Genomic DNA, 288,358 nt, shown 5'->3' with positions numbered 1-288,358 from the left:
TGGTGACCAGGGAGTAGGGGGACTCCAGGGTGTCCTGGGCAGCCACAGAGGGGGAAGAGGCAGTGGTGCGCCACTTGAGCACAATGTTGTGCCATGTGTCGGTGAAGTCATGCCACCACCCCCTGTGGTTCCGGGGGATGCAGCTTCTGCATCTGGCACTGGCGCCCGTATGACCCGGCAGTCCGTTTCATCGACTGCCACGGGCGCAAGGGTAGTGGTAGCTGCAGGTGCAGCTGTGGACACCGCCACCCAGGCTCAGGGTCTGCCAGCGCAGGCTGCTTTGGCACTTGAGGAGCCCTTGGTAGATTTCCAACAGGCCAGGAGGGAAACCATAGGGGCAGGTCGGGCTGCTCAGACCAAGACATGTGTCCCTGGGGCAGTTATGTCATCTGCTGCCCCGAACAGCCGGGTGTTAGCAAGTGCAGGGGCAGATGCACCCAACAACACCCCAGTTGTGAGTCTGCCAACCAGGACCATTGCGGTCAATGACCCTGCCACAGCTGATGTTGCTGTGCCGGGTCCATTAGAGGGCACCCAGATGCCACTGACACAAGTCAGGCCTTTGGTCGTCCCTCCACCTGCCACTCCCTTGGCTCAATCCACCGAACCCACTGGCCATACTGGTCAGGGTGGCATTAGCCAGCCAGGGTCTGCGCCACAGTCCAAGAGGAGGAAGGTTGCACCTGCAGCACAGTCTGGGACCCCACACACAGCCACAACCTCCTGCACGTCGAGGAAGAAGCCTTTCTGCAAGCAGGAACTGGACTTCCTCGTGGGCTACGTGCGGGGCCACAGCCGTGACATGCTAGTGGGTGCCAATAGTCAGACTACGGCTGCCCAACGTGACACCCACTGGAAGCATGTTGCGGAACATGTCAATTCATTCGGCCATGAGGTGCGCACGGCACAAGAGTGCAAAAAGCGTTGGAATGACATCAAACGCAGCACTAAGGCTAAGCGTGCCTCTAATTACAACTTGACTCTGGTGACTGGCGGTGGACCTGCACCAGAGGAGGAAGAGCTCACTCCGCATGAGGCACTCGTTGCGGAGTTCATACCACCTGAATTGGTCAAAGGAGTGGGAGAGATGCTGGACTTTGATGCCCAGTCCAGTGAGTGTTGATGCGTGTTTGTTTCACTTGTGGGATGTGTTGTGCATGATTGCCACTACATGTGACGTGTACATGGTTCTGATGTGTAAGTAATGCAATGCTTCCGTGATGCATGTCTGCTCTGCTGGATGGTGGACATGTGGAGCAGACGGGGACTGTACGCATCACCACTATTGTACCCTACTGACATGCTGGTAACAAGTATGCCCCTCCGGTCCATGTTCCAGCTCACTGACCCTTCTGCATGTGGCGTGGGGTGACCTTCCTCTCAGCCCAGGCACAATGTCATTGCATGACTGACGTGCATGTCTCCTCTGCCTGCATGCGGGGACTCCATGTAGGCATGCTCCCTTGCCCCTCCTCCGCCACTCTGCACCCCAGTTCCACCTTTGCACTGGTCTGCTTCAATCTTGCCAATGTGTACTTTCCTGTTCATGCGTCCTGTGTAGATGCTAACTTCCAGCGTACAATCTGGCAGACATATGCCGTGTGGTACAGCCTTAGTACTTGATGCAGGGTATCTCACTTGTACTGTGCATAGGTCAGATGTCCTGCAGGGACATGAGTGCCCATTCATGCTCCATGTGCATTGCACGCATGCCCCTATGTGTCCTTGACTGGATGATCACTGTAATACAAGTCCTGGGTGACATACATTGCATGCCATCTCTTCAGCCTTCCCATGTCAACTGTGGCTCAGTACTGCGTTGCACACATGTTTAGGGTCTGAAAATCTGTGTGGCTCACAGGCCTCAGCCTGTTCAATGGCCAATGACTCTGTCCAACTGTTGTTGTGTCTTCTTCACACGTGGGCGGCCTCCAGAGTTTTCATCATGTGTCCTGCTTACTGTCCCATCATCATTTGCAGTGTTGTCACTTGAATCACATTAAGCTGTTGATGCCAGTCAACACTGCCTGTCAATACACAGGTGTATGGTCAGCCTTTTGATACCATGCTAGGCATCCCTGCTTTTGTACTGGGGTGGAGGGGTGCTTGGCTTCTAGATATGGTACACATTGAATGCACAATGCACGTGATGCCTGCATTTGACCTTGCACTGTCTTCACATTTCCTGGCACACACCATGGAGTCCTTGTACATGTAGGTAGTGAGTGGCGTACACATTTTCTGCACTGCATAGACCCACTTCCATGGAAACTGACACCTTTCAACAGGTCTGATCACAGAAGCAATTCAAAGTTGACCCAGCATGCATTCCAGGTTATATGTTGTGTGTCACATGTCTGCCTGATGCGTTTGTTGTCGGTGTGTGTGTGTTGTGTGCTTCTGACATGTGTAGTGACCTTTTTTCTCTCTATTTTTCAGGTGATGACGCAATGGAGGCGGAGGATGGTGTTGTCATGCCAGACACAGGGTTGTTACCACTACATCAACCCGGCACAAGTGGGGGTCGTGGGGTGGTAGGCCACGAAAACCCCCAAGTGCTACAGTCCATCCTGTCTCTGGCTGCCTATGAGTCCAGCCTTGATGACGACTCTGACGTCCATGTTGAGTTGGATGAGCATCAAGTCCGTGTCAGGGGTGAGTGATTCTGATGTGGACACTCCTTTGTCTGCGACACCTGCACTGAGGGATCAGACAGTCTTGGTTCCTCCGCCCGTGGTGGATCGGGACGCAGGGTCACCCTCCACACCAGTCACTGATGTGCCTGGGACATCACGTCGACGGGGGCATGTAGTCGTGCAGTCGCGGGCGGTGCCAACACAGCGAGGTCCCGCAGGGGTCAAGCCCGGCAACTCGGTCGCTGCGCGCAACCGCAGTATACTGAGTGGGAACAAGACATGACTGCCAATTCAGAACGGCAGGGGGCAGCAATGGAGAACATCGCTGAGATCATGGAGCGTGTGGCCCGATCTGTGCTCCCCCCTGCTAGGCAGGTGCTTCTCCAGCAGCAGGCGGCACGGTCCACGGCCCGCTCGCTCAGGCTGGGCATGGCGGCCTCAGACAGGGCACGCCAGGCTGAAATGTCGTCTCTGCGTCAAGCAATTGCTGCTCACGCAGAGGCGCACATGGATGCCCTGAGGGAGGAGTATGCTTCCCCCAAATCCACTCTGGGTGTCCTTATGATGTCCCAGAGGCAGTGGGCAGAGGAGAGGTTTGCACAGCTTGAGCGTACCATCTCGGCTGAGCTACAGGCTTGCCGGGAGGTGCAGCGGTTGTCCAGCCAGGCCTTGCTGGAGGAACTCTGTGTTACACGTGCTACCTTGCAAGAGGAAGCACGTGTATCACGTGAGGTTCTGCATGCAGACCTACGTCACATCGCCACACAGAACCAGGCTCACCCGTCCGGCAGACTTGCTGCCGACGAGGGGCAAGCTGCGGCTAGGCGTGGCCAGGCTACTGTGCCACGTCCTCCTTTCCAGGATGAGCCAGACTCGGATGACCATCTATCTCCCACATAGGTCGGACTGTGCAGGCGTTGAGCCCATGGAGGTTTTTTTTTGGCTCAGCATCATCGCATGTGGGTGTTGAGCAGCACCCTGAACCTCCCCCCTCCTGGGTGCCTCCCCTCCCCACCGGATCGTATGTGGCCATATTTGATTTTTCTTTTAGTTTAGTTAGTTAAGTTTCTGTTTGATAGTTAGTTTAATTAGGTAATGTAGGTTTTTCATAGTTAGTGTAATTAGTTAATATAGTTTAAAATTGCTTGTCTATTGTGCTTTCATGTGACGGTGCGGTGCTTTGTGGCTTTTGAAGTCATCCACTGTCAGTTCCAGCTGGGCCCTTCAGGCTTGTCTTGTGTATGTGTTTGCTGCTTGGGGTCCTTGACTCACATATGCCACTCCTGCCTCCCTTATCCATGGGCTCGCAAGGATGGTTCGGTGTGACAACCTATTACACAAGGGCTTTGGACTGTCATATCTGTGGCATGTCTGGTGCTGTGTGACTTCTGTTGACACCCCTAGTGGGGATGATTGCGGTGTTATTGTCCACTGTTCAGCTTTTGCTAGATGGGGTGTTTCATGATTAATGTGTAAATTCATTGCTATGCATTGTGTAGTATGTTTCTTATCTTTACTGTACACGTGCTTGTTGCAATTCATGCCGTAGATAGTGTGTTCCACACTTTGGATGTGAAAGACGGACTGATGGTGTGATTTCTGATGTAAGTCTCTGATATGGTCCAGTAATGAGATGCCTGAAGAGACACACACAGATGACTTTAAAGCATTAATCATGTATTTCATGCCCTTTCTGAAGGGGGATGAGCCTCCAGAGCACCTTTGCCAGCAGACATGGCCCATTGGACGTCTGAATTCTGGACACGTTTGTTGGTGCCCACATGCACATGTGTGCACAAGCAGAGGCACAGGGATTGCAGACCTACATCCTAGAACTGCTGACGTGTTCCAAGGAACTCCAGGCAAGGTGAGCAGCACAGGGGGGCCACAACACAGCAAAGCTTGCACCAGGCGAGTTGCACATGCAGGCTTAGTCACACCACTGAGGGTGAGCTTGGACGAATATTGGTGTTGAAGCACACAATGCAGCTCAGATGTGTTGGTGGACTGATGGCTGTTGATTGTAAGGTTGTCTGGGACACCTGCAGGGGCAGTGGCACATACCCTCCGGTACTGGAAGGTCCATTAAGGCACTCGTATCAACCATGTAGCCTTCTGAGTCATGGAAAGGGGGAGCTCACAGAGACATACAGCAAGGGACATACTCGGGTGCAGTGCATTTCATTTCCATGTACATTTTGATACATGCACTGCCAACTTTGTTTCGGTCATGGTGGAACACGACTTGTTCTGAAGTCATGCCTTGCTATATGGGTCTGTCTGCTTACCCAGGGAACATTGCATGTTGTGCGAATTGTGACACATTGGTGTTCCATTTGCCACGCACCCACCGGCGGCTGACTTACTGCATTGACTGTGTATGACCCATCACAGGGGTAATGTTATATATGGGTACGAAGCATCTACACCAGATTGTCTGTTTGTAGAGTAGTTTGTTGCTATGGGGCATGTTTGGTGGTGTGTTTTTGTGTAATGGGCACGTACAGATTATTAACTGTGGCTCTCTTTGCAGCATTGCAGTGCTCCTGTAACCAGACCTGAAAGTGCGCAGGCAGGAGGCCAGCACTCAAAACCAGAGCTAAGTGTCTTGTTGTTTTTCTTTCAAACTGCTCTGCATAGGCTTGCTGGGGGGTGCACTAGTGCATGGATGAATGTGTAATTCAATTTGGTATGTTTGTTTTCCCCTAATCACCCGGAGTCCTATCCAATTTTAAACCCTGAACCCTCTACCCGGTGTTCCTGCTTCCCGTACCTATCCAAGCAACGTTCCCTAACCCTCTTTCCCCGCTGGGGTTGTGGATGCCTGTGTAAGCCCCAAACTTGCAGGCACCAAAACCCTAGAGGGGGTGGTTGGTTCGTGCCACTCCTAAGCTTGGACTACAGAAGGCCATGACAATGATGTCCAAGTTTGTTCGGATTGTGTATGTGTTCATGCAGGTAGTACATTTTTGTGCATTCCTTACTTTCATGTGTCATTCCTCCTCCCCTCTCCTGCCACTCATTCCAGTTATCCAGTGTGCCAACACATGTCCCGACTGCATATCCCTGACCCTCCTTCCCCACCAGGGTCTCAGAGGCCTGTGTGAGTTTGACCTTGCAGGCACCCGGGACACGGTGGGGGTGGTTGTTTTGTGACACTCCCGCACCTGTACACGGGACCTGTGACAGTACACATCCGTTCATGGTGCATCATTCTATGTTATGTACCACACATGGTTCACATCCTGTTGTGACATTGTTTTACTGTGCTACCTTGGTTGTTACCTCATTGTGGTAGTACTTGGCCTTTGTGAGGTACTGCTACGTCAAGTCATCTTCTGGAGGGTGTTCTGCTTCGTTTTTCTGGCTTGGATTTTGTGATTTTGCAAGTGAGGGTGGACTCTGAGGGTGCAGGCACCTTTTTACACACAAGGTGGGAGATGGTGACGAAGGGGAAGGGTGATCCTGTGGCCAGTTGAAATTGAGGGTTGAAGGCTCCATGACCCAGGTGCAGTTGTTCAGTGGGTCATGGTCATTTGTGTGGGGGGGGGTTTGTTGTTGATAGTTGCCTTGCCCTGCAGTGTGATGGGAACCCTGACATTGTAATGGTGATATCCTATGTACATGTTGTGTTCTGCTGATCAATGCCTGTTCATGTGTTGTGTTTACCTTTCAGGTGTGAGGGGATAGTTGTGGTTTGATATGCTGGGGTGTACACATGGTGAATGTTCACATGTGATGTGTAGAGGACACTGATGGTCACTTGATTGCACATGAATATGTTGAGTGCATGTCCTTACTGACCCACACACTTGCACTTTGATGCACTACATGTACAACCACCCTTGCATATCCACGTGTACACTCTGTTTGCCTTCTGGTGCCCACTGTGTCCCTGCAGCACATGTTCTGTGACCAATTATGGATCCTGTACATGCCTAATTTGCTTTTTGATGTGGTCTGTCGCTTAGATGTGATGCTCAGGGTGTGCATCACACACAATGGCTGTTCACTGTGCTGTGCACTGAGCAGTGTGTTGCAGGAGTTGGACACAGCACACAGAAGCTGCAGTGTTGATTTTGCAATGCACAATGTGCATGTAGACAGGCATTCATTGTTATGTTACGTCTACAGCTCTTGTAATGCATTTGGAAACAACTTATTTTGGGTGGGAGGTTGTTGGTCAGTCATTTCATCTGATTTCATGTCAGGCATCATTGTCTGATGCCACTGTACATTTTTGACATGGCAATGTGTACCTTATTGGTACTCTGTTGGTGTATGGGTATTGCTTGCCATGTCATGTTGTGGTTTGGGAGGGTTTGAGTGACATAACAGTGATGGCCATGGCCTGTTTTGCAGGTGTGTGTGATTCACACCTTGCATGTCAGGGTCATCCGCTTCTCAAAGCAACTAGCTGGGGTAGATCTCTCTCCGCGGCAGGGGCCTCCCTCTGGAACAGCCTTCCTGCCTCACTGGAACTTGAGGAGAACCATCTCCGGTTCCGGAACCACCTCAAGACCTTCCTCTTTGCTTCTGCTTTCTCTCTGCCTCTCCCTTGCAAAATTATTCACTGGAACTGCACTGGATCTGCAACTGGGACACTCTCACCGACTTCGGTCCCTGGCCCAGCCACTCTCCACTTGCACTGCCTCCCTGGCAACCCCTGCACTGCGGGACTGTCTCTCTATCCCTACAGCCCCCCCTTCCCAGCACTTGTCTGCACTTACCTTTGCAGTTGCCACCAGCTGGCCTATTTATTTGTTTTTTAGTCTACTTACCCTGTACTGCACTCCCCCCCTCCCCTTCCCCTTGCACTTTTCCCTTCCCCCTACCCCTGCACTTGCACAATCTAAATGACACCTGGCCTAGTAGTATCGTTGTCTGTCTTCCCTTGTTCCCCCCTCCCTGCCTCATCGCACCTTGAAATACTTGTGTATAGGCACGTTACAAATGCCATATCATGTCATGTCATATGTGTGCCTTTTGGTCACACAGGATAGCTTGTGTTTAAGTAGCTAGGGATGCAGACAATGTGGCACTTCCATGGCAACTCTCTCAGGGTGGTAGGGTTGTGACAGTTGACTGTCTCTTTGTCATCATCGATTGTCACCTGGTATGTGCCAGGCCTGTGTGCACTCCGCAGGGGTGGGAGTTTAGGTGAAAAATGTGGCCACAAGCTGGGTCCGGACTTCCTCGCCACGTGCCCTGTCCCCTCCCATGGGCAGCGCCTGTGCCTGTGGTTGGGGATGTGGGGGCACCACCATGTCCACCGGTACGCCCTGCCGTGTTGCAACATTTTGCAGGACACATGCTGCCACAATGATCCTGCACACTACTGGGGGTGCATAGAGTAGCTGCCCGCCAGAGCGGTCAAGGGAGCGGAAACGTGACTTGAGCACTCCGAATGTGCGCTCCACTATGGCCCCGGTTGCAATATGGGCGGTGTTTTATCTTACCTGGGGTGGTGTGGTGGGGTTCTGGATTGGCATCATCATGTGGTTGCTCAGAGGGTAGGCACTGTCCCCTGGGGAGGTGTAAATGGTTGTGATTATTGGGGTTTGTGTATGTGTGTGTGTGTGTGTGACATGCATGCATGTGCAAGGGCATTTGTACTCACCTAGGCGCCATGTGTCGCCATGCTGCCTAGCTTCCAGGGCCCGGCTCAGGGCGGACATTCTGTATATGAAACTGTCATGGGTGGAGCCAGGGTAGTTTGCATAGACAGAGGTGATGATTCCCTTTGCATCGCATACCACCTGTACATTGATGGAATGCCAGTGCTTGCGGTTTCGGTAGATGTGTTCAGTGGCCCTAGGTGGACGTAGGGCCACATGGGTGCAATCTATGGCACTGAGCACTTTGGGGAAGTGTGCTACCCTGAAAAAATCCAGGACAACGGCCTGCCTTTCTGCGGGTGTTCTGGGCATGTATATGTGCCTGCGGACTGAGGGGCGCGCTGTCATGATTGCCAGTACCTGGTGTAGGCAGCGTGACTGCGTGGCCTGTGAGACCCCCCCCCCACTATGGCAGTTGTCCGCTGAAATGACCCAGTGGCCAAGAAATGCAGGACATTGAGCATCTTCTCCAAGGGGCTCAATGCTTGGGAGCAAAGGGTGGGGGATGTAAGGTCATCTTCCCACTCGCTGACCAGGTCTAGGATGATATGGGGTGGAAACCTATACCTGCCGTAGACCTAGTCGTCAGGCATCCCAAAAAGGCTTGTCTGTGGTGTGAAAATGCGTGCCCTGGCTATTCTCCTCCTCCTGCGGTGTCCCACGATCAGTGCTGCGACAAATGGGGCATTCATCGTAGCTGTATATACGTGTTTGTTGTTTGCGTGCACTTTTATACTGTGTGCGGGGACGCTTCCGCCTGCCTTCGTGTGGCGGACGCGTTGATTCCTGTGTGCGTCTTTTGCCGTGCGCGGGTTTCCCGTATTCAAATCCATGAATACGGGTTGTTCGCGTGCGTGTGGGCATTCCGTGTAGTTCCCTGCAGCACTTCCCCAGTTACGCCTTCTTTTTCACGCGTTATTCCCCATTCCGCGTGTTATGCCCACTGTTCCGCGCACTTTGGTTGTGTGCGCCGTGCTATGTGTGCTTTTGCTGTGCGCGTAGCGCACGCCGTGTGTGCCCGCGTGTGCCATGGCAGGATTTGGCGCACAGACAGCGGGAAACACGCGCAGCATCTTCCTTGAATCGCACGCGTGCGCGTGCGCTGGGTTTCTCACGCTTGCTCCACCTTGCGCCTGCTTGCGCTGGGATTTTCGGCGCACGTTTGCTCCATGAATCAACCTTTTAATAATCACCTATTGATTAGAATGGGCGATGTTGGGATGTATGCATGTGCTGCCAACATATTAAACTGGCAGACACTAAGTGGCACTTAAAAATGTTCTACATATCTATTTTATCTGTGTTTCCTTCATTTTATGAAACAGTGACACAGTGCTGCTTTACATGCATATATGCATTTTTTTTTACTTTCATCACAATTGCATATAGAAACATTTTGAAGAGCAGAGCATTGTAACTGCTTGCTGCTTCATGTGAGCAGGTGATGAATGCTGCAATGAATGTCATTTACTAGAGTGTTTAAAAGAGGATATGCTTATTTAGAAATGTATTAAAGGGTAAGTAGCAGGAACCCTCCATATACATATCTATATATAGTTGAAGATTTTTTTAAAAAATATATAAGCATACCTGTACTATGTTTTGTTAGATGCAGATCTTGTTGAATCTAGAAATGGAAATCTTGGCAGTTGTGCAATAGTTTTTGATGGAGATGCTTTTCATTAACAGAAGATATGTACTCTGAGAGTTTAAGTGTACATCTGTAGTGATGAAGTGAGATGACAGGGCTCGGTGTAGAGGTGTTGGATGTGATTGGTGGATGGATGTGTGACTCTTTGAAAGCAGCCAATGAGGAAGTGTTGACAACATGGAATTGGAAAGGGTAGAAGGCTGCCCCTGTGCTACAATGTCTGCAGACACTGCGGTAGTCTGTGGACGGCGTCTGTCACATCAAGGTCTTTTGTGGATGCCTGACATGTAAAGGGGAATGTGGGGATTAGCCAATCAGGTTTTCTGGGTGTGGTGTACAGGAAGAGAGGGTAGGAGGAGTTTGGTTTGCAGGAGTTGTGAGAGCACTGACAATGGCTATGGCTATGTGTTTGAGAAGGCCGACTGTGTGGATTATGGGGGGCTCTTCAATTCGATGATTGAGGGAGTATGCTGAAAATCATGGCATCCTTGGAACTATTGGAATGGCAGAAGTGGACATTTTGTGGCACACAGATTGTGGCTTATAGTGAGCAAGCTTGTTTTCATTCTGTAAGACTATGGCTTACCTTAAATGTCCAGACATTTTGATTGTAAATTGTGGAGTGGACGTTTGGGGTTTGTGATTCCAGTGTCTTTGTAGGTTGCCCAGAAGGATTAATGCAACTGTTTCCTGCTGCTAAGAATATTTTTTTCTGAAATAAATCAGAGGCAAACATGAAGATGTCCAACAGACCTTTTCACTCGACAAATTGAAGAATCAAGGCATCTTGTCAATAAAGCTGTATCTTCTTTTTTATATACTGCAGAAATACATCTTTTGAGAATGACAATATATGTTCTGATGGTGTCCATTTTTTTGGTCAAGATGGAGCTCACTTCACAGATGTTGGAAATCCAATGTTCCTTTGCAATGTTAGCAATGCATTGAAAAAGGTCCTGTAAGGAAATTGTAAAGGAAGATGTAGAGTGTACAGTACTACTGTACATAAAAAAGGTGTTTGTTAACAAACCCCCAAAAAAGGTTATTTTTGGAGCCACCACTAAATATTAAATAACTTAATTTGTGTTTAATTCTCACCCCCACCACTTTGAGTGGCCACGACGTCTGTGGAGACTGCAGTCGTACCCGAATGGCACATGCCACATTTGGGTCTTTTAAGGTTGCCTGGCATGGAAAGGGGACGGCGGAGTCCGTGCACAGTCGTGGATGTCCACGGACATCGGAGGATGAGCCAATCAGGTTTCCTGGGTGTGGTGTACAGGATAAGAAAGTAGCAGGAGTTTTGTTAGTAGAAATTGTGAGTGGATTGAAAATTGCCATGGCAATGTCTTTCATCAGGCAGAATGTTGGAATTTCTGGGACTTTTGGGTTCATTGGTTGAAGGTCTATGCTGAACATTGCAGAATAGCCACACATCTTGTATTCCCTGAATTGGAAGTGTTCTGGTGTGGAGTGCGAAGCATGAAATGGGTGGATTTGCTCCCATTTTGTGCAAATATGGTTGAATTGAAACATCCAGACATTATTATCGTTAATTGTGCAAGGAACAGTTGGGCAATGTGACTGGAATTGCGTTGCAGTTTGCAATGAAGGAGGCATTGGGAAAGTTGAAGGAAATGTTCCCTAATTAGAAAATCATTTTGTCATGGATTGCACAGAGACAGATGTGGATGCATTCCAGTTTATTTGGTCAGAAAATGAAAAAAGCGAGGCGCAACATCAATAAAGCTGTGTTTGGTTTGTTCAAGATGTTGGCATGACATTGTTTCATAATGAGAATGTTACATTTGATAGGGTCAATGTGTTCCGGTCAGATGAAGTCCATCTAACTGATGTGGATAATCAGATTTTTGTGGAAAAATTCAAAATGCTTTGAAGCAGTTTTTTTGAAAGTGAGAAGAAATAATTAAATTCTGTGATTTTTTTTAGTTCAGTTTGTAAAATCAAACATTTAAAAAAATATAAAATTCAAAAACACAAAAAAGAAAACATTTCTTTTGAGAGCCTCACTTTTTGAACGCACCACAATTAACATGATTTCAACTGTCCCATGGCTTGAGTTTTTTAAATGTCCATGGTTTCACAGGTGGCCTGTGACTATTTTTCTCACTTCTATTTTTTAACTGTGAAAGATGCCTCCTAAAGGAACCTTTTTTTAAAAAAAATGTCAATGTAGTATTTTTTGGTGGATTTTGTTTTCAGGAGAGGCAAGGTGGGGAGGGGAGTGGACACCAACCATAGGAACATAGGGGCAGGAGGAGAGTGGAAGATGTTGGGGGGACCTTAATCAGGTAGGTGGCAGTATTTCTCATGCTCCTTGACCACAGCCTTGAAAGCACTCAGAAACTGTTCCCCAGCACAGATTGGTGCTTCACAGTAAATACATAGAACAGTAGCCCTCAAAATGTAATGGTCAACAGCGTTCTGTATGGCCTGTGAAGCTGCCGCTGTACTCACTGTATTTTTGGTGACAGGAGCAGATGTGGATAATGGGGTGGAGGAAGTCAACCTGTTCTTAACTGAGAACCATATCACCTTTCACAGAGCAGTCATGTGGGTTCATTTGGTGTGGCGCTGCATGGAAGTAGTCCCATAGGAATAAAAGCCCGGTTTCCCACGACTGAGTACAAAATTGCACTCAGTGCATCAAAACTTGCTTGCACAAACCTTTGAGACATTTCCAACGGTTGTGAAAAAAATGCCACACCCAGGACTCACTCGGAGTGCTGGTGAAAAGGACTTCCTACACGTCAGCCTATTCTTCCTCTTGATCTTCCTCTTCTGTATCACTGTGCCTATTCCCCTCTCCGAAACCTCCAAATGAAGATGGTGTTGGAGGTCCTTGGGAGTAGAAGTATAGCAGATGCCATGATGTTGTCCATAAAGAAAGTTTTGCAATGTTCTCCAAAGCAGGTGCTCCAAGATGCTATCCCCTGGATAGCCAGATTGAGAATGAGGAAAAGTAAAGGGTGGGTACGTTTAGAGGAACCGTCCCCAGACAGTCATATTGTCCACGGACTTCCAAATTGAAAATAAGCCTTGAAAAGTTGTAAAAAGTTGCCAGATCAATGTAGAATGGGTCTGGGTGCTCTGCAAAGGTCACATTTCTGCTTGAAACGCCCTAGATTGGCTGGAAAAGCACTTTTAACCTGTCCCTGGCCATGGACATTGTTAAAAGACACTGCCATCACAGGGCCCAGGTGCAGTCACATGATGAAGTGGGCAGCCATGACGGCCATCCGCAGACACCCTTCGGCCGGGAATCGCAACGTGCATGTGTTGGATGTCCATAGAACAGGTGCGGTGTACGCGGACTAATTAAACTTGTGTCACATGAAAACGGATTGTCCGTACATTGGGCCTGTCCGCGGGCACCTCCGTTTTTATTGCAGACACAACAGACAGTCGCAGTGTCCGCAAACTCATCAAGGGAGTTAAAAAAAAAAAAGAAACATTGCACAACAATAAACAACACATTTATAGTACAAACAATATATGTATTCAAGAAAGGGATAGGGTATCGGAATGGGAAACATAAATGTGAGAACCAGGAACGTTTGTACAATTATTAAGAGGGGAGGAAGGGAGTGAGTTTTCATCAAAGCATCTTTCATTAAAATGTTCAGTATTAGCTGGGGATGATTGCTGGGGACAAGGAGGACAGGTGCAAGAAGGACAGTGATGGGAATATTTGTTATCACATGATTTTTCACATACTGTACATGTTCTTTGAAATCATAACTAAGTTCATCTAATTTGCTGGACAAGCTCATGATTTGATTGTTTACAGTTGGGATTAGGGCTTTTGTTTGTGATTCTGGGGGTTGGGTATAATTAAACTGGGACGTGGTTTCTTCATGAAAACTATGTACTGTAAGAAATATTGAAATTATTATTTTAGTAAAATGTGTATAAAATACATTGTTTGTTTACATTAAAATATCTATTGTATACCATTGGAGATGTCATTGTCGCTCATTTCTTCTTTTGGGAAGTTCTCACTCAAGTGTGATTGCCATTTCTGTGAGAAAAAGCAGAGCTTGTGTCTTATAACACATGTTTATATAATGAAAGCTAATAACAGAGAAATAAATACAGTGCACTTACTATTTAGTGAGAATGTGTTGTCCAATAAGCACCCAGTGTTTCTCAATCTGTACGCATAGTTTTAGTGAGGAGATTATATGAAGTGTACAATTATGGTTTGTGATTGGATCATTCCATTGTAATGTGTGCTAATTTAAATGTTTGTACGAAAAGGTATATTTTCATGTTGTAATGCGAGTTATGGTTGCTTAGCTTACCATGAATGGTGAATTTCTAAGTTTTTTTGGTTTTACTTGTAACCATAACGTCCCTTTAATATTGTTTTTTTCAGGGAATTTCATGGGTTTTTGTTAGTGCAACTGAACTATAACGTTTCTTTAATAATGATTTTTCAGTGATTTGCATGGGTTTTTGTTAATGCAACTTAAACATAATGTCCCTTTAACAAAGTTTTTTCAGTGAACAGTGAATATATATATATATATCAGCGAAAAAGTGAAACCAAAAACCCCCAGAAATGCTCCAGTTATGGTAAACTAAGCAACCATAACTCACACCACCACTGTGCACTGCTAAAACTAACACCCAAGACTGGTGCAACAACAATCTGCCACTGCATTACCAGAAGGCCACAGTTTCCCTATTCTTTAAAAACACTGCAACACATTACAAACAAATAACACCTCAAACAAAGCACTTCTTTATTAAAATCAGCAGCACAAAAATACCCTACATATGCACCTTTTTCTCACACCCATTGTTACCCTGTTTCTTCTAATGTGACAAACAGCACTTCATACTTTAATAGTCCTAAGCACATAGTTGACACATGTTAGTACACTACCCACAACACAACTTCATTAACTATATTTCCAAATAATTCCTCCTACCTTCATAAATGACAGCATTGCTTACTAAAAGTGCTTCACCATTACCAGATATACCAACTAACTTTCTTTTACAATTACAGGAAAGAAGAAGGTTGCAGAAGACAGCTGCCAAAAAAAGAACACTCGTCACATCCTACAAAGTAAGAACATTAATATAGCATGTATATATCTCTAATTGTAACAATGTACTTTCACTATATATTAGCCTAGAATATTCTTTTCAAATCAACATGTATTTCACTCATTATATTTCAACATTCAGACTCTTTATATTCCCATCTAAACACCACCATTATAACACCCACTGTTTTCCTCAAAACATCATAATGTCCCTACTTACACCACCGTTCCCTTACTCACTAGCCCAAGCCCATCACACATGTACAGATTCTTACTCTTACAGACTTCCTAGCCACACATATCAACCCACTACACAATCACTCAGCACTCTCTTCATCTCCTCAACCATACCCACACACCAATGCACAATACATACATATAAATTCTACAACTTTCAAACCCAAACTTTTCAAAATATGTATTTAAATGTGTCTACTCTCCAAAGAGATACAGCCACCATGTTAGAGGAGAGTACAGAGGTTCCTCATTTAGAGTATTTTCCAGAATTTTCAAAAATGGTAGAAGGACAAGTTCAGGCTGCAGATGCATGCACAAATGAAGAGGAAAGGAGTGAGTTGAGAAAAATATTTATGGAATTTAAAGAGGTTTTTGCCCAGGACACATATGATTGCGGCCTAACCAATCTGCATGTAGCCACATTGCCAGAGGGACATGGTAGGGAACCGGTATTTGTGTGTCAATATCGGTTTCCACTGGCATGTTTGGAATCATTAGCTGAGATAATTAAAAATGTAGAGTCTAGGGGGATTATTAGGCCCATTCAGAACACATCAAATACTCCCATTTTGGGCATGCTAAAACCTAATGGCCAATGTTTGTGTGCAGATCTACGAGAGCTAAACAAGAGAGTGCCCATTTCCAGGTGGCCACTTCCCTTTATTGATCAAGGCCTCACACAGGTACACGGGTCAAAGGTATTTACCACATTGGCTCTTACAGCTGGATACTGGTGTGTGCCACTGGCTGAAGATATACAAAATTTGTTTGCATTTTCATTTGATAACTCCCAATATGCATGGTCCTGAACACCTTTCGGGTATACGTCAATAGTGGGAATTAATTCAGAATATTTTTGAGGAAGGTGCTCCCAGATGTTTATGTAGATGATGTGCTAATTAAAAAAGAGCATCTGAAAAGTCATTTTAATGAGATTAGATATGTGCTTGGCCGGTTACAGAAGGCGGGAGTCAAAGTATCTTTGGAGAAAGCACAATGGTGCAAAAAGAAAGTGAATTTCTGAGGCCATGAGGTGACAGATAATGGGTTGAATCCACAAAAGAAGAAGGTGGAGACAATACAGATGTTGAAAGATCCTACCAATCTGAAAGGAATAAAGAGTTTATATGGGATGACCGGCTATAACAGAACATGTATTGAGAATTATGCAGAGATGACTCAACCCTGAACCGAATTATTGAAGCAGGATGTATCCTGGATGTGGGAAAAGGAGCAGAGTGAAGGGGCGGGGGGGCAGTTTGAAAGAGTGCCTCCTGGAGGTGCCATGTTTAGCATATCCCATAAATATCCAGGGATTCTTTGTAGAAATAGGATTTACTGATCAGTGCATGTCAGCTGTATTATCTCAGAGGCATGATTCAAATCACAAAACTATTGCTTATGCGAGCAAGGCGTTATCTCAGGTTGAGACTAAGTTCAGTGAATGTGGGAAAGTGCTCCTAACCACTGTTTGGGCAATGCAGCATTTCTGTCCCATCATTCAAAGGGAACAAGTAATTATTGAAACAAATCACCAGCCCCTACAGTTTCTGCAAAGTAAAAGAATTAGGTCAGGTCATTTGGCACAGTTCAGAATTACTTCCTGTATGTTGGCATTACAGGGGTTCCCTGTGGAAGTAAAATATGGACAAAATAAGAGGAGGAAAATTTGCCCAATGGCTATCGTACCTGCATGATTGTGCAGCTGAATGTACAACTGATTAAGCAGAAATAGAGTCCAATTTGAATGACATTGAAAATTATATCCACAATGCATTCAATGAAGATGGATGTAGGGGTTTACCAACAGTGTATGTAAATGGGTGTGCATGTCATGTGGGAAATATTGCAGAAAAGATCTTGTGCCAGGAATAGTAAATATCTGTTTTAAATGTGACAACATTCCCCTACCAAGAGTGAGCATGAGAATTGGATCTACGAGTAGTCAAGTAGAAGAGTTGGCCACCATTTACAAAGCAGTTGCTACCGCAGTTCAACATAAACTCAAAGAGATAGTTTTAGTGACTGACTCTGATTATGTGTGAAATAGTTTTGTGGAATATTTACCTGGCTGGAAGACAAATGGTATGTTCACATATAACAAAAAGCCTCTTAAACATGGGAACATTCTAAGGCCATTTAAAGACACCAGGTGAGGACAAGGAGGGGAATAACAAAGCAGATCAATTAGCCAAAATTGGAGCTGTAATGGGAGAGTTGTTTCCCATTGAGCAACTGCTTGGCAAAATACAGGTAGATGCAATCACACCCTCCAAATCTCCAAAAGAAGTCGAACAGCCTGTAGTGCAATGGAGTTATGATACCCCAGATGAGGACCTGATCAAAGCGCAAAGCACTTGGTAGATGCAGAACAAAATCTTTTGTGTGAAAACGATTGTAAAGGGAAGGAAGAATTGAGAGTACTGCTGAAGAATTAGGTTACAAGATGATTTAATGATTAGAGAATCTGTAACAGGTCAAATACAATGGGTAGTACCTCTGTCATTTCGAGACTGATGTTACATCATGCACATGATGCAATAACTGCAGGACACTGGGGTTCCTAACAAACTTTGGACATTTTAAAAGATTATGCCTATTAGCCACATATGTCCCAAGATGTTGAACTATACACCAGAGGATGTCCAGTATGTGCACAACTTCAGCATTCTTCACCTATGCATAGAGCTCCATTAATGAAAAGAGGTGTGACCCGTCCATGGTCTGATTTGCAAATTGACTATGCCGGGCCTGTAAAAAGATCCGCCTGGGTAAATAAGTATTTATTAACAGTGGTTTGTCTAATGTCCAAGTGGGTGGAATGCATTCCCGCACCCGATTGCAGTGCACAAACAGAAGCCACATTACAGGTAAATCATATCTTTTCAAGAATTGGTTTACCCCAAAGGATATAATCAGATCGGGGAAGTCATTTCACTAGTGCCTTGATGACTAAAGTTTGACAAATATCTTCTTCAGGTGGGGTGGAAAGGAACAATAGGTCTAGTAGACATATTAAAGAAATGTGTAGCTGAGGCAGGTTCTAGTTGGGATCTTCGGTTGCCCTTAGTATTGATGGCCATTAGATCAACCCCCGCCACATCAACAAACTTTAGTCCTCATTAAATACTGTCAGGGAGAAAGATGGTGTTGCCACAACACTTATTGTATAGAACTCACAAGTAAACACTTGTAAATGCCTCCACAATTCACGAATATGTGGAAGAGTTGAGGAAGCACTTACAACATGCATTTGCATTTGTGCAACGGAATCTAGAGAGGGCTGGTGATAGTGCAAAAACATATTATGATCGGAAGACATCTATTAGGGAATACCAAGTGGGAGATCAGGTATATAAGTTCCATTTTGGAAAAATATAAGCATAAAAACTCTAAGTTTCTTGCAGCGTGGCAAGGTCCATTTAGAATCAGAAATTAGTGTACCTAATAGTTAAAAAGGAAGGTGAAGTGACAATAGAAGAGTTTGTCCATGTAACTCAGATCAAGCCTATCCACCCAAAACATGAGGTGAGAAGGCTGGAGCAGATTAAGACTAGTTGAATGAAAATAAGGAGTGCAGAGTAAAAAGAAATTCAGCTAACGGTGGAATCCTTGTAGGGCTGGACCCTTGGAGGATGCCATGGGATCGGAGTGCCCGGGAAAGCCCCAGATCGAGAGAAGGGGGTGAAGATAAGGAGCCAAGATGCCATAAAGATGATGCCTGTGGGGGAGATTCCACAGATTGGAGAAGTTCTGCTGATGACAGCGTTGTGTCTTTGTAGTGCAGAGACTAATGGACAGGTCATTCCGGAGATGTGGTCCTGTATACTCTCAGTACCAGGAACTAAAAATGACATAATCTTCACTTTTATTTTATTTCATTTTCCATTTACTACATATGGTGCATATTGCTGTTCTGTGCTCCACCAAAATGGAGACTGAACTATTGACTTTTCTTTAAAAAAAGAAATACTGAAAAATACATTATATTCATTGGTGTTGAAACATCCTTAATGGATAAATGATTGGAAATGTTGCTTGCTCCATGAAGCCTGTGATTTAATGCATATGGTGTTTATTTTAAATATGGACATTTCATTGCTTTCAAATATGAACACTCAAATTGGGAGTACACATATTTTATTCTATTATTTAAAGGCTGTTTTGTTTCTCCTGCAGTGATATCTCAGGCAATCCCAGCATGAGAAAAAGGAGGGAGATATAGGAAGAGATAATGGAGATGTGTAGAGATATATATATGGAGGCAGTAGGTGTGACATGCCATTATATTAAGAGGAGGCAGTAAACTGAATACAAAATACAGACAGCAAATGGAAATGCACATTAAGCACGTTTTAAAATTATCTTATTTCATGGTGAATAGGCCATCTGTCCAGTTTGCACTTTATGCATATATTAACCCAACTAACACTTTCCCATCAACTAACACTTTCCCATTAATTAATAATGTACTCTTAACAAAGCAGTGCAAAATGCTTCAGATGAAATGGCAAAGTAATGTGCTGTTTTGCAGTAGAATTATAACGTGCACACAGTTTGCTGAATGTGATTCATTGAATAAATTGTGAAGAAATATGTGCTCTGGTGAAAAACCCCATTGTAACAGAGGAAGTGTTTTTTACAAATAATTTCCTAAAGTATGCTTCCAGAGAAACCATTTTGGATGATGTGTATATGTAGAAAAAAAGGCAGGTTTCAGTTAGAGTGACAGGGCTAGCAGCTAAATTCAGGAGTCAGAGAAGAGGTGGGGGAAGATGTGGTTCTGAGGAGAACAGGAGTGCAGCTGACAGAAGGGCAGGCAGAGAGCAGAATTGTGCAATTCAAGATTTTCCATGAAGCTGGGGTCTTGAGCTGTGCTGCATGGGTGGTGGAGCTCTGTGGCATTCGTTTTCAAACAATTGTGCACATAAAAGAAAAGCATTTCAAAACTGAATCAGTTGGTTTGCCTTTTCTGTGTCTAAGTGTACTGAATGGTATAACAGGAGGTAAAGTATTGCAATTTTAGCAAGTAAGCTTATAAGCGTATGATGCATTTGTGATGGTGAATCTTTCATAATGAAAAGTGTCATTTAAACAAATCTGTCCAAGACAGTAGTGCAGTCTTGTAGATAAATGACTGGAAAGGCAGTTAGCACCTTGGGTTCCTGAATGTACAAAGCATGCTATCTTGCGTTTAGAGTACACCCTAAGTAGAATACAGGTATTAGAGAGGGGGGAGGTTGTCACATCATTTAGGGGATCACCACATTTTACCACTATTCTAACACTGTACTAAAATATCACCAAATTATGGAATAGCTCTCTGACAAAATCTCTAACAGATGGCTGCCACCACATCCCACCAACACACAATCTTTATTTTCCTGCATACACCATCCATCTAGTTCAATTCACCAAAGGGCATTAAGGTCTGAGGTTCTAATAATCCCGGGCCCAGTTAATGTTAATGACTTAAAGGCAGATGTGCCTTCTGCAGCTGATCACCTTAAAGGACCTCCTAACTTTCTCTAGTCTATCCAATAGTTCATGTTCTACTGGGATGTGGTAATTGTGCCTTGCAGACACCCTGTTAGACTTGATGCTTCCTTTCACACTCACTCTCTTCTCTCCCTTGTACATTTCTTCCCTTTAAAATTCTTCTCCACTTCTCCCACATTTACTCTCTACTCTAGCCTGCCCATCTGATGTCTTTGACATTTTCTAGGTCTCACCTCCAACCTTGAATTTACTACCCCTTGCTCCTTACTTTCACTGCCTCCTTCAAACTACTCCCCAATAATACCCTTCCCCAACACTACTACTCCCTCCTCTAGTCTACTACTAATACACATTTCTTTTTTCTCAAACACTCTTCTTTCACTCTGTACCATGCCCTTCACATTTACTCCCTACTCTAACTCCTTTGCCTCCACTTCACCTACACACACCCCCCCACTCACAGAGCTAAACCACTTTCGCCCTATAGCCAGTACCTCACCTTTTTCTGAAATCTTCTCCAAAATCCAATGCTCTTTTCTCCTCCTCTGACCTCACCTGAGTAACTTACATGTCCTGCTTCCTGCCTTATTTCCCTCCTTCTACCTTGGTATCGGTTATATTTGTCAGGCCAATTCTGTCCTGTCTTCTCAGGGCATGTTTTTGAAAAAAATGTGTGAAGTCATACATAGTGGTCTAAGCCCTGCCCACCTTTTCCACGTTGGTCCACCGAAGAACAATGCTGGCCCAGGATAGCTATTGTTCATGTTTGTTTTTTTGGGAATCAAATCCAGATGCCCTTGTTGTAAGTACAATGGGGAAGGAATATTGGAGCTCCCCCTTTTGTCCCTTATGTTTATGGAGTTTCCCAGTGGTGGTGTGAGGTTTCCGGTAACTCCCCAGTAGCTCTGAGTGGACTATGGGATGTTTGTCAGTAAACGCAGCTTCTATTTGCAGTTCTCTTTTCCCTTATCAGGCTTTCGAAAGGTTGTTTGGCAGGACCGCCTGGGTGTTGTGGCTTCCCTTCCCCCTGCTGGACTTCTCTCTCTAAACGGCTGATAAGTGCTGATTGATGGTGACTGAGTGTAAGGCTTCTTCACTACTTTGTAGGCCACATGAGCAGGATTTGCATTGCAATGGTTTCTGGTCCCTTGATCTAATGGCCTGTCTATAGAAAGCTAGAGAAACATTGGCAAGGATCATGTAATGGCGCCATGGGTTGAATCAAATGTGGACTGTACAGAAGCATGCAGGCAAAAGTGGGGCAGGCATTGTGGCCCACTCTACTGTCAGGGATCTCTCCATTGTAGGCCTCCCACCTTGGCTAAGAGGGGTTCCTGCCCATTCACGACAAGCCTGTGGTACTTGCCTTATCTCAGTCAAACAAATGAGATCATCCACAAGTGGCTTCCACTTCATGGCTAGTCTGGATTATAAGAGCATCATGACATGGTGAAGTGTGACTTGAAGCACAGGTGATGGGGAAGCATATCATTTCAACAGCTCGAAGGCAGTTCTATCTCTGCTTTATCAGCTTGATCTGGCTTGAATCAGGAAAGGCTGGATTTTGAAACCATGATTACCAAAGGCAGAACCTTGGGGTTAGCAGCGTGCCTGTGCTCCTTTCAACAGACCACATGAAGTAAAATGATGGTCTTGGCCACAGTCCTGGGCACTGCTCCCATACCAGCAATCTTCAGTCTACTTTTCCTTGGAGCAGTGACTTTTCATATCCTCCAGAAATGTTTAGTTAGAGAGCTGGTAACTCTACTGGAAATCTTGTCTTTGCCCTTTGAGAGGCACTTTGAGCACCTGTATCTCCAACAAGAGTTCTGCCTGGATCCTTTATCTCTTTCGATATGATTGTAAAAGATGATTGACCAAATAAACAATGTTTCTCCCCCATGAATAGTAAAATCGTATCAAGGGATTGGTCTGTTTTTAAGACTTCTTGGACCTCTTTACGAGTCAGCCGGTCCGGAAAGAACGGTGTTGGAATCCGCTAGCACCGTTCTTTCCAGACCAGCTGATCTCGAGTTCTGCAGGCGGGAGGTGTCACTCCCGCCAGGTCTGACCTGAAGGGTTTAACACTACCTGCCTGCAGGCGTACATGGAAACACTGTCACCATTACAACATGGTGCCGGTGTTTCCACTTCCCCATTCCCATGGAGTCCTATAGGGAATGGGGACTTACAGAATTCTGCCTCCAGAATTCCCGGGTCACTGGGGTCGTAATGCCCTGGTAATACCAGGAATCATGGAGGCGGAATGGTAATACGAGTCCGGCGGTAACCTGCCGTTTTTTCCGGCTCAGTTACCGCTGGACTTGTAATGAGGCCCCTTGTAAAGGCTAATTTGTGTTGCTGTTACAGAATTTTGCTCCTCTGTAGTGTCATACCTGGAGTCATTGATTTGCAGGAATTCTGAGGGTTTAAAAGGAAAGGGATATACAGTAAGATTCAAAATGGCCAAAGCCTTCCTCCTGTAGCACTCTGGCCTCTTCACTTCTCCAGACCAGCCGACACCCATATTTGACCAGATCAAGGGGTGCTCATGTTAATTATCACATTATCACATTTCACATATTCGCCCTCTACCCTGCAACTTCATTTAAAGTGCCCATCTTAAGCTGTACTCCCTGAAGAAGGCAAATACTTCACCTGGAAGAGGTGACAGAATTCCTATTAAAGTATTTCAGCAGATTTAGTTGTTGCTGTTCAACTTAGTCCCTCATAAACCACTAGATCTATCTTTCAATAAGATGTAGTTGTATCTTTATTCAAGAAATTGAACTCGGTTAAAAGGGACAGTAGCCCTGCCACTATATTCCTGAGGTTACCAGTTGACAATTGAAGACTGTTTACCATCATATGGAATCATGTTTTTTTTCCAAAGAAGGCCAGTGCTCCTTTCAAAATATCATCCTTTGTAGAAAAGCTAGCAATGTATTCTTTGAATGTCACCTTCCTGCTGTGGTCAGGAATGTACCTTCCAGTTGACTTTGAAACTTAACAATCGGCTGTGAAATAAAAAAAATAAAACAACTAATTTAATATCAGGAGACTGTGTGCAACGCCACACTTTATATTCCCCCACACTATGGTACTTAATTAATGGGGTGTACATTGTGAATAGTCATATGTATAATGTGATGGGGTTCCCTTAGGGCCAAATACATTTTTAAAAGGGAACCCACATGAGACACTGTTTCTCAGCTTCTACATGCGCACATTTCCTTGCTGTGCATATTTGTAAGTTAGGCACTATGTGAACTATCAGCTGCTAGCGTGCCAGTTGCATGTGCCCAGCACCAATTATGCATGGCTTGTCTTATATGTATATTTTGGGAACTCCAATTATCCACTCAATTGCCGGCTGGTCGATCTGTATACAAACACACCAACAATCACTTTTAAAACAAAGGATATTGTCTGAAAGTGAGACTGCTTAGATGCTCTCAGTTTCAGGGCAGAATGCATTTAATGACCTCTTTAGATTTCAAACATCATGGATATTCCTCCGAGCAGTTGGAAGTCCATCACATACACATACCAACCCAGTCACTTTCAGGCTATTCAATGTCATTCCCTGTAGATATTAAACAACAGAATGCTACACATCTCGCATTGCCTTACACAGGACAGTGCCGGCCCAAAGCATCCTAGTACAACAGGCAGATATAGCGCCACTCTAGAATGAAATTCTTCTGAACTACTACACAGAACCCCTAGAAAAAGAGCCTTGCATATACCTCAGTGTACTTCCAGTCTGCACAGTATACCACAACATCAAAGCTATTTTAGATTGTACCCTCTATACCCACTAAGTGTAACAGGCCCCTCCTTTGTGGTTGTGGTAGAGTGCCTTAAGGCCATGCAAGCTCCAATAACATAACATAAGGTCTGCATGTACTTGGGACTTTGTTTTGCTCACTGGAGCGCTTTCATATTCTGCCTTATTCAATGTTGGTCACTCGAGACCTGACATATACTTTCCGATTGCATTGTGTTCATCTGAGGCGCAGTATATGTTGTCTGGTTGTGTTCTGATAAACATAGACCCTGAATATACTGTCAGATTACATTTCAGTTGACAGAGGTGTTTCATACACTGCATGCATGTATATTCGCCACTTAAGGACACGTATATATAGCCTGAATACATGTCGGGGTTGCCTCACACACCGCATATAATATCTGATTGCATATTGGTCACATACAACTCTGCTTATGCTGTCCATTTGGATTTTGGTCACCAAGGTTCATGCATATCATGTCTGATCACATTTTGGTTTGCAGAGGACCATGCTAACTGATTGCATGTGTGTTGCAGGACGACATGCAGGCTGTCGGATTGCATTTAATTCAAATGGCATATCGGTTGCCAAATGGGGTTCATGAATTGTTATATCCCATGGTTTCTGCTTCCCCCCTTTATCCAAAAATGTTGACAATCAGGGATTTCCACCTCTGAAACTGCAGTCTTGTTCCTGACATCTAGCCCACTTGACTTACACAGCCCTTGCCCAATCACACTGTCCTTGCTACTCCTCCCCCTCTACCCCACATTGTCTACACCATTCCAAAATACTTCCCTTACTTGCCCTACAGCTGCTAGTGACTCTCCTCTTACACTTCATGTGAATCCTCTCGACATTAACTGTCCATCTGCTCTCTTTCAACCCATTCTTCCGCACTCACTATTGTACATGTGCCTGTCTCACGACCCTAAAAGGGCTGTTGGACATGACACAGTTCGAACCTGACCTTTCCCTCGTGTCTCCTCTTCAGCACGCCATTATGTTCCCTAACTTCTTTTATTACTCTTACATTCGGCTCTGGAATGCAAAAACTTTTTCACACAAAAAAAACGAATTCCTCACCAATCATGTTAACTTGCATACTCTCCCCCCATGTGGCCTTTGGCATAACTGAGACCTCACCCTGTCATGACTCTTCTCCCTGGCTACCTGGCACATTTGTCTCTGCCACACTCGTGTACTCCTCTCTGGTATTCTGAAGAGGCAGTGGTGTTGTGCTAATTATCAATAAATGTATTGTTTTTCATTAATTAGTTAAGTAACGCCAATAAGGCTTTCTATACAGAACACAATCCACATGTCATTAAACCATTTCATCATATGAGACAGTTATTAGTTTCTTAATGTGGCAGTGCATTTCCAAAATAATCATACAAGATAAGGGTAAACAATTGAACTATCTAAGTTCTCTTTGCTGGTAATCCACATTTTTTCCATGTGATACAGCAAAAAAAATATCAGTAGCTCTGAAAAGTATTTCCCATAATCACTCAGGGTTTATATCCCTTATCCCAGCAGAGCTTAATAAACTCCACCTAGTAGTAGCTAGGCTTTCACAATGTAGCATCAGATGTTTGATTGATTCTATTGTACTAACCCCAAATCGCCTGCATAGTCTAGTTTTTTTTTCCAAACCCTTCATGGACCCAGCAACCTCAAGTGTGTTGACCAAGTTGAGCTTGAACCGTGAGTACTTAGTTACAATCTGATTATTGGGTTATTCTAGAACAGTAGGGGTTAGAGAAATGTTGCTCCCCAAAGCAAAAGGGTGCAGAATCTGCACTGGATCCCCCTTCCTCATGTTCCGTGAAATTACCATTTTGGATACATTGCCACCAAAATTTTAACTGGTTTTGTGCGATTTAGCGCAAGCTTGGTGCTTTGTTTCCATGTTAGTTGCATGTAGAGAAAAGAGAAAATTTTAGCAGCTTTTTCCAAACCATGCTAGTTTCAAGCAGTGGCAGGAGAAACTTTGCAAGATTTTTCAATTCATGCAAGATTCACACAGCATCACAAGAAACTTTGTGCAGGTCTTTTTTTGATCCATGATAAGTTTGCAACATGAGAAACTTTGTGCCAGTCCTTTTTTTCGATCCATACTAGTTTTTTACCACTGCACGAAACTAGTAAGGATCGAAAAAAGACCTGTAGGAGAAACCTTGTGCATTACTTTATTAGATCCATATAAGTTTCATGCAGTGGCACGAGAACATTTGTGTAGACCTATTTTAGATCTTTACAAGTTTTGGGTTGCAGCACGAGAAACTACGCATGTTTATTCAAACTCTGCTAGGTTGCTGCAGTGGCACAAGAAACCTTGTGCAGCTTTTTCTTCAATTCATGGTAAGTTTTCACCGTGGCACGAGAAACTTCGCACAGCTTTTTTTCAATTTGTACCCCGTTTGTGCAGTGGCACAAGAAACTACACGACATTCTTTTTGATTCAAGCTGAGCTTGCGGGGCAGGACGAGAAACTGCATGCTGCTTGTTTCGTTCAGCAAGACCGTACGAGAAACTTTGTACCACTCACTTCGATAAGCAGCGGTTGAAGAATGGCCGATTGCGGAGAAACGGATCGAAATCTTGCAGATTTCGCTTCTGCGGTTGGCGGAAAGGAATTTCACGATTTCACCCAGCCCTAGAAATGACATCAAATGTTGTTGGAGGTTTTCGCCACTGTGAAATTTAGTTGCTAACTCAACATTTGTGTGCACTAAGTTAAGAGTATAGCAGGTGCTTCTAAGTTCCTGTCTAACTTGTCACTATGTCGTACATGAGGGATCCATGGGAAGGAGTGTATGCCACTTGCGGCCTTTGTTCATCAGTGATTTGATGCACTCACCACCCAGTCAATTGACAGAGATTTCGTCAGTGAGTCGGATTATATTTAATAGTGAGTTCTCAGAGATGTAACCTTCTCCTCACTCTAAGTACTCCGACAATACTAAGAAGGCCAAATTCAGTTAGATTTTACAGAGCTCGTGTTTGGCTAATGCATTTAACGATAGCTTTGAGGCATGCCCCTTCATTTTTTTGTTTTAGTGTGGCTAGATTTTTTCTACCCCAGAGTTCTTAACCATAAAGTAGCAATCATTGACATTTTGCTTTGTTAACCTGTAAAATGGATTTAATGGACTACCCACGTTGTTCCCTAGTGATCCAGAGAACCACGGCAAGTTGTTGGTAGGTACTTGTCTCAACATTATCGAGCTGAGGTACCCAAGTCAATTTATTTTGTATGCTAACACCAAAGCACTGATAGGTAGCAACCATTTTGAGCTGATTAGTCTCCAGCTCCCACTTTAGGCCCTTATGTTTGCAATGATGTTCACGGTTGAATAGTTAGTATTGACGGTAAACCCATTGTTTTTGGTGCATGTAGCAAGCCTATCTAGTTGGGTTTTTGGACTGTTGACAGTTCAATCAAGCAAAATAAGGTTGTCCACTTAACCGAGCCGATACAGACCGAACATAGGCAAAGACATTCGGTGAAGGTTAAACATAAGGGGTAGAGTGGGGGAAAGGGTGCACATTTGCATTAAGCCTGTACATGTAGGTGTAGTGTCCGTAACCTTTTCAGCTGATGATATTCTGACTTGTACTATGGAGTAGAATGATCATTCCCCAGTAAGCAGTGAGGTCTGCTCAGATTGTAAACTGTAAGCCATCAATTGTCACTATGTACTCTGTCAATTGCAGCACTGAAATAAAAAAAAATACAAATGTACGGTTTGTTTCAAAACCCGGCAAGAATATTCAATGTTGGAATTCGGTGCCAATAAATTGGTAAAGGTATCAGACCTTTGTGAAAGCTGATTTGGTTCATAGGGATAATTTGTATTTTATTTGTATTTTATTTATTTGTATAGCGCACCAGGCTCAAGGGCAACCGTGCGCATTATTTTGTTACAGGCATGATACATAAAGCATTTAGAGTGGATTATATAAATATACAAATTATACAAAGTGAAATACAGGCATTCTACAAATATACAAATTATACAACATGTACAGGCATGTTAAGATAATGCAGTTGAGTGGGATATACATAAAGAGGCCAATTAAGCGAGGAGATATATAATGTGAGAGAGAAGGTGATGGCAGTGAGCCAGTAGCGCGGTTGTGGAGATCCTAGGCGTTATGAGCTAGGAATCATAGCCAGTCCTGGGCAGACAACCAGGCTGAAGCTTTGCGCTTGAAGGTCGGGAACAAAGTTTCTGCTCTTAGTGGGTTAGCTAGCGAGTTCCACAGCTTGGCTGCTAGGACTGGGAAGCTGCGTCCCCCTGATCTTTGTAAATTGAAGCGTGGGACAGAGAGACAGTTAGTTTGGGCACTTCTGAGTGGTCTCGTAGAGGTGTGTAATGCAAATCTGCTGGCTAGGTAGCTAGGGGCTTGGTTGTTGAGGCTTTTGTGTGTAAGAGCGAGTGCTTTGAGGGAGACTCTTTGGGAGACTGAGAGCCTGCGAAGGCTTCGCCTGGAGTCAGAAATGTGAAGGTCCTAGGAATATTGAGCGCTGCTCTGGTGGCGTTATTTTGAATGATTTGAAGTTTATTCACATTGCGTTGGTTGGTCCCTAGCCTAGATATAGAGCATTGCAATACTCGATTTTGGATAGGACCAAGGTCCTGGCTAGTGTGGTACAGTTAGCTGGAGAGAGGAAAGGGCGGCAGGCTGTGATGAGCTTGCAGGTGTATGAAGGTGTATGAGGCCAATGATGATACTGCATTGGTTTGTCTGGAATGGGAAATAGTGGTGTCAATGTAGACACCAAGCGTTTTTGTGTCCTTAGCCACTTTGATGGTGTTACCATCAATGGTGAAGGCTTTAAACAGTGGGTCAAGTTTGTTAATAATAATAATTTAGCATTTATATAGCGCTACGAACCCTCAGGTATCTAGCGCTGCTTATTATTACCCACAGTGTGTGGTTCTCATTTATCGACCTCTGAAGGATGAAAGGCAGAGTTTGGCCCTGCCAGGATTCGAACCTGCGTTAGCAAGCTCTGCACGGATGTCAAAGCGAGCGCTCTACTCGCTGTGCCACTTGACCGGCTATTTTGGCTCTTGACTTAAGTCTTTGGTGGGAGCCAAGGATGATGAGCTCAGTCTTGTCGTCATTTAAGCACAGTTCGTATTGGGGCATCCAGGCCTGGATGACTTGATAAATGGCGTTGATGGCGAGTGAATCGGTTTTGTGGTCACCTGTGATGAGGATAAGTATCTGGGTGTCATCAGCGTAGTTGGTATACGTAACACCCAGATGATCCAAACTGTCAAATAGAGGTTTTCTGAACACATTGTAGAGTGTTGGGGATACACAGGATCCTTGAGGCACTCCACAAGTGACTGGGGAGGGTTCTGCAGTGCCGGTAGGGGAGAAGACTCGTATCGATCTATAATCCAAGAATGAGGTGATCCAGGCTGTCTCTTTGTCTGAGAAGTGGGCGGCAGTTTTTAGGTGACGGCATAGGATTTGGTGATTAACCAAATCTAAGGCCGCGGAGAGGTCAAGGAGGAGTAGGACGGCCAGTTTGCCCTTATATTTGAGGTCTTCGATATGGGTTTTATGGGCCAGTAGAGCTTTTCAGTACCGTATCGTGTCCGGAAACCAGATTGCCTCAGACCCAGCAGATTATTCGTTTCTAAGTAGTCTTGGATCTGCAGGTATGCAGCACAGTCAATAATTTTTAAGAGGAAAGGGACTGTAGTGATCGGTCGATAGTTGGTGGGTATGTTGGCATCCAGGGTGGGTTTTTTCAGGAGAGGGATGACCCAGGCATCCTTGAGGTTGTTGGGGACAATCCCAGTGCTGAAGGAGGAGTTGATAAGTGAGGTGATGAAGGGTGCTAGGTTATGAACGGCTTCCTTGATGATGGTAGCGGGGCAGGGGTCCCCCTGACAGTTGGTAGGTTTAAGGTTATTGATGATGTGTTCTACTTCAATGGTGGAGAGGGGTGTGAAGCTGAAGGGTTTTAAGGATTTGGTGTTCGGGTTGGTGTTAGTCTGGGGTGGTTTTTGTTGCAGGCTGGGCTGTAAACACATTTTTTTATCATTGATTTTGGATTGGAGGGTGACGATTTTTCCAAGGAGGGCTTTTTGGATGTTAGCACACCAGGTGCTGTCTTTAGAGCAGGTGTCGGGGGAGTGGCAGGAGATTCTAGCTCTTTCAGGACTCTAAATAGCTCCTTGGTGTTAGATTGGGCTAGTTCCATGCATTTATTGTACATCTCTTTTTTTGCCGTGAGTATGGCTTCTTTGTAATTAAGAGTAGCTGAGGCGACACTAGCTTTGTTGGCTTCCGTCGGATTGCTTTTCCATCGTGCTTCAAGGGTCCTTTTTTCCTTGCGTTAGGTTCTTAGCTGTGGCGTGAACCGGGAGTTGAGGTGTGCCCGAGGTTTGGGTTTTCTTAGTTTGGAGGGCGCGATAAGATCAAGCGCTTTGAGCATTGTTTGATTGTACAAGTCAACCAAGACAATGAGATATCGTTAAGAGCAGGGAGGATAACTGGGAGTAGTTTAGCACAGGTTATGTTATGCTTATTTCTAGTGGCGATGGCTGACGCTATATTGGACGTGGGAGGGATGATTTTAGCGGGAATGCTGAAGGCGATCAGATGGTGGTCAGTCCATGCGCATGGTTGAATGGATTCGATGTTTGTGCCACAATTAAAGTTAGGTATCCAATCGAGGGTCCTGCCCTTGGAATGGGTAGGCAGAGTGATCTGTTGTATGAAGCCTAGGTTGAGTAGCAGATTGTTAATGTCCTGGACGGGAGTGTCATTACGGTCTAGGTAGCCTAGGTTGAAGTCACCTAATACTATGATTTGAAACTTGGACTTAGTGTTGTCAGTGAGGATGTGGAAGAGGTCCTCAGCAAACAATGATAGTGGGATGGGCGGTCTATATATGATGTGGAGTGTGATGGTCCTGTTGGGGTTAATGGCTAGCTTGGCAGTGAGTAGTTCAGCGGAGGAAATTAGGCCAGGGGTGGTGATGCGGAGATTAATTGAAGTTTTGTGGATGATGGCGATACTGCCTCCTTTGGTTTGGTTCGTGTTGTGGTCACATCTAATGATCGTGTAGCCTTCGGGGATAGCTAATGATAGCAGAGGTCCTGAGGCAGCGTGGAGCTAGGTTTCATAATAATATTATGGTTGCAAGCCCAGTTACTGAGTTTCCGGAGTAGGACTCAAGCAAAGGTTTTGAAAGGAAGATCAAGCATCACCACAATGTGACTGTTTTTTTTTTATTGCTTTGTGTGCCTTTCCTTTGTGCCGGAATAATAATGCTGCTTAGCCAGGTTGCTGTTACTTTACTATTAGGACTTATTGTGAGAAATAGCCTGCCAACCAATGGGGATTTGGTTTGATTAAGGCATTACACAAGCTATCAAGGCCCTGTGCACGCACATTTTCTAGCCACTTGATGATGCCAATTATTGATTCCTCCCGACCAGTATATTTCCCCTCCTATCAGTATTAATGAGTGGGCTGAGCCATATGGGAATAGGCTGCCTAATTTTGCCCCTAATGTGAGACTCTCACCCAGTTTGGAGGCTCCTCCTAATAGGCCTTCTACATCTAGTTTGATGCTCATTAATGTCTAAAACTCTGAGCTATCATGTTGCTCAGTCACTAAGATCAGTGATTTCCATTGATTCCTTACTGTGGTGTATTCTAAGCAATTTGTGATAGTTGTTTTTCGTCTGTCTGATAGCAGTATAGCAATCATGACTACCAGAGATATACTGACAAATCCAGCACAGATCACTCCTAAGTCTGCATTTTGCATCTCATATGTCCCAGTCATATTTGTGCCTGTGTCTATTGTGAGCCTTTAACAGAGTTTGAGAGGCCTTACTGGAAATAATAACTGTTTATTCTCTGTGATACTAGATACAATATTGCCATATTCATTTAAAAATAATTCTAAAGTAGGTTCCAGTCTCCAGATGGAATCCCTGCTGTGTGCAAAGTCGGTCGCTGCTTCAATAGATTCAATAGATGCTTTGTGGATCATGCTAAAAAGAATAGTCAAGTGTCAACTACAATTCTGTCAAATGATTTTGGCCGTGTCCGATGTATTCTGGAGTTACCTCTAATTCTGTGGAATGTTATTATGGTGGTAAAGAGTGGTATTTTATTGTGATATAATATCCCTTGTGTTAATTTGTTGGTATATTCCCTTTTACAGTGGTAAGACTCACCTCAGAATATATCCTAACACTGTTCTTTTTACCAGGGTTACTCATTGCAACATGGTGCTGGACTTGGTACACTCAGTGGGGTGATCAGTACTTCCAACTCACACCATTTTAGGAACAATGCCACACTATGTCTTGATGGCCAAAATGTAACACTTATAGCGTATATCATAAACAAATAATTGTATACACACACACATGCCTGGCACTTCAAAAACTCACTTATTAGAAAACAATCTATTTCAGATTTGACCAAATGTGGCAATATGAATTATCACCTATAGTAAAATAAACCTATCCACTAGTGTACCTCAGTCTATGTGCTATAAAAATTGCAGTCACATAATAAGAACACCACCCAGTTTGTTTTCAAACTTTTTTTTTTTCAAATGTTAAAATTCAAAGCTGTTCAGACAAATTGCATTATGCGATACAAGTTACTTGGACATGAGAAAACAAAATGCCTTTCATTAGAGTGTTTACACACAGTAACAGAACCAGATGTGCACAATTTTACCATCCAATCTTGGACACAAGAAAGTTGGCAGGAAATGCACTTTGAGAGAAAGAAAGGATACAATTGCAATTACTTTCATATATGGCAAACATGCACATGTACCATCAAAATATTACACACGTTGATCTGTTTCCCTATCTAACTGCTTGCCAGGCACACTTCTCACACCTCCATTTTAACTGTATATTCACCTAGATCTGATGGTGATATTTCTGTCCCAATTTGGCAAGGAACCCGGGGTCGCACAGATAAGCCCAGTGAACAGCTCTCAGCTAGGGAGTCTTTTGGCCTGCCAGCTTGCTGCAAATCACCGTCCCTCTGGATAGTGTCCCAGTCTGCCTGCCAGCCCATCTCAACTCATCTTTCGAAGATCCCTGGATGTCTCTCTCAGGATGTATCTGAACGACTGCCTCCCATACACCTACTCAAAGCATTTTTATGACCTCTCACTGCCACTCAAAAGGAAATACTTCCCATTTAGACCCACCCACATCATCTGATGTGTCCGGTGTTTTTCCCAGTTGAAAATAACTGGATCGATGAACAACAAATGTTACATCACTTCCTTTCGCTTCCTTTCGCTTCTTGACTTAACAATGTTTTATTTTTTATCAGAGACACATTCCATATTCACAGCTTGCCACACAAGCTCCAACTTCACATTTAATTTCATTTAAAAAGAGCATTTTCCAAAATAATTTTCAAGTTATTTTCATATAGACCAATTTGCACTATTTGTTATTAATGACATGTTACATGTTACTGGGAAGGGGTTAGTATCTTAATTTATGTTAGTATTTAGGTTTAGGGCAAGCCAGTCAAATTAAATATCATCCTGAAATAATAAACACTTTTAAAGCATGCTCTATATTTCTGGACACTGTGCATTTCCCATCTGGCATGCGCGTCGTTTGCATTGGCAACCGATTACTTGTGCCTATGTTTCTATTTCTGCATTTCTGTATAAAGCCCACACTAAAACTACATGTGTATATTAAGCTAATAAAACCCTTGTAACTTACAGCCCCCCAGCTATTCAGAGCCCACCACCCATTCCTACATTTATTATGTGATATAGATTATTAACACTGGCCAAGTTGTTGGAGTGTGAATTATTTCTGCTCTAGCCACAGTTAAGGCTGACTATGCCCATTGTATCATGGTTCTGAAGAGCCAGTAACATTCCAAGCAAGGTATGTAGCAGAAAGTGGCCACTCTCTTCACAAGGGACAAAACAAAAGTTAGCTTTAGGCTTAAATAATGGTTGGGTCAGGAATATATAGTCTATAGTGTTTCTGTTGTTGGAGAGTCTAGTATAATTTCCAGAATAATCACCCTAACACCGCCCATTCATCATGCAGAGCTCATGGGTACCATGAGTTTTGCCCACTCCAAGTCTCTTTTGTTGCAGGCAACTTGATTAAGAGTAGGAACAGGCAAATCTTCATGGGAGACTAGATCTGCAGTGATCTTTGAGTTGAAATTACCCAAAACAATATACTGTTCCCAGTCTACTGCAACTCCAAGAGTGTATTGACCTGGCTCATAAGAGGATAGTTTGGAATATGACCAACACATTTAATATAGAGTGCAAATGGCCATCAAACGAATGTTATATTGGAATACTAGCCAGTATCTGATCCTTTAGCACAATAATATCATTCAGTAGACATTCTTTACATTGATGAAAAGACTAACATACTGATCAATATTTCTCTTCGTCTTCCCTTGTTGCTCCATTTCTCATCCTACCCCTATTTTTGAATTCACTGTGGCCCAACACTCCCCACCTACCCCATATCTGTCCCCTTTCTACAGGCTCTGGTGAATGAGAAGATGGACTCAATGATTAGGAGTCCTTTTCAAGGAGTTTTATTAAAATAAAAGAACCAACATCCCCTAAACTTGCCCTATTGCTATGAAGGAGATTTCCTGCCTAGTAAAAGAAAGAAAACTAAGGGTGCACTTCAAAGTCCAAAATACATGTTTGTTGGTCCAAATCCCATCCAACTAACTGCCCAACCACTTTAGAAAAACATCTATCTAAAAGGGAAATTGGAGACTTTGTACAATAGCCTCAGCAGGGCACCTGCCTGGCCCAATTTATACTTGGTTTGTTCTTGGGTTTCAAAGTTCCTTTTTCCACAACAGGATAGTATTCCAAGTCTTTCTATCAAGGTATGGGTTTCATTGTTTCCTGTTAATAAAGAAAACATTCTCTTGTTATGAACATTTCCATTCCTCTGGGATTTCTTGTAAACAAACAAAAGAAGTTCTCCTTCGAGGGGTTCGGTTTTCCCCAAATTCCTTTTATCATCATATTGGTTATTTACCTGCACCCAAGTTTATTCACATAGGGTGGTTGTCCCCCTGTCCTATCAGAGTTCTGTACCTTAAATTAAAGTTTTCATATCTCTTCCTCAAATCAACTTTCATAGGATATTTGCACACTGTTTTTTCTCAGGCATCCATAGCTTTCTTAGCGGTTATTCAAAATGCTTGTTTTTGTATCAATTTCCATACTTTAGGGTATTGGCACACTTAGGTATCTCAGGCACTCATAACATTGCTAGCTTTCCCAACTGTTATTCACAATGTTCATATTTTTATCAATCCCCCCATTTCATAGTGTATCTGCACACTTGGGTCTTTCAAGCTCCCGTAACCTTGATAGCGTTCCCAGCTGTTATTCACAATACATGTGGATTTCTCAGGCTCCCGTAACCGTGATAGCTTTTGCAGCCGTTATTCATGATGTTTGTATTTTTATCATTCCCCTTTCATAGGTTATCTGCACACTCAGGTTTCTCATGCTCCCGGACCTTGATAGATTTTGCAGCCGGTATTCAGTGTTCGTACCTTGTAATGATATGCTCTTTGCAGGGTTTTCCAGGCTCCCGTAACCTTGTTGGCGTACACTGAAGCTTCTTGTCTCTGTAGCTACGGTCCAACGTGTGCAGAGCTCAGGGACTTGGGCCGTCTCATACGATCTTTCTTGGCGTCCGTTTCCTGCATACTGGCCCAACACCGCTTGTTTGTGGTAGTGCCATCAGATGAGATGTGGGCATTTTCATCCCTGCTCCTTGTCCAACCTTTGCTCCTAGATCAGGTAGAACTCTATCCCTCAGGCATCATTCATTCATATTGTTTGCCCTCCTCACTGCCACTGGCTCTGTGGCCCAGCATGGCAACTCCCAACCAGGACATCAATGATGCAAAGGCTTGTTTCTGCATAGCAGATCTCTTCCTCATGTAAGAGTTTCCTCTGTTATACACATCACAGGAATAAACAGAACAGTGTCTTTCTTCGATGAACATAGCGTTTCCAGTACCCAAGTAAATTCACATAGGGCGGCCATGCAACCTCTCCTATCAGAGTTCTGTACCTTTGGTTGCATGTAGCAAATACATGTATAGAAATATCTTTGTAGAATATAGTAATTGTAGGAGCTAATAAAGTCTTTTCCACATCCATATATGCAGACAAGCTGATTTGGTCTGGGAGTTCCGCTCTGGAATGGGCGTCCTTGTCCGTAATAGTGGAGTCACTCTCTGTGAGGTCCCACTTGCCCAGACTCCTATGGAGGTTCTTGAGTAGTAGGCTCACTTCCCTAGCCTCAAAGGTGGTGGCTCCTTTCTGAGGAGAATGGATTAATTGTCCAGATTCATCACACACCTGTCACGTTAAATGAGAGGCTCCACCATGATTACAATGTGGGAACCAACTAGAACTGTCCACATGCCATGAACTTCCTTGTTTTGTTGATTTTTACTTTCCCAGGTCCAGACTGATAGTTCCTTTTTGGTTCCCAAGAGGATAGGGCAGAGTATTTGTTCCATCTTTCTATTAGAGGTTGGCGTAAGAGATCTGGGAAGGAGGGCAAGTCGTCAGTCCCTATGATCACTTCCTCTGGAAAACCAGGGACTACTTCAGTCTTTATTTTGGTGGAGCGGCCTCTAACATCTCTACATTTATTTTATTTATTTATTAGGTGTTTATAATGTGCCTATAAAGCAAATGGTGTTTCAAGGTGCCACAAAACAAAAAGGGGGCAGGGGTTGAGATGAAGAATAACAAAAACCGGTCCTACTTGGCCTTGTGTCATTCGGATTGTGCAAGTGCAGTAACAAGGAATGGAGGGGAGTGGGGGGATTACCAGACAAAGTGGAATGCGTTAATGCTAAAATGGGAAGAGAAGAGTGTAGAGCAAGCAGGTGCTGGGGAAAGAGGGGGGGGGGAACAGCCCCTGGACTAGGTGAGTGCTACGGGGAGGCCAGGTGTAAAAGTGCCAGGGGAAAGCAGGGAATGCTGGGAATGAGGATCCACATGCTAAGTTCAAGGACAGGGCTGCATGGGGCTCAGTAGGGGTATAGACCCCGCCAGACTAGGTATGGGGAGGGGCCCCAGTAGGGCAAGTGCAGGTTTGGGGGGGTCAGGGTAAAATGAAGTGCTGGAGTATACTGGGCGAGGAGGGCCTGGTGCCCTGTAAGACTCAGACGGAACCAGGCAGCCAGTCAAAATGTGGCAGAGGGGGACATCAGCAGGGATGGGGAAGAGGGAAGGAATAAGAGAAAAGCAGGGTCTTGAGACCTTGATGCAGGTCAGCCTGAGAGGAGCAGGGAGGCCATTCGATAGGGAGGCGCTGCAGGAGAGTGCGGTCTACCCCCACTCATTGCTTGGAAAAGCATCTGATCTGTAGAAAGTTGGAGCTACAAGGCCGAACAGGCTTTAGCAGGGAGGTATTTAGGCAGACAGAGTTGGAGGCAGCAGGGACTCAGGCCCCAGAAAGACTTGTGGATGATGCAGAGGGTATTGAACTTGATCCTCACAACAACAGGGAGCCAGTAGAGAGATTTTAGGTCTGGAGTGATGCAGTCCCTGGGCTTGAAGCCAAGGATAAGTCTTGCAGTCCTATTCTGGATTAGTTGAAGGGGGCGAAGGGAGGATCTTGGCATGTTGTGGAAGAGGCTGTTGCAGTAGTCCAGCCTAGAAAGGACCACATTTCTGGAGACAATGAGTTTATGGGGGAAGGAAAGGAAAGGGAGAATGCCGCTGGGGAGATGAAGCTGAAAGTGAGCCTTCTTGGCAAGGTCTGTGATGTGAGGACAGAAGGAGAGAGAAGAGTCGAAGATGACACCAAGGTTTTTTACCTCACCTGAGGGTGAGGGGATGGGGCTCATGGACGGAGCCGAGAGAGTAGAGGGAAGGAGGAGCAGGGGTCCCAATGAGAAAGATATCAGTCTTACTCGAATTAAGGCAGAGCAGCACACCATTCCTGATAAGCAGTGGTATAGTCAGGAATCAGAGAGGACGAAGTTGCAGAAGTGGAGCGAAGCTTGAAGGAGAGCTGCATGTTGTCTGCATAACACTGGAAGTGAGGAGAGAAGGTGGAGATCAAATGGGCTTGAGGGGCAAGATAGATGTTGTAAAGCCATGGCGAGAGGATAGAGCCCTCAGGGATGCTGCAGGTGGAGATTGTGATGGCGAGAGAAAAGGGCCCACTTGAACCTGGGAAGGTCGGTCAGAGAAGAAGGAGGCAAACCAGTCCAGTGCCAGGTCTGTGATGCCAAGGGTATCACGCTGCTGATTTATAAGGGTCGCATGAATGATTGTATGAATAGCAGAGGAAAGGTCAAGAAGGATGAGAATGGGAGGAGAATTGGAATCGAGATTTGAGAGCATGTTTTCACGGGTGCTCAGGAGTGCAGTTTCCTTGCCTCTGGCTGCTCTGAAGCCAGACTGGTGGTCGTGGAGACAACCAACAGATTCAGCGTGGTTCAGCTATGAGATGACCAGCTTCTCCAAGAGTTTGCCCAGGAAGGGGGTAATGGAGATAAGGGGGTGGTGAGCCAGGCAGGAGGAGTAGGCAGAAGGCTTCTTGAGGAAAGGGTGCCCAAGGGAGTGCTTGAGGGCTAGCAGGAAAGAGCCAGTGGCAAAGGAGTTATTGCAAAAATCATCCAAGACTGGAGCAAAGGATGAGATGATGTCCTTCATAGTTCTGGAGGACCAGGGGAGCACCTGTTTGGAGGAAACTTTCATAGAGAGGACTTGTCAAGAGATCTCATCCGGTGGTCTGGGCAAGAAAGACAGGATTAGGAGGAGAGTGGAGCCAAGGGAGGCCTGAGAGTGGGTGAGGGAGAAGGGAGGGGTAAAGAGGAAAGTGATGACATGATGTCCTTAGTTTTGGTGATGAAGAGAAAGGCCACTGCAGTCCAGAGAGGCTGGGACGGCAGAGGAGAGGTGGAAACTGCAGATGGATTGGTGAGTTCCTTGCAGATTTTGAACAGTTAAGCTGTGTTGTGAGTGGCCCCAGAGATGCAGGCTTGGATATAGGTTTTCTTGTTTGAGTGGATGGAGAGTCTGTATTTCCTTTAGAGCAGGCGGCAGGCCAGTCTGTCAGAGGATGTGCTAAAGGCCTGGTTGTGCACAGCAACTCTGCACTTGCCTTTCAGAGAGGCTAGATCAGAATCATACCAGGTGGTGCATTTGGAGGTAGGCTTCATGTGGATGCTCATGACAGGGGCAAGGATGTCCATAGTGTTGGAGATGGAGAGGTGAAGGTTAGCAAGTGCTGCGTCAAGGTGAGAGCCAGTGGCCGGAGTGGGAGTGGGAATGAAAGTGGTGGCAAAAGCAGCAACAGACACTCAATGTATTGGTCCAATGATGGAGAAGGAGGCTGGCTGTGTGGGCAGAGGCTTAGCTGGGGGACCCAAGAGATGCAGGTGAGAGGACAGGAGAACATGTTTAGAACAGGAGATGGGTATGGTGAGTGAGTTGGAGATGGGGATGTCTTCTGACATGCTAGCATCCAAGGAGTGTCCGGCTGAATGCGTCGACAGGAGGGAAGAATGGTGATGGGGAGAGAGGCACAGAGGCTGCATCAGGAGACTCAAAGTGTATATTGAAGTCACAGAAGAAGAAAATCTTGGAGGTAGAGGCCAGGAGAGAAGAGGTGAGCTCAGATGACTCTGAAAGGAAGTGGGAGACCGAACCAGGGGTCCTGTAGATGCTGGCAAGAGTCAGCAAGAGGATTTGAGATACACCAAGCCTGAAAATGAGGCATTCAACGGAACAGTAGGCCTGAGTGGGTATGATAGTAGAAGAGACCCATTCGGGGAAGATCAGGGCCACCTCACCCCCAAGCCAGTTAGGCCTGGTCTTAGAGTGGCTCTTAGCCTTCCGGGAGAAGTGTGTCAAAAAAAGTAACAGAGCTGGCAGTGAACCATGTCTAGGTGAGAGCGAGCTGTCAAGGTTAAAGTCTTCAAGAAGGTGTCGGATGTCAGAGGAGTGTTTAACGTTAGAGCGAGAGTTGAGGGTAGCTAAGTGAAGCTGGTTGACACCTTTTAAAGTCTTGCGAGTAAGCGTACAGGAATGTGGCATGCCTATCAGTGGTGGCGAAGGGGCCGGAGGGTTTCGCAGAATGAAGAGTGGCAAGAGAAGGGAGGGGGTGTTTGATGATAGACGGAAGGCACCTGGCCATGACAGTGCAATTCTGGTAGACATTAATGATGCCCCCAGAGGATGGGAATTGTGCCAAGACCACTGCTCCCATTGCGTTCCACCATTATGGGCAAAGAAGAGAAAGGGGGGGTGACTGAGACCATATGGGGAATCCAAAAGGTCTGGAGAGGGAACGACAAAGAGGATGTCAGTGACAGTCTGCCTGGAAGAAGTTGTGATGTAGGTGTCAAAGATGGGCAGGCCTGGATTGTATTCTGGTGATCTTTCTTGAACTGTTTGCTTCCAGACTTCGAAAGGGAGATAGAGTAGATGATAGAGTAGAATTTAGGGCAGATAGGGAATTTGGAGAGCACCATGGAGTGGGAGAGCACAGAAATAGAAAGGGGGATAAAGAGAGGGGCAGGAAAACTGCACAATGAAAAAAAAACTCACCAGGTGTCCTAGCAGCAAGACAGGTGCAGGCGAGTCAGGTGCATGAGAAAAATGTCCTTAGATTAGAAGCTCATAAACTGCGCCTTCCAAACAGCAGCTGGGTTTCTGGCAGTTTCACAGATTTAAATGCAAATGCAGGCTTAGTTGCAGCATTCTCGAGAAAGAAATAAGGCAATAGTGGAACCAGGGGTCCTAAGATTCACTTCAGAGTGTTGGCACCCTAAGACCAAAGTTCAAAACCGCTGGCAACTGGGGGCCTGGTTGACTCCTTCTTGAATATCACGCAGCAGATCACAGTGAAATTACCCACCCAAAATCGGCGTGTGACATTGAGGCAAGCGCTGAGTGTCTCAGGCTCAACAGCCAAGCATATGCTGCATCCCCAAGCCACTCATTCTCATACACAAGGAGCTGTGTGCTGACAACAAAATGTAGCAATAATTCCAGTTTCCCAGGAGGCCTCTGCTGCTCTTCTTTAGCCAACCTACTTTGTCTGCGATAGTCACTTTCTTGCTACTCCCCTTCACACCATCTTTTGTGGTCCTAAGAACCTGTGGACACATGTCATTCTTACTGCTACTCCCCTTTTTAGATCTTCCGGCATATGCGTTCTGAGTGGACAGCAGTCTGCTTGCTCCCAGAATCGATCAGGGCTTGGATGTCATTAACCCTAATACTCACTTTCAAAGGTTTGAGGGATGCAATAACAAAAGTCCACCACTTATGGAGTATTGTCTTGTTCTCTCTTTCCGTCCTGATGCCACTCTTCTACCCCTACCCATCCTATTTCCATAGGTTCCTCTGTCAAATCTTTGGTACGAGGGCAGGAGAAGTTTCCCTTTTACCCACAGGAGAAACAAGTAGGCAGAATTGGTATAAGAGGCTGTGCCCATCCAATTTCCTCTCTTTGGTAGATTGTTATTTTGGGACAGATTGAGATAAGGGTTTTCTTATGGTCTCTTGCTTGAGATAGCATCTACTAAGGAAGGATTTATCTGGGTTTCAATAAGCTTCAATACCAGGGATTTTATCAGGTGGTTTGTAGTCTCTCCTTGGCTCTACCACCCTTCTTGTAGCTCTTAAATATTTACATCCTTCTGAGAGGCCTTGGCAAATTTGAATGGCCAGCTTCAGGGAATGTTGTGGTTGTTGAAGTACTGCTTTCTGGAAATATGTAGGTAAGGCCTGGATAAATTGTTCCAAGGCAATAGTCTCTATAGTTTCAGGCAGATTTTTCCTCCCCAGCCATTGGTTCAACGTGTTGTGAATTCTTCCAGCCAATTTTAGGGGGCTCTCATTTGGGATTCAGCTCGGTATTCCGGAACTTGAGCTGGAAGAAGGCCTCAGTTTGTCCTATCCTTTCCAATAGGGACCTTTTATCTCAGCAAAGGGTGTTGCTCCAATAGGGTTGATAGTTTGGTATTATACAAGTATGTCTTCCCTTAAAAGAGGGGCCAAATGACATACCTGCAGGCCCTCATCCCACTAAAACTGGGCCACTAATCATTAAAAATTGGTAAAGAAAGCACCAAGGTCCTCCCCTTCATGATAAGGTAGTAGAACGGCTATAAGGGAGAACTCAGTGACATTATCCCACCACTAGCCAGTCAAGACTCTCCAGATGGCATTGTTTATCTCGGGTCTGGTTGTTAATTAGCCTTTCTACTAGGGTCTCAAGGGACCCTAGTAGCTCAGGGATTTGGGATTTACAGTGAAAGATCTTTTTCTGAATGAGGGGCCTCAGGCTCTTCCTTCTCGGAATCAATGGGTAGTCGGCTGGAGAGGGAGGTAGGTCTAGATTTCTCCAGTTTTAGAAGTTGAATACTCTATCCTAATGAGAGGTTTATGCCTAGAAGTCCTTTCGGTTGAAGGTCTTCAATTGGACTGGCCATAAGCTAGGGACGAGGCTCTGACTCTGTGTCTGGTCACTGACAGCCAACATCTGACACATTATGTGTTTAAACAGAAGAAGCACTCAGACAATAAGAGGTCATTTTAAAGGACCTTTATTAAAATAAAAGAACCAAAATGCTTAACTAGCCCTATCACTATGAGGGAAGGTCCCTACTTAGTAAAACAATAAAAAGGGTGCACTTTAAAGTCCAAAAGTACATTTCTTTGGTCTGAATCCTATCCAACTAACTAGTCCTACCACTTTAGAAAAAAAAGCATCTAACTGAAAGGGAATGGGGAGGCTTTGAATAATAGTCTCAGCAGGGCATCTGCCTCACCTAATTTATGCTTGGTTTGTTCATGGGTTTCAAAATTCCTTTTTCCACAACAGGATATTCTTCCCATCCTTTGTATCAAAGTATGGGGCACATTATCTCCTGTTAATATAGAGTACTGTCTCTTTTTGTGAACATTTCCATTCCTCCAGGATTTCTTGCAAAAAAACAAAACACAAAAAATGTCCTTCTTCGTGGCATTGGGTTTTCCCTAACGTCCTTTTATCCTCCAGGATTTCTTGTAAAGAAACACGTTCTGCTTCAAGGCTTTTGGTTTTCCCCAAATTCCTTTTATCATCATACCGGTTATTTTCCTGCACCCAAGTTAATTCATATAGGGCCGCTGCCCACCCTGCCTTATCAGAATTCTGTACCTTCAGTTGCTTTCATAGCCTTAATTGTAACAAGTTTACATCTCTTCCTGAATCCCACTTTCCTAGAGTATTTGCACGCTCAGGTTTCTCAGGCTCCCGTAACCTTGATAGCTTTCCCAGCTGTTATTCACAATGTTTCTAATTTTATCAACATCCCCCTTTCATGGGATATCTGTACACTCGGGATTCTCAGGCTCCCGAAACCTCAATAGCTTTCCCAGTTCTTAATCACAATGTTTGTGTTTGTATTATTACCACGTTGACAGGGTATTTGCACATTCAGGGATCTCAGGCTTCCATAACCTTAATAGTTTTTTCAACCCTTATTCACAATGTTCATATTTTTTATCATTCCCCCTCTCATGGCATATTTATAAACTCTGCTTCTCATGCTCCCATAACCTGATAGCTTTTACAGCCATTATTAACAATGTTCATTTCTTGTAACGATATACGGTGCGTCAGGTTTCTCATTCTCCCACACCTCGATGCCTTTCTCCATGGCTATTTGTCTCTGTGGATATGGTCCATTGTGTGCAGAGCTTGGACACTTCGGCAGTCTCATGCAATTTGGTCTCAGTGTCCGTTACCATCCTTCCGGCCCACCAAAGCTCGTTCGGGGTCATGCCACCAGATGAGAAGTTTGCATTCCCATCACTGTTCCCTCTCCGACCTCAGCTCCTTGTTCAGGTACAACGCCAACCCTCAGGTGTTCTGCTCGTGGCTTGTTTGTCCTCCATGTTACCACTGGCTCTGCAGCCCAGCATGGGTCCCACCTCTCCAGGACGACAATGATGCAGAGGCTCACCACTGCATAGCTATACCCTTCCCTCTGTAGGAGTTTCCTCTCTTATATTCGTCACAGGAATAAACAGAACAATGTTCTTCTTCGGTTACCATGGCGTCCAGGCTGTGTTCAGCTTTGCATGTAGCCAATACATATAAATAAGGGTCTTTGTAGACTATATTAATTGCAGGAGATATTAAAGTCTTTTCCACATCTATATATGCAGACAAGGTGGTTTGGCCCGGGAGTACCACTCTGGAATGGGAATCCTTGTCCCCAAGAGGGAAGCCCCTCTGACTAAGTCCCACTTGCTCAGACCCCTAAGGAGGTTCCTGCAGAGCAGTATCATCTCCCTATGCTCAAATGGAGTGACTCCCCTATGGGGAGAAAGGATGAATTGTCCAGATTCCTGACTCGGCACATTGGCTCTCTAAACTCCTCTTTCTCAGATCTGGACTTCCTGCTTACATCTTTTCCTTTTCAAGCAGTATTTCTCAGCCACTCCCAAAGAAACTCTCTTAAACATGACATCATCTATTTGCTCTTTCCCTTAACAAATCTTACAATCAACCCCTCTCTCTGACCACTCTATCCACCACTTTGCTAAAACTGTGTCTTTCTTATCTCTACACTTCTCCTCTTTTGTATTTCTCAAAGAAAATTCAAACCTGTAAATCTGCCCCCTTCCACGCCAAAGTTAGGTCTTCTCTTCTCTCTTGTTTTACTTCCCATATATCATCAAACAAACAGGCACTCCCTGAAGTTAACCTGGCACTTTGCTCACCATTCAAAATGAGTATTCCTCAAATAGATTTGCTCCAGATAAACCTCAGCCCCAGTCCTGGATCATCCTCCAGATACATCTCCACAAGAAGGAAATGCAACACCAGCTTTGCAGATGGTGTAACTACTGTGCACTCCTCTTCTCTTCAAAATACAAGGATACTCTGCTCCCCTTCACTACTACTCTGCCAACCTTTTCTACTTAACTAATGTCAACACTTCTCAGCTTCCACACACTTCATTCACAGGAGCCATCTTCCACTTAAAAGTCATGATAGCTATTGCATCCCTTTATGCTATAATCTCTGCCCTGTCTGCTAAGAACTTTGCATTCTTCTCATCTGAGATCTACAATACTCTCATCTCCAGCCTTTCCTTGTTCTTGCATGCTTCTTTCTCTCCTCATCCCATCCTTAGTAGTTCCCATCTACGTTTGGCCTTCCCAAATTCTCCCACTGAACTGGCAGCCATCCCGAGGTCAGTCACCCACTTCTGAACCACTGACAACCAGTTAAACAGAAGACAGTGAAGGAACTTGCACCTGCTCATATTTCTCTTGCCTCTTCAACCCCCCTATTTCTTCTGAAATGTTTCCTTCCTGCTTCAAGGAGGCTGCTTTGCTACAGATCCTAAAGAATCTGTTGGCTGAGACCAATAACCCTGCTATCAGTCTCAACCTCTTCTTTCTCACTACTCCAAAATTCTTAAACATCTTCTATTTAACAGGACATAAAGCAACCTTGATTCTAACACATTATCTATCCCTCTGCAGTATGGATTTCACAGCAGTCATTCCACAGAAACAGCCGCCACCCTCTAGGTTTCACTACTCTGACCAACATTGCAAACACAGTCGTTTTCTCAACCTGCTTCAATTGTCACCTGCCTTTGGTATGAAGATCATCTTACTCTCTGCCAGACCTTGTACAACATTGGAATCCAAGTGTAGCCCAGGTAGATTTTCTCTGTCCCCTGGCAATCTTGTCACTATAGCAGAGTGGGCAACACTTTGACTATTCAATCCCACCCTCTCCTCAAAACAGTTAAAAAGATGAAATAGGTTGGGCCACCAGTGAAAGAAAATACATGCAGACAACAGCAGTGATCCACATTCCTCATATAGCTAAAATACCCCTAGATGCCCAGCACACCCGAGGCAGGGGTCCCTCTCTAGGTCCTACCTGCAAACCAATGCCCCTCTAAGCCTTGAATTGATTCCATCTCCCAACTTAATGGGCTGCAGAGACTCCATTTTCATTGACAAAAACCCATTTCAAAACAGGTAGGTCAATCTATCAACTGTTTTGTTTAAGACTAGTGAAATAAAAATGAGTTTTGAAGTTTAGAATTTAATTTAATAACACTTATAACTATTAGAGTCTTTGTGACCATCATGTAAAAATAATATTTTGATCTGCCATGCCAGAGGCCCTGTTCTGGCTCACTATACTGGCAGACATTGCATTGACGCATGCCGATGTCCTGGCTATTCTCTCTAGATATATGCTCAATGGCCTGCACTGATCTGTGCCACACACCAAACCTTTACTGGGGACATAGCACATCCACGGTCCCCTAAGAACTGTATATCCAACTTCCACTGCCTTGGCTACTGGAAGGATGCCTCCCATCTTCTAGTAGCCTCCTCTAGCACTAGTTTCCCCCCTAGCCTGCCCCACTCATGCAGCATGTTGGCTCTGTCTTCCCCCGGGCCGTGTCACAATTAGCACAGCTTGTAAAATGTGAAGTTGTCCAACACCCCACTGTGGGGCCAGGGCTTTAGGATGTCTACAGCAAGCCTCACCACAATTGGGGGCATCACAGGCAGAATCTCCCTGAGAGATTCATGCTGCATCAATTTTTTCTCCTTCCAGGCACTCTTTTCAATGGCTTATTTGAAGGTGGCTTCAAACATTTCTTTCCCAGTGTTGTCCTTTGTGTGTGGGTACCATGTGGCTGCCTTTTCTCTTAGGTGAAGAATTGCATCTGAATAAAATGAATGTGCACCTTTATTAAACTGAATTAACAGGTGGTGTGTGAATTTCTTTATGTAGAAACTACCTCTATTGAGCCACGGTTACTTAATGCACTGCTGTCAACTGGATTGCTAGCTACCTTTCTGACCATTCCTTCTTCATCTGCTGGAACGTGCTCTCCTCAACATGCTGTCCCTCGCCATTGTTGCACCTCAATGTCTATGTCGTTTGCCCATTACTCTTCACCCTCTACAACTTTTCCATCGGTCAACTCATCTACTACTTTAGATTGTTTTATGACCTCTTTTCTGTTGACACACACACATTCTTTTGCTTCCCTACTCTGAATCTGGACCAATTAACATGTTTACTACTTGCCTCTCTGTTACCCACAGTGGTTGGCACTTCACTGCTTATTATTAACTCTTCCAAGATCAAAATATTCTACCTCCCTCCTACCAATACATCTCCTTTATTTGCTTGCCCATCCCATTCCTTCCTCAAATTCTCACTTGACAATATTGCAGAAAAACCTCAGGGTCCTTTTTTAAACTTTAGTTTTTGACAATGATTTCAGCTTTCATGACTTCCCTACCACTATCTCTATTGCATTCAGAATTAAACTGTACAGCATCAGAAAGATCTGTCCTCAAGAACCACTCTACCAACTACCATCATACAAACCCTAGTACTGAGCTGTCTTGACTGCTGTGCCTGTCTTCTCTTGAAACTCCCATTTACTCCTTCTCTACATCTGACAAGATACTCATCTTTGTGCCAGCACTCTCAGCAATCTCGCCAACTGTTCTTCCACTTCACATGCAACCTTCATGCTGTCTTGCTCTCTGTGTGAACGCAGATCCTAATTTTAAACGTCTACTCTTCATCTTCAAATCACTGTGTGGGATGGAACCCCCTTGCATGGCTGACACTCATTCCTGCTACTTTCCTCCACAAAATCTCTGCTCCAGTTCCCTTCCAATTATCCCTTTTCCATGACGACCCTGTGCATCATCCTTCCCCGTCCTTGTCCCATACACTGGAGCTCCCAACCTCAATGTAAAATTCCATCTGAATCATCACCTCATGAACTTTGAGGGTGAACCCTTACCTTACTGACATATTTCTGCCCCCTCTGACTACCCAACATTGTGGTCCTCTTTACATAGAATACATAGAAACCTGAACCCATCCAGTCCCCACAGACTACTGTCTGCCAAGTGTCTTGGCTGATCCCTGGTAACTGTACTATTGTGTTATAAACCAGCTGGTTAATTTTTTTTCACCACATTCTCTTCAAAGGTATTGGACCATTTGCATAATTCTGTCAATTATAGTATGTTCTCTCTGTATGTGTTTCTGTTCAAAGGCAATGTTCCTAAATAATATAATTGCAAATATGTTCTTCTCACAAAGCTGAAATTCGGATGCTTATGGAAACTTGATGTACCCCCTATTCTGGGGCTTGCATTGTGCAGGCCATTCTGCTTGTACATATTTCTATGCTGATCTAACAATCCCCAGTTCCTCTTTTCTTGCACAGCTGTGGGCCCATGTGCAAACGAGCCACACAATAACAGTCGTGCTTCATACAACATATTTAATGACATTACATTAAAGTACACAGTGTTCGCTTAATCACTCAGCTTAACTCTTCACTCTGACTAGAACTTCCCTGAATCAATGTGCCAGTGATTAAATTCTGTGATCGGGCCAGCCATAACTTCCCCATGTATGCTCACTTGTAGATAACCTGATTCTGCCTGGATTCTGATAAATAGTTGTAGGTTCTACCCATGATCTTGGCCACATGACTGCCCTAATTTTTTCCACAATCATGTGTTTTCTTTCACTCTCAACTCATAGTGACTTGGAGTGATCGTTGGACTATTCACTTTCCAGTCTCTATACCACTGCTAATGCTCTACCACTGCTCCAGCTAATGATAGGCTGATATAAAGTCTACATTCTGGTGGCAAGTAGTTTCCTCTCTTCTATAATACCTACTTAGATGGCTCAAAATGTATCATCATCATACATTCTCAAGCTGTCTTAAAGGAGCTGCTGATTTCCAGGTCCTGGTTGAAATCGGGTACCTTCCTCAACTAGGCCATGTTCTCGCTGGTTCATGGTGAAACTTAGGTCCCTAAGACTGGAGATAAAACTTCTTGAATACTGTTCCCACTTGCTCTGTCTCTCTGGTTAAACACATATATAGGTGTATCATCCTTGTGAGTTGGAGCATACTTGTGTTCCAGAAAATGGGAATATAACCAGAGAGGTTGCATGGTCAATAAAGAACATATTCTTTATTACCTCAAAAGTCTTTACTACACTGGCAATGTGCTTTCTGACTGCTGGTCCACCGGAAATAACAGCTGAAGCACAAGGGAAGAGCCATCCCAGGAAGGAACAGAGACCACAAAGCCAGCCATCAAAGAGGCACCGCTAGGGGAGAGGTCAAGGCACCCAAAAGTCAGAAAGAGGAGGTGCAAGAGGTAAAGTGTAGCATAGTCTACAATTAGGAAGAGGCTGCAAGTGCTAGTGTAGAGGTTTTGCAATACACACGCAAGCAGCCCTGCCTTCTAGAGGAAAGTTCCTGGCAACGCACTGAAGAGCAGCACCTAGTCAAAGTGTTGCCGAGCAATGCATCAACAAAAGGTGATGCACTGAAGGGTAGAGCAAGATCAAAGCTTGCAGAGCAACATGTCTGCAAAGGACAGGAGATTGTGCTGAATGTGAAAGCTGCATAAGACTGCTTGTAAGACACTGAATAAAGATTAGTGTGGTATTAGAGCAGTATCAATTTTTGACACAGGATTCAGCCTGGCGACTTCTTGATGATTCTTAGGTACTTTAACCTTGTGATTGGATGCATTGGAAAATGTTCACATGAAGCGCTGGTTACAAACTATACACCCTCATTTGTGGAACCAGTGGTGGAATCCACTCGCAGGCATTGAGGCCTCAAGAATTTTCTTTCATGATATTGAAATAATTTAGTTAATGGAAGTGGTTTAGCAAATGACTCATCATATTATTGCACCTCGCTACGCATTACTACAAGCACTAGTTGCTTTTGATCTGGGGCACATCCCTGATACTGATGTACAATTACCAGATATCATCTATTAAGGCATCCTTATACTCACCAACCCGGCCTTGAGGATGACCGATTGGTCGAAACATGTGTCAGCTGTTGCAATATGGGAGTTCACCAATACATCGCACCTTGGGAACAGACAATTGGACTCAACCCTCTAATACTTTGAGCTTTTTTCTGATTGATAAGAGGTCAACTGATTTAGGGTCTAAGCGCAGATGTACAAGTAAATTTGGAAAAAGCTTACAGGAAGTTAATGAGTCAGTCGGCCAGTGCATTACAGCATTATGTGGATTAGCTGCATCATTTAACTTTGGTATAATGTTACATTATGGACAAGTATTTTATGGACAAATTTATGTTACAATGGAGATGGTAAAGTGAGAGAAGCATTATGGGCAAAATGAAATCCATTGATAGAAGAAGTGTTGAGGGTATCCAAGGGAGTAGAGCATGCACACAAATGTGTCAAGGAACAGGAGCGTACATCCATGTTAGATAATAGAAAGTGTGAAGTGCAACCAACATCAGATATTTTATTTACACAAGTTAAAAAAGGTAGCAGGAGGAAAACGTATCCAGGAGAAGGACATTTAGGATGGAAGGAGCAGATAAAGATGAAAGAAGAATATGCATGCTTTCTTTTTGATAATCTGTTCCATATATCAAGCAGTGAAACATGCCCAGTACTAAGAGCAACATTCAGGAAATTTACCAGAAAAGGTAATTTTGCAAAATGCTGCTGAAATGTGTCAGAATTCAGAGATTGCAAACATGAATTGTGCAAACAGTGGGATAGGTTGACATTCAAAATTGAAGATGACATGATAGAAGAAATGGATAAGGAAGGAATACCATCAGAAGAAGCAATACTACATGAAGAAAATGAAGATGCATACACTGAAAGACCGATGGCACAAAAACAAGTAGAAGATAAGATCATAAACATGGTTATAGATTCAAGTGCAACATATGCAGTGTTACCCAAGTTAATTCAATGTTCAGAGGAAATAGTCTTCTAATAGACATTAATCCAGTAGCTTATGGAGGCAAGAGAATTGAATACTGGGATGGGTTTGGGATGTGCTAAAAATCAAAGACTGCACCGTTAACAGCAAAATACATGTACCCCGAAAGAGTGATGCACCTCTTTTAAGTTGGTAGCATAAAAAAAAGATTGAGCATAACATTGGATCCAAATGCGAAGGAATTATTATTTGCACGTGAAGATAAAAAGGGAAAGGAAGGTTTCCAAGGACAGAATACATTGGGAAAGAATGGCACCATGTTCAGAGATGAACTAGGATGCCTAAAATGACTTAAACCTAAGATTGACTAAGGCTGAATCTAAGCCTGTTGTTCATAACTTCCATAACTTCAGGAACATTCCTTTTGCTTCAGATGATGAAGTCAAACAAGAACTATTAAAAATGGAAAAACAAGATGTTATAGAGAGAATAGAATTGGATGCATTTGGTTTGCCTTTAGTTGTAGTGCTCAAATGATATGAGACATCAAGGAAATGCATAGATCTGAGGCCTGAAGAGCAGTGTGTGAGCCCCTCTACTGTGAACGAACATGGGTCAAATACCCTGATGTATGGAATTGCTTCCACTCAGGAGGGTGTACAACCACATTTTAGCACACTGACCCTTCACAGAGGAGAAATATCCATTTGCATATCATTCTGTGTGCCACCCAAAAGGGCAGACCAACACCGAAATGCTAGGCAATTCTCCTCTGAACAAGAGTACCATCAGCAACCCCAGGCACGTGGTTGTTGACCCTTCTGAGTGGAAGAAATTTCATACAACAGGGTATTTGGGTAATCCAGACATGGACCTCTTGCTCACTGTGCATTAGAGAGGCACAGCTTTACCTCACTGAGGAGGCCAAACAAGGCTGAAGCACGTGTCTGGGGTTGCTGATGGTCCTCTTGTTCAGCTGAGAATTGCATAGCATTTCGGTGCTGGACTGCCCCTTTGTAGTTGCTGGTTGTACTAATATAAGCTTATCTCCCAGATTCCAAAATTAAGTCAGGGTGTCACAGGCGGTTTCAGAATGATATGCTGTAATGCAACTTGACATGTTGACCTTTGTTCGTTGTTAGGTACTTACCTTTAGTACTATTGCCTACTGTTTTCTGCGGACAAAGTGTCGAAGCCCCGAAGCATCTAACCTGGGACAGCGGAAGGCCTGAAGTTTGTTGGTCGCCCATAGCAGACCTCTGTAGCCACAGAACAAGAGAACAATATGATGCAGTTAGCAGAGCAGCAAAGAAAGAAAACAGCTCAGGCCACAGGTGCAATGCACTCGCAGATGAGTACACAGCCATGTCCTTTAGCTACTTGCCTTCCCAAACTGGGCCTGCCTTAACAAATGGACCTCTTGTCCCTTCTGTTGTTCTGACAGGAGCCCCTCTTGTCAGTAGCTCTCCCTGCTAAATCCTGACACCTGCATTGAGTGCATTCCACACCATGCACATAGAGTTGGATATGGTCGGTGAGCTGTAAACTGTGATAAGGGTGGAGCTGGTGGCCCATGCTCTTTTGGTACATGGTGCAAGCTTGCCCTGGGAGTGTGTGGCAAGTGACTCATTGGTACAGGAGGATCAGGGAATTTCCACTCTAAGTGTTCCTGGGGGTGTTGTGGCTATCTGAGTGACGGTGACTGTTGGGCTTTGATCCCATTAAGCCATACCTGTTTTTTTTTCTTTTCCTTGCTGCAGAGCCTTCCACTACCCCAGGCCCGCCGTCACCCCCCCCCCCGTTGTTGCTTTCCTTTATGTGCACTGGGCTTTTGTCCACTGAACTATGGAGTGGCACTTTTTTTCATTTGGCATTGGTGGTCACATCCAAATCAGTCGCTACACCAGCCCGACAGACCACCCCTTATGTTGGATCCCAGCGAAGCCAGATATGACTTACGCAGTTTCACAGCTGTGAGGTGGAAGAGGGGGCGTAGTCTGACCTCTTTATCCCGAAAAAAGAGCATTCTCCTGCGTCCAAGAAGAGGGAAAAGAGAACCAATTAAACCACAGCCCGGCACTCCAACATTGTTGGCTTCTTCAATAAAGCACATACACTATTGCCCAACCAGAAACAAGCCTCTGGGTGTCCTACCACCATAGAGACTTAAGTGCAGGAGCCTCTTCATCTACCTACACATGCTCGCAGTTTGGTAAATTCCTTTACCATCGATAATAATAGTCCCTCCTAAATCTCTATGAAAACTTCAGGCAAAAATCGTAGGGACCCGATATCCCAGCAGAGGTGGAGCTGCCAGCGGCCAACCTTTCAGTTTCCCCTGATCTGGCCAAATGTGCTACCACACCGCTTTTTTGGACAACAATGATATTGACTTTGATGGAGTCATGCAGAGCAGCGTAGCAAATAGCTCTGTAAGCTTTGGCAAGGAATTTTACAGTTCATCGCAAGCTATCCAGTATATTGAGGCCATATTGGAAGCCCTACTTATGCTGGTCACAAAAATGGCTGTGAAACAAACTCCCTGTGCCTCGCTCCTAGAGGAGGCCCTAAAGCGACTGGTTCTTGGTGCCCAACTTTCAGAATAAAATAGGCAGTTCTATGACCTTGGGACCCAAAACTCCCAATAGTAAATGGGACATTGCCATTGTTATTCCCCCTATTCCGCGTTCACTGGGGGTAAAGAAACCAACCAAGGAACTAGCCATTGAACAAGGTACTGTCAACATTATTGCCTATTCTGAGGATCATGCATTGTAAACGTTCTGTGCTGAGCTTTCAATGCTAAATAGACCTGTAGCAGTGAGCCCCGACAAGGTGGACGGCAGTCCTCAACCAAGGCATGTATCTAAAACTCGAGGAGAACAATCAGCCAGTCTTGGCTCAACCAAACACAAAGATAATCCTAAGCATGTTCAGGGATATTACACTATTACAAATGAGTTGGTGGTTGGCATGGAAAGGCAGGTCCATTTATGAGGCACCTTAGATGGCTGGGTCACGGCCCCCAGAGTTAAGAGGAGTGTTTGAGGTTGGAGCAAGCCTATAAAGAGCCAAGACAGGGGTCAAAGGTCAATGTCAATCAAAATCTTAGTTCTCAGTCCAGTCCAACATCTCCCTCTCCACCTTTCCATCAAAGTCCACACTGTCTGACAAGGGTTCCAGCAGTAGGGCAATGGAAACAAGATCAGATGAGAGATGGGCATCGGCCAACGAGCAAAATCATTGCTTTGTTGGAAGGTGCTTACATGTGGCAAAGTCTATACAGAGTTCTGACAGGGTTGACTTGACCCATTCTGGGCCGCAATTTGCTAAGCCGAATAATACAAAGGAACACAACTACACAGGCAAAATAAATCATCTGTCATCTTTGCTCAATTTGGTTGAATCGACACAACAACATAGAGAACAGTTTTGGCAAGGGCAGGATAATGGGCCATAGTCCTTGGAAGCTAAATATATTAAAATTGTCGAAAGATGCCCTACCGATTCCAGACCCTTTTTAAACCGAACATGGTTATTCCACATTTTCAGCATAATTCCAGTGCTTAATAATTTGACCAGCACTGACATTTCATCTCTTGAACTGACCAGAGGAGGCAGCCTCACCAATTGGATCTTGGTGACGAGGGCCTCTTTCAAAGCAGCATAGATGATCTGCCAGCATACTAATGATTTCACTGAACTTGGTTTTGAAGTGGCTATTTTCAGACCTTTTAAAGCACTGGATGCTAAATATGATTTGAGACCAAAGGGCCTTCGGAGTGCCTCTGATACTGCCATCTCAAAAAAAGTGACAGATAAGGAATGGTGATCAAGTCGCTGGCACATGGTTAAACATTTCTCCCAACACACATTGATATAAGTCTTCTTCTCCTACAATTATTTCTATTTCCTGTAACTCACAAGGACATTGTTCCTTCTTGTCATACAGCGAGGACCAGGCCCAATCGTTGAATACTAAAAATAAATTCCAACAGGAGACTTGCTTGATGAGCATGTTTGCTCTAGATGGCTTTACATTGATTTTCAGATTGTCTAAGCTCCATCTTGCAGGGCGCCCTAAAGGCAGCCTGTGCATGGGCACCTAGAACGCATATCATTTGAAACCTCACAAGGGTAGGTGGATACACAGTAACCTCCTTTGTGGGGTCATGTCCAACCTCCCTTTCCATGCATGACCCACATTTTTGATGTCTATCTATGACCTCCGGATGGCAGCGGTACCACTTCCCTTGAGGTCAGAGTTAAAAATATCCTACGGAAGTGGCTTGCCATCGACCACAAGGGTCATATAATTAAAATGTGGATTGTGTGGCTGACACAGCTCCGGGACCTGTGAGGGTCTCAAAGGCCCAACGGGTTAAACTGGGAGGGGACAGGTGTGACATCCTTGCAGAATTCGATATGGCTGCTTTGCTCCCCAAGTATGGGGGCTATAGACCTACATGGTCCAATGGACCTTGCAAAAGCAGAATTGAATTTGTTTTCATCAGCAACATCATGAGTAACTGTAACCATGCCCTCAAGGTGTCCCCCATCAAATTCAGTGGTCATGTTATCCTTTCTATGGAGTTATCCTGCTTTGTATGGAGTAATCCTACTTTGTTAAGCCCAAGGCCAAATTAAGGCCAAATTAATTGCTAACCCTGTGGTTAATCTCCAGGGTAATGGTCTTCACTGCATGGCCACCAGGATCAGGAAGTTCAATAGTATGGTGACCAACATTGATAAATATCAAGTGGACAGGGTGGAGACACATGACTGGCAACTAGACCACTTAGTTACACGTTCAGCTGCACCCATGGTAAGGCCTCTTACGGTGAAGACCCGGTCCCACGTCTTGTGTTATCTATGTTGTGGAAATTGCAAAAATGAAGAGGGAGAAAAATAAAGCTGAAATAACAACCTAGAAGCTGATGAGAGAAGGGTTTAGGCATGCATTGTTAGATCCCGCTACAAGCAATGGCTATGAAGCCATCACCGTGGCACCAGCAATATGAAAACTGGTCCTACATTAACAGATTGATCTTTACGAATGATTCTAAGAAATGTTGGTATGTGATCAATTTTATGTTGGCTGATGCCTCGATGAGGGAAATTACAGCTATTCAAAAGGGGGTCTAGGCTTCTCAAAAAAGAATATCTATTATGACCCTTATGAAGTCCTTGATGAAGTCCCAAAAGAAATATGGCTGGATCTCTGGTCTGGCAACAATGCAAATAAACTGACTATATGGGGCTCATTGGTAAAATGAAATCATCTTGTGTGGTAGGTTCTGATGGCTTGAACAACACGGGCATTGAGGCTGACCCTGCTCTTTAGGCCAAACTATTTCACTCCTTTTTTGTTGATGTCTGTGAAACAGGATAATTTCTGAGACTTAGCTTTACTCTTTATTGGTCCTGGTCAACAAAATTGGCCCCCGAGGGATCCTATGAACTACTGTATGCTCACAATGTTGGACTGCTCCTCGAAAATGTTTGCAAGCATATTGTTGGAACCCTTGACTTCCTTGGTCAATGAAAAGGGACTTCTTCATTTTTCTCAAACAGGTTTTAGAAATAAGTATAACATTTCCCATCTGATTTGGGCCATACATAGGCTTATCTCAGACTCCTGGCAATATCCCGACTCCCAACTTTATATATGTTTTGTGGATTACTCTGGAGCTTTTGATAGTGTCATAGGGAGCTGTCTCTGGGAGAAGCTATCCAGTTGGTGTATGGATCTCTCCCTCCTTTATTTCCTCAAACTTTTATATTCTGTTATGAAAATCTAAATTTGTTTATCTCAGGAGGGGGAGTTATCCGAACCTTACCCTACAAACAAAGGGTCGAAACAGGGCTGCATTTTAGCACCCCTGTCATACAATCTGTATGTAGATGATTTTCCAAAATATCTTAAAAGTCTAGGAAATAATCACCCTCACATCCAGAGGTCGAAGTGGGTGGGAGCGGTCGGGAGCGATGCTCCTATACTTTTCATTTTTCAGTTTTACAGTTCCTATACTTTTATTTTAAAAAGAAACCGTTCCGGAACGGTTTAGTTTTAAAATAAAAGTGTAGGAAGAAGTTGAAGTTTGCACTTCAGTGCACTGCACTGAACATTCCCTTACATATAGGGAATGTTCAGTGTCCATGATTATTTATGTCCATGATTATTTCGATTACGAACATTCTGAACCCGAAAATTACATATTCTAAATGTGTGTAATGGCAATAATCACGAACATCACCCCTGCCCACTATCCCCCCTATTGTTTGGGGGTTTGGACTGTGTGTGGGAGGGGGCTTAGCGATGGGGTTTGTGGAGAGTGGGGCAGACTGGCAGGGAACATAGCTCCACTACTTCTTTTTGTACACTTCGACCACTGCTCCCATCTGTCGTAACAAGAGTCTACACTGCCTTAATATGCTGATGACACAGTAATACTGGGCAGAACCAAGATTGGTCTACAAAGATCACTGGATGCTCTTTTTCAGTACACCAAAATAAATGGCCTCGTGATAAACACCCATAAAACTAAGGATGTCCTCTTGGGAAGAAGGTTTCAAAAAATAGAAACTTTACTTGGTGGGTGGGTAACCACCCTATTGAGTGTACCAATGAGTACAAATATTTGGATGTTTACTTACAGAATAATCGCTTCTCCACACACCTGCCAAATAATATTCAGACTAAGACCTAGGTGAAGTGGTTGGTTTTGAGGAGGACTATAAATAAGATTGGGGGAGGTTCCATCATGGCCAAGGTTCAACCTTAGAGGATGTCTATTGTACCCATTATACTCTATGGTCTAGAGATCTATCTGGAACACTCCGTTAAGTGACTGATGACCCTACAGGCAACAATACTAAGTTCCCTCCTGGGCCTTCCTTGTGCCACCCCTGTGAAGTTTATCAAACTTGAGCTGGGTCTCCCATCCCTCCTGGCCCGTTGGAAAATCTCAGTTTGTAGGCTTTGGGCCAATATCACCTATTCCGAGGGGAATAGTAAACCTCTGCTAAGATTAAAAATGGTCCACCAGGTGAGGCGTTCTCGCAGCTGCTGGTTTACTGAGCTGGATTGTATAGACAGAAACCATTGAAATTGGGGTGGATAACCTCTCGGCTACCTTAATTGATTTTCATCTGTCTTGCCATGTGAAAAGGACGATGGAATGGGATAGAATCCAGTCACTTACCTATCTGGCATGTAAAGCCAAGGATGAGAAATACACTCACCAAGGTAATTTCTGCGATGAACCCCGTAGTTCCCTTAATAAGTGCCACTCTCCCACTCTCATACAATTTATCTTATATCTTTGAGGAAAACTGTTGCCAGTCTTTGCCAATACAGGTGCCTGGAATGGTGTGCCTAAGGAAGAACGTTTATGCAGGATATGTAATCGAGATATTGAAACGACCTGACGTGCTTACTAACTGCAGCCTCCTGACTAACTTTTTTTATAAAAGTTATATGAAATTTGGTGTTAACGGATCTGACCAGTTTTGGAGTGCCATATATTGCGCTGAATCCTTGGTTATTAGGGCGGCCATAATCCACATTTGGAATCGTATCAAGGACATGCTTATCTGACCGATGAACCTACTTTAAATAACTCAGTGTTTAGGTCCTGCAATTCTCCCGCTCGATGAACTATATTTATGTATTTGTATTGTTTTTCCATTTCTCTTTTGTATCACAGCTTTTAACCCTATTAGGTGGCTTTATAATATGATGTCCACTTTTACTTATTTGAATGTTATGGATTCATGTGATATTTATGCCTTTATAATGAGCAATGGTATCTTTTCAGCTGAAATGTCAGTGTGTAAAAGATTGTATTATCAATGCACAATAACAACATTTCTTTTAATACAAAAATTTGACATTTGGGGAAAAGTGGCTATGACTTTGAGCAGAGAGAAATGCAAATTACATGAGAAACAAATGAAAGCACTTAGGCCATGACATGTTTAAAGGAGGAATCACACTCAAGCAAGATTTGGTAGGCGCTATTAGGGACACCGTAGTCCAAAGAATAAAGGATAATTATTGACAATTTTAGGGATGGCAGAAGGATGATGTCCATGATTATTTCGATTACGAACATTCTGAACCCGAAAATTACATATTCTAAATGTGTGTAATGGCAATAATCACGAACATCACCCCTGCCCACTATCCCCCCACCCTTTACCTCCCTAACACTAATTCTTATATCTGCAGCACAGATATCCCTGCAAAGTCAATTTGTTTTGTTCATCCAACTTGCTTGGACCCCTTCTTTCCCGATGCCATTATAGCAAACAAGGGTGCAGGGGACTCCCCCGCAACCCCAGCTCCGCTTGTTTGCTATAATGGCACCATATGGTATATTTCTATGTACTTTTCTGCGGTATGTAATTTTCTTACAGCCGAAATTCATACAACTATACTGTATGGTTTTTAATCGGGAGTTTCTACGGATACCATGGCAGAACACTATGCGAAATCAATATCAGATTATGCTTGCATGACAGGTAACATGAGGACATTAGTTAAAAAATGTTTTTTGTTCGAATGGGAGGAAGGGTGTGAAACTGAGTTATATAGAGTCAAGTAAGCATTCAGCAAAGCGTTTTCCCTAATTAACTATAAATCTTCTATGAAGAGCATTGTAAATACACACACAAGTAATGGAGGATTAGGTGCTGTACTGCCATAGAGAGAGGAGGGGAAGGAATATATTGTAACATTTGCCTCCAGAGTATTAAACAAACATAGTAAAAGTACTTCACAATAGAACAAAAAGTTATTAAGGCATAAAGATTGAACTCTGTTCCGACCACAAACCACTTAAAGAGATATTAACCACAATGGGCTTAGATAAAGTGTCATTTTGAATAAGAAAGAAGGTTATTAGTTTGCAAGAATATACTTGGGTTATTGAGTATTTACCAGAAATCAGGACTAGAGCAGCTGATTGCTTATCCAGATTGATGACCAATGATGAAGAGTGGGAAGAAAGTGAAGTTGAGTATTAGGTACTCACTATAGATTAATATATAGTCTCCAAGGAAGAATAGGACAGTGCCACGAACGAGGACAAGTCCTTAATTGGTGTGAAAGTTGGTCTAGAGAACAACACTTTTAGTAAGAGGTTGATTATCTTTGCTTGGCCTCCGTTTGTGGCTGTGACAAAACACAGATTGCTCTCGACAAGCAAACTTTACTTGTCATTGCCAATCACCCCAATCTTGTGGAGTATGCAGCCAATGTCGGGATCGCCGGTACAGTGGTCGACTGCTTCAGTTCCTTGCTCATTGATCTCTTGGCTCTTTCTCTTCTAACGCATGTCCCATACTCTGCTCGTTCCCACTGGACTCTGCAATATCCATATTTCTTTCACAATCTATGGGCCCGATTCATGGAATTATTTGCACATAACATACAGGATTTGTGGGACAAAATGTGTGCAGAATCCTGTTCATCGATTCATGGAATCAACTGTGTTGGGTATTTTGCCAACTTGCGTGGATTAAAAGCATGCTTTGCGCATCGCTACGAGCAACTGAGTGCCTTTTGCGAGAGACCACGCAAGACCTATGGGGAGGGCGGATTTGAAGGCAAACACGGAAAATGGGAAACAACATGCCCAAAAATGGGCGTTTGGAGGGACGACATGCAGGCAGTCCATGGCACACCCATAAATGCTCATGACAAAGCATATTCATGGATGTGACCGCACAACCTCTTGCCTGCAAACTGCCCATCCAAGACCTCAAACTCTATGCCATCTAAAAGCAGGCATATAGACTTGCGCAGAGGTTTTGAAACTTTGGAGGTGTGTTTGCCTGTCCGATTTAGGGGAGTGTGCACGCAGAAGGGGTCCTGATTGTAGTTTGGGGTGCATGTACGCAGCGTAGCGGGGTGCAGGAACGGTTTACAGTGGTTTGCATGCATATTTTCCTGAGTGATAACCTAGTTATGATAAACCTTGCGCATGTTTTTTGGGATGCCAGTGACAGTTGCGAGGGACCCTGTGTAGGGTCCCCGATGATCAGGCCTGCTTGCAGGGGACCCCACGCTCTGTTTACAGGGTGAAATTATACACTTCCAGGGAGCCGCAAATGTAGCTGTTTCTGACTGTTTTGCCTTTGCGTAGGGGCAAGTCGGGGGCTTTACGGCCGTTACTTGCACATACGGTTACTTTGCACAGAAAATTCCATGAATACACAGGACATGTATTTTTTTATTCTGTGCACAGGCATGCGCAGTGTCATTCTCTGCGTGCAGCCTTTACTGGTATAATGTACACTTTTCCATGCCATGAACCGGGACCTATGTCTCTGCCTGCACCCTTGCCAGTCTCATCCATAATCTTTGCTTCTGATTTTACTACTGCATGGATGATGACCTACCTTTCTTTTTCTTGGTCAGGATCGGACATCTGACTCCCATCTCTCATTCAATGGAAGGAGGGAATGCCATTACCTGCTGGATGGCATACCATTGGTTAGAGTGTAATACTGAAATTACAGGGGTGATGATTGTAGGAGGCAGCCCAACGTCATAAGGCCCTCACGTCTGTCCACATGCAATAGCCAGGACCCCATTAATACGTATTATTTTGTAAACTGGGTTCTTATTCTGACAGTGCTGTGTCATTGATTCTCCAGATTAGCAAAGTCACACAAAGTTGTTTATTTTCTTTAAGCTATTCAGAGGGGCTTTACATTTTTCTGACCCATCTCATAGACCTGGTCATCTGTGGGGCTGTCTGCTTGTGCCTAGACTGTGGCAAAATCCCACTTCATTAGTTCCTGCTCTCAAGCCTTCAACTTATTCAAAATGGTTAATCTATTCTGGCCGAAGGTACATCCCAACTTTACAAGATAGCTTCCAAAATTGCCACCCTTCTTTGGCTGCAAATTCACCTGTGAATTCTGTTCACAGTTCACTGACTTGTACATAAAGTTTGCCAGTGTTCTGGACCCCTTTTTCTATATTCATGAAGATCTGATTGCATGTTATCAACTGCACCCTATGATCCTCTTCAAAGTGTTTGCTGTCACTTACCTTCATAAAGGTGGCATAGTCATCTCGATTTTTCTTCTCCCTGTCTGGAAAAAACTTCCACTTTATATTAAGCCTATTAACGACTCCTCTTTATAATAATGTGAGATCTGTCTTCAACAATTACGCCACTTCCCGCCTGCTGATTTGCTCCAGGCAGTTTAAAGATGCATCTGGTGGCAGTACACTTCATAAATGTCTAAACAATAAAATGGAAAAAAAAGGTACTGGAAAACAAAGTAAGTAATTACGTTGAGAATCAGTGCAAAAGGCAATAAAGAGGTGTCTATGTAAAAATATATTTGAAAAAACACAGCGAATCTGAAAATACTGATTTGTTTTCTTTTACCTCACTTTACTGCATGAATATGTGGGGGAGACTCCCGCAGCCTCCTCGTGCCCCCAACTATTTATCAACTTAATGCATCCCCCAACATGTGTGTGTGGTGAAATGGGGCTTTCAAAATTCAACATTTTCGGATTTGCAGTTATATTGTAGTAATACCATTAAAGAGTAAACCTTCCTCACCTATGCACTAAACTAGGGAACAACATTCTGCATAACATGAGATGGCCCCCTCTTCTCCGCAACTCAGAAAAGGATTGAACGTTCATCTCTTCCAAAAGCACCTAACAGAACAATTATCTGTGGACCTCACGGACCCAGACTGCAATCACCCTTTACTCCCTAAATCGTGTGCCCTACCTGTTTACCCTCTCCAATTGTATCCCTCTTATTGTGCAGATAGTATGTTCTCCTTCTAATTGTGTCCATGTTGATGTATTCTATATATATATATATATATATCCACTTGTTGTACAACAAATGTTTGCTTTCCCACTCGGCTGAGCTCTACATAATACAGTACCTACATCCATCCCCAATAACATGTCCCTAACCCATCAACTGGCTACATCCTGTGTTGCTGGTCTTGTCTGAAGCACATCTAGCAGTGCAATAACAACTCCTCCAGGCCATGGACATTTATGAACTGATCTGTCGATTTCCTTTTTGGGCCAATTCCTGGGGAAGCCTCCCACTTGTTATGAAATGCTCTAATTATGCCATGTATGCTATCTCATGTTTGCAACATTATAAAATCTTTGCAACATTATCTGATGTTTGTAACATCATTTTATGTTTGTCCCCCAACTACTGCCTGTGCTGTGATATATACTGGATTCCTTTGCATTTCCTATTAGAGGTCTGCAACCTTTTGCTTGCTGGGTGTTTTGGACTACAACTACCATCAGGCCTAGTCAGCAAGCTCAATAGTGATGGATAATGGGAGTCACAGCCCAAATCACTTGGAGAGCCACAGGTTGGAGGAACCTGATAAATCATCTGATCCTTGACCTTCACACTACAAATTGACCATGAAGCCAAATCCCAACAATGCGTATTCCCACACGTCAGGAATATTTCTCTGGATGTCTGCTGGAATCAAGGAACCAGACCACTGTGGCGTAAGAACTGTGGCACACAAACCACTGCATTTTTATGAACACATAGAAGCTTATTGACAGTTGCCAATGGCTACCCCGATCTCTGCTACATCGTCACTCTAGCAATTCACAAAACTATAGGTTTCTTAACAAAAGAGTCTCACATAGTTCTCAATAGTTTCACTCTTGTCCCTTGTATCTGGACTTTGGCAATACCAAACTGGCTTTCCTCTTGCTCTTCCACCAGCCAGTGCACACCATGCTCTTACTACACCCACAACGCTAGAGTTGATAAATATTACATTTGCCAATGTGAGGAATCTAGGGGTGAAAATATAGCATAGAGCCAAGTTTGGGAATCATAACAAAGAGAGGGGCAAAAAGAGGGCAGGCACCACCAGTCACCCAATTTCCATTCCTCATCATGTTATTAGGGCAAATTAATAATATTGTATGGGTCTTCCAAATACCATAAGAATGGAGACCAAAGCTAAATATCCTCCTCAAACGCAGTCGTCCCTCCCTATGTATGTAGTGTAAAATGCGCACAATATCTGAATCCCCATTGCCCTACATGTGTGGCAGCAGACAAGGATTTGCACTGACGCTAATGAAGTGCATCACAAGTTCTATTGAAAGACCAAAGAAATATCAAGGCTTAGTACCACATATGAAATACGCCAATCACGGGTTGAAAAGATTTTATTACTGTACAGTATCAAAGCAAAACAGATAGCTATCTGGCTCCCAATACCTCACAGTGTGTACCACCAGACACTGTGAGGATCGAGAGTTCTGGACATCTAAACACAGACAAATTTATACTATTTCAGAAACATTGTGCAGCCTCTCTCCAAGCTAATAATTCACATGCTAGAGTTCGTGCCCAGTTCACATGTCAAATATTACAATATTGTACAAGGGATTAAACAAGTTTGCAGTCCATGAAGTTACAATGATGCTTGTTGGTTCTCTGATCCATGGTAAATCTTGTTTCAAGAATCGCTACAATGCAGTTCAGCCATAACACACGATCTGAGTTTGTTTTCCATTGTCTCATTGTTTATATGAAGATGAGGCTTGTGAGCACAGACAACACTTAAATGGCAGTTCATTCGAGTCACAAGGTTTCTTTACATTGGTCAAACAGTCTGCTCTCAGTCAGCCTAAACATTAACAGAACTCAAAGGCCGTTTGGCTTGGCTGCAAGTTGAAAACACAGTCCACCATTTTAGAACACAGAAACAAGAGTTGAAATCAAAATGGCGGACAATTCTAAAAATGCCAGCGATATCGATCGAAAAGCAGATGCGGTTTTCGGTGTAACACGAATGAGCTTAGGCCAATATTCATAACAAGGCGATCATATGTGAATACGGTTTAACAAACCCTCCTTTTGGCCTAAGCCAAGAGCATTACTCAAACATTTGCTTTACTCAAAAACCCCAATGTCCGTACATCCTGAATCACATTCTTCAGAAATATCGATCGCCATGAGTTCCTTGATAGTGATATCTTTCATTACAAAAACGCTAGCAGTTTTCATGGGTGCATGTAGTTTTGGTCCGAGCGTACCTATAGTTTGTGCACAACTTCCTCCTAACATCGAACATATGGCAGGAAGACATTGTATACAACAACAACAGAACAATAGAACACCAAGAACTACCACTAAGACTGAAAAGAGCTTCCAGCACCATGAACATAGAAAGTCCCAAAACCAAGCACTAAGATCCCAGTTTCCCTCGGGAACATGTACTTCCGTACTCAAGTTATGCAGATTTTGTATTGCCTTGAATATAGTAGGGAAGGAGTCAGCTACAAAAACACAGCAAGCAGATCCGACCAATTTACATACCCCACCACGCTCAGCTAGGATGATGTCTAACATCATCCTATTCTGAAGGGCCACCAATCTGACTGCATTTTGTTCCAGCGTCATGTTGTATAGTGTATCAGTGGTTCTGTTGATGTTTTTTTCCAATACTCTTGCTAGTCTCCTAATATCGTCAGAGTTCATTATCTGACCCCAAAATGGCACAAAAGATTTTGCTACATCACCCATAACCTGCGAAGGAGTATCACCATTCTCGTACCGCCTTGGACGAGCTCTAGAGACCTCAGAGGTGTCAGCCACATATACCCCTGGTAACAAGATACCCAAGTAACACGTACCCTGCCAATCTCTAGGTAACCAAGGATAAGCTTCATTGCCACAGACAAAATAAACGGGATCACCTACATACAGTTAGGTTTGTAATATTGGTGCAACCCTCGAATGTACCCATTGGCTGAGAACCATCCCTTTTTATACAGAAGGAAACAGAGTTGGGGCTATGATTGATAGTATAGGAAGGAAGCATGGCGTCCCGGTGCCTACGGGAGCCATCTTGAAAAAAATCAATGATTGGAAAGGTCTGGAAAGTCTATCAGAAGGCCTAATAGAATCAATATTGAGTTTGCTCCTATTTGCAAAGAGGGAACTTCCCAAAGGTGTCAGGACTCATTTCTTGAAGTCATTCAAATTAGTCACATCAAATTTCCCCGAAATACTATAGTTTCAACAACCAAAGAACAGTACCCTTAGTAAAGCATAGCATGCAGTAGTCAAAGGAAGAGGATGGATATACCAGCCCAACCCTTTTTCTCCAGGTTGTGGCAAATGTGAACACACCCAGCAATTTGACTAGTTTAGAATCGCATGAGTCGCCTTCATGATTAATAGGAGAGTGTTATTGTGATAACTCTGTCTATGTTGGGAGTCCCTAGGAGGTAGAGTGTGCAGATACACGAAAGGTGAAGACATAGTAGGAACAATTTCAGTAGGTAACAAAATCTCAAGTGGACACACCCCTTCTAAATACGAAAACCCAAGCGAAAATACAACTGTCAAACCGATTAACACTGTGACAAGAAACCAATGAGTCTTCAAGGACCATGATCTTTGATGATCAGATTCTTTGTCAGCCACAAGACCAATAGCTTGTTCCGTATGAGTAGAGTTAGAAAAGGACATTGTTTCTCAGAGTCCGTTAAGAAGCCTCTCCATCAGGCTCTTTTAGTTCATCCGTCGGTGACCCCTCACCACGTGGCTCATCTTGCTTGAAGGTAGCTTTGCTGGTCCCTGCCTCTTATTTACGTTTCAGTGAGAGAGTGGCAAGGGATTAGCTCAACAGTGGTTTCTTTTGGGCACAGCCGATGCCATGCTGTAAGTCTAGTGCAGCGGACCAGATTGTATCTCAAGACTCCAGGTACGGCATGATCTGCAAACAAAGTTTTGTCGCTTCCTGATGGAAGTGGTGAAACAGAAGCAAGATTGCTCAATGATGCAGAAAGATCCTAAGAAGAATTCAAAGGCAAAGCAGCAGTCTCCCCAGGCCCCACAGTCTCAGGAAGGGTTTCCACGACACCCTTGGTGTCAGTCAGAATGGGCTTGCGATGAGGAACAAAGTGAACAATTTCTTTCTCTTCTCCTTCGTCATGCGGCAGAGGAAAAGGTATCTTCTTGACATGCGTTGCGTGTATCCAATGTTTCTTTCCGTCTACTCCTACAGTGGTCTGTGTGGCCAACAGGACTTGGAACGGTCCTCTCCAACATAGTGCGAGACAGGATGTTCTTTCAAAAAAATTGGTGACCACCCAGTCGCCGGGTCAAAGTTGATGACCTGGCCCCTCGTATTTTACTGGGAGGGTTTCTTACACCTGTTGATAAATCAAATACAAGTTTTGAGTTAACTGGTCACAATATTCGCTTGGGCTTGGGCAAATTCCAAATATTGGCTGGCCTCCCCATCACTATCTTGTAGGGGGAGAGCCAGTTTTTGTTTGTGGGGTTGTACGCATAGACATTAGGGCTATCGGCAAGGCATCTGGCCATTTCAAATTGCTACTGGCACAAATCTTCGCCATCTTATTCTTTAATATACCATTATGGCATTCTACAAGTCCGGCACTCTGAGCGTGTCTGTCTGAATGGAACCGTTTATCGATCTGCCCGTGCACATTTGCAGGATAACAGCAGTGATAAAATATGGACCATTGCCCGACCAAATGACCCACGGTAACCCACACCTAGGAAAATATTCCTTAAGCATGGTTTTCGCCGTCGTTATTGCTGTGGCATCTTTTACAGGGAATGCTTCGGCCCATTTGCTAAAGGCACAAATGACTACCATAACATATTTGAAGTTCTGACAGTGCTCCATTTCATTGAAGCCGAAATGTATTACCTCAAAGGGCACAATGGGGGAACCAAAACTACCCATCTGTGTCGATGTACCCTTTCCCACATTTTGTTGTAAGCATACCATGCAATTTTGGACCAAAACGCTCAGCAGTCTTTGAGATGTTTACATTTACCCAGACAGGTTCTAGCCGTTTACACATTTTTCTAGCACATATATGAGTGGGCCCATGAGCCATCATAACCATAGCAGTGACATAAGCATCGGGTAGCATCCATCTTTTCTTGACATTGTCTATCCAGCAACCTTCATCATCTAAGCTTGCTAAACACTCAGCCCATTGCTTACGCTCTTCTGAAGTGGCATCAGCTTGAATGTTTTTTATAGAATCAATTCCTTCATCTATTACACAACTATTAGTGGCTTCTTTTGTTACATACATTTCAGAATACACATTGGTGGTATTCTATTTGGCTATCCAGTCGGCAAAAGCGTTTCCTCTCCCCACATCATCTGTTACTTTCTGGTGTGCGGCACACTTCATTATTGCTAGTTGGGTAGGAAGCGCAAGCACTGAGAGTAGCCAAACTATCAAAGTGCCATGTTGAATCTTCATTCCGTGTGAAGTCAAGAAACCTCTCTCTGTCCATAATGTACCGAAGTTGTGAACCACCCCAAAGGCATATTGGCTATCTGTAAATATATTTACACAAAGCCCTTCGGCAAGTTCAAAAGCTTGAGGTAATGCGATAATCTCTGTGGCCTGCGCAGAGTTATGCAAAATTCTTTTGGTTTCCACAATAGTGCCTAATGTAGTGATGGCATAAGCAGCAGTGGATGTACCATCCGGAAGTTTGAAGCAGGAGCCATCGCAAAACAGCTCCCATTGTGGATTTTTCAATGGTGTGTCATTTAAATCGATTCTGCCTTTGGTTTCTTGCTCTGTGTTATAGAGGCAGTCATATGACATTTTGTCACTGCAAGCAATGTCTTGCGGAAGAGGCAATAGTTCATCCTCATACGCAACATCTCTTAATTTGGATATGTGGTGCAAATAGAATCAGCTCGTATCTTGTTAATCGTGCTGAGGTGAGATGTTGCATTTGCGTTCTGTTCAATAGAATGTCTACAGAGTGAGGTACCATCACGGTTAAAGAGTGACCTAAAACCATACCCTTTGTTTTACAGATGCAGCGGCAGCAGCAACAGCTCTCAAACATCTCAGCAAATTGCATGCAACAGGGTCAAGCATGGAGGAAAAATAACCACACAGTCTATTCTTCCCTCCATGTTCCTGCATTAACAAAGCCAGAGCACATCCATCACATTCATGCACATATAAAATAAAGTCCTTGTCATCATTTGGTGTGCCCAAAACCGGTGCTGAACACAACGCAGCCTTGAGCAGATCAAAAGCTTTCTGGCAATCCAAGTTCTATGGTAATGGCAAAGAAATATCCTTCTTTGTCAATGCGAACATTGGTTTTATCATTAATGAGAAGTTAGGGATCCACTGTCTACAGTATGAAGCCATGCCTATCAAGGCTCTGACCTCTTTCTGTGTATTTGGGACAGACATGCTATAGATGTTTTTTATCCATTTAGGTGTCAGTCATCTTCCCTCCTTTGACAGGCGATAGCCTAAATAGGTGACCTCCTGTCGACAATATTGAAACTTTTTCAATGAAGCCTTATGTCCATGCTCTGCTAGATGAATAAGCAGCAACACGGTGCCCTCCTTGCAAGCAACTTCTGAGTCTGCAGCTAAAAGAAGATCATCAACATACTGTAACAATCTACAAGTGGGAGGCAACTCAAGTGTATCGAGCTGCTCCTTCAAAGCTCTACTATAAATACTCGGACTCTCGGTTTACCCATGTGGCACACGAGTGAATGTAAACGAGCATCCCACTAGGGTGAACGCGAACAAGTATCTACTGTCAACGTGTACAGGAATGCTAGAGAAAGCATTCTTAAGATCCACAAACTGAAATGAGTAGCAGAATCTGGATTCATTGTTAATATGGTGGTCACATCAGGCACCTTTTCTTATTGATAGCATGTAAATGAATAATGAAACGGAAAGGAATTGGAACATCCCCTTTCATATACACCGCTAAAATCGGGCTATTGCACCATCTTCCTGAAATTTCCTCAATCACTCCTCGATGAACAAAATCAGAAACTATACTTTTTAAAGCTTGCTCACCATCAACTGAAATCTTATATTGTGGAATACGTGGCAACTCAACACCTGGTTTCAAGACAATCTTAACAGGTTCAATTTGCAAAACGCCTTGCTATCGTCAACTGCCCATAAACATGCCAGAACTTTATCCAATTCAGTCTGTGAAGGCCTAGTCAGAAATTGTGAAGCAGAAAATTGCTGAGATGAAATCATCAAATGTATTTCATCCGGAAAACAATGAATTACTGCATTTAATTCTTTCAACAGATTCAACCCGAACAAATTCTCGCCACAATTTGTCATCAAAAGAAATGGACATTGATCCATGAATGGCCCCAGTAAAATCGGTACCGGCTAAGAAACCGGCCTAACCACTGGCCTGCCAGAAAACCCTACAGAAATGTTATTCTGCACTGACAGTGGAATATCTGGAACCCGTAAATGATCTATGGAACACTTCTATGCTCCCGTATCTATCAAAAATAGATGCTTCCTATTCCCGCCCTTCATTTCTACGTAGGGCCCTTTCTGATCGATGGGAATAGGCACCGGTTCCAGACTCTGCTTCGGGCTGTCCTAATGAAACAATATATAATCAAATACGAGATCCTCAGAAAGACATGCAGTCGAAGGATTTTAAAAATATTCCTATTATCAACAGTATGTTGCTGACTATCTTGTGAGAATGACTGTGGATTCTGAGTGAACTGACTTCTACCAGGACCCCCTACCCCAGGGCGGCCTCTGGATCATCTACCCATGGTACCATATGTGTTATTCGATCTCTGATGAAGGATCGGGCATTGTGCTCACGAATTACCTTCTTGTCTACAATAAGCACATTGGTTCATGTGTACAGGACCCATACTCTGTGGAGCAAACTGGCCTCTAAACTGTGTACTCCCACCTCCAGTAGCTCTTACTATCTGCTGCAACAATACTTTGTTTTTCAGGTCTCCCTTCTTCTTTTCTATTCTCTATCTATTCTCTCTTTTTCAGTATTGACTCTATTTTCATAATTCTGAGCCATATGCAATACTTCAGACTCTGATTTAGCTTGCCAGGTGCTTTCGAAAGTCATAATTTGTGATTGGATATCAGGCAACAATCCACACACAAAAGTGTCCACAAACAGCCTTTTTCCTGACTCAGTGCTCAAATCCTGACCGCTAAAATCTGAAAATACTTGTTTGAAATGATTAAAAAATGTGGTAGCACCTTCGGATTTCCCCTAGGTGCAAGCAGTAAGGTTGTCCCAAACTATACAGCTCTCTGGAACTAGAGACTTTCATTTAGTTACTATTCTCTCTGCCAATGTCAGTATCACCTGTGGCAGTCTCTCACCAGCTTTCCTTTCTCCGTCTATCTGTACCAAGTTAACCCATGTGTCACCCAGCCCCCTGATCATCTACAGTTCTAATCTGTTTCCATAAATCAGCAGGTATGATCACAGGGATCAACAAGTCTATATCGCCCAGAGTGAAAACTGACAAATGCAAGACAGATTCTATTTCTTTATAAAATCCTGTTGGATTTTTCCTAATATCTGGGATCGACTGTCTAATAGTATTCACTTCCTGTCTAGAGAATGGGACATGAACAAATTGTGAAACATAATGAGCAATGAGCTTCAATAGTGGTAGCTCGGGTGCTTGCTACGGCATCAGCTAGAATTTCCACTTTACGAACAAATGTCGGAGGAACCTCTCTCATTGGTAATTGAGAAGTAGGCAACTCCGAACGCTTGTTAAGCAATAGAGCTAAATCGAGGGACAAAGTAGTCAAAGCAGTGTCAGTTGAAAATACTCTCTTATAAATAATCATCAAATATGTGGGACAACAAATCTTTTTCTTCATACACTCATCCTGCAGGTACTCTATCATTACCTGTAACACTTTCTTTTGCATTTCTGGAGTATACTGACTAAACGTATCATATACTCCCATGGGAGATATTGAAACATCTGAAATCCATCGAAGCACATCCCTTGTGCAAATTCATGTCTATTCATTCATTGATTTACAAGAAGGAAGAAACCATTTCTGCACATACAGAGCATCCAATCTACCACCATCTGTTTCATCATTCTGTAACTGATCTTACTCCCTTTTAAACTCAAAAAACCCTCTCAACATGCGCATGTACTTTCTCCGCAGTGTCCCTTGAGTTAGCTAAAACATTCAAAACCCTCAACCCTTGTGGCCCATCCATGTCTGTAAAATCATTCCACATTTTGGCTAAGTGCATTCCCATCCCCTCAATCCAAACATTATGTTCAGGAATACTCTCTTGGTCAAAGATTGTAGCTAAGACAGCTGCTTTTTCACTTTCTTCTATATATTTCTTAGCCCAAACATACAATTCCCTCTTTCTAGCTGTAGAAACTGTACTACAAGTCGCTACTTCAATTGCTACAAGTGGAGCAGAACCTCTTGGAAAAGAGAATTCAAACAAATCCTGTACAACAGGTAGTGGAGAAACTACCGCTGGCAGTAAAGACGGAATCACAGGAACAGCAATTTGTCGATAAGAGTGGAGATGCAGAAGAGGGAGCAACAACAGAAAAAGGAGAAACAACTGGAGGTGGAGGAACAACGGGAGGAACAGCAACGGGAGGAAGTTTATCATACAATAATGCTTTCTCTGAGTTAGACATATGACAACGTGCATGTTTCTCTTTACTCTTAAGTTGCTGCATAGCTTCCTTTTTCCAATTCTGAATTACATCAAATGCTGGAGGCCTAGCCTTTTTCTTTAACAATATAGACTCCATGTACTCTATACAAGCAATCTCAAAACTACCATGCACTGGCCACTGAAATTCAGTAGCATGTCTAGTTTGTCTGTGCCAAATATCATTGAATAGTATACTACCAATGCCGTACTTACAGTACATAGTACATGCCGGCGACCCCTCCTGTGCCGGCGGTCGGCCAAATTCCATAGATTGTCTGTCTCTGCGAAATAAACCCCTGAAACAGGCAGACAATTTCCCAGGCATATCAGATCATTGGTGTTAGCTGGCGTCGTTTGAACTTGCAAGTACGAAAATGCAACCAAATATCAGGATACTAGGAATCGGGTCACGACTCACCTATTTACAAAGGACTAAGGAGGTCCGATCGATTACAAATTACCCTCGTGGTTGGCGAATTTGGCAAAACAGCCCACCTCGATATGGGGACCCTCATCAAGATGACCTCTCGAACCGCATGCTCACCGTTCAGGGATCCGAAGGTGCAGTACTCTTAAGGTGTCACATCTCATACAAAGAGACCCCTTTTTCTCACTCTCCGATCCCAGTCCATTAGCTGCATCTTCTCTTCAGCGAAGTGACATCAATCTTGAGGGTCCCTATTCGGGCACCATCTGAAAGACCAAAGAAATATTGAGGCTTAGAAACACATATGGAATACGCCAATCATGGGTTGAAAATATACAAGTATCTTTTATTACTGTACAGTATCAAAGCAAAACAGATAGCTATCTTGCTCCCAACACCTTGCAGTGTGTACCAGGCAGACACAGTGAGGGGTGAGAGTGCTGGACATCTAAACACAGACATATTTATACTATTTTCGAAACATTGTCCAGCCTCTCTCCAAGCTAATAATTCACATGCTATAGTTTGTGCCCAGTTCACTTGTCAAACATTACAATATTGTAAAAGGGATTAAACAAGTTTGCATGTCCATGAAGTTACAATGATGCTTGTTGGTTCTCTGATCCATGGTAACCCTTTCCCAAGAATCGCTACAATGCAGTTCAGCCAGAACACACAATCTGAGTTTGTTTTCCATTGTCTCAGTCTCATTGTTTATATGAGGATGAGGCTTGTGAGCGCAGACGACACTTCGATGGCAGTTAATTCAAGTCACAAGGTTTCTTTACATTGGTCAAACAGTCTGCTCTCAGTCAGCCTAACCGTTAGCAGAAATGAAAGGTTGTTTGGCTCGGCTGCAAGTTGAAAACACAGTCCACTATTTTAGAACACAGAAACAAGAGTTGAAATCAAAATGGCGGACGATGCTTAAAATGGCAGCGACATCGATCAAAAAGCAGAACATTTCAGATGCGGTTTTCCGTGTAACGTGAATGGGTTTAGGCCAGTATTCATAACAAGGTGGTAATATGCGAATACAGTTTAATACTATCTGTGCACGGGCAAAATACATTGTTCCCATCCTAAACATCCCTTTAACAAAGTTTTTTTTTACTGAATTTGATAGGTTTTTAGTAGCGCAACTTAACCATAACGTCCCTTTAACAAAGTTTATTTTACTGAATTTCATAGGTTTTTAGTAAGACAACTTAGCCATAATATCCCTGACTTATATACATGTAACATAGAACATACTGAACCCCCAGCTAGTGATTTTGATGTCCGCGGACTGTGCGCAGGTCCGTGGACGGGTGCGGACAACACCAATACTACCCAAAAACTCAGGGGTATCTTAAATTGTTATATCATGCCATATGAACACTGTACAAGTTCAAAAACCAACACAAGCACATTATATATAGTAATAAATAATAAGTAGAAGTTATATATCTAACACATCAAACATCCATTTAAATACCATATATAGTAAAATGGAATATACCAAAACAAGAAAGGTGTGCTTCTAACATAATTACCTCACAGAAACTGCACAACTAGGAGCAGCAGCAGATCTACATAACAGTGAGAAGACATCTTACTACAATCTAGTAAGTAAACTTTTTTTTTTCTTATACATTTCTAAAATGTCTATATTGTATACAATAAAAGTAATATATTTTTTTTTTCCTCACAGAAATGTCAAATACTTTAGGATGGCTTGAGGAGAATTTCCCACATGGTGAAACTAATGAAACTAATGGTAGACACTTCTCTATATTACCAAATTAATAAGCATTACTTTATGTGCACTTAACATATATATATATTTTTTTTAACAGACCATACAAACAATGAAAACAATACACAACAAGATACTTTAGAACAAACTCTCCAGAGCATGGAAGAAAAAATTAACAAGCTCATGACAAATTTCCACCTTTTGAAAGATTTTTGTGGAGGACCATGTATCCCAGTCAATTATCCCCAAACCCTCACCACATAGAAAAACTTTTTGATGAGATTTCCATCCCTTCATCTCCTCCTATTCATCCTCTTGAAAACCCCAATTCCCCCGTGTTTGTGGCAGTTTCTGCTACCCCTTCTCTATCATAAAATGTACCTATATATAATATAATGGAAAAATAAATGTTATGTGTGTGTTAATTTAGTCCTTTCTGTTTTTTTTTTTTTAAAAGCCAGTTTTGGTGTCGGCGGACAACACGGGTGTCCTGAAATGTTTGTATATAAACAAAATGGGGGTGTCCTGAGGACACTATACCTGTCTTTACTGTTCGTAGGCAGGTTGAAACTGTTCTAAGAACACATCAAGTGTCCTGGGATATTCATAAATATACAAAATGGGTGTGTCCTCAGGATGCTATGCATGTCCGTATTGTTCGCAAGCGAGTTCAAACTGTTCTAAGAACACATGCGGTGTCCTGAAATGTTCGTAAATAAACAAAATGGGGGTGTCCTGAGGACGCTATGCCTGTCCGTATTGTTCGCAGGCAAGTTGAAACTGTTCTAAGAACACATGCGGTGTCCTGAAAAGTTCATAAATAAACGAAATGGGGGTGTCCTGAGGACTCTATACCTGTCCGTACTCTTCGTATGCAGGTTCAAACTGTTCTAAGAACACATCAAGTGTCCCGGGATGTTCATAAATAAACAAAATGGGGGTGTCCTCAGGATGCTATGGCTATCCGTATTGTTTGCACGCCAGTTGAAACTGTTCTAAGAACACATCAAGTGTCCCGGGATGTTTGTAAATAAACAAAATGGGGGTGTCCTCAGGACGCTATGCCTGCCCGTATTGTTCACAGGCGAGTTGAAACTGTTCTAAGAACACACACGGTGTCCTGAAATGTTCGTAAATAAATAAAATGGGGGTGTCCTGAGGACGCTATGCCTGTCCGTATTGTTCGCAGGCAAGTTGAAACTGTTCTAAGAACACAGGCGGTGTCCTGAAATGTTCATAAATAAACAAAATGGGGGTGTCCTGAGGACGCTATACCTGTCCGCACTGTTTGTAGGTGGGTTGAAACTGTTCTGGGAACACATCAAGTGTCCTGGGATGTTCGTAAATAAACAAAATGTGGGTGTCCTGAGGACACTATACCTGTCTGTACTGTTTATAGGCAGGATGAAACTGTTCTAAGAACAAACGCCTGTCTGTAACTGTTCGTTTCACTTGTGTCGCACTTTTAATTAGTTTCAGGACCCGAACACTGTCTGTAGAAAACCAATGCGCATGTGCAAAAAGATTTCAGTGCATTTGGTGTCCTGCGGACACCCGTTACCTTCGCGGACATGTTCGTGATGCCATCATGTGACCGCGCCCACGCTGAGCATGTGTTCTGACTGCGGACACTGTTCGTGTCCGCAAACAATTTAAAACTACTTTTTCAGGCAATCCACAATATTTTATAAAAATAAATCACCATAGCACAAGTCCCAGACAATAATCCTGACTTTCTACATACTTTTTGGGACTTTTTGAGCTTTTTTTTGGTGTTCGATCTGTATGCGGATGGAGCAGGTGTCCGCGGACCGGGCACCAGCACCCCTATATAGGGCCACACCCCAGAACTCATCCTCATTGTATTTCTGGCTACCTTACAGAACACAGTGCCTTTTGCTGCCAACTTTCCAGATTTTCATCTGAAACCTGATGGCATCCATGGATCCTCCACTGCCACTTGGTGCTACATCTGCTTCAGCACCACCCCCACCCCCACCCCCTCCACCACCTCCCCAAGGGCCTGAAGAGAGGAACAGGAGTGAGGATGTAGAGGAGGATGAAGAGGATGAAGAGGATGAGGTAGTGGAAGTTCCTACTACCAGCACTCACTGTGACTCTTGGGTGTGGCGGTTATTTACCATTCATGGTAACGTACCCAAGGCGCTTGCGAACAAAGTCACCTGCAATGAGTGCAAAATGGTGCTCAGTCGCGGGAGACCTGGTTTGTACAGCTTTGGTATGACAACTATGAAGCGACACCTAAAATCGTTCCACGGTGGGGCCATTCGCAAGGTTCTACCTTGCAAGGTACTAGTAGGTTGACTTCCTCTACTACATCCTCTGTCCCCGCTCCTCTCACCACAAGGGACACTCCTGTCGGAGAGTGCATCCCTCCAGCTGCCTCACAGGCCATTCATAATGCTGATGACCCTTACGTTTCGAGGGTCACAGTTTTGTGTATGTACTGCGACGCAGTACTCTGCAGTGCTTTCGAGACTGCGGTCAAGGAGCACGAGAAGACCTGCTACCTACCTAAGTAAGGCCCACCCTACATCTTACTCTCTCCACCTGCCTTTTATTATCCCTGTGGTTGGTGTCCCCCCTTACCCTCCTTTCCCCTCCTCTCCTAGTGTGTCATGTGTAAAAAAAAACAAAAAATAAAACACATTTTATTTTTAAAAAGGCTCTTTTCAGAGCCAGCTTTTACAGTTTAAAAATAGAAGTGGCAAAAAAATGGAGCAAGGCCCTGTGTATTTCTTAGAAGTCTTCGGACAGTTCGCGGACAACTAAAATGTTGGGGTGCTGCCCTATCATAACCATTGCACTTTTCTCTGGGAGGAAGTGGTGGCTCTGAAAAGAGCCTTTTGGTGGTGTTTGTTTGTGTTTGAAAAACTTGAAATGGTCAACACCTACTGCAAAATAGATGGCTGAAATTCCAAAAAAGGTTGCAATACATTTTGTACATTTCTCAGAAAAATCTGATTGCCAACATAAGTAAGATGGACTCCATCTCTGCGAAAAATGTATGTGCTACGAAACATAATATTTTCATTGTGAAAAGAGGACATGCCAACATCTCTTGGAAAGGCACAAACACCCTTAATGACATTGCACCTCGCTTTCTCCATTTGTGGACCAAATGAAGAAGAACGCAGCCACATTTGTCTCTGCGCAATCCGAGAAAAAAATACTTGAGAATTTGGAAACATGTCCATGACCTTCCCAAGTCCTTCTTTCACTGCAAATTCTAAAGAAATTCCAGACACATGTCCTAAACTATTCCCTCCACAATGAATTATCATTATGTCTGGATGATGCTCTGTCTCCAAAGTAGCACAGAGAGGTAGCAAGTCCAGCCACTTCATTCCGCGCACTCCATGCCAGTACACTTCCATATGTGGGAATCCAAGATCTACAGCTACTCCACAGCTTTCTATATGCACCTTCAACCAATGTATCCACGAGTCTCCCAAAATCCAGACAATCTGTTTTCTGAAACACACAGCCATAGCTATCTGTTGTTCTCTCAGGAAAAAGACTATTTGACAAACTCTCTCATGACACAACACACCCACTAAACTTTACTGGCCAATCCCTTGCTCTGCTCATTCTCATTTGGATGCCTCCCCACCCCAAAATCCCTGTATGTAACATGCGATGTCCGCGGACTACCGCCATGTCCGCGGATATATCGTAACATGGACCGCCCTTTTACCATTTCCACTTCACTCTCTGTGCCATTACCTCATTGGATACAGCTAAGCAGTCACACAACCATCCACCAATCACATCGAAGACCTCTACATCTAACTCCATCATCATAGATCAGCACTTCAAATGTACTGTTAATCACTCTGAGTACAAGTGTCATATCATTGGAAAGCACCTACTACAAGAACTACTGTATAAGTCTCCAAGATTTCTACTTGCAGCTGCATGCATATCCATATGCATGAACACAAACTACTGGTATGCATATTTTCTGTATAGTACATGTACAATTCTTTTTTTTTAACGTGTTTATTTTTGTTCGATACACGAGAGAGCATACATCATAACAAACAAAATTATAGCAAATTGTTAAGCCCAATCAGTCCCTTTTCTTTCTGTTCCTCCCACTCCTCCCGCCAACCCTCAGTCTTCACTCAATTCTTGGTCGTCTGCCCGCCGTTCCAGGTCTGTGTCCTCCACCGATAAGGCGTTTGCCACCGCACGTGGCTTGAATGTTAGAGCCGGATAGCTCTCGTCGTAGTCTATTAATTGCGACCAGATGTTTGTAAAGATGTAGACCTCTACTTGCAGCTGTGATTTTCTCCGCTATGAAAATGTCCCATAGTTTTAGCCACCACAGGATCATTAGGGGGCCCTCCGGAGATTTCCATGTTCACGCTACCGTGATCTTCGCTGCTAAGAGTAGCTGGGTTAGGAGGGCTGCTGTTCTGCCAGATCTTGGGTGTATGCCTGGGATCGGGGCTCCTAGTAGGATTGATTCCGGCTCCAGGGGCAACGTGATCTTCGTTATGTCCGCTATCGCCAGCGCGCATTGGGACAGAACTTTGCGACCGCTGGACACGACCACCACATATGTATGAATGATCCTCGGAGGCCACATTGGTGCCAACAGCAGGGATCCAAGGACTGGTTGATGTGGTGTAGTCGGAGTGGAGGATAATACCATCGTAAGAGTAGTTTATGGGCACATTCTCGATTAGTGATGCAATAGGAAGAGGAATGGGCACGAGCCCAAATGTCTATCCACGTCTGGTCCTCTATCGGATGATCCAGGTCTGCTTCCCATTGAGACATGTAGGTCGCTCTGGTGGTGAGAGAGTTTGTCTGCAATAGCTTGTATATCGTCGAGATCCGACTTTGGTATGGGGGGTCTGCTAGAGTCAGCTCTATGGGCTCCAATTCTCGAGTAGCTGCCACGCGAATTGATGGATGGGAGCACCAATGTCGTAGCTCTGCGTAAGAGAATCTGTCTGTTTTCCTTAGGTTGAAGGTGCTCTTACATTGGAGGGGAGGGGAGGGACGGTGGGGATCAGGCATCATCCATGGGCTTAATTTCGTTGTTGCTCTCCAGTGATCGTGTTTTCTGTACCCTCCAACGGGAGGATAAACTTATCTTTTTAGGGGAGGCCGGTGTTTCGTTTCCAGACAGTCCCTCAGCCAACAGGGTTTTCAGTGATCCAATAGCCAACAGGGCTAGGGCCATCAGTCTTAACTGCGTTCGTCTGGCATACACCTTGGAGTGGGGGGTATGGACCGCGAAGGTCCCGCGGCGAACTTATCAGCTTACATATTTCAGCGGGCAGGAGTCTCTGAGCCGAGATTCTCGTAGAATTGTCTTATTTTCGGCATCTCTGCGTTTTTGACCAGGGCTAATGGGCCTGCTTTCGAGGAGGCTGGCCTAGGTCATCGGGAGTCGAGGTTGGACTGCGAGAGGGCGAAGATCTTGGAGAAGCTGAGTGTAGGATCGATTCGGCATCTTCCAGGTGACTTATCCAGTGCTGGGTCCCTTGATAGGTGAATGAGAGGGCTGTTGGGAATAGCCACCGGTATCTGATCTTCTGGCTCTGTAGGAATTGGGTCAGGGGCTTCAGAGCTCTCCTTTTTTGGAGGGTTATCAGAGAGAGGTCTTGGTAGATCTGTAGGTGGGAGCTCATGAAGGATAGTTCATCTTTAGTGCGACTAATCGCTGCAAGAGCTTCTTTAGTAGAGTAGAAATGGACTCGAGTGATCACATCTGGAGGGGGATCTGTGGTCACCCCTCGTCTCGGGTGTAGCCTGTGGGTTCGGTCAAGGATCAGTTGGGTCTGGTCCAAATGTGGGAGAAGGGTTTGAAAGAAGTTTCCAAATGTATTCTGGGAGGTCTTTATCTGGGATGGATGAGGGCACTCTGCAAATGCGCAGATTATTTCTTCGGGCCCTGTTTTCCAGGTCTTCCTTCTTAAATTCCAGGAGCTTGCTTTTATTCTGGAGGGTCCAAATCGATCGTTGCATCTCTATTATAGCTGCATCGTGGCTCTGAGTCAGGTCCTTGACTTCACTCAGTCTCTGTTCAGCTTCTGTAACCCGTTGGTCTGTGCATTCTAGTTTTGTGGTGAATTCGGAGATGCATGATCTAAATTCTTCTTTAATCTCCAGCATAAAGGCCTGGATATCCCCTTTCGTTGCCAACTTTCCCTGCTCTTCTGAGGGCTTTTGTGGGGTGAGTTTCGGAGGGTCTGTTTTCTTGGCTTTATCTGCTGTTAACAACATTGTGGAGATATCCGAGTTTTTGGTTCCCTTTATGGCCTTCGTCATTGTGATGATTTCAACGCTCTATGTTGGGAGTCCAGATAGGATGTTGCAATAGGTTGATCCGTAGGTCCTCTGCTCAGGTGGGGGTCTGAAGCTTTGTATAAGGCGTTAAAGAGCCAGGGCCCCTCTGGGAGAGGTCCTTACTGTTGTTATGTGGGTTTGGCATCAGCAGGGAATTTCAGGGTTGCCAAGGGGGTCCGCCTCCAGGAGCAAGCAGGCCAGTGGTAGGGACGGTCGGCCGGGGCGCCCCAGGAAGAGGTTGGGTCAGAGGGGAAGATTGGGTCCTGTGTGGTGGGCCTGGGCACACCGATGGGGGGGGTTCCTCAGGATCAGCCCTTCGTGGCTGACAGGTGGGGCCTGTCCTCACTTCTCCCCCAGATATCGCATGGGGTCGGGGAGCCGCTACCTCCCGGGGCTTGTATGGTAGGGAAGGCTCTTCCTCGCCGTGTCACTGATCTCGGGTCTCGACTGGGAATGCTCTGCGCCACCTCCAGGGAGAGACAGACAGAGGCCTCCCCCGGATTGATCCTGCTGGTATGCTTTTATTTTGTTCTGGCTGCACAGTACAGCGGGGGCCTTACAGGGGCTTGGGACAAAGCCTGCCGGGATTGCGCCACTCGCAGGTCAGGAGCGGGGGGGCAGCAACAGGTGCAGGCTGTATAACGCCGCAGGGGTGCCTACCTGGATTCCGGAGCTTCCGGTCACTTCCCCACCGCGGCTGTACTGACGCTCGCTTTCAGCCAGGTTCCTCGGGCAGGTGCAGAGGCCGAGCCACCACTCCGTGAAATCCGGTGCTTTCGGGCTCCGGCAGCTCCGCTACTGATGTAGGTCTAGTCCCACCTCGGGGAGGATCGCTGGGCACTCGGAAGGCTCCGGGGCCTTCTGCAGATGGTGCAACGGCCCTGTGTAAGGGGCTGAGCTGAGGCCGATTGCCTGGAATCCGCGGGTCCGCCTTACTCCCACCGCCGGCTCATCAGCAGCGGGAGCTCGTCTTCTTCCGGGATGCCGCAGTTGTATTGACTGTTGCTCGGGGCTGGAGGGGGGAGCCCCGCTCTTCGCCGATCCCTCAACTCCGCTCCGATTTCACCTGGGTCGATTATTCGGCTCTTGCTTTGTTTATGCCTCGATTAGGCAGCCTCACAGTCGCTCCGCCCGACACTCGTTTGCGGCCATCTTGGAGGCAAAATCTAGGGCCCAGGGGGAATCTTTAAAGGAGCTATTCTAGAAGCTCCGTGTCAGCCAGCCATCGCCGAAGATTCCAAGGGGTGCCTCAGTCTCTCATGCTTCCCTGGAATAGCAGTTTATTGTTGGATGCCCGCTGCAAGGGTTGCATTTCGCTGGATGCCGCGGGGCTCAAGCGGAGGCCATTAAAGGAGCGTCCACATCACTGGCGCTCCAGGCCACGCCCCCCCCCATGAACAATTCTTATAAATGCATATAAACAGATTAACTGTCTTTTAACCTGTACAACCTATAAAATGAACTTACTGTCATTTTTCTCATCTGCTATAATCAACTGTCACTTCCAAACCTATCTGCTATTTAATTTCTTTTTACACACACATTTGCAAAGCATGTTGAACTAACATATTTAAAGTAAAATATAAAGACTGCACATAGTCAAATGAAATTGATGCACACACTATGTTCAGATATCACACAACAATACTTGTACAAAAACATAAAAATCAAATTTCAAAATTAACATCAGTGCTATAAACACACAAAATTGTTAATTTCATTCCTTTACAATTGCAGTGAAGACCACTCTCCTGAAAAGCAGCAGCAGAATCTGAAGGACAAACAACAACTCAGAGGAAACCTGCTCATTCCACAAACAAAAGTAAGTTAAATACCACCATAATATTTTTACTATTACTCAAACACACTGTGGGGTTCATTCATAGTATTTCTGTGCCTAGAAACAGAGATTGTGCACCATTCTGTCCACAAATCCCCATTTGTTAAACAGGGATTTGCAGGCATAATGGTGCACAAATCCCCATTTTTCGGTTCACAAATGACATAACTCAGCCCCTAGAATTTTAATATTATAGAAAAAGAACTGTTTTAATTCTATACCATTAGATTTACTATGTGTGCTTCTCCTCACCACTAGCTTACTTTCTACTGTCATCTGAACCCCAGTTAAGTAGCACATAAATTCAAGAATACCCATCCCAACTAGTTGTAGTTGCCAAATGCACAATCATACACCATCACATACATCTTTATCATCATACTCAAACACTCATGCACACAGAACACATACATTGCAGAAAACCCCAACCCATACCTTCTTAATTTTTTTCAACAGACCCTAAAGAATGCCTACCAAAAATCAAGTCCATAGAAAGCAAAGCAGATGTAGAGCAAATGAAAATAGAAGTGTCCAAAATAGGCATCGATCTCTAGCAGAATTTGTACAAGAAGTTCAAACAAAACAGCTAATACAGTCATTTAGCGAAACAAAAAAAGCTTCAAGTACAGAAACTTTGCCTCCTCTATCAAAATGTAAAACGAAACAGAAAACGATTAACAATAATTCAGCTACCACTACTGCTAAAACTGTTCCTATAAACCTTGATATAGTGCCAAGTAAGCATACCAAAAAAAGTATTTTAGCAAAAATGTTCCGCCACAGAGTCCTTCAAAATCTTATAAAAACAGGAGAGAAATCATGCACAACCCTTAAAACCTACCGTAGAAAATGAATCTTAGAAGCTTTGATAGACAGTGAAATCCTTCTCAAAAGAAAGTTATTTATTTTAGTGTTAAAGAAAATGAAACCATTAACAAAACTAATGACTACATTACAAAAAAAGACTTCTCAATAAACAAAATGTCACTAAAAAGAACTTCTTAAATATCTGTGGAGGTGAGTGGAGTCACACCACAAGCACAGAACCATATTTTAATGAAGAAGCATACAAACAAAAGCAAACAAATACAATTGCCATACATAGCAGTGGACGAGGTTATGAAAAAGTTAATAATACCAAAATGGAACAAGAAATACTGCTTACAAAAATATCCCCAGAAAACTTAGAATTACCTCTCATTCAACTGAACCGGAACGTCTAGTATACAAATGGACATGCAAGTCAATGTGTAACATTCCCAAAAAATCTTTCAAGTCTTTACGCCAATTCCTCAATCAGTATGTGAAAGGCAAAGACAAAATCAAAATGAAACTACTGCAAAATATGGATACCTGTCCAGTGAGCAAATACACAGGACTACAAGGACATCCATTAGCCTGCATTTCAGGACCTATTTGCAAAACTACCTTCCATCATATCAAAATGATATCAACACATCATTCAACTATAAGAAAGCTAGTCTATAAACTGTACTATGCTAAAAGTCCTGCTTTAGCACTAGCCAATTTAAATAACATTCTTCTACATAGTACAGCCAAAGACCTACTTGAAGAAATCATCTATATCCAGAAAAGATATTTTGGAAGTGAAAGCCACTTACAAAATGCAATAGCTTTACAACAGACTAGCAACAATTCTACGCATGGCAAACTTCTACTACACACATACAAAAAAGAAATACTGAAATTTAAAAGTACATCTGCTGAAGTACCAAACCATGTGTGTGTATGTTGCCGCAGAACTTTTTATAAAAGTAACACAAAAACTGTAGACCTAACATACAAAATAGAAGACAATGAAGATTCTAAATGGTTTGAATTAGCTTTCTACCTTGTAGCAGAAAACAAATATGAAATAACTGACCCCTTACTACTGTGCAGTTACTGCACTATAAAACTTGACAACAACCAAACTTCTTCACGTGCTATCACAAATAATTTGGAATTATTCCCACTGCCAAAACCCCTACAACAACTCAATTTATATGAGAGCATCATAATTCAAACAGTGCACCCCTTTCAAGCAATAATACGCCTTCAACCAAAAACAGCAAAATTACCTCCCTCTGAATTGGAGAAAGGCATTTGTGGCAAAGTAGCGTATTTACCATTAGATCTAAAACAAAATGTGCACACTCTGGGAGTGCAACGTCCAACGGAGCAATCTTTAATTATTTTAGTAAATGGTGTACCTACAAAAGACAAAAAAATGGCAACAACTGGCAGATTTACATAAAGTTAGACAAGCCTTGCAATATCTAAAAGACAATAATGAATACTACAATGAAATGAATATTGAAGAAAACTTGAAGGAAACCACTGAAATAATTCAAGAGTAACCAGAAACTGGTCAATTTGAGCTTCTAGATCCTGCTACAGTATCCAATACTTTAGACCATTATACAATTCATCCATTGCACTCTAATGCCACCGTAGAAGATGCACTAGAAACGTACCAAATGCGACAAACAAAAGGATCACCAATCAGCGTATGGGAAAAAAGCATAGAAGCATGTGCTTTTCCTCTACTCTTTCCTACTGGCAAAGGAGGAAGGTACGATGATAGACATATTCAAATAACAGCATCAAAATACCGCTCATTACAGATGTATTCTGAAGATCCCAGATTTAGACAAAATGTGGAATACATATTCTACCTACTCTTTGAAAGTGAATTAGCACCTCTATGTTACAGAGTTGCACACACATTAAAATCAGGAACCCACTTTCAAAATATGTCAGCTACACAATTATTCCAAAAAGTGCAAGAAAAAGATGAGGTTTTACAATCAAGTATTACAAATTTATTAGCAAATATGCATGGTACTAAAGAGTACTGCTTCCAATGTCATAAAGATGTACTTTGTATGATAATAAACCTTGGCCCACCCACTTGGTTTGTTACATTAAGTTGTGCAGAATATGCATGGGAAGATTTACATGATTTCCTACGCATATCAAACAAAAACAAAACAAACATAAATATACTAACACCTGGAGAACTTTGTTCTCTAGATCCTGTTAATGTTTCAACATATTTTCATCATTGCTTCATTGCTATGCTACACATTATTGTAATAAAACTGTTCTTCCCCTTGGAAAATAGTGCAACACTTCTTTTGGAGAAAAGAATACCAAGCCGGAGGAGCACCACATATCCACATGGTTTTATGGATTAAAGATGCTCCTAAATTTGGGCAAGACAATGATGCCACTGTGTTACAGTTTATCGAAAAACATGTCACTTGTAAAATTCCATCGGAAGCAACAAATAGTGATCTTAAAGGAACAAATGTTACAATTTCAAAGACACAAACGTGGCAAATATTGTCGTCGCAAATACAAAAACAAAGGGAAATACTACACCAAATGCCGCTTTGGTTTCCCTAGGCCAGTTACAAAAACAAGTCAAGTAAACAACTTCATGTCTTCAGTTAGACATAGTGTTAATGGTAAATCACCTAAAAACACGTATTACATAAAAAGAACAGAAGAAGAAAAATATATCAATGATTACAATGCAATCATTTCCCTGTTATGGAATGCAAACATAGATGTGCAGTACATTGCAGACAATTCCACTGCAGTTGTATAATATGTTACAGCATACTTAACCAAGGCAGAAAAAACAGAGCTTCAAGACCTCTGGAATGACCCATCATCAGACAAAATACTGTCTCAGAAATTGTACAGCTTGGGCATCAAAATGCTCTCCCATAGAGAATGTGGCTTCTATGAAGCAGCAGATCGTTTAACCGCTACTGCTTTGTATGGAAAATCTGAAAATATACAATGGCTAAGTCTTGGTCCTGCTAAATCTAGAAAAAGAGTTCTCAAATCATACGACGACATAGAAACAATAGCCAAAAATGATCCCAACATCCAAGAAATTTTGAAAAACCATTTGCTGGACACATACTACCCAAACAGAAGTACCACTTTGGAAACCATGTGTCTATACCACAAAGCCCAAAACTTCACATACAAAAATAATATAAAACCCGATGGCAAAAAGGTAGATACAGATTGACAAATTGTGAAAGCAGCTTAGTAAAACTCACCAAACCAAGTTTAATTAAATGCATGTCCCAGCTAAAACTCTTTAAACCATGGAGAAAGGAAGAAGAAATACTAGAAATACTAGATAAGTATGACTCCTACGAAGATGCTTTCAAAGCAAATGAAAGCACTATAACTAATGTAAACTTTACACACTACAAAACAATGTTTCGCAATGAACAGCAACATGAAGACGAACTCCAGGCCCAACTAGATAAGGACACTCCTGACAGTAGTCAACCTTCTGTAACAGGAAGCTAAGAACCACTGGGACAGCCACTAATAGAAAATGAGGCAGAATTAGCTATGACAGAAGTAGAAAACACCATGTGTCAGTATGAAGATAAAGAAGACTTAACTATACTACAATCAAAACTAAACAATGAGCAGTATAGCATTTTTCAAGAAGTAACAAATGAAATTGCACATGGTGTACAACATGAAAATAAAGAATGCACCTGCCAATATTACAAACCTATACTACTGTACGTCAGTGGTGAAGCTGGTTCTGGCAAAACATTCTTAATCAAAATTATCAGCAAATTCCTTTAACAATTGACAAACAACAAACTGTCAGCCGTTGTCACTGCCCCCACAGGTTTAGCTGCCTACAACATAGGCGGTGTCACTTTACACTGATTACTACTCCTGCCAGTAGAACACCAAGACAAATTAGAAGCTGCAATGGACTACAGAATATTAAAACAAATGAAAATGCTACTAATAGATGAAGTGAGCATGGTCTCCAGCCTAATGTTGGCTTTGATTCACCTCAGATTACAAGAAGTATTCAAAACAAACTACAAAGAGCTCTTTGGAGGAAAACACATTATTGTTTTCGGAGATCTTCTTCAATTGACACCAGTGAAAGGTGAGCCTATTTTAAAACCTTCGGACACAAACTCTGACGTAAAACTGTTGGCAGCATAGGAAATGTCAACCTTTGGCAACATTTCCAATACAGAGAATTAACAGAAAACATGCGGCAATCTGCAGATCTCACTTATGCCAACATCTTAAAAAGTATAGAGTTGGTATACTATCTCAAGAAGCACAAACAATATTGAAAGCCCGGCACATTCATGCACTTTATTGCGATAATGCATGTGCTACGGATGTTATGGAATAATTAGCACACAAAAATATCAATTGTATGGCCTTAATGCCAACTCTTGCAAGCTTTTCCAAATTCAATGAAACAATGTTGAAAAAAGAAATGCAACCAATAATTGAAATTAGCGCCACAGACAAACTACACGTACATGGTATGACACTACCCATGTGTGAGCAAGCCACAACAAGACTAAATAGTTTAGAAAATTCAATCTCCAACACAGCTGGGTTGGAAAAAAATATTAAAATTATCCTTAAACTGTAGAGTAATGCTTAAACGTAACCTTGCCGTGGATCATGGACTAGTTAATGGAGCACTGGGTACAGTTGTTAGCTTTCAAACATACCCACGTGACAACAACATTCAGTTTGTCAATATTCTCTTTGACAAACTTTCAGAAGTGAAAAGCATAGGACACTCAACAGCTCAATTCCTTCTCTTCAAAGACATGTATGTACGCAGAGAACAATTTTCCCTAACTCTTGCATATGCAGTCACCATTCATAAATCACAAGGTATTACCCTAGACAAAGCATTGATAGATATTGGTAACACAGTCTTTACAGAAGGCATGAGCTACGTAGCACTTTCACGCTTATGTACACTTGACGGTCTATTTGTAATCAATTTTGATGCAAGTAAAGTAAACGCTGATATTCCTTGCATTTTAGAATACGATAGACTTTGTTCACTATACACACTCCATCTAAAAACATATCCTGTTCCACAAAAAGTAAAACATTGTAAAAGAAAACTAGATCAAACAGAAATGCAACATGATGTCACTGCTACTAAACTAATACTTCATCAATTACCACAACCAAAGAAGAACCTATTATTCAAAGTAACTCAAGTACTTATTCAAAGAAACAACACACATTCCGAAAAAATGACTTGGACACAGACTTATCCGGTCCGTCTAAATTCCAAATATAACTGGTGTAAGTTGCTACGAAAATGTAGCAATGAATATTCTATTTCCATTACCACCAATTGTTGACAACATTTACTTACACAGTACAGATCAATTGTGTTTGCAAATGTTAGTACTTCATAGAAACGCAACAAACAATCCTGACAACACGTATAGTGTTCATGGAATAAGACAACAATTGGACTACTGTGCTGGAATGGTGAAATTCACTATAAATTCACAGGAAGATCCACAAGAATTTCAAATGTACCTACTACAAGTACTGGAAAACAAAAACATACCTATAAATGAAATCTTCCAGATTTCATACATGTGGAAACATACATGCACTATCTGCAACAATGTGACACAGGAACAAATCCCCAATTAGCGCTTTGTGTATGTATCCATACCCAATTGTGAATCTGTTCCATTTCAGCAACTTGTACAAAATGCAAACCATGGTAGATTATGTACTACCTGCAATTCTGATAATCGCTCCACCTTACTAATACAAACACATAGGGCCTCATTACGACTCAGGCGGTAAGGGGTTTACGGCGGCGTAAACAGCGCCGACCCTTACCGCCTGATTCCGAGGTCCCTTAGCGCCATGGAGGTTTTAACACCTGCGTTTAGCAGGTGTTAAAATCCATGGCGCTAAGGGACCTTGATGTTAATTACGCCATCGTAATTTACGGTGGCGTAATTAACGCCTTCCCCACTCTCATTATGCCCTATGGGGCAAAAATGGGAATGGGGAAGGGTAATGGGGATTGGGGACTTACCGCCCCGCCAACCTCGGAATGGGGCGGTAAGTCCGCCAACCACCATGGCCAAACGTAGTTTACGCCATGGTGGTAAAGGTACGACCCAGGCGGTAACTTACCGCCTGGGTCGTAATGAGGCCCATAGTAAATACGTAATACTAATGCTTCTACGCTACAATGCAGATGGTACCAAAAACAACTGCAAGCTGACTGGATTCACACATGGTCAAGTATCACTTGGTAAGAAAACCTTCACAACAATAGGTATAATCTACCACACAGGAGCCACAACCAATGCAGGTCACTATACTGCATATATAAAAAAAAAAATGTGGATGGTTTGAATGTAATGATAGTACCATTACTCTAAAGCAGAGATTACCAGCAAATCTTACAAACGCTTATTTAATCTTCTTAAAACCTAAATTTATTAACTAATCTGTACTTAAACATTAACAAAACTTCAATTAAAAAACTATAAACTGTTAGAATATGCCAAAAAGTACCTAACTGCCCCAAGATTCTACAACAACTAAACAGATAAATAAATACCAATAAATTATGTAAAAAAAATAAACAGTTAGAATACGTCAACTGGTATCTAACTGCCCCAAGATTTTGCAATAACCAAACAGATAAATCAATACCACTACATTATAACAAAAAATACACAGTTAGAATACACCAACTGGTATCTAACTGCCCCAAGATTTTACAATATCCAAACAGATAAATCAATACCACTTAATTATAACAAAAAATACACAGTTAGAATATGCCAACAGGTATCTAACTGCTCCAAAAATCTGCAACAAGCCAACATATAGAACATTAGCCAGAAACAACAAGTGAACACTGAAAACATACAAACAAATAGGCTATAGCATAACAAAAAAAGGTTTTTTTTAATCCAACATGGATTTCTTTTTTTCCACAGACCAAATGATTTTAGCAACAAACAGAAACTGAGCAAATTGCACAGTACACTGGTTTGTAATCTACTAAATATGAGGGTCAAAAAATAAAAAAAATAATGTTGATTATTCAATGTTATAAGTCGTTACAAACTACAAATACTAACATGATCTTTTCTTTTATCACAGAAATTAACAAGGAATATATTTACTCCAGTTACTAAACCAAACAGTAAGTATATTACAATACATACAACCATCGCAGCAAATCACACCCATAGTGGCTTATAACTTCGGTGCTTATAAATTTGATCTTGGCCATACCCCAAGACTCTAGGCCCTGGCCACAACCACTGCAGCAAATCACACCCATAGTGGCTTATAACTTTGGCGCTTAGAAATTTGGTCTTGGCCACGCACCCAAGACTCTAGGCCCTGGCCACAACCACCGCAGCATATCACACCCATAGTAGCTTATAACTTCAGTGCTTATAAATTTGGTCTTGTCCATGCACCTAAGACTCTAGGCCCTGGCCACAACTACTACAGCATATCACTCCCATAGTGGCTTATAACTTCAGTGCTTATAAATTTAGTCTTGGCTGCATGGCCTTCGGCCTTCGGCCATGCACCCAAGACTATAGGCCCTGCCCACAACCACCACAGCATATCACACCCATACTAGCTTATAACTTCATTGCTTATGAATTTGTTCTTGGGTGCCAAAGTTATAAGCCACTATGGGTGTGATATGCTGCGGTGGTTGAGGCCAGGGCCTAGAGTCTTGGGTGCATGGCCATACGGCCATGCACCCAAGACTCTAGGCCCTGGCCACAACCACCGCAGCATATCACACCCATAGACCACACCCATAGAATGAAACATTTTAACTATGCCATATGGGCTTTTTTAATGACCGCGAACAATATGAGTGTTCTTAGAACAATTTCAACTTGCCCACGAACAATACGGATAGAGTGCTCAGGACACTCCCATTTCGTTTATTTACTAACATTTCAGGACACCGCTTGTGTTCTTACAACAGTTTCAACTTGCCTATGAACAGTACGGGCAGGTATAGTATCCTCAGGACACCGCCATTTTGTTTATTTACGAACATCCCAGGACACTTAATAATTTGGCATTTATATAATAATAATTTGGCATTTATATAGCGCTACGAACCCTCAGGTATCTGAGCGCTGCTTATTATTACCCACGGTGTGTGGTGCTCATTTATCGACCTCGGAAGGATGAAAGGCTGAGTTTGGCCCCACCGGGATTCGAACCTGCGTTAGCAGGCTCTGCACGGATGTCAAAGCGAGTGCTCTGCTCGCTGTGCCACTTGACCGGCTTAAAGAGTTGAAGAGTTCTTAGAACAATTTCAACTTGCCCGTGAACAATACGGACAACGTCCTCAGGACACCCCATTTAGTTTATTTATGAACATTTCAGGACACTGCCTGTGTTCTTAGAACTGTTTCAACTTGCCTGCAAACAATACGGACAGGCATAGCGTCCTCAGGACACACCCATTACGTTTATTTATGAACATTTCAAGACACCGCGTGTGTTCTTAGGACAGTTTCAACTTGCTTGCGAACAATACGGACAGGCATATCGTCCGCAGAACACCCCCATTTCGTTTATTTACAAACATCCCAGGACACTTGATGTGTTCTTAGAACAATTTCAACTTGCCTACGGACAATACGGACAGGCATAGCGTCCTCAGGACACCCCCATTTTGTTTATTGACGAACATCCCAGGACACTTGATGTGTTCTTAGAACAGTTTCAACTTGTCTATGAACCATATGGACTGGCGTAGTGTCCTCAGGACACCCCCATTTCATTTATTTACGAACATATCCGGACACCCGTCTTGTCCGCTGTCAGAATGAACACAACAAGGGTGCCTGCCACCTGAATAAATACAACATTTAACCCATCTCTTAATCCCCCAGCCTCCCCAAACAGTCTTACATGCCAACACACTTCACTAAATAGTATTTTTCCACCAAGTTTCACCGCGCTGTCCGCGGATGTCCAAGAATACAAGATGGCGGACATGCCCAGAAAATCTGACGCACCACACGCTCTCAACCACCCAATCAGCGAGCAAGTCCAATGTCTGCGGACATGACGCACATCGCCTAGCCAATCAGGACTTTGTCAGTGGAGCGAACAGGAAGTGTGTCCGCGGACCGAACATAGATATCACTCATTTTTTGTGACCTACTTTTTGGTCATTTTTTAAAAAACTACTGGACGGATTTTCACCAAATTTGCAAAAGCACACTTTCGGGACCAAGCTGCTGCTCCTGGTCCAAATTTGGTGAAAATCCGTCAAGCGGTTTGGGCTTTAGACGTGAGCAAAGTTTTTCCCCCATTCAGTCTATGGGAAAAAAATAAGTTTGGACCCCCCCCTTTAACTTTGCCCCCCCAGACCAAACCTCAACAAACTTTGCAAAAAAATTTAGAGTGACCCATATACTGTTTTGTGAGGATTCGTCCAGGGAGAGCAAAGTTATAATCCACCCACAAAGTGTTCTTCCTATGGAAACAGCAACTTAACCATAACTACACAGCCACTACTGTGGCTGTGTAATGTATATGATCTTTTGCTTTTTTAGTGTGCTGGTTCAATTGCTTGCATGATGAATGCAATGCAAATTGATTTCAACTAGAAAACTGTATCATTTTAATGTGAAATTAATCTTGCTTTCTGATGATACGTAGGCTAAAACTAAACTGGCTTAAATTAAAACCTCATAGCATTTCTGTGCTGAGCGCACATTGGGCCTCATTCCGAGATTGGAGGTAGCCATGGCGCTATTTGCGCCATGGCTGCCTCCAATACCGGGTCCGGCACCGGCCTGGTTCAATGGGGACTTACCGGTGCATTCCGACCCTGGGAAGACCGGTAAATCCCCATTGAACCAACCATTCCCCATTCCAATTTGAGCCCGCAGAGGGCTCAATGGGAATGGGGAAGGTCTAATTACGGGCTTGCTAATAGCAGGCCCGTTATTAGCGCCCTGGTCCCCTAACGGGACCCGTAAAGGATGTGTGGTCCGACCACACGTCCCTTGCGGTTATCGCTAAGGGACCTCAGAATTGGGCGGTATGGGATCACTGGAACCGGTCTCCTTACTGATCCTCCGTATCCCTTACCGCCCAACTTGTAATGACCCCCATTGTCTTTTAGCCATAGCCAAACAAAGTCAACCCTGTCTTCGCGCCAGGATGAGATGCACATTACAAAACTGAAATCAGTGTCAATGTTCAAGTTATTTCTCTTTGTGAGTATGGTTTCTGATAGACATTTGATTTTCTTCAATCTTATATATAATCCTGTGTGTTAGTCAAAACATCATGGTCACTTTTACCAGAATATGGTCAGAACAACACACCAGGTTCTTTTAGTTTTCGTCATGTGTATCAGACCTGGGTGCATCCGTATTTTATAAGCTATGTACAGGTAGCACAGCATCTTGTATTGAATTGTTTATTGCACAACAATGTGTCAGTCCACAATTGATAGCCTGCGCATAATTTGTACGTAGTACGGCAATACGACCTGTACTCAAATGAAGTCAAGCCCCATTCCAGTGCCTCACATTCATTTTAGGATCTTACATTCTGTGTCTATTCAATTTGCTCTGACAAGACCATCATTGCCTCCTAGTGCAGAAAAGTACAGGGCATATTATTAAAACAAAACGATAGCACTCTCTGAAATGGGATTTGTACTTTCAAAATTACTTTATAACCGCCTTCAAATAACCATGATGTGCCCTATTTATGGAACTTTTAGCGTGGCGCAAAGTCATTGCAAAAGTACTCTTTGCGCCATTATTTAGGCCCGTTTAGCATGATGCACAGCAGTGCAAATTAACCTTTCACTTTCAAAATACACTTTGCACCGCTCTGTTAATCAGGGTGTTTGTTGGCAGTGCAAAGTCACTTTGTAACACTGTGCTAAAAGCTCCATGAAGCAGGCCCTACATGTTTCGAATACGTTTTTCTGGATTTTCAATTGCCATTTGATGTTGGTGAGACCATGCACTGTATCTGCATTGATGTCATGTTTTTCTTTAGTCATCGTTCTGGAAACTAAATTTGAATTTAAGTTGCTGCAAAATACTTTATTGTGGTTATTAATTCTTTCCTGCAAATCAACAAAGTGTGAAGGAAGTACAATAATGACTGCCTACTGTGTTGAAAATACCTTCATTATTAACCTTTCTTTAGTCATCTCTATGGAAATCTTGTTAAAAATAACTACATTCGTCACCTTTCTTTAGTCATCTCTCTGGAAACCACATATAATATTGAATTGATAAGAACAAAAGTTCACTTTGGACATTTTTAAACATATTACATTAGAAAGAAAATAAATAGAGTAATTTCAAAATTCAATATTAAGGAAAGCATGCATTCTTGTAATTTCTAATAAATATACAGATATACATTAAAGGGCCGATTCATGGAAAAGTGAGCATTTATCCGACAAAGGACACTCGCAGAGAACGACACTGCGTGCTTCTGCGTGCTCTGCGTGTTCATGGATCCAATCACACAGTACACACCAATCCACAAATCAAAACGAGCAGCGCGAGGAACACCCTGAATACGCCCCCAAGCAAACCAAAAAACAAGCAATATCTCAACCTAAGCCCAACCCTCTGGGTCCACCCCTGACCAACCATGCAGCACCCGAGTAAAAACGCGGGAGCTCTCTCATAACTTGAGGCTGTGCCCCTACAAAAAAGCGGGCACACCCTCGTAAGTCAAGGCAGCACCCTGGTGAAAACGTGCACGCTCCCACATAACTCAAGTCTGCACCCCTATGAAAACACACGTGCACCCTTGTGCACCCTTGTAAGTTAAGGCAGCACCCCTGCAAATACATGGCAGCACCCTTTTAAGTCAAGGCAGCACACCTGCGAAAACTCCAGCACGCACTCGTAAGACAAGACTGCACCCCCTGCAAAAAAGCAAGAGATCCCTCATAAATTAAGGCAGCACCCCTCCGAAAATGCAAGCACACCACCCTACTCCCACGGTGCACCCAAAGTGCAGCCATATATACCCATAATGCACATCATCCTATTAGGTCCAGACCCCAACCACCAGCCCCCTTCACCTCTGACACTACCCCAGGGAGAATCCTCAAGTTCAGAGGCCACACTCCAGCCCCTCCTCACCTCCGACACTACCCCAGGCAGCACCCTCATGTCCAGACAATACTCACCAGCCACCCTCACCTTTGGCAAAACCCAAAGCAGTCCCCTCAAGTCAAGACACCACCCACCACCCACCAGCCCCCCTTGCCCCCAACACTACCCCAGGCCGTACCTTCTAGTCCAGACACCACTCACCAGTCCCACTCACCTCCAACACTACCCCAGGCAACACCATGACAGTATGCCCCTGCCCACACCATGCTCATCTCTGACACTACCCCAGCCAGCCCTCTTAAGTCCAGACACCACCCAACAGAACCCCTCACCTCCAACACTACCCCAGGTAGCACCCTCAATTCCAGATAACACCAACCACCCCCTTACCTCTGAACTAGTCCAGGCAGCACCCTGACAGTACTCACCCCTTACCACACCTCCCTCAACTCTGACACTACCACAGGCAGCACCCTCGATTCAAGACACCACCTACCATCCCCCACACCTCTGACACTACCCCAGGCAGCACCCTCAAGTCCAGACACCGCCCACCAGCCCCCTCACCTCTGACACTACACCAGGCAGAACCCTCAAGTCCACACACTACCCAACAGCCACCCTCACCTCTGACATTACCCCAGACAGAACCCTCAAGTCCAAAAACCACCCACCAGCCCCCCTCACCTCTGACAATACCCCAGGCATCACCCTGACAGTACTTCCCCTCCCAATACTGCCCTCACCTCCGACACTGCCCCCAGGCAGCCCCCTCAATTCCAGACACCACCAACAGAACCCCTCACCTCCAACACTACCCCAGGCAGCACCCTGACAGTACTCACCCCTAACAACACCTCCCTCACCTCTGACACTACCTCAGGCAGCACCCTCGATTCAAGACACCACCCACCATCCCCCTCACCTCTGACACTACCCCAGGCAGCACCCTCAAGTCCAGACACCACCCACCAGCCCTCCTCATCTCTGACACTACCCCAGGCAGAACCCTCAAGTCCAGACATCCACCACCAGACCCCCTCACCTCTGACACTACCCCAGGCAGCACCCTGACAGTACTCCCCCACCCCCACACGACCCTCACCACTGACACTACCCCAGCCAGCCCTCTCATGTGAACACACCACCCTCCAGCTTCCCTCACCTCTGACACTACCCTAGGCAGCACCCTCACAGTACTCCCCCCTCCCCACACAGCCCTCACCTCTGACACTACCACCAAGCAGCCCCCTCAAGTCCACACATTACCCACCAGCCCCCCTCACCTCTGTCACTACCCCAGCCAGCCCCCTGGCAGTCTCCCACACAACCAGTACAATGCATGGCTGCAACTCACCTGAACCTCTGTGGTATGCGTCCACCATGAACCAGAGCCCAAACATGTCCACTGCCAAGACGATAAATAGGAAGCACCGAAGATCATTCCTGGACCGGAGCATCCACTGTCACTCCCTGGCAGACCTGAATCTGAAGCACCCCAGCCAGACAGCATTATATTGCACCAACAACACTGTGGCCACCCCATACACATGTGAAAAGTGAATGCAATGCAAAGTGGCATGTGCATGTTGGCCATGGGTCACTGCAAAGAGACAAAAGCATATCAATAGAATGTGACCTGAGGACAGAATTAAACCAATTCAAACATCGGCCAGATCAACAAATAATGGCCATGCAGGTCACAGCCTGAGCATAAGTGAGCCGGGTTAAAAGGGTGGCAAAGTCTCTGTCAGGGCCCACAACATGACTGGCCCTTGTATGGCTGATGGGAGTGCAGTCAGAAAGTGCATGACCCACTGAGACAGGAAATGTGTGCTGCCGCACACAATGAGCAAACATGGGTTGCATCTGTATTACAGGGGCAGAGGTGGAGCAAGACATGAGAGCAGGGTGTCTGTGACTGCACATGCTGATGGGCATGTGTGCATGTCATGGGGGTGACTCAGCAATGATACATCATCTCACACACACACCAGAACCCTCCTCCCCAGCCACACTGACGAAAAAACACACAGTGATGCTGCACATGTAAATGTGATTGAAAAATTCCAGTGCAGACCCCAGTTGTCTAATGAACACACCCCCACATGTCATGCATATGTGCATCCCTCCACCCCCAACCATCACAGCAGCTACATCACACACACACATACGCACACCACAAAAAACAAGACCTGCAATGGCGAGATGCACTGGGTGAAACGTCAACAATAAAAGTAGCAGACACAGAAATAAACTGCATGAAGGGTGGAATGGAAACCATATAAAACCTGTATTAAACAAAACTATATACAACAAAACTTGTGAAGGAAGGTCCAAGAAGTCTGGGTTAAATGATGACAAATGAAAAGAACATTATACCTAAATAACTATGTACATATAAAAACAGGGAAGGAAAGTCATCAACGTTCGGGGCAAAAGAAAAAAGATAAACATGACACCTATACCTAAATAACTTTAGAAAAAGGAAGCGTGCTAGTCCTCATAACCAATGTCACCCAACCTGTCACACACCACATCCTCCATTGATTGGGAGGATAGCTCTGGGGCAACATACTCACCTTGGAGACAAGATGACACTGAGCAACACAGGTTCAATCCTCGGTTCCAGGCTTAGAAACCTCTGGGTATTAAGCGCGTTATAAAAAACCTATCATATCATATCAGGTTGGCCTCCATTGATTCCTGGAAGGCTTGTACAGTGGACAGCATCTGTAGTTTGGCATCCCACGCCACTTTGCAAGTGGTCTCCAGGATGGCAGCCCGCCTCCTCACCTGACACAGCACCACCTCAGCCCTGGTCACCATCACATGTTCCTTCCATGCCTGCTGTCTCTCTGCCAGTAGATGCCTTTCATAATTGTGGAACACAGAAGAAATAGTGTTTAGCACACCCACATGGCCCTCCTGCCCCAAAGGTGCCACCTGCCTTCCTGGTGTTGTCTGCCCTGCAACAGTCCGCCTCCTTCTTGCTGCCATCTACTGCCGCTGTGCTCAGTGCATGCTCCGTTGGTACGCCCTCCATCCTGATGACGAATGTTGAGAGTGTACAGTACCTGCACTGCTCCAAGGTGCCTGTTGTCCCTACATTGCCTGTGCCCCTGCCAGTGCCTGAGTAGGCACAGTGAAAACCTCAGCCAATGTGCTTGGGATTGCCACCTTGTGCAAAGATGTAAGCTCCACCAGATGGGGCATTTGGGGTGGGACTGGTCCACAGGGGGTCCTGCTGGTATGTGGACCAGAAGGCACCAGAGAATATGACTGGTGCACAGAGGAGCAAACTGAGGAGGCCGTCACAGCAGAGAACTGCCCATGGAGCCCACCAGGGAACATGTCTTCTGCCAGCAAGGCCACACAGCAGCACAGCTCATTGTGATGATGGGCAAGCATACCACAAGTAGCCTGCCCATCATCATGTATTACTGCAGTCCACCTTGTCAGGCTGGCCAGCAGGGGCAGCACCTAATCTCTGATGGACACATCAGCTGGCAAGCGCATGCTGGTCGGGGTGGAGGCATTCCGAAAGGCATGCACTGCTGCATCCGATGGTCCGGGGTCAGAATTTTGCACAAGCACCTCCATGGTGGCCTGCACAGCCTCATGCCCATGGGTAGGGTTGCAGAATGCACACCGACCTCGCCACCTCCACCTGACCCCATGGGTTGGGCTGCAACAGCCACCTCCTCTGCCTCCCCCAGCATCAACATGGATGACTCCAGGGTGTCTTCAGCCATGATTGGCTCCTGTGTGGCATCACCTGGTCCCTCCACTGATGAGGAATCCAATGCCACCTTCACCTCCTTGGACTTAACCCCAGCATCCACGTCTGATGGTACAGGCGCTACCCAGCCACATCGCTCCTCGAAGATGAGCTGTCACATGGGAGTGGCGGAGGTCTGCACCTTTGTCCGGTAGAACGGTCGCTGCATCCAAGCTCCACAGCACTGCTTCCGCCCTCTTCATCAGCTGCAGCAACTGTGGTAAAGGAGACACAGAACAGTGACATCACTATCCTGTGTTAAAGCCGGTGTGGCATCAAAAACATTCACTGGAACATGATTTGTCCAAGGCACAACCAGCATCATCCACAGTCACACACATGGACATGCAATGCACATCCAAACATACAAACCAACCCAGGCTCAATATCAACGACAGTCATGACCCATCCACATGTGAAACATTGCACAATGTGGCCAGTGCACAGACACATACCAAGAGAAATCACATGTTACAATGGTAAAGTCAATGTGACCAACTGAAACCTGATGATCATCCATGGTAAACCTACCATGGTCACAGGGGTGGGTAGGGAGTAAACTGGTAGGATGAACATATGTGTAAAGCATGTGAGCACAGATGTGGAGTGCCACTGTAGTGGACACATTGTGGGCAAGCCACAGAGTGGATTCATGGCCATCAGTAGTCAACCATGATTGTACCACTCACAGCATGGCCATGTCAACACCTGCCTTGGCATCTCTCCACACAATCACATCAAACAACATTCCTCCATCATCACCCACCCTGTGCGCATGCAACACATGCATGCATCAATTGCACAGGCACACATGAGGATGCCATGGCACCAAGCACATAGACATTGCATGAAGATACATCAACTCTTAGTCCACAAGCTGTGCCTTGTCAAATCACATCAGAGTCCTAGAAACTGCAATGCCCCAACTTCACTACGGTAAACATCAAAAAGCATGTGTCACCTGCCGGAGTGGGGGAAGAAGAGTCACACATTGCTATAGTCCACACAACATCATGTCCATTATGCATGCACCTGACATGGGCACCACACCCTCATTTGGCAGCATTGCCATCCAAGCACGTCTCAGCCATTAGTGCCATTGCATGTGCATGTTTTGCATAACTGTACAACGACACACACCTGCAAATACCAGTGCATGTTCAATCCACAGATGTCAGACTTCACAAATGGGGAACATTGCCTAGGTGTCACGACCCTCGCCCAAAACCCCCTCTGGAAAACCCATTGGCCAGGTGGAGTCAGGACTCGGGCTTCTAGAACCTGGCATCCTCTTCAAAAGCCCTCATGGGGCCAGTCCTGGTGTCTATGGCGCCAGGCTCATACACCTTGAAAAACAATGTGCTTGGGAACTACTTTATTGTATTGTCAGCCAACATGGAGGCATCCACATAGCTTGGTTCCTAAGAACCAAGCTATGCGGTCTAGTGTTTTGGGTGTGGTAGCCTAGGGACTACTTAACCTGGACTATTTTGTTGGGGATATTTGAACCACACCCGAGCAAGACAACACGCTTTGCGTTACTTTCCAGCTTGCAATGTGACGCTCACCGTGTCCAGCTATTCCCTAGAACCTCGGAGAAGCAGAACCTGCAAGGAGACAAAAGGAACATCATTAGCAGCAGTCTTCATCTTTAAACACTCGCAGCTACTGAGAACAGCTTCCTCGAATCTGCACGCCTTCCGGACAGAACAACCTGAAAGAGGAAGATAGAGGCAACATTAAAGAAAGCAGTAGAGACATTTACAAATTACGAACTGCTCAAAAGGCTTACCTGGCTGGTCGCCTCTCGGCTGGCACCACTCTGGACATTCCACTTGCGCTGAAGAACACCACGACCTACAAGGAAGGAAAACACAGGTTAGCAAAGCCAAGACTTTGGAGCGCTGCACAAAGCACTTACTTACCGCATCATAGGGCTCTTAATGCACCATCATTTACCAGCGGGGCTCAACCAAGCCAGTTCGCAGTGCTGAAGCTCCTCATACCTAAGGGAGAAAAAAGAGACATTTTAAACAAAGAAAGGCATGCAGGATAGCAACAAAACTAGAAAAACAGTATTAAGACCTACCTGAACAATATCAAACGGGCCAGCGTCAGTGAAGTAACTGGACAGCACATGAAAGACAACGTGCCCCTGCAAAGAAGGCAGGACGGAGAGCACACCTAATTCTACCACAAGGCAGAAACATCCCCGCAGACCACATCAGGGCAAAGCTGAGAAGCATACCAGCGAGTAACCCGGCAGGGTGGCGTCCCTATGGATACCAAGTGAGCATAACAGAACGCAAAGCCTACCATAACAAATCCACCTGGGCACCATGGAGACATCAGAAATGGACCAATTGGCCCAATTACTAGGAGAGCGTCGTGCCGATGTTCATTCTGCCCGACAAGAGACTAATGCCCTCCGGAGAGACCTAATAGTGACCAAAGAACGCACTGAAGAGATTAACAGGCAATACTTGCAATCACAGGCAGGACAGACGCCTCTACCTGGAAGCAATCCAACGATGCAAAACCCCGCCATACCACCCACTCCGGTACAGATCACGTTACCTCGAACAGTGCCCCTGGAACCACCAGAAAGGTTCTCAGGCGACCCACGGAAGTATGCGGCATTCATCAATCGGTGCCACCTTAATTTTCTTTGTAGGCCTGGATCATTTCCAAACGACCAAGCTCGGGTAGCTTTTTTCTTATCATACCTGAGTGGTAGTCCAGCAGATTGGTCGGTGCCATTGGTAACCCATGACGATCCTCTATTACATGACTTTGGGGGGTTGCAGAGAGAAATGGAAAAACTTTTTGCTCGCCATACACAGGAACAAGCAGTAGACAATGAACTCTTGTCCCTCCGACAGGGGAATCAGGACTTGTTAACGTACATTGCTACCTTCAACAGACTGGTTGCCAAAGCTAGGTGGCCAGAAAACAAAAGAACCACGTTAATCCATCAAGGCTTATGAGGCCAATTAAAGGACATCTTAGCCCAGGTGGTTGATCCACCCAGAGACTGTGCAGAATTCATAAATCTGGTCGTGCAGCTAGACCACCAGTTGCAGGACCGAAAGGCAGACCGGTCTAATACGGACCCTCGGACCGTGTATGTTTGACCAAGGGAAAACACACCCTGTGTACCTGAAAATGCTGTAGAACCCATGCAGATTTGAGGGATAGGGCCTCCATTAACAAAACAAGAATGGGACAAAAGAAGACAACAATAGCTTTGTTTGTATTGTGGAAATCCAGGACATTTCCTGAAGGACTGTCCAGTAAAACCCTCAAGAAGAGCAATCGGGCCACAGAGAAGGATGAAGCTAAGGAATCAGAAAACTACCAAGCTCGGCAAACGTAGAGGTCAGTTTGTCAAGTGAGAAGAAAGAGTTGCTGACCTCGCACTTTGCAATACCAGTGATCTTAATTAACCACCAACAGTCGTCAAGAATGCATGCCGTTGAAGCATTCATCGATAGCGGAGCAGTTGGAAATGATATTGATCAAGAACTGGCAGCAGAGATGGGGCTTCCTTTGTGTTCAAAGCCAACTATGGACAAGGTAACCACCGTGGATAGGACAGAAATCACTTCCGGACATGTAACCCAGTGCACAGCCAGGCTAACTTTGCTGTGCCATGACGGACATCGGGAGTCTATTTCATTCAACCTCATCAAGGCACCTCAGTTCAGGCTAATACTAAGGATGCCATGGTTGGTTGCTCACAACCCTTTGATAGACTGGCGGGCATGAAAATTAACCTTCCCCGGTGACTGCCCCCTGCCTGCTATTACCAAGAGGAAAAACCTGACGTCTGTATCCCTATGACTCCCGGAGCGACAGTATCAACCATGGGAGCAACTAATACATTGCCAAGTGAATACCATGATTTCCAGGATGTTTTCCGAAAGGACCAAGCCAATACATTGCCGCCGCACATGCCCTATGACTGTCAGATCAACCAGGTTCCTGCTGCATAAATCCCTTGCGGCAGGATCTACGCTCTCACAGAACCAGAAAACCTTCATTTGAAATCCTATTTAGACCAGTACCTTGCAAATGGATTTATCAGTCCTTTGAAGTCCCCCGCAGCCAGTCCTTTGTTCTTTGTACCGAAAAAGGAAGGAGACTTGAGATCCTGTATTGACTAACGCGCGTTGAACCAGATCACCGTGAAGAACCGCTACCCCTTGCCACTTATCCCTGAGATGCTAGACCAAGTTAAAGGTGCCCAGATTTATACCAAATTGGACCTTCGAGGAGCGTACCACCTGGTCCGAGTCAGAAAAGGAGATGAATGGAAAACCGCCTTCCGTACTAAGTACGGCTTGTTTGAATATCAAGTCATGCCCTTCGGGTTATGCAACGCTCCTGCGGCATTCCAGTATTTCATGAATGACGTCTTAATGGAGTTAATTGATGTGTGCGCCTTAGTGTACATAGACGACATCTTATTATACTCAGCCTCAGAACAAGATCATGTCAGGCACGTTCGTTCAGTCATCATCAAGCTCTGTCAACATTGCTTGTTTGCAAAGCTTGAAAAATGCTTTTTTCACCGAAGTACAATTTCCAGGAGGCATCAGAATGGACGTTCACAAGGTAGATGCCATTCTGAAATGGCTAAACCAAAGGCTAAACCTTCAAAAAAAGGTGAATCCCAAAGACATATAGGACAGCAAAGCAGAGAAATTTTCCTGAAATTAAAGAAAGTTCCGAGCGAGACATTGAGAGCGAGCGTCCTGTGACATTAAATCCAAAGCATACCCGAGCACAAACAAAAAACAAACTATTTGTTGAGGAAAAACGACGATTGAAAACATATTCCACGATGAACACAATGTAAATCTAAATCGAGGCAATGTAATTCGACTATTGCATTCAGTGCCAATACTAAGGACGGTGACCACACAAGATATTGGCATAGTGGAATACATCTCTGAAGAACGAGTGGACCAAGTCTTACTACATATAAAATCAAAAGCAGTACGAAAGACCATTATGACAGCAAAAGACGAATTACTGTTCTTGGGATTTGAGATCTCGGAAGAAGAACTATCTGTACTGAAAAGTCCTACAGATCAAAACAAGAAAACAAAAGAAAAATAAATCGACAAACAGCATCGAGATACTCTAAGGAAACAGTTAAAAGCGGGTCACCCCTCTCCGCTACAAGTTAATAGAACGGAAACAAGAATGAGAAAGCATTAACTAGGCAATCATAATCAAGATGGACCAGCAATATTGATACCATGGAACAGGAGAGGGTTCCAACATTTATTTGATGATTTCCCAGTAGAGCTGACAGAAAACTTTGCAATATGCCTACAAGAGACATGGCTGTGGATCCCACCCATAAAAGATGGATACCTGACATTGCTTAATCCCGCAGAGAAAAATGCCCAGGGTCGCCCATTTTCAGGTTTAATCACAATGTTGAAAAATGGAACCTCTTGGGAAGTATGTGGAAAAGAAAACCCAAATAGCTTTGTTCAGGCAACGCTAATTCAAAACCCAAAATGGACAATACAGGAAAACACAATACTTGTTATTAATTAACACATATTGGAATCCAGCGAAGATCACAACCGAGCAGTTCATCCTATCAATAACGACCATAATAGACAAAAATCAAATGAAACATCAATATTTATGGATTATCATATGTGGAGACATGAACCTATCATGGTTCAATGACGAAAAGAAGCTTATCTCAATGACAACTAAGGAAGCACAGAAAACCACTGTTAGGAGAATTCGATGGGACATTGAAATGGAGGCAAGAGATTGCGACATGGTCAATGGTCATGTAGCTGGTGATATGCCACCGAATTTTACCTGGCGAAATTTTGGTCATGAAAAAATCCTTGATTACATATGGACATCTAAAAATCTATGGAATAAGATCCTAAAGTTACGAATTATACAGAACGTACGTAGCGACCACGATGTCCTGGAAATGACATGTCCTCTAAGCCAGAAATCGGAAACACAGTCCAGCAAACAAACATTGGAAATAAATCAAGGGCGAAATCATTTACGCCTAAAGGAGAAACAAATAACAAGTCTAACAGCTGAGTTTAACTCCTTATCGTACACAACACATGATTTAATGAATTATGTAGCTTTATTACCCTATCAGAACATGTCTGGATCACAGAATGGCCAAAATTCAAAAATACACAGCCATGAATGGAGCAGAGTGGTAAACGATCAGAAGAAACTGCTCAATAAAGATATAAGAGAGCTAAAACGAAATATGGGAGTGAAATCCGTATCACTTATCAGACAACGTCGACAAAAATACCGAAATTGGCTGAAAATGTTTTCCTGTATGAGAGATCAAGAACGCGGTGAGATGATGCTATCATTAATTAAATCTAACAACTCGAGGGAGATTTGACGTATCTTAAATCATGATAACGTTAATCAAACGAACATGCTAGCAAACGGGGTCTCCAAGGTGACTGGCAAAAGCACTTTGAAGGGATATTCTTTGACACTCAACCTGGATTAACAACAAAATTGAATGAAGAGGTAACGCAATGGGAAGTAGCAGAGACCGAAGAAGACATACAAATCGCCATTTCCAAGTTGAAAAACTTGAGAGCTGCAGGGCCTGACGGCATTTGCAACGTGATGCTAAAGGCACATAAACAAGAATGGTCCATCTTTATATCCAAGTTATTCAATAGAATTGCAAAATTAAAGTTACTCCCGATTGTGGTGCCAGTTTTCAAGAAGGGCAGTAGGGCTGATCGGGCCAACTATCGGCCGATTGCCCTTCTTGATACTATTAGAAAAATAATGGCCACATTCCTCCAACAAAAACTAACAACGTGGGCAAACAACAAAGGTATTTTAGACTGTCGACAGACAGGTTTTACAAAAGGCGTTGGAACGGAGATCAACCTGACATTGATTAATCTGTTGAAACTGGAAGCCCTAGAGAAGCGATCAAATCTATTTCTTGCCTTTGTGGACATGCAACAGGCCTTCGACACAATAAATCGTGAACTATTATGGAGAAAATTGATAAACAGGGGATGCCCAACAAGTATTCTACAACCAATAAAGACCTTTCACTCAAATACATCTATTTGTGTTAGGATAAATGGAAACGGAGATCTATCTGAAGCGATAGACACAAATAAAGGCGTAAAACAGGGCTGCCCATTGGCCGCTGCTCTGTTTAAATTGTTTATTGCTGATATCACCGATGCGCTAACGAACATAAAATGTTTCTCTCCAAAAATAAATGGGCATCAAATCTGTTGCATAACATACGCAGATGATCTGGTTTTGATCGACTCTACTCAAATAGGGCTACAGCGACTCTTATCAGGTCTACAAAAATACATGGAGGAAAATGAGCTGCGAATCAATGTAAAAAAGACAAAAATTATGAAGTTCGGCCAAGAAAAAGGAAAAATAAATCAAAATTTCAAGTGGAAGATCGACAATGAGGCAATTGAAGTGGTGGTTGTAATCCGCTATTTGGGAGTAATGATAAACAGGTCGATTCGAGAAACAAACTGGATACAGCACTTGTTTCAACGTATGGAAACGTTTTCCCTACAAGGAGCGAGAATCCACACTCTATTTGGAAAGTTCCGTTTAATCCCTGTTCACCAGTTTTACATGCAAAAAGTAGTTCCAGGTATCATCTTTTAGGGCAGAAACAGGATGGAATTTAGACCATACAATTTGGACACAATTGGAGGGAATTTTCTGGCAGCAAGTATTAAGACTACCTAGATATATATCAACTATTATAATTAGGCACACACTTGCACTAGAAGAACTATATGGATCCGTTGTCTGGAAATCCCTTGTAATCTTATGAAAAATGGAAATTGCCAACCCAGAAGCAGCATACAAAATATTAGCGCCTAGAAAGAACATTGCGTACACTGGATTACTTAGGAAATGGACGCAAAAGTTAGAGGCAGTTTTAAAAGCGGGCGACATCCAGATGACAACGCTGTTAGAACAACCTCAAAATGCAAAAAAGAAAATAAAACAGTGGTTTTGGATTCAAAACTTGTCCAAATATAATAAACTACCAACTGCTCTGGAACTTGGACCTGTAATGAATCAGCTGGATAATATGCCTCAATATCTGCAAAAATTCCCGTCTCGTCACCATCGCAATGGGTTTCTAAGATTGCGTCTGAATGCTTATAAAACGAAGCAAATGCTAGTAGTACATCACATGGAAACATCAAATGACAACGTATGTAGATTCTGTATGGTCAGCACAGAATTACTCAAACCCTTAATAACAGAATGCATTGCACTAAAGAGTCAAAGGTCTACCCACCTGAGTCAATTTGTTCCAGTAGGTGGAAACATGGACGAATGGTGGCTCAGAATCTTAGGCGGAAGTTCTGTGCATCTGACATGTTCTGTAATAAACGTTCTGGACAATATTTTAGAGCAATCATGAAACAAAAATAACTAACTATTCTACATTTGCTGAATAGCTCAAGTCCCCACTGTGATTAATAGTTGGCTTTTTTGTGTAAATATTGAAAATGTAGTCCTGGATTCCAGGCCGTGAATTGTTAAGGAAGAAAATGTTTTAATTGAAATGACAAGAAATCTGTTGTGACAAAAGTTTGAGTAAACTAAAAGTTACAACAAAAAAAGGAACATCATTAGCAGCAGCATCTTAGCTGCAATCTTCATCTTTAGCTACTGAGAGCAGCTTCCTCGAATCTGCACGCCTTCCGGACAGAACGACCTGAAAGAGGAAGATAGAGGCAACATTAAAGAAAGCAGAAGAGACATTTACAAATTACGAACTGCTCAAAAGGCTTACCTGGCTGGTCGCCTCTCGGCTGGCACCACTCCGGACATTCCACTCGCGCTGAAGAACACTGCGACCTACAAGGAAGGAAAACACAGGTTAGCAAAGGCAAGACTTTGCAGTGCTGCGCATAGCGTTTACTTACCGCATCATAGCGCTCTTAATGCACCATCATTTACCAGCGGGGCTCAACCAAGTCAGTTCACTGTGCTGAAGCTCCGCATTCCTAAGGGAGAAAAAAGAGACATTTTAAACAAAGAAAGGCATGCAGGATAGCAACAAAACTAAAGAACAGCAATAAGACCTACCTGAACAATATCAAATGGGCCAGTGTCAGTGAAGTAACTGGACCGCACATGAAAGACAACACGCCCCTGCAAAGAAGGCAGGACGGAGAGCAAGCCTAATTGTACCACAAGGCAGAACCTTCCCCGCAGACCACATCAGGGCAAAGCTGAGAAGCATACCAGCGAGTAACCCGGCTGGGTGGCGTCCCTGTGGATACCAAGTGAGCGTAACACTAGGTCATGCATGCCACTGTCCAGCTAAAAAACACATATGCTGCAAACATAAGGGTGTCACTACAGACAGGCAGGCAAATGCAAAACACACATTCACCATAGAGCAGAGCACCACATGCCTACTCATCAGCAGACTCCAGACATTGTTGCCACTCGCAGACGGTTGCACCGGCCTTCAGGGCACGCAGGGCCTTGTTGTGGGTTCTGGATTTGAGGACCTCCCACTGCTTGTGGGTGGTCTTGTAGCAGTGGACTGCCATCCCCCTTGCATTGATGGTAACCCATTAGCTCCATTAAAATATGCATACGTCCTTCCTTGCTGCGTTACTTCGCTGGGTCGAAGAGGGCATCATAATTATCCAGGACCTTTTCCACCAGGATGCCAACTTCCCTTGAGCTGAAGTTGACATCCCTCCACCTTGCTGCTGCAGGGTTGCCGCTCTGGTCAGAGGAAGATGATGCTGACATGGCAACCCCAGAGGCAGGTGTGGGTGGGCAAGGTGGTCCTGGAGATGGGCTGTGGAATGGTATGTTGGGAGTCTGACACAGCAGCTGAGGTGGTCAAAGGCCCAGAGACAGAAGCACACAACATATACTCACAACACAGTGCAGGTGGGCAGCAGGCACCCACACTGAACAGGCAGCAGTAGATGGGAAAGTGGGAGGCAGCGGGGGGCAGGATCGGCAGGTAAAATGGCACAGAGGTAGGGGAGTGATTCTTCTGTGTCTATCTACGAAGCCAGCCAACAACAGAGTAAAGGCCCTTAGTGCGTAAGTTACGTGATGCATGCTGCACGCAGTATGCCGATGCTGCTCACAGCATTGATGGAGATAAATAAGGACGTGGAAACGCAACACTGTTTGTGCGCACGAAGGAACAAAGATGGACAAGTATAGTCAAGACATATTTTGGGGTGCCACACAATCTGTTAACTTCGGGTACTGTGCACATACTTTATTTGGTCGGGGGTTAGCCTCTGTGTATATGCACATATTTTCCTCCCAGTGTCCGGCCTGTGGTGTACTGCGTATGCAATTATTTTTTGGGGATGCCACTGCGTATTGCGGACTGCTTTTTTATTTGTTGGAAGTTTTCTTGGCATACCGTATGCAATTTCTTTGTTTGTGCCACTGCGTATTGGAACCACTTTTTTGTTTTACGGAAGCTTTCCTGGTGTCGTGTATGCAATTTTTGTGTTTGGGGCTGTGACTGTGTATTGCGTACCATTCTTTTTTCATTCTGAAGTTTTACAGGTATCGTGTATGCAATTTCTGTCATTCAGGGTGCCACTGCGCATCGTGTACCGCATTTTCTTTCATTGTGGGTTACATTTGAGCCTTGGATCACACATCTATGTCACACATCAGTCGCACATCACGTAGACTGTTCACTTACTCATATTGCCCAGGACAATAACTTTGTGTGCCTTCCATTCATCCCTTACACCTGTGAGATGAGTGGAAAGGCCCCAAGAGGTAAAGGAGGCAGACAGGGTCAGGCTCGGGATGTGTAGAGGACACATATGCCCCAAGGGGGGTCTGGAACATGGTATGGAGGCATTTGCCCCAGCCCAGGGTGTGAGGGACATAGTGTGGAGACAACGGCCCCAGCCCCAGGAGGAAATGGCAGGCCTCAGTCCACAGGTGGCCTGGCACCTGGACGCCAACGTGGTTCCAGTCAGACAGGGGCAGCAAAAATACCCTGTACCACTTGTGGCAGGAAGGGATGCCTTGCACAGCAGGAAGACACTCAACCCCAAGACATGGCACATGACACGGCCAAAGAGGAAGAAGAAATTCATTGATGAGGAGCTCCAGGTTGTCATTTGCTATGTGACCGATCACTATTGTGACATGTACCTATATGAGGGAAGCAAACATACACATGCACACCATACGGTGCATTGGCAGCATGTCACAGACCAGATCAACTCCTTAGGGGTGGAGATACTTACTGTGAAACAGGTTGTGAAGTGCTGGAATGATCTCACCAGTCACACAAAGCACAAGCTGAGTACCAACCTGGCCTCTGTAATGGCAAGTGGAGGGGGTCCAGCAGAGGAGGAGCAGCCGACACTGCATGACGAGCCCACAAGCGTATTTATACTTCTTGTGAAGGTGCAAGGCGTGGGAAACCTGGAATGTTTTGAGGACACATCAGGTGAGTGGCTGTTACTGTGCATCCTGTGTTTTTCCAGTCAGGAATCACCCACATCTTTTGTGACTTGGCATAACTGCCTGCATTTGTATGACAGCCCTCGGTAAAGCATGCCATGTGACGTTCATTTTCATGTCAAATAGTCATCATACTGGGAGTACCCCACGTGGCGGACATTAGTGGCACATGTCTGTGTGACAGTAACATGCCCCACAGGGTACTTCCCTGGTACATGGTCACCATGAGACACCTACATGTACTTTTGAGTGCTACATTCTTGTTGCGTGTCACTCGGCACTGCTAGACAGGTGCATGCAAACAAAGATTATCTTTCACAGCATGCCATGCAGCATTGAATGATCCATTTTTCACCTGCTCCTATGGGTTTCCTTGTCACAGTGCAGATCTGAGCTGTCTGTCAATGCACTTTGTGGTGTTCCCAGAGTGAAGTTGCATAAGTGCTCACAGACCACATCCCCAATGCCTCAATTTCAGTGACACAGAGAGCCTACTCCTTGTGATGCCTGCTCCCTCTTACCCTCCTGCACTCTGGCCCCACTCCATGGGGCCACTCCCCTCACACACTTGTGGTTCAGTGGACCTTGTTTACATCATCCAATCTGCTCTCTGTCTCTCTGCACTTCATCGACCTTGACTAAAAGGCCCACTTTCAGCTGTACCTACTCATGGGCTTTTTCCCTTTCCTCACCTTCCTGCAGGGCCTCATTGGGCCTCATTCTAAGTCTGGAAGTCCAGAAATAAGGTTGTTGGTAGCCACGTACCGGCACACTTTCCAGACCACCAGAATAGAACTATGCCTTCAGGAGCCTTTGCTCCCAACAGGTCTGACCTGCAAGGACCACTGGACATTGCAGGCATGGTTTTCATGGAAGCACTGGCACCGTTAGCCGGTGCCGGTGCTTCCGTTTCCCCATTCCCATGGAGTCCTATGGGACTTCACAGGAATGTGTACTTACACTTTCTTCCACCTGACATTTTGGGCCGCCAGGACCTGTAATGTCCCAGTGTGTCATGCATGCTGGACGCTACGCTCGTAGAACAGCTAGACCGTTCTACTCCAAATGGAGGCTATTCGATACGTTACCGGGAAAACGACGTTTACACTTTTCACGTCGCTAACTTCACGTGACTTTTGCTTCGTCACGTGAAATACGGTATCACGTATTTAAGCAGCGTAGAAACTTCACTCGCTGCTTCTGATCGTCTCTATTGGCGTCGTGTAGCTGAACCTCTGATCTACATCCTGGTATATTCCTACAGCTACTTTTGGGCCTTCGATAGCGTGTGTTCCGCCACACGCTGATTCCTGGAGCTATCCCTTCGCGTGATAATCCACACGCGCTCCTTGTCTTCACACGCGGCTGGCCAAGGCTGCATGAATCCTGCCCGCGTGTAAAATCCACACGCGCTCTTTGTCTTCATACGCGGCTGGCCAAGGCTGCGTGAATCCTGCCCGCGTGTTAAATCCACACGCGCTCTTTGTCTTCATACGCGGCTGGCCAAGGCTGCGTGAATCCTGCCCGCGTGTAAAATCCACACGCGCTCTTTGTCTTCATACGCGGCTGGCCAAGGCTGCGTGAATCCTGCCCGCGTGTAATATCCACACGCGCTCTTCGTCTTCAAGTGCGGCCGGCCCAGGCTGCGTGAATCCTGCCCGCGTGTAAAATCCACACGCGCTCTTTGTCTTCATACGCGGCTGGCCAAGGCTGCGTGAATCCTGCCCGCGTGTAACATCCACACGCGCTCTTCGTCTTCAAGTGCGGCCGGCCCAGGCTGCGTGAATCCTGCCCGCGTGTAAAATCCACACGCGCTCTTCGTCTTCAAGTGCGGCTGGCCAAGGCTGCGCGAACCCTGCCCGCGTGTAAATCCACACGCGCACGCTGTCTTCACACGCGGCTGGCCCAGGCTGCGCGATTCCTGCCCGCGTGTAAATCCACACGCTCACGTTGTCTTCAAACGCTATTTTCTTCTAACTCCTGCATCTGTGGAATTAACAGAAGGATTGATCCCTAAGTGGGAAGGAAGCCTTTCAAGGATTATTGGAAGTGACTTTGAACTGAACTTTGGACGCTATCCTGTGGTGAATTCAACCCGTATCTAGCGTGAGCCTCGTTCCGTCCGGGATAAGTCTCCCTTACTAATTTTCCCTTCCCTGTCGTTTTGTTCTTCAATTCAAATCCATCAAGAGGCTTCTGGATTGTTCTACCCAGAGATACAGGTCAGTGTGATCATTCCTGTCATTATCTAACTCATCATACTCAGGTTGGAGCAGTTATTCATGATACTTTAATTTGTCCTAGGCTGGATTACTATACCTTACCCACGCCCTTTCCAGTGATCCATCGCTCTGCCTGTTTTATCAGCCAGAGGGTTGTATCATTTGGAAGGTCTTTGTTGACTGCACGACTATCAAGTCGGGTGAACAGGGATCCGGAAGACCCTACCTCCTGTATCCTTTTGAATATCGTATCCTTTTCAGTTGATACTTTGGTGCATTCTGACAGAATCAGAAGCCATGGAGGGTACGGATCCTTTAACTGTTTTGACACAGTTGATCCACGATTTGAGAAACGAAATGGTTACTGCACAGGACATGTTACGGCACCGTATGGACGTTATGCAAGACGCCCTACATGGTAGTCCTCAGGGAACACAAGCGCCGATGGCTACCGCATCCGGATCTGGGACTACGGCACCCCCACAGGAGACTATTAACGTGGTTATGCCCACTCAGTTTCCCTTGGCCCCTCCAGAAAGGTTCACGGGTGATCCCAAAACCTACAGAACCTTTGTAAACCAGTGCCGACTCCATTTCCTTTGCCGTCCTACATCTTTTCCTGACCTAACCACGAAAGCAGCCTTCGTGCTTTCCCATTTAGGGGGCACGGCTGCTGCTTGGGCTAACCCTTTGTTGGAAACTAATAGCCCTTTGTTGTACGATTGTGACGATCTCTTGACTGCTATGAGTAAAGTCTTTGACATGCGTTACTCTACTCAAGCCACAGATTTAGAGTTGCTTAACCTACAACAAGGCAGCCAACCCCTTATGTCTTACGTCGCCCGGTTCAATCAACTGACGGCGGAAACCCAATGGCCTGACAGCAAGAAAACGGCTGTTTTTTACAAGGGTCTTTCTGAAGAACTGAAAGACGCCTTATCTACTGTTCCTGTGGTTCCTACGGGTTTCCCAGAGCTGCTCGATTTGGTTCTACAAATCGACGCCCGAAGGAATGCTCGAAAGGGAGAGAAAAAGCCCTTCATGCCAGTCTCGGGGCGGTCAGAGACACCAGCAGTCATCTCTAACGACCCTGAACCCATGCAAATAGGCGCCGTGAGAGGCCGATTGTCCAATGCAGAACGGGAGAACCGAAGAAAAAACCACTTATGTATGTATTGTGGTTCTTCCGAGCATTTATTGGCAACATGTCCTAAAAAACCCGTCAAGCGTGCGGGAAACGCCAAAACTCGACATTAGCAGGAGTCCCTATGTCGAGTGTTTCATCAGACTCCAGTACCATTCCTAAACATGCACCTGTAATAGTTCAGGTGACGTTACAATGTGATGAGCGAGAAGTGGTTTCCAAGGCCATGGTTGATTCTGGAGCCACCAGCAATTATATAGACATCACCTATGCCAAGAACCGTTCCTTACCCCTAGTAAACAAAATAAAACCGGAAACGGTGAATACCGTGGACGGATCTGTGTTAACTTCTGGTATGGTATCCCAGGAGACGGTACCTGTTCGGATGACGTTATCAAATAACCATTCAGAAGAAATCGTCTTCGATGTTATTGCTGCTCCGCAGTACGAGATCATACTTGGTCTTGCATGGTTAACCCTTCACAATCCTACTGTTGACTGGGTTTCGGGATCGCTCCAATATCCTTCGACTCATTGCAACGAACATTGCTTTACCAGTCAGGAGGTGTCAAATAAACAACACATATTGGCCTCTGTGGTGGAGGATTCTACTATCAGCGTTGTACATCAATGCGACAATATCATACCATGCGAATACGCTGATTATGCTGATGTCTTTGATAAAGGCCAGGCAGAACAATTACCTCCTCATCGACAGTACGACTGTCCTATCGAACTGATTCCGGGTGCCAAAATTCCTACAGGCCGTGTTTATTCTTTAACACCTAAAGAAGATGTCGTGTTAAAGGAATACATTGACAAGGCGCTAGCCACGGGCTTTATACGACCCTCGCAATCTCCTGCTGCATCTCCTCTATTCTTTGTTCCTAAGAAAGAGGGAGACCTCAGACCATGCATTGATTACAGGGCACTTAATGATATCACCATCAAAAACCAATACCCCTTACCACTAATAAACGTGCTGTTGGATCAGTTAGGCACTTCCAGTTACTTCACCAAACTGGACTTGCGAGGTGCATACAATTTGGTTCGCATTCGTGAAGGCGACGAATGGAAGACCGCTTTTAAGACACGGTATGGTCTTTACGAATATTTGGTGATGCCTTTTGGTCTGTGCAATGCTCCCGCCACATTTCAATTCTTCATGAATGATATATTCAGAGACATCATGGACCGATTTGTGGTTGTCTATCTGGACGACATTTTGATTTACTCCTCATCTCTATCGGAACACGTCAGACATGTTTCTACAGTCCTACAAAGACTTAGGGAGAACCACCTTTATGTGAAAGCCGAAAAATGTGTCTTTCATTCGCAGGAAGTGGAATTCCTTGGTTACGACATTACCAATCTAGGTGCTCGAATGAGTCGTTCCAAGGTAAGGGCCGTCTTGAATTGGCCAATTCCACATAACGTCAAGTCGCTACAGTCTTTCTTGGGCTTTGCGAATTTCTATCGCAGATTCATCCATTCCTTTTCCAAAACAGTAGCTCCTTTGACGGCTTTAACTAGTTCCAAAGTACCTTTCTGTTGGAACCAACATGCCCAAGCAGCATTCGAAAAACTGAAGGAAGCATTTACCACTGCACCCGTGCTTCAACATCCGGATCCTGATCGCCAGTTTGTCGTTGAAGCGGATGCATCCAGTGTCGCTATTGGCGCAGTGCTCTCACAAGTCTGCACAGAAACCAAGGAGGAACACCCAGTGGCTTTCTTCTCTCGTAAACTCACCTCATACGAACGGAACTACACCGTTACTGAGCGGGAACTACTGGCTATCAAAGATGCCTTCCGAGAATGGCGTCATCATCTTCTTGGGGCCAAACAACAGGTGTTGGTGTACTCTGACCATAGAAATCTCCAAGCATTCAAATCCATGAGATGCCTTACGGCCCGTCAGGCCAGATGGCATGTCTTTTTTGCCCAATACGATTTCCAGGTCACCTATCGTCCTGCCCGAGAACATGTTAAGTCGGACGCTTTGTCCCGTATGAGTAAAGAGGCGCAGGAAGAAAAACAAGTACAGATCCAGCTGTTGGCAGATCATGTGATTTGTGGTTGTTCGGTTCAACCCTCCTTAAAAACCGAAATACAAGAGTGGGTAAAAAATAATCCACAAGCAGTCCAGGATATGAATCTAGACGTGCATAACGGTTTACCATTCACACAGGGGGTGCTTTATCTATCAACTCCTTCAATGCGGAATAAAGCCCTCAAATGGAATCATGATTCCTTGATTGCAGCCCATCCTGGACAGAAGAAAACACTGGACCTGCTCAAAAGGTGGTGCTGGTGGCCATCCATGGCAAAAGACGTTATAAACTACGTATCTTCTTGTTCTGTATGTATCCAATGTAAAAATACTCCTGGTAAACCAGTGGGCTTACTCCAATCCCTGCCTGTCCCTACCAAACCATGGGACATGATATCTATGGACTTTGTGGTGGAACTCCCCCCAAATCAAGGATATGATACCCTATGGGTCGTAGTGGATTATTTCACTAAATTGGCCCTATTTATTCCTTGTATTGGTTTACCAACTGCTACTGTTCTGGCTGATCTATTCATCCAACATGTATTCCGTTTCTTTGGTCTACCATCAGTAATCATTACTGACAGGGGCTCGCAGTTTGCGTCACGCTTTTGGAGAGCCTTAACATCTGCATTACTAATTGATGATAGAATGTCCAGCGCTTATCATCCTCAAACCGACGGACAGACTGAAAGGGTCAATTGTACTATGGAACAATATCTGCGGTGTCTGTGTTTGCAATACCAATCGGATTGGCTCACGGTACTGCCGGCGGCTGAATTCGCCTATAACAACTCTTATCATAGTGCCATAGGCACTTCACCGTTCCATGCTCTCTATGGACAACACCCCCGATCAATACCTCTAGATTCCGGTCTATCCCTGGACACGCCTGCCGCAGGCCGTACGCTTCGTGATCTGAAGAGATTACAAACAAAGGTGAAGCAGCAATTGGAGCAGGCCAAACGACGTGACAAGTTCTATGCCGATGCTCATAGGGTATCCGCACCTGTCTATAAGGCTGGGATGAAAGTCTGGCTATCCACTAAGAACTTAAGAATTCCGGGCAAAAAGAAATTGTTGCCTAGATTCATCGGTCCGTATGTTGTGCTCCATGTTCTGAATCCTGCTGCTGTACGTCTGGCTTTGCCACAACGATGGCGGGTGCATCCTGTATTCCATGTCTCGCTCATCAAGCCATTCTCTGACACTACTAGACTGCCGGTACGGCCTGTTGCTATTTCTGTGCGGGGGTCTGATGAATACGAGGTACAAGACATACTGGATATGAAACTCCGTTCTGGTAGACCATATTATCTGGTGGACTGGAAGGGCTATGGACCCGAAGATAGGTCCTGGGAACCTCTTTCCAACATTCATGCTCCTGCTTTATTGAAGCGCTTCCACACAAGAAGGGGAGAGGTTGTCCCTTTGGGGATGGCACTGTCATGCATGCTGGACGCTACGCTCGTAGAACAGCTAGACCGTTCTACTCCAAATGGAGGCTATTCGATACGTTACCGGGAAAACGACGTTTACACTTTTCACGTCGCTAACTTCACGTGACTTTTGCTTCGTCACGTGAAATACGGTATCACGTATTTAAGCAGCGTAGAAACTTCACTCGCTGCTTCTGATCGTCTCTATTGGCGTCGTGTAGCTGAACCTCTGATCTACATCCTGGTATATTCCTACAGCTACTTTTGGGCCTTCGATAGCGTGTGTTCCGCCACACGCTGATTCCTGGAGCTATCCCTTCGCGTGATAATCCACACGCGCTCCTTGTCTTCACACGCGGCTGGCCAAGGCTGCGTGAATCCTGCCCGCGTGTAAAATCCACACGCGCTCTTTGTCTTCATACGCGGCTGGCCAAGGCTGCGTGAATCCTGCCCGCGTGTTAAATCCACACGCGCTCTTTGTCTTCATACGCGGCTGGCCAAGGCTGCGTGAATCCTGCCCGCGTGTAAAATCCACACGCGCTCTTTGTCTTCATACGCGGCTGGCCAAGGCTGCGTGAATCCTGCCCGCGTGTAATATCCACACGCGCTCTTCGTCTTCAAGTGCGGCCGGCCCAGGCTGCGTGAATCCTGCCCGCGTGTAAAATCCACACGCGCTCTTTGTCTTCATACGCGGCTGGCCAAGGCTGCGTGAATCCTGCCCGCGTGTAACATCCACACGCGCTCTTCGTCTTCAAGTGCGGCCGGCCCAGGCTGCGTGAATCCTGCCCGCGTGTAAAATCCACACGCGCTCTTCGTCTTCAAGTGCGGCTGGCCAAGGCTGCGCGAACCCTGCCCGCGTGTAAATCCACACGCGCACGCTGTCTTCACACGCTGCTGGCCCAGGCTGCGCGATTCCTGCCCGCGTGTAAATCCACACGCTCACGTTGTCTTCAAACGCTATTTTCTTCTAACTCCTGCATCTGTGGAATTAACAGAAGGATTGATCCCTAAGTGGGAAGGAAGCCTTTCAAGGATTATTGGAAGTGACTTTGAACTGAACTTTGGACGCTATCCTGTGGTGAATTCAACCCGTATCTAGCGTGAGCCTCGTTCCGTCCGGGATAAGTCTCCCTTACTAATTTTCCCTTCCCTGTCGTTTTGTTCTTCAATTCAAATCCATCAAGAGGCTTCTGGATTGTTCTACCCAGAGATACAGGTCAGTGTGATCATTCCTGTCATTATCTAACTCATCATACTCAGGTTGGAGCAGTTATTCATGATACTTTAATTTGTCCTAGGCTGGATTACTATACCTTACCCACGCCCTTTCCAGTGATCCATCGCTCTGCCTGTTTTATCAGCCAGAGGGTTGTATCATTTGGAAGGTCTTTGTTGACTTCACGACTATCAAGTCGGGTGAACAGGGATCCGGAAGACCCTACCTCCTGTATCCTTTTGAATATCGTATCCTTTTCAGTTGATACTTTGGTGCATTCTGACACAGTGGCACTGGGATATCAGGCAGCAGAATGGTGTTACGAGTTCCATTTTCTCAAATTCCCAGTACCAGACCTGATTTGTGTGTCATGTGTTGACCGTGATGTTGTCTGTGCATATCAATGTCTGCTTGTTGCCATGTGATGTCATTCAACATTCAAATGTCACATGTGCATGTGGTATGTGTGGCAAATCAACAGTTGTATGACCCTCCGTTGTGCGTTTACGCCACTGTTGAATGTCAATGTGTCCACTGCTGGCATAGAGATGACGGGTAGGGGGGGTCACTTGTCAGCAAATGCCATGCATCTGTTCCTTACTGAACAAACTGTGTGAATGCACAATGTCTGATGGGTGCATGTCCTGCCATTTGTGGTTAGAGTGCACTTTGAAGCATATTTGCATTGTCTCTTTGAACATGATGGCTCAATATGTCTTTCTGTGTCCATGTGCAGGTGAGGATGCACCAGATGCAGTGGATGAAGAGTTAGCGGTGCATCAGACCATCAGTGGAGGACTTGGTGTGGAATGCCATGAGAACCCACTGGTGCTCCAGACCATCCTCAGTCGTGCTGCAGACTCGTCAGACGCGTCAGACTCAGCTGACTTTGATGCTTAACCTGATGTGTATACCAAAAAGTGGGCAAGGGTAAGTGCTCCAATAGGCGGATAAGATGGGCCCTGTCACTGGTTGTCCCACGTCTGCAGTGGTTATGACTGCAAGGCTACCCACCCATGATTTGGCTTCAGGTCCTGGGGCTGATGTCCATGGGAGGGTTGCAGACCTGCAGCCAATGACAGGGACACCACAGCAATGGTCATGGTCCCTTGCATCGGGCCGTTGTGGGCCATTGTGGGCCTCCACATGGAGGACATCTGCAGGCTGGGGAGACAGAGTGGGAGCAGTAGATATTGTGTGCTGCCCTCTGAAATGGAAATGTGTTGGACAAAATATCCGAGGGGATGGATACAATGGCTAAGTCAATGACCTCGCCAGCGCCCTGGGTAGAGCAACAGCTGTAGGTCATGTGATCCTCATGCTGACCCTACAGACTGCGCATGGAGGCCAACATCAAGGGTCAACAGGCTGATCTTCAGGCACACAGAGAGGCCCTGAGGTGTGAGATGCTGTCCATGAGGACTGCTATTCATGAAGAACTCTCAGCCACTAGGACACTGATCAATGAGAAGATGGATGCCTTCAGGCAAACACTCTCAGAGTAGCTCAATGCATCACGGATAAGCGTGGAATTAGACTCTGCAGCCATCCATGAGGAAATGCAAGGAGACCTCACCAACCTCACTGTGCTGGTGCATTCACCCGTGTCACGGCTGGCTGTGGCCAGTGAAGACCAGACCTTGGCACTGCATGGTAGGGCTCCAATACCACATCTACCGGCAGATCAACTGCAGGATGGTGGTCCCAGCACATACCATCCTACTGGTCCACCTTTTCCGTGAGGTCCATGAGCCCATGGAGGGGATTTTGTTTTTTATTTTTGTCTAATTTTTTTGCCCACTCATGTGGACATTGATATGCACCCTACCCCTCCCCCTCCAGGGTGGACTCCCCCTACTCCATTATGGACATTCATTTTTATTTGTTGTCCATGGCCAGAGTGTTTTCTTGTTTTTTGCTCTGCTGGATTCGGCATGGACACTTTCTTTTTTTTTGTATTCCACTGGCACAGATGTTGGCATGTGTATTTGTTTTGCCCTTTCCAAGCTGGCCTTTTTTTCTCCCTTGAGATGTGCAGTTGACCTCTCAAGGGCATGATGAATGCAGTTGTGGACAGGCAGTCATGCAAAGTGACGTCAACTGCAATGGTTGCCTCTTGGTCAACAGGATGGCATGTGCAGGTACCATTGGATGGAGGGAATCTCGATGCATGTGGTGTGCTGTACTCATGATTGTGAACTATGGCTGTTGTAATGCATTGTCCCATTTTGTTGCAGTGTTCCTGGATCATGTGGTGACTGCACATCCATGGGAGGTCCACCCTGCACTCTTTCACATCCCTCGTCCGCGAGCCCTCTGCCAGGCACTTGACCTCCTCTCACGAATTTGGAGGCACTGCTCCTGGTGGAGGTGATGAGGGAATCACATCATGCCAGCTCAGTCAGCAGATTAGCATGTGCACTGTCTCGTGTGTTGTGTACGTTTTATTTGTCATCTTGATATTTCCATAATACACATCTTGACGAACAGGAGGGTAAACCTTGTGATGATTATTCTCGGGAGGATAGCTCAGGGGCAACGTGCTTGCCTTGGAAGCAAGGCGACATAGAGCAAAACAGGTTTGATCCCTGGGTCTGCGCTTAGAAACCTCTGGGTATTAAGCATGTTATAAATAACCTATCATGTCATGTCACAGAGAATATCTGTGCAGATGTATGTCTGTACAAATGCATGTGTATGTATGTGTAGTTGCACTTCTATACATATGCATTATTTTGGTGGATGCACTTAGATAAGTGACACCATCAATGGAAGTGATTGTGCAGCACTATTCAGACTTAAGCCATTAGGAGTTTTCCATTCAGTGTGAATGTATATACCGATTGACGGCATGCATTCACTGTGCATCTGTATGTTGTGTATTTTTGTACTCCAACTCTTGCCTCACTGACCGTGATGATGTCTCCTTACTGCCACCCTTCAATTCCCCCTGTCTACATTTTTTCTACAATGCCGTGCAGGTGTGCTCCCTGTGCACACTATTCTTTGACCTTGTGCCTCTTCCCAATTCATTCCCTTCTCCAGTTATATGACCTGCCCAGCCATGCCATTGTTCAACATGTACCACACATATTGATAGACATGTATCCTCATCCTCCGCTGCATCACTTCATGACATAGGCTATGGCGACTTCATTCTGGCCTTTTGTGTGCATTGACTCCACAGGACATGTTTTTCATACTTGATGCATTTCGGGTTTGACAGATATGTGCATGTGTTCCCATGACTGTTTCTGTGTTATCCAATGAGGATACTTTTTGTACAGTATTTGATTTGTTTGGTTATCTGCACCAGGGTGTCTTAAATGTTTTTTGTTATTGATACCTTCTTCATGTCATCTGCCAATGTCAGTGAGTGTACATTGTGTGCCCACATTGAGGTCCCATGCATGTGTGAGATCGTCGACTCCCCTCAACTTTTCTTCATCTGTTCTCCCCGTGTGAGTTGCAAGTGTACCCTGGAATCCATGAACACTTACTGTGACAGTCTCAATCAGGGTGTGGTGTGTTGGGGGGGTGAGTGAGCAGTTGCATGTGGTCCAGAGGTCCATTTGCGGTGTTATAGAATAGGGGTGTATGTTGGTTGGTATAGGGTCTGGGTATATGGTTGGAGTACCTTCTTTGCAGGGATGTAGCGTACATGCCTTTTTTTGTGATATGCATGTCATGGTGGGTGTTGCCAGTGTTTTTTTGGATGTAGATCTGATGATTGGCCTTTCACATGTGCCCTGTCTATGCCAGCCTGCCCATCACTGCCACCCACTTTTGTCCTTCACGGCCCACTACATGTGGTTCTTTTCCATCTCTGTTCCTTCTGTGCTCTCCGAACCGGATGCTACAACAAGAGGTGTTCATGTCTCCATCTTCCTCCGTAGGGCGGCTTAGCTATGTACTCACACACTGTGATGTCAGTCATGTCCGTCCTCATCTCCACTCCAGAGAGTCTCCTCCTTGAAATGCTTTTCTCCTGTCCCTCTCTCTCTCTCTCTCTCTCTCTCTCTCTCTCTCTCTCTCTCTCTCTCTCTCTCTCTCTCTCTCTCTCTCCCTCTCCACTCCACTTCTAGTTAACCTCAATCTGTGTCCTAATGGTATTGGTATTGTTAAGATGGTGTGTCTATGCATGCTGTTTTCTTGAGACAATCATGGTGGCTCTGGTTGCCTGATCCTAGTTGGGGGTGCTATCACTGTAGGGCTTTAGTTGGTGAGTTGTTATATGAGGGTGGCTGGACCGGCTGTTTGTGTGCTGTGATACATGTTTAAGGTTGTGGTAGTGAGTCTTTCCTTGCACTTTTCACATGTGTCTTGGCTGCCACACGGCATCCTATACAATGTTTTTAATAATAATAATTCCTACCCACACAGGCAGTCCAATCTTGGTAATTCTTCCCCTTCTGGGGGTGCTGTCTCAAGACAAATCCACACACATAACAGCATTGCTGCAAATTTGTAGGATGCAATGCTCTCCAGAGAACCAAGGCACACATGATTGTCCAGTCTTTGTTGGTTGACATGGTGAGCATGTACTGTGCACAGTGCACTATCACTTTTTATTAGCCCTGCTGCCAGCTGCTGCTTGCAGCTCAATACTCCCTTCATTTCAATGTACATTTGACCCAATTTAATCCAGTCCCAGTGAAGTCTACCTTCCCTTGCAGTTTCCTGTTGCCTGCTCCCTTTTTTGTGTGTTTGTCCTTAGCCTCTGTTTCTCATTGCTTTCTCATGTCTGCATGTGTGTTTCATGCCAGTTGCCTCAGTGCCCTGCCTTCCATTCTGACAGCTGCCTCTGTGAAGTGCTGCCTTCTGCAAGAACCTGTCTTCTGTGCGATTGGTGAGATTTTTGGTTCACTTATTCTGGGGCTTAGAATCAACTTCTCCCCTGTTAGTGTTTCCTGCATTGTCTTACTTCCACATTGATGAGGGGAGGGCATGTCATGGCATTGAGAATACCAAAAGATACTCCTGGGTTTCCATCCTCTCAGTATTCTCTTTTTGGGAGTCCTCTCAGTGGCATGTTGACTGTGGCCAGATGCATGTGTTCGGTAGGTACCATCAGCATAACGATGGGTAAGTGTAACATGGTTCTTCACTGCATGGGACTCAGGGGGGCAGTGTAAGGGTTGTGGGTGAGTAAGGTGTCACTGTGCGGGTTCTTCAAGTTCCATTGGTGTGAGGTGGATGGATGTGGCTGCATGTGTGCCAGGACACATGTTGATGGGTGGGTGGTGATTTATTGTATGCATTTGTTGCATGTCACTCAGGGGGCATATGTTGTTGTATGTTTGAGTACATGGATGTGTTGCAGGCATTCACATTGATTTGTATTTCTCTACAGATGAATTTGGCATGTAATGATGACAGCAGGAATTGTAGAGGAAGTAGCTGCTGTATGCGTGCACAGTAAACAGCATACATGTTTGGTGGTTTACAGGCACACAAATGTGGAGTTTTGTGAACTACACAGTACAGTTGCTGCAGGCTCACATGGGATGAGGTAAGATGTGCCTTTCTCTTGCAACACACTTTTCTATTTCTGATTCAACATGACTTATTTTATGTGACTGTGTATTGTGAGCATAGTGTTTGTCAGGACATGGTTGGCTCTGAACCTGTTTATTGTTGTTTAACACACATTTTGAGTCCAGGATTCTCCTTGCATGAGTTTTCTGCCATCAATTTGTATCATGCCTTTCTAGTTGCGGTCTCATGTGCGTGTGGTTTGGTGCCTACATGAAGTACAGTTGTTGTCCCTGTGAAGGTGGTCAGGGACTTTGTTGCTTGTGCTGTGTGCTTTTAGGTGTACTAAATACACACTGTTGTTTAAAGTTACCATGCCTGTGTTGTTCATTTGTGCACTGCCATGCAGATTAAGGGCATGAGTCGCAGTCTGTTTTCATGTTTGACTGCACCATTATTTGACACTTCAGTGAATCTGGTGCATAGGGTGTGCCAACCACTTTTGCTCACTTTCAAATTGGCTCTTATTCAGTGTTTGTTTTTTTATATGGGGTGCAATGTATACCTATACCGGTATGTATGACACATGTGGAATCTTGCACCTGTGCTTCCACGCTCACACCAGCATTGATATGTCTGTGCATGTAGTGTGCATGGTCCCACAGGTGTTCAATCCAATTTTGGTTTGCTTATGGGAATTGGTGGACATGTTGCTTTTGGTGTACATGAATGGCTAGGTGCTAAGATTTGATTGTTGTCTAGATGTTGCATTTTTCTGTAGCAACATATTTTTAGTTTTTCTTGTATTTTGTGCATTTATACAGTTGTTCAGCCTCTGGAATGATTTCATTCCAAACTTCGCAAAGTGGTAGCTGTATACTCCCACTTACAAGTCTTTCCTGGGCCTCTGTTCGTTCACATTGTTTTATGTCTAATGGACACACAAAATTTGACACTCCCAGTGGCCAATTCTCAGGGTGTTGTTGTGGGCATGGAGGATAGGTCCCAATTCATCATTGAATGACACTTGGAAGTGGCTTCAGTGTGTGTACTCCACAGGGGCTTGCATTTATGTGAAATATGATTGCACAAGCTGTGTTTGTGCGGTCTCTCCATGTGTCCTTTGACCAGGCATGGGCAAGGGTGGTGCCTGTGGGTGCAGCCAGTGTCCCACCTGTATGTCCACTAGTACCCTGTGCAGGACACATGAAGCCACAATGATTCTACAGACTACTGGTGGTGCATACATCAACACCCCATCAGTGTGGTCAAGGGAGCAGAACCGTGACTTTAGCACACCAAATGAGTGTTCCACAACGCCCCTAGTGGCTACATGTGCAGTATTATATCTCACCTCAGCTGGTGTTGTGGGTTTCCTGATGGGTGTCATCATGAAGGTAGTCAGGGGGTAGGCACTGTCCCCTGTAAATGGTTGTTATTGTCATTTATTGACAGGGTCTATTGTTCAGTGTGTGATGTGTCTGCATGTGCATGACTGTTCATACTCACCAATGAGCGATGCATTACCATGTTTTCCATATACCAGGGCTCAGTGCAGTGAAGACATGTGGAAGATGTTGCTGTCATGTGTGCTGCCTGGGAAATTAGCATGACTTCCATAGTGATTCCCTAAGCATCACACACTACCTGCACATTGATGCAGTACCAGTGCGTTCTGTTCGGGTAGATGTGCTCTGTCAATCGAGGTGGCTGTAGCGCTACATGTGTGCAGTCTATTGCACCTCGTACATAGGGGAAGCATGCCACTTCATAGAAATCCTGCATCACTGTCTGCCTTTCTGCTGGAGTTAGGGGCATATATATGTGCCTGCACACACATGCATATGCTGTTATGCATGACAGCATCTGGTGTAGACAGCAAGATTGTGGCCTGTGATATCCCACCAACTACTACAGTGGTCCGCTGGAAGGACCCAGTGGCAAGGAAATGGAGTGCAGTCAGTCATTTTCTAGCGCAGTAAGGGCATGGGAGCACATGGAGGGTGATGTTAGCTCATCTTCACACTCCCCGACAAGGTCTAGGATTACATGTGGGGAGAACCTGTACCTGCCATAGACCTGGTCATCCGGCATCCCATCAAGCGTTGTGAATTTTGTGAAGATCCAGGCCCTGGGCAGCCTCCTCCTCCTGCGGTGTCCATGCACGATAGGTCTGACTAATGTTGGATTCTTTGTGAGTGTAGACGTTCCTTTGGTGTGTATTGCGTGCTTTATAGGCTCTATGTGGATTGACATTTATGCCTGCTATCATGTGACGTATGTGTTCCGGGGTTTGCGTGTCCTTTTTCATGATCCGACAGTCAGATTTAAATTCCATGAATACGGTTGTATTTGCATGGTTATGGACGTGCGATTGCTTGGCCGTGGACCGTCCCTCAAGACTCTCCTATTTTTGAATGTTCTTCCTCATTCTGCATGATCCGCCTCCTATTTGGGTTGCTGCGTAGGCCCGGACCACACTCTGCATGGAGTCTTGCGCAAGGTGCTTCTTGACGTGCAGAGACGTGTCAGGCCTGCGTGATATCCACGCAAGTCCAGGAGAAGTCATGCGCAGTCCTTTCCTCTAATCGACAAACACGGATTTGCATGCAGGTTGGCACGCAAATTTGTGATTTTCTAGGCAAATATTTCCATGAATCAGTGTAGTGATATGTTTACAAATGCAAAAATATTCACTGTCCTGATTATTTGCTGTCTGGTATTTGCCTACTTGATGTATCCATATAGCTTCTCATTGTCTTAACACAATTATCTATTGACTACTGTCGGGGGTAATATTATTTCTTCTTTTCCCAAGCATTTCATATCCATTCCTTAGCTGTTGGTCTGCTCCTTTTTACCCCATGGTTTTCTAGAGGATATTTGGATCATGTTTTTTGATAGCCACTATATGATCCTGTAAGGGTAAAATAGGTTTTGTTTTATTTTGCTTCCTATATACATTTTTTGGCAAATGCATTGCATTCCACACACATGCAATTCCTGCTGCAATTGATTATTGCTCTGATTTTATGTTTTCTGTCATCAAGCAACCATATTTCCTTCATCCTGTCCATCACATGTCACCATATATTATGTCTAACACATGTATAATTTGCCATAAGGTTAGATGGCAAACCTCTTTGCTTGACTTGTATTTTTATATAATCACATCTTATGATAGAACTACTTGATTTGGTGATAAGGCATTTATTTATATATTTAACTATTTGAAATCATTTCCAATTCTTATTCAACATTTTTAAGGATTATATATCTAAAGATGTATGTGGTTGTAAATCTGAGTCTGTCATCACGTGGCTCAGTAATACATTTTTGTTGAAATAAGGTGGTTCTTGAAACTTTATTTGCTGATTCACATGTTCCATTGATTGTTTGCCTTGTGTAGCCTTTTCCCACGAATTTATTAAAAGGCTGATGCACATTTCTTTCATAGTATGTTTTATCAAATCAATTTATTTTTAATCTGAGGAATTCTCCATACTCTATTTTTTCTGCATACTCTATTTTCTTTAATGATGTGATCAGGCTGATTAGTTGTGAAATTATTTTTTTTTGCCAGACAACTTGTGTGTACAGTGTTGTGTGTATTTCATTGTCCAATAAGCTCCAGGCCCAAGAATGCAATTCTTGCCTTGCTTTCATTCATGATACGGTCCACATCGTAGGTGTTTTATTGAGGTAGGCTACGGAATCTTTAAGCAAAGTCAAATCTCCATTTCAGATGATTAAAATCTATGTATCTACCCCAATACATAATGTGTTTTTTGCTGATTCTATGCACATTCAGATTCAAAATGACAACTACATACATTTGCATTTTGACTCCACAGCAGTGCCTTGTTTTTGTTTAAAAATATTTAATTTAAATCACAAATATACTGTTATTCATCATCATTTGAAACAGATCTATCATTATTTTGTTTTGTCCACCATATGAAATAGATTTGCTAATGTAGCTGATGGCTGCTATTCCATTTCATGATGAATACTCATATATAGTAATGTTACATCCATTGACACAACTCTGTAGTCCTCATTCCATGTGAGTTATTCTAATTGTGCAACACCATCTTTAGTGTAGGAGGCTAAGACTTGTGGCAGTGGATTACGATATATGCCTGTGTGTTGTGATGTTGGTTTAGTTAATTGATGATCGGCCTGTATTCAGGAAAGGTTGTATATTTTCTTGAGCAACTTGGGAATAAAGTGAATCGTTGCCATTATTGGATTTTTCACAGGTAACACGTTACTCTTAGTAATCCAATAGACCTGCATTGTTCCAATCATTTAATTCGGTAGACACATCTTTTGTGATATTTTCAGTAGGTTTGTTTTGCAACTTGTCATAACAATTGATATCATTCTTATTTTCACATCTTTTATTACCATAGCTGTTGTGTAGCCTTGTAATTGTATTGCAGTCTAATTACATACATATCAAGTCTGAATCTGTGGCAGCACAAAAAGGAATTATTGGATGGGGTGTGGGTAAGGGAAAGAGTGTATCTGTTGGACAATTTTCACTTACTACAATGGCAACAATATGTGTTGGGGAAGCCCAAATAGAGTGTATGTCTGTGTCCTGACTTCCCCAAAAATCTGTGACCACAGATCTGTTCCTCTACATATACCTGTGGCATGTCTCTCAAGTGAATCAGGAGCATTGACAAGAATAGTGCATGCACAATTGTCCACATGGATTTGGGGACAGAGGTGGAATTTCAAGATAAGGAAGTTGATCTCTCACTATTTGGGTCACAAGGGAGAGACGAAATTACAACACCTACGGATAAAGAGAGCGATTCATAGATGATGAAAAGGAGGAGATTCCTGTAGCACTTTGAATAAGGAGAAAACTTAAGACCCTCTTCATGCTTCAATACACAGTCTTTTCACTTAGCAGAACACCGACAAAAAGGAGGGGAAAGTGTTACAACCTATTTCAGCTCTAAAGAAGTATGGCATGTGGAGTTAATTTACAGCTGAAAATCCACATCCACTTTTTCCACCTGCCAAATATGCAACAAAAACACTTTTTATGGGAAAGCAGATACTCAATGTCCACCTCTTCTCTGTGGGTCCACATGATGTATCATAATCCACATATCTGGTAAAAGGAAAAGGTGGCAGGTCAGCCTCTCATCCCTCTAGTACAGGCTACAGATGCTTTAACACTACCATCACAAACCATCACACCAGAGATACTTGCAATTAGACAGCTTTTCATATTTGCCAGCTTATATTTTGGCATGAAGACAACTTGTTTTGTACTATCAATGAGTCAGTTCAAAGTTCATGGGGCTTTTGAACATGTTATAGAATATCACAAAAACATTAACAACTTGATCTCTTGATTTGCATAATTACAATAGGTAATGCTGGCAATAGGGTTTCTCCCCTACTCTTTTGTGGAAATGGATACTTGGCCTTGTTTATCCCAGCTACAAAATTTGGACGTGGCACTTCTATAGATGACAAAAGAGAGAATTCAGGGTGTTGTACGCGGAGAGGGTCGTCCGTGGGGCACAAACACAAATAGAACCTAGTAACAGAGCAACATGTAGGTGGAGCTCAGAATCAAGGTCACTTGTTCCTGATTGAGACAAACTTTAACCTAACCAGAAACTCTACATCTGTGTATACCCTATAGATACTGGGTATTTTAATACCATAAACAGAGCACAATGAACCAGAAAGATGATCAATACAAAAATATAATGTATTCACATAGCTATGATATGATAGGTCATTTAAAACACGCCTGTACATAAGTGTTTCTAGGCGCAACAAGACAAGGAAGGGGGGCAGAGGAGGACAAAATCACAATCTTACTAGGCCTTGTGTCATTCAGATCATGCAAGTGCAAGGGGTTGGAGGGGTGGAAGTGCCATGAGGGAAGGGGAGGAGAGTGCACGTAGTTCGAAGTGCTTTGGTTGGTGGCTCATAAGTGTAGAGGGTTAGGGGACTGTAGGACTGTAGGGTTGTAGATACCGTCCCTTAAATTGTTGGGAGGCCCAGGGGCAGTGCAGGGTCAACTGGTGGTGCAGGATCCTGGTCCTTTAAGTTCAGTGGGTTGCCAGGTAACCAGAGTGCACAGCAGACAGGGACATCAGCAAGGGAGCGGGAGAGAGATGCAAAAAGGAAGGTCTTGAGTTGCTTCCCAAACCTTAGATGGTCCTGCTCAAATTTGAGAGAGGCAGGGAGGCTGTTCCAGAGGAAGACCCCAGCCAAAGAGAGAGATCTACCCCCACTCTCTTCCTGAAGAAGCTTCTGACCCTCAGAGAGTTGGAGGTGGATGACCGGAGAGCTCGAAAAGGAAGATGTTTAGAAAGAGAAAGTTGGATGTAGTGTGGTGCCCGGCCCCAGAAAGCCTTGTGGACAATGCAGATTGTCTTGAACTTGATCCTTGCATCCACAGAGAGCCACTGGAGAGATTGCAGGGGCGGAGAGATACAATCCCTAGGCTTGAGGCAGAGGACAAGTCTTGCAGTCCTGTTCTGGATAAGTTGTAAAGGCTGAAGATTAGGGGCAGGCAGATTTAGAGAGAGGTTGTTGCAGTAGTCCAGCCTAGAGAGGACCAGGGCTCTGGAGACAGTGAGCTTCTGGAGTAAAGTGAGAAAAGGAAGAATACCTCTCAGGAGATGCAGTTGATAGTGTGACTTCTTAGAGATGTCAGAGATGTGAGGAGAGAAGGATAGGGTGGAATCGAAGATGACCCGAAGGTTCTTAGCATCACAGGTAGGAGCAGGTAGAGGGCTCAGGGTGGGCGGCCAGAGTGAGAGAGGGACGAATGAGGAGGATCTCAGTCTTACTGGCATTAAGGCAGAGATCATTGGAGGCACTCCATTCCTGAACTGCGGACAGACAGCCTGTTATGGAAGAAGGAGCAGAAGAAGCTGTAGGGAGCCTGGAGGAGAGCTGGGTGTCATCCGCATAACACTGAAAGTTAGAGCAGAAACTAGAGATGCTGTGGGCCAGAGGTAATCATTAAAAAACATCAAGAATGTGACTTGTGCACCCCTTTTGCAGCGATTAGTACAATAACAACCACATGCACGGATGCTGATCAAAACTAATTAAGAAAGCGTACTTCGATGCTTGATGCTAACCAATTACAAAAAATGATTCTGACACCATGACATGTTTCATCCCACTTCATGTAATGAAATGACTATGGGGCCTTCTTCAGGGGTAGTTTCATTGGTTTATGTTAGTACAAAAATTCTGGTTTGAAATAGACCATACTTGGCTTTGGGATCAACATTTCTTGAGCCTCACTGCATGTCTCATCACCTACAACGTCATGCAAGAACCAGCGTTCATTATAATCTTTTCTACAATTTGGTTAATGCAAATCTCTAAAGGAATACATAGAAATAAGAGAATGCTTACCACCACTTTGTATGTGGTTGATTCAAAGGGGCCACACGAATATTGAATAGGTGATTGCCTCTAGAAAAAACATGAGTGTTTCTTTTCTCCAATTCAGCAGACAAATAATGAGACCATTACCAACGTATTCATTGTATGAGACAGTACACATGTAATAAACCTTTTTTTATCATAGGCACTTACTTGTGCAGTAGTGTGTTGGCTGTGGGTTCACGATGGGTGTCACTTTTCGAATAGCGTAAAGTCATGTTGCATTTGAGAGGTTCTATTTAAAAACGGGAAGCAAAAGAGGGGAGAACCCAACACTGATTAGTGTGTGTTCTTGTATTCAATATGTGCCTGTTTGTCAGACGCTGGTATGACAGTAGGAAAAAGTAGAAAGAGAGAGGGATCGGAGCGCTTGCGTATTTGGGTATCTGGTCGCCTTAAAAGTCTATCATCAGCTTAAAGGTTTGTGGTTAGGTAAGACTGCTTTAAAGACTGCTGTATGTGGGATGTCTGTTTCCCTCTGTGTTGTGTTGCGTTGTGTTGTGCTGTAAGCTTCTATTGCTTCAGTAGCGAATGCTGTGTTTGTTATGGAGAGAAACCTCTAATAATGACAGGTGTTCTCTTTTAAAACTGGCGCATATGCAAAACAGAAGGTTGAGCAAGTGTGGTCTCACCTCTTATGTGTTCAAAGGGTCCTGAGTAGTGGTCAAGTGGGAGGGGGAGGATACATCTCTGTAATCCGCGAAACGCTGTTAGTTCGTTATGCCTGCGAAATACATGACAGGCATTAGCGCGACGCGGACACCTGCATGGATAAAACACAGGCGGGGTTTCCCTAGTGATTTACAGGTGGCCCTGTGCTGGGATACTGAAGGCACATCATTTAGTTTAGTGCCTGCCATCAGCTGGTGCAGACAGAGGCTGGGAAATAAACTTTTCCGTGCATGAGTGTGCAGCAAAAGTCACAGCACAGCGTATGCATACATACATACCTGCTACCTAGTAATGTGACTCCCCTAATCAAGCTGTTGGACGCTGGACCTCCTTCTATAATCTTCAGCAGCAAAGTGCAGGCGAGCAGCAATTGAATACCATTTTCCAGCAGGCCACCATCTTTTTTATGAAAGGGTTTGACTGGAAATCCCAACGTGGAGTTGATCTCCAAGAGAAAGTAAAGGAGATTGTTTCACACCCCATTGCTTAGAAGTAGTGTCTTTGGCCACAAACAATGGGTCTAATCAGGGCTTTAAGTGGGGTAGGAAATCGAGGGAGGGGGGCTAATATGGGGGGCGTGGCTTTTGGGATGGGCGTGGCCTACACAAGTAAGTACACAAACCATAGTAAGGTACGCAAACAAATACATCAATGCATGTAAGCATGTATATATGTGTATGCATACCTTAATATGGTTTGTGCTCTATGCAAACCATCTTTCATAAACATAGACATATGTTATATATTTGCATGTTTATGAAAGATGGCTTGAAAAGTACACAAACCATAGTAAGGTACGCACATAAATATATAACAGTTATATATTTCTGTGCATACCTTATTGTTTGCGTACTTTTCAAGCCATCTTTTTTTAAAAATAGAAATATTTCTGTGTTTTTAAAAGATGGCTTGAAAAGTACACAATTCAATCCATCTTTTATGAATCTTTGACAGAGGACAAAGTTCGAGGCGTCTTTGTCCATCGGCAAAGCTTTAAAAGCGATGGCTTGAATTGTGTATTTTTCACGTGAGGATTCACAGGAGGGACCTACACTGACTGACAGAAGTGCCAGAAAGCCACAGCTCTGGATGGCTCTGGCACTTCTGTCAGCTTGCCTAACTCAAAAATGGCGGGCGCATCTCACGTCGTGGCTGCGGCAGGATAATGTGTTGCGCCAATGTTGTTGAGGGACCGGGTGGCCGCGGCAGGGCCCCATCTCAGCCCCACTTTTTGAAACCATGCATGGGATCTGGTCTGCTGATGCTCTCCGCCTTGTGGTGACCCTCCTTATAAGCCATCGCCTGCCACTAGATGCAATAGCTATTGTGACCCAGAAGATCTGCGCACATTTTAACCACTTCTGCAGTGAACAGAATGTGTTAGAAAGCTGCATGGGTGCTAGCATCTTCTTTGCAAACATCTGAAAACTGAAATGCTGACTCTCAACCCTGCAAATGCTGGAGCACCTGTGAGAACGGTGAACTGCAGTGACCAAATACTGCAAAAGCTACAGTCAGCAAATGAAAGATGCCTTCCAAACACCTACACATTAGCAAATTATATACATGTTTTTTCTTTAGTGCAGTCATTCGAAAAAATTACACAGTGTGATTGTCTGTAGAGTACATCAATCAGTCTGGTGCTGCCACTAGTAAATATGTTGGGAGGTAGAACTATCCAACACAATAACAGTGTATGACCTGTGAAGTGATGAAGATGCAGGCCAATTGGCCATGCAACTGCTCTCAAAGTTAGCACAGGATCCATGCATTGTTTGCATGAAGAGGAATATTGCAGTTTTCCTTGACCCACTGTTTATACAAAATATGTGAGAGAATGAAAATGAGGACAGCAAAAAGGGTTATCATTGGCAAGAGGATGTGCTAACCATGTGCAAGGATTAATGAAAGGGACATCTAAAAGCCAAGATGGAGCAAGAAGAACCAGGTTGGTATCCCTATGCGGCAAAGTAGGTTATCACTCTGTGCTCTTTCATTACCCTCAGTTCCTGACACTACTTCAGGGGACACCAAGGTAAGCTTTCAAGCTATGAGAAAGTCTAAGAAATTGTGGTGCACAATTTCCACAGTCGTGATTACTGCATGCATTGGAGTACTGGGAATTCAGCATGCCCACTGTTGTCTATGTTTTGAACACTTGTTGACTGGCTTGTGATGATGATCCACTGGGAATCCTGCTTGGCATGCGGTCAATGTGGCCATCTGGGCATGTTCAATTGTGCTGTGGAATCCTTAACCTGCTCCAGGCTACAGTGAAATGTCAACATATATTTAGCATGGCTGGGTTATTGTCTCAGATCCCAGGAGACAACTCAGGGCACACATGTGAGAGAACTCGCTTTCATATAATGACCAAGCAACATATCTCAGAATACTACTGTGGGAGGCAAAACCAGGACCAGGATTTGGAAGACTAAAAAGAATCTTCAGATGAAGTAAATGTGGGTTCTTATAACTGTATCGTTCATTACAGTTTCAATTCTCCTTAAGATAAAAGTTAATTACATTTAGTTGCTCCTTCCATTAAAGTTCAGTTAAAGTCAAGTTAAAGTTTAAGTTTACTTTTCTGCCCCGTTGTTGACTTTGTCTTTATTCAGCCCAATTAAAACTAACAGCTAAAACTCTGGAGCTCAACCCTATTCAAAAATGCTATCTTCTTGGTGGTTTTGCCTACATCTTTTTGGCTCTAACACGCAGTTGTGATATATTTGTGGCTTCTTCTTCATTCAGTCCATTTGATGAAGACATTGTAATCTGTTTAGTTCAGTAGTCCGCTCTCTGAAGACTAGAGTGGTCAAATTCAGCCCAGAATTCCAGGACTCAGGCAACATGAACGGTTCTACAACCCTGATGGTTTTACTCTACCTGGCAATGGTAACCATGGTCTGGATTCTTGTTTATCCAGTCAGTTTAAGACTGAACATATGATACCTGGTGTTCTACCTCAGTCTATTTAGCATTACCTACCCTCAGTGCTACAACCTGGAACTGCTTTCCCATACTGGTGGCAGCTACCTTGATTTGGATCTACCTACCACCACAGCACTTCTAGTTTTTTTTTCTAATCCTCCCTATTTTTACTGGGCACTACTTGTGATGCATTTTCCCTCTGTTCTAGAATCTTGCCCAGTCACCTACTGGAGTGTTCAGTGGTGCAGGAGTATGTCCCGCATGTTACAGATGGTTTTAGTACGTTCACAAACTCTGAGAAACCAGTTTGAGGGTATTTATTTTTAAAACTGTAAGAGGTTGAATTAAGGGATGGTCCCTGACTCATCCCTTGACCTCCCATGGGCTCCCACGACCCTTAGTCAGGCTTCCCTATTTCCCAGGATGCAACTTAAGTTCTGTAAGCCCTATTATCTAATATACATGTCTCTGGTGGTGAGGGCTTAAAGGCTGCAGCTTTATGTAACTCACTCCCTCTGGGACTTTCTAAGTATTCCATGATCCCATGGTGCCCCAGAGTGCCCCACAGTGTGATCAATTTGGATTTGAGAGGGTGCATGTTCACTCACACTCTCTCCTTCCCATCTCACACTCCTGCCCCTGATAACATTCCTTTCTCTCTTCGTTTTTCTCCTTCTACTCCATACCCTTCTCCTAACCCCCTCTGTCTCTCCCTCTCTCTCTTCGCTTCTGGTTTCTCCAACGCCCCTCTCTTGCTCCACTCTGCCTGCTCTCTATCAACTCCCCTCTCCCACTACACCCTCCTATCATTACCCTGTCTCCTTTTCTGCCCCTCTGTTCTTCTCACACGCCTCCTCCATCTCTCTCTCTCGCCACTCCCATTCATCATCCTAGTTCCTACCTAATTCCTCTGCACCAATCACCTCTCATTTTAACCTCACCCTCTCCTATCTTTTAAAACCATTTTTCTCACACACCCTTTATCACATACTCTCACAAACACAGTTTCACCCTTTGACCCTTGTTGCCACTTGCTCTACTATTAATATCTTACCAGCACTTGTATCCAAAACCCACCACAACTTTCCCCCACCATCCTCCTTCCACTTGGTCTCTCAGTTCACCGGCACACACTCTGACCTCAACCACACACCTTTCACTCTGTCTCGTTTGCATAACCATTTTATACCCATAACCTTCTGGTTCTCGCATTCACCCTACCATTTGTAGTTGTGCCTTACTTGACTCCATGTGCCAATCGAACCCTGTTCTATTCCAAGAGGATGGGTCCTCAGAGTGGGGACCAGGAAGGCCCTTGTGCTCGTTGAGAGTCAGGGGGATACTGGTGTACTTTCTTGCATGGATGGAAATTAGCTGAAGAACAATCCAACACTCTTGCTGCTGCCATCACCATTTGGGAAGGCACTTAACTATCCTTGTCAGTGGCACATGATGTGTGCTCCGCATACACATTATCATTCCAAGTGTCACAATGGCTGCTCTTTGTGGAGGTGCCCAAGATTCTCTTCCTCAGGTCATCCCAATCCACAGTTTTTCTGTAGCGGTTGCAGACTGCTCTGCCTGCCTCCCACTGACAGTCCCACTCTCTGTAAAGCTGAGGTACCACTGCACACTGCATCCCTGACCAGACTGGCATGTCATGGGTGGGGATGACATCTGACCCGCCCAAGCCCACTTAAGGGAACCCTCAGCCCACACTGTCCCTTATCTCTGAGTAGAACAAGGTGCTGTGGCCCCATTATCCTCCACATGGGCAAGCACATTTTCAGTGGTTTCAGACTCCACTCCAGGTATCTGCATCGGAATTATGTCTTGCATTTCCCTCATGTGCTTGGGTTTCCAGCAGCACCACCTCTTCCTCCTAATCTGCCTTCTCCGCATCTACCTAATGCATCTATATGACAGCAACTCCCTGCAGTTGCTTCTGTGTTACCACTACCTCCCCACCAAAGTCAAGGTCAACATGAAGGTACACAAATGTAAGTAACTCCTGCAGTGACTCTGCATCTAACGCAACCTACCCATGAATTTTGGTAGGCTGCCCCTCAGCCACAAATGCCTAGACCACAGCCACTGCTGCCTACCGTTCAGCAAGTATTTCCCTCTCCTCACACTCTGACCTTGCTCCTGGCTGTTGCTGACTTCCTACTCAGACACATAGTGTGCGGGGTACTCCAGCTCCTCTTTCTTAAAACTTTGCCTTTCCCTGGCACTTCCTGCACAAAAACAGCTTGTTGCTTTGGATGGACTAAAGTGTCCATAGTGAAATTAGTGACAACGGCAAGTGCATGGATTCATGTAAGACTCACACAAAGAAAAAAGGTAGCCATCAAAACCCAATCATTTATGATAAAGGATTTAAGTGAGCACTGGAATACTTCTAGGGTACACATAAAACAAACACAGGGAATGGTGTTAGAAACAATGTTTGCCTTTTTACATGTTTTCCATGACACAAAAATAAATAGGAAAAGTAGAACATAAACATATTTGGGATATTTTACATTTTTTGATCGACAAAAATAAGTGAAAAGGGAGATTAACTTTTTTTGTAAGTGTTATAGGGGTTACAGGTGTAACAGGAGTCTAACAAACACAAAAAGCCAATTTAAAAACAGTGATCAAGAAACACCAAAAGAAGCACAAACAATTAACAAACTCATTCAAAACTCAGGTAAAACTTGCCAAAAGCACTCCAAATATCCTCCATCAAACGAACACATTATGAAGGTACGCTGTGCCCTTCTCTCCACAGGCAAACACACACCAGAATGTAAGCAGAAAGTGAGCTGAGGCTTGTAAAGCCCCTGAAACGTTGTCTAGATGGCTTGAGTCCTCTGTTATGGTAGTCACATTTCCCAATCGAGGCTTGAACCTCATAATTGGTCCACAGGACTCAATCCCAACCTCGAGACACGTGGCCAAGTTCAAACCATAGGAAATGCTGTGGGACTACCACAGAGCCAGGCAAACACGAACAGAAACGCTTGACTTTCACAAGTGGAAGATTTTTAGAAGTACAACAATTAATAGCAATCATCGCTTCAGCAAACATGACAAACGACTCTTTTCCTCCCAAGTATGGCTGCCAAGATAATCCAACTTAACTGTCTGGTCCAGATATACCCTGTACACCGAGTAACACATTCAAATTCCAATGCCTTAGTATGTCTCTTGGTTGTAAGTGGACCTAACTACATTTTACAGAGGCTCAATTATTTTCTGTTGTACAGAAGAATGTCAAATAAACATCACAGGCATTCCTCGCCTTTTGTGTGAGATTTTGAATGGAATCGAAATGGCGAAACACATTTCAAACGCCTCTCTTACCAGCTTTCTGTCAACATGGACTGTTCTGAAAACACGAAACGTTCCTAGGGACGAATATATATTCTTGATTTCACTAACATGTGGTCAGGATCCTTAAGCACTGTAAATAAGCTCATTCCTACTGATGACTGTTTATTGAGTATACCCTAAATATGTTCCTGTTAAAGTGCAGTTGATCGTTGGGCTGTATTGGAGAAGCACCCCATTTATAAACAACCATTTAGCAAAACAAGCCTTAAAGCTAGAAATTAGCACATTCTGTCAATGTGTCGTTAGTGACGAACCGAAGATGGCATCTATCTGCAGCCCAACAAAGTTGGTTAAACTTGCGCTGAGTAATTATGAAGTCCTAAGTATTTCTGGAATAGTGGAAAGTAAAATGAGTTGTGTTTCCCTTGTTAATATGAGAGTTGTGTTCGATTACAAAATCTTATTGCGTTGCTTGATATACTGAAGTGTGAAAGTGAACCTTGGCCAAAGCACGCTAGTCACAGCGGATTAAACTGACATTAACAGTGCCTTTCCTGTGACACATCAGTCTTCATTTCTGGGAACATAATCTAGAATGCAGCTTCAATGTTCCTTACTAAATTAAAACCAATAAATCATCACAAATTGTGTGTTATACCTTTGAACTTTTCACACCTAATCTCAACCTCTGAATATTGCAGTGGAACATCTCAGAGCCTTTATTTCTAGAGAGAATGGCTAGACATCTGAAAATATCACAGCTTGAAGTAAAATCTTTACACAAAGCATTCAGATGGAAAACATCTACATGTATATGACCGTGTATTTCAAAAAGGCTTTTAGAAAAATATATATAAGAAACACAAACATTATTGACACACTTTATATTATCTCTCTCTCTCTCTCTCTCTCTCTCTCTCTCTCTCTCTCTCTCTCTCTCTCTCTCTCTCTCTCTCTCTCTCTCTCTTTCTCTCTCTCTATCTCTCTCTGTCTCTCGCTCTCTGTCGTTGTCTCACTCTGTCTCTGTTTCTCTCTCTGCAGTGAAGAAACATGCTGTCAGTTGCAAGTTTGGTAGATCCACCGCAGCCATTGCTCACAACACTAGCACTCGAGGAAAAAAAAAAAGAAAAAGTATCTCAGGGCGTGGGGCTTGGCGCTGTGTTTCTATGAAGGTGTTATAAAAAAAGGACGTGTTATTTCAACGAACATTGTACTTTTTTTTCAAACTTTACAATGTACACTACTAAGGATCATAAGAATAAAATGAGACGTACACTTGTCTTTCTGAGCAAAACACATTAACCATACTTGATTGACTATGTACATCATGTTATGATTAAAGGTTAATGCTTGAAAATCGACAGTGTGGAACACCACTACCGCACTCTTTGTATATACCCCTATGAGAAATGGGAGAGGGGACAAATAGGACCAATGGTGGGTTTGGGCTGCTCTGCATGAAATTAAAGAGCATATTGGGAACATACAAATGAAAACAAATCTTTCTGTTTGCCAAATATATCTGTGGTAAAAAGGGATGTATACTTGCCTCATACATGTTACTCATTGAGTTTAGTGACCAATTAATTGTTCACACCACTCAACCTAACATGAACATGTTTATAACCACAGACCAATCACTCATTCAGACAGGCACCGGGTTTTAATTTTGTTAAAATTGCTCTGACCGTTGTCACTCTATTGGCATTTGAGGGGCTGGGGGAGAGAGTTGACTTGCTTCTTGTTTGTGGACAATTTTAGAAAAAGAGTTACTGGGTTAAACATTTTTTCGCAGTAAGTATGTCATGTGGAAAAAGGTCAATTTGCAAAGAAAGCAAGTTCCACAATGGGTTACACTTGAATAACAAACTGTTTTCCAACTTCTCATTGGTTGAACTACTTAGTGCAAATATCACGTTCAGCTACATTTGCATCAGTTAACAGTGATTATCGTGTACGGTCAATGAAGACAGGTATGTGCAATGTTTATACCAAGGTGAGTGCTTGGAAATATATGTCATATGAAAATAAATACGGACCCACAAAGGTGTAACTTCGAAAGTATTCACAAAAAAAAGATACACATATAAAAAAAATGGACCTCCTGTTCCTTGAACTAAACCTAGATATATTGGATGAAAATGTAGTGTGTGAACTGTGAAAGTGTCCCCTTACATATTAGTGAGATGTGAGGAGGCAGTGGAAATATGTCATGAAATACTATATAGAAGTATGTTAAATATATTTTCAACTGTGATATTTTAATTCGTTATGTATCAGTTACCCAATAACCATTTGTAACTTATAAAAAATGTAAGACCAAGAAGTGGTATAAAAAAGTCACTTTCCAGAAAGCAACATTAATGAATTAATTTCAATTAATTGCCACAAACTCATAACAGCTCTTATACTACTACTACCAGATCCCTCCAGTAGCATTTACCACACGTTCTACAAATGAGTGTTCTTTTGTAATCACTTAGCTATTTCTACCAAGCTATAATGAATGCAGGACAAAATAAGAGTACACATGTAGTAGTTTCACAAATTGTAGAGCTGTCACACAATATGCAAGTCCTAAGTGATTGTGATATATATAACATGCCATGCTCCAGCCACATCAAATGTAGTTAAGATGTTAAATGGCAGATGTATATGGCCTTGCATTTGTCTGTGGCAAGTAAAGCAATACATGTAAGAAGCTCAATCTCCAAAGATAGGAACATGTCTGACATATTCAGTGAAATAGTTTTTAGTGCATAGCTACAATTCATCTGATGATCTAGTCATGGCATGCTCAGGTTAATTTCAGCTAACAGAAAGTGAACAGCCTATGCCTCAAAATCAAAAGCAATGTCTAACATTTCCAATAAATTAGTATATGTAATGGCATATCGAGGGTGTAGTAAGGCATCTTTCATAAAAAATAATAGCAAAAAGTACCCATGCAGCCCACGGGTTCAGTTGACAACCACGATAACACTCTCATCAATTGTTGAAAATCAATGATACTGTAGGTCACCGCTCCGAGTCGCTAATCACTTGATGTGCTTTGTACTCTAAAGTACACTGCAGTGAGAATGGGTGTTAGTGTCTGGCTGAAATGCCCCGGGGCAGACGTGCAGGGGAGTTGAGAGTTGGCGTGCTGCAGCAAACTGTTACCTTCTGTGCGCCCTCCCCACCTGTTGCCTCACCCTGGCGTGTTGCGCTGTGTTAGAAATGTTTTGTAAACAGTGCATCCTAGGACCTTTAAACATGGTTTTCATGGTCCCACAGGGACCTTCGAGTTTTGTTCCTTGCGTCAAGATGCTTAAAAAGATCTTTGGCTAGTCCTTCTACAACCACATTGATGTTTCACCAATTTCAGGCATCCGTCATCGTGGGCTGTCGAAATGTCATGTAGCTAGTAATGTCCGGAGGGTCCTATCTGGTAACTATGCAATATCTTCTGCAGATTGGTAGAATGGTGCGAAATTGTATAAGGTACGAAATAAAACATTTTCTGCTTTATGTAGAAAGAGATGAGAGAGTAAGGTTTATATTTGTGAAGCTTAATACATGCGCAGGGCTCATGATTTGATCAGTGATTCCTTAGTTACTAATCTATGTTACGTTCTTTATTAGATTCAGATGTTTCCCTTAACAATTAAAACAACAAAACACAAATTCAATAAACCACACAAGTTAGAAGAATTACACACTGTGCATGGCAATAGCCCGCCGTAAAAGACCTCTTGATACAAAAGCATATACATTATACAGAAAAGAGGTAGCATTACAATTAATTGTTAAAGATAGTGTGTCTTGATAAAAAAAATATTATACTATAAAACGGGGATAAGAATCCCTTACGTAAATCAAGGCAACGTGTGCAAAACAGTAAATAATGACTCAAATTCTCAACCACTCCAGCATTGCAATGGCATTTCCTGTCTGTCACGTACTTGTCCCACACTCTTCTGTCTTTTAAAGGAAGCAAGTTCAGTATGGACTGTTAGGCAGAATTGCATGCAGTACCCTCTGGGACCACCACATACAATTAGGACTACAGGTGTAAGAAAAACCAACCTTTGGTATAAGTCTGTACTTCACAGTTTTGTGGTAGCGAGCTGAGCAGCCAGGCTTATTTCAAGAGGGAATGTGAGCAGTACAAGAGGTTACACAGAGGTCTTACAGAGGTCTTACAATCACAGTGGTTCAAGTAGATACTTACTCTCAAGGTTTCTTGGTAAAACACTTATTAATTTATTAAACAATCATTAGAAAACATTCACTAGAAGGAGGCAACTTAATATTATACACAAATACACTTTAGTACCAAACCAATAAGTTTCTAAGTAAATTAGGCTCCCCTGAAATAGGAGCAAAATGGCATTTCAGTCACTTTAAACAGGGGGACAAAGGCACAAGTTGGCAGAATAGATCACAAATACTTTCTTAGGCAGTGAAAATAGTTTCAGTTCACTAGAGGACTCGATTCAGTACAAAAGGCCTAGGCCAAAGTCAATGGACTAGTTAGTGTCTTGTATAGGAAAGAGCAGTTCTTGAAGTGAACAATGAAGTCTTTGCCAAAGTTCTCAGAAGTAGTTTGTGCGAAAAAGAATCATATGTTGGGTCACAAGCTGATTAGGCCCGCAAGTTGGGAAAATGCCACAAACTTTCACTGCAAGAGATGTGTTCTCTCAATCGGGTTGGCTGTCATGGCCATGAAGTCAGGGGCACAGGCATGCAGGGGTTGAATGCACAGGAGACCTGGGTGGACACTGTCCTGGCACCTCTGGCACCAGGCTCATGAACAAAAGTAAACAAGAAAATCCATTTAACACCAAAAATCTTTTGTTATGGACATTGCATGTCAATTGAGCCGCCCCAAGTGTATTCTTGGGTGTGGCTGCTAATGGATTGGCTTCGCATGTGCTCACTGTCTAGGAGTGGCAGGGTGTGGCTATTAAGGCGACCCTAATGAGCGTGCCCTCTATCTCAGCTTTATAAACTGCCTTGATACTCAAGACAGACGCTTTGCATTATTCTGCACTTGTAAGCAGCGTAACGGTCACCGTCGCCAGAGGTCCGACTTACCTTTGAAGATCATGCTTCCTGGACATCCTGCTTCCTACCAGCATACTTACCAACTGGGGGAAGCTTTTCTTACCTGTACATCTCTTTGGCGAACCAAGTATTCATCTTTACACTTTCCGGAATGCCGAAATCTTCATTTTGGCACTGCAGCACGACCTGCTCCATCGTCGACAGCAGCACCTGCAAGGAAAAACAGAAGACAAGGTTGGACATTGAAAAAACAGTCAGTTTAAGGTTGCACTTTGCCATACTTCACGCTTTCCTTTAAACCATCACTGACCTGCTGTCGAACATTGCGGTAGCATCCATCTTCCATCCGGCCGCATCTCACCTCTCACAGCTGCATTGAGACCGCATTTCCATCTAAGGGAAGAAAACAGAAGAGAGACATTATTGCGGGCATAAATAGGAGCGACACATAAAGACATTAAACAGAACAAACAGCATCACAAGAGCTCAAGAAAGACTTACCAATCATAAGGAGAAGCATAGTTGTGGCTGGACTGGACTAATCCTTACCAGGGATCAGTCAAGGAACTAGATCCCATTCGACACGCCCCTACCAGAAGTAGCAGGACGGAGAACTTATCTTCCATAATTCACAGGTGAGCTTTATGGGCCAGCGTATGCACACAAAAACCGTACTTAGGGGTGAAGGGTTCGAGAGGTACAACAATTACAGTTTGGCGCCCTCACACACTCTTATCTCCACGCAGGAGCAGTATCACCACATACCACCGCTAATAGCTTTTCTACTGAGGGAGAGGCCTGAAGGGGGTGATTCAAGTTCAGGGAGGGCTGCAACCGTGCCCCAACGCCTCCGCAGAGAACAGGTGACCTTAACTTTGGCAAGGTACCTTAATATGAAGCAAAAGATGCAGCTGAAGACGTTGGTTTCTGGCAGTTCCTGCAGATCTCACTGTTCCTGAGCCTCAGTCGTCGGGACAAGAGGGAGGATGTCGGGGGACTCCTGCAATGCACGGGAGTGTCAGAAAACGCTGACAAAATGGAGTCACTTCGGTTTGAGTAGCTGTCATCAAGCACACAAGCTGGTGTCCTTCCCCCTGGTTAATCCTAACCAGCTCCGAGAATGGTATTCGGGTGGCTTACGAGTTGATTGGTCCCACAAACTCAAAGGAAGAAGTCGTCCTTGAAGGGGTTTCTCTGTCGAGGTGAACTAGGCGATTCGGACCTGCAGCAGGGCTTCATTGGGCAAACCAACGGTCCAGGAGTTGCATCAGCCGTCCTCTTCCAGCTCGTCTTCGGTTCTTTCGTTCCAGTGGTCGACTCTGCTTCCCAGTCCAAGAGACTCGCCTTTTAAACAGTTTTCTCCCATTCATTCCAGCCTAGCTGCCACTCACCCAGAAGGGTGGCTGTCCTTGCCGGACAGGCAGCCAGCCAATCATGCCAGAGTGCATTTGGGCCTCCTAGGAAACTAAGCACAGGGAGTTTCGGGCACCTCCCTCACTTCCTGCCCACACCAGACACTCAGACACCATAGGCGGTTTCATTCCTGAAGCCCACCAAAGGCATAGAAAAAAAGGGACCAAACCTAGTTTGGTACGCAGAGACAAACTCTAGAAGCACCTTTCCAAAAAGAAATGGGGAAAAAAGAAGACCGGGACCCATTTAAACAACGGGGCTTAAGGCGCCATCTTGAAAAACATGACTCCCGCGATTGTTAGCTACTGGTGTTCGCGGTCGGGAAAAATCATGGTAGTTTGTTGTAAAACCACTGCCACCAGCAATTTTGATAGAAAAGGGTAGCATTTTAATGCTACATGAATTTCTAGACACAGGGGATACTATTTAACCCCTCCAGCACTCTATAGAAAGATAGTGTGTGCTGGGTCTAGGAATTTAAAGACTAGTAAAGTCAATTTAACCTTACATTCTCTGGAATACAGTAGTTTATCCCAGAGAAGGTATTTAAACCTTTTGGATGTCATCCCTGTGTTACTGCACTGAGGGTGCTGTGTAACACACATGAAAAGATGATACCTATGGAGTTATCTAAAACTCCATAATCAAAAGAAATAAACACAGAAAACAAACAGAATTAAAAAGTACAGAGTCCCAAAGTTCAGCAAAAGAGCTGGGGGTCTCTAAGGTAGAGAGGAATTAGCACATTTTGAAAATCCTCCCTAACATGGGAATCAGCACCAGACTCCTACATACAGCTGTTTTAATGAGACATATTTTGCCACCGCAGAAAGGGATGATGTGTAGAACAGCATAAATTTAAAGCCAGTGGAATGGGCTCTCTCTCCTCAGACTTTTCTCCTGATCCATCCTTAATGCTCTTTTTTCACGGTGGTTTTCAAGTGATATAGAAGGAAACAATGAAGGGATCCATCAATCCTAAATGTACTAGCAACAGTTAGCTTGTCTGTCCTGTATCCCTCACCGTACTCTCATCCACCACACCGCCAAAGCTTGATCGCAACTGTGACACTTCATGCACTTGCACTTGGAGAAATGTTGTTAGGCCTAGTACTTCGGAATCTTAAGGCCTAAGAATGATTACTGTATTCCCTTCTTCCCTTCCCACCTTGAAGGGCCTTGAAGCACTTCACCTCTTTATAAGTGCTGTATAAATAAACGCAAAATAAATAAATACATGAAATACCCCAAATGTCAATAATTGATGTGCATCCCTATGCTATACATATTTATTGGATGCAGGGGACCCCTCAATTATTTCATGACATTTCTCATAAATTATTTATGTATAGTTATGCATAACCGACACACTCACTGGAATTTCTTTGTTTTTTTTGTAGATTTCAGTTGAAGTATGAAAAACATGATCTTCTTGAATGATTTGCTCAGATGAAGGGATAACTTATCCCGAAACAATTAGAGCTCGAACATTAATTACATATGGATTTATTTCATAAATGGTTTATTCACCCTCATTTGAATTTCTTCGTTATGGAAATGTGATGATTAAATATTGATAAAATATTGTAAAATGGATACCTATTGATTTCATGATTCTGACTATGCACTACCTGATTTCTTACTATAGAGGACAAACGTTCTTGAAATTTCAATAAAATTTGGGATATATATAATAATATACTGTCAGTACATTAGGTGTGCAGGGGACGCGAGTGTCCACCAATTAGGCACACTGTCTTGTCGTGATTGCATATTGGCGACTTTTTGTGCCACAGTCCCATTTTCTCCCCTACACCTATTAATGGAGGATAGCGCAGGGGCAACACGCTGGTCTTTGTAGCAAGACCACATTGAGGAACAGAGGTTTGAATCCCAGATCCGTGCTTAGAAACTGAACTTAGGTGTGTTACAATAAAACAGTTTAATAAATCAAATGATTCCAAATGTTTTGACATTTTGAATTAGATGTGTTACAAACATATGTGTGCGATCCTACAATTATCCCTATTTACTTCTTTTTTGTATTTCTTTTTTGAGTCATCCTTTCCTCCAACTTTTCTGGCATTGACATTTCTATAAATCAGCTCACAGCACTTTCTGCGCAGAGTTGCTGGGAGCTCCTAGAGCTTCCACATTATTGTTTCTCTATTTTTCCTTGGTTAACTCACAGTAACCAAAGCAGCAGGATACATTTTATCAAACCTATATTTTGTTTTATTTTGCGTGATCAGCATATCCCACCATATGTGGAATGCTGAGGGGATGCAATGGATCCCTTTTCTTGACTCTCTAGTGACCTTCTGGTTACTGTGACAAACTCTCTCTTCAGGCTGGTCGCAGTGTACATTTTTGCACAACTTTTTGTGGACCTTTGTCACAGGCTCTCTTTGCAGCTGTGGTAGGGGACACAAGGGTCACCATTTACCCAAAATGGTAGCTCTGCTTTTTTAAGCCCTGAACAAGATTACATGTCCTTTCTGATGTCTTCTTCTTCCTTTCTGTGTGTGGGCAGATTCTCTGGTCCGTTTGTCTTCACCAGACTAACTAAGGAAAGCCTGCAAAGTGTCTCTGAGTGACTGGCTTAACAGGAATTGGGATACGTGTCCTTTGTACTGCAGTGTGGCTGACTGAAACCAGTTCAGAATGGGAGGCTGACTGTCCCCATTGAACGACCACCCCCCAGGTTTGAATAGTACATGAGTAAGGATTGGTGGACTCAGACTTTGTTCCTGGATAAACTCTGAGGTCCTGGAACTGAAACTAAGGGTTGACCACTGGAACAGAAGATTCCAAAGAATAAGAACAAAGAAGGATGCTGCCAGCAACTTCCAGTGACTGCCAGAACCTGCTGATTAACAGCAGCTGTTCTGACCTCGAATTCTAAGTGACAGGGAAGATCTGAACACAATGACTTCCTCCCTTGGCCTGATGGGCTTAACCAGTCCCAAGACAAACTGAAATGTGCACCATCCCTGGAAGAGATGCAACCTCCAAGGCCAGCAAATCACCAATACCCGGGGACCTGTTCTGCATCACTAGGCATCTTCAGCTGAAGTATGGTTTACCCTGGAACTTTGTGAGCATCCTCCTAAGCCTACAGTGACTCAAGCCAGACAAGGATCGAGAGGAGTTTACCACTGCAAAAATTGTCCTTCACCCAAGCCTGAAAAGGGTGTCAACACACCAGAACCACCAAGATCCTTTTCTGGGCATCCATTGGCACAAGGGCTGTCACCAGATAGACCAAAGTCCCTCTCTTCTGTTGCCAAGACCAGGAACCCTGTGACCGAGTCTGCTGTTGCCTAACTGCTGGAACTGCCCTGGAGCAACTGGTGCTTCATTGGAAGGTACTGTCCTGCTCCTGGTAAAACTTATTTGGAGTCTGCTTGCTTGATCCTGTGACCGATGGGGCTGTATATGGCCTGCATCTCGCATCCCTCCTGGTCGCCATAGAGTTACATTGTAGAGGACAACCCATTGTACACCAATCCTGCCTCAGGACATTGGAGCTTGGGGCAACCCTTCAAGGAAACAGGTTTATTTCCTTTGCTTGTGAAACCTAACTTTGACTTACCAGCAAAACCAAGAAGAGACCATATTGGACTTTGCCACTCTAAACCTTGTACTCTGCTTTCCCACCTTTTCTCCCCAACCCATTGTAACTGGTAACCCACTGTCCTCTCTGAACATTGTGAGACTCTCATGAGATAGGCTTGGACTCTTTAGGACAAGCTGCAACAAAGTTATTAAAAGCCGTAAGAGTTTGGAAAGGTTTGCATTTATATTTCAGATGGATTTACTATGTGAATTGTTGCTGATTCTAATGTGACTACGACTGTGTTTTCCAAAGAATATTGCAAGTGTTCTTCTATTAATTTACTGCATTATAGAACTTACTTAATTTGAAAGTTACAACAGTGTGCCTTAGTGTACACATGAAATAACTAAGTGTATCAGTTTTTCTTCTTGGACTACATGTATGCTCTGAGTTCTTTGTACCTCACTACTGCCCTCCTTATACTGTTCCCAGTGCGTCTGCTCCCAAAGAAATAAAGATAAGAAGGTAAGTGGGGTTGGGTGGGTGACGGGGGAGGAGGAAGGGAGGGGAAAAAAACGTACCTGAGTCCCCGGCGGGGGACGATGGCAGCCTCCAGCCGTTTGGAGGCTCAGAGCCGGGATGGCCCCGCTTCAAGCCTCCTCATTGGCTGATGGGCTGCCACGCCCCCCGCCATGGACAAAGTAGGGAAATGCCGGCCGAAGGATTCTCAGCTGGGTGATGATCCAGCGAGAGCCAATCAGAATGTGTTTTACATTCTACTTGACTCTCGCCGGGTACTAACAATTAAGATATGTCATACTAAATCTCTACATCAACATAGACATTTTTGCCCTCATGCTGCAAGGGATTCTTGGTTTATTTTATTCACCTTAACCTTACCCACTAAAACATTTCTCAAAATAGGGACAATCCTCTAACACTTTATTCAACTAGGTTGCCAGGATTTCAATGCATACAGAAGGTCAGACACCAACCTCATTCATCTCTTGTTCCCTTTATGCGTCCATTCACAATCAGCTGTCACACAGTCTATTCTTGACTTGGGCACTGTTGACGTCCAGGCTTAAATGTTCCAGTATTATTATTCTGAACTTTGGGCCTCATCACGAGTCGGGCAGTAATCCAGCAGATTTCCTGTCGAGCGGTATTTGCGATAACGCCAAGCCCCCGGCGTAATGCCCGCAGGATCACGAGTACGCGTACACGCGCACAGGGACATGGCGTTAACGCAAATAGCTCTCGATGTAGAAATTGGTCAAGAACCCGTAAATCCAGTGCACCGTGTGCTACGTCCATGCTGCAGTGCTATTGGTGAGCTCTATTATAGGAGTGCACTAGGGGCAGGACAGCCCTGGACAGGGTCAGGAAACCCAAATTTAGTGACCAGGAGTAGGCCGTACTTGTGGAGGTGGCAGTGACCCACCATGAAGAACTACATGGTGCACAGCAGCGCAAGAAAAGTGGGCAGCGTCGGGCGCAGATCTGGTGGGAAATCAGCCAGAGGGTGTCTGCAGTGGGGTGCATGCCCCAGGATGGGGAGGACTGTCGCAAGCGCCTAAATGACATGCGTGTCAGAGTACTTGGCATACTATCCTAGCACAGGAGTGCAAGCATGGGTGCCAGAGGAGGGTCACCACCACCACCACCTGAGCTCTCACCCTGGGAGTAGAAGATGACAACGCTCATTGACATGGGCACCATATAGGGAGTCGGAGGAGTGGAGATTGGCACCGGTATCCAGCAGGCTGCAGGTGACCCCCCCTCCCCAGAATGCATGAACCTGTAAGGCCTACACATGCAGACCCTGAGTGAATGAATGTGCATGCAATGTGCATGATGCACTGTAGACACCCATAACTGACCCCTTGTACATGTACGACCATACTGTAGTGCCCCCTAGACTCCCCTGTACGTGCACTGCATCAATACAAGGGCCAGGGGACAGACATCCATGGCCATGGCACTGCTACGTGATGCTTGAGTGTGCATGAAAAAAAAAAAAAACAGCAACATGGGCAAGGTGCATCCCCAGCACGCATGGGATGATGACACACAAACATGTCCGTGCAGTGTGCCTCCACAGTGACACATTCCACCAATCACAAAATGCGGAGTGAGCATAATGCAAGTGCAATGCATGATTGCTACTGTCTACAATCCAACTTGAAGGCATGATATGCATGTTACTTATCTAGGCCACCCTGAACTCATACCACACCCTATGTACCCCACAGACACACTGTGATCACCACAGGGAGACGATTACAGTGACGAGGCCACTACATCACAGCGCCCGAGGCAGAGCTCCTCAACCAGCACCACCACCCCGCAAAGGGCCCGCCTGGAAGCAACCAGACGCCAGACCCATGCCACATCACCGCACCACAGCCCAACCAGACAGCTGTGTTGGGAAAGATTTCATAATTGTAGGTAATTTTCCCTCCATGTGACAACCCACAAACTTTTTGCTGTTGTTTTACACCCTGATCTAGACTTTGCCAGAGAAGCTCAGCCTTCCGCTGCACTCCTCTGGGCTTTCGCTCAATTCTTCTGGGGAAACTGACATGCCCTTAAGACAGTCAGTACTGGGAGACTTCGTTTCCCTTAGTCCTTTCCTCATGTTGCAGCTTTTGAGCAACATGAAACAAGAGTGCACTGTAACTTAAATTACCGCGCTCTTCATTCCAAAGGCCCTAGAAACTCTCGCTGGACTTATTATGAAATGTGCAAGTGTGTCACGGACGGACTGGTGGCAGCTATCGTTTCTTTGTGTTTTGAAGCCCTTTTTGCCATGTTAACCGCGCTTCCCGCTTTTGGTCCAAATAGGTGGCCTGGCCTCCAAAATGGCCATGCCACAAGGTTCTTTGTCCTGTCCGCTGACCCTCTTGCCCCTTCAACTTCACCCAGGTCGAGCCGACCCTGGGCAGTCGTTATTTAGTCATGCACTTTCCCGCGAAACACAACGTTTCACTGGCTTCTGCATGCCTTGTGTGTGCCTCCAGGATGTGGGCTGGGATGTCGGTTCCCAATACACATCCTGGGTGCCAGAGAGTCTAGAGTGTCCTGAATGCCTGGGACCACCGTGGTCCGTGATAGGTCCACGTATGGTGTGAGTGTTTGTGAGTGGATCTCCGATTGGGCCCTGTCCATTTTGGCGCAAAGGGAACTTTGGATAAGAAGAGGCTGAAAACCCCACTACCATGTCGATCTCCTGAGTTCTCACGAACGAAGGATAAGGAGCCAATTATCCTGCAACTAAGAAGCTGAGTTGAGGAATCGCTGGTGACCCACTGAAGGTTTGGCACCCTGCACTGCTGTCGTCCTGCGAGACTACTTGGCCTCTGATCGAAGGAGTAGGTCTGCAAAGGCGCTTCGACCCTTTAGAATAGTGGGAACAACTATTCTCGGCATCTTCACCAAATCCTGTACGTAAGCCTTAGGAAGCGTCCTTGGGCAATCCAGTGGACTGACCAGCCTACTCAGGAATCTTGCTCTGTCACCGCTGTCTGGCTTACTGCTAATCCTGTGTCCTCGGTACTCTCACACGATTCTTACACTTGGCGTTTAAAGGTCTGAAGTGAGACGTGTGCTTTTGGACCGGAATACACGCGGTTGCTGAGCTGCCCTGTTGTGGTAACAAACCTGTGCATGTTCGCTGCATCTGGGACACCCTCGACCCTGACTCCTGCTGTTGCGGAATCTACACAGCGTTGAGACTTCCCTCTGATCGCATCTGAACCTGCCAGTACCGACACTGAACCGGAGAAGCCTGGGTCTGCCTGCTTCGGGGACTAGTGAGTAGTCAATACCCTAACCGGTCACCCTCCCGCAGGAGCCTGTGGCTTTCCATCGCAGTTGTAAACAGCAAACCCTTTCTCACACTCACGCCCTGCTTCTGCCCCCAAGTGGAGGCCTTGCCTGAGTCACAGGGATTTGTTCACCATCTTTTCGTCCACCTTTCTGAACTGCCTGATTTCCCTGAAGAGACTCTCCTTTGCCCGTTGGCACCCGTATTTGCAGGTACTTTTGAGCACAAGGCTCCACTCTTCGTAGGGCTCGGACTTCCTTCTAGTTAGGTGGCCTCTGATGTCGAACTGGGTCTAACGATTACTTGCACTGCCTGTTTTCCTCCCCATCTAGGTGGTCTGCATATTTCATGCTTCTAACTCTTTAGACCCCTCGGTCTTGTATATATATTGTATTGATTGTGATGTGTTGGTTTACTGGAGTGTTACTGTGATACTTTACTATGGTCGATGTTACAAAGGCCTTGTAATAAATGTGTCTATATTTTTAATATAACACCTGTCTGGAGTAATTTGTAAGCGTCCTTGCTTTGTGTGCTCATTGCGGGCTTTCAGTCACCCTCACCCCTCTTGAGACCTAGTCTTGACCGCCGCCATCGCTACCCTGATTGGTCTGGCTTGTCCAGAGGTTACCCTGTTCCAAGAAACTAGGCTGGCCTTCTGAACCTCTGCCCCTCCAGGACAGAGTTCAGAAATCCATCTTAACAAATTTGTGTACAGCGGTGAGATACGACTGAAGGTATCCAGTGTTGCGCACGAGCGAAGGACACGTAGTGAATTGTCGTAGTATAACTTTTTAAAGGCCATAGTCCTATCTAACAGTATGGAAACGAGTACCTTGTTAACTTTAAATGCTTCTAAATCCGAAACATTGAAAAAGATGTGTGCTGAAAGAGGTGTCTCCTCGCAAGGCACAAAAATGGAAATGATCCAAAGAATCATGGCGTGGCAAGAAGCTCAGTTTAGCGCTATAGTTTCAGAGGACAGTGCAGAAGGATATGGGGCTGCTCTCACTGGTAGAGCTGACAGTTCTGCGGCTACACTTGTCCACCGCGACCATGAGGACAGGGAGGACGAAATGTCCAATGTTTCCTCTGCCAGTGCTGATGGGGAGGCCATACTTGAATTCAAGAAGCAAGAACTGCTGTTTAGGCAGAAGGAGCTTGATTTCAATATGGCCAAACTAAAAATCGAACAGGCAGAAAAACGGAAAGACAGGGATCACCAGTTGGAACTGGCCAAACTTCAAGTTGTCAATGGATCCAAGGATCCTGGACACGGGTCTGGGGCCTCCTCTCATCCAAGGTTTCCAAAAGATCTGCTCACTGTGTATGAGGAAAAGAATGACATTATGGACTGGCTGAATACATTTGAGTATGCATGTAAAGTTCAACAAGTTGACAATGCTGATAAAATTGCCTGGTTACTTAGCAGACTGCTCCATTCTGGCTGCAATGCCATTATGGAAATGTCGAAGGCTGAGCGAGCAGATTTTACAATGTTGAAGCAAACTCTCATTTTAAAGTTTGGAAAGACTCCTGCCCAATATTTAAAACGATTCCGAGAGTATAAGAAAAAAGAAGGTGGTACTTGGGTATCTTATGTAACCGAATCCTTAAAAACTTGACTTGTTGGGTTGAAGGTTATAAGGTTTCTACCTTTGAAGGTATGATAAGTCTTGTCATGCTGGAACATATTTTTGCATCTTCTTCCCCTGAGCTTAAGCAGCATCTGGCAGATTCCAAGGAGATAGATCCTAAGAAACTTGCCATTGCCGCAGATTTATGGGTGTCACATCGAGGGTCCCATAAGGACAAGACTCATCCTGTTAAGCAGGAGTAAGGGAAAAAGTCCAAAGATAAGGAGGGTGGGGAAACTGATAAATCTTCTTCCCAAAAGGCCCACAAAAAGAAAAATAAGGGTAAGACACAAGAGAACTCGCAGGGTAGTGGAGGTCAGCCTCCGAAACAGAACTCTGGTTATAATAAGCCTCCCTATGTAAACAGACCCAATGGATCTTGTTTTGCTTGTGGAGCAACTGACCACGTGAAGGGGGATCCCAGATGTAAGGTCAAAACCTTGGGGGTCCACTCTGCTAATCTGGCCTTCTCCTCCTACGAGGAAGAAGAGATTACCGGCGCATCCTTCTCCTCAGACTTCTTCCCCAGTGGGATAGAAGCTGAGGTAGTTTTAGTTTCCCTGGGTTCCTGGGAGCCTAAAGTCGCAGAGGCTTATGCTAGGATTCCAGATAACACCAAGCACTACTTTAAAGACAGTGTGCTGATCAATGGAGTAGGTACTCCAGCTCTTAGGGATAGTGGGCACAGTCGAACTGTAGTGGATTCTACCTTGGTAGACTCAGAGGAAGTTGCCAGAGATACTCTGATGCCCACTAAGTTGGCTGACGGCCCACCTCTCATGTTCCCAGTAATACCTGTAAATATTACTATCAATGGTACATCAGTCAGGATTCCAGTGAGCATTCAGAGGAGTGTCCTAGGAAAGGTCTTGTTAGGCAATGATCTCAGAGATTTAGGGCTCATTGGAGACACTGCTGACAGACCCTGCACAAGGTCTCAAACAAGGGCAGCACTGACAAAGATCAGTGAGCTGCTCCCGCCAAAGGGGAAACCCAAGGCTAAAGAAGTCAGAAAACCAAAACGAGGGAAAGAAAATATTCCCCCAAACTCACCTACCACTGCGGTGGAGGAAGTTGGTCAATCGCCCGGACCTGACGAGGAGGCGGCGATGCCTGAAGTATTTGACCCCAATGACCATCCTGAACTAAACGTCTTGTTAGTAGAAGGTGGTCCTGACAGGGAAGAATTCAGTAAAGGCCAACGTGAGTGCCAATCTCTGGAAGGCTTAAGGAGACAGGCCTGCTCCCAGCTTGAGGGTGAACCTCCTGGGAAGCATCGGATTTATTGGGAAGGTGGACTCCTATATAGTGAGCCCACAGAGTCTACAAAAGGAGACAGACCATAGGAGGTTGGTGGTCCCCCTTGCTGTAAGACCGTTCCTCCTGCAGTTGACGCATGAAGAGCCCCTTGCTGGTCACCTTGGTATTAAGAGGACCAAGCAAAGGTTATCCATGCACTTCTACTGGCCCAAGATGGAGGTGCAAGTAGAAAGTCACTGCAGGAGTTTTGCCTCTTGCCAGTTATCTGGTAAGAGTGGCTCAACAATCCAAGCTCCATTGGTACCACTCCCAGTTGTGGGAGTACCACTCGAAAGGGTAGGGATCGACATCATTGGTCCCCTTGACCCGCAAACATCCTCAGGCAATAGGTTTATCCTGGTGCTGGTCAACCATGCTACCAGATACCCTGAGGCCATCTCATTAAAAACTGTAACTGACAAGTCAGTTGAAAAAGCATTACTTGGCATCTTTACTAGGGTTGGCTTCCCTAAAGAAGTTGTGTCTGACAGAGGCAGCTACTTTATGTCGAAGTATATGCAGGCTATGTGGAAAGAATGTGGGGTCATCTACAAGTTTTCCGCATACCACCCCCAGACAAATGATCTGGTGGAACGGTTCAACAGAACGTTAAAGAGTATGATTGGGGCTCTGGAAGAACCTCAGAGAAGAAAATGGGATCTTCTTTTACCATGCTAACTGTTTGCCTACCGAGAGGTACCACAGGAGGGTGTTGGCTTCAGCCCCTTCGAACTTCTGTTTGGTCATCCGGTACGGGACCCTTAGCCATAGTCAAGGACGGATGGGAGATGCCCACTCCCCCTATTACTACCAACGTAGTAGACTATGTGTTAGGGCTCAGAAAACGGATAGTACTCCTGATGGAGTACTGGCTAGTGACAAGTTGAAGGCAGGACAAGCCCTGGTGAAATATTGGTATGACCAGAAAGCTTCCCTCATCAACTTTGCACCTGGTCAGCAAGTCCTGATCATGAATCCCGTAAGGCCTAGAGCTTTACAGGATAAATGGTCAGGCCCTCACACAGTGGTCGAGCCCCTGGGTGAGGTAAACTATTTAGTGGACCTTGGAAGGCCTGGACAGGCTCCAAAAGTGTTCCATGTAAATAGGCTGAAGGCTTTCATCCCAAGAGTCGAAATCGCAGCACTGCTACTGGCTTCAGATGAAGAGGAAGAGGAGTCTGAACCTCTCCCCGACCTTTTCCAAAGCGGTCCTTCAGATAACTCCTTTGAGGGTGTCCGAGTGGCCCCTCATCTGACTTCTGATCAGCAGGCTGAGGTGAAAAGTTTGCTTAGGCAATTTTCCCCCCTGTTTTCGCAGTCCCCTGGTTTGACACCTTGGTGCAAACATAATATAGACACAGGAGACAGCGTACCTACCAAATGTAGAGGATACAGAATGTCAGACAAAGTACGGTCTTACATTAAGACAGAGGTCAACAAAATGTTAGATCTTGGGGTGATTGAACCCTCTAGTAGTCCTTGGTCCAGCCCTGTGGTTTTGGTTCCAAAGGCAGTTACTTCTGAATTAAGGTTCTGCGTGGATTACAGGGCTCTGAATGCTGTCACCAAGACAGATGCACACCCCTTGCCTCGAACAGATGAGCTGGTCGATACCTTGGGTGCCTCCAAGTATCTCAGCATGTTTGACCTCACTGCAGGCTATTGGCAAATAGCCCTAGCAGAACATGCCAAGGAGAAGACAGCGTTTTCTACTTCAGACGGTCTTTACCAGTTCAGAGTAATGCCGTTTGGGTTGAAGAATGCACCTGCCACTTTCCAGAGGCTTGTGAATCATGTGTTGAATGGGTTGGATGAATTCTGTCTTGCATATCTGGATGATATAGCAGTTTTCAGCGCCACCTGGGAAGACCATGTGAAATACCTCGGGATTGTGCTACAGGCTCTTCAGAAAGCACACTTGACCATAAAGGCTAGAAAATTTCAGATTGGACAAGGCTCAGTGGTTTACCTTGGACATGAAGTAGGTGGAGGGAGGATACAGCTTCTACCCAGTAAAGTACAAGCAGAACAAGACTGGCCTGCCCCCACTACACAGACCCAAGTGAGAGCCTTCTTAGGACTCACGGGGTATTACCGCAACTTCATGGCAGACTATGGTATGATAGCTGCCCCTCTGACTGCTCTCACCACTCTGAAGAAACCCAAGAAGGTAACGTGGACTGAAGAGTGTGAGAAGGCCTTCAATGGCTTAAAAGACTCCTTGTGCCAGGCCCCTGTTCTCAGGGCCCCTGATTACCAAAGACCTTTTATTGTGCAGACAGATGCCTCTGACACTGGTATAGGAGCTGTACCATCACAAGTAGATGAGAAGGGTAAGGAGCACCCTATTGGTTTCATTAGTCGCCAGTTTAAGGACAGAGAGCTCAGATGGTCCACAGTAGAGAAAGAATGTTTCTCTGTTGTGTGGGCCCTACAGAAGCTGAGGCCCTACCTCTATGGGACCCACTTCACTGTGCAAACTGACCATAAGCCCTTAAAGTGGCTAATGAACATGAAGGGAGAGAATACAAAGTTGCTTAGATGGTCCATAAGTCTGCAAGGCTTTGACTTCACTATTGAGCATAGGCCAGGCTTCCAACATAGCAATGCTGATGGGTTGTCCAGAATGTTTAAGCGACCTGAACAAGAAACTCATCCAGTGGTGGATTAGTTCCCTCTGTCCTTAGTCTGGGAGGGGCGAGTGTTAGGAAAGATTTCATAATTGTAGGTCATTTTCCTTCCATGTGGCAACCCCCAAATGTTTTGCTGTTGTGTTACACCCTGATCTAGACTTTGCCAGAGAAGCGCAGCCTTCCGCCGCACTCCTCTGGGCTTTCGCTCAATTCTTCTGGGGAAACTGACATGCCCTTAAGACAGTCAGTACTGGGAGACTTTGTTTCCCTTAGTCCTTTCCTCATTTTGCAGCTTTTGAGCAACATGAAACAAGAGTGCACCGTAACTTACATTACCGCGCTCTTGGGTCTCTAGTCATTCCAAAGGCCCTAGAAACTCTCGCTGGACTTATTATGAAATGTGCAAGTGTGTCACGGACAGGACTGGTGGCAGCTATGGTTTCTTTGTGTTTTGAACCCCTTTTTGCCATGTTAACCGCGCTTCCCGCGTTTGGCCCAAATGGGTGGCCTGGCCTCCAAAATGGCCATGCCCGAGGTTCTTTGCCCTGTCCGCTGACCGTCTTGCCCCTTCACCTTCACCCAGGTCGAGCCGACCAGGGGCAGTCCTTATTTGGTCATGCACTTTCCCACGAAACACAACGCTTTCGCAGGCTTCTGAATGTCTTGTGTGTGCCTCCAGGATGTGGGCTGATATGTCTGTTCCCAATACACATCCTGGGTGCCAGAGAGTCTAGAGTGTCCTGAAAGCCTGGAACCACCATGGTCCGTGATAGGTCCACGTATGGTGTGAGTGTTTGTGAGCAGATCTCCCATTGGGCCCTCTCCGTTTTGGCACGAAGAGGAGGCTGAAAACCCCACTACCATGTCAATCTCCTGAGTTCTCACGAATGAAGGATAAGGAGCCAAGTATTCTGCAACTAAGAAGCTGAGTCGAGGAATCGCTGGTGACCCGCTGAAGGTTTGGCACCCTGCACTGCTGTCGTCCTGCGAGACCACTCAGCCTCTGATCGAACGAGAAGGTCTGCAAAGGCGCTTCGACCCTTTAGAATAGTGGGAACAACTATTCTCGGCATCTTCACCAAATCCTGTACGTAAGCCTTCAGAAGCGTCCCTGTGCCATGCAGTGGACTGACCAGCCTACACCGGAATCTTGCTCTGTCACCGCCGTCTGGCTTACTGCTAATCCTGTGTCCTTGGCACTCTCACACAATTCGTACACTTGGCGTTCCCAGGTCTGAAGTGAGACGTGTGCTTTGGGACCGGAATACACGTCGTTGCCGGGTTGCCCTGCTGTGGTAACAAACCTGTGCGTGTTCGCTGCATCTGGGACACCCTCGACCCTGACTCCTACTGTCGCGGAATCTACACGGCGTTGAGACATCTCTCTGATCACATCTGAACCAGCCAGTACTGACACTGAACCAGAGAAGCCTGGGTCTGCCTGCATCGGGGACCGGTGAGTAGTCAATACCCTAACCGGTCGCCCTCCCGCAGGAGCCTGTGGCTTTCCATCGCTGTTGTAAACAGCAAACCCTTTCCCGCACTCACGCCCTGCTTCTGCCCCCAAGTGGAGGCCTTGCCTGAGTCACGGGGATTTGTTCACGATCTTTTCGTCCACCTTTCGTAACTGCCTGATTACCCGGAAAATAGTCTCCTTTGCCCATCGGCACCCGCATGTGCAGGTACTTTTGAGCACAAGGCTCCACTCTTCGTATGGCTCAGACTTCCTTCTAGTTAGGTGGCCTCTGATGTCGAACTTGGTCTAACGATTACTTGCACTGCCTGTTTTCCTCCCCATCTAGGTGGTCTGCATATTTCGTGCTTCTAACTCTTTAGACCCCTCGTTCTTGTATATATATTGTATTGATTGTGATGTGTTGGTTTACTGGAGTTTTACCGTGATTCTTTACTATGGTCGGTGTTACAAAGGCCTTGTAATAAATGTGTCTATATTTTTAATATAACAACTGTCTGGAGTAATTTGTAAGCATTCTTGCTTTGTGTGCTCATTGCGGGCTTTCAGTTACCCTCACCCCTCTTGAGACCTAGTCTTGACTGCCGCCATTGCTATCCTGATTGATCTGGCTTGTCCAGAGGTTACCCTGTTCCAAGAAACTCGGCTGGCCTTCTGAACCTCTGCCCCTCCACGACAGAGTTCAGAAATCCATCTTAACAAGCTGCAGCACCCACATGGCCGCAGGGGGTCTGCACCTCCTTCACCCCAACTCATTATGTAGGCATTTGATGTAGAGGGAGCCACCAGTGGGACAGAGCCCGATGAGGGACAGACAGCTACAGCTGCACCTCAACAAGAACTGTTGAGCTCACCCAGATGCAGTGACACAGAAAGAACGGCCACACCTCAGGGGAGCCCAGAGCCAGTAGCACAGGAAGCACACACCCTATGTGTGCATGTGCATCGTTTCCGCACACCAGAGCCTGATGTTGATACTCCATCATATGGTACCCCAGAGGACAGGCACTCGTACTGCAGCAGCCCCATTCAAGCTGCCAACATGTCCCCATGCAGTCCCACCTCCAGGCAGTGCACAGCTGTCAGCCCGGACCCCGTCACACCCGAGGTATCTTTGATAACGGGAGCTGCCATGATGGCACAAATGGATGTATTTTAGGCCAAACAGGTGAAAATAGAGTCCATGGCCAAAGTGCACAGCTGCCACATCAAGGCCATCAGCAGAGCCATACGGGATACCACTAAGTACATCGCCTGAGACAACGCGCTGACCCGAAAAGTGGTGGAAGGATGCAATGGGGCCCTGACAGGTTTTGGGCAAAGGGTACGGGAGTTGTGCGAGGGACTGTCTGCACATGCAGAGCAGACAAGGGAATCCAACAACCTTCTCCGCCAGCAGCTGCAGGTCACCGGAGCCAACCCATCGACCTCTCCATGCACACATAGGGTTCCCTGAAGCCTTCACCTAGGCGCCGGTCAATGCGCCACATGAGAGCCCGCTCACCAGAGTGTTTCGGACTTGGAAAGCACCCGTGACCATCATAGATGGACATGGCACAGTTTTCGTGGGCCCTGAGAACATGCACCTTCTATCACTGTTTTGGGGAGGTCACTGGGGGGAGGGGGATTGTGTGCTGGGGAGTCCCCAAGGGGGAAGGGGAGATTGTGTGCTGGGGAGTTCACTAGGGGCGAGGGGGAATTGTGTATTGGGGAGTTCACTGGGGTGGAGGGGGATTGTCTGCTGGGGAGTTCACTGGGGGTAGGAGGGATTGTGTGCTGGGGAGTTCACTGGGGAGAGGGGGGATTGTCAAACATTTAATAAATCACGTTCCAAAATCATGCAAAGCATAGACATTCATGATTGTGATCATGTGCTCTTTAATGTACAAGTGATATTTGTTACATGTACCCATCAACCGGATCTGAGTCAATTCTCAATCAAGCCCTGTCTGGCCAACCACCCCTCCCCTACCCCATCCCTGTGTACACATGCATCAGTTGCCCAATAAGAAATGACATCCTTCCCTCATTGCCCAACAGCGCCTTACATGCTCAGGTAATCAATTACGCTCCAGCGCCTTACATGCACAGATAATCAATTATGTGTACCCGTGAGGTGCTGGGGGGCATAACGGTCATGCTTGAGTTTGCGTGTGAGGTTCTAGGAATCGCAGTGGACTGGCATTCTTTAGTAGGCATACCCAGTAAAAAATGTCCTTCCTTGCCCCTGGGTCCCAGTGCCTCACATGCACTCATTTAATGTGATTGTGTGTATGCGAGGCGCTGGGGGCATAGGGGCCAAGCATGGTATTTTTTACTGGACATCTATCATAGATGTGAGTAAAAAAACAGACACGCCTGTCCCCTTGGTCCAGAGCTCCTCACACATGCACACAATCAATGTGGCTATGTGTGTATGCCAGGCACTTTGGACACAGGGAGGCGGGTTTAGTATTTTTTACTGGACATCTAACATAGATGTCCAGTAAGAAAATACCATGCCTGTTGCCTGAACCCTACAGCGCGAAACATATGCACACAATCAAAGTGATTATGTGTGTATTCAAGGCGCTGGGGGCCCACAGGGGTAGGTATGGTATTATTTACAAGACGTCTTGTCCAGTAAAAAATACCATGCCTGTCCCCTGAGCTCCAGAGCTCCTAACACATACACACATTCAGCATGATTATGTGCATATGCGAGGCGCGGGGGTGCCTAGGGGGCAGGCATGGCCTTTTTGACTAGACATCTGCGATAGATGTTCAGGAAATAAATGCCATCCCTCTCCCCTGGGCCCAACAGCGCCTAACACAAACACACAATCAAAGTGATTATGTGTGTATGCAAGGCGCTGGGGGTTCTGGGGGGCAGGTATGGTAGTTTTTACTAGACATCTATCATAGATATCCATTACAAAAAATCCCATCCCTGTCCCCTCGGCCCCACAGCACCTCAGTCGGAGAGCTGATTTTGGCCAGTGGCGAGGGGGGATTGTGCAACAAAGGCCTTTTTTAAAATGCCTTTGTTGTACAAACCTTATCCCCCCACTCGCCAAATTCAGCTTGGACCAGCACAAACACAGTTTTACACACACACAACATACACACAGCAAGCACTCTCTATTTCATTCACACGGATATCCATCATGCACTTACTCATAGCCCAAGCATGCATACGTCCATACACTTACGCAAATAATAAATAAATGAACATACAAACATTTACACAACATGCACACAGCAAGCACGCTCTCATTCACACCAGCATCCATCATCATACATTCACCTAACAACACATGCATGCACGCATCCATTCACGCGAGCACCCATCATGCACTCACTCCTAACACAGGCATACACGCATCCATACACATTTAAATAATGAATAAATGAACATACAAACACATACATTTAGACAAAAAACACACAGCAAGCACTCTCTGTGTCATTCACACGAGCACCCATCATGCACTCACTCATAACACAAGCATACACGCATCCATACACATATTTAAATAATAAATAAATGAACATACAAACACACATTTATACAACATACACACTGCAAGCACTCTCTGTTTCATTCACACGGATATCCATCATGCACTTACTCATAACCCAAGCATGCATGCGTCCATACACTTATGCAAATAATAAATAAATGAGCATAAAAACAAACATTTACACAACCTGCACACAGCAAGCACGCTCTCATTCACACCAGCATCCATCATCATACATGCACCTAACAACACATGCATGCACGCATCCATAAACAAAATTTAAATTAAAAAATCAATGAACATAAAAAAACGTACCTTCTTCTACGGGTCCTTTCTCTCCAGTGTTCCAGCCCCAACAGGAATCAGGAAGCTTCCTGGGTCCTGCACATGCATGCAGGTGACTGAGCGTGGGTGACAAGATTCCCCAGTCCAATATGCTCTGTATGTATGTGCATGGAGGCGCAGGAGCGCCACCTTGCACATAGAGATGTGCAGTTCCCCAGCCAGCATTTCCAATGATCCATGCAAGAGTGGGGAAGCAAAACGCCCCCAGCCTTGCATGGCTTATTGAACATGCACGGCTGGGGAACTGTGACTGTCAAAGGGAAACTTAGTTTTCCTGACAGTTCAGAGCAATCACTCAGTTGAAAAAAAACATCTGAGGGAGCACTTGGTAATGGGCTCGGAGGGTCAACGCGCCCTCGTCCATTATGAACAAGCCGCCCCTGGTCTCAGGGTGAATCCCTACCGCAAACCTCTCTATGCCGGAATTGCACCCCAATCCCAATACATCATATACAAATCCATATTCTCCAGCAAACAAGACTAAATATCAATGGCCAACTCACCCTGCTAATGGCACCAACAAGAAGGGACAGCAGATATTAAGTTCCACCAAGTAGAAGACCAAAGGTCAGGTATCCCCTACCAATATCCCCCTGTAACAATTTTCCGCTCCTCTTGGATATATTCACTACATACAGACCTTCATGTAGGAACTGAAACCCTCGTCTTCACTCAAATATCCTTGTATAACAGGTAGATCAACATAGACAATCTTGTAAACCTGCCTACTGAGCTACATAAATGTCCCAACCTGTGTGTCTAGTCCCACACATTTCTGCCGCAATTCCCGTTGTCTTACGTACAGTAAAATAATTTAAAAGTAATACAATTGCACACGTTTGTCCTTCTTATTCCCTGATGCTGATAAATGCGGGTTTTTTCCGTTCTAGTTTAAAGCTTTGTAAGATGTGCAGATCTCTATATGTCTGAAAATTAATTCACTGACACTGGGAAACACACCCCCATAAAAGAAGTTAAGGGTATGAATAATGTAGATTAAAAGGACCTTGCATTGTTTTATTATAGGTACACAGAAATATATGGCACATGGATTTGATTCATTATTTATTCTACAGCTCACTTGTCTCCTACTCCGACGAGTTCAGCTCCGCTGTATTATTTGTGGGGCTGACATTCAGGATCGCCTTCCCTGTCAGGTCCCCTTTGCTCTTGCATTTGTTCTGAAGAAGGGAAGGTCTCTCAGTGAATGCATAAATTGTCTTTTCTGGCCACCACTCAGAAGAGCAGCATTGGCTTAGTAAAGGAAATAGTCGCAGTCATCTAAACAGTTTTGTTCCAAATAATTAAACATTTTGCTCTACAGAGCTTCTGGAATAAAAAACAAAAAATACAAGTTAAATTAATTTCGAAGTAATCAAAAACATGTATCCCCTGTCCTTTCTCATAAATATACAAATAAAGATGTTCATTTGGGCTTAATGACTGCATTGTTTTGATGTTCTGTGGCAATGAGGTCAAATGTACAGAGAAAGAAAAGGCACTCGTCCTTGATTGTCGCGGTTTCTCCTTACATGACAAATACTGAAGGGTGACATTCAATTATTTAAATAGTTTGAATTAACTTTTTTAATTTGAGAACTAAAGAGCATGCATAACTTTAATTGAAAAAGGCAGGAACATGATATATCTTTGTGTTTAAGAGCTGGATCATGGCTTTCCCCATTTTGGTTTGTCAATGAGTTGCATTTCGTGTCATATTCTGAATTTTTGATAGTGCTTCACGAAAAACTGCAGCTACTGACAAAACAGACTGCCTGACTGTGTTTGCAGGATGATTGTACGTTGCTGAATGTTCACGAGAAACATTGGGGCATTCTGGCGTAGCTAGCTAGAGTGCAAGAAGTGGCATGAGAAATGTTAAGCAGTGCTTTGAGCCAAGAGTGTTCACCTCCGTACAGGTCTTAAACCTTGCAGAAGAGCATTATATAAAGAGCCAATGGATCTGATTCACGATTTTCCGCATTGAAAAATGCCTTGTGAATCAGCACCAATACTGCTTTTAGAATACAGGAGTGAGTATCACTGCACAGATGTCTGCCCACCAATATGCAACACGAGCGCCAGAATAGGAGAAGGTGAATTTGATTGGCACAGATGCGTAATTGTTAGATTCGGTATAACATTTGCTTCACTGGTAAAAAACCCTTTTCGATGGAAAATAACACTTGAAAAAATGGGAATTTTAAAATAGTCCTGATTTCAATAAACAATGTTTTAAGCATGCCAGTGCCGTTGCATCCGAACTGCCATACTACGAGTTGTGCTCGCCGGCAGTGGCGTAACACAAAATGTGGGGGCCCCCCTGCGAGCCATGCTGAGGGGGCCCCCCAACTCGGCAACAAATCACAGGTTGCGCCACACTCTGGGCCGGCCTAGACTGTCACGCTTGCACAATACGCATGAACGTGCTGCTGAAGGGGTATGCCGCACCCTGCACTAGGAAAAAGATATAAATATGTGTTTTAATGCAATATACAGCACACTTTCTGAGATAAATTGGCTATAAAGCCAGAGTGTTTGCAATTGTTTTGTAGGGTAACACAATCCAATACATGCAAGTCACCAACAGTGCACAGGAACATTAATGCTTCCAACTGGCTGCACAATGTAGACCAGTGTAAACACGTAATAACATTATAGTACAGAATGCCAGGCCACATTTAGACATACCTAGACTGTTTTCAGCAAAATGCCAGTCAAAGCAATAACACTCATCAAGAAGAGAGCACACAATAAAGCATGTGTCTCCATGGCCTCGAACAACACGGCCAAACTCTTTAAAATCTGCAAGGAACTGGTCAATCCTGTTGTGGTCTATACCTCTTCTGTTCCCTCCCATGCCCTCTGTACAGCTCTGGCCTCTCATTTCTCTGCTAAATCTCAGGACATCCTGTCCTCTATGTCCTCTTCGTCTCTCAGCCCATTTTGGCCATCTCTTCTCTCCTCCTCCTTTTTCCTCTTTCTCTCTGACAACACCTGACGAGGTTTCTAGACAAGTCCGATCTATGAAAGTGTCGTCCAAACAGGTGCTCCGCTGCTCCTCCAGAACCATCAAAGCCCATATTGTCACCCTCGCTCCAGCCTTGGCCGATTTCTGTAATCACTCTTTCGCCACTGCAATGTTCCCCTCTCCCTTTGAGCACTCCCTTGTGCACCCACTCCTCAAGAAGCAGTCTGCTGATCCTACCTGCCCGGAAAACTATCGCTCAATCTCCACCTTTCCTGAGCAAACTCTTGGAAAAGCTTGCTATCTCCCAGCTTACTCTCCACACTGAATCTGTTGGTTGTCTCCATGCCCATCAGTCTGGCTTCAGAGCTGCCAGAGGCATGGAAACTGCTCTCCTTAACACCTGTGCTGCTCTCTAACCTTGATTCCAGCATTCCTTCTATTCTCATCCTTCATCTTTCCTCTGCTTTCGACAGGGTCAACATCGCCATCCTGATCAATCGACACTGTGAGAACCTGGGCATCACAGATCAGACCCTAGAGTGACTGACCTACTTACACTTGGACCGCCATCCGCTCCCAGGTCGATCGTGGTCCCATTCTCTCCGCCACCTCTCTCTACCTGTGGCATTCCCCAGGGCTCTATGCTCTCACGTTGGTTTTTCAACCTCTACTTGGCCACTTTGGCCTCCCTGATCTCTACCTTATCCTCCAACTTTCAGTGTTGTGCGGATGACTCAGCTTTCCTTCAGGCTCCCCTCATCCTCCTCTCCTCTCTTGCTCATTCCTGACTGTCTATCCACGATTCAGGATTGGTGCGCCTCCAATGATCTCTGCCTTAATGCCAGTAAGACAGAGATCCTTCTCATTGGGACCCTTGCCACTGCGTTTCCTCTCTCACTATAGCAGACCACCTTGGGCCCTCTTCCTTTGCCTTCCTGCGAGGCAAAAAACCTTGGTGTCATCTTCAACGCCACACTCTCTTTCTCTCCTAACATCTCGGACATCACCAAGAAGTCCCACTACCAGCTGCTCCTCCTCAAAGGGACTCTTCCCTTTCTCACTCTCCACCAGAAGCTCACTGTCTCTAGGCTGGATTACTGCAACAGCCACTTTCTCAATCTGTCTTCCTCTAGTCTCCGTCATCTGCAAATAATCCAGAACAGGACTGCAAGACTTAGCCTTGGCCTCAAGCCCTGGGATTGTATTTCTCCAGCCCTGAAATCTCTCCACTGGCTGCAAGGATCAAGTTCAAGAACCTTTGCATTGCCCACAAGGCTTTCTGGGGCCAGTGCCCACACTAAATCCAATGCTCTCTTCCAAAATACCTTCTTTCTCTAACCCTTCACTCAGCTACCTCCAACTCTCTAAGGCTTAGACATTTCTCCAGGAAGAGAGTGGGGGTAGACCTCTCTCCTCTGCTGGTGCCTCCAACTGGAATGGCCTCCCTGCCCCTCTCAAACTTGAGGCAGACAACCTGAAGTTTTGGAAGCAGCTAAAAGCTTTCCTGTTCTCTGCTGCTTTTGCTCTCTCTCCCCCCCTGCTGACCTACCTGACCTACCTGTCTGCTGTACTGACTGGCTGCTTGGCTACCCTCAGAGTCTCTCTGAGTTCAGGCTCTTTCTTGATTGGTCACCCTTGCACTGCCTCCGGGCCTACCATGCACTTAGGGGCTGTAACTGTAACCCTGCAGTCCATTGTTCTCCTTGCACAACCAATAGCTGCTCTGCCCTGGCTGCACTTACTGAGAGCATTGCTGCCCTGTTTTCCCCTCCCCTCTCACTTGCACTTCCCTGCTCCCTTTTCCCTTGCACTTCTCGTTCTCGCAATGACACAAGGCCTAGTGAGATCGTTTGTCTTTTCCTCCCTCTATCATCCCTCCCTTGTGTACACTTGTGTACAGGCGCGTTATAAATGACTTGAATTACATCATATCATTTTATCACAGATGCCCAGAAAAATATACAATGCCGCAGTAAGAAATGGCTAGACTGGCACTAGCCACTAATACCACATATCCACTCTCCCTCCCACCCACTACCCCAACCTCCACAATCAGCTCCTTGGCCCAGAATTACCTCTGCGTCCCTCTTCCTTGTCCCAGAGCTTACGTATGAGGCTCCTTGGAGGTAATGTCTGATTTAGCTACCTGTAATCTTCATCACTCCTAGTCCCACTGTTCCTCATCCCAGTACTTACCTATGAGGCAAGGAGCCTCATACGTAAGCTCTGGGACAAGGAAGAGGGACGCAGAGGTAATTCTGGGCCAAGGAGCTGATTGTGGAGGTTGGGGTAGTGGGTGGGAGGGAGAGTGGATGTGTGGGGGGGCAGGATTGTGTGATAAATCATAATGGTTATCCATGTCCAGGCTAAGCAGGCATGATATGTGGTATTAGTGGCTAGAGAGGCATTTTGATGCAGCCAGTCTAGTCATTGCTCAGTTTGGTATGACTTTCTTTTAACTGGACATTTCTGATAAAGTAGTCCTGCTAACTTTAATTACCTGGCTAGATTGGCATTTGGGTGCTGCCAGTCTAGCCATTTCTTACTGCGGCATTGTATATTTTTCTGGGCATCTGTGATAAAATGATATGATGTAATTCAAGTCATTTATAACACGCCTGTACACAAGTGTACACAAGGGAGGGATGATAGAGGGAGGACAAGACAAACGATCTCACTAGGCCTTGTGTCATTGCGAGAACGAGAAGTGCAAGGGAAAAGGGAGCAGGGAAGTGCAAGTGAGAGGGGAGGGGAAAACAGGGCAGCAATGCTCTCAGTAAGTGCAGCCAGGGCAGAGCAGCTATTGGTTGTGCAAGGAGAACAATGGACTGCAGGGTTACAGTTACAGCCCCTAAGTGCATGGTAGGCCCGGAGGCAGTGCAAGGGTGACCAATCAAGAAAGAGCCTGAACTCAGAGAGACTCTGAGGGTAGCTAAGCAGCCAGTCAGTACAGCAGACAGGTAGGTCAGGTAGGTCAGCAGGGGGGGAGAGAGAGCAAAAGCAGCAGAGAACAGGAAAGCTTTTAGCTGCTTCCGAAACTTCAGGTTGTCTGCCTCAAGTTTGAGAGGGGCAGGGAGGCCATTCCAGTTGGAGGCACCAGCAGAGGAGAGAGGTCTACCCCCACTCTCTTCCTGGAGAAATGTCTAAGCCTTAGAGAGTTGGAGGTAGCTGAGTGAAGGGTTAGAGAAAGAAGGTATTTTGGAAGAGAGCATTGGATTTAGTGTGGGCACTGGCCCCAGAAAGCCTTGTGGGCAATGCAAAGGTTCTTGAACTTGATCCTTGCAGCCAGTGGAGAGATTTCAGGGCTGGAGAAATACAATCCCAGGGCTTGAGGCCAAGGCTAAGTCTTGCAGTCCTGTTCTGGATTATTTGCAGATGACGGAGACTAGAGGAAGACAGATTGAGAAAGTGGCTGTTGCAGTAGTCCAGCCTAGAGACAGTGAGCTTCTGGTGGAGAGTGAGAAAGGGAAGAGTCCCTTTGAGGAGGAGCAGCTGGTAGTGGGACTTCTTGGTGATGTCCGAGATGTTAGGAGAGAAAGAGAGTGTGGCGTTGAAGATGACACCAAGGTTTTTTGCCTCGCAGGAAGGCAAAGGAAGAGGGCCCAAGGTGGTCTGCTATAGTGAGAGAGGAAACGCAGTGGCAAGGGTCCCAATGAGAAGGATCTCTGTCTTACTGGCATTAAGGCAGAGATCATTGGAGGCGCACCAATCCTGAATCGTGGATAGACAGTCAGGAATGAGCAAGAGAGGAGAGGAGGATGAGGGGAGCCTGAAGGAAAGCTGAGTCATCCGCACAACACTGAAAGTTAGAGGATAAGGTAGAGATCAGGGAGGCCAAAGTGGCCAAGTAGATGTTGAAAAACCAACGTGAGAGGATAGAGTCCTGGGGAATGCCACAGGTAGAGAGAGGTGGCGGAGAGAATGGGACCACGATCGACCTGGGAGCGGAGTGGCGGTCCAAGTGGAAGTAGGTCAGTCACTCTAGGGTCTGATCTGTGATGCCCAGGTTCTCACAGTGTCGATTGATCAGGATGGCGATGTTGACCCTGTCGAAAGCAGAGGAAAGATGAAGGATGAGAATAGAAGGAATGCTGGAATCAAGGTTAGAGAGCAGCCAGGTGTTAAGGAGAGCAGTTTCCATGCCTCTGGCAGCTCTGAAGCCAGACTGATGGGCATGGAGACAACCAACAGATTCAGTGTGGAGAGTAAGCTGGGAGATAGCAAGCTTTTCCAAGAGTTTGCTCAGGAAAGGTGGAGATTGAGCGATAGTTTTCCGGGCAGGTAGGATCAGCAGACTGCTTCTTGAGGAGTGGGTGCACAAGGGAGTGCTCAAAGGGAGAGGGGAACATTGCAGTGGCGAAAGAGTGATTACAGAAATCGGCCAAGGCTGGAGCGAGGGTGTCAATATGGGCTTTGATGGTTCTGGAGGAGCAGCGGAGTACCTGTTTGGACGACACTTTCATAGATCGGACTTGTCTAGAAACCTCGTCAGGTGTTGTCAGAGAGAAAGAGGAAAAAGGAGGAGGAGAGAAGAGATGGCCAAAATGGGCTGAGAGACGAAGAAGACATAGAGGACAGGATGTCCTGAGATTTAGCAGAGAAATGAGAGGCCAGAGCTGTACAGAGGGCATGGGAGGGAACAGAAGAGGTATAGACCACAACAGGATTGACCAGTTCCTTGCAGATTTTAAAGAGTTTGGCCGTGTTGTTCGAGGCCATGGAGACACATGCTTTATTGTGTGCTCTCTTCTTGATGAGTGTTATTGCTTTGACTGGCATTTTGCTGAAAACAGTCTAGGTATGTCTAAATGTGGCCTGGCATTCTGTACTATAATGTTATTACGTGTTTACACTGGTCTACATTGTGCAGCCAGTTGGAAGCATTAATGTTCCTGTGCACTGTTGGTGACTTGCATGTATTGGATTGTGTTACCCTACAAAACAATTGCAAACACTCTGGCTTTATAGCCAATTTATCTCAGAAAGTGTGCTGTATATTGCATTAAAACACATATTTATATCTTTTTCCTAGTGCAGGGTGCGGCATACCCCTTCAGCAGCACGTTCATGCGTATTGTGCAAGCGTGACAGTCTAGGCCGGCCCAGAGTGTGGCGCAACCTGTGATTTGTTGCCGAGTTGGGGGGCCCCATCAGCATGGCTCGCAGGGGGGCCCCCACATTTTGTGTTACGCCACTGGTCTTTTTGATACAGTCCTAATGTTCTTTCACTGTTTCCTCCACATGATCTGCTAACCATATAACACGTATCTAGTTTGAAAAAACATTTTTTTGTACAATACTAAGGAACTCCCCGAGGTCAGTGCATTGCTTGTCCCTGCCAATAGGAGTTTGGCCATTATTAGCTCAGTGGACACTATGCAGCCATATCTTAGTTTTCGGGCTTATTTACAGTGTGCGTGGGCACTAGCCAGGGACTGTTTCAATCTTTTTCAGTTGAAAGCAGCTGCTTTAAATTGGAAGGGCTACTTTGACTCCTCTGTTTAATTCATCTGTGGGTACCAGTTTGAGGACATCTTACATTTTGTAAAGTTGTACCCACTATATATATCCTTTAGAAGATGCACAATTCTGCCTATCCTACGAAAGTTGAATTTTGAACAATGTAGGCCTGCACTATTTTTTCCTTTTAAAGGCAGGTAACCTTTATGTGACATGGGTGCTGCTTTCGTTATTAAAGGGAGCTTTGAATTTAAGGAAACTCCATATAGCTCCCATACCGGAGTAAAAAGGCAAAAACCTGCTTGCACACATGTTTTTATGTGATCCGAACCTGAATTCTGTTTATGGATTGCTTTTTCTTTATCGTATGACTTGCAGAAATTGGGCAGGAGAAATTACGCTGTTTTTTTATGATCATTATTTATTTGATGATGATGTATTTTGTATTTTTAACTAGGAAGTAGGGTCTTTTTTATGAATGAATAGCGTTTAAGAACTGTCTGTATGGTTTGCACACTTAACTTTACAAGTTTGGACCTTTTTGAGGGAATGCATATTTTTTGCTTTAATGTATAACAATCATTGTATTTGTTTCATGTTACTGTATGTTTGTCCTAATTTGCTATCTGTAACAGTTTATGACTTGTATGGCACGTTCTGGCTGAAATAAAGTTTAAGAAGATGTGGAACAAATACAATATCCTGAAAAAGGAACAACACCCACATGCTAAACACACAGAACGCCACCAAACAAGACACACCTGAGCGCCACACAGAAGGAGCTACACAATATTCGACACAACCAAGAACAACCTAACCCTTTCAGTGATGATGCACATCATCACACACATTATAATGCCATGCATCCCATTATAAAAGCGCATAGCACCACTCCACGGATTCTATCACAGGAAATGAGCCCCTGTGACTTGTCTACTCTGCTCTACGCACAGGAATGGCATGATGCTGCTGCAGCTGCCACTGCCACTGCCACTGCCACACCCCAGTCTGGGAGGAGACAGAGCGATTGGGTATTCCGCACAAGGGTCACCCTCTTTGTATGCCAGACCGGGAGGCCTTCAGAAGACCTCACTCTGCATGTCATCATAGACATGCTGCAGGAGTGGGAGTCTGCAGGAGTGGGAGTCTGATTTGGTCCCCACCACTGTGTGCTCACGTGCTGTTAGGCACATGTGAAGCGCGTGACTTACCTGCATTTCTTCACCACTGGCTCTTTCCAGAGGACTAGTGGTAACCCTGCTGATATCTTCCAGGTCACCCAGTCAGGAGCACTACAACAGTTAGAGGCATGCATCATATCATGCAGTCAACACCATGTCCACATGCCCCTGACCCAGGAAAGACACATATCAGTGGTAGCAGAATCCCACGCACTGTGTACATCTTCGGTAAAAGCCACTGCTGGCACTGCATCAATGCCCATATGGTCTGTGATGTGAGTGTCCTCTTCATGGAGGAGCAGGCCAACTTTCTGGAAACCCGTCCACGACAGACACATCTTCTGGTGCTCCAGCTTCTGTGCGCAGTTGGTAGCCATACACTAGAGGGACATGTGGCTGCTGGGTAAGTAAGGAAACTCCTACCCCACCCAACCACATGCACGCAGCCTCACATTCACAGACAGGTGCACGGCCATGTCACCATTGCAACCCTTGCACACCATCACAGGGTATACACAAAGGCAACTATCTTGCATCCAACATGGCACCCAAAGGAACACCCAATGCGCACCTACACCAATCATGTCGTTCCCATACAGGCAATACTGATTACCCTTTGTGTACCTACCTCATGCCACCATACAGGTGTCCAGCCAGTATGCAACAGGAAATGTGCAATACAGCACACAGGGCAACCAGGAGCATCATTGAGCGGTCCACAGGCATCATTAAGTCACGATTCAGATGCCTAGATCACTTGTGGGTGTGCTCCTGTACAGGCCACCCATTGTGTGTGACATGATGCATGCCTGTTTTATTTTAATATTTGTATTATTTTTTTTAATTGATTTAGCTGTTATAAACAACTTTTCAATATACAAAATTAAACAGTTTAAAAAATATACAACAATTCATTTTTACATTCATAGGCGATGTACAAACTCAAAAAAAGCCAAAAGACCAAAGCACAATACAAAAAACAAGTTATAGCTATAACAATAGCAATAAAGCAGTAAACAGATAACAGTCCACAACCAGATTCACCGTAAGCTTTAGACTATAGTCCATCCACAGCTAGACAATTCATAAAACTAGATTTTATCCACAAATTCAATAGCAGTTAATTGCCAATGCGTCAAGTGTACGCTGCTTGAGATTACAACTTCTTCTCATTTATCAATATCCCAATTTACCGCAGATAGGAAATTAAATAAAGCTATCTGAACAGAATAATTGTTAAAACACAATAAAAACGACCAACGCATATCGTGGTCGATAGTTACTAAGGTACTAATCACCTTTGAAAAGTACCGTGCTCTAAGGGTTACAAGTTGGACACAGTGACAGACCAAGTGTTCAAGAGACTCGGTTGTAGATGCGTCCTTACAGAATCTACATATTGTAAGTGCTCGCGGTCTCAAATTACGTCTTGCTTGAACTAGATAAGTCGGCCATAAATCAAACCAAGCCCTTAAAAGACCTGCTCTAAATGATGCCGATGGAGATTTCAGAAGATAAGCCTCTGGACTTTTAACTGGTTTCGGCCAGAACCGAAACCTACATGGTTGACGGTACTTTTGGCATTTTTCGATGGTCTTAAGCCAGTCGAGTTGGAATAACAGATTTCTTGACTTCTCTGGATTAGAAGTCAATAAATCAATTGATATGTTTGCCCTCGCTAGGGATTCCAAACAAAAATCTGTCCATTGTTTTACAAAGGACTTGTCTGATGATAACATATAATCAGCAATTATCGAAAGGGTGTTTGTTTTGGGAGATGCCATGACACATTTACGCAAGAGCATACAGCAGCGCCACGTATAAACTGCCTGCATTGAAATAAGACCAAGTTCATAGCGCAGCCAAGAACCAGGAACACAGTTAGGCAAAGCAAGCACTGCCCGCCAATATTTGCCTTCAAGTGTGTCAAAAATTAAATTTAAATTTTTACAGTTCAATAGCGTTTCCGGTCCGTATAAGATAGAAGGTATCGCTTTCATGGTCCAAAAAGTTATAGTCGGTTTAATGGTAAATTTACCAAATTTATGTAATATTATTTTGGTTTGGGAAATGGCCGTAAACAACTTTGCCTCTAGGCGCTCGACCTGACTACAAGATTTTATGGAACCATCAAAGTCAACACCTAGATAGGTATAGGTTGGAACAATCTCTAGTGGTATATTATTTATTGACCACTTTAACTTATATCTATGAAGACGATTTGCATGGTTAACTACAATCTGTGTTTTTTTGGTATTAACTATTAGTTGGTTCTCATGTAAATACTTGCTGAAAGTATCAATCAGATTCTGGAGGCCCTTCGGAGTTTTCGAAATGAGAACTATGTCATCAGCATAGTTCAGATTTGTTATTTTTTGACCTTTTAAGATGGGGGCATCAGAAAATGTCTGCGAAAAGATAGTGCTTAAATCATGGATAAAGTAATTGAAGATTGCGGCGGCTAATAAGCATCCTTGTTTTAGGCCTCTAGCTGTCTTGATTGGAGCTGACAACAGGCCCTCCAGGGTAAGTCTAACCCGAATCGACGTTGCACCATGAAACGCATGGATGATATCAAGAAGGTCTGGTGGACAACTATCTCTTACGAGTTTTGTCACTAGTAAGGGGCGGGAAACAGAATCAAAAGCGGTATGTAGGACAGTGAACGCAAAGTAGACTGATTGTTTTTGTGATTGGCTAAGGGCTTTAATTGCATGGAGGGTTAATAGATTAATACCAGTCCCCATCCCTGCTACAAACCCTGTTTGATGCCAATCACGCTTACCACTACTTTCAGTCCATTGATTAAATTCTGCCAATACTAGCTTTGCGAAGAGTTTGCCTGGGGCATCTAACAAAGCAATTGGGCGATAATTTCGAGGGTCAGCGCGGTCACCCTTCTTATAGATGGGGACTACTACTGAGCATAACCAAGAGGTTGGCAATCAACGATGGATCATTACTTGGGAGAAGATTGCATTAAGATTTAGGGCCCAAAGTCTTGAATTTTCTTTCAAGATGGCGTTGTGGAGGCCATCGGGGCCAGCAGCACGAGATGAACTTAGCTTCTGAATCAGCTCTTCGAGTAGGGTGGGAGAGCAATGGATGGTCCAGGATGTGGAGGATCGAAGCCTGGGTCTCTATATAAATCTGTAAAATGAGATATCCAAACATCCTCTTTAACAGTTCCTGTTTGTACATACGCTTGGGTTTGATTTGATTTCTGATTAAGGTGGCGCCATATCTCTGCAGAGTTTTTAGACCAGATTGCAGAAAACATGGCTTCGCCATCTTGTTGGTAGATACGGGCTCGGCGTCCACGAATCCAATTCTGGTATTTGCATTTAGCTGTTTTTAAAGCAGAATTGGTGTTTATTGTATTTGACCTGAGAATTGATCTCTTTTCCTTACGATATTCCGCCTTGCAGATTTTAATTGCAAGGTCAAATGTGTGGCTATGATTTTTAACGTAAGCATTTGGAACAATAGTGTTCCAAAAAGGTTCAAGAAAATCAATGTATTCGATCAAATTATACGAGTTATCTGATTTATGTATTGCATGGGTGAACTTCATTAAGTTTCCATAAGACCATTTTAAACGGGTCTTGGTGTTATTAACCATTAAAGGTTGGTTCAACCATTGTCTAGATGTGCTATTAGATAGCCAGGCATATTGTAACGAGAGCAAGTGATGATCACTTGACAACTGCTGGATTATCTCAAACGAGAGAATCTCAGAAAACATGGCATATGCAACATACATATAGTCAATGATGCTATGGCTGGTGTCTCTCTGCCATGTAGGATTCGGTGGAATATCATTAACTACCGAGCCATTCACCATTCGCATATTACAATCAGACATAATCCTTGACCAGGTGGTAACGGCCTTCGTCTTGATTTTAAGAGGAGAGGATAAACAATCCATATTTAATTCGCCCATAATAAAGGTTTCCGTAATGCCAGCAGTAGCTGATATGAGGTCTATAAACCCTGTTAACCCCACAAAAAAAATTGATTCAGATATCCCTACCGGATTACGGTAGATATTAATGAGGGCTATTGTGTGATTTTTACAGTTAATTTTCACCAATTGCATATAAATGTTCATATGGCTCCAGGCTTCAATTTGAAATCCCAATTTTTTATTTACAGCCACCAATAAACCTGACGAAGGCCGACCACGAGATCCCATCTTTGCAGGTAAAAGAATGACATCAAAATTGTCCCAAGTAGGTGGTTCCAAATACCAAGTCTCTTGGAGAGCAATTATCGCATAACCTGCTAATGTTTTTAAGGAAGTTAGTAAATGGGCATGACCACGAGTGTTCCAGGAAGCTATCTTAATGGCATAATGCTGTAAAGTAATTAATGGTTAATATCTCACCACCTGCATGTCATCACAAGAACTCGAATAAGTTTTGAATTGCTGAGCACGGGGAGCATCGTTACATTTTGTGATGCGATCCGGGTCTTGAGCTAGCAAAAATCCCATATTAAATAGGGACATTTTTGCCAGCCATATTGTATTTAGGACTAGACCTGAAGGAATCCATAATCTCACAATCGCTGTTGAATCATCAGTGAGATATTCAACTTGGGCGATATCAAGAGATGTTAGATCCTCTAGTTCGTATACATCGCCAAAAATATTCAAGACACTTTGTCTGTTTAAGTTGAATTTAGGATAAGGACCTTTGCGGCATTTCAAAATTAACGTGTGACAAGCTGAGGCAGGCGAAGTCGAGTGACGGGTCAATTTACGATTACTATTTCTCGGTTCCTGATTATTGGACGAGTTGTTACTTCTTTCCAAATTGTATTGTGGATTTCCGGGGGTCAAACAAGGAGCTCGATTAGATACATTCGAGACCCCATTGTTTGTTGGATTCAATGGAGTTATTGGTTGAACAACCGGAGATGACCACGAAACCGTTTTTGCATGAGTGTCAGGAGCTAATTTCGTTAGTGAATCCTTATGTGCCAAACCACGTTCATCTAAGTAAGAATCCAGCGCCCTACGCATTTCCCTCAGAAAATCAACCTTTTGTAAATCATTTTCATGATTTTTGGGTGTTAATGACTGTTTAACCGAGGGTATGACCAATGTCCTTGGCGAAGACGGATCATAGTTGTTATTGATATGGGCAGTTTCAAGTACTTCAACCAAGGCATCCAACGGGTCATGTACCACAGGGGGTGCATCCAACGGGTCATGTACCACAGGGGGTGCAGGCAAAACCTGTGCAACAGAGTTAATTGTGACACTAGCTGAGGTGACTGGGCGTATGGTTACGGGATCATAAGGCATGGGAGAAGTTGCGGTGATCTTTTTAAAAAAGGCGTGTATGGACGCTTTTGGCATTCGAGCCACAGACTTTTTCTTGTTTTTTTGTTTTGTTTTTTGGTAGGTGCCTTGACAATCTGCCTAGGTTTAGGTGATACAGCAGCGGTACTTTCAGATGTTAAAGGAATATTATTCCCAATAGACACTATGTTAGTCATAACAGAGTTACTCTCAGATGTTAAAGCAATATTATTCACAATGGGCAGGGCATTATCAGACATCGAATCCGATATAATTGAGTCTTGTACACTCACCCATGATTTGTTCTCAGTGGCCGGGGCGACAGATGATTTTGTCGGACTAGATGTAATAATATGAGAAATGATGGGCACCATCGGATGTAAAGAGGCTGTTGAAAGGGCTGGGACTAAATCTAGAGGGGGTATTGAAGAGACAGAGTCCGGCACTAGCCGATTGCCAATTGATGTACCGCTCAGCATGCCGACCGTTAGATGAGATTCAGGCTGGGATATATTTGTATTATTATTGTTTTTATTTTTGCATTAATAGCAGTGCACAAACTTCTGAGGCATCTAAGCGCTAATTACATTACTTGCGTGATACAACAGTCCACAATGTGCAGACATGCATACAAATTACAACATAAGGGTAGAATGTGAAAGCACACTTTGGTAAAGTCTTACCTCATGGTACAGGGGCTACCTGAGGTGTGCAAGTAAGCATATAAGACTACTTTTGTGTCTCTGCAAAATCTGGTAAAGCCTCACCTCATGGTACGAGGCGCTCTGACAGGTGTGCAAATAAGCATGAAAGAAATATTTGTGTGGGTGCACAATCTAGTAAAGCCTCACCTCATGGTACATGGGATATGTCAGGTGTGCAAGTAAACCTAAAAGGCAGCATTTGTGTGGGTGTACAATCTGGTAAAGCCTCACCTCATGATACAGGGGGCTGTGTTAGGTGTGCAAATAAGCATAAAAAGCAAACTGTGTATGGGGGCGCAATCTGGTAAAGCCTCACCTCATAGTGCAGGTGACTATGCCAGGTGTGCAAGTAAGCATTAAAAACAGCATTTGTGTGGGTGCACAGTCTGGTAAAGCTGCACCTCACAGTGCCTGCGGCTATGTCAGGTGTGCAAGTAAGCATAAAAGGCATCATTTGTGTGGGTGCACAATCTGGTAAAGCTTCCCCTCATGGTACGGGGGGGGCTACGCCAGGTATACAAATGAGCTGAAAAACAAAATTTCTATTGGTTCACAATCTGGTAAAACCTCACCCCAGGGAGTGGGGGTCTATGTCAGGTGTGCAAGTAAGCATAAAAGTCAGCATTTGTGTGGGTGCACAGTCTGGTTAAGCCTCACCCAATGGTGTGGGGGGCTACACTAGATGTGCAAATAAGCATAAAAGTCCACATTTGTGTGGGTGCAGATTCTGGTAAAGACTCACCTACGGGGGCTATGACAGGTGTGCAAATATGTTACAGTGATACTAGTTGTACAGACAGCAAGTGTTTTTAGGATGCATAATTCAAAACATTGTCCATGAACTAAAAACAATCAGAGTATCTTATTTGAAAATAAAATATAAAAGGTAAAGTTCATGCCTTGCCTACTGGTCCAGGTAAAGCATGGTCAGCAAGCAGAGATACAACAGGCAAAAAATGGGATCAGTAAAGTACTAGGTCACGTAGCACAGGAAAAGCCCCACCCAGAGGAGCTGAGGGCTACATTGGCAGTGCTATAAGAGGAATCTAGAGTGGGTAAATGTGAAGTTACAGGGATGGTAGCAGTTGCAATGCTGCCAATTAAAGTGTAGTGAGGGATAATCAAGGGTAGGTGTTTCCAGGGGCCAGTTATGGGTTAATAGTAGAGAAGTCAGATGAATGCAGACAGGCCAAATGGATTCGTCAGATGGTAAATTATATAAAATACTTTAAGTCACGTGAACGAGTATGAGGAGGATTGCAAGCCTAATAAAATAGACGTTTGGGCAGCCATCTCAGCCCTGACAGGCCCAGACAGGGGTTGCATGTCCTTGCAGGGGGGCCTGCATCACCTATCCAGCTCCCACTTCCTGGAACGTCATACACTGGTATAAGTCTATCGGTAATGGGCAGAGGCAGCAATTGACAAAAGAAAGCCCAGGCATGGGCGCTTTAGTGGCAGGGCCATTTTAAAGTGGAGCAACTACTCCCAAGCTCATACAGGAATTGCAGTAGTGCTCACCTTCGAAAATGCCTCTGCTGTCTTGCATCGATTGCTGGTGGTGTGTGGAAACATCCAGCTGGATGGTTGTTCCTCCACTGCAGTGAAGAGGGGTTGGCAATAAGGAACACCCCAGAAAGGGGTCGCAGGTTTTATAAGGGGGGACTTGAAGGGAGGCCGGCTTCGTCTGCTGGCTGCCTCTTCCAGGACAATCAAATACTGCCCTCAGACTAGTGGCAATGTGCAGAGGCAGCAAGTGAACAAGGGAAAGCCCAGGCAGGGTGATTGAAGTGGCGGGGCCAGTTTTAAATGAAGCAACTGCTCCCAGGCACATGTAGGAATTGCAGCAGCAATCACCTTCGAAAATGCCTCTGCTTTATTGCATCGATCGCTGGTGCTGTATGGAAACATACAGCTGGCTGGTCTTACCTCTGCCGCTGTCAAGAGGAGTGGTTGGTGACCATAACATTGTTGGTTCTGCATAACATCCCAGTGCGCAAAGGTGTACATGCTGAACTGATACCTGACCTCAGGCCAGAGCCACAGGCCAGGCCACTGACCTGGCAAGGGTCAGTGCGACTTCAGCATGAGAGAGGGTGTGACTGGTCAACAGTTTCTTTATATGTGCAGATGCAGCTCCAAAGGAACAGTAGCTGCACAAGAGACAGCGTCCAAGATGAAAGGATGACAAGAGCCGGTTATGCCTTGCACACAGTCACTTGCCTGAGACACCCGTGTAAACAGCTAGGTGTTCATGCCAACACATAGCAAACATGCAGAACTTCACATCAAAAACCTTATCATGCATCAAAAAAGTAATTGCAACATACACGCACAGTATTCTGCCACGTCATCACTGCACATTACTGTTAGGAAAGATGTCTCTGTTAGGCAGCTTTTGCTCCATATTCTATGGACCCCAAACATGTTGCTTTTGTTTTTTACCGGTTCTGACTTTTAACAGAGAAGTTAACCCTTCAGCTTTACTTCTGTGGCCTTTTTTTCTCATTTTGGCTTGGGGCAACTGATCAGTCCTTCAAACTTTCTCTTTTGTCTTTTACTGTTTACCTGTTTTGGTAACTTTTCTTACAGTGCACAACAATTCTTACAATGCAGTGATCGGGGATACTTTTCCATCACCCTAGGCTTGTACACTGGGGATTTTTGGTTATTTGTATCTGTGCCTAAAGACAAGCAGGTGGCAGCAGTTACATTTTAACCTTTGGCAGTACGTTTAGTTTATTGTGTCTAGCTTCTAAAAGTGGCTAGTGCCCTAAAATAGCACTGCCAGGTCAAGAAATCCCCAATATGGTCATGCATTTGACTGGGAAAGTTTCTGATTTCTTGGGCTAGTGCATGCCGTTTGTGTGTGGGCCTAGGAAGTGGGTTGGGGCTGCCTGGTTTCAATCCACAAACTGGTACCAGTAAGTCTGTCATGCAAGCATGAAGGCAACCCACAGTGGTCCCTGATTGAACAACTGCTGACTGAGTGAGTAGGACAGATCCTTCCTAGTTTGGGTGCCAGTGTCTGGTGTAAAACCCCATTCCATGTAGTCCAATTGGACTCCATGGCAGATTTTGTTGGTATTAATGGCATCAGTAACACTGGTGCCGGTAATCCCAGTGATGTCTGTTGGTACGCTGCTGGAGGTACCATAATTACCTCCAGTTCATAGCTAGAGGTGATTTCCACACCTCACAGGCATCCTTGTAGATGGTCAGTGCAGAAACTTGGCGGTATATGTTAATACTGGCAGGTTAATGCCACACTGGTCAAACTGTAATGAGGCCTGCCTTGACCAATCTTGATGCTTTACCTTGACTGGGTTTGACTGACCTCTCAGAGTTACCTTGCTCTCTTTAACTATGGTGGCCTCCCAAAATCGGTCCACCAGGCAAGATTTCAGAAATCCATCTTAACAAATTGGTGTTACAGCAGTGAGGATAAGGTTGTGGGTAGTGTAGTCCACTGATGTAGTATCCTGATTCTACTTGCAAAGAACACTGCAAGTTGAACCTTTTAGTAATACAATAGTCATCTACCCTTTTTTGAAGTATGGACACATTCAACATATCCATTCTTGGTGCTCTAAAAGTAGATCCCTTAAAAGAATGTGTGTAGACAGAAAATTGCCATCCTCTGGAAATAAATCTGTTCTATTACAGAGATTGCGTGATCATCAGGAGTCAAAGATTGTTACTTTGCCAAACAATGGTGAGGCTAGGACTGTCCCTAGCAGTAGCAATGAGAGTGTTGTAACTGCAAAAAATGAGAGGGCACAGGAAGAAGGAGTAGAGGATGAGGAATCTGTGAATGCTTCCCTAACAGCAACTGAAACACTGAAACAGAGGTAATGTAGGATCTAAAGAGAAAGAAGCTCAGGCTTAGACAAAAGGAGCTTGAATTCAATATGGCCAACATAGAATTTAAAAGGATTGAGATGCAGAAGGACAGGGCAATATAGAATTTGATAGGATTCAGAAGCAGAAGGATAGGGATCATCAGTTGGGTTGGAGTTTGAAAGGCTGCAAGGGTCTCAAGGCTCCTCCGGCGGTTCTGTAAGTGGTTCTGGGTCCTCTTCTCATCCTAGATTTCCAAAGTATCTGCTCGGTACGTATGATGTCATCATAGAGAATGTCATCATAGATTGGCTAACAACATGTGAGTATGCTTGTGAAGTGCAAGAAGTCAGTGAGTGTGGCAAATGTGCATGATTGCTCAGCAGACTGCCCCATTTGGATGCAGCACCATTATGGAAGTCTCAAAAGCTGACAGAAAGCATTGTGTCACATTGGAGCAGGCTCTCCTCCTCAAGTTTGGGAAAACTCCTGCCCAATACATGAGGAGTTTCCAGGATTACAAAAAGAAAGACAATACTGCTTGGGTGTATTTTGTCACAGATTCCCTGAAAGACGTGTGTGGCTGCGTGGAGGGCCATAAACTAACCACTTTTGAAGGCATGATCAATATGGTCATGCTGGAACACATTGTTGCCTCCTGTTCCCCTGAGCTGAAGCAAAATGTGGCATATTTTAAGGAGATAGATCCTAAGAAGATGGCCATTGCTGCTGACTGTGGGTGTCACATAGAGTGCCCCATAGGCAAAGAATGCTTCTGCTAATCACGACGAAGAAAAGAAGCAAAAAGAGAAAGAGGGAGAGACTACTGTTAATACCTCTTCCAAGAAAGCCCACACAATGTTTAAGAAGGGTAAAAAGTCACAAGAGGCTGAAAAACGTAGTTGGACTAACTACCCCAAGCCTGGGAGTGGCTACACTAGTCCTTCTTGCATACCATGGTCCAGTAGATCGTGTGTAGCTTGTGGAGCAAGTGACAAAGTGAAGAGGGACCGCAGATGTAATGATAACACCTTGGGGGTCCATTCTGTGAATCTGGTCTTTTCCCATGAAGAGGAAGAGATACTCACAGGGGCATCCTTGTCTTCAGATTCCTTACCATGTGGGATAGGATCTGAAGTAGTAGTAGAGTTTCTGAAGCTTATTGCCTCCAGACCTGAAATGACCAAGAATGATTTTAAGGATAGCGTGCTGGTAGATGATACAGATACCTCTGCCATTAGGGACACTGTGACCAGCAGAACTATAGTGGATTCCACACTAGTAAACCCAGAGGAGCTGGCCAGAGCTCATCTGATGCCCACTAGGTGGGCTGATGCCCCCCCTCTCAGGTACCAGTTATGCCTGACACTTTATCTGTGAATGGTGGGGTGGTAAGGATACTTGTTAGTGTACAGAGGCAAGTTCCTGGCTGGAAATGTTCGGCTAGGGTAATGACCTCAGAGACTTAGGTATTGTGAGGGACATTGCAGAATGTCCATACACTAGGTCTCAGACCAAGACTGCCTTAGCCAAGCCTAGGGCCTAGACAAAGCCCAAGAGGAAACCTAAGGCTAAAGGAGTAAAGAATCAGAAAAGAGTGAAAGAAAACATTCCCCCAACTCACCTAGCACTGATTCAGAGGTAGATGACCAAACCCCTGAACTGGTGAGGAAGCCTAAAATATGCAATCCCCATGACCACCCTGAAATGTCGAGTTTACTTTCAGAAGGGAGTCCCTCAAGATAAGAGTTTAGTAAGTATTTCAACAAAAGGTAGCTGGCGCTCCTCTCCAGAAGGAACATGACATGATAACCTGTTCTGAGGTGAGAGTTTGCAGCACACGCTTTTTGCTCACTGTGCCTTTCACAGATGGGAAATGTCCATTTGCATATCAGTCTTTTTCACACCCACATGGTCAGTCCAGCATCGAAATGCAATGGCAATTCCTCTCTGAACAAGAGTACCAAAAGCAGCCCCATACACGTGTTCAGCCTTGTTGTGCCTCATCAGTGAGGTGAAGCTTTGCCTCTCTGATCACAGTGAGCAGGGAGTCCACGTCTGGTTGCCCCCAGGTAACTAAAGCGTGTGCTGCAAACTTTCATCTCAGAACAGGTTATCATGTCATGTTCTTTCGGTAGAGGAGCGCCTGCTACCTTCTTTGAAGAGTTTAGTAAGGGCCAACGTGAGTGCCCATCTCTTGTAGGCCTCAGGAGAGGAGACAGGCCTGTTCCTATTTAGAGAGTGAATCCCATGGGAAACACAGGATTTATTGGGAAGTTGGGTTCCTGTTCAGTGAGCCCACATAGTCCTCTGAAGGAGACCATAAACGGTTGGTGGTTCCCCTTCAAGTGAGACCCTTCCTCCTACAATTGCAGTATGAGGTCACCTTTACAGGTCACCTTGGCATCGAAAAGATTGAGATGTTGCCCATGCATTTCTTCTGCCCTAATATGGGGTCACAAATAGAAAGCTTTGTAGGAGTTTTGCTACTTGTCAGATTTCTAGCAAAAGTGGAGCAAAATTCAGGCTCTGTTGGTACCACTGCCTGTAGTGGGTACCATTTGAGAGAGTAGGGATTGACACTGTTGTTCGCCTTGACCCTCCTACATCATCTAGCAGTAGGTTTATCCTGGTGGTAGTTGAGTAGCTGAATATGCCACAAGGTATCCTGAGCCAATGACTACCAAGCCAGTTGCTGGAGCATTACTGGCCATCTTTACTAGGGTTGGCTTCCCTAAATATGTTGTGTCTGGCAGAGGCAGCAACTTTATCTGTAAGTACATGCAGGCCATGTAGAAGGTACGTGGATTGTCCTATATTGTTTCACCAGCTTATTTATCATCCACAAACCAATGGTCTAGTTGTGAGCTTCAATATAACTTTCAAAAGCATGATTGGGGCTCTGGAGGAGCCCCAGTGGGGAAAGTGGGATCTCCTGATGCCATGCTTGCTTTTTGCTGAAAGAAAGTTGTCTTCAACCCCTTTGAACTCTTGCTTGGTCACCCTATCAGGGGCCCCAGGCTATAGTCAAGGAGGGATGGGAGATGCCCACTCCCCTGTCACTAACAATTTAGTGGACAATGTGTGAGGCTTGAGTAAGAGGATGGCCTTCCTAATGGCTGAGGCCAATGATACGCTGAAGGTTGGTTAGGCTTTGTTCAAATGTTGGTAAGACCAGAAGGCTTCATTTATTCATTTTACCCCATACCAAGATACCCTGATCATGAATCCCATAAGGCCTTGGGCTTTACAGGATAAATGATCATGTCCTTACTGGATTGGTAAAGGGCTAGGTGAGTTGAACTATTAGTGGACCTTGGGAGAACCGGTCAGTCTCCTAAGCGTTTCATGTAAATAGACTGATGGCTTTCATACCTAGAGTTGAAATGAGAGCCCTTCTTCTGACTTCAGAGAGGGAAGAGGAAGAATCTGAAGCTCTCCCTAACCTGTTCCAAGGCAGCCCTTCTGATAGCTCCATTTAGGGTATCAAATGGTCCCTTCAACTGACTCCTCATCAACAAGGTGAGGTGAGCAATTTGTTTTGGCAGTTTTCCCCCTTGTTTATACTCACTACCGATATGACACCTTGGTGCAAACATGAAATAGATACTGGGGATAGTTTTCCTACCTAATGTAGGAACTATCTGAAGTCAGACAAGGTGAGATCCCACATTAAGACTGAGGTCAACATAATGTTGCATCCTGTGGTGATAGAGTCCTCCAGCAGTCCTTAGTCTAGTCCTGGACATACTTAAAACCCTCCCCTTGTAAAGGGGATCTATTCCGGGGCTCCTTGTTTAAGGAGTTTGCAGAAACACTGGCCCACTGGGTTACCCAGTTAGTTAACCGCTCTTTTAGTGAGGCATTTGTTCCTGTGAACATAAAAGAGTCCTGGATAACCCCATTATTAAAAAAATAAATTCTTGACCCTTCTGCTCCTGGAAATTATAGGCCGAACACTAATTTTCTGTTTATTTTATAAGGGATTGATAAGATCACCTATATGCAATACCAGAAATTCGTAGAGGGCAATGAGCTCCTGGCTTCCGAACAATCGGGTTTCCGAGCAAATCAAGGTACTGAGACGGCACTTCTGGATTTACAGTCCAATAAGGCCAATCTCATTGAGAAAGGTAATGCAGCTTTACTTTTATTGCTGGACCTTTCCTCAGCTTTTTATTTGATTGACCATACGCTGCTGGTGAATAGACTAGTTGAGGTAGGGAAATGTACCTGTTATTCTGCTAATTCGTTTAAGTCATTTATGGGTGCGAGAATGGCTGCACTGGCTAAGGGAACTGCTTTCTCTAAAAAATCACCCTTGTTTTGTGGAGTACCACAGGGCTCTTCTTATCTCCATTACTTTTAAATATTTTTTTCTAAACCCCTATGTGATATGCTTATAAACATGAGGGTACGGTTTACTAATTACGCTGATGATACCCAGATAGTCTTGGAACTATCTGGGGTATATAAGGATGATGTACTTAAAGTCAATGAGGTTTTTAATGCTATGCGAATACGGATGGCAGTAAATTCTCTAGCCCTTAACGTGGAAAAGACAGAGTTACTGATAGTTGGTACACAACAGAAATTGAAAAAGCTGGATGAACAGTATGCATGTTTCAAGATAAATGGGAACGATATAATGTTGTCTGAACATGTAAAAACCCTTGGAGTCTTTTTTGACTCTCATTTATCTTTTAAGAGGCGTACCTCTTATTTGAAATCAACATGCACCTTCTACACTAATCTACTCTGGCAAATTCTTCCATATCTGTCTGAATCTAACAGAGCTATGATTGCTGGTGCAATCATTAATACAAAATTGGATTACTGCAACAGCCTTTTGTTGGGTACATCAAAAACAAACATAAATAAAATGCAGATAATTAAAAATGGTGCAGTTCGGGCAGTTTACGGACTGAGGCGATGCTCAAAAGATCTCAATGGCCAGAAGGAAGCTACATTGGCTACCCGTGGGACAGCGGATAACATTCAAAGGTTTAGTTCTGGTACATAAATGCCTGTTGGGCAAGGCACCTTGTTACCTCGCCAACAGTATTAAAGAAGTGAATGTGAGAAGGACCCTTTGCTCTAATAGCAATCAGTTACTGGACCAGCCGCAGGTCTCCCTCAAAAGGATTAGTAGAATCAGTTTTAACCTCTGGGCACCCACTATTTGGAACCCCCTCCCTTTGGAACTGAAGAACTGCTCCTCAATCACCATATTTAGAAAACAACTAAAGACACCTCTGTTTGACGAAGAGATTACTTAATTCTTCTCTCTCTCCTATCGATTGTCTGAATAATGCAGGACTCTCCTTCCTGACTTTTCTGCTTCTGTTTGTTAAATGTCTGTTTGTGTCTTGTGAGCTCCTTGAGACCCAGGGCCGAAATGACGGTATAAAAATAATATAGATTATCAATGGGAATGGGGAATTACAATTTACCGGTGTCTAATTTTCTGGAACGCCTGGGTTGTAATCCCCCGATGTTACCGGCAAGCCAGGTGTCGGTAAATCTTACTAGTCCGGCGGCAACCCGCCGGTGGCACCGGCAGGGTTACCGCCGGACTTGTAATGAGGCCCATACTCATTCACATTCTTTTTTTTTGTTTAAATTTATTTTTATTTTCCAATGAAACAATACAACACAGTGTCATTCACGAAGCAATTATATGATTACATTAACTTCCCTTTTCCCTCCCTCTCTCCCCCCTTAGACCAAAACCACATAGGTGGGCTGCAGTGCAAACACGACGGGGTTCAATGCTGGCTGTCCGAGTCCTCTCCGGAGGGGCTGTTATCAATGCTATAGAACAATGACGTAGTGAGGGCCACCCATTGTAAAAGGTCGTCGGAGGTGCCTGTGCTTTGTTGTCGTTGCGCCAGTTCCCATGCCCGTGTTTCGGCTGTGGACCATCTTTGTAGGTCCGCCCACCAAGTCGTGAAGCTGGGGGCTACGGGGCTCTTCCAGGCCATTGCGATGCGACGTTTAGCCAAAATGTACATTAGGTCCTTAAGCCTGTTCAGGGGCCTGTTCTTCTTGCTCCTAGGGTATGAGCCCAGAATGCACGCCTTGGGTGATTGCACGTCCAGTATGATGTTTGCTTCGGCTGCTTTTTCATTGATTAGGGCCCAGAAGGCGTATATGACCGGGCAGCCCCAGAACATGTGAGACATTCCGGCTGAGAGTTCTCGGCATTTGGGGCAAGGCACAGCGCCGGTGCTACTGAATCTGGAGATGACGTCCAGGGTGAGGTAAGCCCTATGGATAATGTGGAACTGAATGAGCTGAAAGCGGGCATTCCTGGATACCTTTTTGTGGTAATATGTTATGGTCTCCCACTCTTTGTCCCCAAACGGGGTGCCGAGTTCCTGTTCCCATTTTGCCTTGCTTTTAAGCTCTTGTTGCGAGGCACTGTTGAGCATGGTCTCATAGAGCCGCGAGGTTTTGTGACCGCCTTCTGCCGCGCTCAGCAGGTTCTCAATAGCCTCGTGTCCAGTATTGAGGGTCTCTATCTCGGGCCAACGTTTCTTAAGGTTTTTCACTGTCGCTCCATGCAGGAGAAATTGGCCTGGTGGCATTCCTGCAGTCTCTTGCAGTTCCACGAACAGTAGGATGCCATGATCGTCTAGTAGGTCTCCCAAGGTGGCGATGCCGAGGGGTTCCCATAGGTTCCTGATCACCTTCTGGTCTGCTGGTCTGGTCGACATGGTGGCGGCTATCGGGATCTGGGGGGAGAAGGGGTCGGCCACTTTGGCGAGCATGCAGGCTCTTCTCCAGATCCTGGTGCCTAGCGTGATTAGGTATGGATTTTGTTGTTTTGCGTCTGGCTTGATCCAGAGTAAGTCCCTTAGCAGCGTCTGGGGGTCTGAGGGTCGTAGTAGGCATGTGTCCGAGGTGGGGTCATCGGCCATCGACTGGATCACGTGTTTCAGCTGGCCTGCAAGGTAATAGAGTTCGGAATTGGGTATTTTGAGGCCTCCTTTGTCGTACGGTCTTTGCGTTATATCTATGGCGACTCTGTGTCTTCCTTCGTGGCATAGAAATGTTCTGCAGAGTTTGTTTAACTCATTGAAGTATTGCCGGGGGATGTTGTATGGGACATTGGTGAAGAAGTACAGTAGTCTCGGCAATGCTACCATTTTGAGGAGTCCCGCTCTGCCGGCCACTGAAAGGGGCAATTTGCTCCAGAAGTCCATGGATTTAATCAAGCCAACTTTGGCGTTCTCAGTGTTCAGTGCATGTTCAATTCTGGGGTCGCGGTGGATCTTGATGCCTAGGTATTTAAAAGAGGTGGACTCCCATTTGAGGGTTAGTGCGGGGAGGTGTTCAACCTTGGTGTTGCTCAGGGCGGCTAGAGGGTACAGGCAAGACTTGTCGTGGTTGATTTGGATCCCTGTGCATCTTTGAAACACCCTCAATGTCTCCAGTATGTAGGGCAGTATGTGTTCGGGGTCTTTAAGGTAGAGGAGCATGTTGTCGGCGTACATGGAAACTAGGTGGGTCACCCCATTTATTGTTATGCCCCTGTCACCGTACTCTTGCCTGAGGTATGCAGCTACTGGCTCAATGGCTAAAATGTAAAGTAAGGGGGAGAGGGGGCAACCCTGTCGGGTCCCTCTGAAGAGGTTCCATTTGTCAGAGAATGTGTGATTGGTTTGCACCCTGGCCGTTGGGTCTGTGTTGGTGAGTTTGATCTGGGCCGAATCCCATCTTGGCTAGTGTGGCATGGAGCCATTTCCACCGGACCGAGTCAAAAGCTTTGGAGGCGTCCAAGGACGCCACCGCGCATCTATCCGGTCCTCCCTCGGTGCTATATATGACGTGGTGCAGCTTGCGCAGGTTTTCCGTAATGGATTGACCTTGCACATACCCGGTTTGATCTAAGTGGATCAGGTGTGGGATGACGGCCTGTAGTCTCCTTGCCATTAGTGCCGTTAGTATTTTATAGTCCACATTTAGCATGGACAAAGGCCTGTATGAGCTGCAGTTAGAGCTGTCTTTGTTGGGTTTCAGCAGGGGGATGATAGTGGCCTCGCGCATGGAGTCAGGGAGGCGGCCCACCTCGTATGCGTCGTTGTATACCTGGGATAGTAGTGGTGCTAGTAAATCTTCGTAGGTCTTGTAAAATTCCCCGGGAAGCCCGTCCGGCCCTGGTGTCTTCCCTGAGGGTAGTGACCTGATGGTCGCTGCGACCTCATCTGGAGTGATGGGGCCGTCCAGGGACTCCGCCACATGTTCCTCCAAGTGGGGCAACTCAATGGTGTCGAGGGCATCCTCAATGTCCGTGTCAGTGGGAGGAGTGGGGTCTGAGTATAGGGCCTGATAGTATTCTTTGAACACTAGGTTAATCTCTGCTTGGGTGTGGGCGTAGGAGCCGTCTATGCTCTTGATTTGGCAAATGGGTGATCTGGGGGTCTCGCGTTTGTATAGCCACGCTAGCAGCTTCCCAGGTTTATCCCCCAGGGCGTGGTTTCTCGCGGTGTAACTCGCGTAACTCAGTTTCCCCAGCGTCTCCCAATGTGTTAGGCAAGCTTGCTTAAGCTCTATTATTTTGTGCATATGGGCCGGGTCAGGGGATGGGGTTGCCTCCAGGACTTTCAGCTCTGTTTCGGTATGTGCAAGCAGGGCAGTAGTGTGTCTCTGGGCTCCCCCGGTGGCAGCAATCATTTCTCCCCTCATTACGACTTTGTAAGCTTCCCATGCTGTGCGTATGTGTTGAACGCTGTCTGTGTTAGTTTGCCAGTAGTCTATTGTGCCTTGCCTGATTTGCTCATTGAAAGCGTTGTCTAGCAGTGCCTCGCTTCTGAGTTTCCAGGTCGGAATAGGAGGCCTGGGGGTCGTTAGTGTCCATGCGGTAATCAAGGGGGAGTGGTCTGATAGCACCTTGGCCAGGTATTGCGTGTTGTTGAACCGAGCCGTCTGTTCCTCGCTCACAAATAGGTGATCGATTCTGGTGTGGACTTTATGTGGAGGCGAGTAGAAGGAATAGGCTCTCGTATCAGGGTGTTGGGTTCTCCATAGGTCTTTCAGGGCAAATTGGTGTGTGAGGGAGTTTAGTATTTTGGCGGGTGGGGAGGGGCTGGTATGCTTGTTGTCCGATCTGTTCATGCGGGGATCTAGGGTGCAATTGTGGTCGCCTCCCCATATTATTATGGCTTCGCTATTCGGGCTCAGGCAGGTGTATAGTGAGCGAAAGAAGACGGTGGCGTTGTGATTGGGGGCGTAGGTGCTGATCAGACACAGGTCCTTTCCTTCTATAGTGCCTTGCATCAGGGCCATTCTGCCTTCATTGTCTGTTTTGGTGTGGGTCAGGGTGAAGGGGATGGAAGGAGCGATCCATATCAAGACTCCCCTCGCATAGGAGGAGTACGTGGAGCCTATCAGGGTTCCCCTCCAGGCTTTGGCTAGCGCAGCTAGTTTAGGTGCGTTAAGGTCGGTCTCTTGCAACAGAGCGACACCTACTTTATGGCGCTTCAGAAAGGAGTGAATGCGGTGCTGTTTAACATAACTGTTTAGGCCCCTTACATTCCAGGACATTATTTTGATGTCGTCAGCCATGGTCTGTAAACGAGTGTGTTTCTGTGGGTGGGTCACAAGGCAGCCCTGTGGTGTGTTCTAGCTTCCAGGGGGTCCCGGGCCAACCCACGACGATACTGCTGCCAGTGGTCTTGGTCTGTTCCCTGTGTAACTTCAACTGGGTTCCCTGCGTGGGGCTCCCTTCCCTATGAACGTAAACTTTTAACTCTACTGCTAACAAAACGCGTCTAGCGAGGTTTCCCTCGTTCTGACTTTCCCATTTCTGCTCCGTTAGGCCTAGGCCCCTTGGTGCCCTACGGGCGGGTAAACTACCCAAACAGTTCCTGGGGGCAGGAGTGGTGCAACTTCTGGTGGTGAAACTGTGCAGTGTCTCGTGTCTGGATTGGCTCCTGATACATCATTATCGCCGCTTTAGTGGTATGATACAATAATTCTAGTGAGCGCTGCCTGGGGGCGGATGGGGGGAGGTTCTTCGTGATTTTGGTTGTTGAGGTGTGCGCCCCTTCGGTTCAAGGTCTGGGACCTGCTCCCTGTCCATCCATTCACTAGCCTCCTCAGGGGTCTCAAATAAGTAGGCTCTGTTGTTGTGCAGGATTTTCAGTCTGGCCGGGTATAGTAGCATATAACGCAGGCCTGCTTTCTTCAGTCTGGCTTTGATGTGATTGAATTCGGCCCTACTCCTTTGGACTTGTAGGGTGCAATCTGGGTAAATGGCGATCTTCGCAGAATCACGCAGTATGATGCCGCCCTGTCTTGAGAAGGCTAAAATGGTTTCTCTATCCCTGTAGTTAAGCACTTTGGCTATGATGGGTCTATGCAGGTTTCCCGGGGGTTGCCGCTTGGTGAGGGATCGGTGGGCTCTCTCTATGGTGAAACCTTGTTTTAGTTTCCCTGCTCCAATTTCGTGTATGAGGAGGTTTTCGACATAGTTCGTGGGGTCATTACCTTCAATACCTTCAGGCAGGCCAATAATTCTGATGTTGCTTCTGCGGGCTCTCCCTTCCGCCTCCTCGGCCCTGTCTTCCAGGTTCTTTACCTTCTGTGTTAGGGCGTCAACTTCTTTCTGGAGTTGGGTCTTTGCTTCGGTGTTGACGCGCACCTGGGTTTCTAATGCTTCAGTTCTGCAGGCTATGGAGCGCACGTCCTGCCTCAGGAGGTTCAGATCGACGGCTACAGCGTCAATTTTATTTTCCATGGTTTTCTGGAGCATCATGATGGCCTCTAATAGCTGCGAGGTCGCCGGTTCAGAAGCCTCCGCGCTCGATGTCTCCCTGATGGCAGTGTCAGCATCTGGTCCGTGTGACCCAGTGGCCGTAAAGGACTCCATTGTGGTCTGTCTATGTTTGTTTCGGGCACTTTTGGTTGACATAGCCCTGGGTGTGAGCGGGCCCGCAGGGTACCTTCAAAGGCTTCTTGGCGGCGGTTGAGGCTGCACGCCCCTCTGCGGCGCAGCCTCCGGGGCTATCCGGGGCCGGTCAACGACCTGTGCTTCCCTCTATGACAGGTGAGGTGTATTTTGGTGTTGGCGGTGAAGTGCTTGAAGCAGAAAGGGCCTCTGCGGTGTATGCGCCTTGTAAGGGGAGCTCCTTAAGTTCGAGTTGGTGGGGAGGCCTTCAGTATCAGCGCTATCCGTGTACCCAGGGTGTGCAGGCGGTGTGCTGCGTCAGTTTACGAGGTAGCGGCGGTCCCGCAAGCCGCTGGGTGTCACTTTGCCTCCTGTGTCCGGGTTGCGGGTTGCAATCATAAATTGGTGTTGGTGAACCTGGGCATTGCCGGAGATGTTGGCATACTGGCACAACGTGGAGGCCGTGATGGTCGTAGGCCCCACTTCTCCCACACCCACGCCTCTGTCCCCTTATGACTGGGGTCGGTGGTGGTTAAGGCCTTCAGTGGCCTAGCTAGTCTCTCCGGGCCTCGCGACTCAATGCCCAGTGCCCAGTGCCGGGCAGAGTAAGCAATCTCAGGGAGAGCTCGTGGCGGGGCTGTGGGGCCAGCACTTTATGTGTATGGGCAGCGCCAGTGGTGTCTGTGGGGCCCTCTCCTCCCCGCTCCTCACCTTGGATCCATAGGTCACGCAGCTGGCTCTCTCAATGGGGCTGCTCGGGTCCGATCGGGATGTGCAGTAACTCCCATCCAGGCCAGCGGAGTGCGGTTCGCTGTCTCAGGCTCTGCGCGCCTCTTCTCCTGGGACCCCAGAGGCGACGCCGCTGTTGCGACCACAGGGGGCCGCTCCGCTCCTCCTCGCCTCTCTTCCACGGCATGCCGCGGGGGTCCTCAGCGCGCTGGGTCAGGGCTGCAGTCAGCCCGGGGGAGCCTCGTTGTGTGGTCGAGGCGGGGCCAGGACGACTCCGGCCTCTTTCTCACCGCTTCGGCGGGCAGCGCAGGCCGCTCCCCGCTTTGGCGCTTCTTGTCCGCGGCCACTGCCGATGGCTTCTGTTCCGGTTCGACTCCCCTTCGTATCGGCCTCCACTCAGAGGGGCTGCCTGGTCCGGATCTCCTGATCGCAGGTCTCAGCTTCCACCGCGACTGGAGGGGGCCTCAGGGCCAGCAGGGTCGCGCGGTCTCTGTGTGATGGGGAGGCTCCAGCAGAGAGACGGAGCCCTCCGCAGCCGCCATTTTCTGGTCGTGGCGAATCCTTTCTTCACGGCGCGACGGGCTCGTAGTGGGTCGGAGCGGCGTCGAACTTCTGCCTCAGGTGCCCCAGGCTTACGCCCACGGTCAGGTTGATTTTCTTCAGTTTAAGTGCCGGGAAAATTGTAGTTAGCGGCGGATCACTGATCGTATTTTGCAGAGCAGCTTAGAGCACGTCTGTTCTACATGGCAGTTGACCATGCCCCCCATACTCATTCACATTCAACGAGACTATAAACGTGAACGTCTTGGAGTTTGGCTTCCACCACCTGGTCAACAGCATTTATTGATTACTAAATGCACAAAAAGTGTACCCTTGTGATGACTCTAACAGTCTGAAGTGGTCTTTGGTGAAGTACAAAGCATTCCATGAATTTGAGAAACTGAACTAAATAAGTAATAGACTTACTCTTGTATTTCAATGTGGCATGAATATTTCAGCTGGCAACTTGGAACAAAAAGAAAGACATTTTTGAACCTCTGTGTAAGAAATAGGTGTGGCGAGATGGTTCGCGCAAAACTCGAACCAACTGAAAGTAGGTAGTTCAAGACCCCAAATCCTTTAGAACTTCCACAAAGGTGCAATTTGTGAAGTTTGGGTTCACTCAGGGGCTATTCTATGGGCCCTGAGTTAGAGGGCATTCTACTGGCACCCGCAACAGCGTCCTATTGCATGCCCTGCAGTACTACAGGGGCTTTGCAGTTCCCCGCATGGCATTTGGCCATGCGATGCTTTTGCTCTATTTCCAGGGCATTTGTTTTTGAAACAGAAAAAAGGATTAGACATAGTTTTGGTAACGAGTAGTGCTGTGGGAGGCTGTGAGTGGGGGAGGGAGTTCATGAGGGGGCATACAGGGAATCAGAAGAGCTGGTTCGCACCCAAAAAGTGATTCACACATTTTAACGGGTTTAAAGGGAGCTCATGTCGCAAGGATGTCACATGTTGTTTGCAGACACCGTTCACATATCATGTGTCTGGAGAAGCAACTGTCAAAGACATGCAAAAATGCTCCAGCTTGTTGTTTGCTGTGCAGGCTGTGACAGGAATATCATTCCCAAGCTTGTGCACATCCAAAGCTAATACATTACCAAGGACATACTTAGTGTGGGATATTTAGCTAATTGCTGTCATCCGTTATAGACATTTCTTGTGCGCCGCACATGCCGAGAAGGCGGCGATGAGGGCTTCCGCAAAGGCCCGTATGTCGGTAATGTGATGCAAATTGCGCAGGCAGTGATCAGCTGCTCAGCGCAGATGCTCAGCGGGGAGCCACTTGTTTTTTCCCCTCTTAGGTACATATGTTTAGCAGCCTCTAGTGCATCATGCAACTCAGGCTTCGCTGTCGAAGGTGAATTATACTAACATGCCCACTAACCCGTCAGAGAACACACTCCCTGCTGCGAGGGAAACAACGATCCTATGCACTCGAGTGCATCTTTTCCCTGTTAAACATAACGTCCCACCTGGTGCATGTCTCTGGCAGCTCGCCACCATATCACGTTCACATGCCTTTCTTTCCTGTGTAAATAAAAGAAAGGGTAGACACAAACTCCGTTATTAAATACAGCAGGCATTTATGAGCGCACGCAACGTTTAGGAGAGTGCTTTGAATTGGCTCATGTAAATGCGATGTAAAATGTTTCTCATCCATCTTATAGGGCTGTCTGGCTGTGATTAATGCCGGAGATAAGACGTCTTTTGACAGATCCAAGAATACATAATTCTGTTAGCTGTCTTCCTACAGAACAGTAGCAGAAAGGCGCCATGGCAGTATTTTCTCTGCGTACGATCGTTTACACATACACTGAGGTGACTTTGGGGAGCATCGGTATATTGCCGTCTGGGGTGGAGCTGACGTTTTTTCATATTTCGTTTGAAAGCAGTTTTGAAGGACAGGAATGAAACAGGCATTACACGAAAAAAAACACATGAAAAAAACTTGTGTCAGGGACGTCCTTTGGGGGTGGCCAGGGGTCGCAACTGAGACCCCTGGGGGCCACAGTTGCAACCCCTGGGACTCCCTTGCAACCCCAAATAAAAATTAAATAAAAAAGTGAAAACAATAAATAATTAAATGCCCCCCAAAAAACAGATGCTCCTGGTGTAGCGCCCTGCCCCCCCCGGTCTGGTGGGCCCCCGGCCGAGTCCTCACCCATCAAAGTGAAGGCTGCGCCGGGGAGGCACTCAGTAGGGGTTGAACCTGACCGTGACGTGTAGCACATGTCACATACCACATTCAGCTCCAACCCCTTCTCCCTCTGCTTCCTTGCAGCTCACATACAGGAACCAGGAAGCTCTAGCAGCTTCCTGGTTCCTGTTTGTGAGCAGCACAGAGGAGCCGAGGGGGCCTGGAAGGACGGGCTGAAGCTGCAAGGAAAAGGTAAAAAGGCTTTTTATTAAATATGATGTGTGTTTTGCATCTGTGAAGTGCCTGTCAGATGTATGTATGTGAATGGTGGGGGAATGAGAAGTGATGTGATGAGTGTTTGTGAATGTTTGTGAATGTTCTGCGTGGATGGCTGTGTGCCGCTTGTGTAGAGAATGCAATGAGTGGAAGTAAGAGAATATGTGAGTGACTGGTGGGTGAATGAGAAGTGATGTGATGTGAGTTTTTCAATTTGTTGCGTGGGTGGGTGGGTGGGTGTGTGCCTGTGCGCAGATAATGTAATGAGTGGATGTAAGATAAGTTGTGAGTGACTGGTGGGTGAATTAGAAGTGAGGTGATGTGTGTTTTTGAATGTACTGGGTGGGTGTGTGCCTGTGTAGAGAATGCAATGAGTGGTCGGTGTGTGCCTGTGTAGAGAATGCAATGAGTGGATGTAAGAGAATGTGTGTGTGTGGTGTGTTTTTGAATGTTCTGGGTGGGTTGGTGGATGTGTTCTGCGCCTCTGTAGAAAATGCAATGGGAGGAGGTAAAAAAATGTGTCTGATTAAGTGACTGGTGGGTGAATGATTATGAATGGGTGTGCATGTTTTTGAATGTTCTGGGTGGGTTGGTGTGTGCCTGTGTAGAGAATGCTGTGATTGCATGTAAGAGAAGGTGTGAGTGAGTGACTAGTGGGTGAACGAGCATACATATGGTAGTGTGTTTGAATGTTCTGAGTGGGGTTTGGTGTGTGCCTGCGTGGTGAATCCAAGTGCGAGAGGAGATACATGGGTGACTGGCCAGTGGGTGAAAGGGGATGCATGTGTGGGTGTAAGGTCCTGGGAGACTGGGGATCACTGGAGCATGTTTGCCACATCCTTTATTGACTTTGCATGTTTTCTGGATTTTTAGGACAAAGGCAAGTTCATGTGTGCCATTCCCTGGCTAGACTGGCATTTTGGATGCAGTCAGTCTAGCCATTGCTTACTCAGGCATGACATTTATTACTCAGCATCTTTAAAAAAGCAAGCATGATAAGTAGTGTTACCCCAATAGACTGATGTTTTGGCATAGCGGGGTGTATATTCTTCACTGTAGCGTGACTTTTTATTAACTGAGCATCTATGATGCATCAAGCAAGATAAGGGTTCTCATGGGTCTAGACTAGCTTACATTGGAACCAGTTAGGACAGGTTTTCCTATTGTGACATGTCACTTTTAATGGCCAAACCAAAGGGAGTATGTACTTACCTTGGAGTACTGGCATATATTGGCAGAGCCAGTTTTGTGCCCACTGCCAGTAATGATACCACAGAAAAACGTCTTAAAGCAAACATAAGTATGGTCTTATATGGGAATACTAGCATATTTTGGTAGAGACATCATGGAAATGTATGGGCACAGCCAACATACACATTTTATTTTTATACTGGCATATATTGCAGGGACCGGCATGATAATGCATTGTGAAATGCTCTCTGCACTTTTGGTGGCTTGCATCTATTGTCGTTTTTTTCTTGATTTACCCTACACCCTACACAACTGATTGTTGTCCTTTTACCCATATTGTTGGCCTTTTACCCAAATCTTCTCAGAAAATGTGCTTTGTAATGCACCATTTTAACCCTTTATTCAAAACCTTTACTCTGGGGAGGGAAGAGAATCCCTCCGGCACCCACCCCCCAACCCCAACCCTTTTTCGTTAGTTTGGGTTCCCTCGCTATGCTCAGTTGCAATCACATACTTGTGGCAAATATTTATACCCTCCAACAAAAAAAAAACTCACCAGCCACCACTGGTGGCTGGTATATTTGTGGACCAGGCACTGAGCTGCCGCTGAGCTATCCCGGGAGGATAGCTCAGCGGCAGGCTGCGTGTCTTGGAAGCAAGACGACACGAAGCAACAACAGGTTCGATCCCCGGGTGCGCGCTTAGAGACCTCTGGGTGTTTAAGCGCGTTATAAATACGTAACTAAGACAAAAAAAAATACGCAACTAAGAAAAACAAACAATTCCTGTAACAGCGCCTCGATGCCTGCGGGCTGTGTGAGCGCTTTATAAATGTAAAAATAAATACTGTCCCCTTCTCTCTATGTTACGTTAAAGATTTAAGTTTTGATTGAAAAACATATTTACTTATTTCACTTGCAGTAGTTCATGCCCCTGCAGCGGCATAATCATACTGGACATTCTGCACACTTGGTGGTCCGGGCCAGGGTGTGGCGTGCCCTGTGCTTTGTTAAGAAGCTTGGGGGGGGCACAGCATGGGTCACAGGGGGGCTGCCAAATATTGTGCTGCGCCATTGGGCACCACTGGGTCTGATAAAGGGGTAGTGTGCAGTGCGCGCCTTGAAGTCTGCCAGTGAACCCCCGGGTGAGAAGCACCTTGTGGGTGTTTTCAGTTTTAAATAACTGTGTGGTATGTGTGCAGAAATGATATTACATTAAATGGGGCTTTTAAAAAAAAATCCTCTGGCACCCAGTATTACGCTTAGATAATATAAACTATGGTGGGAGAGAGGGTCTTGGGTATATTGAAAGAAACTTTCCCAGGTATTATACTCCAGCAAAGATAACATTATCAGGGGCACTCCCCTCTGTGCACGCAGACCAGTCTAATAGGTTTCTTCTATCGTAGTGGTAGCTGAATCATATATACTTTTATAAACAGGGAATTTTGCTGATACTAAATCCTGGTCAATGATTTAATTTTCAGGCCTTGCTCATACAGCATTTTTTCTCCTAGTTAAACAGCAGCGTGTGCCTCCTCATGCCAGTGCTTTTCTGGCTTGTTTAACACAGCAACGCCACATATAACACATACTTCTGTGTCCATTGATCTATAGATGTTTTGTACACTAGCTGTAGTATGTGTTACAGATTTTGGTTAGCCTGTTAGAAAAACTGCATTATGTATGTTTTACATTTAGACCCTACATCGATTCTGGAAAATGGTATTCCCCAAATGTGTAATCGTGGACAAAATATGCATCCATCTGTGCCTCGGTTCTTATATCTGGCTGAAATGAGAGCACCTAGAAACACAGGTTCTAGATGCATCTAAACAACTGAAGATTGTTTGCCATCACTTCCTGTTATGTCAATGGGGGGTGTGGTCAAATTACATCACGTCCTGTGATGTTATTGGGGGGTCAAGGGTCATGTGATGTCACTTCTGCTAACCCAGAAAGCATTGCCTTCCCCCCAGTCGTAGCATGAGGGGTCAGTGGGCCTTGCCCTGGAGCTCCCCCATGTTGTTTTGTATTTTAAAACTCTGTGCAACAGGAGTCGCCAGGCTTTACCCCAGCTGCCCCATATGCATAATCTTTTGACAAAATTACCTGAGAGGCCGCTGGGCAACGCCAGGTGAAACACCTCTGAGCAACTATGGTGGGTGTCACTGAGTCTTGCCCTGGTGGCCACCGGAACTGTTTTTTTGTTTTTGTTTTAATGAGTGGGGGGCTGCCAAGACAAGGCCTGGTGAACCCCTTAACAACAATGGCGGGGGTCACTGGGTCTTGCGTGGGGGCACACGCAGCTGCTTTTTCTTTGTAAATGAGAGTTGGGACCGTCAGGGCAAGGCCAGGTGATCGCCCAGCAAATATGGCCAGGATCGCAAAGTCTTGGCCTGACACCCCACACACCTGTTTCTTTTGTAAATGAGCGAGATGCCACCAGGACAAGGCGTGGGGATAATAACATAGATTAATATTGGGTACTGTAAGGAGGAAGAAGTAGGCAATGCTAAAGGTAAGATTACTAATTAGGTAATAGAACAAGGAAGAGGGATGTGGGGGTAATGCTATTGATTAGGATTGGGGTATTGTGATGAGGAAGAGTGAGGTGTGTGTTGTGGGGTACTGTGACGGGTAAGAGGGAGGTGAGGTAGTGGGGGACTGTGACAAGGAAAGGTGAGGTGGGCTACTGGGGCACTCTGAAAAGGAAGCGTGAGGTGGGAAAGTGTGGACTATGACAACAAAGAAGGAGGTGGGTAAGTAGGGGACTGTGATGAGGAAGAAGGAACTGGGCTGGGATCTGTAATGAGGATGTGTGAGGCTGGATAGCAGGGAGAGTGACAAGGAATAGTGATGTGACAATAGTGTGGGATTATGAAGAGGAGGAGTGCTTGTGGTAGTGGGGGACAGTGACAAGGAAGAGTGGGGTGGGGTTAGTGGGGACTGTGATGGGAAGAGGGAGATGGAAGTAGTGGTTGACTGTGACAAGGAAGATTGATTTGGGGTTAGTGGGGGGCTGTGACGAGTAAGACCACAGTGGGGGCACTGTGATGAGCAAGAATGTGGTGGAAGTAGTGGGGGACTGATGAGGAAGAGTGAGGTGGGGTTAGTGGGGGATTTTGAAGAAGAAGGATGAGGTGGGGTATCAGGGATTGTGACAAGAAAGAGTGATATGAGAGTGTTGGGGGATTGTGATGAGGAAGAGGGAGGTGTGGTTATTGGGGGACTGTGACACAGATAATTGAGGTGGGGTTATTAGGGGACTGTGATGAGGAAGAGTGAGGTGGGGAAGTTGGGGACTATGACAAGGAAGAGTGATGTAGATGTTTTGAGGGACTTTTATCAGCAAGTGGGATCTGGGGTAAAGGTAAGATTACTATTGGGTACTGGGTTGCGGAAGAGGGATGTGTGGGTATAGGTAGGATTACTGTTGAGTGCTGGGATGAGGAAGAGGGATTCAGGGGTGCAGGTAGGATTAATAATTATGTATTGTGATGAAAAAAGGGATGTGTGATAACATAGAAAAAATCCCTGCTAATATCAAGAGAAAATCGAGCTCTTCACTGTTTAGTCAAGTGCTTGTCTGCATTTGAGCAATAATTTGACATTTTCCCTTTTAGGAAAATGAGTGGAAAAGTGAAAAACACACACTTTTTTCCCCTTTATATCTTTTGAACCATAACATGGATTTGCATGAAATCACCCCCCCAAACGTTGTCTTTGGGTGTGGTGAATATTCACGACTACGCCCAGCATCCAATCAGATGGTGCGGTTTATATGTGCAGCTATTAGTCATGTGTCACTGCATTACCATAGCGCATATTCTGATTGGTCAATTCCGAATGCGTGGGTAATCGTGATAGCCATGCCTACGGAACTCGAAACATATTTGATTGAGGATTTAGACGCAACTATGAGTCATGTGTACGTGCATAAGCGGAGCACGGAATCTGATTGGTTGACGGTTTAGACATGAATTTGCTTAGCCGTGTTAATGAACCACGCTGCCTGATTAGGATCTGTCGTTGCCAAAGTAACAGGTCATGTTTAGGCACGTAGGCTGACACGAAATCTGTTTGGTTGATGTTTTAGGCGTGCATGCATGTAGACGCGTTAACATATTGCACCTACTGATTGGACCCTCTCATTAACACGGTTACAGGTCATGACTAGGCGCGTAATTGGAGTAAATCTGACTGGTCAATGGTTTAGGCGCAAATATTCGTAGCTATGATAACGAACCGTGCTGCCTAATTGGACCATCTTGTTGAAGAGGTTACCCGTCATATGTAGGTACATAAGCAGAGCGTGAAATGTGATTGGTCGATGGTTTAGGCGTGAATGCATGTTACTGCGTTAATTAACCACGCCATCTGAATGGGCCATCTTGTTGATGAGGTTATGGGACATGGGGTAATGTGTAGGCAAGTAAGCGGAGTGCGAACACTGATTAGTGGATGGTTTTGGCACAAATGTGCATAGCCTTAACGAACAGTGCCACCTGATTGGGCCCTCTCAGTGATGTGGCTACATACTATGCACAATCCAATTGGTCAGTGCACAAGGCATAATTGCTCCTTGCCGCAACTAGGAACCGTGCCACCTGATTGGGCCCTCGAATTGACCCAGCTGTATAGTGCAAAACTACATAATGCACACAGTCCGATTGGACAATGTGAAAGGTGCAAATGCAAATAGCTGCGTTAATGAAACATGCCACCTAATTGGTCATCCTCGTTGACATGTATAATAGTATGCTTATGCCTTTAAGCAGGGTGCAGAAACTAATTGGTCGATGGTTTAAGCGGAACTACGTCATACACCTGGGAGAAGCCACATGTATGAAATTTGTGCTTTGTTTTGTAGCCACAGCTATTCATCGCACCCAAATACACCTCTCTGCTTTTTGTCTCTTGGTGGGTGAACATGATGGTGAGCCTCCAGGAACTTTTTAAAGAGCAGTATCCACATTTTTCCATTCCCATTCCATTACTTTTCTACCACTCCTGGTCCTAAACCTTTCTCCTTTGTCCCATACGTTTTACAACTACATAAGTAGGTACAGAATGGAATGGATCGGAATGGATTATGTTGGCAAGTATGCATTTATTGCCAACATATTAAACTTACACAAGCCACGTGCTGCACATCTTTTCCATCTGCTTTTATTTTGTTTTACAAAAACATTGCACAGAGGGCTCCTATAAATGCACATATGTATGTTTTAACTTTCATGAAAATGCTCCAAAAAAGAAACACTGTAAACGCTCAGCATGTCCCATTTTCTATTCCATAAACAGGTCACACTTTCCAACCTCACTTATTACATCACTTCAACTGCCACCATTATCTACCTTCTCACACATATGTGTATACCACCAAAGTATCTATGTACAACACTTCACCTTACATATAAAGTACTCTTCTGTCCAACCTTTACTATAAGACACCAAACATTGCTGTTAACACTGCGGAATAAATAAAGAAACTAAACTAAACCAAACTGCTGCAACAGCTATCCACCATTGCATTACAATTAGGACGCACTTTCCCTAGTCTTAAAAAACACTACACGACATTACAAATACATTGCCCCACAAACACAGCATTTCTTTCATTAAAATCAGCAGCACTTAAGTAACCTACACATGCACCTTTTCCTTATACACATTTCTGCCCTATTCTTTCTAATCCCCCAAACACCACTACTCATACTTCAATTGTTCAAACAACATACTTAACATACTTTAGTACACTATCCATAACACAACTTTATTAACTATTTTTCCCCAACAACTCCTCCTACCTTCATAAACAACAATGGGCCTCATTCCGAGTACGGCGCTAACCAATGGCGCTATTAACGCTTTGGTTGACGCCGTACCCGGACCGGCAGCGCCTTGGTGGATGGCGGAATTACCGCCCCATTCCAAGGTTGGCGGGGCGGTAATTCCCCAATCCCCATTTACCCTTCCCCATTCCCATTCTTGCCCCATAGGGCATAATGGGAGTGGGGAAGGCGTTAATTACGCCACCGTAAATTACGGTGGCGTAATTAACATCAAGGTCCCTTAGCGCCATGGTTTTTAACACCTGCTAAAAGCAGGTGTTAAAACCTCCATGGCGCAAAGGGAACTCGGAGTATGGCGGTAAGGGATTACCGCCACCGCTCTCGTTAGCGGTGGCCGCTATCCCTTACCGCCATACTCGGAATGAGGCCCAATGTATCTTATTAAAAGAACTTCACCAATACCATATATACCTACTAACTTCCTTTCACATTAAAGGGAAAGAAGAACATTCCTGCAGACAGCTACCGGAAAAAGAACACTCTTCACATCCTACAAAGAAAGTACATTAATAAAGTATTCATCTTTCTATTATTGTAACATGGGAGTTTCACTATATATTAACATAGAATATTCTTTTCAAATCAATAACATTTATTTCTCGCATACTCATTATATTGTAACATGCACACTCTGTCTATTCCCATCTCAAACACCACCGGTATAACACCCACTATTTTCCCGAAAACATCACAATGTCCCTACTAGTTCTTTCACACCACCACCTGCTTACTCACTAATCTAAACCCATCGCACCTGTACACACTCTTACTCTTACGACCTTCCCACCCACTACACAATCATAAAACACACTATTCATCACACCCACACACCCATGGACAATACATCCATATACATACCACAACTTTCAAACCCAAAATGTATTTTCTTCCAACAGACACAACACAATCCCTACTAAAATGCAACTCTGTAGAAAAGAAAGAAAAGATAAAAGCAAGCCATATACTTATCCACCTCTAAAACATTGTATAGAAAACATTAAAACAAAAGAGCTAGTAATCTCACTAAAGAAAATGAAACCTGCCATGACTAAAAAGGTGAAGACAATCTTGCAACTAAAAGTAAACAAAGCTATACAAAGAAAAGAAAACCTACCAATGAACCTAACACTATATGTACCAGTGCAAACTTCAGCACTATAAAGCAAACCAAAAAAAATGTATGTTACAGAACATGTTCCACCGTACAGTTATTCGCAATCTTATAAGAAAAGATGAAAAGTCATGATCTGTCCTTAAAAACTACTGCAGGAGACTAATCCTTGAAGCTCTAATTGACAGCACATTTTTTACTAAAGAGAACATTGTTAAATTTTAAACAGAATCAAACCACTAACTTGAAACACTTGTGTATATGTGCATTACTAATGCCATATCATATCATATCATAACTAAATCAATTAACATTACAAAATCTACTTCTAAAAATGTGCAATGTCAAAATGGACACCTTTTCGAACTTTCAGTGAAGGTGAATGAATTCATACAAGCAGCACAAAGCCATATTTCAATGAGGCTTACAAACAAGAATGCAAAAATAATTCCCAGTAGATAATGATGGCTGAGGGTATGAAATGGCAGGAGGCACCATTATGGCAAAAGAAACCAGTACAGAAAAAACAACCCCAACAAACTTTCAACCAAATGTTCCTTTAGCCAAACAAATGGTCCAGTGTACAAATGGTAACGTAACGTAAGGCAACAATCCTTCAAATGTTTAGGACAATTACTCAATCACTATGTCAAACTAAAAGATATAAAAGATAAAAGTAGAATGAAAACTTAACAAACCATGGACTCCTGTCCAGTGTGCAGCCACACTGGTCTGCGAGGACATTCATTAGCCTGCATTTTGGGAACTGCTTGCAAAAGCACCTTCCACCACATGAAAATGTTACCAACACACCATTCCGCTATACAGAATATTGTGCATAGACTATACTATGCACAAGGTCCTGCTCTAGAGCTGCAACATTTAAATAACATTCCCCTTCATGGAACAGCCAAAGAACTCCTTAAAAGAATAGAGCACATCCAAAGTAAGTACTTTGGAACTGAAGTTGACTTAGACAATTCAGTAACTTCAGGAAACATTAATGAAAAGCTCACACACTATAACCTCCTAAAAAACACATTGAAAAAGAAATAATCAAGTTTGAAAACACATCTGCTGAAATACCAGACCATGTATCTACCTGTGGTTGGAGAACTTTTTATGAAACAGTAGATGTGGCCTACAAAATAGAGGACAAAGAAGAATCCAAATGGTTCAAATTAGCTTTATATCTAACAGCAGAAAATAAATACAAATTAACTGACACCTCAATAATTTACACGTACTGTAGCATAAAGTTTGACAATAACCAAATGCCATCACGTGCTATCACTAATAACTTAGAACTATTCACACTTCCAAAGGCTCTCCAACAACTTAACTTGTGTGAGAACATTATAATACTAATTCAAACAGTACACCCATTCCTAGCTATAATCCGCCTTCAGCCGAAAAAAACCAAATTACCCCCATCTGAGATACTATAGCAGTATATTTGCCACTAAATCTTAAAGAAAATGTAGAAACTCTACAAGTACAATGACCAATAGTAGAAACTCTACGAGTACAATGACCAATAGATCAATCGTTGATTGTACTAGTTAACGGTGTACCAACAAAAGACAAAAGAATGTGGCAACAACTAGTTGACTTGAACAAAGTTAGACAAGCCCTACAATATCTAAAAGAAAACAATGAATACTACCCAGATATAAACATAGAGGACAACATATAAGAAACTACCCAAATAATTCAAGACTCACCTGCAACTGGCTAATGTGAACGTGTAGATCCTGTTACTACAGCCAACATTTTAGACCAGTGTACAATTCACCCACTACGCTCTAAAGACTCCATTGAAGATGTATTAGAAACATATCAAATGCATCAAGCCAAAAGATCCCGAATGAGCATATGAAAAAAAAGTGTAGAAGCATGTTCTTTTCCTCTACTCTTTCCGACAGGAAAAGGAGGAATATATGATGAAAGGTTCACACATTTGAGGGCATCAGAATATCCCTCTTTACGAATGTATTCTCAAGACCACAGATTCAGACTGTGAAAACAGAAAAATAATATGAGGCCGGGAAGCCCAAAAAGAAACACACCAACACAGGTTACAAAGAAACATACAAGTGCTTTATTTCAAGCTACAACAGTTACCAAGTCAATTGACAAACGGATAGCTATTCGGCTCTCAGTATAACATAACGAACTTCAACGAGGGTTCGATGTGTTAGTGAGAGACCGCATATTGGAATACCCGGGCCTTTTATACAATTTGTCCAGCCCTTGGCCAACCCTCTTGCGGATTAACCATTCTGCGAAATATTTAATTCTGGTCTTAGGGTTCCTTGCCAGGTCAATCCTTTAATATATGCATTTCGATTAGTTTCGCTGATATAAGTAGTACATTTACATATAAGTCAACGGTAGGACAAGGTCTCTGTACGCGACCCCGACAAGTGGCCTGCAGGCATATTAATTATTCATTTGTATGGAGGTCACAATGGCCAGAATCTTACTCAGAATGTCATTTGGCCTCCATTTTGATGTTCAGGGTGACTTCTACATAACAAGAGAACCTAAAATGGCAGCTCAATCCAAGATGGCGGCTTACATTGGTTTCTCTAAGGTCAAGACCTTGCCGTGGAGTTTGTTTGCACATGATGTTTAGAAAACTTGGCGTAGGCCAATACACATACAATTGTTACAATAGGAGGCATAATATTGTTTCTATTCCGACAAGACAAAACTTAGAATACATTTTCACCTCTTGTTCAAAAGTGAACTAGCAACTCTATGTTATGGATTAGCACACACATTAAAAACAGGGTCTACTTTTTTAAACATCTCTGCTACGCAACTACTTCAAAAAATAAAAGACAAGTCAAGTATCACAAATCTCTATGCAGACATGCGTGGTACAAAAGAATACTGGTTCCGATATCACACTGATGTACGTTGTATGATAAGGAACCTAGGCCCACCCACATGGTTTGCTACTTTAAGATGTGCAGAGAATGCATGGGATGACATGCATGACTTCTTAGGCTCTGCAAATCAAAAATAAAGATGGAATAAATATAAAAATACCAGGAGAACTTTGTTTTCTTGACCCTGTCAATGTATCAAGGTTTTTACACAATCGCTTCATTGCCATTCTGCACTTCATCGGCAATAAAACTACCCCTCCGCTCTAAGAATAATCCAGAGGAGCACCACACATTCACATGCTGTTGTGGATAAAATATTCTCCTAAATTTGGCCATGACAGTGATGCCACTGTTTTACAGTTTATTGAAAAATACATAACCTGCAACATTCCTTCCCTTCAGAAAGCACAGATAGTGTCCTGAATACAGAAATCTTACGCTTACACAAATATAAGTGTGGCAAATACTGTTGCCATATATATAAAAAAAAAAGGTTAATATAATATCAAATGTCCCTTTGGCTTACCCAGACCAGTTTCAGAAAAAGGACAAGTAAATAGCTTGATGTCTTCTGTTAGACACAGTGTAAAAGGCACAAATCCTAAAATCACATACAACGTTAAAATGAATGAAGCATCTAAGTACATCAATGATTACTATGCAATCATTGCCCTCTTGTGGAATGCAAACATAGACATACAACACATTACAGATTATTCCACTAAAGTTGCAAGATATGTAACAGCATATCTCACCAAAGCTGAGAAAACAGAGCTAAAGGACTTTGGGTATGACATATGATCTGACAAAACAATGTCACAAAAATTGTACAGCTTCGGTCATAAAAATGCTCTCCCATAGAGAATGCGGATGCTACAAAGCTGCAGACTGTTTAACAGGTACAGCGTTATATGGCAAATATGAACACATTGGCTAAACCTTGGTCGAGTTTCATCCCGAAACAGAGCACTAAAATCCTACCAAGAGATAGAAACAATAGCCATAAATGATCCCAGCAGCAAGGACATTTAAATTCAAGCAATTAACTTGAGACATACTACCAAACAGACAAACTATTTGAAAAACATGTGCCTGTACAAAATAGCACAAACATACTCTTACACAAACAATGTCACACCAGATGAGACAACTGGCCAATATTCAGTCTCAACTTGTGAAGGAAGCATTGTACAACTTACACAACACAGTCTAATTAATCACATTAATTTATCATGTACATTTCGGCAACATAGAGAACTGTATTGTATGGCCCTACTGCAACCTTTTAACCTTGGAGAAAAGAAAAAAATTATTAGGGGACTATGTGTCATGAATTCGCGCTAGTGCCCCCTTTAGACCTCCTGGTCCCTTCAACAACATGCCCCTATGTTCCCAACACCCTCACAACATGGAGGGTGCAGCTCCTTGATGAGCGGTATAGTTTCAAGCGCACCTAGATAAGCGCCACGCCCCTGCGGTTCTGCGCGTTTCAATGCGCTCACAATTCCTTGCTTGAGTGTAGTTCCTCGCGCTCGCTCTTAGGAAATTCCTTCATCCCATTGTTCCTTCCAGGTTGTCAGCATTCCCATCCACGGCCCTCCATCCAGGACTGCTTCGCTGTTGCCCTCGGACCACCTTCGACTCACCGCGTTCCCCGGCTCTTCATCCAGGGTTGCTTTCGCGGTTGCTCTAGGACTGCCTTCGACTCAGCGTGTTCCACGGCTCTCCATCCAGGACTGCCTTTGCGGTTGCCCTAGGACCGCCTTCGACTCACCATGTTCCGTAACTCTCCATCCAGGACTGCTTTGCAGTTGCCCTCGGACCGCCTACGACTCACCGCGTTCCGTAGCTCTCCATCGAGGACTGCTCTCGCGGTTGCCCTCGCACCGCCTTCCTCTATCAGGAATTCCCAGAGCTTCCGGACCTCAACTGTGGCTGCTACTCACTGCCATCCGGGGCTCTCCATCCAGGACTTCTGCAGTTGCCTTCAGACTGCCATAGTTAAACGCTGAACTCTTGGTTATCTGCCATAGACAGTGTGGTGTCTGAAGAAGCCCGTCCTTACCTCCATCAGACCCGCACCCCCCGGGAAATGCGGGCAGCCAGATCCAACAAGAAAGAAGCCTACCAAGCCTAAACAGGTGCACCCTCAAACCAGTCATGACACTATGAGTCATTTGAAGCTGCATTAAAAACAAATGAAAGCAGTATAACAAATGTCAATTTCAAACAATGCAAACAAATGTTGGACAATGAATGCCAACAAGGGGAAGAAATTGAAGCTCAACTAGATACATACACTCCAAAGGGTAGTCAACCTTCCCTTAGAGGAAGCCATCAACCACTTGGAGAACCACACATTTTAAATGAAGCAGAAATAGCCATGACTGAGAGAGAAAATACCATCTATTAATATAAACAATCTCAAGAGTACTTTTCAGTGCTCAAATCAAAGCTAAATGATGAACAACTCACCATTTATCGAGAAGTCACTGACAAATTTGAACATGGTTTAAAACATGAAACTAAAACTTGTAAATGTAAAAATTATAAACCTCAGCTCTTGTATGTAAGTTGTAAAGCTGGTTCTGGAAACACATTTTTAATAAGAATAATCAGCACATTTCTACAAAACTTAACAAACAAACTTTCAGCGGTTGTACCCGGCCCCACAGGTTTAGCTGTCTACAACATAGGAGGTGCAACATTACACGGGCTACTGCTAATTGCAGAAGAACATCAAAAGAATTTAGAATACTGCAAATTATCAGCAGAAGATGCTGCTGAGTACAGAGCTTCTGAAACAAATGAATGTGTTCCTAATAGATGAAGTAAGCATGATGTCCAACCTCATGTTGTCTTTAATTCACCTCGGAATGCAAGAAGTCCTAAAATCCAATTATGAAGAACTGTTTGGAGGAAAGCATGTTATTATTTTTGAATACCTCCTACTGTTAACACCAGTAAAAGGTCAACCTATTTTCAAAATGTTAGAACACGAACAATGCCACAAACTCTCGGCAGTAATGGAAATATAAATCTCTGGCAACATTTTCACTACAAAGAACCATATAAATACATGCGTCAGTCTGCAGAACTCACCTATGCTAACATTTTAAAAAAACATTAAAACTCGTCTGCCTAATAAAGATGCAAAATCCATCCTAAATAGTAGACTAATCCATGAGCTATATGGGCAAAACACATCTGCTCCTGACGTCATGCAACAATGAACTCAGCAAAATATAAAACACATGTCCTAAATGCCAACCCTTGCAAGCTGTAGTCAATTCAATGAGACAATGTTAAAACAATGTTAAAACAAGAAATGCAACCCATACTGAATATGAGCTCCACAGACAAACTAGAAGTGCACAGCATGACGCTGCCTATGCGTTAACAAGCAACAGGACAACTAAATAGCTTAAAAACATGTATCTCAACACAGCTGGAGTGTCTAAACTGCTGACTAATTGTAAAACATAAGCTTGACTTAGAACAAGGTTTAGTCTATGGAGCAATTGGTACAGTTGTTGGCTTCCAAACATATCCACATGACAACAACATTCAGTTTGTCAACATCCACTTCGACAAACTTGCAGTAGTTAAAAAAATTGGCTGCACAATAACATGTTTCCATCTTTTCAAAGACAAGTATGTATGCATAGAACAATTCTCTCTGTCTCTTGCATATGCTGTCACTATTCACAAATCACAAGGTTTAACTCTAAATTATGCATTTATTGACATTGGCAGTACAATCTTTTAAGAAGGTATGAGTCACGTAGCACATTCATGTCTCTGTACACTCAATGGTCTATTCCTAGTTAACTTTTATGCAAACAAAGTCAACAATGACATTCCTTGCATCCTAGAATACATGCACTGTAGGCCCCACATCTAGATATGTACCCTGTACCTCAAAAAGGAGAACATTAAAAAAGAAAACAAATACAAACAGAACCTATAACAGATCCCCCAACAATACCACTAAAGAAATAACAAACAACTGCTTCTCAGTCAAGTAATACAACCACAACACGGTCTGGTACAATCCCAATTGCACATGCATCAGAAGACAAAGAGACACATATCTCTACTCAAAAAACAACTGCAGGCCCATCAAATGATGCACAGGCACAACTCTCTGGTCCATTTGAATTCAGCAACACAACTGGAGTCAATTGGTATGCAAATCTTCTCTTCCAATTGCCAACAATTGTTCACAACATTAACTTAAACGGCTTGGACCAGTTGTGTTTGCAAATGCTCGTCCTTCACAGAAATGCCACAAATAATACTGACGCCACTTGCAGTGTCTCAGGTATAAGCAAAAGTTGGGCTTTTATATAGGAAATGTGAAATTCACCATAAACAAACAGGAAGATTCACACACATTTCTAATTTAATGTGCAGTGTGTTTCGGTCTGTTGTAGTGTGGAGATGTCCTTCTACAGACTGCTTTCTCAACTTTTACCTGGAGTCTTTCTACACTTTCTGTGAGCCTGCCTGGAGGTGGGGCTTAAAACCTGCCACACACGTAGAGCATGCGGTATGTGCAGTGTGTTTAGGTGTTTCGGGGAGAGGGGCAGAGGATGCGGTCTGTGTAGCCTGTTACTTGAAACGAGAACCTCTGGGTGCCAAAGAACTCCGGGGACGTTATCGTTGATGGCCCAACTTACAGGCAGCACGTAACAACACTGTGCACTGGTAAGAGGCTTTGCTATGCCATTTTGGGAATTGCTGCCTGCTATGGAAACCACAAGGAAAACCTTGGCGTACTTGTGTGTTTGTGTGCACCTGCACTCATGAGATACTGAGACTTACTTAAAAATGACACTTATAAAGGTTTATTGCCCCACTCAATCTGAAGTGCAGTGCGACCACAGTAATTGTCACGCGAGCCGTTAAGCAGGCTGTGTTGACTGCACAAGGAAACATGAACTCCTCCGTGCAGCCTAGTGCTGAAGTGGATGACATTTTAACTGATGCCACTTATGAAACAGAATCCGGCAATGCGACAAAAAAACACCTGGGCTCTGACTCTTAGCAGTCTACACCTCTTACTGCCAAGGAAAAATAAATGAGAGGTTCTGGGCAGGCCTGCCCACAACAAACAGTGAAGCTCATTGACAAACAGGCAAAAATTAAGCTTAATTGACAGAAGTGATTGATCACTGCACTAACTTGGCTGAGGAGCTTAATGAGGAACTCACTGCTGCAGTACCCTGCCTTGGTTCAAAGACCATTGGTATGGTTGTCAGAGCCTTGATCGTGCCAAACAGGGGAGAGAATGTAGCTTTGGACTTTGAAGCATCTGCCCCAGCACATCCATGGCCAGTACCTCCGTCACCCTCCTCCCATCTCCTACAGATTCACCAGGAAGAACATGGTGACCGCATTGACTACAATGAATAATCACAAGCACAACTGCAATCAGGGCAGGATTAGGCCACCTTCACATCACACTCACTAAACGGCAGACACATTTCCTTTGATCAGCTCTTCCTTGAATCACTGAAAAATACATTGTTTGAGGGACAAATCAGCCTCAATCTCCAGAACGGTGATCATGATATGGCCAGTCAATGGACCTGATCTTACATACACAGGATTAAAAGGGCAGCAACTCCTTAGCCACCATGTTCTCAGAACTGGAGTCTCTTCTGTTGCTATTATCTAGCAAAAGTGGCACTGCCAATGCCAAGTTGAATCTGCTGTGCAATAACTTTGAAAAGGTGGTAACATCACTCAACAGCCTTTATAAGTGCATGATCACTGATCACTTATACTGGCTTAATAGATCAAATCAGAAGGAAAAAAAGAAGCAATCAGAACCACACATACCACCGGTATGTACCTGCGCTGACCACTAACAGGGTGACAAAGTGTCCTGAAATGGATCAGACTGCATGGTACCAATGGAAAAAAGAAAGTGGTGAAGCAGGGTACAATGTTTGAAAACTTTTCTGATAAGACTAAAAGAATTAACAAAAAACTGTCTCGGTTAACACCAGCTGAGCATGGAAACACTGACCTTACATTAGCTAATTCTAACCTTGAAGAGTCAAGCACAAACAATGTGTACTCCCTACAAACTAAAAATGGGTTGGCCTATGTCTCACTTAATTGTGTGTCCCATACACAATTAACAGGGGAGGATGACTCCTCTTCTTTCTTCGATGAAGTCACAAAGGCACACCACCAGATGGCTAACCCAAAAGAATTATCAGCAGATTCTAAGTTGGTCAATCAGTCGAACCAGTTTACCACAGAGAAGGAGTACACTCTCAAGGAACTCCCAAGTATGGGAAAAGACATATCAGCTGCAGACACCATCCCAAAACTGCAACTGGTACCAAGGGGCAGGGAGAATCTTGACCACACTAGATCTAAGCCCTCGGATACAGTGGAAACTGTCAGGGCCTTGAGGATTGAGAGTGTCTTCTGTCATGGCCAGAGCTTTCATCTGAATCAGTCATGTATAATGGACCTTTTGCACAACATCATTCATCTAAGATATGTCAACAGTGGTGACATTGCCCTGGTTGACATTTGCAAAGATGTCAGCAAGGCTACCTCAATAGTTTATTTCTCGACTGAGAGTACCCTCACATATATCTTGGAACATTCCTACTTCGTCTACAAATTAGTATACAAATGCTCAATGATTGTGACAAGTAAAATGTGCTGTCACTTAGAGCTAAAAGGATTAGTCTTCTAATGTTGTTTTTAAGGGTAGATTGTGACTTTTCAGCTGTCTTCATAAGATAGAAAAGCACTCTACAGTGGAACATTTTTGAATCCTTCACGGTGGCTATGTTAACATTGGTAGATATATGGTTAGGTTCATTAGTAGGTTTGGTTTTGTTTATACATTTTTTTTTGTTTTAGCTTTTGGAAGATGGGCCTTACTTCTACCAGTGCTAAATGGATCCGTTTCGTTGTGTGGCCTTACTAGCAGTTTTGATTAGATGTTTTAAATAAATTGTTTTAGAGGAGAATGACTATATGGCGTGCTTTTATTCTCATCTGCTCTATTTTTTCTTTGTTTTCTACAAAGTTGCTTTTTAGTAGGCCTTCTGTTGTGTCTGTTGGAAAAAAAGAAAGTTTAGGTGTGAAAGTTGTGGAAAATATATGGATGTATTGTGAATGGGTGTATGAATGCGATGGTAGAGATGAATAGGGTTTTGTGTGATTATGCAGTGCGATGAGTGATATGGGTGGGAAGGTTGGAAGAGTCAGAGTGGGTAGAGGTGTGAAGGGTTTGGGTTAGTGAGTAAGAGAGTGACGGTATTAATGAATAAGTAGGGGCATTATGCTGTTTTGAGGAGAACAGTGGGTGTTGTATGGATGGTGTTAAGATGCGAATAGAAAGAGTGTGCATGTTGAAATATTATGAGTAAGAGTGAAACAAATGCTGTTGATTTGAAAGGAATAATGTAGGCTAATATACAGCAAAACAATACTGTTACAATAACAAACAAATTAATACTAAAGTAATGTACTTACTTTGTAGGATGTGAAGAGTAGTCTTCTTCTGGTTGGTGTCTTCAGGAATGTTCTTCTTTCCTGTAATTGTAATTGAAAGTTAATTGGTGTATATGGTAATGGTGAAGTTCTTTTAGTAAAAGAGGTTGTTATTTATTAATGTAAGAGGCGGAGTTTGGCAGCAGAGTTGAAGCTGCAGTCTGTGGCAGTCTACCCTGCCAGATCTGAGTCTTTCTGCAGTTGCAGTCACCAGCATTTCCAGTGTGAGTGGGAGGCACATAAAACCCCACCACAACCGCGGAGCGGCCGCGGAGTTTGGCAGCAGAGTTGAAGCTGCAGTCTGTGGCAGTCCGTGGACAGGTCGAGCAGCCCAGCAGGATGGTACCTAAACCACCGTCGGACCGGGAAGAAGGACGAAGACTGATGAGGAGTGTGAGTGTATCGGTAAGCAAATTAGAGCCAGCCAGGGGTGCTGTATCCCGAGGCTGCCCGCCCCATACCCTATCCCTCACCAAAGACTCCAGATACGCTCGTCAATCTAATTCTTCTGGAGAAATCTCGTCGGCAGAGAAAACATTTACACAACTGGGGTCTCCTACCCCAGTTAATAAGTTCACTTTACCACAAGCTATCTCGCCTAAGCCTGTGGCCGATGACACTTACGAGAAGATGGCACCGGAGGATGTTCCTGCGCCTACAGCGTCTCCAGCATCTCCAAGCGGCGAGCTCTCACAGCTACCACAGCCCGCAGCGGCGTATACTCCCGGCTCGCCCCCAGTGCAGTCTGCCGAAGGGCTGACTGCGAGGGACTCGCCTGCCGGTTCGAGTTGCACTGCTGAGGGGCAAGACGGTCACCTTAGGAGAGGCGCTGGGTTCCCACCAGGCGAGCCTCGGAAGGGACCCGCGGAGTCGAGCGTTTCGACGGTGGAGGTGGTGCTCCCAACGGCCGACATCCCGCCGATGAACTCTATAGAAGAGCCGCGGGTGTCGGATACGGTGGAGGAGCCAGATTCTTCATCAGAGCTGCGGCGGATTGCCGTTTTATTCCACTCTGCGGAAAATGCTGCCCCGCCCCCAGGGGAAGGTGGAGTCAAGAGCCACTTAGAAGAAGAGGAAAATGAAAGAGGAGGAGAGAGAGAGAAAAAACAAAAGAAAATGTTTTGGTCAGCGCCGGAAGGGCTAAAGCCCCGTACTTTGATCTCGGAGTCCAGCGTCCAAATAGATGACTCCATTGTTGAAATGAATACCACAGAGGACTCTACCTCCTCCATTGTGACCCCTCCCCCAAAGAAAAAAATCAACAAAGGAAAGCAAGGGCTAAAAGTGTCTAATTCAGCAGAGCTAAAAAAATCTAAAAGCATGCAGCAAAACGCCAAAAAAAAAAACAACAATACAAAAAAGAAACCGCCTGCACTAAAGACTATGTCGAAAGCAGTGCTATGCAACTCCCTGAAGGAATACTTCACCAGCCAAGGGAAAAGGAAATTCGACGTCCTAAAAGAACTTACGGACGCAGAGATACTAGAAGTCTCTTGTGAGCATCTAACAGAACCATCTCAGAGCGTGGCTGATTCAATTGGATTTAACAACTATAGCAAAGTCCTTGGGCCGTTTAATTTTTCAAGTTTAGTAGAGGCTCCCCCGAAGGCCTTGTGTTCGATCATCTTACCGGCCCTGGCAAGTCCAGTTCTTAATGCTAACCCTACGGTTAACACCAATGACAAAACATGTGATCTTGTTTGTCCAAACTTTTTGGCACAGATTCCGTTATCATCGCTTACTTCAACAATATTGCTGAAACCGCAATCCCTTTCGCTAAACACGTCTCAATTGGAAAGCGTGACGGATCCAGAAAGTCCAACAGATCTTTATAACGGAACCCCACTTCAAGGAAACGCTAAGAGAAACCAGACCAGTTCCCCAAGAACTTGCTCCCCACATCAAGGGTCTGTATCCCCGATAGCTAAGGCCCCAAGTTGTAGAGCGGGGAAAAAGAGTCAGGAGCAAAACCCTCAGCTTCCCTCAATTCCCCACTTAGCAACCCCAAGGAGAAAAAGTAAATCAGGAGAACAGCTTCAACAAGAAAATCAACAAGACTTGCCTCCAAAGCGGCTGGATCTAGCAACGCTGATGTCTGCAATCACTATTGCCCTTGCCCCGTTTGGCAAACTCTACGAGGCATTAAGTGATTCATCAAAAGACCATACTACTCTATTAGCAATGATCCACACAAAACTGATTTACCTGGAAGGTTATATCGCTGCAAAGGAAAAACTGGATTCAGAACTCTTTAACAAAATCCTGCTGACATCCTCTAAAACTGTCTCGACGCCAAAACAACCAAGCCAGAGACCGATTGAAATTAAAGACTCTACAGACCAAGGCTCACAAACTGAACCTGTTCTTCAGCCGACGCATCAGTTGACAACTAACCCCTGTGGGGCGGCCAGTAACCTACCCGATGGCAACTCTCTCGTGTCCCAGCTTAAACATAAAAAGAACACGTCCTTCTCTGTTTTAGTGGGTACAACTAATTCATTTTCGTCGGCAAGCGGGGGAGGGGTCCCTCCACCATTCAACCACTTCCTAAAGAACGTCCTGCGAAAACAAACACCCCCAAAAAATCTATGGATACTCCGAACAGCTTGTCACTCCCTTCAACAAGGAGGGACTCAGCGAAGGTCCAGGTACACAGAGATAAAAATACAGATTCCCGAGAACAAGAGATCACTACTCCGCAATCACCTTTAACGGGACCTTCGACCAGGCCCAAAAATAATCACCTTAAGGTCAAAGAACTTCCATTTCGAAATTCGGCTGTAGAAAACCCAGCAAGTCCATCTAATCAAAGAAAGTCCCCAATCACAACAGAAGATTTCATGAGTGACGATCACTTCATGAACCTCACCACCCATTCATCACCGGCAAGTGAAGTGGAACTACAAAATTGGCACCAGGAAAAACAGGATTTGTCACCTGAAAAGAATAAATCTGCCTCTCCCCTACCGCCAAAACGAAGAAGACGGAGTAGTACATGCATTGATGACTATCCGCGAAGATACCCAAGAGGTCCGAAGGAAGGAGGTCAAGTTACATCTCCAACAAAACACATCCGGAAAGAACCAGATTCAAAGGAAGACAATTGCCGCGATTCAAACAGGAGAAGATCCTCTACTAGTCCTAGAAGATACCGCATTTCAAAAAAACAAAATAGCCCAATTAGACAAAAAGTCTTTTCAAGAGTTCATAGACCCGAAAAAAAACTTCCTCCATCTACTATCTTCAAAATTGAACAAATCCCACAAAACTCAGAAGTAATAACATTGAACAGAGGTACAATCCTAAAAATTCTGAAACATTCTAAGATTTTAAAACACCTGACAACGGCAGACTTAACCCTAGTGGAACCCTATCATAAAGGAAACAAAGCAAAGGCTTTTTTTCATGTCAAACACCAAGCGGTAAGGAGGAGTAATAGGGACGATTACAGCGATCTCCGCAAATGCGGGTATACCATCACTGAATGGTTATGCACAGCAGATAAAGAAACCAAGTCTGGGCAACACCGACGAGCTACTCAAGGTAAATCAGAAAGAGAAAGAAACAGGAGTACCGGTGACTACAGTAAACCTTCAGGTCAACAGACACTCTTCAGACTTAACAACGATAAAGAGGGGGGAGGCCCAAAAGAGAAAGTAAACCAAACACCTGTGGCAGTAGTAAGAGATAAAAGAGAAGAACACAGTACAAGCCCAGTTCCAAAAGATTTATCGGCGACATCAAGAACTGAGATAAACACGACAGGTGAAAAGTCAAGGTCAAGACCCCAACAAGTAGGAAATACCAAATCATCATTTGCCCCTTTAAAACAACTTCTTGCGTGGCTCCCTCAAGCACCAAAGCCATCAACGAAAAAATAGCAATCATCATCAGTGAGTCCGAGAAATAATGACTCCATCTCTCAACTACTCTCGAGAGACTCACAAACCTTAACGCCCAAAGAACGCTCGGATATTACGCTGATGTCTTGGAACACAAGAGGATTTAACCACCTTACAAAACCTGGTGAGGTTAACCTTGCAGATTATGACATTATCACCCTGCAAGAAACATGGCTCCTAGAAAAACCAGGAATCGATGGATTCTCAGTCATGGTAGCACCAGCTAGAAAGGGTCGTGTGGGACGCCCCTCTTCCGGTCTGCTGATAGCAGTACGAAACGGAGTAGGTCTCACAATCAAGAAGCGTTTGGGAGCCACTCAAAATCATCTAGCTGTGCTTGTCGAATGGTCACAATCCTCTGAAGTAACGACAGATGGAAATAAAAATAGAAAAACAAACATAAAGAGACACATTGCCTCGCCATTATCACGACGTACTGGAACCCACAATCCATTACGGACGAGAAATTCCTTAACATCATTGAAGCTGAGATAGATCGAATTCTAACAACCCAAGAAGATACGCTGATTATAATAACGGGAGACCTGAACGCAAGATGCCCAAGAATGGGACAAGACAACAGCTCTACAAAAGAAAAAATCAAGGCTGACTCTCGAGGGGAAAAATGGCAGTCACTTATGAACACCAGAAACCTTCACAACATCGAGGAAGCACTCCTTCCAACAAACCCGATCCCGTCTTGGGAAAGAGGCACGCAAAAGGGGACAATAGATTACATTTTTTCGTCAGAGGCCCTGTTAGCCCGGATGACCTTGTTTGAAACTCTGCGCTCTGGGGCTAGCGATCATAACATCTTAAAAACTAGCTGGCCATCCAAGCGAGACGCAAGACTTTTTCTATCTGAAGCCTCGGAACCTACCCTGCAAGGAAACCGACTCAAACTCACGAGCGAAAGGATTAGAGAACTGACGAGTGCATATGAAAGGCAGCAGTACAGAGAAGTGGATCCCCTAAACCATCAAGCAGACTACCAACCTCTGCTAATTCCATATTATTCTAAAACCCAAACAAAAAGAACTGCAATTAATCCATTTCACGAGTACAACCGAGAATTAGTACTTAAAAGACGAGAGCTCCGGAAATTGAAAAGACAGGCGGCAAACTTAAGAACGACTGACGCTGTGAAACTTTATATCCAAGAGCAAAAAAGCTTTAAAGCCTGGTTACGATTCCATCGATTTGCTTTATACCAAAAGGACGCCGAAGAAATGCTTAAGAAATTAGCAGACAAAAACTCGGGAGTGTTTTGGCAACTGATAAAAAAAAAACGACGGCACTTAAATGTCAACTGCAACCTCAAATTGTGTAGGAGAGGCAGCATGGATATCCCATTTCTCGTCCATTTTCAAACCCCCTGAGACGAATGTTAAGAACAGAATATCGCCAGTTGCAAACAACTCCTGGGAGGATCTTTCTGACATTGACGACATCAGGCTAGCCATAAAAAGACTAAAACCATCCAGAGCGCCGGGCCCCGACGGAATTACTAACATCGACCTAAAAAACCATCCCGCAGAATGGGCCTTGTTTATCAGCAAAGTGTTCAAGAAATGTACTCTGTCTAGATCAATTCCGGAGTCTTGGTCTACTTCAGTTGTTGCCCCCATATATAAGAAAGGGGACAGGTCGACCCCGGTCAATTACCGCCCAATCGCCTTGTTGGACACTATTGGAAAGATCTACGGGTCGCTTCTCCAAAAAAGCTTTCAATCGTGGTCCAAATCGGCAGAATGTAACGATCCCTTCCAAGCGGGCTTTATGAAAAACTGCGGAACCCAAGTCAACATATTGATTCTCAGCATTTTGGAGAGTAAAGTCATCGAAGGGTCCGGGAAGATCTTTTTAGCCTTCATAGACCTTACCCAGGCTTTTGACCAAGTCGATCGAGAGTTGCTATGGACCAAACTATCAGCCTGGAACTGCCCGGCATTATTATTGGCACCGATTAAAGCTCTCCATACAGCAACTTCTATGAGAGTAAAATTGAACCGTCAAGGGTTACTTTCTGAAGCCATATCGACCTTCAGAGGGGTAAAGCAGGGCTGCCCCCTTGCACCGGCCCTGTTTATCGCCTTTATGGGGGACTTCAAAGAAAGCGCAAGCCAAATAAGATCTTTTCCACCTAAAATTGGCCAAACACCTTTAGCCAGGCTTCTCTACGCCGACGATATTATCCTTCTCGATCAAACAGAAATTGGCCTACAAAGGCATCTTAACAACTTGGCCTCGTATATATCCGCAAACAACTTGGAAATCAATAAGGAGAAGACGAAAATTTTGATAATAGAAAAACGCAAGGCGAAGAAGCAAAGAAAAAAACCAAGCTGGAACATTGACAAAGTACCATTGGAGAGTATCAAAACCTATAAATATCTCGGCGTAATGATTGACAGCTCAAAATCTGAACTCGCCATGCAGCACCATCTGTGGGACAAAACCCGAAAATTAACAACACAGGCGAGGATCATAGATAGGAAGTTCGGACGCTTCTCGTTGATGCCGGTGCTTAAATTCTACAAGGGTAAGGTAGTTCCTTGCCTGGTCTACGGAGACGATGCCCTTCCCACCCTCCCGATGGCTTTATGGGGAAAACTGGAGGGGTACTTCTGGCGGAAGGTCCTCCAGCTTCCAAACTCGGCACCGATTGCAGGTATCAGAAGGGAGCTAGGTCTTCGATCGCTGAAAGCAGCTAAAGAGGCAGGAGAAATGTCACTATTCAGGAAAATACTTATGCCCGAGTCACCTCCGCTATACAACCTGTTAAATACAGAAATGAGCATCAATACCTGTAAGATGCTGACCACATGGGCGTCTAAACAAAGAGCTATTCTTGAGAACATCGCATGCACAGAAGAGACATTGATTGGTAACCCAGTCAAAGTCCAAAAAAAAATGGACCAAGAGGACTGGGTTGAAACCCACACAATGGCCGAAAAGAACAAACTTCTAAAACATCTCCCGTTTCAACCTAAAAAATTGGATGAGATTCCTGAAATAATCAAAAGATTTCCGGACAGAGCTCTCCGCTCAACCCTTCTAAGAGCGAGATTAAATCTTTTGCCTACCAACGAAATACGGGCCATAAGAGGCCTTTCTGACTCAAACCTCTGTCGCCTGTGTAATACACAATCCGAAAAGGAGTCAGTGAAACACCTTCTCATGAGTTGCCCTAAGACCATCAAATGGAGAAGAGCGTTTTTAGGTCCTCTATTGAAACCTTTTTCACAGTATGATGAAGAAGTGTGGGGGTCCCGTTTAATGAGTGGCTCACGAACCACGTGGTCTATAGCGACAGCCAAAATTCTTAATGCCGCGCTGGACGAATGCGCAAAGAAAGGTTTGGTCAACGTCAGTGAATGGTACTGAATCGAACTGAAACGAACTGCTAACTGAAAATACCTACAAACGGACGGGCTAACAAGAAATAAATAAACAAACGAAAAAGGAAATTAAGTGGAAAGAAAAGAAACGTAACAACAATTTTACAACAATTTTGCAAAATCATAAAAATGATAAAAGCAAAAAAAAAAAAAAAAAAATGTAGGAGGTGTTATTGGGAAAAAGAGTTAATGCAGTTGTGTTATGGGAAGTCTACTAAAGTATGTTAACTATGTTGTTAGAACAATTGGAATATAAGTAGTGCTATTTGGGAGATTAGAAGAAACAGGACAAAAATGTGTGTAAGAAAAAGGTGCATTTGTAGGTTACTGCTAATTGCAATGAAGGAAGTGCTGTGTTTCTGGTGCAATGTATTTGTAATGTGTTGCACTGTTTTTAAACAATAGGGAAACTGTTGTCTAGTAGTAATACAATGGAGGATTGTTGTTTCAGCAGTGTGTTGTGTCTTATGCTAGAGGTTCGGAAAGAAGAGTACTTTCTATGTAAGGGGGAGTGTTGAATGTAGATACTTTGTTGGTATACATATATGTGTGAGCAGGTGGAGAATAGTGACAGTGTAAGTGGTGTAATGAGTGAGGCTGGAAAGAGTGACAATTGAAAATGAACCACATTTAAAAAGGTTATATCAGCACTGTGTGTGATTTTTTGTAAAGGAAAAGAAACGCAGATGGAACAGATGTATAGAACATTTTTAAGTGGCACTTGTGTTGAAGTGTGATATGTTGGCAGTACATGCATAATTGCCAATATGACACATTCTAATATGCAAATGCTAATTAAGTGTTGGTTGTCACCTTTGTACTGTGGGAGTTGTAGTTGCACTTTTCCTACTAGAAAGGTTGGACTACAAGTCCCAGAATGCAGAGAAAAAAAGTAAGACTTGATAAGCACCTACAGATTGGAATGGGTTATGTTAGCAAGTATGCATTATTAAACTTGCACACACTGAATGGCACTTAAAAATGTTGTACGCATTGTTTGCATTTGCGCTCTTTTTTTAAGATACACAATGGCCCTCATTAGGACCCTGGCATTAAGGGGTTAACGGCGCCATAAAAGGCTGAAGCGGTTAACCCCTTAACGCCTTAGTACGAGGTCCCTTTGCGGCTCCCGACCTTAACGGCTGGTCTGGACAGCCGTTAAAGTAGGGACCCACAATGGAACCTTGATGGCAATTACGGTACCGCAATTTGCGGTACCGTAATTGCCGTCTTCCCCATTCCCATTGAGCTCTATGCTCAGACGACCACAGTGAATTCTGTATCAGAGAGTCTTTAGGTTATGCTTATTGAGAAGCTCATTACAGGGTAAGTAGCAGGAACCATTACATGGCCACGGTAGTGGCCATGTAGTTATGGTTAAGTTGCTGTTTCCATAGGAAGAGCACTTTTTGGGTGGCTTATAACTTCGCTCTCCCTGGACGGATCCTCACCAAACTTTGCAAAAAAAGTATTTGGGTCACACTGAATTTTTCTGCAAAGCTTGGTGAGGATTCGTCCAGGGGGGCCAAAGTTATAGGGGGGGTCCCAAAACTTTGTTTTTTCCCATAGACTGAATGGGAAAAAAAATTTGCTCGCGTCTACAGCCCAAACCGCTGGACGGATTTTCACCAAATTTGGACCAGGAGCAGTGGCTTGGTCCCAAAAACGTGCTTTTGCAAATTTGGTGAAAATCCATCCAGTAGTTTTTTTTAAAATGACCAAAAAGTAGATAAAAAAAATTAGTAATATCTGTGTTCGGTCCGCGGACACACTTCCCTGTTCGCTCCGCGGACTGTCTCCTGATTGGCCAATCGGCTTGCGTGATGTTCGTGGACATGCAACGTGTTCGCTGATTGGCGGCGTGGAGAGTGAAGCGCGTCAGATTTTCGGTAGCGCCCACCATCTTGGATTCGCGGTCGTCACAGCGCTGTGACACTTTGTCCAAAATTTGTATTTAGTAGAGTGTGTTGGTGTGTAGGAGTGTTTGGGGAGGATGGGAGTGTATGAGATAGGATGAAAGTTGTGTTTTTGTATGTGTTAGACGTTCTTTTTGTGTTCGATTTGTCTGCGGACATCACGGGTGTTCTAAAATGTTCTAAATAAACTGAATGGGGGGTGTTCTGAGGACTCAATATGTGTCCGTTTTGTTCGCAAGCAAACTGAAACTGTTCTAAGAACACTCGCAGTGTCCTGAAATGTTCGCAAATAAACAAAATGGGGGTGTCCTGAGGACGCTGTCTGTATTGTTCGTTGTCAAGTTGAATATGTTCTAAGAACACTCGCAGTGTCCTGAAATGTTTGCAAATACACAAAATGGGGGTGTTCTGAAGACGTTGTTGAACACTCGCTGTGTCCTGAAATGTTCGCAAATATGAATGGGGGTTGTGGCTGACAAGTTGAATGTGTTCTAAGAACACTCGCGGTGTCCTGAAATGTTCGCAAATAAACAAAATGGGGGTGTCCTGAGGACGCTGTCCGTATTGTTCTCTGTCAAGTAGAATGTGTTCTAAGAACACTCGCGGTGTCCTGAAATGTTCGCAAATAAACAAGATGGTGGTGTTCTGAAGACGCTTCTAAGAACACTTGCGGTATCCGGGGAATGTTCATAGGGGGTATCCTGAGGACGCTGTCCGTATTGTTCTCTGTCAAGTTGAAAGTGTTCTAAGAACACTCGCGGTGTCCTGAAATGTTCGCAAATAAACAAAATGGGGGTGTTCTGAAGACGTTTCTAAGAACACTCCCGGTGTCCTGGAATGTTCGTAGGGGGTGTCCTGAAGGCGTAGTCCGTATTGTTCGCTGGCAAGTTGAATATGTTCTAAGAACACTCGCAGTGTCCTGAAATGTTCACAAATAAACAAAATGGGGGTGTCCTGAGGACGCTGTCCCTATTGTTCTCTGTCAAGTTGAATGTGTTCTAAGAACTCTCGCGTTGTTCTGAAATGTTCGTAGGGGGTGTCCTGAAGATGGCATGCACCCAAGACTCTATGCCCTGGCAACAACCACCGCAGCATATCACATTCATATTTGCTTATAACTTTGGGTGAAAAACAAATGTATAAGGAACAAAGGTATTATATACTATGGATGTGATATGCTGCTATGGTTCTCCTTATTATTGTATACTTACTGTTTGGTCTAGTAACCGGAGTACATGTATTTCTTGTTAATTTCTGTGATAAAAGAAAATAGCATGTTACTATTCATATTTTGTAAAGACTTATTACATTGTATAATCAATATACTTTTTTTTGGACCCTCATATTTAGTAGATTACAAATCAGAGTACTCTGCAATTTGCTCAGTTTCTGTATTTGTTGCTAAAATCATTGGGTCTGTGGGAGAAAAAAAAATCCATGTTGGATTAAAAAAAAAACTGTTATGCTACAGTTTATTTGTTTGTTTGTTTTCAGTGTTCACTTGTTGTTTCTGGCTAATGCTTTATACTTTGACTTGTTGTATTTTTTGGGAGCAGTAACATATTATTTATTTGTTTTGATATTATAAAATTTTGGAGCAGTTAGATACCAATTGGTGTATTCTAACTGTCTATTTTTTTATATATATTTTAGTGGTATTGATTTATCTATTTGGATATTGTTAAATTTTGGGACAGTTAGATACCAATTGGCGTATTCTAACTGTGTATTTTTTGGTCTAATTTAGTGGTATTCATTTATCTGATTAGTTGTTGTAGAATCTTTGAGCAGTTAGATAGCTTTTGGAGTATTCTAACAGTTTATATTTTTTTAACACAAGTTTACTTAGGGTTTAAATACAGATTTGTTATCAAATTTTGGTTTTAAGAACATCAAATAAGCGTTTGTAAGATTTCCTGGTAATCTCTGCTTTAGAGTAATCGTACTTTCATTACATTCAAAACATCCACATTTGTTTTTTATATATGCAGTGTAGTGCCCTGAATTGGTTGTGGCTCCTGCGTGGTAGATTATACCTATTGTTGTGAAGGTTTTCTTACCAAGTGATATTTGACCGTGTGTTAATCCAGTCAGCTTGCAGTTGTTTTTGGTACCATCTGCATTGTAACATAGAAGCATTAGTATTATGAATTTACTATGTGTTTTTATTACTAACGTGGAGCGATTATCTGAATTGCAGGTAGAACATAATCTACCATGGTTTGCATTTTGTACAAGTCGCTGAAATGGAATGGATTCACAATTTGGTATTGATATATATATGAAGCGTTCATTGGGGATTTCTTCTTGTGTCACATTGTTGCAGAGAGTGCATGTATGTTTCCACATGTATGAAATCTGAAAGATTTCATTTATAGGTATGTTTTTGTTTTCCAGTACTTGTAGTAAGTACATTAGAAATTCTTGTGTATCTTCCTGTGAGTTTATAGTGAATTTCACCATTCCAGCACAGTAGTCCAATTGTTGTCTTATTCCATAAACACTATACGTGTTGTCAGGATTGTTTGCTGCATTTCTGTGAAGTACTAACATTAGCAAACACAATGGGTCTGTACTGTGTAAGTAAATGTTGTCAACAATTGGTGGTAATTGAAATAGAATATTCATTGCTACATTTGCGTAGCAACTTACACCAACTATATTTGAGAATTTAAATGGTCCAGGTAGTTCTGTATCTAACTGCTTTTTTTGGTGTTTGTCTTCCTTCTTTAAAGAAGTACCTGGTTTACTTTCCCTAATTGATTCTTTTTTGCTTGTGGTACTTGATGAAGTATTAGTTTCTTTTACTCTCTTTGGAGGATTTGCAGTGACATCCTGTTGCATTTCTGTTTGATTTATTTTTCTTTCATAACGTTTTACTTTTTGTGGAACAGAATATGTGTTTCGGTGGGGGGAGTATAGTGAGCGAAGTCTATTGTACTCTAAAATACAAGGAATATCAGCGTTTATTTTACTTGCATCAAAGTTGATTAGAAATAGACCGTCAAGTGTTTGTAAGCGTGATAGTGCTACATAGCTCATGCCTTCTTTAAAGACTGTGTTACCAATATCTATCATTGCTTTGTCTAGGGTAAGACCTTGTGCTTTATGAATCGTGACTGCGTATGCAAAAGTTAGAGAAAATTGTTCTCTGCGTACATACATATGTTTGAAGAGAAGGAATCTAGCTGTTGAGCGTCCTATCCTTTTTACTTCTGAAAGTTTGTCAAAGAGTATATTGACAAACTGAATTTTGTTGTCGCGTGGGTATGTTTGAAAGCCAACAACTGTACCCAGTGCTCCATTAACTAGTCCTTGGTCCACGTCAAGGTTACGTTTAAGCATTACTCTGCAATTTAAGGATAATTTTAATATCTTTTCTAAGCCTGCTGAGATTGATTTTTCTAAACTATTTAGTCTTGTTGTGGCTTGGTCACACATGGGTAGTGTCATACCATGTACATCTAGTTTGTCTGTGGCGCTAATTTCCATGATTGGTTGCATTTATTTACTTAGCATTATTTCATTGAATTTGAAACAGCTTGCAAGAGTTGGCATTAACGCCATACAATTGACATTTTTGTGGGTTAATTGTTCCATAACATCTGTAGCACATGCATTATCGCCATAAAGTGCATTAATGTGCCGGTTTTTCAATATTGCTTCTGCTTCTTTAGAAAGTATACCAACTCTGATACTTTTTAAAATGTTGGCATAAGTGAGATCTGCAGATTGCCACATGTTTTCTGTTAATTCTCTGTATTGGAAATGTTGCCAGAGGTTGACATTTCCAATGCTGCCAACAGTTTTATGGCAGAGTTTGTGTCCTGATGTTTTGAAAATAGGCTGACCTTTTACTGGTGTTAATTGAAGCAGATCTCCAAAAACAATAATGTGTTTTCCTGCAAAGAGCTCTTCATAGTCTGTTTTGAGTACTTCTTGTAATCTGAGGTGAATCAAAGCTAACATCAGGTTGGAGACCATGCTCACTTCATCTATTAGTAGCATTTTCATTTGTTTCAATACTCTCCGTAATTCCATTGCAGCTTCTGCAGAAAGTTTGCAATAGTCTAATTTGTTCTGGTGTTCTACTGGTAATAGTAGTAATCGGTGTAATGTAACACCACCTATGTTGTAGGCAGCTAAACCTGTGGGGACAGTGACAACAGCTGACAGTTTGTTGTTTGTCAATTGTTGAAGGAACTTACTAATGATTTTGATTAGGAATGTTTTGCCAGAACCAGCCTCACCACTGACGTACAGTAGTGTAGGTTTATAATTATGGCAGGAACATTCTTTATTTTCATGTTTTACACCATGTGCAATTTGTTTTGTTACTTCTTGAAAAATGCTACTTTGCTCATTGTTTAGTTTTGATTGTAGTATAGTTACGTCTTCCTTATCTTCATACTAACACATGGTGCTTTCTACTTCTATCATAGCTAATTCTGCCTCATTTATTATTAGTGGTTCTCCCAGTGGTTCTTGGCTTCCTGTTACAGAAGGTTGACTACTGTCAGGAGTGTCCTTATCTAGTTGGGCTTGGAGTTCTTCTTTGTGTTGCTGTTCATTGTGCAACATTGCATTGTACTGTGTAAAGTTTACATCAGTTATAGTGCTTTCATTTGCTTTGAAAGCATCCTCATATGAGTCATAGTTATCTAGTAATTGTTCTTCTTTTCTCCATGGTTTGAAGAGTTGTAGCAGGGACATGTAATATACTTCTTTATGTTGAGGAGTCTTTAATGACAATTTGATATGATTAATTAAATTTGGTTTAGTGAGTTTAACTAAGCTGCCTTCACAGTTTGTCACTCTATATTTACCTTTTTTTCATCAGGTTTCATATTATTTTTGTATGTGTAGTTTTGGGCTATGTGGTATAGACACATGTTTTCCAAAGTATTACTTCTGTCTGGGTAGTATGTGTCCAATAAATTGTTTTTTTAAATGTCGTGGCTGTTGGGATCATGTTTGGCTATTGTTTCTATATCTTCATATGATTTTAGAACTCTTTTTCTAGATTTAGCTGGACCAAGACTTAGCCATAATATATTTTCAGATTTACCATACAATGCAGTACCAGTTAAACGATCAGCTGCTTCATATGATCCACATTAGCTATAGGTGAGCATTTTTATGCCCAAGCTGTATAATTTCTGAGATACTGTTTTATCTGATGACAGGTCATTCCAGAGGTCTTGGAGCTCTGTCTTTTCTGCTTTAGTTAAGTATGCTGTGACATATCGTGCAACTGCTGTAGAATTGTCTGCAATGTACTGCACATCTATGTTTGCATTCCATAAGTGGGCAATGATTGCATTATAATCATTGATATATTTTTCTTCTTCTTTTCTTTTTATGTAATATGTATTTTTAGGTGACTTACCTTTAACACTATGTCTAACTGAAGACATGAGGTTGTTCACTTGACCTGTATTTGTAACTGGTCTAGGGAAACCAAATCGGCATTTGGTGTAGTATTTCCCTTTGTTTTTGTATTTGCGACGACAATATTTTCCACATTTGTGTCTTTGAAATTGTAAAATTTGTGCATGAAGATCACTATTTGTGGCTTCTGATGGAATTTCACAAGTGACATATTTTTCAATAAACTGTAAAACAGTGGCATCACTGTCTTGACCAAATTTAGGAGCATCTTTAATCCATAAAAGCATGTGGCTATGTGGTGCTCCTCTGGCTTGGTATTCTTTTCTCCAAAAGAAGTGTTGCACTTCTTCAAGGGGAGGAACAGTTTTATTACAAATAAAATGTAGCATAGCAATGAAGTGATGGTGAAAATATCTTGAAACATTAACAGGATCCAAAGAACAAAGTTCTCCAGGTGTTAGTATATCTATGTTTGTTTTGTTTTTATTTGATAGGCGTAGAAAATCATGTAAATCTTCCCATGCATATTCTGCACAATTTAATGTAACAAACCAAGTGGGTGGGCCAAGGTTTCTGATCATACAACATACATCTCCATGACGTCGAAACCAGTACTCTTTAGTACCATGCATATTTGCTAATAGATTTGTAATATTTGATTGTAAAACCTCATCCTTTTGTTGCACTTTTTCTAATAATTGTGTAGCTGTCATATTTTGAAAGTGTGATCCTGATTTTAATATGTGTGCAACTCCGTAACATAAAGTTGCTAGTTCACTTTCAAAGAGTAGGTGGAATATGTATTCCACAGTTTGTCTAAATCTGGGATCTTCAGAATACATCCGTAATGAGCGGTATTCTGAAGCTGATATTTGAATAGGTCTATCATCATACCTTCCTCCCTTGTCAGTAGGAAAGAGTAGACGAAAAGCACATGCTTCTATACTTTTTTCCCATATGCTGATTGGTGATCCTTTTGTTTGACGCATTTGGTAAGTTTTCAGTACATCTTCTACGGTGTCATTACAGTGCAAAGGATGAATTGTATAATGGTCTAAAGTATTTAATATTGTAGCAGGATCTAGTAGCTCAAATTGACCAGCTTCTTGTGTTTCTTGAATTATTTCAGTTGTATCTTTCAGGTTTTCTTCAATATTAATTTCTTTGTAATATTCATTATTCTCTTTAAGATATTGGAAGGCTTGTCTAATTTTATATAAATCTACAAGCTGTTGCCATATTTTTTTGTATTTTGTAGGTACTCCATTTACTAAGATAATTAACGATTGCTGCATTGGACGTTGCACTCCTAGAGTATGCACATTTTCTTTTAGATCTAATGGTAAATAAACTACTTTTCCACAAATGCCTTTAACCAATTCAGAGGGAGGTAATTTTGCTGTTTTTGGTTGAAGGCGTATTATTGGTTGAAATGGGTGTACTGTTTGAATTATGATGCTCTCATATAAAAAAAGTTGTTGTAGGGGTTTTGGTATTGGGTATAATTCCAAATTATTTGTGATAGCACGTGAAGGAGTTTGGTTGTTGTCAAGTTTTGTAGTGCAGTAACTGCAAAGTATTAACGGCTCAGTTATTTCATATTTGTTTTCTGCTACAAGGTAGAGAGCTAATTCAAACCATTTAGAATCTTCATTGTCTTCTATTTTGTATGATAGGTCTACAGTTTTTGTGTTACTTTTATAAAAAGTTCTACGGCAACATACACATACATGGTTTGGTACTTCAGCTGATGTACTTTAAAATTTTAGTATTTCTTTTTTGTATGTGTTTAGCAAAAGGTTGCCATGTGTAGAATTGTTGCTTAATTGGTTTAAAGCTATTTCATTCTGTAAATGGCTTTCACTTCCAAAATATTTTTTCTGGATATAGTGAATTTCTTCAAGTAGGTATTTTGCTGTACCATGTAGAAGGATGTTATTTAACTTTGCTAGTGCTAAAGCAGGACGTTTAGCATAGTACAGTTTATAGACTAGATTTCTTATAGTTGAATGATGTGTTGATATCCTTTTGATATCATGGAAAGTGGTTTTACAAGTAGGTCCTGTAATGCAGGCCAATGAAAGTCCTTGTAGCCCTGTGTACTTGCGCACTGGACAGGTATCCATATTTTGCAGTAATTTAATTTTGATTTTGTCTTTGCTTTTTACATATTTATTTAGGAATTGGCGTAAAGATTTGAAACATTTTTTGGGAATGTTACACATTGACGTGCATGGCCATTTGTACACTAGACGTTCTGATTCAGTTGAATGGAGGGGTAATTCTAAGTTTTCAGGGCATATTTTTGTAAGGATTACTTCTTGTTCCATTATTGTATTATTCACTTTTTCATAACCTCGACCACTGCTATGTATGGCAATTGTATTTGTTTGCTTTTGTTTGTACGCTTCTTCATTAAAATATGGTTCTGTGCTCGTAGTGTGATTCCATTCACCTCCGCAGATACTTAAGAAGTTCTTTCTGTTGACATTTCGCTTATTGAGAAGTCTTTTTTGTAATTTAGTTATTAGTTTTGTTAGTGGTCTCATTTTGTTTAACAGTAAAATAAATAACTTTCTTTTGAGAAGAATTGCACTGTCCATCAACGCTTCTAAGATTAATTTCCTACAGTAGGTTTTAAGCATTGAACCTGATTTCTCTCCTGTTTTTATAACATTTTGAAGGTCTTTGTGACGGTACATTTTGGCTAAAATACTTTTCTTGGTATGCTTACTTTGCACTATATTAAAATTTGAAGAAGTAGTTTTATCTGTAGTGATAGCTGATTTTCTGTTAATTGTTTTTTGGTTTGTTTTACATTTTGATAGAGGAGGCAAAGTTTGTGTACTTGAAACTTCTTGTGTTTCACTAAATGACTGTATTAGCTGTTTTGTTTCAACTTTTTTTTACAAATTCTGCTAGAGATGGATGCTTATGTTGGACACTTTTATTTTCATTTGCTCTACTTTTGCGTTGCTTTCTACAGACTTGACTTTTGGTAGGCATTCTTTAGGGTCTGTTGAAAAAAATAAAGAAGATTTGGGTTGGGGTGTTCTGGAATGTATGTGTGCTGTGTGCATGAGTGTTTGAGTAAGATGATAAAGATGTATGTAATGGTGTGTGATTGTGCATTGGGAACTACAACTAGTAGGGATAGGTATTCTTGAATTTATGTGTTACTAAACTGGGGTTCAGATGACAAAAAAAAGTAAGCTAGTGGTGTGGAAAAGTACAAATAGTAAATCTAATGCTTACAATTAAAACAGTTATTTGTTCTATAATATGAAAATTGTAGTGGTTCAGTTGGGTAATTTGTGTGTCCAAAAATAGGAATTTGTGGGCCATTTTGGTTGTAAATCGCTGTTTAAGACATGGAAATTGGACAACATGGTACACAATCTCTATTTTTAGGCACAGAAATAGCTTGTATTAACATTATAGTATGTTTGATTAATAATACAAATATTATGGTGATATTCTACTTACTTTTTTTCTTAAATTAACAGGTAACTTTTTAGTTCTTCTTTGTTCTTCGAATTCGGCTGCTTCTTTTCAGGAGACTTGTCTTCACTGCAATTGTAAAAGCTTCAAATTAGTAACTTTGTTTGTATATAGCACTGTTTTTAATTTAGATATTGATTTTTTTAATTGAAATCCTCAGTGCCTTCTTCAAAACCATTAAACTAATTTATTTACATAAGATACGTTGCATCAGTTCATTACATATGATATGTTCTTAATGAACAAATTGTATTGAATGACTAACTGTAGCAAAAAAAAATATCTTTACTATGTCTTGTGAAATTTGTAATACACCAGTGAATACCACTATTTATGTAACTAAGCTGTTCTAGGTAATAGCGCCTCAATGCCATGTCTAAATTAAAGGAATTAAGTAAATAAATAAATAAAAACAAAAAAATATGAAATTGTATAAGTATTTTTTTAAAGATTTAAACATAGATTGTTCTTGCATGCAATTCTGTTTGAATATATGTAGTCTATATATTTCATTTAAAAAATGTTAGTTTAACATGATTTGAGTGTGTGTGTATAAAGAAAGTAAAGTAAATAGTATAAAGGTTTATAAGTGATAGTTGATTTTACGAAATTAAAAAAATACAGTAAATTCATTTTACAGATTACACAAGCTAAAAGTCTGTTTGAAAATGTGTTCATCTACTGTACAGAAAATATGCATACCTGAAGTTTGTGTTCATGCATATGGATATGCATGCAGCTGCAAGTAGAAATCTTGGAGTCTTGTACAGTATTTCTGGTAGATGGTGCTTGCCAAGGATATGACACTTGTACTCAGAGAGATTCACAGTACTTTTGCAGTGCTGATCTATGATGAGGTCTTGAATGTGATTGGTGCATGGTCATGTGATTTCTTAGCTACATCCAATGAGGGAATGGCAGAGAGAGTGAAGTGGAAATGGTAGAAGGGCTGTTCATGTTACGATATGTCCGCGGAGTTCGAGTTACATCCGGGGATTTTGGGGTTCAGAAGTCATGCTAATGAGAATAAGTACTAAAAGGAATTGGTCAGGAAAGTTTAGTGGGTGTGTTGTGCCAGAAGAGAGTTTCTCATATAGTGTTTTTGCTAAGAGAACAACAGATAGCTATGTCTGTGTATTTTAGAAAAAAGATTGTATGGATTTTGGGAGATTCGTATATATATTGGTTGAAGGTGCATGCAGAAAGCTGTGGAGAAGCTGTAGATCTTGGATTCCCACAGGTGGAAGTACACTGGCATGGAGTACGTGGAATGAAGTGGTTGGACTTGCTACCTCTCTGTGCTACGTTGGAGACAGAGCAACATCCAGACATAATTGTAATTCATTGTGGAGGGAACAGTTTAGGACATGTGACTGGAATATTTTTGCAATTTTCTATGAAAGAAGGACTTGGGAAGGTTATGGACATGTTTCCTAATTCTCAAGTGATATTTTAACGGATTGCACAGAGACAAATGTGGCTTCCTTCTTCTTCATTTGGTCCACAAATGGAAAAAGCAAGGCGCAATGTTAAAAAAGCTGTTTGTGCCTTTCTAAAAGATTTTGGCATGTCTTCTTTTCACAATGAAAATATTCTGTTTCGTAGTACAAACATTTTTCGCAAAGATGGAGTGCATCTTACTTATGGTGGCAATCAGATTTTTCTGAGAAATGTACAAAATGCATTGCAACCTTTTTTCGAATTACAACATCCATTTTGAAGCAGGTGTTAAGCATTTATAATTTTTGACTTACAAACACCTCCCAAAGGCTCTTTTCAGAGCCACCACTTCCTCTCAGAGAAAATTGCAATGCTTGTGCTGGGGTAGCAACCCAATTTTTTAAATGTTCGCGAACTGTCCGCGGACTTCTAAAAAATACAAAGGGCCCTGCTTCATTTATTTTCACTTCTATTTTTTAACTGTGAAAGGTGGCTCTGAAAAGAGCCTTATTTTTTGGGGGATTTTTGATATTATGTATGTATTTTTTTTGTTTTTTTATACACGACACACTAGGAGAGGAGGGGAAAGGAAGGTAAAGGGGGGGACACCAACCACAGGGATAAGAAAGGGCGAGCTGAGAGAGGAAGATGTAGAGTGTGTTTTATTTGGGTAGTGAGCAGATCTTCTCGTGCACTACGAAGTCGCTCCCCCCTGCAGAGTACTGTGTCACAGTACATACATACAACTGTGACCTTCGAAAGGTAAGGGTCATCAGCATTCTGTATGGCCTGTGAGGCAGCTTGAGGAAGACGCTGTCCCACAGAGGTGGTCCTTGTGGTGACAGGATCAGAAACAGAGGATGAAGTAGAGGAAATCAACCTGCTACGTCTTTCGCAAGGTACAACCCTGCGAATAGCCCCAGTGTGAAATGACCTCAGGTGTCGCTTCATAGTAGTGGTCCCAAAGCTGTACTTACCGTGCTTCCCGTGACTGAGTATCATTTTGCACTCATTGCAGGTAACACGGTTCGCACGAGCCTTAGGAACATTCCCATGAATGGTAAATAACCACCACACCCAAGAATCACGCCGAGTGCGGGTAGTAGGGTTTTCCTCTACCTCATTCTCATCATCCTCTTCTTCCTCCTCCGCATCCTCACTCCTGTTCCCCTCTTCAGGCCCTTGGGGAGGTGGTGGTGGAGGGGGTGGGGTGGTGCTGAAGCAGGTGCAGCACCAGGTGGCAGTTCAGCAGCCAGGGATGCCATCAAAGATGCAATGGAAATCTGCAGTTGGCAGCAAAAATCGCTGTGTTTCGAAGAATAGCCAGAAACACAATGAGAATAAGCTCTAGGGCGTGGTCTTTTATAGGGGTGCCTATGCGCTGTCCGCGGACATGCGCGCTGTCCGCAGACAGATCGAACACAAAAAAAAGTTTAAAAAGTTTCAAAAGGTCTGTAGAAACTCAGGATTACTATGTGGGACTTGTGCCATGGTGAGATTTTGTGAAAAATATTATGGATTAATTGAAAATGTACTTTTAATTTGTTCGGGGACCCGATCCGCATTCAGAACACGCGGTCAGCGTGGGCGCGGTCATATGATCCGTTCGCGAACAAGTCCGCAAAGGAAGCGCATGTCCGCAGGACACCAAATGCACGGAGATTGGCTAGCGCATGCGCGTTGATGTTCTACGGACAGTGTTCGGGTCCTGAACTAATTAAAATTGCATCACACGTGAAACGAACATTTCAGGACACTGCGTGTGTTCTTAGAACAGTTTAAATTTGCTAGCCAACAGTAAGGACAGATATAGTGTTCTTCAGGACACGTTCAATTTTGTTTATGTACGAACATTTCAGGACACCAATTGTGTTCTTAGAACATTTTCAACTTGCTAGCGAACAGTACGGACAGGTATAGTGTTCTTTAAGACACCTCCATTTTCGTTTAATTACAAACAATTCAGTTTGAACTTGCTAGCGAACACTACGGACAGATATAGTGTTCTTTAGGACACTTTAATTTTTTTTTTTACGAACATTTCAGGACACTGCGTGTGTTCTTAGAATAGTTTCATCTTGCTAGCGAACAGTATGAACAGGTATAGTGTTCTTCAGGACACCTCCATTTTCGTTTATTTACGAACATTTCAGAACACCTGCACTGTCCGCGGACACATAAATTGTTTTAAAAAAAAAAAAACTATTTACAACACAATATAAAAATTAAACTTTCTTTATTTAACATATATTAATAATGTATGACAGAGAAGGTGAGGCAGAAACAGAAACAAAAACAGGAGAATTAGGGGTTTCATCATGATTGTTATTAGGTGAAGAAGGGATGGAAGTCTCATCAAAACGTTTTGGGTTATGGAGAGGGTTTGGGGATAATTGACTGGGATATGGTGAGGAGGGACAAGTACATGTGGCGCAATGGTACAAGGTTTTTGGTTTAAAATGATCTTCCACAAAAGTTTTCAAATTATTAAAATTAGTCAACAATAAATCCATTTTTTCTTCTATACTGTGAAAAGTGTTATCCATAACAGGTTTTTCTGAAGTATTTTCTATTTTGGTATGCTCTGTACAAAAAATAATATATATATATGTTAAATGTATACAAAATAATAATAATTAAATGGTTTATATTATAAAGTGTTTACCATTAGTTTCACTATGTTGTGACATTTCTTCATGTGGGAAATGTTCCTCTAGCCATTCCAGAGTACTAGACATTTCTGTGAGAGAAAAAAAAAGATAATATATTGTTTTATCTAATACAGAAGGTTTATAAATATATGAATACAATTAAGTACACTTACTATTTCAGGTAAGATATGTCCTATGTACTCAGTGGGTCTGCTCTTGTTCTCAGTTCTGTCGTGTTTGTGAGGTAATTATGTTGGAAGCCAATTTATTTTCTTGTGGTATATTCCATTTTAGAACATAGTGCATTTAAATGAATGGTTAGTGTGTTGTATATATGGGTTACATTTCTTATGTATTAGTACATAATGTGTTTGTGTGCTTCTTTTTGAATTTGTTAAATGTTCCTTTGTTATGATATAACAATCAAACATACCCCCCCAGAGTTTTTAGGTAGTGGTACTGTTCTTCGAACATGTCCGCGAACATTAAATGAGTTTGCAGACATCAAGTACAGTAGAAGAGATTCAGTCAGTTCCATATGATATGTATATAAAGTGAAAGTCATTATTGTTAAGTTGCACTACTAAAAATCTATGAAATTCAGTAAAAAAACTTTGTTAAAGGGACGTTATGGTTAAGTTGCGCTACTAAAAACCTATGAAATTCAGTGAAAAAACTTTGTTAAAGGGACATTATGGTTAAGTTGCGCTACTAAAAACCTATGAAATTCAGTGAAAAAACTTTGTTAAAGGGATGTTATGGTTCCAAGTAAAACCGAAAATCCCTTGAAATTCGCCAGTTGTGGTAAGCTAAGCAACCATAACTCGTGCCACCACCGTGCACTGCTAAGACTAACACATCACGTGGCTGGCTCTCCCTTTTTTTCCTTTCCTGACATATCTAGGCCACATGATTTTCTTCAGTAACAGTCAGGAACTAAACATTGTAAATTACTATATTCGTAGACTTATCTTTCAAGTATGTTCTTAGAATAATTCCCTTATGGTCCAGTCATATCATATGAAACATATACATAGGAGAAGTCACAACCTTTAAAGACAGCAATCCTTTTTGTGCATTAAAATTATCAGTAGATTTATCAGCACTTTCTGATACTTTGATGTTTTTTTATTACTGTACTTTCCCTGTATATACTCATATTTTTATATGTTGTACTCACGCTATTTTCCTTAGGGTCCAGACACATCATGTGATATATATAGATAGGGTAAGTAACAGCTTTGAAACAGAGCAATCATTTCTCTCCATAAAGGTAATCAGTTAGGTTATGAACACTTTCTGCTACTATTGCTGTTTCTTTTTCCTACTTCAATTCCCTTGTATATATTCATATTTGTATGTGGTGTTGTCTCTTTGTGATTTGTGTATAATAATGCAATTATGTAGTAAGTGGGTTTTATTACCTACTTATCACAAGTTTCACTGTACGCAAAACTCTAATATGAAAACAGTTATCATTTCAATATTGAACATGGCAAGCTTATGAATATTGCACCTCCATCATGTATGCTGCACACAATGCCTATGTTTCTACATGAGTAACTTAGTATACTGGATTGAAGTTAATAATAGAATGCTATTTACATCAATGCATAGCTTAATGCACTGATTAGCACTTGATATTTATTCCAATAATCTTTGACACTTTTTTTTATTAACATTACACTAAGAATCCCTTGTACAGACTTTTCATGAAAAGTAAATGCACATGTGATGTCATCAGTGATGTCATCAATGACATTTGTGATGTCATCTTTGATGTCCTGGGTGTTAGTGTTAGCAGTGCACGGTGGCGGCGCGAGTTATGGTTGCTTATCTTACCATAACTGCCGAATTTCAGGGGTTTTTTGGATTTACTTTGAACCATAACGTCCCTTTAACAAAGTTTTTTCACTGAATTTCATAGGTTTTTAGTAGTGCAACTTAACCATAACGTCCCTTTAACAAAGTTTTTTCACTGAATTTCATAGGTTTTTAGTAGCACAACTTAACCATAATATCCCTGACTTCATATACATGTAACATAGAACATACTAACCCCCTCGTAGTGATTTTCATGTCCGCGGACTACCACCATGTCTGCGGACATATCGAAAATCTGAGCGTGGTGAATGTTAATTTAAATAGTGTGCCCCATTTCCCCTTTGAAGTTAGCTCTGAAAAGAGCCGTTTTTTTTTTTTACAGATGCTTGTCAGACACCTGTCATTTTGTATTTTTTTCTTGGTTTTTTTCTTACTTTACTCCTAAAATCTTCACATAACCTTCTCCAAAGTAACCCTTACATTCCAAAATAGAAAGGCATTTCCCGTAAAAGATAAAGAAATACCATCTTCTTTAAAATTAACAGCATTACTGGCATCAATATTCTCATTGTTACAGAAGAACATACCAGCTCTAAGCATGAAGGCACACATGCCTCGGTTGATGACACATCTAGCAATGTTTTGCTGAGGACAAAAAACGGAACTATTGTCCCATATTGCCTTAGGTAGTAATCCAGAAAAAATGACTTTCGCATTTGGAAGGATCTTCATTACGGCTTGAACCAAGCGTTCCAAATCAGCCAACAAAGTAGGGGCACTGACGTTGCCCAAATGGAAAGCACCATAGTGCAAAACTACCACATGCGGACTGTTCATCGTGGCCATATCCTCACAAACTTGTACAATTCCCTGTACATTGCAATCAGGCACAGTGCTCCACACCACCTCAACTCCTTTGACATCAAAGTTCTTTGCAACGTGCCTGCATTCAGCGTACTGCTGTAAACCATGCACAAACATATCTCCGAGCACCAACACCCTGACTTTCTCCACTTTTGCCATCTTCACCACACACAGTCTCTTTCAACACAAATCCACAACCTCGACATCTGATTGGCTGATCCGTACAGTCTTCTTTCCATGTTGGATTTCCTAGAAAAGCCTGGATGTAGCACGCCCTGTCCATGAACAGCCGCGGTGTCCCCGGACGGCGTCCACTTTACTCTCTGTGCCATTCCGTCATTGCATACAGCTAAGCAATCACACAATACGAATAACATCCTCAGAACACCCCCATTTTGTGAATTTTCGAACATTTCAGGACAATTATCATTTAATTATTAAACATATTAACATTACAAATATTATACTTTCATCTTGTACTCTGCACACAATGCTATCTTTCTCCATTAGTAGCTCAGTATACTAGATAGAATCCCATAATACAATGCTATTTATATCAATGCATCGTTCAAAGCACTAATAACGGTATGATATTTATTGCAATATCCTTGACACTTTTTTCGGAACATTATAATAAAAATCCCTAGTACACAAATTCCATGAAAAGTACATACACATGTGATGTCATCAGTGATTTCATCAATACCATTTGCGATGTCATCTTTGATGTCCTGGGTGTTAGTCTTAGCAGTGCACGGTGGTGGTGCGAGTTATTTTTCATAGCTTACCATAACTTGCTATTTTCAGGGGTTTTTCCGCTGTACTTAGAACCATAACGTCCTTTAAACAAACTTTTTTTAATATCACGCAAACAATATACAAACATGGCGTGCAAAAACCAACTTCTACAGATGGCTTTACACAGAATGTTGCAAAGTAAGAATTTATGCTCGTTCACAGTGAAGGTCAGCTGCTTCCATTTTTTTCCCGGGCCCCAGAGAGGCTCACGAAGCGGACTATAAGGTTGTATTGTGTTTTGACCTTGGCAGACAAAGATTGTGATGAAAGACTTCTCTTGAAGTAGTGTTGCTAAAACGTAAGAGAAGATAAGTATGAAATTTCTGAAACGAAACCACTTTTATATATTATATCACTATGCGAAAGATCGTTGGCACATGCGGATTCGTACTTTGGGACTGCACCACTCGTAGACAATGGAAATAGCAATTGTACTGTAAGTAACCCTTTAGATTATTTTATACCAAATATAATTACAATAGCGTAGCATTAAAGACCGCTCAAGTTGAACTTTTTCGTTGAAAGTGGCATAATGTTTTCTACTGCGCACTATCACCGCCGAATTGATCCCCAGTCATTTAGAGGGCTCTGAAAAAGGCAGACGACACAGGGTGGGTTAATATAAATAATTTAACCGGTCTATAGGCGGTCAAGTGCTCTACTCACTGTGCCACTTCACTGTAGCCTGTCAAGTGGCACAGCAAGTACAACGCTCGCTTTGACATCCGTGCACAGCTTGCTAACGCAAGTTCGAATCCCGGTAAGGCCAAACTCAGCTTTTCATCCTTCCGTGGTCGATAAATGAACACCACACACCGTGGTTAATAATAAGCACCGCTTAGATACCTCACGGTTCTTAGCGCTATATGAATGGGAAAATATTATTATTTTATTACTAACATACTCCGTTGCACTATCTTCGATAGCAAATAGTTTCACGCACTAATAAATAAAATGATGATTTTTAATGAAGATCGGCTGGTGAGACTAATTTATGTTTTTTAAAACAGGTATGTGGCCCCATTTTGCCTATGTCACGATTTAGACTCCAGCGTATGGGGTCTTCAACTGCCAGGTGCAGGTCCAAATATGCAACTTCATGACCCTCACCATTTTATGGGACAATCGCCAAAGACCAATATGCCCTTACGCAGTACTAGCGGCTACAAACAACATACCAACCAAAAGGGTAGTCTAATGGCTCGTTGTTGGAGCAACCTTCCGATTATCAGAGCGACCATTTACTGCTTTTATCATAAACCAACAGCCTATCTACCGCAAAGGAACAACGCGTGGCTCCAAATAAACTTTTGCTGATCGACAGCAGAGATAATAGCAAATCGCTAAATATTTACTAAACATTTCATGTGAAATAAATGTACTTTACCAAATGTACAATCCTGCTGTTTACTTTTAAACCACAGTTTAATATTCCGAATTGTGGCGCACTGAGTTGTAAGCTGATCTAACACCCTCTGTACCGCAAAGGAACATCGCGTGCCTCAACATGAACTTTTGCGGATCGACAACAAAGGCAAATGCAAATTGCTGAATATTCTCTAAACATTTGATGTCAAATAAATGTACTTTACAAAATTTACAATCTTGCTGTTTGCTTTTAAATCACTGTTTCATATTCCGAATAGTGGCACGCTGTGTTGTGACATAATATGTGTTGTCTTCCGGGTTCTGTGTAAAGTCACTTAGGACTGGAGAGGACTGGGCGCGTTTGATGACGCACCCTGTAACGTCACGGAGAGAGGTCCAGAATATGAATGCTTTGATAATATCAGGTTTAGGGGCGGGAGATATGATTTAGTGTCACAAAAGCAAGTCAACCAGGTCAATAGCACCAGTCATATGATTATCACATAATATCGGCGCACACCAGCCGGATTTATCGTTTCTTTAGTGGACAAAAAGTCGGTTGACGCCCATAGGAAATTGTACTATTAGCGGACAAAAGGAGTGGTCTTAAAACACTTTCACCCTGACAACGAACAATACAAACAACGTTCTCAGAACACCCCCATTTTGTGTAATTGCAACCATTTCGGGACACTGCGAGTGTTCTTAGAACACATTCAACTAGACAGATTACAATACGGACAGCGTCCTGAGGTTTGTGTATTTACGAACAATTAAGTACACCGCAAGTGTTCATAGCTCATTTTTACCTTCCTTGCGAACAAAAATGACACATACTCCGTCCTCTAAACACCCCACCATTTAGTTTATTTACAAAATGTCAGAACAGCCGTGTTCTCCGCGGACAAATCGAACGCAACAAAAACATCTAGCACATAAAAAAACAAAACATTGAACCTATCTCATACTCCCCCACCCTCCCCAAACACACCAGCACAGGGCACTAAATACAATTTTTTATCCACATTTCACCGCGCTGTACGTGGTCGACGGCGAATACAAGATGGCGGGCGCCACAGAAAATCTGACGCGCTCCACGCCCCTCGCCGTCCAATCAGCGAACACGTCACATGTCCGCGGACATGACGCAAGGCCATGGGCCAATCGGGGTGCTGTCCGCGGAGCGAACAGGGAAGTCCGTCCGCAAAGCGAACACAGATATCACACATTTTTTTGCCTTACATTTTGGTCATTTTTTTAAAAACTACTGGACGGATTTACACCAAATTTGGAAAAGCACGCTTTCGGGACCAGGCCGCCGCTACTGCCGCAAATTTGGTGTAAATCCGTCCAGCGGTTCGGGCTGTAGCCGTGCGCAAAGTTTTTTCCCTTTCAGTCTATGGGAAAAAAAAAAAATTGGGACCCCCCTATAACTTTTCCCCCCCTGGACGAATCCTCACCAAACTTTGCAAAGAAATTCAGAGTGGGCCATGTACTTTTTTTGCAAAGTTTGGTGAGGATTCGTCCAGGGGGAGCGAAGTTATAAGCCGCCCAAAAAGTGCTCTTCCTATGGAAACACCAACTTAACCATAACTACATGGCCGCTACCGCGGCCCGTTGCCACGATAGTGTCAGTGTAGTTATGGTTAAATTGGTGTTTCCATAGGAAGAGCACTTTTTGGGCGGCTTATAACTTCGCCCCCTCTGGACGAATCCTTACCAAAATTTGCAAAAACAGTACATGGCCCACTCTGAATTGTTTGCAAAGTTTGGTGAGGATTCGTCCAGGGGGGGAAAAGTTATAGGGGGGTCCCAAAATTTCAGTTTTTTCCCATAGACTGAATGGGAAAGAAAATTTGCTCACGCCTACAGCCCAAACTGCTGCACGGATTTTCACCAAATTTGGACCAGGAGCAGCGGCTTGGTCCCGAAAGCGTGCTTTTGCAAATTTGGTGAAAATCCGTCCAGTATTTTTTAAAAAAATGACCAAAAAGTAGGTAAAAAGAAATTAGTGATATCTGTGTTCGCTTCACGGGCACACTTCCCTGTTCGCTCCGCGGACAGGACGGTGATTGGGCAAGCAGCTTGCGTGATGTCCGCGGACATCTGACGTGCTCTCTCATTGGATGCAGTGAAATCATGCAGTGGTTCTGGCTTCAGAGACGCCCGCCATCTTTCTTTCCTGCATGAGAGGCTTTGTCAGGTCAGCAAAAGCATGTCCATCTCCTGTTCCTCCCACCCCCGCTCATGCCCCGTTTCTGCCCCACCCCCCGCTCATGCCCCGTGTGTCCTTTCTGTCCCCCCCACCCCCGCTCATGCCCTGTGTGTCCTTCCTGTCCCCCCCACCCCCGCTCATGCTCCGTGTCTCCCCTGTTCCTCCAGCCCCCTGCTCATGGCATTGCACACGGTGGCCAGTGGAGGGCCGAGGAGCAGGATCTGCCGCACAAACTCATGTCTGTGTTTTTGTTCGTCTCCTGACATACAAACCCCCCAACCCCCGCTCATGCCCCGTGTGTCTCTCTCCCTCCCCCCCACTCCCCGCTCATGCCCCATGTGTCTCTCTCCCTCCCCCCACCCCCGCTCATGTCCCATGTGTCTCTCCCCTCCCCCCACCCCCTGCCCGTGTGTCTCTCTCCCTCCCCCCACCCCCCGCTCATGCCCCGTGTGTCTCTCTCCCTCCCCCCACCCCCTGCTCATGCCCCGTGTGTCTCTCTCCCTCACCCCAACCCCCCGCTCATGCCCCGTGTGTATCTTCCCTCCCCAATCCCCCGCTCATGCCCGTGTGTCTCTTCCCTCCACCCCACCCCCCGCTCTCGCCCTGTGTGTCTCTTCCCACCCCCCCACCCCCCGCTCATGCCCCGTGTGTCTCTCTCCCTCACCCCCACCCCCCGCTCATGCCCCGTGTGTCTCTTCCCTCCCCCCCACCCCCCGCTCTCGCCCCGTGTGTCTCTTCCCTCCCCCCCACCCCCCGCTCATGCCCCGTGTGTCTCTCTCCCTCACCCCCACCCCCCACTCATGCCCTGTGTGTCTCTCTCCCTCCCCCCACCCCCTGCTCATGCCCCATGTGTCTCTTCCCTCCCCCCACCCCCTGCTCATGCCCCGTGTGTCTCTTACCTCCCCCCCACCCCCGCCCATGCCCCGTGTCTCTCCTGTTGCCCCCCGCTCATGCCCTGTGTCTGTCTCCTGTTGCCCCCCGCCCCCCGCTCATGTCCTGTGTCTGTCTCCTGTTCTCCCCACTCCCCGCTCATGCCCCGTGTCTGTCTCCTGTTCCCACCACACCCTGCTCATGCCCCGTGTCTGTCTCCTGTTGCCCCCCACCTCCCGCTCATTCCCCGTGTCTGTCTCCTGTTGCCCCCCACCCCCTGCTCATGCCCCGTGTCTGTCTCTGTTGTTCCCCCCACCCCCCGCTCATGCCCCGTGTCTGTCTCCTGTTCCACCCTCCCCCCGCTCATGCCCCGTGTCTCTCCTGTTGCCCCCCACCCCCCGCTAATGCCCCATGTCTGTCTCCTGTACCCCCCCACCTCCCGCTCATGCCCGTGTCTGTCTCCTGTTCCCCCACTTGCTCATGCCCCGTGTCTCTCTCCTGTGGCCCCCCCGCTCATGCCCCGTGTCTGTCTCCTGTACCCCCCCGCCCCCCGCTCATGCCCTGTGTCTCTCTCCTGTTGCCCCCAACCCGCCACTCATGCCCCGTGTCTGTCTCCTGTCACCCCACCCCCTGCTCAAGCCCTGTGACTCTCTCCTGTTGCCCCCCACCCCCCGCTCATACCCCGTGTCTGTCTCCTGTACCCCCCGCTCATGCCCCGTGTCTGTCGTTCCCCCCACCCGCTCATACCCCGTGTCTCTCTCCTGTTGCCCCCCACCCCCTGCTCCTGCCCGGTTTCTGTCTCCTGTACCCCGCACCCCCGCTCATGCCCCGTGTCTCTCTCCTGTTGCCCACACACCCCCCGCTCATGCCCCATGTCTGTCTCCTGTTCTCCCCAGCCCCTGCTCATGCCCCGTGTCTGTCTCCTGTTCCCCCACCCCCGCCCATGCCCCGTGTCTCTCCTGTTGCCCCCCGCTCATGCCCTGTGTCTGTCTCCTGTTGCCCCCTGCCCCCCGCTCATGTCCCGTGTCTGTCTCCTGTTCTCCCCACCCCCCGCTCATGCCCAGTGTCTGTCTCCTGTTGCCCCCGACCCCCCGCACATTCCCCGTGTCCGTCTCATGTTGCCCCCCACCCCCGCTCATGACCCGTGTCTGTCTCTGTTGTTCCCCCCACCCCCCGCTCATGCCCCGTGTCTGTCTCCTTTTCCACCCACCCCCCGCTCATGCCCCATGTCTCTCCTGTTGCCCCCCACCCCCTGCTAATGCCCCGTGTCCGTCTCCTGTACCCCCCCACTCCCCCGCTCATGCCCGTGTCTGTCTCCTGTTCCCCCCACCCGCTCATGCCCCGTGTCTCTCTCCTGTTGCCCCCTCTGCTCATGCCCCGTGTCTGTCTCCTGTACCCCACAACCCCCCGCTCATGCCCCGTGTCTCTCTCCTGTTGCCCCCACCCGCCACTCATGCCCCGTGTATCTCTCTGTTGTTCCCTCCACCCCCCGCTCATGCCCCGTGTCTGTCTCCTGTCCCCCCACCCCTGCTCATGCCCTGTGTCTCTCTCCTGTTGCCCCTCACCCCCGCTCATACCCCGTGTCTGTCTCCTGTACCCCCCGCTCATGCACCGTGTCTGTCTCCTTTTCCCCCCACCCGCTCATGCCCCGTGTCTCTCTCCTGTTGCCCCCCACCCCCTGCTCCTGCACGGTGTCTGTCTCCTGTACGCCCCAACCCCCGCTCATGCCCCGTGTCTCTCTCCTGTTGCCCCCCACCCCCTGCTCATGCCCCGTGTCTGTCTCCTGTACCCCCCAGCCCCCGCTCATGCCCCGTGTCTCTCTCCTGTTCCCCCACTCCCTGCTTAAGCCCCGTGTCTGTCTCCTGTTGCCCCCCACCCATGCCCCGTGTCTGTCTCCTTTACCCCCCCACCCCCCGCTCATGCCCCGTATCTGTCTCCTGTTGCCCCCAACCCCCCGCTCATGCCCCGTGTCTGTCTCCTGTTGCCCCCCACCCCACTGCTCATGCCCCGTGTCTGTTGTTCCCCCCAGCCCCTGCTCATGCCCCGTGTCTGTCTCCTGTTCCCCCACCCCCGGCCATGCCCCGTGTATCTCCTGTTGCCCCCCACTCATGCCCTGTGTCTGTCTCCTGTTGCCCCCCGCTCATGTCCCGTGTCTGTCTCCTGTTCTCCCCATGCCCCGTGTCTCCTGTTGCCCCCCACCCCCGCTCATGCCCCATGTCTGTCTCCTGTTCTCCCCACCCCCCCGCTCATGCCCGTGTCTGTCTCCTGTTCTCCCCACCCCCCGCTCATGCCCCGTGTCTCTCTCCTGTTGGCCCCAACCCCCGCTCATGCCCCGTGTCTGTCTCCTGTTGCCCCCCACCCCCTGCTCATGCCCCATGTCCCTCTCCTGTTGCCCCCCACCCCCCGCTCATGCCCCGTGTCTGTCTCCTGTACCCCCCCACCCCCGCTCATGCCCCGTGTCTCTCTCCTGTTGCCCCCCACCACCGCTCATGCCCCGTGTCTTCCTCTTGCTCCGTGTCTGTCTCTCTCCTTTTTCTCCCCTCATGGCCCGTGTCTCCCCTCTTCACCCCCACCTCCGCTCATGCCCCATGTGTCTCTCTCCCTACCCACCACCCCCCGCTCATGCCCTGTGTCTCTCCCTACGCCCCACCCCCCGCTTATGCCCTGTGTTTCTCTCCCCCACCCTCCGCTCGTGCCGCGTGTGTCTCTCTCCCTCCCCCCCACCCCCGCTCATGCCACGTGTGTCTCTCTCCCTCCCTCCCACCCCCGCTCATGCCCCGTGTTTCTCTCTCCCTCCCCCCCACCCCCACTCATGCCCCGTGTGTCTCTCTCCCTCCCTCCACCCCTGCTCATTCCCCGTGTGTCTCTCTCCCTCCCCCCACCCCTTCTCATGCCCCATGTGTCTCTCCGTCTCCCCCCCACCCCCGCTTATGCCCCGTGTGTCTCTCCCCCTCGCTCCCACCCCCTGCTCATGCCCCGTGTCTCTCTCGCTCCCCCCACCCCCGCTCATGCCCCGTGTGTCTATCTCCCTCCCCCAACCCCCGCTCATGCCCCGTGTGTCTCTCTCCCTCACCCCACCCCAGGCACATGCCCCGTGTGTCTACCCGCCACCCACCGCTCATGCCCCATGTCTCTCTACCTCCTGCCCACCCCCCGCTCATACCCCGTGTGTCTCTCTCCTTCCCCCCCACCCCCGCTCATGCCCGTGTCTTCCTCTTGTCCCCCCTCCTATGATGCCCCTTATTGACCTCTTTTCCACCCACCCCCCCAGATCATGTCCCGTGTGTCCCTTCTTTCCCCACCACCCCCCGCTCATGCCCCGTGTCTGCACTGTTGGAGCAGGGCAGACATGGGGCAGGGGTGGGGGTCCCACCTTGTCCTACACCCGCTCATGCCCCGTGTCTCTCCTGTTCACCCCACCCCCGCTCATGCTCCGTGTCTGTCTCCCTCCTTTTCCCCCCTCATGGCCCGTGTCTTCCCTCTTCACCCCCACCCCCGCTCATGCCCCATGTGTCTCTCTCCCTACCTCCCACCCCCGCTCATGCCCCGTGTGTCTCTCCCCCACCCCCTGCTCGTGCCGCATGTGTCTCTCTCCCTCCCCCCACCCCCGCTCATGCCACGTGTGTCTCTCTCCCTCCCCCCATCCCCGCTCATGCCCCGTGTGTCTCTCTCCCTCCCCCCCACCCCCGCTCATGCCCCGTGTGTCTCTCTCCCTCCCCTCACCCCTGCTCATTCCCCTTGTGTCTCTCTCCCTCCCCCCACCCCTGCTCATGCCCCGTGTGTCTCTCCCCCTCCCCCCATCCCCGCTCATGCCCCGTGTGTCTCTCCCCATCCCCCCCACCACCTGCTCATGCCCCGTGTCTCTCTCCCTCCCTCCACCCCCGCTCATGCCCTGTGTGTTTCTCTCCCTCCCCCAACCCCCGCTCATGCCCCATGTGTCTCTCTCCCTCCCCCCACCCCACGCACATGCCCCGTGTGTCTCCCCCGCACCCCCAGCTCATGCCCTGTGTCTCTCTCCCTCCCCCGCCACCCGCTCATGCCCCGTGTCTCTCTCCCTCCCTCCCACCCCCCGCTCATGCCCCATGTGTCTCTCCCCCCTCACCTCCACTCATTCCCTGTGTCTGACTTCTGTTGCCCCACCCCCGCTCATGCCCCGTGTCTGTCTCCCCCCACCCCTTGCTCATGCCCCGTGTCTGTCTTCAGTTCCCCCGCTCATCCCCAGTGTCTGTCTTCTGTTCCCCATGCTCATGCCCCGTTACTGTCTCCTGTTCTCCCCATCCCCCGCTCATGCCCCGTATCTGTCTCCTCTTCCCCCCACCTCGCTCATGCCCCGTGTCTGTCTCCTGTTGCCCCCCACCACCCCGCTCATGCCCCGTGTCTGTCTCCTGTTGCCCCGTGCCCCTCGCTCATGCCCCGTGTCTGTCTCCTGTTCCCCCACCCGCTCATGCCCTGTGTCTGTCTCCTGTTCCCCCCACCCGCTCATGCCCCGTGTCTCTCTCTTGTTGCCCCCCACCCCCCGCTCATGCCCCGTGTCTGTCTCCTGTTCTCCCACCCCCCGCTCATGCCCAGTGTCTGTCTCCTGTACCCCCCACCCCCCGCTCATGCCCCGTGTCGCTCTCCTGTTGACCCCCACCCTCCGCTCATGCCCCGTGTCTGTCTCCTATTGCCCCCCACCCCCTGCTCATGCAGCGTGTCTGTCTCCTGTTGCCCCCCACCCATGCCCTGTGTCTGTGTCCTGTACCCCCTCACCCCCCGCTCATGCCCCGTGTCTCTCTCCTGTTGCCCCCAACCCCACGCTCATGCCCCGTGTCTGTCTCCTATTGCCCCCCACCCCCCTGCTCATGCCCCGTGTCTGTCTCCTGTTCTCCCCACCCCCCGCTCATGCCCCTTATCTGTCTCCTGTTCCCCCCACCCCCCGCTCTCATGCGCCGTGTCTGTCTTCTGTTCTCCCCACCCCCCGCTCATGCCCCGTGTCTGTCTCCTGTTGCCCCCACACCCCTCTCATGCCCCATGTCTCTCTCCCTCCCCCCCACCCCTGCTCATGCCATGTGTGTCTCTCTCCCTCCCCCCACCCCCGCTCATGCCCCGTGTGTCTCTCTCCCTCCCGCCCAACCCCTGCTCATGCCCCGTGTGTCTCTTTCCCTCCCCCACCCCCGCTTATTCCCCGTGTGTCTCTCTCCCTCCCCCCACCCCTGCTCATGCCCCGTGTGTCTCTCCCCCTCCCCCCCACCCCCGCTCATGCCCCGTGTGTCTCTCCCCCTCCCCCCACCCCATGATCATGCCCCGTATCTCTCTCCCTCCCCCCACCCCCGCTCATGCCCCGTGTCTCTCTCCCTCCCACCCACCCCCCGCTCATGCCCGTGTGTCTCTCCCCTCCCCCCACCCCCACTCATTCCCCGTGTCTGTCTCCTGTTGCCCCACCCCGACTCATGCCCCGTGTCTGTCTCCCCCCACCCCTTGCTCATGCCCCGTGTCTGTCTTCGGTTTCCCCGCTCATGCCCCGTGTCTGTCTTCTGTTCCCCCCGCTCATGCCCCGTGTCTGTCTCCTGTTCTCCCCATCCCCCGCTCATGCCCCGTATCTGTCTCCTCTTCCCCCACCCCCACTCATGCCCCGTGTCTGTCTCCTGTTGCCCCGTGCCCCCCACTCATGCCCCGTGTCTGTCTCCTGTTCCCCCACCCGCTCATGCCCTGTGTCTGTCTCCTGTTCCCCCCACCCGCTCATGCCCCGTGTCTCTCTCTTGTTGCCCTCCACCCCGCGCTCATGCCCCGTGTCTTTCTCCTGTTCTCCCCACCCCCCGCTCATGGCCCGTGTCTGTCTCCTGTTGCCCCCACCCCTCGCTCATGCCCCGTGTCTGTCCCCTGTTCCCCCCACCCATGCCCTGTGTCTGTCTCATGTACCCCCCACCCCCCGCTCATGCCCCGTGTCGCTCTCCTGTTACCCCCCACCCCCCGCTCATGCCCCGTGTCTGTCTCCTATTGCCCCCCACCCCCTGCTCATGCCCCGTGTCTGTCTCCTGTTGCCCCCCACCCATGCCCTGTGTCTGTGTCCTGTACCCCCCACCCCCCGCCCATGCCCCGTGTCTCTCTCCTGTTGCCCCCTACCCCGCGCTCAAGCCCCGTGTCTGTCTCCTATTGCCCCCCACCCCCCCGCTCATGCCCCGTGTCTGTCTCCTGTTTTCCCCACCCCCCGCTCATGCCCCCTATCTGTCTCCTGTTCCCCCCACCCCCCACTCATGCGCCGTGTCTGTCTCCTGTTCTCCCCACCCCCCGCTCATGCCCCGTGTCTCTCTCCTGTTGCCCCCCACCACCGCTCATGCCCCGTGTCTTCCTCTTGTTCCCCCCTCCTATGATGCCCCTTGTTGACCTCTTGTTCACCCCACCCCCTGCTCATGCCCCGTGTCTGTCTCATATTGCCCCCACCCCCCCGCTCATGCCCCGTGTCTGTCTCCTGTTCTCCCCACCCCCCGCTCATGCCCCGTATCTGTCTCCTGTTCCCCCCACCCCCCGCTCATGCACCGTGTCTGTCTCCTGTTCTCCCCACCCCCCGCTCATGCCCCGTGTCTGTCTCCTTTTCCCCCTACCCGCTCATGCCCCGTGTCTCTCTCTTGTTGCCCCCCACCCCCGCTCATGCCCCGTGCCTGTCTCCTGTTCTCCCCACTCCCCGCTCATGCCCCGTCTCTCTCTCTCCCCCCACCCCCGCTCATGCCATGTGTGTCTCTCTCCCACCCACCACCCCTGCTCATGCCCCGTGTGTCTCTCTCCCTCCCCGCCAACCCCTGTTCATGCCCCGTGTGTCTCTTTCCCTCCCCCCACCCCCGCTCATTCCCTGTGTGTCTCTCTCCCTCCCCCCACCCCTGCTCATGCCCCGTGTGTCTCTCCCCCTCCCCCCACTCCCACTCATGCCCCGTGTGTCTCTCCCCCTCCCCCCACCCCCTGATCATGCCCCGTGTCTCTCTCCCTCCCCCCACCCCCGCTCATGCCCTGTGTGTCTCTCTCCCTCCCCCAACCCCCGCTCATGCCCGGTGTGTCTCTCTCCCTCCCCCCACCCCCGCTCATGCCCCGTGTCTCTCTCCTGTTCTCCCCACCCCCCGCTCATGCCCCGTATATGTCTCCTGTTCCCCCCACTCCCCGCTCATGCACCGTGTCTCTCTCCTGTTGCCCCCCACCACTGCTCATGCCCCGTGTCTTCCTCTTGTGTCCCCCTCCTATGATGCCCCTTGTTGACTTCTTGTTCCCCCTACCCCCCCGCTCATGCCCCGTGTCTCTCTCCTGTTGCCCCCCACCACCGCTCATGCCCCGTGTCTTCCTCTTGTCCCCCCCTCCTATGATGCCCCTTGTTGACCTCTTGTTCCCCCCACCCCCTGCTCATGCCCCATGTCTTCCTCTTGTCCCCTCTCCTATGATGCCCCTTGTTGACCTCCTGTTCCACCCACCCCCGCTCATGCCCCGTGTCTCCCTTCTTCCCCCCCAGCCCCCGCTCATGCCCCGTGTCTTCCTTTCCCCCACATTACCCGCTCGTGCCCGTGGCTCCCTTCTTCCCCCCACCCCCCGCTCATGCCCCTTGTCTGCCCTGTTCAACCCCGTTCATGCTCCGTGTCTGTCTCCCTCCTTTTCCACCTGCTCATGGCCCGTGTCTCCCCTGTTCACCTCCACCCCCCGCTCATGCCCCGTGTCTGTCTCCTATTCCCCCCATCGCTCATGCCCCGTGTCTGTCTCCTATTCCCCCCACCCGCTCATGCCCCGTGTCTCTCTCTTGTTGCCCCCCACCCCTGCTCATGCCCCGTGTCTGTCTCCTGTTCTCCCCTTTCCCCACTCATGCCCTGTGTCTGTCTCCTCCTGTTCCTCCCACCCCGCGCTCATGCCCCGTGTCTGTCTCCTGTTGCCCCCCACCCCCCGCTCATGCCCCGTGTCTGTCTCCTGTTCTCCCCACCCCCCGCACATGCCCCATGTCTGTTGTTCCCCCCATGCCCCGCTCATGCCCTGTGTCTGTCTCCTGTTCCCCCACCCCCAGCTCATGCCCCGTGTCTGTCTCCTGTTGCCCCCCGCCCCCCGCTCATGCCCCGTGTCTGTCTCCTGTTCTCCCCACCCCCCGCTCATGCCCCGTGTCTTTCTCCAGTTCCCCCCACCCAACGCTCATGCCCCTTGTCTGTCTCCTGTTGGCCCCCACCCCACGCTCATGCCCGTGTCTGTCTCTTGTTGCCCCCCACCCCCCTCTCATGCCCCGTGTCTGTCTCCTGTTGCCCCCCACCACCCGCTCATGCCCCGTGTCTGTCTCCTGTTGCCCCCCACACACCGCTAATGCCCCATGTCTGTCTCTGTTGTTCCCCCACCCCCCGCTCATGCCCCGTATCTGTCTCCTGTTCCCCCCACCCCCCATGTATCTCTCCTGTTGCCCCCCACCCCCCGCTCATGCTCCATGTCTGTCTCCTGTACCCCCCCAGCCCCCGCTCATGCCCCGTGTCTGTCTCCTGTTCCCCCCACCTGCTCATGCCCCGTGTCTCTCTCCTGTTGCCCCCCACCCCCTGCTCATGCCCCGTGTGTGTCTCCTGTACCCCCAAACCCCGCTCATGCCCCGTGTCTCTCCTGTTGCCCCCCACACCCCTGCTCATGCCCCATGTCTGTCTTCTGTTCCACCCACCCCCCGCTCATGCCCCGTGTCTTTCTCCTGTTCCCCCCACCCCCCGCTCATTCCCTGTGTCTGTCTCCTGTACCCCCCCGCTCATGCCCCGTGTCTGTCTCCTGTTGCCCCCACCCATGCCCCGTATCTGTCTCCTGTACCCACCCACCTCCCGTTCATGCCCCGTGTCTGTCTCCTGTTGCCACCCCACCCCCCCGCTCATGCCCCGTGTCTGTCTCCTGTTCTCCCCACCACCTGCTCATGCCCCGTATCTGTCTCCTGTCCCCCCCACCCCCTGCTCATGCCCCGTGTCTGTCTCCTGTTCTCCCCACCCCCCCGTTCATGCCCATGTCTGTCGCCTGTTCTCCCCACCCCCCGCTCATGCCCTGTTTCTCTCTCCTGTTGGCCCCACCTCCCCGCTCATGCCCCGTGTCTGTCTCCTGTTGCCACCCCACCCCCCCGCTCATGCCCCATGTCTGTCTCCTGTTCTCCCCACCACCCGCTCATGCCCCGTATCTGTCTCCTGTTCCCCCCACCCCCTGCTCATGCCCCGTGTCTGTCTCCTGTTGCCCCCACCCCCTGCTCATGCCCCGTGTCTCTCTCCTGTTGCCCCCACCCCCTGCTCATGCCCCGTGTCTGTCTCCTGTACCCCCCACCCCCCGCTCATGCCCGTGTCTCTCTCCTGTTGCCCCCCACCACCGCTCATGCCCCGTGTCTTCCTCTTGTCCCCCCCTCCTATGATGCCCCTTGTTGACCTCTTGTTCCCCCCACCCCCCACTCATGCCCCGTGTCTCTCTCCTGTTGCCCCCCACCACCGCTCATAACCCGGGTCTTCCACTTGTCCCCCCCTCCTATGATGCCCTTTGTTGACCTCTTGTTCCCCCCACCCCCTGCTCATGCCCCATGTCTTCCTCTTGTCCCGCCCTCCTATGATGCCCCTTGTTGAGCTCTTGTTCCACCCACCCCCGCTCATGCCCCGTGTCTCCCTTCTCCCCCCCACCCCCTGCTCATGCCCCGTGTCTTCCTTTCCCCCCCACTCCCCGCTCGTGCCCGTGTCTCCCTTCCTCCCCACCCCCCGCTCATGCCCCGTGTCTGCACTGTTCACCCCCGTTAATGCTCCGTGTCTGTCTCCCTCCTTTTCCCCCCGCTCATGGCCCGTGTCTCCCCTGTTCACCCCCACCCCCCGCTCATGCCCCGTGTCTGTCTCCTATTCCCCCCATCGCTCATGCCCCGTGTCTCTCTCTTGTTGCCCCCCAGCCCCACTCATGCCCCGTGTCTGTCTCATGTTCTCCCCACTCCCCGCTCATGCCCCGTGTCTGTCTCCTGTTCCTCCCATCCCCTGCTCATGCCACGTGTCTGTCTCCTGTTGCCCCCCACCCCCCGCTCATGCCCCGTGTCTGTCTCCTGTTGCCCCCACCCCCTGCTCATGCCCTGTGTCTGTCTCGTGTTGCCCCCCACCCCCTGCTCATGCCCCGTTCATGCCCATGTCTGTCTCCTGTTCTCCCCACCCCCCGCTCATGCCCTGTGTCTCTCTCCTGTTGGCCCCACCCCCCCGCTCATGCCCCATGTCTGTCTCCTGTTGCCACCCCACCCCCCCGCTCATGCCCCATGTCTGTCTCCTGTTCTCCCCACCACCCGCTCATGCCTCGTATCTGTCTCCTGTTCCCCCCACCCCCTGCTCATGCCCCGTGTCTGTCTCCTGTTGCCCCCACCCCCCGCTCATGCCCGTGTCTCTCTCCTGTTGCCCCCCACCACCGCTCATGCCCCGTGTCTTCCTCTTGTCCCCCCCTCCTATGATGCCCCTTGTTGACCTCGTGTTCCCCCCACCCCCCACTCATGCCCCGTGTCTCTCTCCTGTTGCCCCCCACCTCCGCTCATAACCCGGGTCTTCCACTTGTCCCCCCCTCCTATGATGCCCTTTGTTGACCTCTTGTTCCCTCCACCCCCTGCTCATGCCCCATGTCTTCCTCTTGTCCCGCCCTCCTATGAAGCCGCTTGTTGACATCTTGTTCCACCCACCCCCGCTCATGCCCCGTGTCTCCCTTCTCCCCCCACCCCCTGCTCATGCCCCGTGTCTTCCTTTCCCCCCCACTCCCCGCTCGTGCCCGTGTCTCTCTCCCCCCCCCACCCCCCGCTCATGCCCCGTGTCTGCACTGTTCACCCCCGTTCATGCTCCGTGTCTGTCTCCCTCCTTTTCCCCCCGCTCATGGCCCGTGTCTCCCCTGTTCACCCCCACCCCCCGCTCATGCCCCGTGTCTGTCTCCTATTCCCCCCATCGCTCATGCCCCGTGTCTGTCTCCTATTCCCCCCACCTGCTCATGCCCCGTGTCTCTCTCTTGTTGCCCCCCAGCCCCACTCATGCCCCGTGTCTGTCTCCTGTTCTCCCCACTCCCCGCTAATGCCCCGTGTCTGTCTCCTGTTCCTCCCATCCCCAGCTCATGCCCCGTGTCTGTCTCCTGTTGCCCCCCACCCCCAGCTCATGCCCCGTGTCTGTCTCCTGTTGCCCCCCACCCCCCGCTCATGCCCTGTGTCTGTCTCCTGTTGCCCCCCGCTCATGCCCTGTGTCTGTCTCCTGTTGCCCCCCACCCCCTGCTCATGCCCCGTTCATGCCCATGTCTGTCTCCTGTTCTCCCCACCCCCCGCTCATGCCCTGTGTCTCTCTCCTGCTGGCCCCACCCCCCCACTCATGCCCCGTGTCTGTCTCCTGTTGCCACCCCACCCCCCCGCTCATGCCCCATGTCTGTCTCCTGTTCTCCCCACCACACGCTCATGCCCCGTATCTGTCTCCTGTTCCCCCCACCCCCTGCTCATGCCCTGTGTCTGTCTCCTGTTGCCCCCACCCCCTGCTCATGCCCCGTGTCTATCTCCTGTTGCCCCCACCCCCTGCTCATGCCCCGTGTCTGTCTCCTGTACCCCCCACCCCCCGCTCATGCCCGTGTCTCTCTCCTGTTGCCCCCCACCACCGCTCATGCCCCGTGTCTTCCTCTTGTCCCCCCCTCCTATGATGCCCCTTGTTGACCTCTTGTTCCCCCCATCCCCCACTCATGCCCCGTGTCTCTCTCCTGTTGCCCCCCACCACCGCTCATAACCCGGGTCTTCCACTTGTCCCCCCCTCCTATGATGCCCTTTGTTGACCTCTTGTTCCCCCCACCCCCTGCTCATGCCCCATGTCTTCCTCTTGTCCCGCCCTCCTATGATGCCCCTTGTTGACCTCTTGTTCCACCCACCCCCGCTCATGCCCCGTGTCTCCCTTCTCCCCCCACCCCCTGCTCATGCCCCGTGTCTTCCTTCCCCCCCCACTCCCCGCTCGTGCCCGTGTCTCCCTTCTCCCCCCCACCCCCGCTCATGCCCCGTGTCTGCACTGTTCACCCCCGTTCATGCTCCGTGTCTGTCTCCCTCCTTTTCCCCCCGCTCATTGCCCGTGTCTCCCCTGTTCACCCCCACCCCCCGCTCATGCCCCGTGTCTGTCTCCTATTCCCCCCATCGCTCATGCCCCGTGTCTGTCTCCTATTCCCCCCACCCGCTCATGCCCCGTGTCTCTCTCTTGTTGCCCCCCAGCCCCACTCATGCCCCGTGTCTGTCTCCTGTTCTCCCCACTCCCCGCTCATGCCCCGTGTCTGTCTCCTGTTCCTCCCATCCCCCGCTCATGCCCCGTGTCTGTCTCCTGTTGCCCCCCACCCCCCGCTCATGCCCCGTGTCTGTCTCCTGTTGCCCCCCACCCCCCGCTCATGCCCTGTGTCTATCTCCTGTTGCCCCCCACCCCCTGCTCATGCCCCGTGTCTGTCTCTGTTGTTCCCCCACCCCCGCTCATGCCCCGTGTCTGTCTCCTGTTCCCCCCACCCCCGCTCATGCCCTGTGTCTCTCTCCTGTTGCCCCCCACCGCCCGCTCATGCCCCGGGTCTGTCTCATGTACCCCTCACCCCCCGCTCATGCCCGTGTCTGTCTCCTGTTGGCCCCCACCCCCCGCTCATGCCCGTGTCTGTCTCCTGTTGCCCCCACCCCCCTCTCATGCCCCGTGTCTGTCTCCTGTTTCCCCCCACCACCCGCTCATGCCCCGTGTCTGTCTCCTGTTGCCCCCCACACACCGCTAATGCCCCATGTCTGTCTCTGTTGTTCCCCCATCCCCCGCTCATGCCCCGTATCTGTCTCCTGTTCCCCCCACCCCCCATGTCTCTCTCCTGTTACCCCCCACACCCCGCTCATGCCCCGTGTCTGTCTCCTGTACCCCCCCACCTCCCGCTCATGCCCCGTGTCTGTCTCCTGTTACCCCCACCCGCTCATGCCCCGTGTCTCTCTCCTGTTGCCCCCCACCCCCTGCTCATGCCCCCTGTCTGCCTCCTGTACCCCCCAAACCCGCTCATGCCCCGTGTCTGTCTTCTGTTCCCCCCACCCCCCGTTCATGCCCCGTGTCTGTCTCCTGTTCCCCCCACCCCCGCTCATTCCCCGTGTCTGTCTCCTGTACCCCCCGCTCATGCCCTGTGTTTGTCTTCTGTTCCCCCGACCCCCCGCTCATGCCCCGTGTCTGTCTCCTGTTCCCCCCACCCCCGCTCATTCCCCGTATCTGTCTCCTGTACCCCCCCACCCCCCGCTCATGCCCCGTGTCTCTCTCCTGTTACCCCCCACCCCCGCTCATGCCCCGTGTCTGTCTCCTGTTGACACCCCACCCCCCCGCTCATGCCCCGTGTCTGTCTTCTGTTCCCCCCACCCCCCGCTCATGCCCCGTGTCTGTCTCCTGTTCCCCCCACCCCCGCTCATTCCCCGTATCTGTCTCCTGTACCCCCCCACCCCCCGCTCATGCCCCGTGTCTCTCTCCTGTTGCCCCCCACCCCCGCTCATGCCCCGTGTCTGTCTCCTGTTGACACCCCACCCCCCCGCTCATGCCCCGTGTCTGTCTCCTGTTCTCCCCACCACCCGCTCATGCCCCGTATCTGTCTCCTGTTCCACCACCCCCTGCTCATGCCCCGTGTCTGTCTCCTGTTCTCCCCAACCCCCCGTTCATGCCCATGTCTGTCTCCTGTTCTCCACACCCTCCGCTCATGCCCTGTGTCTCTCTCCTGTTGGCCCCACCCACCGCTCATGCCCCGTGTCTGTCTCCTGTTGCCACCCCACCCCCCGCTCATGCCCCGTGTCTGTCTCCTGTTCTCCCCATCACCCGCTCATGCCCCGTATCTGTCTCCTGTTCCCCCACCCTGCTCATGCCCCGTGTCTGTCTCCTGTTGCCCCCACCCCCTGCTCATGCCCCGTGTCTCTCTCCTGTTGCCCCCACCCCCGCTCATGCCCCGTGTCTGTCTCCTGTACCCCCCACCCCCAGCTCATGCCGTGTCTCTCTCCTGTTGCCCCCACCACCGCTCATGCCCCGTGTCTTCCTCTTGTCCCCCCCCTCCTATGATGCCCCTTGTTGACCTCTTGTTCCCCCCACCCCCCACTCATGGCCCGTGTCTCTCTCCTGTTGCCCCCACCACCACTCATGCCCCGTGTCTTCGTCTTGTCCCCCCTCCTATGATGCCCCTTGTTGACCTCTTGTTCCCCTCACCCCCTGCTCATGCCCCATATCTTCCTCTTGTCCCCCCTCCTATGATGCCCCTTGTTGACCTCTTGTTCCACCCACCCCCGCTCATGCCCCATGTCTCCCTTCTCCCCCCCACCCCCTGCTCATGCCCCGTGTCTTCCTTTCCCCCCCACTCCCCGCTCGTGCCCGTGTCTCCCTTCTTCCCCCCCACCCCCCGCTCATGCCCCGTGTCTGCACTGTTGGAACAGGGCAGACACGGCGCATGAGCGGGGGTGGGGGCCCCACCTTGCCCTACCCCCGCTCATGCCCCGTGTCTTTCCTGTTCACCCCTGTTCATGCTCCATGTCTGTCTCCCTCCTTTTCCCCCCGCTCATGGCCCGTGTCTCCCCTGTTCACCCCCACCCCCCACTCATGCCCCGTGTCTGTCTCCTATTCCCCCCATCGCTCATGCCCCGTGTCTGTCTCCTATTCCCCCCACCCGCTCATGCCCCGTGTCTGTCTCCTGTTGCCCCCACCCCCGCTCATGCTCCGTGTCTGTCTCCTGTTCTCCCCACTCCCCGCTCATTCCCCGTGTCTGTCTCTTGTTCCTCCCACCCCCTGCTCATGCCCCGTGTCTGTCTCCTGTTGCCCCCCACCCCCCGCTCATGCCCCATGTCTGTCTCCTGTTCCTCCCACCCCCGCTCATGCCCCGTGTCTGTCTCCTGTTGCCCCCCACCCCCCGCTCATGCCCCGTGTCTGTCTCCTGTTGCCCCCCACCCCCCGCTCATGCCCTGTGTCTGTCTCCTGTTGCCCCCCACCCCCTGCTCATGCCCCGTGTCTGTCTCTGTTGTTCCCCCACCCCTGCTCATGCCCCGTGTCTGTCTCCTGTTGGCCCCCACCCCCGCTCATGCCCGTGTCTGTCTCCTGTTGCCCCCCACCCCCCTCTCATGCCCCGTGTCTGTCTCCTGTTGCCCCCCACCACCCGCTCATGCCCCGTGTCTGTCTCCTGTTGCCCCCCACACACCGCTAATGCCCCATGTCTGTCTCTGTTGTTCCCCCACCCCCCGTATCTGTCTCCTGTTCCCCCACCCCCCATGTCTCTCTCCTGTTGCCCCCCACCCCCCGCTCATGCCCCGTGTCTGTCTCCTGTACCCCCCCACCCCCCGCTCATGCCCCGTGTCTGTCTCCTGTTCCCCCCACCCCCCATGTCTCTCTCCTGTACCCCCCAACCCCGCTCATGCCCCGTGTCTCTCCTGTTGCCCCCCACACCCCTACTCATGCCCCGTGTCTGTCTTCTGTTCCCCCCACCCCCCGCTCATGCCCCGTGTCTGTCTCCTGTTCCCCCCACCCCCCGCTCATTCCCCGTGTCTGTCTCCTGTACCCCCCGCTCTTGCCCCGTGTCTGTCTCCTGTTGCCCCCACCCATGCCCCGTATCTGTCTCCTGTACCCCCCACCCCCCGCTCATGCCCCGTGTCTCTCTCCTGTTGTCCCCTGCTCATGCCCCGTGTCTGTCTCCTGTTGCCACCCCACCCCCGCTCATGCCCCGTGTCTGTCTCCTGTTCTCCCCACCACCCGCTCATGCCCCGTATCTGTCTCCTGTTCCCCCCACCCCCTGCTCATGCCCCGTGTCTGTCTCCTGTTCTCCCCACCCCCCCGTTCATGCCCATGTCTGTCTCCTGTTCTCCCCAACCCCCGCTCATGCCCTGTGTCTCTCTCCTGTTGGCCCCACCCCCCGCTCATGCCCCGTGTCTGTCTCCTGTTGCCACCCCACACTCCGCTCATGCCCCGTGTCTGTCTCCTGTTCTCCCCACCACCCGCTCATGCCCCGTATCTGCCTCCTGTTCCCCCCACCCCCTGCTCATGCCCTGTGTCTCTCTCCTGTAGCCCCCACCCCCGCTCATACCCCGTGTCTGTCTCCTGTACCCCCCACCCCCCGCTCATGCCCGTGTCTCTCTCCTGTTGCCCCCCACCACCGCTCATGCCCCGTGTCTTCCTCTTGTCCCCCCTCCTATGATGCCCCTTGTTAACCTCTTGTTCCCCCCACCCCCCACTCATGCCCCGTGTCTCTCTCCTGTTGCCCCCACCACCGCTCATGCCCCGTGTCTTCGTCTTGTCCCCCCTCCTATGATGCCCCTTGTTGACCTCTTGTTCCCCCCACCCCCTGCTCATGCCCCATGTCTTCCTCTTGTCCCCCCTCCTATGATGCCCCTTGTTGACCTCTTGTTCCACCCACCCCCGCTCATGCCCCGTGTCTCCCTTCTCCCCCCCACCCCCTGCTCATGCCCCATGTCTTCCTTTCCCCCCCACTCCCCGCTCGTGCCCGTGTCTCCCTTCCCCCCCACCCCCCGCTCGTGCCCCGTGTCTGCACTGTTGGAACAGGGCAGACGCGGGGCATGAGCGGGGGTGGGTTCCCCACCTTGCCCTACCCCCGCTCATGCCCCGTGTCTTTCCTGTTCACCCCTGTTCATGCTCAGTGTCTGTCTCCCTCCTTTTCCCCCCGCTCATGGCCCGTGTCTCCCCTGTTCACCCCCACCCCCCGCTCATGCCCCGTGTCTGTCTCCTATTCCCCCCATCGCTCATGCCCCGTGTCTGTCTCCTATTCCCCCTACCTGCTCATTCCCCGTGTCTTTCTCTTGATGCCCCCCAGCCCCACTCATGCCCCGTGTCTGTCTCATGTTCTCCCCACTCCCCGCTCATGCCCCGTGTCTGTCTCCTGTTCCTCCCACCCCCTGCTCATGCCCCGTGTCTGTCTCCTGTTGCCCCCCACCCCCCGCTCATGCCCCATGTCTGTCTCCTGTTCTCCCCACCCCCCGCTCATGCCCCGTGTCTGTTGTTCCCCCCATGCCCCGTGTCTGTCTCCAGTTCCCTCCACCCAACGCTCATGCCCCGTGTCTGTCTCCTGTTGGCCCCCACCCGCTGCTCATGCCCCGTGTCTGTCTCTGTTGCCCCCCACCGCCCTCTCATGCCCCGTGTCTGTCTCTTGTTGCCCCCCACCCCCCGCTCATGCCCCGTGTCTGTCTCCTGTTGCCCCCCACCCACCGCTAATGCCCCGTGTCTGTCTCTGTTGTTCCCCCACCCCCCGTGTCTCTCTCCTGTTGCCCCCACCCCCCGCTCATGCCTCGTGTCTGTCTCCTGTACCCCTCCACCCCCCGCTCATGCCCCGTGTCTGTCTCCTGTTCCCCCCACCCACTCATGCCCCGTGTCTCTCTACTGTTGCCCCCCACCCCCTGCTCATGCCCCATGTCTGTCTCCTGTACCCCCCACCCCTGCTCATGCCCCGTGTCTCTCCTGTTGCCCCCCACCCCCCGCTCATGCCCTGTGTCCATCTTCTGTTCCCCCACCCCCCGCTCATGCCCCGTGTCTGTCTCCTGTTCCCCCCACCCCCCGCTCATACCCCGTGTCTGCCTCCTGTCTCGTGTACCCCCCGCTCATGCCCCGTGTCTGTCTCATGTTGCCCCCACCCATGCCCCGTGTCTGTCTCCTGTACCCCCCACGCCCCGCTCATGCCCCGTGTCTCTCTCCTGTTGCCACCCCACCACCCCGCTCATGCCCCGTGTCTGTCTCCTGTTCTCCCCACCACCCGCTCATGCCCCGTATCTGTCTCCTGTTCCCCCACCCCCTGCTCATGCCCCGTGTCTGTCTCCTGTTCTCCCCACCCCCCCGCTCATGCCCGTGTCTGTCTCCTGTTCTCCCCACCCCCCGCTCATGCCCTGTGTCTCTCTCCTGGTACCCCCACCCCCCCGCTCATGCCCCGTGTCTGTCTCCTGTTGCCCCCACCCCCCCGCTCATGCCCCGTGTCTGTCTCCTGTTGCCCCCCACCCCCCGCTCATGCCCCGTGTCTCTCTCCTGTTGCCCCCACCCCCCACTCATGCCCCATGTCTGTCTCATGTACCCCCACCCCCCGCTCATGCCCCGTGTCTTCCTCTTGTCCCCTCCTCCTATGATGCCCCTTGTTGACCTCTTGTTCCACCCACCCCCCGCTCATGCCCCCTGTCTGCACTGTTGGAGCAGGGCAGACACGGGGCATGAGCGGGGGTGCGGGTCCCACCTTGCCCTACCCCGCTCATGCCCCGTGTCTCTCCTGTTCACCCCCACCCCCGTTCCTGCTCCGTGTCTGTCTCCCTCCTTTTCCCCCCTCATGGCCCGTGTCTCCCCTGCACCTCCGCCCATGCCCCGTGTGTCTCTCTCCCTCCCCCCACACCCTGCTCATGCCCTGTGTGTCTCTCTCCCTCCCCCACCCCCCGCTCATGCCCCGTGTGTCTCTCCCCCCCCACCCCCGCTCATGCCCCGTGTCTCTCTCTCTCCCTCCCTCCACCCCCGCTCATGCCCCGTGTGTCTCTCTCCCTCCCCCACCCCCGGCTCATGCCCCGTGTGTCTCCCCCCCACCACCCGCTCATGAACTGTGTCTCTCTCCCTCCCCCCACCACCCGCTAATGCCCCGTGTCTCTCTCCCTCCCCCCCACCCCCCGCTCATGCCCCGTGTGTCTCTCTCCCTCCCTCCCACCCCCCACTCATTCCCCTTGTCTGTCTCCTGTTGCCCCCCACCCCCCGCTCATGCCCCGTGTCTGTCTCCCCCCACCCCCTGCTCATGCCCCGTGTCTGTCTTCTGTTCCCCCCGCTCATGCCCCGTGTCTGTCTTATGTTCCCCGCTCATGCCCCGTGTCTGTCTCCTGTTCTCCCCACCCCCCGCTCATGCCCCGTATATGTCTCCTCTTCCCCCCACCCCCTGCTCATGCCCAGTGTCTGTCTCCTGTTGCCCTCTACCACCCCTGCTCATGCCCCGTGTATGTCTCCTGTTGCCCCCCACCCGTTCATGCCCCGTGTCTGTCTCCTGTTCCCCCACCCGCTCATGACCCGTGTCTCTCTCTTGTTGCCCCCCACCCCCCTGCTCATGCCCCGTGTCTGTCTCCTGTTCTCCCCACCCCCCGCTCATGCCCCGTGTGTGTTGTTCCCCCCACGCCCCGCTCATGCCCGTGTCTGTCTCCTGTTCCACCACCCGCTCATTACCCTTGTCTCTCTCTTGTTGCCTCCCACCCCCCCGCTCATGCCCCGTGTCTGTATCCTGTTCCCCCCACCCCCCGCTCATGCCCTGTGTCTCTCTCCTGTTGCCCCCACCCCCCCGCTCATGCCCCGTGTCTGTCTCCTGTTGCCCCCACCCCCCGCTCATGCCCCGTGTCTGTCTCCTGTTGCCCCCCACCCCCCGCTCATGCCCCGTGTCTCTCTCCTGTTGCCCCCACCCCCCACTCATGCCCCATGTCTGTCTCATGTACCCCCACCCCCCGCTCATGCCCCGTGTCTTCCTCTTGTCCCCTCCTCCTATGATGCCCCTTGTTGACCTCTTGTTCCACCCACCCCCCGCTCATGCCCCGTGTCTGCACTGTTGGAGCAGGGCAGACACGGGGCATGAGCGGGGGTGCGGGTCCCACCTTGCCCTACCCCGCTCATGCCCCGTGTCTCTCCTGTTCACCCCCACCCCCGTTCCTGCTCTGTGTCTGTCTCCCTCCTTTTCCCCCCTCATGGCCCGTGTCTCCCCTGCACCTCCGCCCATGCCCCGTGTGTCTCTCTCCCTCCCCCCACACCCTGCTCATGCCCGTGTGTCTCTCTCCTACCCCCCCACCCCCGCTCATGCCCAGTGTGTCTCCCTCCCTCCCCTCTACCCCCCGCTCATGCCCCGTGTCTCTCCCCTCCCCCCGACCCCCCACTCATGCCCCGTGTCTCTCTCCCTCCCTCCACCCCCGCTCATGCCCCGTGTGTCTCTCTCTCCCCCCACCCCCCGCTCATGCCCTGTGTGTCTCTCTCCCTCCCCCACCCCCCGCTCATGCCCCGTGTGTCTCTCCCCCCCCACCCCCGCTCATGCCCCGTGTCTCTCTCTCTCCCTCCCTCCACCCCCGCTCATGCCCCGTGTGTCTCTCTCCCTCCCCCACCCCCGGCTCATGCCCCGTGTGTCTCCCCCCCACCACCCGCTCATGAACTGTGTCTCTCTCCCTCCCCCCACCACCCGCTCATGCCCCGTGTCTCTCTCCCTCCCCCCCACCCCCCGCTCATGCCCCGTGTGTCTCTCTCCCTCCCTCCCACCCCCCACTCATTCCCCTTGTCTGTCTCCTGTTGCCCCCCACCCCCCGCTCATGCCCCGTGTCTGTCTCCCCCCACCCCCTGCTCATGCCCCGTGTCTGTCTTCTGTTCCCCCCGCTCATGCCCCGTGTCTGTCTTATGTTCCCCGCTCATGCCCCGTGTCTGTCTCCTGTTCTCCCCACCCCCCGCTCATGCCCCGTATATGTCTCCTCTTCCCCCCACCCCCTGCTCATGCCCAGTGTCTGTCTCCTGTTGCCCTCTACCACCCCTGCTCATGCCCCGTGTATGTCTCCTGTTGCCCCCCACCCGTTCATGCCCCGTGTCTGTCTCCTGTTCCCCCACCCGCTCATGACCCGTGTCTCTCTCTCTTGTTGCCCCCCACCCCCCCTGCTCATGCCCCGTGTCTGTCTCCTGTTCTCCCCACCCCCCGCTCATGCCCCGTGTGTGTTGTTCCCCCCACGCCCCGCTCATGCCCGTGTCTGTCTCCTGTTCCACCACCCGCTCATTACCCTTGTCTCTCTCTTGTTGCCTCCCACCCCCCCGCTCATGCCCCGTGTCTGTATCCTGTTCCCCCCACCCCCCGCTCATGCCCCGTGTCTGTCTCCTGTTTTCCCCCACCCCGATCATGCCCCGTATCTGTCTCCTGTTCCCCCCACCCCCTGCTCATGCGCTGTGTCTGTCTCCTGTTCTCCCCACCCCCCCGCTCATGCCCCATGTCTCTCTCCTGTTGGCCCCACCTCCCGCTCATGCCCCGTGTCTGTCTCCTGTTGCCCCCCACCCCCCGCTCATGCCCCATGTGTCTCTCCTGTTGCCCCCCACACCCCGCTCATGCCCCGTGTCTGTCTCCTGTTGGAACAGGGCAGACACGGGACATGAGCGGGGATGGGGGCCCCACCTTGCCCTACCCCCGCTCATGCCCCGTGTCTTTCCTGTTCACCCCCACTCATGCTCCGTGTCTGTCTCCCTCCTTTTCCCCCGCTCATGGCCCGTGTCTCTGCTGTTCACCCCCACCCCCCGCTCATGCCCTGTGTCTGTCTCCTGTTCTCCCCACTCCCCATTCATGCCCCGTGTCTGTCTCCTGTTCCTCCCACCCCCCGCTCATGCCCCGTGTCTGTCTCCTGTTGCCCCCCACTCCCCTGCTCATGCCCCGTGTCTGTCTCCTGTTCTCCCCACCCCCGCTCATGCTCCGTGTCTGTCTCCCTCCTTTTCCCCCCTCATGGCCCGTGTCTCCCCTGTTCACCCCCACCCCCACTCATGCCCCGTGTGTCTTTCTCCCTCCCCCCACCCCCTGCTCATGCCCCATGTCTCTCCCCTCCACCCCACCCCCCGCTCATGCCCCGTGTGCCTCTCCCCCACCCCACGCTCATGCCGCGTGTGTCTCTCTCCCTCCCCCACACCCGCGCGCATGCCCCGTGTGTCTCTCTCCCACCCCCCCCACCCCCGCTCATGCCCCATGTCTCTCCGCCCCCACCCACCACTCATGCCCCGTGTCTCTCTCCCTCCCTCCACCTCCGCTCATGCCCCGTGTGTCTCTCTTCCTCCCCCCACCCCCCGCTCATGCCCCGTGTCTGCACTGTTGGAGCAGGGCAGACACGGGGCATGAGCGGGGGTGCGGGTCCCACCTTGCCCTACCCCGCTCATGCCCCGTGTCTCTCCTGTTCACCCCCACCCCCGTTCCTGCTCTGTGTCTGTCTCCCTCCTTTTCCCCCCTCATGGCCCGTGTCTCCCCTGCACCTCCGCCCATGCCCCGTGTGTCTCTCTCCCTCCCCCCACACCCTGCTCATGCCCGTGTGTCTCTCTCCTACCCCCCCACCCCCGCTCATGCCCAGTGTGTCTCCCTCCCTCCCCTCTACCCCCCGCTCATGCCCCGTGTCTCTCCCCTCCCCCCGACCCCCCACTCATGCCCCGTGTCTCTCTCCCTCCCTCCACCCCCGCTCATGCCCCGTGTGTCTCTCTCTCCCCCCACCCCCCGCTCATGCCCTGTGTGTCTCTCTCCCTCCCCCACCCCCCGCTCATGCCCCGTGTGTCTCTCCCCCCCCCACCCCCGCTCATGCCCCGTGTCTCTCTCTCTCCCTCCCTCCACCCCCGCTCATGCCCCGTGTGTCTCTCTCCCTCCCCCACCCCCGGCTCATGCCCCGTGTGTCTCCCCCCCACCACCCGCTCATGAACTGTGTCTCTCTCCCTCCCCCCACCACCCGCTCATGCCCCGTGTCTCTCTCCCTCCCCCCCACCCCCCGCTCATGCCCCGTGTGTCTCTCTCCCTCCCTCCCACCCCCCACTCATTCCCCTTGTCTGTCTCCTGTTGCCCCCCACCCCCCGCTCATGCCCCGTGTCTGTCTCCCCCCACCCCCTGCTCATGCCCCGTGTCTGTCTTCTGTTCCCCCCGCTCATGCCCCGTGTCTGTCTTATGTTCCCCGCTCATGCCCCGTGTCTGTCTCCTGTTCTCCCCACCCCCCGCTCATGCCCCGTATATGTCTCCTCTTCCCCCCACCCCCTGCTCATGCCCAGTGTCTGTCTCCTGTTGCCCTCTACCACCCCTGCTCATGCCCCGTGTATGTCTCCTGTTGCCCCCCACCCGTTCATGCCCCGTGTCTGTCTCCTGTTCCCCCACCCGCTCATGACCCGTGTCTCTCTCTTGTTGCCCCCCACCCCCCCTGCTCATGCCCCGTGTCTGTCTCCTGTTCTCCCCACCCCCCGCTCATGCCCCGTGTGTGTTGTTCCCCCCACGCCCCGCTCATGCCCGTGTCTGTCTCCTGTTCCACCACCCGCTCATTACCCTTGTCTCTCTCTTGTTGCCTCCCACCCCCCCGCTCATGCCCCGTGTCTGTATCCTGTTCCCCCCACCCCCCGCTCATGCCCCGTGTCTGTCTCCTGTTTTCCCCCACCCCGATCATGCCCCGTATCTGTCTCCTGTTCCCCCCACCCCCTGCTCATGCGCTGTGTCTGTCTCCTGTTCTCCCCACCCCCCCGCTCATGCCCCATGTCTCTCTCCTGTTGGCCCCACCTCCCGCTCATGCCCCGTGTCTGTCTCCTGTTGCCCCCCACCCCCCGCTCATGCCCCATGTGTCTCTCCTGTTGCCCCCCACACCCCGCTCATGCCCCGTGTCTGTCTCCTGTTGGAACAGGGCAGACACGGGACATGAGCGGGGATGGGGGCCCCACCTTGCCCTACCCCCACTCATGCCCCGTGTCTTTCCTGTTCACCCCCACTCATGCTCCGTGTCTGTCTAACTCCTTTTCCCCCGCTCATGGCCCGTGTCTCTGCTGTTCACCCCCACCCCCCGCTCATGCCCTGTGTCTGTCTCCTGTTCTCCCCACTCCCCATTCATGCCCCGTGTCTGTCTCCTGTTCCTCCCACCCCCCGCTCATGCCCCGTGTCTGTCTCCTGTTGCCCCCCACTCCCCTGCTCATGCCCCGTGTCTGTCTCCTGTTCTCCCCACCCCCGCTCATGCTCCGTGTCTGTCTCCCTCCTTTTCCCCCCTCATGGCCCGTGTCTCCCCTGTTCACCCCCACCCCCACTCATGCCCCGTGTGTCTTTCTCCCTCCCCCCACCCCCTGCTCATGCCCCATGTCTCTCCCCTCCACCCCACCCCCCGCTCATGCCCCGTGTGCCTCTCCCCCACCCCACGCTCATGCCGCGTGTGTCTCTCTCCCTCCCCCACACCCGCGCGCATGCCCCGTGTGTCTCTCTCCCACCCCCCCCACCCCCGCTCATGCCCCATGTCTCTCCGCCCCCACCCACCACTCATGCCCCGTGTCTCTCTCCCTCCCTCCACCTCCGCTCATGCCCCGTGTGTCTCTCTTCCTCCCCCCACCCCCCGCTCATGCCCTGTGTGTCTCTCTCCCTCCCCCCGCTCATGCCCTGTGTGTCTCTCATACCTCCCCCCCACCCCCGCTCATGCCCCGTGTCTCTCTCCCTCCCTCCACCCCGCTCATGCCCCGTGTGTCTCTCTCCCTCCCCCCACTCCCCGCTCATGCCCTGTGTGTCTCTCTCCCTCCCCCACCCCCGGCTCATGCCCCGTGTGTCCCCCCCACCACCCGCTCATGAACTGTGTCTCTCTCCCTCCCCCACCACCCGCTCATGCCCCGTGTCTCTCTCCCTCCCCCCACCCCCCGCTCATGCCCCGTGTGTCTCTCTCCCTCCCCCCCACCCCCCACCCCCCACTCATTCCCCGTGTCTGTCGCCTGTTGCCCCCCACCCCCCACTCATGCCCCGTGTCTGTCTCCCCCCACCCCCTACTCATTCCCCGTATATGTCTTCTGTTCCCCCCGCTCATGCCCTGTGTCTGTCTTCTGTTCCCCCGCTCATGCCCCGTGTCTGTCTCCTGTTCTCCCCACCCCCCGCTCATGCCCCGTATATGTCTCCTCTTCCCCCCACCCCCTGCTCATGCCCCGTGTCTGTCTCCTGTTGCCCCCTACCCCCCTGCTCATGCCCCGTGTATGTCTCCTGTTGCCCCCCACCCCCCGCTCATGCCCCGTGTCTGTCTCCTGTTCCCCCACCCGCTCATGCCCCGTGTCTGTCTCCTGTTCCCCCACCCGCTCATGACCCGTGTCTCTCTCTTGTTGCCCCCCACCCCCCTGCTCATGCCCCGTGTCTGTCTCCTGTTCTCCCCACCCTCGCTCATGCCCCGTGTCTGTTGTTCCCCCATGCCCCGCTCATGCCCCGTGTCTGTCTCCATTTCCACCACCCCACGCTCATGCCCCGTGTCTGTCTCCTGTTCCCCCCACCCCCCGCTCATGCCCCGTGTCTGTCTCCTGTTGCCCCCCCACCCCGATCATGCCCCATATCTGTCTCCTGTTCCCCCCACCCCCTGCTCATGCGCTGTGTCTGTCTCCTGTTTTTCCCACCCCCCCGCTCATGCCCCGTGTCTCTCTCCTGTTGGCCCCACCTCCCGCTCATGCCCCGTGTCTGTCTCCTGTTGCCCCCCACCCCCCACTCATGCCCCATGTGTCTCTCCTGTTGCCCCCCACCCCCCGCTCATGCCCCGTGTCTGTCTCCTGTACCCCCCACCCCCCGCTCATGCCCCGTGTCTCTCTCCTGTTGCCCCCCACCCCCCGCTCATGCCCCGTGTCTGTCTCCTGTACCCCCGACCCCCCGCTCATGCCCCGTGTCTCTCTCCTGTTGCCCCTCACCACCGCTCATGCCCCGTGTCTTCCTCTTGTCCCCCCTCCTATGATGCCCCTTGTTGACCTCTTGTTCCCCCCACCCCCTGCTCATGCCCCGTGTCTGTCTCCTATTGCCCCCCACCCCCCCGCTCATGCCCCGTGTCTGTCTCCTGTTCTCCCCACCCCCTGCTCATGCCCCGTATCTGTCTCCTGTTCCCCCCACCCCCCACCCCCCGCTCATGCCCCGTGTCTTCCTTCCCCCCCGACTCCCCGCTCGTGCCCGTGTCCCCCTTCTTTCCCCCCCACCCCCCACTCATGCCCCTTGTCTGCACTGTTGGAACAGGGCAGACACGGGGCATGAGCGGGGATGAGGGCCCCACCTTGCCCTACCCCCGCTCATACCCCGTGTCTTTCCTGTTCACCCCCGCTCATGCTCCGTGTCTGTCTCCCTCCTTTTCCCCCCGCTCATGGCCCGTGTCTCTGCTGTTCACCCCCACCCCCCGCTCATGCCCCGTGTCTGTCTCCTGTTCTCCACACTCCCCGTTCATGCCCCGTGTCTGTCTCCTGTTCCTCCCACCCCCCGCTCATGCCCCGTGTCTGTCTCCTGTTGCCCCCCACCCCCCGCTCATGCCCCGTGTCTGTCTCCTGTTCTCCTCACCCCCTGCTCATGCCCCATGTCTGTTGTTCCCCCATGTCCCGCTCATGCCCAGTGTCTGTGTCCTGTTGCCCCCCGCTCATGCCCCGTATCTGTCTCCTTTTCTCCCCACCCCCCGCTCATGTCCTGTGTCTGTCTCCAGTTCCCCCCACCCAACGCTCATGCCCCGTGTCTGTCTCCTGTTGCCCCCACCCCATCTCATGCCCCGTGTCTGTCTCCTGTTGCCCCCCACCCCCCGCTCATGTCCTGTGTCTGTCTCCTGTTGCTCCCCACCCACCGCTCATGCCCCGTGTCTGTCTCTGTTGTTCCCCCGGCTCATGCCCCGTGTCTGTCTCCTGTTTCCCCCACCCGCTCATGCCCGTGTCTCTCTCCTGTTGCCCCCCGCTCATGCCCCGTGTCTGTCTCCTGTTCCCCCCACCCGCTCATGCCCCGTGTCTCTCTCCTGTTGCCCCCACCCCCTGCTCATGCCCCGTGTCTGTATCCTGTACCCCCCACCCCCGCTCATGCCCCGTGTCTCTCCTGTTGCCCCCCACCCCCCTGCTCATGCCCCGTGTCTGTCTTCTGTTCCCCCCACCCCCCGCTCATGCCCCGTGTCTGTCTCCTATTGCCCCCCACCCCCCGCTCATGCCCCGTGTCTGTCTCCTGTTGCCCCCCGCCACCCCCGCTCATTCCCTGTGTCTGTCTCCTGTTCTCCCCACCCCCCGCTCATGCCCCGTGTCTGTCACCTGATGCCCCCCCACCCCACTGCTCATGCCCCGTGTCTGTCTCCTGTTCTCCCCACCACCCGCTCATGCCCCGTATCTGGCTCCTGTTCCTCTGACCCCCTGCTCATGCCCCGTGTCTGTCTCCTGTTCTCCCCACCCCCGCTCATTCCCTGTGTCTGTCTCCTGTTCTCCCCACACCCCCCGCTCATGCCCCTTGTCTCTCTCCTGTTGGCCCCACCCCCCGCTCATGCCCCATGTCTCTCTCCTGTTGCCTCCCACCCCCCGCTCATGCCCCGTGTCTGTCTCCTGTACTCCCCACCCCCCGCTCATGCCCCGTGTCTCTCTCCTGTTGCCCCCCACCCCCCGCTCATGCCCCGTGTCTTCCTCCTGTCCCCCCCACTCCTCGCTGATGCCCTGTGTCTTCCTCCTGTTCCCTCCCACCCACTGCTCATGCCCCGTGTCTTCCTCTTGTCCCCCCCTCCTATGATGCCCCTTGTTGACCTCTTGTTCCACCCAGCCCCCGCTCATGCCCTGTGTCTCCCTTCTCCCCCCCACCCCCCGCTCATGCCCCATGTCTTCCTTTCCCCCCCTCCCTGCTCATGCCCCGTGTCTGTCTCCTGTTCCTCCCACCCCCCGCTCATGCCCCGTGTCTGTCTCCTGTTGCCCCCCACCCCCCGCTCATGCCCCGTGTCTGTCTCCTGTTCTCCTCACCCCCTGCTCATGCCCCATGTCTGTTGTTCCCCCATGTCCCGCTCATGCCCAGTGTCTGTGTCCTGTTGCCCCCCGCTCATGCCCCGTATCTGTCTCCTTTTCTCCCCACCCCCCGCTCATGTCCTGTGTCTGTCTCCAGTTCCCCCCACCCAACGCTCATGCCCCGTGTCTGTCTCCTGTTGCCCCCACCCCATCTCATGCCCCGTGTCTGTCTCCTGTTGCCCCCCACCCCCCGCTCATGTCCTGTGTCTGTCTCCTGTTGCTCCCCACCCACCGCTCATGCCCCGTGTCTGTCTCTGTTGTTCCCCCGGCTCATGCCCCGTGTCTGTCTCCTGTTTCCCCCACCCGCTCATGCCCGTGTCTCTCTCCTGTTGCCCCCCGCTCATGCCCCGTGTCTGTCTCCTGTTCCCCCCACCCGCTCATGCCCCGTGTCTCTCTCCTGTTGCCCCCACCCCCTGCTCATGCCCCGTGTCTGTATCCTGTACCCCCCACCCCCGCTCATGCCCCGTGTCTCTCCTGTTGCCCCCCACCCCCCTGCTCATGCCCCGTGTCTGTCTTCTGTTCCCCCCACCCCCCGCTCATGCCCCGTGTCTGTCTCCTGTTGCCCCCCACCCCCCGCTCATGCCCCGTGTCTGTCTCCTGTTGCCCCCCGCCACCCCCGCTCATTCCCTGTGTCTGTCTCCTGTTCTCCCCACCCCCCGCTCATGCCCCGTGTCTGTCACCTGATGCCCCCCCACCCCACTGCTCATGCCCCGTGTCTGTCTCCTGTTCTCCCCACCACCCGCTCATGCCCCGTATCTGGCTCCTGTTCCTCTGACCCCCTGCTCATGCCCCGTGTCTGTCTCCTGTTCTCCCCACCCCCGCTCATTCCCCGTGTCTGTCTCCTGTTCTCCCCACACCCCCCGCTCATGCCCCTTGTCTCTCTCCTGTTGGCCCCACCCCCCGCTCATGCCCCATGTCTCTCTCCTGTTGCCTCCCACCCCCCGCTCATGCCCCGTGTCTGTCTCCTGTACTCCCCACCCCCCGCTCATGCCCCGTGTCTCTCTCCTGTTGCCCCCCACCCCCCGCTCATGCCCCGTGTCTTCCTCCTGTCCCCCCCACTCCTCGCTGATGCCCTGTGTCTTCCTCCTGTTCCCTCCCACCCACTGCTCATGCCCCGTGTCTTCCTCTTGTCCCCCCTCCTATGATGCCCCTTGTTGACCTCTTGTTCCACCCAGCCCCCGCTCATGCCCTGTGTCTCCCTTCTCCCCCCCACCCCCCGCTCATGCCCCATGTCTTCCTTTCCCCCCCCCTCCCTGCTCATGCCCCATGTCTCCCTTCTTCCCCCCCACCCCCCGCTCATGCCCCGTGTCTGCACTGTTGGAACAGGGCAGACACGGGGCATGAGTGGGGGTGGGGGCCCACCTTGCCCTACCCCCGCTCATGCTCCGTGTCTCTCCTGTTCACCCCCACCCCCGCTCATGCTCCGTGTCTGTCTCCCTCCTTTTCCCCCTGCTCATGGCCCGTGTCTCCCCTGTTCACCCCCACCCCCCGCTCATGCCCCGTATCTCCCTTCTTTCCCGCTCATGCCCCGTTCTCCCTTCTTCCCCCCCGACCCCCGCTAAGGGACGTGATGTTTAAGTTGCGCTACTAAAAACCTATGAAATTCAGTAAAAAAACTTTGTTAAAGGGAAGTTATGGTTAAGTTGCGCTACTAAAAACCTATGAAATTCAGTGAAAAAACTTTGTTAAAGGGACGTTATGGTTCAAAGTAAAACCGAAAAACCCCTGAAATTCAGCAGTTATGGTAAGATAAGCAACCATAACACGCGCCACCATGCACTGCTAACACTAACACCCAGGACATCAAAGATGACATCACAAATGTCATTGATGACATCACTGATGACATCACATGTGCATTTACTTTTCATAAAAACTCTGCACAAGGAACTGTTAAGGATCATTGGGATAAATATCATGAGCTAATTAGTGCATTAAGCAATGCATTGATATAAATAGCATTCTATTATGAAGTTCTATCCAGTATACTAAGCTGCTCATGCAGAAACATAGGCAGTGTGTGCAGCATACATGATGAAGGTGCCATATTCATAATCTTGCCATGTTGAATAGTGAAATGATAACTGCTTTCTTATTAGAGTTTTGCGTACTGTGAAACATGTAATAAGTAGATAATAAAACCCACTTAATACATAATTATTACAGACAAAACACAAAGGGGCCGATTCATGGAACAAACGTGCGCCGAAAATCTACGCGCAAGCAGGCGCAAGGAGGCGCAAGCAGGCGCAAGCGGAAAAAAAGAGGCGCACGCGCACGCGTGCGATACATGGAAGTCCCTGCGCGTGTCTTCCTCGGGATGTGCACCAAACCCGTGCATGGCGCACACGTCACTGCAACATCCCGAAAGACGTTCGCGACGCGCACAGTGAAAGCGCACAACCTCTGCGCATACACTAGAAAGTGGGCGGAACACAGGGCGTAACGCGCGGAATGGGGAACAACTTGCAAAAACAAGGGCGTAACTGGGGATGTACTGCAGGGAAGCAGAGGGAACGCCCACACGCACCCGAACCACACGTATTCATGGAACCGAATAGGGCAAAGCCACGCACAGTGAAAGACACGCACAAGCCGATACACGTCCGCCACACGAAGGCAGGCGGTAGCGTCCCTGCGCATTACAAAAGTGGCAACATACAGCAATTGTGCGAGCGGGGCACGTGTATTTTGGGGTTGCGCGGGAAGTTACACACGCGATCGGGCCTGGGGGAGCGGGCTACGTGTATTTCAGGGGTTCGCGTGAACTTTCTCACGCGATCGGGCCTGGGGGAGCGGGCTACGTGTATTTCAGGGGTTCGCGTGAACTTTCTCACGCGATCGGGCCTGGGGGAGCGGGCTACGTGTATTTCAGGGGTGCGCGTGAACTTCTTCACGCGATCGGGCCTGGGGGAGCGGGCTACGTGTATTTCAGGGGTTCGCGTGAACTTTCTCACGCGATCGGGCCTGGGGGAGCGGGCTACGTGTATTTCAGGGGTTCGCGTGAACTTTCTCACGCGATCGGGCCTGGGGGAGCGGGCTACGTGTATTTCAGGGGTTCGCGTGAACTTTCTCACGCGATCGGGCCTGGGGGAGCGGGCTACGTGTATTTCAGGGGTGCGCGTGAACTTCTTCACGCGATCGGGCCTGGGGGAGCGGGCTACGTGTATTTCAGGGGTTCGCGTGAACTTTCTCACGCGATCGGGCCTGGGGGAGCGGGCTACGTGTATTTCAGGGGTTCGCGTGAACTTTCTCACGCGATCGGGCCTGGGGGAGCGGGCTACGTGTATTTCAGGGGTTCGCGTGAACTTTCTCACGCGATCGGGCCTGGGGGAGCGGGCTACGTGTATTTCAGGGGTTCGCGTGAACTTTCTCAGGCGATCGGGCCTGGGGGAGCGGGCTACGTGTATTTCAGGGGTTCGCGTGAACTTTCTCACGCGATCGGGCCTGGGGGAGCGGGCTACGTGTATTTCAGGGGTTCGCGTGAACTTTCTCACGCGATCGGGCCTGGGGGAGCGGGCTACGTGTATTTCAGGGGTGCGCGTGAAGTTCCTCACGCGATCGGGCCTGGGGGAGCGGGCTACGCTTATTTCTGGGGAGCGCGGGAAGTGACACACGCGATTGAGCGGGGTACGTGTATCTCGGGGGTGCGCGGGAAGTTACACACACAATTCCATCAGGGTACGTGTATTACAGGTGAGCGCATATCAACAGGGTACGTGTATTACAGGGGTGCGCGGGGAGCAGCACACTTGAATTGCACGTGTGGGTCCTCCCAGGTGTACCCTCTACACCCTCCACGGCCCCTGCAGGTGGCTCACACCACAGGGGCCTACCCAGCACATGTCATGCAGGCACCCCACCCACCATGCCCATGCCCACCAGCCAACCCACATGTCAACTTGCACTACTCCCCCCCACTGCATGTGACCCTGCACCCCCAGCCACCAGGGGCAGCCTCCACCAGGTCCTCACAATCCCCAACACACATGCACGTCAGCGTGTAATACGAGGAAAGGGCCATGCGCGTAAGCGCGCATACGAGGAAAGCCCATGCGCGTAAGCGCGCATGGAAACTGCACGTCCGCGTGTAATACGAGGAAAGAGCCTATGCGCGTAAGTGACGTGACGCGCGCGTGCGTTTCCCTCAGCACGGGTTAAAGGTGAGCGGGCCCAGCAGTTCGCTGTACGTGCCTTCCGTGGAGACCGACGTGTGTTGCTGCTTCCAGTTGTTTTGCGCGCCATCTACTTCACAGCTCTCAAGGACGTATCTCTTCTTTTGGCGGGGGTATTGGCTACGCGTGTTTTTCTGCATCGCGCTAGTCAGACGGTGAGTCGCAAACGCTCCTTTTCCCATTGTGGGTGCCCCTGTGTATTGCACCCATTTTCGATGTCATCGTAGCCTGCGTGTCCCACGCGTACGCGTTATTCGTGTTACTGGGTGCCACCGCGTACTGCGGGAGGTCAAATCCACGCACGTAGGCTGCAGGGTTGCGTGCACGGTTTTACTGCAGTTTTGGGGTGCCTGAGCGTTGCGTGACCCGTCACCACATCACCGGGGTCACATACAGCCTTGCAGGTGCAGGGGGGCTGTTAACATCTTGCTTCCCACCCCCTTCACCCCAATTGCCCAGGACAATTGTGGTGTACACCTCCCATTGGCACCACTCCATCTGTGCCAGCACTATTACATCTGTGCCATGGTTGGGAGGCCACCAAAGGTGAGGGGCGCCTCAGCTGGGCGTACTCCTCGTGGCGGGCGTGGTCGGGGACGTGGCCGTGGTGACCAGGGAGTAGGGGGACTCCAGGGTGTCCAGGGCAGCCACAGAGGGGGAAGAGGCAGGGGTGCGCCACTTGAGCACAATGTTGTGCCATGTGTCGGTGCAGCCATGCCACCACCCCCTGTGGTTCCGGGGGATGCAGCTCCTGCATCTGGCACTGGCACCCGTATGACCCAGCAGTCCGTTCCATCGACTGCCACGGGCCCAAGGGTAGCGGTAGCTGCAGGTGCAGCTGTGGACACCGCCACCCAGGCTCAGGGTCTGCCAGCGCAGGCTGCGTTGGCACTTGAAGAGCCCTTGGTAGATCTCCAACAGGCCAGGGGGGAAACCATAGGGGCACGCCGGGCTGCTCAGACCAAGACACGTGTCCCTGGGGCAGTCATGTCATCTGCTGCCCCGAACAGCCGGGTGTTGGCAAGTGCAGGGGCAGATGCACCCAACAGCACCCCGGTTGTGAGTCTGCCAACCAGGACCGTTGCGGTCAATGACCCTGCCACAGCTGATGTTGCTGCGCAGGGTCCATTAGTGGGCACCCAGCTGCCACTGACACAAGTCAGGCCTTTGGTCATCCCTCCACCTGCCACTCCCTCGGCTCAATCCACCGAACCCACTGGCCATACTGGTCAGGGCGGCATTAGCCAGCCAATGTCTGCGCCACAGTCCAAGAGGAGGAAGGTTGCACCTGCAGCACAGGCTGGGACCCCACACACAGCCACGACCTCCTGCACGTCGAGGAAGAAGCCTTTCTGTAAGCAGGAACTGGACTTCCTCGTGGACTACGTGCGGGGACACAGCCGTGACATGCTAGTGGGTGCCAATAGTCATACTACGGCTGCCCAACGTGACACCCACTGGAAGCATGTTGCGGAACATGTCAGTTCATTCGGCCATGAGGTGCGCACAGCGCAGGAGTGCAAAAAGCGCTGGAATGACATCAAGCGCAGCACTAAGGCTAAGCGTGCCTCAAATTACAACTTGACTCTGGTGACTGGCGGTGGGCCTGCACCAGAGGAGGAAGAACTCACTCCGCATGAGGCTCTCGTTGCGGAGTTCATACCACCAGAATTGGTCGAAGGTGTGGGAGAGATGCTGGACTTTGATGCCCAGTCCAGTGAGTGTTAAAGCGTAGTTGTTGAGGACGTGTGTGTTTGACTTGTGGGATGTGTTGTGCACGATTGCTGCTACATGTGACGTGTACATGGTTCTGAGGTGTAAGTAATGCAATGCTACCGTCATGCATGTCTCCTCTGCCTGCATGCGGGACTCCATGTGGGCATGCTCCCTTGCCCCTCCTCCGCCACTCTGCACCCCAGTTCCACCTTTGCACTGGTCTGCTACATTCTTGCCAATGTGTAGTTTCTTGTTCATGTGTCCTGTGTAGATGCTAACTTCCAGCTTAGAAACTGCCAGACATATGCCGTGTGGTACAGCCTTAGTACTCGATGCAGGGTATCCCACTTGTACTGTGCATGGGTCAGATGTCCCGCAGGGACATGAGTGCCCATTCATGCTCCATGTGCATTGCACGCATGCCCCTATGTGTCCTTGACTGGATGAGCACTGTAATATGAGTCCTTGGTTACATACATTGCCTGCCATATTATCGGCCTCCCCATGTCAACTGTGGCTCAGTCCTGCGTTGCACACATGTTTAGGCAATGACAATCTGTGTGGCTCACAGGCCTCAGCCTGTTCAATGGCCAATGACTCTGTCCAACTCTTGTCGTGTCTTCTTCACACGTGGCTGGCCTCCGGATCTTCCATCATGTGTCCTGCCCACTGTCCCAGGATCATTAGCAGTGTTGTAATTTGATTCACATTAAGCTGTTGATGCCAGTCAACACTGCTTGTCAATACACAGGTGTATGGGCAGCCTTTTGATACCATGCTAGGCATCCCTGCTTTGGTACTGGGGTGGAGGGGTGCTTGGCTGCTAGACATGGTACACATTGAATACACAATGCACGTGATGTCTGAATTTGACATTGCACTGCCTTCACATTTCCTGGCACACACCATGGAGTGCTTGTACATGTAGGTAGTGAGTGGCGTACACATTTTCAGCACTGCATAGACCCACTTCCATGCAAACTGCCACCTTTCAACAGGTCTGATCACAGTGGCTATTCTAAGTAGACCCAGCATGCATGCCAGGTCATATGTTGTGTGTCACATGTCTGCCGGATGCCTTTGCTGTCGGTGTGTGTGTGTGTTGTGTGCTTCTGACATGTGTAGTTACCTTTTCCTCTCTATTTTTCAGGTGATGACGCAATGGATGCAGAGGATGGTGTTGTCACGCCAGACACAGGGTTGGTAAGACCACATCAACCCGGCACTAGTGGGGGTCGTGGGGTGGTAGGCCACGAAAACCCCCAAGTGCTGCAGTCCATCCTGTCTCTGGCTGCCTATGAGTCCAGCCTTGATGACGACTCTGACGTCCATGTTGAGTTGGATGACCATCAAGTCCATGTGTCAGGGGTGAGTGATTCTGATGTGGACACTCCTCTGTCTGCGACACCTGCACTGAGGGATCAGACAGTCTTGGTTCCTCCGCCCGTGGTGGATCGGGACGCAGGGTCACCCTCCACACCAGTCACTGATGTGCCTGGGACATCACGTCGACGGGGGCATGTAGTCGTGCAGCCGCAGGCGGTGCCAACACAGCGAGGACCTCCGGTCCTTGGGTCCCGCAGGGGTCAAGCCTGGCAACGCGGTCGCCGCGCGCAACCGCTGTATACTGAGTGGGAGCAAGACATGACTGCCAATTCCGAACGGCAGGGGGCAGCAATGGAGAACATCGCTGACAGCATGGAGCGTGTGGCCCGATCTGTGCTCCCCCCTGCTAGGCAGGTGCTTCTCCAGCAGCAGGCGGCACGGTCCACGGCCCGCTCGCTCAGGCTGGGCATGGCGGCCTCAGACAGGGCACGCCAGGCTGAAATGTCGTCTCTGCGTCAAGCAATTGCTGCTCACGCAGAGGCGCACATGGATGCCCTGAGGGAGGAGTATGCCTCCCTCAGATCCACTCTGGGTGTCCTTATGATGTCCCAGAGGCAGCAGGCAGAGGAGAGGTTTGCACAGCTTGAGCGCACCATCTCGGCTGAGCTACAGGCTTGCCGGGAGGTGCAGCGGTTGTCCAGCCAGGCCTTGCAGGAGGAACTCCGTGTTACACGTGCTACCTTGCAAGAGGAAGCACGTGTATCACGTGAGGTTCTGCATGCAGACCTATGTTACATCGCCACACAGAACCAGGCTCACCTGTCCGGCAGACTTGCTGCCGACGAGGGGCAAGCTGCGGCTAGGCGTGGCCAGGCTACTGTGCCACGTCCTCCTTTACAGGATGAGCCAGACTCGGACGACCATCTATCTCCCACATAGGTCGTGCTGTGCAGGCGTTGAGCCCATGGAGGTATTTTTTTTTGGCTCGGCATCATCGCATGTGGATGATGTTGAGCAGCACCCTGTACCTCCCCCCTCCTGGGTGCCTCCCCTCCCCCCCGGGTCGTATGTGGCCATTTTTGATTTTTCGTTTAGTTTAGTTAGTTAAGTTTCTGTTTGATAGTTAGTTTAAATAGGTAATGTAGGTTTTCCATAGTTAGTGTAATTAGTTAATAGTTGAGTTAGTTTAAAATTTGTAGTCTATTGTGCTTTCATGTGACAGTGCGGTGCCTTGTGGTTTTTGAAGGCATCCACTGTCTGTTCCAGCTGGGCCCTTCATGGTTGTCTTGTGTATGTGTTTGCTGCTTGGGTTCCTTGACTCACATATGCCACTCCTGCCTCCCTTATCCATGGGCTCGCAAGGATGGTTCGGTGTTACAGAATTTTACACAAGGGCTTTGGACTGTCATATCTGTGGCATGTCTGGTGCTTTGTGACTTGTGTTGACACCCCTAGTGGGGATGATTTAGGTGTAATTGTCCACTGTTCAGCTTTTGCTAGACGGGGTGTGTCATGATTAATGTGGACATTGATTGCTATGGATTGTGTATTATGTCTCATTTCTTTCCTGTACACGTGCCTGTTGCAATTCATGCTGTAGATAGTGTTCCACACTTTGGAAGTCAAAGACGGACTGATGGTGTGATTTGTGATGTGACTCTCTGACATGGTCAAGTAATGAGATGCCTGATGAGACACACACAGATTACTTTGAAGCATTAATCATGTGTTACATGCCCTTTCTGCAGGGGGATGAGCCTCCAGAGCACCTTTGCCAGCAGACATGTCCCATTGGACGACGGAATTCTGGACCCGTTTGTTGGTGCCCACATGCACATGTGTGCAGGAGCAGAGGCACAGTGATTGCAGACCCACATCCTAGTACTGCTGACATGTTCCAAGGAACTCCAGGCAAGGTGAGCATCACAGGGGGGCCACGACACAGCAAAGCTTGCACCAGGCGAGTTGCACATGCAGGGTTAGTCACAGCACTGAGGGTGAGCTTAGACGAATATTGGTGTTGAAGCACACAATGCAGCTCAGATGTGTTTGTGGACTGATGGCTGCTGATAGTAGGGTTGTCTGGGACACATGCAGGGGCAGTGGCACATACCCTCCGGTACACCAAGGTCCATTGAGCCACTTGTATCAACCATGTAGCCTTCCGAGACATGGAAAGGGGCAGCTCACAGGGACATGCAGCAAGGGACATACTCGGGTGCAGTGCATGTCTTTTCCACGTACTTCATGATAAATGCACTGCCAACTTTGTTTCGGTCATGGTGGTACACAACTTGCTCTGTAGTCATGGCTTGCAATATGGGTCTGTCTGCTTACCCAGGGAACATTGCATGTTGTGTGAATTGTGACACATTGGTGTTCCATTTTCCACGCACCCAGCAGCGGCTGCCTTACTGCATTGACTGTGTATGACCCGTCACAGGGGTGATGTTATATATGGGTACGAAGCATCAACCACAGATTGTCTGTTTGTAGAGTAGTCTGTTGCTATGGGGCATGTTTGGTGTTGTGTTTTTGTGCAATTGGCACGTACAGGTTGTTGACTGTGTCTCTCTTTGCAGCATTGCAGTGCTCCTGTAACCGGACCTGAGAGTGCGCAGGCAGGAGGCCAGCACTCAAAACCAGAGCTAAGTGTCTTGTTGTTTTTCTTACAAACTGCTCTGCATAGGCTTGCTGGGGAGTGTACTGATGCATGGATGTATGTGTGGTTCTATTTGGTATGTTATTTTCTCCCTAATCACCCGTGATCCTATGCAATTTTGAAACCTGTACCCTCTACCCGGTGTTCCTGCTTCCCGTGCCTATCCAAGCAACGTTCCCTGACCCTCTTTCCCCACTGGGGTTGCGGATGCCTGTGTAAGCCCCGAACTTGCAGGCGCCAAAACCCTAGAGGGGGTGGTGGGTTCGTACCACTCCTGAGCCTGGACTACAGAAGGCCATGACAATGATGTCCAAGTCTGTTTGGATTGTGTATGTGTTCATGCAGGTTGTACATTTTCGTGCATTCCCTAGTTTCATGTGTCATTCCACCTCCCCTCTCCTGCCGCTCATTCCAGTCATCCAGTGTGTCAACACCTGTCCCGACTGCATATCCCTGAACCTCCTTCCCCACCAGGGTCTCAGGGGCCTGTGTGAGTTTGACCTTGCAGGCACCCGGGACATGGTGGGGTGGTTGTTTCGTGGCACTCCCGCGCCTGTACAGGGGACCTGTGACAGTACACATCCATTCATGGTGCATCATCCGATGTCATGTACCACACATGTCTCACATCCTGTCGTGACATTGTTTTGCTGTGCTACCTTGGTTGTTGCATCATTGTGGTAGTACTTGGCCTTTGTGAGGTACTGCTACGTCAAGTCATCTACTGGAGGGTGTTTGGGTTCGTTTTTATGCTTTGGATTTTGTGTTTCGGAAATGAGTGTGTATTCAGGGGGTTCAGGCATCTTTTTACACACAAGGTGGGAGATGATGACGAAGGGTAAAGGTGATCCTGTGGCCAGGTGGAATTGAGGTTTGGGGGCTCCATGACCCAGGTGCAGTTGTTCAGTGGGTCATGGTCATTTGTGAGGGAGGGGGGGGGTTGTTGTTGATTGTTGCCTTGCCCTGCAGTGTGATGGGAACTCTGACATAGTAATGGTGGTATCCCATGTACATGTTGTGTTCTGCTGATCAATGCCTGTTCATGTGTTGTGTTTTCCTTTCAGGTGCGAGGGGATAGTTGAGGTTTGACATGCTGGGGTGTACACATGGTGGATGTTCACATGTGATGTGTAGGGAACACTGATGGTCACTTGAGTGCACATGCATATGTGGAGTGCATGTCCTTGCAGAACCACACACTTGCACTCTGATGCACTACATGTACTCCCACCCTTGCATATACACATGTACACTGTTTGCCTTCTGGTGCCCACTGTGTCCCGGCAGCACATGTTCTGTGACCGATCATGGATCCAGTACATGCCTGATTTGATGTTTGACGTGGTCTGTCACTTAGATTTGATGCTCAGGGTGTGCATCACACACAATGGCTGTTCACTGTGCTGTGCGCTGAGCAGTGTGATGCAGGAGTAGGACACTGCACACATGAGCTGCAGTGTTGATTTTGCAATGCATGATGTGCATGTAGACAGGCATTCATTGTGATATTACGTCTACGACTGTTGTAATGCATTTTGAAATGACTTATTTTGGGTGGGAGGTTGTTGGTCTGTCATTTCATCTGATTCCGGGTCAGGCAGCAGTGTCCGATGCCACTGTGCATTTAGGACATGGCAATGTGTACCTTATCGTTACTGCATTGGTGTATGGGTATTGCGTGCCATGAAATGTTGATGTTTGGGAGGGTTTGTGTGACATGACAGTGATGGCCATGGCCTGGTGTACAGGTGTGTGTGATGCACACCTTGCATGTCCGTGTCATCCGCTTCTCAGAGCAACTAGCTGGGGGTAGATTTCTCTCCGCAGCAGGGCCCTCCCCCTGGAACAGACTTCCGGCCTGGCTTGAACTTGAGGGGAATCATCTCCAGTTCTGGATGCACCTCATGTCCTTCCTCTTTGCTTCTGCTTACTCTCTGCCTCTCCCTTGTAGAATTCTCCACTGGAACTGCACAGGAGCTGCAACTGGGCCACTCTCACCGACCTTGGTCCCTGGCCCAGCCACTCTCCACTTGCACTGCCTCCCTGGCAACCCCTGCACTGCAGTACTGTCTCTCTATCCCTACAGCCCTCCCTTCCCAGCACTTGACTGCACTCACCTTTGTAGTTGCCACCAGGTGACCTATGTATTATTTTTTTGGGCTACTTTCTCTGTACTGGACTCCCCCGCACCCTTCCCCTTGCACTTTTCCCATTCCCCCTACCCCTGCACTTGCACGATCCCAATGACACCTGGCCTAGTAGTACCGTTCTCTGTGTTCCCTTGTTCCCCCCTCCCTGCCTCATTGCGCCTTGGAATACTTGTGTATGGCCCATATCATGTCATATGTCATATGTGTGCCTTTTGGTCACACAGGATAGCTTGTGTTTAAGTAGCTAGGGATGCAGACGATGTGGCACTTCCATGGCAACTATCTCAGGGTGGTAAGGTTGTGACAGTTGACTGTCTCTTTGTCATCATCGATTGTCACCTGGTATGTGCCAGGCCTGTGTGCACTCCGCAGGGGTGGGAGTTTAGGTGAAAAATGTGGCCACAAGCTGGGTCCGGGCTTCCTCGCCACGTGCCCTGTCCCCTCCCATGGGCAGCGCCTGTGGTTGGGGATGTGGGGGCACCACCATGTCCACCGGGACGCCCTGCCGTGTTGCAACATTGTGCAGGACACATGCTGCCACAATGATCCTGCACACTACTGGTGGTGCATAGAGTAGTTGCCCGCCAGAGCGGTCAAGGGAGCGGAAACGTGACTTGAGCACTCCGAATGTGCGCTCCACTATGCCCCTGGTTGCAATATGGGCGGCGTTGTATCTTACCTGGGGTGGTGTGGTGGGGTTCCGGATTGGCGTCATCATGTGGTTGCTCAGAGGGTAGGCACTGTCCCCTGGGGAGATGATAATAGTTGAGATAATTAGGGTATGGATATTTGTCTGTGTGTGACTTGCATGCATGTGCAAGGGCATTTGTACTGACCTAGGAGCCATGTGTCGCCATGCTGCCCAGCTTCCAGGGCCCGGCTCAGGGCGGACATTCTGTATATGAAACTGTCATGGGTGGAGCCAGGGTAGTTTGCATAGACAGAGGTGATGATTCCCTTTGCATCACATACCACCTGTACATTGATGGAATGCTAGTGCTTGCGGTTTCGGTAGATGTGCTCAATGGCCCTAGGTGGACGTAGGGCCACATGGGTGCAATCTATGGCACCGAGCACTTTGGGGAAGTGTGCCACCCTGAAAAAATCCAGGACAACGGCCTGCCTTTCTGCGGGTGTTCTGGGCATGTATATGTGCCTGCGGACTGAGGGGCGCGCTGTCATGATTGCCAGTACCTGGTGTAGGCAGCGTGACTGCGTGGCCTGTGAGACCCCCCCCACTATGGCAGTGGTCCGCTGAAATGACCCAGTGGCCAGAAAATGCAGGACATTGAGCACCTTCTCCAAGGGGCTCAATGCTTGGGAGCAAAGGGTGGGGGATGTGAGGTCATCTTCCCACTCCCTGACCAGGTCTAGGATGATATGGGGTGGAAACCTATACCTGCCATAGACCTGGTCGTCAGGCATCCCAAAAAGGCTTGTCCGTGTTGCGAAAATGCGTGCCCTGGCTATTCTCCTCCTCCTGCGGTGTCCCACGATCAGTGCAGCGACAAATGGGGCATTCATCGTAGCTGTATATACGCGTTTGTTGTTTGCGCGCACTTTTATGCTGTGCGCGGGGACGCTTCCGCCTGCCTTCGTGTGGCAGACGCGTTGACGCCTGTGCACGTCTTTTGCCGTGCGCGTGTTTCCCGTGTTCGGATACGGTCCGAGTGTCATCGCGTGTGATTGGAGGGGAGTGTGCGTACACGCAAGTGGCCTGGGTACGTGTGTTCCGGGGTGCCGGGAACTTTCACACGCGATTGGTGGAAATCCACGTGTGTTCTGTCATCACGTGCAATGAGGGTAACACCTGCGTGCGTCACGTCACTTACGCGCATAGGCCCTTTCCTCGTATTACACGCGGACGTGCAGTTTCCACTACGCGCATGGCCCTTTCCTCGTATTACACGCTGACGTGCATGTGTGTTGGGGATTGTGAGGACCTGGTGGAGGCTGGCCA

The sequence above is a fragment of the Ambystoma mexicanum genome, chromosome 5p (genome assembly GCF_040938575.1).
Source record: "Ambystoma mexicanum isolate Mex_15411 chromosome 5p, UKY_AmexF1_1, whole genome shotgun sequence".
In the NCBI taxonomy this organism is placed as follows: Eukaryota; Metazoa; Chordata; class Amphibia; order Caudata; family Ambystomatidae; genus Ambystoma; species Ambystoma mexicanum.
The sequence above is the reverse complement of the archived record's forward strand: the minus strand, read 5'-3'. Positions refer to the sequence as shown.